Below are 288,358 nucleotides of genomic sequence, written 5' to 3' on the forward strand. Positions count from 1 at the left end.
AGTGACACAGGCAGAGGGACAAGCAGGCTCCATGCAGGGAGCCCGATGTGGGACTCGATCCCAGGACTCCAGGATCATGCCCTAGGCCGAAGGCAGGCGCTAAGCCGCTGAGCCACCCGGGGTATCCCTGATTTGTAGGTTTTGTTGGTTGACCACAAATAGTATCGTGTAACCATTTTCCTCAATATTAGAAGTCTGAGGCACAGAGAAATGTTATTGAATCTTATTCACTAAAGAAAAATATGCAACCTGTGGTCATGAGTGAAGAGGCACCCCTTAGGCACACTGAGGTGCCGCCCTGGGCAGGGTGGTCTGTGGTGTAGATGAGTCTGTTTCTTGGCCTTTAAGGAGAACCAAAGGATGAAAGCCTGTCATAGGGAAAACGAGTTTCCTTGCTTTCTATGAAGAACCACGGACAGCTCCAGGGTGCGACAGAAAAAGCACGTATTTTCACAGCCCTGGAATGGCAGTCCGGGGCTGATTCAGGCCTGATTCAGGCTCGGGCTTCCTGATAATGAGGCGCACACAACCAGGCCTCTCTTTGCGATTCGTTATCAGTGTATTCACGTGAGCACGGAGGGCCCAGCGCTTCGCGGGGAAGGGGGAGAGAAACAGTCTAATGAGCCGAGCTTTTAAAAACGGCCTTACAGCGCATGAATAATGAACGGGGCCGCCGCGCGAGGGGCTGGGAGCTGGTCGGGCGGGAAAGCCCGTGGGCGGGGGCGGGGGCGGGGGCGCGGGCGGGGGCGGGGTGGGGATCCCCGCAGCGCCCCGTGAGCGCTCGGGCTGCGGGAGAGCGGGGCCCACCCAGGCTGGGTCGGAGGAGCGACGCCATGTGCCGCGGGCTCCCGGCGCTGCTGCTGCCCCTCTGGCTGTCCTGCACCCTGGGGCCTCGGGGCTCTGCGCCCCGCAGGTGAGGGGGCTCTCCCCGGCCCGCAGCCTCCTTCCCGGCGCGGCGGCGCGCGGTCCCGGGGTCGCGGGCGCCGCGGGCTCCCCTGGCTCTCGGCCGTGGTCGCGGCCGGGCGGGGGCCGTCGAGGGGGTCGGGCCCAGGCAGGGGTGGGGGCCGCGGGCCGCGCTTCTCTCACCGCCTCAGTCCCCGTCGCCGTCGGTCCCCTCCTCCGCCAGGGCGCGGGGAGGCCGGCCCCGCTCCGCGCCGCGCGGCCGCGGCTCCTGCTCGGCGTCCCCGCCCGGCTCCAGGCCCCGCGCCGCGTCCTCGGGGGCAGGAGGGCGCCGAGGGCCGGGGCCGCCGGCCGGGCGGCGCGCGGGGGAGGCGCGGGTGCGGGGCGCTCGGGCTCGGCTCGGGCTCGGCTCGGGCTCCGCCCCCGGCTCGCCGGGCCTCCTCCCCCCGCCTCGGCTCCCCGGCCCGCTCCTCCCCCTCCTCCCCTCCGCTCCCCTCCCCTCCCTTCCCCTCCCCTCCCCCTCCGCCCTCCTCCGCTCGGGGCCAGCGCGGCGGCGGCGGCGGCGGCGGCGGCGGCGGCGGCAGCACCAGGAGCAGCCCCGGCTGCTGGTCGCGACGGCGGCGGGGCGCCCCCTCCCCCGTGCCGGGGCGCGGCGGAGGGATGTGGGGCTTTGCGGGAGGAAGGCTTTTCGGCATTTTCTCGGCCCCAGTGCTGGTGGCGGTGGTGTGCTGCGCCCAGAGGTAGGGTCGCGGGTGGTGGACGGGAAGCGGGCCGGGCGGCGGGGTGCGCGGGGCGCGCGGGGCGCGCGGGGTGCGCTGGCGGGGGAGCCGCCGCCTGAGCCTTCCCTCCGCGCCCCTCGCCCCTCTCCTAGCGTGAACGACCCCGGGAACATGTCCTTCGTGAAGGAGACGGTGGACAAGCTGCTGAAAGGCTACGACATCCGCCTGAGACCCGACTTCGGGGGTGAGCGGGGTGTGCGCGGCCGCTGCGGGAAGCGCGCCCCAGCGCGCTGGGGCCTGGGCGGGGGAGGGGGCGGGGGCTTCGGCCGGGCCGCGACGGAGCGGGGTGGGGGCCCTCGGCGCGCCGCGGCCGCTCGGCTGGGCGTCCCCCGTCCCCCGTCCCCGGTCCCCGGAGCCGCCCGCGCCCGCGCCCGCGCCCGGCTGATGCGTGTGGCGTGCTCTGCCCGCAGGTCCCCCGGTCTGCGTGGGGATGAACATCGACATCGCCAGCATAGACATGGTTTCCGAAGTCAACATGGTGAGTGCCCGCCCTCCGCACGGCTGTCCCCGAGCCCCTGCCCCGCTCTTCGGCCCGCAGGACCGGGCCGCAGGCCTTCCGCGGCGGGACCGACTCCCCCGGAGCCAGCCCCCGCTGGGCAGGCACCGCCCCCGCCCGGGGCCCGCGGGGGGCGCGCCTGGCGGCGGTGCGGGGCGGAGGGCGCACCCCTCCTGCGGCAGGAGAGGGACCCGGCCCGCCTGGCGCTCGGCCTCCCCGCAGCCCTGGCGCGCGCAGCCCCGCCGGCGCTCGTCACCCGGTTCTGGGGCTCCCCGAGCGCCGTGTCGCCGCCTTAGCAACAGGCACTGGGGAGCCGGGAAAGAGGCGACTGTGGGGGAGGCTCCGATTCTAGGTGAGAGGCACCTGCGGGTTCCTTTGTTACCTCCTGGGAGGGATGCTGGCAGCTGGAGAACCCGGGGACAGTGGTCTGTGTGGCCCACGGGGTCTGGGGCCGGTTCCCACGGTCTGGTGGCTTTCCCGAGGGCGCACTGCTCGGTGGAACCCGCGGCCCGCTCGGCCTGTCGCTGCCAGAGGTGCTGGCCCGGCCGGCGGCGCGGACTTCGGGGGCCCCGGGCCGCAGGCGGGCGCTCGGCCGGGCGGCGCCGCCAGGAGAGTCCGAGGCTGCCGGAGTCGCCGTCACCGAGAGCTGTGCGGATGCTGCTGGGATTCAATACGGTAACCTGTGGAAAAGCGGAGGGCCGCGTCCGAGCCGGCAAGTCGGTGCCAAGGCTTTTTTTTTTTGCTCAGGACAGACAACAGGGAGTAAGGAGGAAAATGACCCCTTTCATTTGTTAATTGAGCTGGAATATCCTGGGATTTAGAAACAGGTTTAATTTTCTGCTGAATGGCACTTTAGAAATTGTAAGAATGAACATTTGGAAGCAGTATTTTTTGAGAGAAACCATTTGGCGACTTTTCTTTCCAGCATAACGTTGAGAATATAATGAGGCATGGTTTCTGATAGACCCAGTAGGTTTCTCAAGTCCGGTGTACATCAGAGTCACCTGAACAAACTTGGAGTTAAATGCATACTCTCAGGTTCCTCACTCGGAGAGATTCTGATCCATCCAGCTGTGGAGTGGAATTTGGGGTCTCTGCGTTTAAAACTAGTGCTTCACACTTCTTTGAAATAAGTATTTTTGTGGACAGTATTTTGAAACATCGCAGTACACTATAGAAATAGGGACGTTTGCAAATAAATTAAGACTATTATTTTAAGTAGAACGTTTAGCCAGATATATTTAAAAATATATACTGCTGTGCCTTTTGTAGGAAGAAATCTTTGACCATACAAAATTAGTTTCATCAAATTTTCACTCTTAAAGTTTTAAAATGATAATATGATTTTCAAGTAATGTACTTTTCTTTCAGTGTACTTTTTCTTTCTCTCGCTTAACACATTTTTGCACAAAGCATTATATTAATAAAAGGGTTACAAACACAGAAGGAATATCACTTACATACATAACATTAAAATTTAACATTACGTATGTTTTGCTTTTTCATAATTTTGTAAAAATAATCCTGTCCAAAATGTATGCTTTATGATCTTAAGGGAACAAGTTGACATAATCTGTAATTTTCTCAGTTGAGACCTTCACATTATCTAGAGACAATTATTTACAGAAAGTAATTGAATATTTAGTGGATTATTATATCAAAAATCAGTATGTTGGATGTCAAATGAAAGAGAAGATATATTGATGTGGTCCTTTAAGAAGTCTATACAATATTAAAACAACCAAATGAATAAGGAGAATGTGCTTTTGCAGACTATGGCGCATTTTCTTTAATTTTTAAGCTTAGTTATCCTGTTGTCATCATGCTGATACTTGGTACCTTTGAAACCTTCACCAGTAGTTGCCTAATTCATGTACCATGAACTGAAGTATCCCAATTTTCTTTGGACCCAATGATAGACAAACTGAAGATATAAGACATTATACTGAATAATCCTTAATGTAGTTTATATCCTAAAGCCAATAATTATGCATAACATAGCCATAGTATACGTGTATGAATTTTTTGTATTCTCATAATGGTAATTTTTGTGGCTCTCTAAACCTAAGTTTATTGTAAACAAAAGTTGGGGATTGATAGGATTGGAGATTGGAGGCTATTGGACAGATGGAACTGCTTCTCATTTGAAATATCTTCAACAAGTGGATTGAGAAAAATCATGTGCTAGAAAAATATGATTTCCTTTGACATACTTGCTCATGATTATCGTTATGAGATGGACCTATTATTTTTTTAAAGATTATTTATTAGAGAGAGAGCATGCATTTGTGCACACACAGTGGGGAGGGCTGGAGGGAGAGGGGAGAGACAATCCCAGGCAGACTCTGCTGCTGATCACAAAGCCAATGTGGGGCTCGATCCCACAACCCTGAGATCCCATAACCCTGAAACCAAGAGTCCGACACTTAAGACTTCAACACCCAGGACCCCTTGACCTATATTAAAGAAACTTTGATTATAGCAGTGGTTAAGAATCAAGTTGGAGGTCATATTTTATAAGGAAAGAACAGGGAAATGCAAGCATAAGATTAGAACCATCCTTCAATCATGTTGCTTAAAAATAATGGATTCTATTTATGAATTTCCTTAATCACCTTACAGGTCACACAAAACTTAAGTTTTGTGAGGTAATGAAACTAAATGAGAAATGGTCTTGCTTTAATAGTATTGTAGCTATTAGAGGAAATATGTCAAATGGTTGTAACAAAAAGTAGGATGTAGTCAGTCCCATTAGAGGGACAAGAGAAAGGAGCACATAGAAGAGAGGGAGGGAAGAAGGGGAGGTGAGATCAGGGAGTAGGGAGATAGATTATTTCTGACATGGAAGGTTTCATGGGTTAGTAGGGGGAGTAGACTTGTAACTGGCATGGATAGAGGAGGGTGTTGTGGGTTAAGGAGGAAGATGGCAAAGGTATGGGTGGATAAAGAGTGTAGGAGATTACAAAGGGGAGATGAGATTCAAAAGATGAAATTGGAAAAGTAGTATACAAACCCCTGTTCACTTAGATTTTTCTCTGCCATGCCAATTATAGTTGCTAATTGTCAAGACATAAGGAGCCCCATAAGTGTTTTAAGCAGGTGATGACATGATTTGAGATGTGGTTTCAGATGAGGGGTGTAAATGGGTGGCCCAGTTGGTTAAGTGTCGGCTTTAAGGCTTCACTTCAGGTCATAATCCCAGGGTCCTGGGATCCAGCCAACGTTGGAATCCCCTGCTCAGCAGGGAAAGCTGCTTCATCCTCTCCCTCTGCTGCTCCCCTGCTTGTGCACATGCTCTCTCTCTTTCTCAAATAAATAAATAAATAAATAAATAAAATCTTTTTAAAAAATTAAATGTAAATTAGGTAGAAGAGTGAGGATATTGCAGTAGAAGCAAAATTTACAAGAAAATTAGTGATAAATGATATTGGAAGTTTCATTTCTTGAAATTTTCTTCTCGGGTTTTTGTAGGTATATTTTTGAAAGCATATATTTAGTGAAATAAAAACTTGCCAGTGTTTCAGATAAGAATATGTAAAGTATGTGTATCTCAAGGTGAGACAGATATGAGCATGTTCATGAACTTTTGGGGGTGATAGTAAAGAATAACATACATCACATAAAACTGATATTGGTAATTTTCTGTTTAAATAGTTGTAAAGCAAAATCTTTATCCACTGGAAGTGCCTATTGATGGTATCTCCAAAGAACACCTCTATCCTCAAATAAATAAATAGATATATTTGTATATATATCTATACATCATCATGTTTTTTGGTATTTTGTAGAGATGGTCTTAGAATGAATTTAAGTATTTTAATATTTAACATTATTTTGCTATAACTCCTTTCATAGTAGAGATATTTTGCATTTCCACTTTTCCTAATCTTTCAATTCTTTTCATGTTGATTTGACAGCAATCAAATGAGAACCATTTTGTCTTATATAACTTCTCTTGTTTCTCTTAGTTATCATTTTAAAATTACATATTTTTAAGGTTGTGCATGGTTAAGTATTTGGATTTAGTCTATATATTTTTTAAGTGACATTGTATATATGAAAGAACACTGTCAACTGAAAATTTTTATAAACATTTGCTATAATTCTGATGCTTAAGCACCAGTCCTAGTGTATAATAAGCATGTGTTGAATAGATAGGTGGAGAGATGAATAAATGGAGGAAAATTATTGAGAGTATAGGAAACATAAAGAAATATTAAAGATATAAAACAATTAGAGAATTTTATTTTCAAAACAGTATTTTTACTCAGAGAATGAAGTAGTTTTTTTTTTTAAAGATTTTATTTATTTATTTGAGAGAGAGAGAGAATGAGCAGTGGAGAGAGGCAGAGGGGGCGAGAGAGAAGCGACCTCCCCCCAGAAGGAAGCCCAATATGGGGCTTGATCCTGGGCCTGAGATCATGAGCTGAGGCAGACACATAACTAACTGAGCCACCAGACACCCTGAAAATGAAGTAGTTCTGTAACTCTTAATTGAAAAATGAAAACGTTTTAAAGGTCTCACGAATTCTTTTTTAAAATTTGATTAGAATAAGCTATTGTTTGATTTATTAATTCAGAACAGAAACTACACATACTTAAATTTTACTTAATTAACTTTAAAGTATTAAGCAAAGAAAACTGGATTCAAACTCTAGTCATATTAATAGTAATTTTTATGATTTGTCTTGTACTTTGTTACGACTTTATACTTTATTAGTCCATTAAAATTAACTCCATCCTAATGAAAATGTAATTACAGGATTATTTTTTTCTGATGTCATCCATGTAAATCAAAAATTACCTTTTTTCTTGGTCCTAAGTTCCTTTTAGGTAATATATAATGTGTACCCTTAGCTGTTACGAGATGCATATCCACCCATTATTCTAGTTTTATTATATTCCTTTCTAATTTATTGCATTTTCTTGTTATATAATACACTTTAAAAAAATGTCTAGATATAAAGTAAGTATTGTACATAACATAGTTTTGGCATATCTCAAGAAGCAGCTGTGGAGCTGCATCACTATAGAATGGATACAATCGCACTCATATATACAGAACCATGCGCTCGCACACACACATACACACACAGACATTTGCACCATCACTTTTTCTTTCCTCTCTTCAGAAGCATGGGGAAAAAGGAGAAGTTCATCTTGGCTAGAGTGAGTTCGGACCCGAGGTCTGGAGAATTCAGTTTTTAGGCATTTTTGGTCAAATTTATGTTAATCCGTCCTTCCTCCCCACCTCTCAGAGTCTAGAGATTTCTTTGCCAGTAGTGAATGCTGAACCAGAGTCCAGTGTCCAGCACCGTGCTAGAATCTCAGGTGTAAGAGCTGAATCCCAGGAATCCAGGTAGTGTGCCAAAAAGAGCCTAATGGGATTGGAGTTTGGGATTCTATTTCCAAGTCTATAGGAACATCTAGTCTTAAGCAAGTCACTTAACGCTCAGTAAATCAGTTGCAGGCTTTCCAGATGCCCATACCATGCCTTTACTAAATTGATTCCAAAATGATATCACACTTCCTCTACAGAGAAAATTGTGGTAGACAACAGCTGTGTAAACCCCTGGTAGAAAGCTGTCCTTTACTAATTTTTTTCTAGAGCTTTGGACCATACTTAGAGCTTGCATATTAATTGTTATTGGCATTTTAAAGGTTGGAAATGTGCTAATGCTTTTATTACAAAGTAAGCTGGTGGATGACTCAGCAGAAAGCAAAAAGTGTTTCTCTGACCCAGTTGGGGTTGGAAAACCGGTTCCATGGGAGGCACTCCAGGGGTAAGGTCCACAGAGTGTGTTGGCATTTGGTTCTAGGTTGCTGCATTTTGTAGGTATGGCTGTTTATTGAGGACATTACTTTTCACTGCATAAGTACATTTCATGCATAAGTTATGATCATACATCAATGCTGGGGCACTGATAAGAAAACATATAATGAACTTAAGAGATGGATGAAAATAATACCTTACATAATATGCTTTACAAAGAGAAGTTTGTGTTTAATACTGGAAGGAATGATACGGAGAGTGCAAAGAGAATGCTGTGTTTTCCCCCAGGGAGGTTGTAAAGCTTATGTTGCTGCATTTTTTAAAAGGTGGATCTTACACACATTGCGCTGTTGTGATCTACCTCTTGCTTGAGCCTATGGCTGACTCAGGGATTGTGCAGTGTATTGCATATAGAAGTATTTGGTTTGAATTGATGGTGCAAATACACTTACTTACATATAAAGATTTTTCCAGTTTTTGCAAGTAAAGTGATATTGATTCAACCTTTTATTTGCTATTGTGACTCTTCTTACGTTGGTACCAGGACTTTTCTTTCTTATATGTGCTCTGTATTACATCATGCATATTGTCATTGCATAAGAAGTCTACCAACCATTTGAAATCCTTTAAATTATTCTGTAATACATGTTGTGGTATAACTTAAAAAATGATAACTAGCGGTTTTATGCCATTTTGTAATTTGTGAATTACTTCAAGTATTTTGTCATTTGATCTGCAAACCTGATGATGAACTTGGTAAAGTTGATTATACGGGTGTTAGCCTCATCTCCATTTTTTAGAAGAGAAAATAGCCATAGGAATGACACTAACTTACTGCATGGTGAAGCCAGCACTTACTCGGTCCTGCTTCTTTTGGTGTTTCTACCTCATACTACAGAGCAACAAAAAATACTGTTACGAGTGCACGTGATTTTATCTTCTTTTGTGATTTTCTTTTTGTTGTCTAAATTAGATCTTCCCATTCTACTTTTTCATGAAAGCTTGTTCTTTGCTTATAACACTTATTACAGTGTTACATATGATTAGGGTGTATTTATTTGCTTAAAATCTTTCTCTTCCATTTCTTTTCCCATATTAGATAATAAACTCCATGAATCAGAACTGTGTCTAAGGACAGTCTTTGCATGGCCTGACACTTGTTAGGCACCTATTAGACATTTGTTGAAAGAAAGTATATGAATGAAGAATGAATGAATGAATGTACATATATACATATATATATGTATGCACATAAGTAAATGGAAATATAGCTTTCCAATGAAATTTGGGCTCATGACCAAGAGGAAGCTTTTACTGTCTAAGTGTGATGGATAGAAATTTTACCATAAAGGACTTAATTTGGCCAGAATTTGTATGATTGCACACCATATACCCTCAGCTGGTATTTTACACCTGTTACCCCTTTCATTGGAGAGCTTGTATGCTGATTTCAAAGGAGAAAGGAGTGTAAAGTATGGAAGCAATGCCTGTATAAGGGTTGGTGTGGATATTCTAAACACCAGTCATTGTTGCCTTCTCACACTCAAAGTTTTGTGTCCACTTGTCAAGTGTATGTGGGTTGAGTTTTTCTATATGACACAAGTTTTGATTCTTATATACAGATTCATTAGTCTTTGCCTTCCCTTCGGGATGACCACTGAGCAGTGCAGTGAGGCTGCGATGGTTTTCATTTGTTTGCTAGCTTTCCAGTTTACTTCTGGACCATTTATGCATGCCATTAAGAAATTTCTTTAGCTGCAAAATTTGGAACACTACGACTAAGATAGGTCTCACCTTTTGGCAATTTGCTCAGTACCATCAGTTCAATAGAGAGTCAAGTCTCTGATTTCTCTGGCTGGATGTGTAGAGTTCCTTTATTCTTTTTTTATCAGGAGACCACATCAAGTAATTGAAGTCATTTGTAAGCATTAACTCTTCCCTGTTTTCATTTTTCCATTGAACTTAAGCATCACACAGAAACATTAAGACAATGAACAAAAACTTTAGCATGCATGGAACTGACATTTCAAATGAATGGGAATAAAATTAAGATGTAAGAATGTCACAACTCTTTAAAGGCCCTAATTTATGTCTCTTCAGTTAATGTGAAAGAGGATATGGATTCTGTTGATTGCAGTATCATCGTATTTTATCTTGGTTCTACAATGAAATAATTCCTTTTATGTTAAATATTGGCTAAATCCACATGCTGTGTGATTCATGATATGAAATACATTTGTTTTATTTTGAATTGATTTTAAAGGATAACAAAATCTACTGGTTTAAAGCTAGATAATCCTGATTGTGTTTGATACATATGTATAAAATACTTGTTACTCAGTCTAACATCACATCACTGTTCCTTTTAAATTCAACTTTTTGAATAAGACTTACCAGTTGGTAATACTAATAAATAGAAGAAACAAGTTTTCTGGGTCACCCATTCTACATGTTCTGTGTATGTGTGCATGTGTGTGTCTATGCAGCCCCACATTTTCTTTAAAAGAAACAACAATTCGGATAATTTGTTGTAATATTATTGATTTTTCTAATCCTGCTGACTCTAAATATCAATCCAAGAGATAAGTTCAAATATCTGATAGGCAGTAGACTAGAATGGTTACAGAACCTCGGGCCTGTCATGTTGAATATGCTTGGTGAATTTGTTAAATGGATTTGTATAGCATATGACCCTTGGGGTAAAGCTGTACCTTCTATTTGTTTTATATAGAGAGATTCTCTTATTTGGGTGCTTGTTTTGGACATAAAATGAACCATAGCTTTATATGTGAGGATTCCTGTGAACTTGTTGCATAAAAAATACAAGTTATGGAAAACAGTGTCTTTCCTATGATCTAGGCCAGTAATTCCAGAACTATAGACCAAGAATGTTTCTGAAGTATTAGAATCATTGCAGGTGGGAATAGCTAAGTGTTCTGCAAGCATAATTTCTCACCATTGGTGTATTCTGTTCTTTGCCTTTCCAAAACAGTACACATACAGAAAAACGATTGGGAATAATTGAGTGTAAGAGGACCAGGATTGATTGTACTATATTCTGCTATATTCCTTTTATGCTGTTAAACATCCTACAGATAATTCACTGGCATATTTAATTGTGCTGTTGAATGAGTTTTATTTCTGAGTCTTTCCTTTGTTTTGGCCCTGGGTACCAAAATTTCATGTGAGAATATCATTTCATGTGGTAGGGTCTAAAATAATGGTTTCCTATGAGAACACTGCTTTATAGGATATAAATGTGGGCCCCATGATCAAAATATTTCTGTTCAAATCATACTGGAAATTATGTTAAAGATCTAAAATAGGTTTCCTTGCTGCAGGAATTTCAAGCCCATAATATGCTAATGATTTTGTAAATCTTCATGGCAGGAGTGAAGAATTCAATATTTAAAACATTAGATTTCACTGGACATTTTTTTCTTTGGCGGGGGGAGTGGAGGACCCAATTAACACTTCTTCATGAAGTTTTTTGTACACAGTTTAGAAAATATGGGACTAGTTCAGTGAACCATAAAGGCTTTCAATATGGCCATTTCTTGTAAATGATAACTGAGAAGATTGCTACATTAATAAAACCTCTTTTGGGGAAGCTGACCACAGCATGGAAGGTACAATTTTGATCAAGAATCTACCAGTACCAGACAGCCCGGGTGGCTCAGCAGTTTAGTTTTGCCTTCAGCCCAGGGCCTGATCCTGAAGACCCGTGATCGAGTCCCATGTCGGGCTTCCTGCATGGAGCCTGCTTCTCCCTCTGCCTGTGTCTCTGGCTCTCTCTCTCTCTCTCTCTCTCTCTCTCTCTCTCTCTCTGAGTCGCTCATGAATAAATAAATACAATCTTTAAAAAAAAAAAAAAAAGAATCTACCAGTACCTATGGGGATGGGTGATATTTTCTAAAAATGAAGAATAAGCATCTGTTATAATTGATAAAAAGACAAAGATTTTGTTTTACAGATAATGACTTTGTCATATTGAAGGAAATCTGTGTATTTTAGGCTTCCTTGTTTTCTTGTATTATAAGAGTACAAATACATGATACAGAGGCGAGATATATGTGTTGAAGAGGAGATGCAAAAGACTCTCGGGCCAACAGCAGCAGATCAATACTGAAAGCAAAGTATGGCTCCTTGGTGCTATTGGGCTTGGCCAGTGCTTTTTAGGTAGTGGTCTGTATGTTATCCATATTTATGCATAAAATAACATTCTTTTTGGATGAAAAATTCTTGTGATAAACATATTTAACATCCCCTAGCATAAATAATTTCTAAAATTTTCCTTATGACTGTCTATAGTTATATGAAGAATTTATATATGTTTATGAATAGTCAGTGATAATAGTCTATAGGGCAGATGCATTTTCTGGATTCTTCAATAAACCACAGTAATGTCATAAGGGGGCAGTATTGCTCAATATTGCCTCTACCACTATGGAGGCCCCACTGGGAATCTGTGGTGGGCTCAGGGATTGTAAAAGATTGGTGGTAATCAGCAGGTAAATCAAAGTAGATCCAGAAAGTATAAAGAGATTTAGAATGTCAGTTGATTACAATAGTAAATGGGGGTTTGTTTGTTTGCTTGTTTGTTTTTAGCATTTAGAAGTGCAGAAAGCTGGTTTAAAAAAGGATTCTGATTTTGGAGATATAGTGTATCTCTCTCTCTATATATATCTATATAAATAAATATAAAAACATAAATAGATATCTTATATAAATATATATTATATAGATTTATAAGAAATGTTTATAAATATAAAATATTATATGAGAGAAATAAATATTTATAAGAAGTATAAATATAAAAGAAATACATATATTTCTTTTCTCCCATGCTATGTCTTATTTAGCATTATACTGTATTATTTCAAAATTTTATCTTTATTTTATTATTGAAAAGCTACTCTCAAAGCTTGAGATTTTACTTTTTATGTAAATGGTTTGGAATTTTAATTATCTAGGTGATTTCCTCAATGCCCCAGGCTGTTTTGTCTTTAGAGACCATAGGGGGTTGAACTTGCAAGATTGCCCTCTGCAGTGGAAAGAGTTGCTTGTCAGAACACTTAGATCCCTTGGAAGGGTTTGTGGGAACTTTGGCAAGTCATTCAAACTCAATGGCCCTCAATTTGATCTTTGTGTGTTAATAGGATTCTCTAAATTGCCTTCCAGTTCTGGTTTCAGTGATTCTTAGAGTCCGTGAGCAGTTAGAAACATAAGGGGACTTTTTATTTGCCTTATACAAACCACTGCTTGTTCATTTGATACTACACGTGGCTTATTGGTTATCTGAGGGGTTGTCATCTGGCAGTTTGCAACCGTTGTATTCTAAGCATGGCCAGTGTGAAACCCAGAATGATTTTTTGGGGACTACCTAGTTCATGTGCTATGAAATTATGACATTTTGTGCATAAAGAGCTGGGATTTTGGGACACCTGGGTGGCTCAGTGGTTGAGCATCTGCCTTTGGCTCAGGTCATGATTCCGGAGTCCTGGGATCCAGTCCCATATCGGGCTCCCCGCAGGGAGCCTACTTCTCCCTCTGCCTGTGTCTCTTCTGCTCTCTCTGTATCTCTCTTGAATGAATAAATAAAATATTTAAAAAAAAAAGAGCTGGGATTTTAAAATCTGCATCCATGTTCATCAATTTTCAGGTCTCAAACAGTGATATTTCCTTTTTCAGTCTGAATGTAGAACTATTAATTTATGAGCAAAAACTGTAGTTGACTGTTAAAATGCTTTTTAAAATATTCACCTTTATATTATCACCTAAGAAAAACAGTCCAAAAATGTCTTAGTTGCTGTTAGGTTCCAAGTGGTCTATATTCAGATTTTTAAAAAAATTATACATAAGTTCGACTCATGAATCATTTTGAATGTTCTGTGTTCTTTTGGTAGCATAACATAATTTTAATATTGTTTGAATTCATAATCCAGTCCAAAAGGAAGAGGGCATAGGCTTGGTCAGCGTCATCTGGACTGCTGCCTTCAGCCAGTTTGGGATGATAAGCCAGGATTCAGTGAAAAAAATTTTAAACTTAAACCTCAAAGGTAGAATTTCCCTATTGTGGCATTTCTACAAAAAAAAGTTTTACCATTTTCTACTTTTTTCTTGATTCATAGTCTCATTTAAAATTGAATTTCTTGTATATAAAACCCAAGCTAGTGAACATGTGTGGATATAGGGATGAAGATTTGGCTTGCCTCTATTAGAGATTACAAAATAAAGCATATAAAATTGTCTAATTTTATTCCATAAAAGGAAAGGTGTGGTATGCCAATTATTACACAATTAGGAAATTACCTATAGGATTAGGATGATATACATTAAAATGCATAGTGTGACCCAAATTTAGGTATGACCAATCAGTAATCAAAACAAAAACAAAAACAAAAAACCCTCAACGACAACAAAAAAATGCCCAATAATTTTCAAAGTACTTAGCTCCTATTTCTCCACTGTAGGTGAAATCCTGCTAATTTGTAATATCTGTTTAAGGGGAATTGTAGCACAGTCTGAAGTGATTTCTTAATTTACCGCTTTGAAATAATTTGTCTACTGTGATAGTCCTCAAAGGTTTTCACTCAGTTTTATTTCTCTCCCTCTTTCTTCCTCTCCCTCTCCCCCACAAATGAGAGGGGTATGAAGAGTCTGGCAAAATTCAGATATTAAAGGGGAAAGATACTTTGCTGTAAATGTAACCAAGTTTGCACTTTAAGAGTAGAGCCAACTCTGAGGGTCATGAGCAATGGCTGGTTTACTGAGATTAAAGAAAAAAAGGCCAAATAAAAGAGATGTTCCTGAATGACATTTATTTCCCCTTACCAGATAAGAAATGAGGGTTTTACCTGCCATTTTCTCTCACCATTTATCTTTTTGGGATTTTGAGTTAAAAATTTGGATACCTCAAGAGCCATTTTGGCTTAGTAATGTTTCTTCTTTTATCACCTCTCTCAGTTTCTGAAACAATGAAGAAAAATCCTCTTTTCTTCAACATTTTTCAGAAGAAAGCACAATGAAACTTGTTAAACAAAGGTTGACAGGAAGGCAAGTATCTATTAATTGACATCCCATTTCCTGATACGCCAACAGAACCTGCTCATGCTACAATACTAATAGAAACTGTCAGTTAACCAGAAGAAGGACTCACATATCAGTCTCAGATATTACTGAAGTATTTTCTCTACTACCAAGTAGTGTGAATGTTTCTAGGTCACTCTCCTGTGGAGATTTTTGTGTGTGTGAATATCAACATAATAGAAATTGCGAAAGCAACAACAAAACCCTAAAATGTAAAAAGAAAACATGGAGGAATTCCATTACACTGACAGCAGAGCCTGTTGAGATGGTAGAGAATAGGGGTGAGGGGGTTATTTAGTGAATATGTGTCATAAAACAGTATTTGTGGTGCTCCAACATGAAGTACTATACCTAATTTACACTTGTTCTAACAGTTATTCCAAAAATAGACTATGTGTATAGATTTTTTTTAAATCCCAGGCTTTCCAAAGCACCTTGCATTTACAGGTCAACACTAGAACTTGCTGCAAAGAAGCAGAGCAACCAACTTTCCCCTTTTTTTAATTCTCAAAATAATTACTATTACTTAATATCACTTGTATTGTTTTTCATGATTTGGCTTTCTAGTTCAACTGCTCCAATGACTAGCATATTGCTGTGCTGCTCCGTTGACTAGCATATTGCTGTACTGCCTCTTTCATTCTAAATACTTTTAGATTTAAAAGGTGGCTTAACAAGTATATAACTGCTCTCATGCCCAGCATTACAGGGACACCTGTTGGCTCAGTCAGGGGAGCATGGCCGATAGGGGGCTTGACCCCAGGACCTTAGGATTATGATCTGAGCCTAAGGCAGCCACTTAATTGAGCCACCCAGGCTCTCCTAATTTGGCTTTATATTAAATTTGACTTCATCTTAGTTTTATATTTGGGATGCCAATATGTATAAGGAACAAGGTATACAAGTTCATGTCATTGTTTTGAGTGAATTAGAATGAATTCTAATCCCCAAATTAAATGTTATACCAAAAAATTAGAATGTTTCTCACAAATCAGGCCTAAGGAGTTGGAAAAAAAAATATTGCTAGGTGCTCTGAGGTCATAGTTGGTCATTTTTATCTGGAAGAGCACATCATCAGAATCTACCAAGACATTTTAATCTCAGTGTAATCTCATATTTAATCTCTGTAACTGAGTTGAGCCTTGATCCTTTGGGTGTTTGGATATGTGGGACAGTTAGTAAAGCAACCATGAGGAAACTCTGAGGAGAAAGGCTGGAACTGGGAGGAGCCCACCATTACTAAATGTGCCTCGGGAGGGGAGGGTCCTCATGTGTGTCACTGACTTGATCTTTATCAGGAGCACAGTGGAGCTGATTTGAAGGGAGCTCCTGATTAATCAGAGGTACTGTTTAATGAAGCATTAGCTTACTTTGCCTACATGAGTAACACTTTAGGAGACTGTTTTCCATAGAGTTAATGAGAAAAAACCCAGACATCATTTAATGTGATCCAAAGTTTGGTCTACTGATGCGGAGAAAAAAAAATAGTAAGTGGCTATTACCATTTAATTGAAAATGGAATTTGGATTTTTCCACATTGATTATGAGATGGGTAGGTAACCATTTTTCCTCACAATCCTCATTCTATCATGCCCAGAAATAGCAGTGAAAACCATTCAGAAATAACTCTGTATTTCTATAATTTCTTGACTACCTTTGAGATCTGTTTTTGTCTTTTTTACATCAAAATCATACATGTGACTAAAGGTGCCATTCTGCTTTTGAGAAGACCCTGATCTTCTCAAAGACCCTGAGAAGATCCTCTTGTTTCCTTCTCCCAAACTTCTTCCCTTTTTGAAATTTTAGTTTGATTCGTTAAGTACCTTGCTCTGGCTCTCATACCAGACACCAAAGAAATCTCTTTCAGGTTTCTCTAGTCCTCGTGTTTGTGTTTAGCTTTTGCCCAGCCTTTAAAAAGATAATAGTCTAAGTGCCACAAGCAGGCATACCCACCAAGAGGAAATCATCTTTGACTTCAAAAAGTCTCCCAGTATATACTTTTATTATTTAATCTTCACTGTTTTCACCACCTGGAATATTCTCTCTCCTTATAAGGTCTCAATTCTAACCTTACATATTTCCTGCCAGTGTTGAACTCAATTTTTTTTCTCTCAGGAGATTAAGAGCATGGGCTTCCTTTGCCCTGTGTCCACAGAATGCAGGGTCTCCTACTCTTGATGTCTTTCTCAAAGAAAGATATTTTTCCTTCTGTCTGAAATCCATCTTGCTATGTGTGCTCTATGCTTTGGCTTTTCCTGTGCCCACATTCATAATCCTTTCAATATATCTTCCTCTCCATTAGAACTTAGTCTTCATATGGGAAAAAGAATATATCTGTATATAGAAGAGATAAAGCAAACTCTTCCCTCAACTGCACTGCTCTCCTTGACCACATATTTCTGGGCACTACTTCTGGAACCAGTATCAGTAGCCATCTGGAACCAGTATTGTAGCCCTTCCATACTTTCACTAAAAAGGCTGCTGGGGAGTGTATGTGTGTGTATAAGTGTTGTGATCAGAGATCATTCTTCTGCATATTTTTGCTGGTTAGGCTCTCTGAATTGCACTCCTTCACTTTTTCACTCAATCGTAAAGATAATTCTTGCCTTTCCTTTTCTTCCAGTATCCAACTATTCACCATGTCTTGCCCCAATAATTTTGGTAATATATTGAAGACTCACTCCTTTTTTTCCCCATGACTCTACTTTGGAGCCCTCAAATTCAGTGATCATGATCTGTTTGAAATCTGTGATTCTCCCATATTCTCTGGTTCCCTTTGTAAAATATTGTTGCTCTAGTCTTCCTGCCCATGTTTGGGGTGGGAGCCTCTAATGGGATCCAGTGTATCTATTGGATGTGTCATAAAATGGGTGATTGGTACTAATGCCCACAGTGATAGAGACATTAGGATTAAGAACCAGCTCCGGGATTTGGAGAAAAGGGCCTATGGGCTATGTTTGTGCACATCAGGTTGACCATAAAGGAAGAGAGTGGAGCTGGAAGCTTTCAGGTTCTAAGCTGACTCAGAGCCTTCTCCATTTGGTTCACACAAGGGGCAAGATTTAGGATTCTTTCTGAGAAAATGCAAAAACAAAAAAGTGATGATCCTGGATGAGGGTGTTGAATATATATGCTGGGCATTGAAAGAGCACTCAGAATCTAAGAGCTGGATTATTAGTGCAGCTTTTACCTTGTTATGGCCAATTTATACTGTGAGTACCGAATTTTGCTTTATTCTAATCTGCAGTACAACTTTTAACATATTTATTTTGCTGTTATTTTTCTGCTGGCCTTCAATTGTGTCCCTTGTACATTTTTTCCCTTTCCCATATTATGTATCCCTTTACTTCCATATATTACAACTATCAGCCATAAATAGTTGTTTTAAAAATAAATATTGACAGTGATGATATTTGGATTGTCAAGATGGCCAGAAGTAGAAAAGGAAGCCATCACCCTGATACATAGTGCAGTGAGGCAAATAGAACCATTAATAAAGGCATTCATCAAAGAGAACAAACAATGAATTTTGAGGAAGTAATTGTGAAATTGTGAGAGTCAACCAGATGTGTCCTATGGACTCCTCTCTTCCAAACCATCTCTGTAACGCTGGGTAACTACAGAGTTAAAAATGAGAGTCAGAAAGAAGAGAGAGAAAGGAGTGGGTGTGAGAAAGCCTCTTGGTCTGCTAGTTAAGTAACACTATGATGTTGAATTTTAAAACATACTTGAAAGCATGCTTTTTTTGGATAGAAAAATATATTACTTGGGAGGGGCAGAGGTGCTATCTCAGCTAAATGCCTGTATTTTTAATATATACCCTTGCCAAGTACCCATTAGAAGTCAGGTTATATATTAGAAAACTAGGGATGGAGATAAGGCTTCCTGATTGTGGTGAAAGCATAGCTTTTATTCCTAAAATAATAAAAATATGGAATTAGTTAGAAAAGGAACAAATATGAAAGCTAGAGAAGTTGTGGCAAGATTCATGCTCTGACTAAATTTTGTTTAGTGGGATGCTGAACCAACACATAAGTTACCTGAGAAAGGTAGTAATGAGTTAGATATACCATTGGTTTTTTTCTAAGTGCTTTGAGGATATTAGGATATGATAAAGTGAAAAGCCACATATTAAATTCCAAATCAGGAGGAAGTGGTAAGAAGTGGTTAGTTTAAAATCCTTTATCTCATGACCTTATTTGTCTAGAGAGCTCTTTTTAAATGGAAGGAAATCTGATCACTGCTCTGTTATTACCATTGGGCCTTGTTCCAGGAGTTAGGAACCATAGACTGTGGAACAATGTAGTTTTCCAGCTGCAATTGTTCTAGATACATTCTGGTGCATTTCTGGTTTGAATTTCCACAATGAATTTGTTGCTGTTGTTGTCAGTTGATATTTAAAAGGTTATTATTATATATTAAATATTTGATTAACATAAATTTTAAAATATGCTTTGTTAAAGAAAGAAAGGAAGGAGTCCCATGACTTCTGGACAGCTGTGTATCATCAAAAACTTTTTTCAAGTTAGCTAAAATAAAAAATACACTTAATTTTGGAGAAATCTTATAAAAATGTGTTATATAAACTTTAACATTAGCAGTTCATGAATCTTCCATAATCTAGAAAGATTACAAAAATCTAGAGATTTCATTAGATGCTAATTGCATTTTATAGCACATTATTTTAGAGGAAAAAAAGAGCCAAATGTTGCACTGTTATGTAGGGAACTTCAGGGAGAAAATGATTCTGTCATAATGAAATCTGAAAATAAATTAGCTTGGAAAACTTATGATTCATGATATTTCTGAGTTCCAATAATTTATTAGAAAAACTTTTCTTAATCATCCAGTCTAAAGAGCATTATTCTTGATCTCTTCACCTTTCTATCCTACCTCACAAACTTTCAGAGGTTGTCATATTTCTGTCAGTTTCTACCATTTATGACTTAAACATTTTGTGAAGTTCTATTTCTCTAACTCACTAGAGCCATTTACAATAAAGTAGCTCCTTGTATTAACTTTCCTTTTCATAATCAACAATAGCTTATTTAAATCTAATATAAATCTCATATTTTCATTAATCTTGATTCACTTGTCACATATTCAGCTTGTCTCTTACTATTTCATTGAGCATGCTGCAGAGATGAGTACCATGCCAACTTGTCACATTGCTTGGTACAAAACAAAGTGATTTTTAAGAGCATAATTTATATTTTTCATAACAAAAAGTTGACATTCCCACTTTGTTATGTAGTTCTCCAGTCTGGGTTGGAAGTACCTAATCATGCTCCAAACAGTTCCATCTAGAAAACATTTGAGGGCAGCATCTAAGCAATGAATGGGGTCTAAGCCTTAGTGTTCTACTACTGCTAATTAAGGGCTTGGGTTGAATGGATAATTAACACCCACAGATTATTGGAAACCTCATTTTATTAAGTAGTTTCAACTTCTTCCTTCACTGAACCTCTTCCAGAGTTGCTAATGAGTAACAAAATGGACTGATTTTGAATTCTAGCTCCTTTTATTTCCCTGCCTTCTTTCTGATGGAGGTGCTAATAAGCAAGAATGCAATCAAAAGGCAGACACATAAAGGAAGAATTAAATAAAACTGTTTTTTAAAAACCTCTAAAGATATTTCTAATTCCAGCCAAGATGGAATAGCCTCATTTCTCCTAGACGTCCCTCTTATCACTAAAAGCACTGGACATTACACAGCTACTAAACGAGGTAGATCCTGAAGGTTGAAAGAAGGGATTGCTTAAAGATCTCAAGACATGAGGAATGACTTGGCATTGAATTCCCCAGATATGCTTTCTACTTCCACAGGTCTCAGACAGCATACCAGAAAGCCTATAGCTTAGATAGAACTGCCAACAGAGACAGAAAATAACCTCTCCAAAAGCCCCCTCCTAGCCAAAGGATCAGAAAAATAATGGCCTAACAGAACAGAAACTTGTTAATAAAACCTACCTTACTTCAGCCAAACACCAACAAAACAAAACAACAAAAAACCCAACCCTATATACCCTCCCCTGACCATGGTTTCAGTCAGGTCAAACAGGAAGGTGATCTTCCACCCACTGCCCAGTAGAAACAGGTGGAGATTTTCCTAGCTTATAGAAGAACTGAACAACACCTGAGTCAACAAGATCTAATTAACATTATGGAATACTTCACTTCACCCAACAAGAGCAGAAAGCACATTCTTTTCACGTGCCCACAGATAATTTCCCAAGATAAATCATGTTCTGAGTCATAAGACAAACTTCAACATGTTGAAGAGAATTCACATCACAGAACAGGGAGATATAAAAGAATTCACATCATACAGTTTATGTTTTCTAATTACAATGGAATCAAACTAGAAATCAACATAGAAAGACAACAGGAAGACTTCCAAATAACTGGAGATTTAAAAAATAGACTTATAAATAATCCATAAGCCAAAGTAGATATCTCAAATGAAATGAAATGAATGAATGCTGAGCGAAAATGAAAATGTACTGTATCAAAATTTGTGGGATACATTGAGAGCAGCGCTGAGAAAGAAAGTGCCAAAATGCTTACATTCAAAGAAAGGCAAGCTCTCCAGTCTGAATCCTTGAAAACAAGAAAACATTAAAATAAACCCAAATTAAGGAGATGTAAGGTTATTATAAAGATAAGAGCAGAAATGAATGAAATTGAAAACAAGAAAATTAGAGAAAATTAATCAAATAAAAAATAGATCTTTGAAAAAATCAATTAAATTGATAAACCTTAAATATACATAAAAAGAGAAAGGACACAAATCACCAATATCAGAAACGAAGCAGGAGCTGTCATTATATATCCTGCACTCATTTAAAGGAAAATAAGGAAGTAGTATGAACAACGTACAGATAAATACAACTTAGAAAAAGTACCAATTCCTTAAAAATCATAAATTACTAAAACACATCCAAGATGAATTAAGTAATCTGAATACTCCAGTTATGACTAATGAAATTGAATTTGTAATTATAAGTTTCCAAACAAGTAATCTTTGGTCCCAGATAATTTCACTGGAAAATTCTATAGTACATTTAAAAAAGAATTAACATCAGAGTACACAATTTCATCTAGAAAGGAAAAGAGGAAGGAGCAAGTCCTAACTCACTTTAGAAAGCTAGTATTGCTCTGATACCAAATCAGAGAAAGATAGACAGCACATAAGAGGAAAGTAAATAAAATCTCTCAAGAACATTGGCACAAAAATCCTGAACAAAACACTTGAAAATCGAATCTAGCAATTTGTAAAAGGAATTCTCCACCATGACCAAGTGTCATTTATTCTATGTGTGCAAGGCTGTTTTATTTTATTTTTTTTTTATCAAAAATCAATCTGTGGCTACAGTATCAATAGGATAAAGAAGAAAGGATCATGTGATATATATCAATAGAGATAGAAAATGCATTTGAAAAACACAGTACCCATTCATAATGAAAATTCTCATCAAAGAAAAAAGAATTTCTCCATCCAATAAAAAGAATCTCAAAAATCATATAGCTGTCATCATGCTTAATGGTAAATGACTGATACGAATGATGAATGACTAAGAGAAGGCATACAGATTGGAAAGGAAGATATAGAAATGCTTCTCATCTATGTAGAAAATCCCAAGGAATGTAAACAAGAGTCTTAAAACTAAATTCAGTAAGATTGCAGGATATGAGATCAATAGGAAAATCAATCACATATCTATATACTAACAATAATGTGGAAACTAAGATTAAAATAAAAATATAATATTCACAATCATTTTAAGAAAATGAAGGATTTATTTATTTATTTATTTATTTATTGAAAATGAAGGATTTAGATATATAGACTTAATAAAACAAAGAACCTATATACTAAAAGTTGCAAAATGCTGAAAAAATTGCAAAATGCACATGAAAGAAATTTTAAAAATGACCTAAATAAATAGTGAATTATGAATTGGAATACTCATTGTAACAAAATATCGATTCAAATCAATATATATTCTTTACGCAATTTCTATCAGAATTTCAGCAAGATTTTTTACAGACATAGATTTACTCAAAACCATATATGGAAAAGCAAGGTGCAAGGAATGCTGAAATAAACTTCAAAAAGAAGAAAACAGTGGGAAAGGACACTCTCTACAATGTTTATGTTTTGGTATAACTGCAGTAATCAAGTTAGTAGGGTATTGGCAGAGGGATAGACATATAGATCAGTGGAATAGAATAGTGAATCCAGAAATAGATCCACATGAATATGCCCTGCTGATTTTAAACAAAGGTTCAAAAGCAATTCAATGAAGGAAAGACAGCCTTTTCAGCTATGGTAATGGAACAAATGAATTTTGACCTCAATTCCAGACCTATACAAAAAATTCACACAAAATGCACTTTCACGTAAAATGTAAAACTTTAGAAGGAAACGGGAGAACATTGATCAGGCTTGGCATTAAGGGAAGAGTTCTTAGACTTGTACCAAAAGTGTGGCTCATAAAAGAAAAAAATTAAATGTGTTTTATTTTATTTTTTTTAAACTTTTTATTTATTTATTCATGAGAGAGACAGAGAAAGAGAGAGAGGCAGAGACACAGGCAGAGAGAAGCAGGCTCCATGCAGGGAGCCTGATGCGGGACTTGATCCCGGGAGTCCAGGACCATGCCCTGGGCCAAAGGCAGGCACCAATCCGCTGAGCCATCCAGGGATCCCATAAAAGAAAAATTTAATGAATTAAACCTCCCCAATATTAAAATATTTTCTCTGCAAAGACCCTGAGAGGAAAATGAAAAGACAAGTTGTATAGTAAGGGAAAAATATCTGCAAATCATGTATTTGATAAAGGACTTACATCTAGAATATATATAAAGAATTCCCCAAATTTAAGGTTAACAAATTAAACAATCTAATTAGAAAATGGGCAAAAGATATGGGCAGACACTTCAGCATAAATGGCAAATAAGCACATGAAAAGATGTTCAATGTTGAAACACCTCTATCAAGATGGCTATAGTAAAAAAAAAAAATAGTTACAACATCTAATAACTAGCTAAAATGTGTGGAGAAACTAGATCACTCATACATTGCTGGTGGACTATAAAATGGTACAGCTCCTCTGGAAAATAAGTTGGCAGAGTATTACAGAATTAAATATGCAGTTACTATACATACAACCCAGCAATTGTACTCTTTGGTATTGGTCTCAGAGAAATGAAAACCTACAATAACACAAAAACCTGTAAATGAATATTCATTGCAGCTTTATTTTTAATCACCAAAAACTGGAAACCAAATGTACTGTGATGAGTGAATGGTTAAAGGAACTATGGTACATCCATATTCTGGAATAAACACAACAACAAAAGGGAGTGAACTATTGATAATTCAACAATTTAAATGGATCTCATAGAGCTATGCTTTTGAAAAAACTAATCTCAAAAAGTTATATACTGTATGGTTTCATTTACATAACAAGTTGGAAGCAGTAACATTTATAGAGAAAGGACAGATTTGTGGTTGCCAGTAGTTAGAGATTAAAGAGGAAAGGATAGTGGTAAGGGTAGTTATAACTGGGGAGAAGAGGGAGTCTTATGATGGTAGAACTCATGTGCATCTTGATTGTGGTTACCTGGGTCTCATATGTGATAAAATTGCACAAAACTATAACTACCATGCCCCCACCCATCCATCCAATACATGTACGTGCACACACACACATACACAGATGAGTGCATATGAACCTGATGAAATCTGAATGAGGTCTGTGAATTGTAATGATGTAACTTTTTTAAATTTTGATATTGCATTATAGTTATGCCAGATATTAGCATTGGGGGAAACTAGGTGAAGTGTACTGGAATTTTGTACATATTTTTATAATTTTCTGTAAATCTATAACTATTTCAAAATTTAAAATTCTGAATTTATGTGTATCTATACATAAACATAAGTACATATATAAACATTTAGGTAAATAGATAATAGGTGAAATTTTCTTGAGAATATAAATTCAGAATTGAAAATATGAATTTCAGTGTAATGAATTTATTACTGGTTGTTCAAATTTTGAGGGAAGTTTCTGTTCTTGTTGAATTATGTTGAAAATAATTTCCACCATCACTAGGAACTATATTTATCTCAAGAAGGAAGCATAGTTTAAATGTTAAAAAAAATTACAAAATGAAGAGAAGTGGGTATTATAGAAGTAGTTAAATATCCATTAAAAAAAAACCATAAAAAAATCCATCCAAAAGCCTGTTTGACTTTTTTTAAAAGATTATTTATTTATTTATTCATGAGAGAGAGAGAGAGAGGGAGAGAGAGAGAGAGAAAGAGAGAGAAACAACAGGCAGAGGGAGAAGCAGGCTCCATGCAGGGAGCCTGATGTGGGACTTGATCCCAGGACTCCAGGATCACGCCCTGAGCCAATGGCAGGTGAGAGAGAGAGAGAGAGAGAGGCAGAAACAACAGGCAGAGGGAGAAGCAGGCTCCATGCAGGGAGCCTGATGCGGGACTTGATCCTAGGACTCCAGAATCACGCCCTGAGCCAATGGCAGGTGCTAAACCGCTGAGCCACCCAGGGATCCCCCCTATTTGACTTTCTAAGTGAACTGAGAATTTTCACTCTTGATCCTAGGTATCATATACAATTACTGAACAGCTAGCCTTGATCCGTATTAAATGGCATGCAGAAGAGCACATAGATTACGCTATTTTTATATGCCTCATTCAGAAAACCTCACCCTGCATAGAATTCTTTACTTCAAGTTGTGTTGAGCTTTGCTAGTTATTTTGGTGGGAGGCATGGTCTGAAGCACACTGGAAAGGGAATTACATACATAGAACTTTATTTTTGGTGAGTGGCAGCAGTCTTTCTCCCTGGCTTCCTAATGTGTACGTGTAATTTTCTTCCTCCTTAGTGAGAAGACTAGAAAGGAGAATTTTTTTTCAAAGAAACCTGAAATGTACTTCTTAGACATGAGTGCTCAATGCATACTAATTGCTGTTGATACTTGTATACATATTTATTTATCCCTGGTGATCAACCCAATCTCTGCTTTGAATTAGTTGTTTGTTAAGATGGTGGAACTCGAACGGTACAAGGTAAATGTTCACAAGAAGTTGTCAATGTGCAGATGGGGAGAAAATCATTATGATGCCAGAAAATGACCTTTTCCTGTTAAGGCTATCATGTTACAATTGCCTCAGTAACAAAACAGACAAAAGACAAACTCATATGATGTTCACTTTCCCTCAGTTTTGGATTTTTTTTTTTTTTTTGCTCTGGCATAGAATGTCCATTGATCTAATGAAATCTTATGGGAATACCTAGTTATACGCTGGAATCATTGTGAATTAGAAAATGTTTATACAAATAATCAAGCACCTACAAATCAAGCATCTACAGATAAATATTAATAGCTCTCTGCCATAGAAACTGAAGGAGTTTAATTTCTTCAAACCACATAGACTGCATAACGTGGGAGTAGTGGACATAGGAGGCAAAAAGAAAGGATGCTATCCATTCCATGTGTACCATTTTTATGAAGAAAATAAAGACAAAGTAGTGATAAGATGAAGAGACTTAATATTATATAGATGTTAATCATTACCAAATTAATATGTAATTAAAATCCCAATTACAATCCAGATTTTTGGCACTTGATAAATTGATGAAGTTCATATGGCATAATTAGTGGGTGAGAATGATAATAACAATCTAGGAGAAGAAGATTACTTATAAGAAGTTTCCTCATCAGTTATTTTATTTATTTTTTAAAGATACTTATTTATTTATTTATTCAGAGAGAGAGAGAGAGGCAGAGACACAGGCAGAGGGAGAAGCAGGCTCCATGCAGGGAGCCTGACGTGAGACTCGATCCCGGGTCTCCAGGATCACACCCCAGGCTGCAGGTGGCGCTAACCGCTGCACCACCAGGGCTGCCTCTCATCACTTCTTTTAAAAGCAGTATAAGGGATCCCTGGGTGGCGCAGGGGTTTGGTGCCTGCTTTTGGCCCAGGGCGGGATTCTGGAGACCTGGGATCGAATCCCACGTTGGGCTCCCGGTGCATGGAGCCTGCTTCTCCCTCTGCCTGTGTCTCTGCCTCTCTCTCTCTCTCTCTCTCTCTCTCTCTCTCTCTCTCTGTGACTCTCATAAATAAAAGTAAATAAATAAATAAAGGCAGTATAAAATGAGAGCTAATTACATTGTAGCAAGGATGATATAGTGAATCAGTGAAAGAGAAGAGCAAGTCTAGTAACAGACACATTTATATATGGGAATTTAGGCAGTTAACAAAAATGGTGTTTCAGACCAGGGACAAAAGGATAATCTATTTCAAGTTTTGAGTGAAAACATTAGCTACTTGGTGTTCTACCTTTTGCTGTGTGTAAAGTAAAGTATCTTCCTGATGGAGCCAAGGCTTGCACATTAAAAACAAAAGAAAACAAAACAAAAACCTCAGGAGAAAATATAGGAGAACATTTGAACTATATTATGGATGTAACTTATAATTTCAGGGTAGAAAAAGTTGTGTTTTCTTTTTTTCTCTCTTATTTTAAAGCGACACACCAAGACCAGACACTATAAAGAAAATCGAGTTAAAATAAAAAATTGGAAAAAAAAATTCGGTGAAGTATAGACTGTACCATGGCAAATAGTAACTATCCATTGTAATAAAAGTACTCCTAAACCTGAGAACATCAGGGAGCTGGTCCTGGTATGGGGTCCAACAGGTAAGCTATAAAAGCACGTTCGATTTCAATAGTGGTAATGGAGAGGCACCCAATAAGGGTAAGATGCTTGGGGAAACGCAAGTGAAGCAATAGGGACAAATCATTACTCACCCAGCATTACTATATATATAATTACTATTCCCTATAAGGCTATAGGGAAGTGTGCTTCTGACACTGCTTGAAAAGAGTGCATGAAGACCATAGAGAAGGGTTATTTGGTATCTTATAGTGCATTTTAAAACCTGCATGCTGATAACTGAGAAATTGCATCATGAGAATTTTCCTTTGGAAACATGTGCCTAATACTTATAAACATAATTACATCATTGTTTAGGACAGTGAGAAATTGATAAGTATCTATAGTAAATGCCCATAATAAGGGAGGCTCATTAAATAAGGGTGGATACTTTCACGCAATAGTATACAGTAAAACCCTTCAAAAATTAGCATATATATCCACATGATGTGGTCTATAAATATTTGCAAAACAACATGCACGATATGATCACAAATTTGGGGGAAAATGTATATATGTTACACATAGAAAGGATCTTCACCAATTATACTATGTGTTTTATTTAACTCTTTTGGAGAGTGTCAGGGAAATGGGATTACAAGATACTTTCATACTTTCATTTCATAATTTTTTTAGTTTCACAGCTAAAATGAATCTTTTTTTTTTCCCAAATAGGGGTTAGAAGTACAAGACAGCAGACTTTGGTAGGTCTCATGTCTCAGTATATGGCATTAGCACTCATGCCCAGTGGAATGGCTGCAATATTAATTCTCCTCCTTCTCTGTTAAGGATTCATGGAAATCACCACATACTCATTATGTTATACGGAATTCAATTCAATCCATGCAAGACTTAAAATCATTTTCTATTCTGACCCTAAGCTTAGTACTGCAAAGAAAAAAAGATAAATAAAAGAAGTAGCAAGAAATGAAGATCATATAGTGCTTGCTTTATGCCAGGTGTTTCTATAAAGTATTGGTGCACACATACACATGCCTCTTCCTTAGCCCTTTGAGATAAATATCTTTGTTATCATGGCATCTTCCAGGTAAAGAAACAAAGCACTTTGAGTGTTATATTGCTCCAGGCAGCTGAGAGTCAAACTCAGAGTCTGCGCTCTTTGCCTTGGCTATTTGCCTCTCCTACTGTCTCTACCCTTCAAGAATCTCCAAGAATGCACATGTACGTGTTGGGGAACCTGGGGAGACTCTATACACCTTATCAGTCCACTGAGAGACTTTGAGAGGAAAAAGTATTACTAGTAACCATTCTGGGACAAGCAGGAGTGAACCAAGGCTTCCCTGGAAAAAGTGGGACCACTTACAAATGCCATCAAATTAGGAATACCTCATATTGTCTAATATAGAACAAAGGTGTTTAATGGCACAGATTAGGAAATATTTGTAAGAATTCAGAAGGAGTGCAGAGCCGAGTTATGGGAAGAGGAATGTCTTCATAAGATGCCCACTGGCAGCAGGGTACACAGAGCAAAGTAACAGAGCTGGAGCTAACCCAAGTGCTGCAGAGGAGAGATGCAGGCGTCTCCTTCAGCCTTATGTCAGGAGTTTCTCCTGCCAGGAACATGGCCCAATCCCCAGGTCCCACCGCACTGCCGCTATTATCTGCTTGAAGATGGTTTTGTTTCTTAAGAACCAATGTGCTTTCTCCATTCATATGGAAGCTCACTTCCAGACTCCGCCAGGGTGAAATGATGGCTTCTATCCTTGCTGGGCCCCTGAGGCCTGCCTAAATGTAGCTGCACTTTCCTGGTTCATATCAGTGTTAGCTCACTGGAGCATGTCTTCTGCTGGACTCCCTGTTACTGGAGAACTGAGGCCTCGGCTTAACCTTCCTGGGGGGCTAGCTTCAGCTTGGGGCCTGGCACCCTCAAAGGTGGTGAATGTGGTAAGGCATGAATCTTGACCAGTCCTGGGAAGCTCCTGACTATCATTTGAGTGAGGGAGTACAGACACAAAAACTGATTTGTAGGAAGATTACTTTTTTGGCGGTTAATAATAGCAGGGGTGTCCTGGAGACAGAGACAAATGAGCAGCCTGTGCAGGTGTCAAAGCAGAAGGCAGCAAGGTGGATATAAGAACTGGAGGACAGCTCTTGCATGCATTCCCTTTTATTTTCTGGTGATAAAGAATTTTAACTCTGTTTTCTCACTTTTACTTGATATATTCCTCTTAATCTTTTCCTAAAACATCCCCATATTCTAAATTACTATTCTAAATTAATGGTCTAAACACAAGCATTTATTATTGAGAAATATCTAGTCAGTAAGAAAAGTCAGACCTTATCCCTCCTGTTTGCTTCTGCCTCTCATTGCATTCTGACCATCTAGTTGGTATAGAAAGGTGAATGAACTAATTCATTAATTCACTCAACAACTATTTATTGAACACCTACCTACTCACTCTGAAATAGATTGGTGAGCAACAATGTTGCACCCACAAAATATGGTAAACAAGTAATTTCTGTCAATGAGAAGAAAGCTGTCTTGATTTTCTTTTACATTAACTCTTCCTTATCCTTATTACTTCTGACACAAACACACAGGATAGACTATCATGCACAGAGTGGTATTCATCTGGTCAGAGGCCCTTATAATTTGAGGACAGGTCTGCATGTATTTCTGTAGACATTGTTCTCATTGAGTTTAATGTAGATCAAGAGGATGGCCCAGTTGGATGGGCATGAGTGGGCAAGAGTGGGCCAGGCTGGGTAGAAATGCCCCACTTCCCGGTGTCAACTGCATAAAGATGGACAAAGCATCCAGCACAGGGCACTGAGGAGGTGGGCCACTTAGGTCAAATTCATCGTTTCACTAAGCTCAAATTTGAGCTCCTATCTTTGATAATGACCTTGCATGTTTATTGTTATAACTAAGTTAAGTAAGATATATCATTAAAGAAGAATATTTCACGTGCTCAATACATCCTAGGTCTTTCCCCCTTCATTCCTCTGTAACTGTCAAATGTGAAAACCCACCCTCTCTTACTCTTATCATTTAACTCTTTGTAATTTATTAGGATATATGGCAGATCTTTCACAGGTTAACCCATCCATCCGTCAGGTTGTGATAGCTCAGGGAGTCAGATTAAGAACAAAGTTCAGTGGAGCGCCGGGCTTCCTGGAGAGTGCAACTCAGCCTTTCGATTGCATTTGTGCAGTTGCATGTTATCTGGGAGGGAATTCCAACGTAGAGATGGGAGCAGAGTGTGGAAGGTGTCACCTCAGAGTGAAGATAACGTGAGGGGTGCTAATCTCTCTGAGTTGGTTGGACAGGGAGTTCCCTGCAAGTGGGGTGCTCTTACACTGCAAATAATTTGTACTATTTATTGGCATTCTTTTAAAACTTTCCAGTTGAAAAAGGAATAATAATTCTGAGTATAAGGAGACAGAGACAAAGACCCTCTCAGTCACAAATGGTACAATGACAAATCCATATAGTTTGCTAATAAATATAAAATCCTAAAAAAATTGATACTTTGTCTAATTATTTCTCTTCCAGCAATCTATCACAAAGGAACATTCACAAACTTAGACAAAGACTTACGCTGCATTCTAGTTTTAATAGCAAAAAAGCACAAACTAAATGTCCGATGAGTGATGTGTAAATAAATGATGCTGCAAATTGAAATGGTTGAATATTATATAGCAATAAAAATTAATGTTCTTCAAACTATTTTCTGATGGGAGAATATTCATATAATGTTATATGCAATAAACTGCATAAAATCTTTCAATAAATCAAAATATTGGCACTAACAGATGTATGAGAACTGATTAGAAGAATCTCTTCCCTTTGGCCTACAAAATCTTTGTTTCAGTTTCTAACTTGATGAAAATTTTTACATCTTACCGAACCAAAGAAACACAATTTATCCTTTCAGAACCTTGAAATGATTGATTTTGCTACACTCCTATTTTCTGTATCCAATCCTATTTTGCATAGTGAGTTCTTTTTTGCCTGGCCTGTCAAGTTGTCATTGCATTAGAAGTCCCAGCCTTTTGAAGCTTAGAGTAGAAATCACATGGAAACGTAGTAGTTTTACAGTCAAATGTTCCCTAAGGGAATCAAGAAGGAAGCGAGCATTACTGGCCTCAGCTGTGTTCATGGGGATGAATGTACAAGGTTTCTCTCCTTGTCTGGGAGTGAGATGGCACATCAGATGGCATTGGTGGTCCCTGGAGACCTGACGGTGACATAAGAGGCTAAGTGGGGAAATCAGGAAGGTCAATCCCAGAGGGAATGGAGTGGCACTTTGCCAGTTGTCCTTATTGGAAAATGCACTCTCTCCAGACCTAACCTGGGAAATGCTGGTGATGTGTTTGTGTATTTATAGGCATTCCCATGTATGCAGTGTCCTCAGGCTATTCTCTTCTCTTGGTCAGGGCCTGTTGCCATTTAGTTATCCATTGCACTGTGCACTGAGCACTTGAGACCTGCTAATCTTTACAAGAACCCCCATTGTGTGATGTTGAAATAGAAACACATACTGACTATTAATTACTTTGCTTTAGGTCACAGAGCTGCCCTGTGCTTCTGATCCACAGCCCTGGAATGTCCCAACGTCCCCCAAGAGTCCAAATGCTGCCCTTTTCATGGGAGCATGAACCTTCTCCCCTGATGTCCTGGGCTCCCCCATGCAGATGATGGCAACATGTTTTCATCAAACTCTGGATGGAAGATGCCTGATAGGAACATTTAGCTAACAATTTTAAAAGCAGTAATTTTCAAGACAGCAGTTTCTGTCATGTTTTACTTTTCCTTCCCTATAAACTGTTGGTAAAGAAAATTCTTTATACTTAAACATCAAATGAAGTATAGGTTATGCCTTGTAATTTTATCATGTTGCCAAATGGCGTATTTCTTTTCTGCTTTATAATAATGGGAAAATAGGTATGTGATTCCACTAGACACTGGCTTATGTAAGTAGCTCCTGTTTTTTAAGGGTCTTCAAAGATGATGGAAGTAATGAATAATTATATCTATTTATTTGTTGATTGATCTATCAGAAGTTGATCTTTCCTTGTAACCAACTGAAATTCCATGTTGACCTTGTTCCCTAGGAAATGAACATAATCAATACACAGATATCATTCATTACCCATTTCAGCCACATGGTCTTTGTGCAGAAGGCAGAAGCTATTGTAATCTTTTTCAGAACAGCACTAAGTGGTATACAAGGTCTCTTTTTTCTTGTTGAAACTCTCCCACCTGTCTCTCTGTTTGTTGTTTACTGAAGTTTGACATAACTATTTGCATTTGGTATTATTGTGTGTAATAGTCCAAGTAGAAATAGAAATGCAGGGTGTCAGGAATACAAATATGGGGAGAAAAAGGACATTATGCCATGAGCTCAGTTCTTCTGTTTTAGTTGAGTTTCTTAAGAGGGTGCAAAAATAGGCTCTGTGTTGGTCTGTACATCCTTTGCATACACGTGTGGGTTTGTATCTATCCTGCTTCCCATGTGTGTCCCAGAAGGAACTAATGAGGTTGAAATCCCCTGTGTAAACTCCAAAGTGAAACCCAGGAAGCCAGCAGAGCTCAAAAGGTTTCTATTCAACCTGAGAATTCAACAGGGATATTATTCTGGTAAGATTTGTGTACAATGAAAAATCATTCTCTCACTAGTAGAAAGAAGTCTTTTGAAAACTTGAGTTGAAATGAAATGCTTGCAGTAGTAAATAGTGCTTATTTATGTCTCCTGGTTCGCTTTCTTATTGCTGTTTATTTTTATTTTGTGGTTGTTTGGTAATTTCTTTCACTATTTTATTAAATAGGTCACATATGTCTTACAAGGACTTTCCTTTTTAAAACAAGTAGAATTGTGAAATCAGTGTCAATTACAAACATAACTTTCAGATGAAAATAGTATCAGTGATTTGTTGAAAAGATTTAAAAAGATAGATTGTGTCATTCATATTAGTGTTGCTGAACATAAAAGAAACTGCAGTAATAGCTACAAGGATCACACCAATAAGACTAAATGTTGAACCCAAATTTTATTCATGATTGCTTAATAGGAGTTACTTGCATGCTTCTTCTGTAAGTGCTGTGTATGTGTGAATTCATTTTTTGCTTACAGCAGTCCTGTGAAGAAATTAATAACCCTTTTCTTAATCGATGAGGAAGCTGAGGCCCAATTGGGGTAATTTGTGCCATATCATGTAGCCAGAGAAAAGTAGTTGGAGGATTTAAGCTTAGACATCTGGTTCTGAATTTTTGCTCTTACCTTCTATATGGTACTACTTCTCATTCATTCATTCATGAGTAGATACATAAAACCCAGAAAAAAAAGAAAAAAAAAAAGAATGGTCTTAAAACGCAAAGGAAGAGCAATGACCTTGAGTGTCCCGTTTAGACTCTGAATGAGATGAAAGTGAGCTCAGTCCCTCTCCTGTCCTTTGTACCCCTGTGGCTTCAGGCCAAGTGCTTGTCTTCTCTGCTCAGTTTCTTTCTGTCTACAGTGGGATGTGGCTGTGTTTATCCATAAACTTGGGCAGAGTGCACACGTGTGCACTAAAACTGTAGTTTTCATACTGTAAATCTCGCTATTCTAGGTGTTCTCATCACCGAATCAGTAGTGTTTGGTGTCTCATTCAGGAAATGAGACATAACCAACAGAAGAACAGTGTATTTTCTCAGGTTGAACTGTCAAAGCAGCTATTTCCTAGACTTCTCAGGAATACAATAGATTTGAAAGCCACTCTTTTTCTAAATTCTTTTCTCTTCCAGTGTTCCTTCTATAGCAATATAAGAGATACTCCTTTTGCTCCATATAGCCAGGTCATTTGTGTGTTCAATATCCATTTTACAGTATTTAGTGACCACCTCTATGTGCCAGGCCCTGTTCTAGGTATACATATAGGGCTACATCAGAGAAAAAAGTCAAGCCCCTGATATACTGGAGCTAAAGGTGTATGGGAAGAGATAAATAACAACAACAACAAAAAAAAAAAATTCAAAAAGACCTGCAAGTCAAATAGTAAGGCCTGCTGTGGAGCATGACAAAGTCGAGCAGATAGGAAGGAGGGAAGGCCTGATGCTTGGGTGAAATTTCAGCATGTACCTGGAAGAAATGAAAAAGCAAGTCATGCAGATATGGAGCAGTGATGCTTAGGGCATAGGGACTGAAAGTGTAAAATTTTTGCCATGAGAAGGGAAGCTAGAACTGATCCATTTTTGGCCCAATGAGTTATCAGAAGAAGTGAGGTTGTCAGTCAATAGAGTACCCAACTCATAGGCCTCGTCTCTGGAAGCTTTAGAATTATCTTGTTAACCTGATGGCTACTTGTGTAGGCCTCCAAGTACCCTAGCCAATAGTTTGATGCCTTTGTCCAACATGGCACAGAAGGGGTGTTGTAGAGGTGGCAGGGGATAGTGGATGGGTCATTGAGCATACCATAGTATTCCCTGGCCTCCATAGATCTGTGTGCCCCATTGAGAGGACTAAGGGCCTTTGGGCAAAGGTTATGGGAAGGACTATAAGATTGAGGGCTCCAGGTTTTTTTGCTTACAAATGACTCCTAAAGACTCCTAAATAATGGAGGTAGTCATGCTTAGTAGTCTCTAGAGCAGTCTGAGCATTCTCTGAAGCTGATGCCACTGAGAATGTAGAGATCCCATGCTGTCCCATCACTGCCTCCCTCCTACTGCTGGGCCGACAGATACCATCCTGGAGAGGATTGGCAAATGAGAGATCTGAAAGACTAGATTAAAAAAAAAAAAAGAATCTGCATGTACATCTTACAGGTACATTATTTAATCATATATACTTAGTGTAGGTAGGAGTGTTTTTGTGATACCCAAAAAGTGAGCCTTCTTAAGCAAATCACAGAGAGAGCTATGTTTTCATTGTACATTTTAGTGCTGTGCATGCACATTTATACAACCAGGTGCATTTAAATTGCTTAGTACGAAACCTGGCCTATATAAAGGGCTAAATAAAAGTCAGCTGTGGTATATGGGGTGATATAGCTAGAAAGGATCAGAGATATTTTGGAAAATGATATAAAAATGGAAACATGAGAATCCTCTGTATTTGAACGTTTGACAACAGTCCTAAAGCAAATATGTGATGAGTTTTGAAATAAATTAATGGTGACTTTTATAGAATAGTATTATCAGAGCTTTTTTGAGAACTTTTGATAATGTAAACTTATACTTCCTCATGAGTATCTCGCATTATCAGTATGTGCAATGTGGACGAAGTGACTACCTGCTCACAAAAATCCAGTCTCTTCTCCCTCAAACATGCAGTATACCACATTTCCCAATCTCTCTTATAGACAGGTGTGACCTTATGCCCTTGTGCTTGAGTCCTAGTAGAAATGATGTGTACTCTTCTAGCTATGGCCCATAAAGACCTATATGCATGCATAGAGACAGTCCCCAGAATGACTTTGAAAGGCATATGTTGAAGATGACAGAGTCTTCTTGGGATCCCAAGTGAGTGGAGTGATGACCACTTGCCCAGTGCTGTTACTGGAAGACTTAAGCTTTGATGGTTTTTGGGTTTTGGTCTCATAGATGCAGCTAACCTAATTATTTGGCTCAACCTAATATACACAATATATGATAAGCCACTTGATGAAGTATCCCTCAATTTTCCCCATAAGAATATCTCTCTTTCCTATTTAAATGTTTATTTATATGCAAGGTGGAGGGGTGTAGGAATTAATCCAGGTAACTTAGAATATAGTGACCATTTTTGGACCATTGACTTCAAGGCAGTAATTCTACTCAAATATTGGACTCTAATTTCTCACAGGTGCATGAGTTAGAATTCTTGAAACTAAATATGCTATAATTTGGGCATGTAGTAAATATATTAAGAGTAATGAAATCCAGGTTTCTCATTGTCAGAGAAAGGAGTGACAAACAAGGACAGGGATAGGGGTAGAGTGAACTATGCAATGTATAAGTCCACAGATTTTTGATGTACATGTAGAGAGAGACAAACAGAAATGGACATAAATGTGTGGAATGTGGTTGTGTGTGTACAGACATGAATGTTCCAGCTTTGTCCACTGAGAGGGCTGAGAAGCAGCAATACATCAGTAGCAATGAACAAACCTAGCCTCCAGATCTTGGTTTCTAAATATTTTCTGATGAAATAAACCAGGTCTTCTTGGAGTAATAGCTTATTTCAGGGTTGGGGCAGGAAAAATACAAATAAACCTAGAATATCTTTCCATACCAAAGAATAAGAAAGTGCTTAAAAGTGATGGGAACCCATTGAAGAAAACACAGGAACCAAGCCAAAGGATTTTTCATTGGTCAAATCTGGGACAATTGAAACAACAAAAAATGACAGAAATAGACTATAACCTGTAAAATAAAGGTAACCCATTGAGAACTGGAAGGCGTGCACCTTTGTGATGAGCACCAGGTGTTGTATGGAAATATTTGGTCATTAAATTGTATACTTGAAAGTAGTATTACACGGTATGTTAACTAAATGGAATTTCACTAAATTTTTTTAAAAGTAGCCCATCAAATAATCCAGGAGTTCATACTGGTACAAATAAATAATTTAGTAAATAATTTTATAAATAAGAGAACAAACAAGGTAGCCTGTCCTCACTATAAGGGACAATAGACTAAGAAAACCATCATTAGGCAGGCATCAAAGCAATAATTGGTTTAGACAAGAATAACCACTGTGTGCTAAAATTAGTGGGTGAAATTTTGATGAGAAATGAAACACTTGCGTTAGTCTCAAAGTCTCTCTCCACAAGATACTTATTGATTATACAAGGAAACAATAGTGAGCTAACAGTGCAGAAACTAAGCAAACTCCAGTTCAACCCAGTGATGAAAGTTGCTGGTGACAAAATCTTGCCAACAGTGGCACAAAGAGACACCCCGTGCTTCCTGATGTGATGCACTGAGAAGGGTGCAGTATTGCTTCAGTGATATTCAGCTGAATCATGAGGAAAACCAGACAAATCCAAATTGCAGACATTCAACAAGATACCTTGCCAGATTGAGGAAGGGTTCAAGATTCAAGACTAGGGGCTGTGACACCTACATGCAATGTGTGATCCTGATTTGGATCCTGGTGCAGAAAGGGATGTTAATGAAGCCATAGATGAAAATTGAACAAGGTCTATAAATGAACTAATAACATAGTGCCATTATTGGCTTCCTGGTTTTGATCATTTTACTGGAGTTTTGTGTGATGTTAACATTGGGGCAGCTGGTATATGGGAAATTTTTGTACTAGTTTTACAATGATTTTATAAATCTAAAATTATTTCAAAATGGAGAAGTAAAGAAATAAATTAGAAATTATTCATCATATGTTATTATAGTTATCATAATAGCATTACTGTTTGCTTGCTGTGAGATAGCTCATTTTCATTTTGGAAGCATGAACTTATCTGAACATCGTGCATAGTGCCTAGAAAGATAGCTTATGTTACATCCACCTATAACTTTTCTAGGAACAGATATGGTTAGTTGAAACCCTACACTGATTTGTGTGCGCTTCAGGAAATAAGATGCTTCTTCCTATAAACCAATTCATTCTACAAATATATGTTAGCTATTGATACCAGGCATAGCATGAAGCACTTTGAGGGACAGACACAAATAAGGAATGGGACTTATCCTCAAGGAGTTACATTCTACCACTTGCATTTGTCAGGTTATGGCCAACTTCAATACCATGTGTTATGAGCTCCACATGCTGGGATAGCCCTGGCGGGGAGGAGGCATTGATACTAGTAGATGTGTTTTGCATGGTGGAGAAGACAAAGTGTTGCAGAACAAGTGACATTTCAGGAAGATGGGCAGGATGTTCCCTGAGAGAAGAGTGTTCTCAGTAGAGTTCAGCATAAAGAAAAACAGATACAAAAAGTTTGATTTGTTGGAGAATACCAGGAGAGCAGAGTGATGAACATGTGATCTGTGACAGCAGATGAAATATGAAAAAAGGGGGTGTTTCCAAATTGCAAGATGGCCTGATAAGGAATTTGCTTATGCCTGTGGCTAACAAATTTGTTTCTGGCATTCTTCCTTATTAAAAAGAAATTTAGGAAATGCCAGTACAACTGTTTGAAATCAGTCATTTGATCAATTTATTTTTTCTTTGCAAATCATTAGTGGAGCTTTAGAAATTGTAGGCAACAGCTGGGCAGAGAGAGATATGGTAGGCAATAATATCTTCATTGCCCAGAATTTGTGGAAACAATGACAGTGGCTGGAGGCCAGGTGTGTGTATACATTTGCCTACCTCCAGTTTCCACTGCTGTGTGTTCAGCTTTTTGTCTGCTTGGACAGGCACATTCTATCTTCATATGTGCAGAGATAATCATTTGCTTAAATTAAGCTGGAGTAGCTCACTCTTTGCAAAATTATAGTTGATGAATGCCAAAATGTGGGATTTTTAGTGTGAGAAGAGCTACCCTAGGCAGAGGCTATGTTCTGAGATAGTCCATACTTATGAAGATGTAGAATTAGAAAGAATGTCAAAAGCAATGCAGAATACAACATTCAAAAGATTCAAGCTATTTTATCATAGGAAAAGGTAAATGATGTGTACAAACTTGTTTCAATGCACACATAAGTTTTATATTGTGACCATGTAAAGACACTAATGATAATATGAGTTTGACAAATTTCTTCTGTAAAGTGAGTAGAATTTTCTTGAGTTTTCTATTTTTTAGGATTTTATTTATTTATTCATGAGAGAAACACATACACACACCCAGAGGCAGAGACATAGGCAGAGAGAGAAGCAAGCTCCATTCAGGGGACCCAATGTGGGACTCGATCCCAGGACTCCATCCAGGATCACGCCCTCTACCAAAGGCAGACGCTCAACCAGCTGTCCCTTGAGTTTTCTTTGATATGTGTAACTTTAAGGCCCTTTCCTGCTCTTACTAATGTGCTTATCATGGGCAGAGAACTTGAAATGTTCTCAGTGGAAGTACAAAGGTCCTTTTGAGTGACATTTTAGAAGCTACTGTAAGAGTCTTAAGGTTGACGGCTTTTGTATTATTGCATTAAAGTAAAATGAATTTACTTTCCCGGGAAATGTATGATAAAATCTAAAATATTGTGAAACTGATAGGTCCCTGAGGCAAAGCAGTGGGCAAGAAAGGCAGTAACAATACAGCTGAGCAGAGAAATCCAATGTGTAGACAAAGCTAATTTTGACACACAGGCAAAGGATCAAGGACAAGCCCTTTAGATTTGGTAAATCAAATTTGAATGAATAGAAAGATTCAGAAACTGTAAGTCCTGTGACTTTTTCTCTAGTTAGCCATTGTATTCCTAAATGGATACCTTTACCTGGGGTCTCAGTTTCTCCATCTATAAAATCAAAAGAGCCGCTGAGGTATATATAAGATGCTGCCAATCTTGAAATTATGTCAGATGGGAGGGCTGAATGTTGATGTAAAGTTCAGTGAACATATTGCCTTAGAATATTTTCCTTCAACGCAAATCACATGTAAGTAGCAAGGGTGAGGCGCATCTGGTTGGCTCAGTTGCCTAAGCGCCTTCTGCTCAGGTCATGATTCCAGGATTCTGGGCCCGAGCCCTGCATGAGGCTCCCTGCTCAATGGGCAGCCTGCTTCTCCCTTTCCACTGCTTGTGCTCTCTTGAGCATGCTCTCTTTTCTCTCAAATAAATAAATAAATAAATAAATAAATAAATAAAATCTTAAAGAAGCAAAAGTGAGAGGCTAGTTTTAATTTTCACAGCTCATCATGTGGTTTATTGTCTACCTGAGTGCTGGTTTCACTAAGACTCTATGTGGCCCAGAAGGATAACCAACCAGACATCCTCAGTGTCCATGCAGTGTTTTAGTCCTTCATTTTCAAATTCTATCTAATAAGTAATCAAAATAGTGATCTATAGATTTCAATGAAGTAGCTCTGTAAGTCTTCATTTTGTTGGCTGGTTCTGTATTTCCCCAAACTGGGTTAGAGCTGATCCCAGTAATCTCAACACCTCATCACCCAACCCAAATGAGTAAAGTCTCTGGGCTGGAACTTAAGCCTGGTTAAAAATATGCCAGGTTATTCTAGTGAACCTGTTGAGAACTCCTTTCCTAGATGGAGCAAACTACACAAAGGGAAAGTGAAAGCCAATGATGTAAGTTGTGGAAGATTCATTCCATGGGACACACTAGGGGCTCATTAAAAAAAGAAAAAAAGATTGCATTCCCATTTAAAGAATGCAGAACTCTTCCTAGTAATATTGCACAGATGAAACACTGAGTTTGGGATGGAGCTATAGTTGGAAGGAAAATAACTGTGATTATGTTAGCAAGCATTAATTGAGCCACTGCTATGGGCACAGATATCCCTGCAACATTCTTAGATATTTCTACAAAATCTTCCAGGAGAACAGAGGGCACAGCTGAAATCTACCCATACTGGGTCTTTTTGGTATCTCAGCTGACTCACCAGAGCCTTGAGTAATCAAAGTGCTGACACCTTGGCAGGGAGTGCTGTGGGCATTTGGGGAATGGGCTCTTGCACCCATTTCAGGAAGGTGAGGTGTTCTGGACTGACCTACTGAATCCCAGCAGTGCTTGAAGAATTCTGACTCCTCAAAAGAGCTGAGGAGACCTCTTGGTGGATAAAAGGAGAATGAAAACCTTCCAAAATGAAGCGTTTGCTCTATTTGAAATGTTGGCATTTTTTTCTTCCTGGTGGGATGTGTTTGAATCCCACTTTTGAATACTTTATTTGACTCAGTGATGAAACTGACATTCTTAGAGCACTTGTTGGAAAATGAAAGCAAATAGAGTCTTTGGAATATCAGCATAGCTCGATTCACTGAATTTATAGTTTCCATGTTGCAGTCCTTAGGCTTTCTTTCCCAGCTTTTCTTCCAACCTTATATTCCAGATTTCAATTTGAAGGATCTTTCTTCCTTTTGAAGTAACTGGAAAATTCTCCAGGCTTGTGTACTTAGCCATCTGTGTATGTGTATAGAAAGTTTAAAAAGAAATCTTATAAAAATCATGAATAAGAGAACTCTCAATATTCCTAAGGAAAAAAATTGTGGTTTAGGTAAAACCTGATACCTTTTGAGGATGGAGGGGGCAAGAAATTGCACACTTGCCAGTTGTTAAAAATATTTCTCTCTGGGTCCCTCGGTGCTCTGAAATGAATGCCCACTTGTCATGATGGTCTGGTATCCTAAGCCACAGTGCTTTGTGCCTCTATCATAGTTATTTCAGAGCCTAAATCTGAGCTACATGAGGGAAGTGACAATCTTACAGCTAGGAGGTAAATGATGGCTGATGGCATCTTACAGTGGTGACCGATAGTACAGATTCTGATGATCAGTCAGGTTTGGGCATCGCCAATTTTGGTAATGGAATCAATGGCTGGGTCATTTTTGCTTTTTGCCTTTTTCTTCTCATCCAGCTGTCCTAATTTCTTGGACTGGTTGGTAACATTAGTAATCAGGGCTAGGCTTCCTGAGAATAGTTGTGTCCAGACCAATACTGTGACATATTTTGTGACAGAAACAATAGCTACCAGTATGTGATAACAAGACACAATGTAGGACTCAATGTTTTTAGTCCTTGAGGCAATTTAAAACTCTGTGTTTGAACAATAGCAAATATTCCTTATCTAATGTTGTCAGTCATTCAAGGCAGAATATTTTAAAACTTACCTTTTACACACCAGTATTGCAAAATAGAGCACATTAAAGTATGAATGCAATTCAGATATTAGCAGTTTTCATAATTACCGACAATCGCTTGAATCACCCTGCCACAGATTTCCATATAATGATTTCATGCCTGATTAGAAGTGTGAAATTGAAACCAAGCACATTCAGTTTGAGGTAGGTGCCAACCTGAGTTCCTGGGAAGGTCGACACACATGTCCGTGTGGGTGTGGCATCCTGGAATAGACCACACTAAACAGGGAAATCCATGCAGCAAGCATTCCCTGAGGTCTGCCATTTGCCCAGCTCTGCTGCATGTCATGCATGCAGAACAAGATCATGGAGCTGTTGGGGAGATGGCAGGAATAACTACCATCCAAATTGATGTGTGTGATGTCCAGAGCCAGAGTGGTCTCTGCAGGGAGCATGAAGGAAGGTCCAACTGCTCTACCTGGAAGGTAGGTTCATGCAAGGTAGAAGGAGGGGCCTGGATGCCCTGTGATATGGGAGCAGACTGAGTTGGGGTTCTAGGGGCCTGTGGTTTTATCACATCATCACCAGCTGCATCATGATCATCATCTTATCTGCTTTGTTAGATATGTGTTTCCTTTTTATTTCTCAAGGTGTTTTCCACCTCCATTCCTAGCACACTCTCTCACCCACCACCCCAGTCAGTGGAAGAGAGTCAGTCTGTGGTATTCTCTTCCTAAAGCTATTTTGCAGTTTTTATCCTCTGGGCCCTTAAGACAAAAAAAGTCAATCACTATCTTAGATTTTGAAAATGAGACTTTTCCATTGCCTTCTCCCAAATTGGAATATTGATCAGCTTATGTGCAGCCTGAGTTTGGCGGATTTGCTTTAGGAGATGTAGGGAATTCCTTCACAGCTCAGCTTCCCATTCTAATCGAATACCAGCTTCTGTTTTCATGAACATATGCCTTCTTACCATGGCTTATTCATTACATCTATATTTTGCTTTTTGTAATCTGGACATTTTAGAGTAATCTTTGGAATGACACAAGGTCATATTCTTTAGATTATTAATGATTTACAGTAAAGCATGCCTATATGTGAGTCCTATACATTTTTAATAGTTTATTCACAAAGGAACCCCTTTTGCACACAAGACAATAGATGAGATTGAGGCAATGAAGACTTCAGAGCAATCTACTCCCTGTTAGTATATTACATATTATCGCAGGAACCATGCACCACCCCTATGCACATTAACATTTTCTAGCATTTCACTATCTATAATTTTTTATTTCAAGAATGTGTTCTATATGCTCAGGACTGGTAAAATAATTAAGTTTATAAAGGGTGTTGTTTCACAGTTTGTTCAACATAATTACCAATGCTAAGTCCTATCCTCCTGGTTCCTGCCTTGGCACTTAAGGACTTACTGTCATAATGTGGCATCTTTGTGAGAGTCTTATTTCTTGCCTCTGTCTTCTGGGATGCAGCACATCCCACACACAGATGCAGGGAGAATTCTTTGTAGCTATCATAGCTGTTGCCCTGTTTCTTGCTCCATTTGAGAGAGGTTCTGAGATCCTTACACATTCAGAGTTGACTTTGCAGCCCATAAGTGGTGGCTTTAAGCAGTTGTTTTTTTCTCCCTTTTCTCAAACCTTCCTGACCTTTATTAACCAGCCCACATCCTCTATATTCTCACTCTTTCAGTGGCATGATTATCCAAACTTGCTGGTCCTAGAGAGTGACTCTCTCACCAGGTCACATCTGCCTCATCTTTGCTCACCCCTGGTCTTTTACAGACTTCTCCATTTGTCATCCACCCACTCTTCCTAATCCTCATTTCCACACTGTTAGCTCATCTAAATTTAACCGCACTCTGTTTTTTACCTAACTGCTATGTGACTTTGTAGTTTTTCCCATGCTACTTTTTGAGGATGTGTGTTTTATCTCCCCTTGATGCAGGTGATGTTTCCTTTCTCTGTTCTTTCTGTGTCCTCTAAAAATGTCATATTCTACATGGGGCTCAGATTTGTGTTTGACAAGTGTTTTATTGAACTTCTCTTGTGAACCAAGGACAGCTTCAGATGATTTCAGGCACATGTGTCATTTGTTACTAACCACAATGATAATGAAAATGAAAATAGCTACAGGGGGATTATCATATTTCAGGCACAGGTTACATATATCTTCTCATTTGCTCCTCCCATGGTGAGGCATGAGGGTGATAGGCAGGGTCTATTCTGAAGGCTGTTTTGACAAAACTGAAGCTTGAATAGATTATGTAAGTTGCCCCCAAATCATGCATCTAGATGCTTACACATCTTCTATGACTGAGTTCCCCTTTGAATGGAGCGACAATTTAATTCTCAGCTACTCACATTGCTAACACGTGTTAGTTTCCTTCTGGGTCCAAGGCCCCTGTCAGCATTTTCACTTCAGCCCCCCCACAGCAACCCAACCTCAGGACGACACTTGTCATCCCACAGACACTTGGACTTACCTGCCATGGTTCTTTCTCACCTTTGGTTTGGTTTGGTTTTGAAGTATCACATACCTGCAAGTAAAGGGAAGAAAGTGGACACCTGAAATGGGCAACCTAGTAAATGCTCGCTCATGCATAAGCTGCCACCAGTGCCCAGATCAGAACAGGGAGCACTCAGTTTCCACCCACCACATCTGATGGCATCAGCAGATGGCACGGCCCTTTGGTGGAGCCCTCGTTCTGTCCTGTGTCACTACCTGTTCCCCCAGCACTAGTTCTTCCCTGAAGTGGTTGACAGCCCACAACCATCTCACTGAGTGACTGTCTTGGAGAACTTTGCATACTGCCTTCTGAACACTCAACCCTACAGATCCCCAGACTAGATCATGCCTGTGATCACCGCCTTCTTCCATACTTGTGAACCTCAGCCCTGCATTTTGATGCCAAAAAAAAAAAAAAAAGAATGGTTTTACACAGTGACGTGGTTGCCAGAATTACTGATCAGCGGTCCCTGCTATGACCCACGTGCATTAACTCCCTCTTCTACCCTTCACCTCTGCTACTCAGGACATCACCATTTTCCTCACCCCTACCTTCTCAGGGCTTGTGTCCCATCTCATGAAAAGATAATAAAAAAATTTTCAAGAGGAAATCCCCTTGGCTGTCCTCACAGGGCTGCTGCCCCTTCATCTGTAAACACCAGTACTTCACCCTAATTCTCTCACTCTCACTACTGTGTCTCTCTTGGCTGCTCTCTGACATGGAGTACCACCCCATCACCCAAACCAGAGACCTCCTGGCTCCCTTTTGCTGCTCTTCCCCTAGCAACCTGTTCACGTTGACCAGCAGAGCCTTACGAAGCTGCTCTTTTCTCTACCCTCCCCCACCCAGTAGCTCACTGGAATTTCCTGTGTTGGTCTTCTCTTGCATCTGCCATCTGAGAGGACCACCAGAATGCAACTTCCTTTGTTTCCCAGCTACTGCAGGACCAGTGGCTTCCTCTGAACCCTTAACTCCTCCTATCCTCCTGCCCCATTTCTTTGCCTTTGTTTCAGCCTAAGTGTTTGCTCCATGCTGGGGTGCTGTCTGCACAGGTCTCTGTGTGCAGAACCTACTCCTAGACCCAAGCTCAGTGCCCCAATCTCTACCTGCCCTCCTCTCCTTCCAATGTCATCTGATAACACCACTAGTGATAAACACAAGCTCTCTCTTCCAAGGGCCAGATTCGCATCCTTAGAAGTTTGAGCATTGCACGTATAAAATGTTCAAAACAGAGCTCTTGAATCATTGGCTCCTGGCTTCACTGTACTCTATTTCTCACTCATCAGAGAATCTTGCAGAGTGCCAACTGCCACGTCTTTAGAGATCAGTCCTCTTGTCACTGTTCCCACCAATCCTGTCCTTACCTGTCCTTTAATTGGCCTCCTATCTCTCCTCTTGTTGCCTTTTCTTTGAAAGTGACCACTGAAAATCATGCATTATGTTCCATATGTAAAATCATCTGATCCTTTATGTCTTCTTTGCCCTGCCCTCTGTTCCCCTTCGATTCCTGCCTCCTCCTCTGGCCTTATACTGGCAATCTTTGTATTGTGCTAAGTTTATGTGTTAAGTATATGTGTTAGGTGTATGTCTATGGAGGGCCTTAGCACTTGTACTTCTTCTTCTCACTTTCCCTGTCTTTACTGGGCAAACTCTTGAATATTCAAATCTGTATTCAAGCCATACTCATCAGAGAGCATTCCTGCATGTGAAACAACTGCTCCCCTCTATCCTAGTCACTCTCTCCCCTTACTCCTCAAATCAACAGTATTAAGATTGCTTTATTTCACCATTTGTTTATGTCTTTCTATTCTCTTCTCCCTTAGAATATAAGACTCATGAGAGCAGGTACTTTATGTTGCTCACTGTGGTCATGAGAAAAGGTCTTTCCGGACACTATCTCTGGCCAGAACAATCCTACACACAGTACACGTCTTATTCTTAAGTGTGCCTGGCAGTGCACTCCTATCATGCAGGAGTGATGGACAGGTGAGCTTCTTGGTAGTTGGTAAATGCCATGTGTGGATCCATTCTATTTCTGCATTGTCATTTCTGAGGGAGCCTACTGGAGCAGGGCACATATTCTTGGGGATGACTGTCACGTACAGCAGCCAACTTTACTCTTTGTTTAGATTAAAACTCTAGAAGAACACATTTTTTTCCATAGAACATCTCTAGGAAAATAAATTCAAGAATTTTGGGGGGAATCTCTAATCTGGTTGTGGATTGTATCATTTTCCAGGGATATTTTTTCCTCTCTTTGTGACCTTCCCATTCAGGGTAATTTCTGCCCATCAACATGCTGAAACCTCTTATGCTAAAATTCCATTAAAACGGGGGAGGGGGGTGGCGGTGGGGCAAGATGGCTGAGGAGTAGGGTCCCCAAGTCACCTGTCTCCACCAATTTACCTAGATAACTTTCAAATCATCCTGAAAACCAACAAATTTGACCTGAGATTTAAAGAGAGAACAGTTGGAACACTACAGAGAGAAGAGTTTGCACTTCTAACAAGGTACGAAAGCAGAAAAAATAAAAATAAAAAAGAATCAAGTGGGGGAGGGGCCCCTGCGAGAAGCCAGGCTACAGCCAGGCAGTGAGAGCCCCAGGACAGGAAAGGCCAGTCAGTCCTGAAGCACGAACTTTAAAAATCCGCCTGGGACTCTTCCCGGACGCAAAGGCGCTTAGCAGGGAGCTCGGGCAGAGCGCAGGAGGGCGGTGGAGCCTCCAGGCTCCCGGAGCCACTAACCAGGCAGCTGCCGGGGGAGAGCGCGCCCCCCACCCCGCCCCCCACCCCCCCCCCCCCCCCCCGCGGCCGAGCTCGGCGAAGGGCTGCAGCGCGCCTGGCGGGGCCTCGGGAAGCTCCGGCGGCGGCTGGGGCGGAGGGGGCTGGTCCCCGCTGCCTTCCGGAGCCGCGCCTGGGGGGCGTGATTGCAGCAGCGCAGGCCCCGGAGCTCAGAGCCCCGGGACACAGCCCAGGACCCTGCGCTCCCCCCGGGACAGGCGGGGGCGGGGAGGGCACAGGACAGCGAGGACGCTCTTGCCGCTGGGTGCCCCCGAGCTGCGCAGATCAGCACCCGCAACCCCGGGGGCACCCAGGCCAGTGCGACTGGGAGACTGCGGGAGTCACTGCAGGAGCTGACCCCAGGGCTGGAGAGCTGGCAGCAGCCAGTGTTGTTGTTCCTCCTGTGTCACCCTGTGCCTGGGATGGAGCGGGGCTACCAGGGAACAGGGGCCTCACGGGATAAACACTTCTCACTGAGCCGTGCACCTGGCAGGGGGCGGAGCAGCTCCCCAGGTGCACACACCTGAGAATCAGCACAGCAGGCCCCCAGAAGATCAGCTGGAAAGACAGGGGAAAAGCAAGTTCTTGGTGGAGCAGCGCTGGAAAGCTCCAGGGGAACTTGAGGGATTTATAGTATAGAACCAAAGGATACCCCTCCTTGGTTTTGTTTTTGTTTTTGTTTTTTTTCCTTTTTCTTCCTTTTTCCAATACGACTCGTTCTTAGCCACTCTTCAGTGAGCAAAATGACTAGAAAGAAGAACTCACCACAAAAGAAAGAATCAGAAACAGTACTCTCTGCCACAGACGTACAAAATTTGGATTACAATTCCGTGTCAGAAAGCCAATTCAGAAGCACAATTATAAAGCTACTGGTGGTTCTAGAGAAAAGCATAAAGGACTCAAGAGACTTCATGACTGCAGAATTTAGATCTAACCATCCAAAATTAAAAATCAATTAAATGAGATGCAATCCAAACAGGTGATCCTAATGATGAGGATTAATGAGGTAGAAGAAAGAGTGAGTGACATAGAAGACAAGTTGATGGCAAGGAAGGAAGCTGAGGAAAAAAGAGAAAAACAATTAAAAGGCCATGAGGAAAGGTTAAGGGAAATAAATGACAGCCTCAGAAGGAAAAATCTACATTTAATTGAGGTTCTAGAGGGCGTCAAGAGCGACAGAGGACCAGAAAGCATATTTGAACAAATCGTAGCTGAGAACTTTCCTAATTTGGGGAGGGAAACAGGCATTCAGATCCAGGAGATATAGAGGTCCCCTCCCAAAAAACAATAAAAAACACCTCGACATCTAAAAGTGAAACTTGCAAATTCCAAAGATAAAGAGAAAATCCTTAAAACAGCAAGAGACAAGAGATCCATAACTTATATGGGGAGAACTAATAGATTAATAGCAGACCTCTCCACAGACACCTGGAAGGCTAGAAAGGGCTGGCAGGATATATTCAGGGTCCTAAATGCGAAGAACATGCAGCCAAGAATATGTTATCCAGCAAGGCTCTCATTCAGAAAAGAAGGAGAGATAAAGAGCTTCCAAGATAGGCAGAAACTGAAAGAATATGTGACCACCAAGCCAGCTCTGCAAGAAATTTTAAGGGGGACTCTGTGAAAGAAAGAGGAAGTCCAAAGAAATAATCCACAGAAACAGGGACTGAATAGGTATTATGATGACACTAAATTCATATCTTTCAATAGTAACTCTGAATGTGAATGGGCTTAATGATCTCATCAATAGACGCCGGGTTTCAGACTAGATAAAAAGGCAAGACTCATCTATTTGCTGTCTACAAGAGACTCATTTTAGAGGTACGGACACCTACAGCCTGAAAATGAAAGGTTGGAGAACCATTTACCATTCAAATGGTCCTCAAAAGAAAGCAGGGGTAGGAATCCTCATATCAGATACATTAAAGTTTATCCCAAAGACTGTAGAGGGACACTATATCATACTTAAAGGATCTATCCAACAAGAGGACCTAATAATCATGAATATTTATGCTCCTAATGTGGGAGCTGCCAAGTATATCAATTAATCAATCAAACAAAGACGTTCTTAGATAATAATATACTAATACTGGGAGACTTCAACACGGCACTTTCTGTAAATGACAGATACTCTAAGCACAACATCTCCAAAGAAACAGGAGCTTTATTTATTTATTTTTTTTTTTGAAACAGGAGCTTTAAATGATACACTGGAACAGATAGATTTCACAGATATTTACAGAACTTTACATCCAAATGCATTTGGATGTAAACATTTGTACACATTTGTCTCAACTGCACATGCAACTTTCTCCAGAATAGATCACATACTGGGTCACAAATCAGGTCTTAACCAATACCAAAATATTGGGATTGTCCCCTGGATATTTTCAGACCATAATGCTTTGAAACTTGAATCAATCACAAGAAGAATTTTGGAAGCAATTCAAACACCTGGAGCTTAAGAGCATCCTGCTATAAAATGACAGGGTCAACCAAGAAATTAGAGAAGCATTAAAAAGATTCATGGAAACTAATGAGAATGAAGGCACAACTGTTCAACATCTTTGGGATACAGCAAAAGCAGTCCAAAGAGGGAAATACATTTCAATACAAGCATCCCTCAAAAAAACTGGAAAAAACTCAAATACACAAGCTAACCTTGCACCTAAAGGAACTGGAGAAAGAACCACAAATAAAACCTACACCAAGCAGAAGAAGAAACTTAATAAAAATTCGAGCAGAACTCAATGGAATAGAAACCAGAAGAACTGTGGAACAGATCAACAAAACCAGGAGTTGGTTCTTTGAAAGAATTAATAAGATAGATAAACCATTAACCAGCCTTATTAAAACCAAAGAGAAAAGACTCTAATTAATAAAATCATTAGTGAAAGAGGAGAGATCACACCAATACCAAGAAAATACAGACGGTTTTAAAAACATTATGAGCAGCTATCTGCCAATAAATTAGGCAATCTAGAAGAAATGGATACATTTCTGCAAAACCACAAACTACCAAAACTGGAACAGGAAGAAATAGAAAACCTGAACAGGCCGATAGCCAGGGAGGAAATTGAAGCAGTCATCAAAAACCTTCCAAGACACAAAAGTCCAGGGCCAGGTGGCTTCCCAGGGGAATTCTATCAAATGTTTAAACCAGAAACAATACCTATTCTACTAAAGAAAGACAGAAAGGGATGGAGTACTTCCATACTCATTCTATGAGGCCAGCTTCACCTTAATTCCAAAACCAAAGACTCCACCGAAAAGAATTATAGACCAATATCCCTGATGAACACAGATGCAAAAATTCTCAACAAGATACTAGCCAAAAGGATCCAACAGTACAGTAAGAATATTGTTCACCATGACCAAGTGGGATTGATCCCTGTTATGCAAGGCTGGTTCAACATTTGTGAAGCAATCAACATCATAGATCACATCAACAAGAGAAAAAAACAAGAACCATGTGACCCTCTCAATAGATGCAGATAAAAGCATTTGACAAAATACAGCATCCATTCCTGATCAAAACTCTTCAGAGTGTAGGGATAGAGGGAACATTCCTCAGCATCTTAAAAGCCATCTACGAAAAGCCCACAGCAAATATCATTTTCACTGGGGAAGCACTGGGAGCCTTTCCCCTAAGATCAGGAACAAGGCAGGGATGTCCACTCTCACCACTGCTATTCAGCATAGGACTAGAAGTCCTAGCCTCATCAATCAGGCAACAAAAAGAAATAAAAGGCATTTAAATTGGCAAAGAAGAAGTCAAACTTTCCCTCTCTGCAAATGACATGTTACTCTACATAGAAAACCCAAAAGACTCCACCCTAAGATTGCTAGAACTCATACAGCAATTCGGCAGTGTGGCAGGATACAAAATCAATGCCCAGAAATCAGTGGCATTTCCATACACTGACAATGAAACTGAAGAAAGAGAAATTAAGGAGTCAATCCCATTTATAATTGCATCCAAAAGCATAAGAGTCCTAGGAATAAACCTAACCAAAGAGGTAAAGGATCTATACCCTAAAAACTATAGAACCTTTCTGAAAGAAATTGAGGAAGACACAAAGAATGGAAAAATATTCCATGCTCATGGATTGGAAGAATTAATATTGTGAAAATGTCAATGCTACCCAGGGCAATTTACACATTTAATGCAATCCCTATCAAAATACCATGGACACTCTTTAGAGAGTTAGAACAAATCATCTTGAGATTTGTGTGGAATCAGAAAAGACCCTGAATAACCAGGGGAATATTGAAAAAGAAAACCATAGCTGGGGCATCACAATGCCAGATTTCAGGTTGTACTACAAAGCTGTGGTCATCAAGACAGTGTGATACCGGCATAAAAACAGACACAGAGATCAATGGAACAGAATAGAGAATCCAGAAGTGGACCCTCAACTTTATGGTCAACTAATATTTGACAAAGCAGGAAAGACTATCCACTGGAAAACAGACAGTCTCTTCAATAAATGGTGCTGGGATAATTGGATAACCATGTGCAGAAGAATGAAACTGGACCATTCTCTTACACCATCCACAAAGATAAACTCAAAATGGATGAAAGACCTAAATGTGAGACAAGAATCCATCAAAATCCTAGAGGGGAACATGGGCAACACCCTTTTTGAGCTTGGCCACAGCAACCTCTTGCAAGATACATCTATGAAGGCACAAAGGAAACAAAAGCAAAAATGAACTATTAGGACTTAATCAGGATAAAAAAAAACTTCTGCAAAGCAAAAGAAACAGTCAACAAAACTAAAAGACAACCTACAGAATGGGAGAAGATATTTGCAAATGACCTATCAAATAAAGTGCTAGTATCCAAGATCTATAAAGAACTTATTAAACTCAACAGCAAAGAAAAAAACAATCCAATCATGAAATGGGCAAAAGACAGGAACGGAAATTTCACCAAAGAAGACATAAACATGGCCAACAAGCACGTGAGAAAATGCTCCGCATCACTTGCCATGAGGGAAATACAAATCAAAACCACAATGAGATACCATCTCACACCAGTGAGAATGGGGGAAAATTAACAAGAGAGGAAACAACAGATGTTGGAGAGGATGTGGAGAAAGGGGAACCCTCTTGCACTGTTGGTGGGAATGTGACCTGGTGCAGCCACTCTGGAAAACTCTGTGGAGGTTCCTCAAAGAGTTAAAAATAGAGCTACCCTACGACCCAGCAATTGCACTGCTGGGGATTTACCCCAAAGATACAGATGCAGTGAAACACCAGGATACTTGCACCCTGATGTTTATAGCAGTAACGTCCACAATAGCCAAACTGTGGAAGGAGCCTCGGTGTCCATCGACAGATGAATGGATAGAGAAGATGTGGTATATGCATACAATGGAATTTTACTCAGCCATTAGAAATGACAAATACCCACCATTTGCTTCAACATGGATGGAACTGGAGGGTATTATGGTGAGTGAAATAAGTCAGTCGGAGAAGGACAAACATTATATGGTCTCATTCATTTGGGAAATATAAAAAATAGTAAAAGGGAATAAAGGGGAAAGGTGAGAAAATGAGTGGGAAAAATCAGTGAGGGTGACAGAACATGAGAGACTCCTAACTCTGGGAACTATCAAGGGGTAGTGTGAAGAAAGGTGAGTGAGGGGTTGGGGTGAGTGGGTGACGGGCTCTGAGGGGCCACTTGGTGGGGTGAGCACTGGGTGTTATGCTACATGTTGGCATATTGAACTCCAATAAAAAATATATACAAAAAATAATAAAATTGCATAAAACCCACAGTTTCCTGAAGTCTTTGTGTTAACATTTCCCAAACTCATTACATCTAAGTAGTGGTATTCATGTTTTGTCAAACTGGATCCCCTTGCAGCGTTTGACACCTCAGTCCATGTCTGTGGGCTCTGATCACACCTCCAGCAGAGAAACATATCTTGCTCCATGTGACTGTCAAAAATATCTCAAATTCACCATTTCCAATACTGAGTACCTCCTCTGAAGCTAAAGAATAAATGAATGCAACCAGGTGCCCACCCTTTCCATCATTTAAGACAGAAACTCAGGTTCATCCTTGACCCCATCCCGTCCTTCAGTCTGTATTTCTAATTACACAGTCTGAAAGACTCAGTATCCCAAATGACTAAATACCCTCTTTCCATCCTAAATACCACTGTTTAAATTCAATATCTCAAAAAAAAATTCAATATCTCATCATTACTTACCTGGATTTTTGAGGTCATTTCCCAACTGGTTTCCCCTCTGGCCCTGCCGCCCATCTTTCATACTGATGATATCATATTCCTGTAATATAAATACCTGTCTCATTTTTTTAACAAAATATTTGCTAGAAGCACACCTATCATCCATAATTTTCATTGCAAATATTTTGTCCTCCATGAAGTCACTCTATCTTCCAGAGATATTTCCTCTGATGATCTCATAGCATCAGGTACATTTCTGTTAAAATATTAATCATACATACACAATCATGCATTTCTGTACTTCTTTCTCCTTGATTTTATACATGTTTCTAAGATGGAATCCACATTCCCATCTTCTTTGGCATTTCCAACATGTAACATATTGTCCACACAAAGGTAAAGCCTACACACTGCTTCTCAAATATCGATCCTCATTTCTTTTAGAACTTTCACCCCACCTTCCCTCCTCAAAGACTCATTGAGGGTAAAGGAGAGTGGGTGGGAGTTTAAGAATCCTCTTTGTTTTCAGGTAGAGATCTGTAGACATATATTTATTAAATACTGGCTTAGGGAATCTTTTTTTTTTTTTTTAACTCAGCATCAAGTCACCAGAGCTTTGAACTGTGTCAGTGAGCATCTCTGGTTTATCTTGATTTATTTTGTGCAAACATTAGCAAAATATGTCCTAAGATCTCAGAAAAATCTAAGAAGCTGTTTTTTTTGTGTTTGGGAATGCTCAAAATTTTTCTCATATAAATTAATTTCATGTAAATTAATTGCTTCCTAGCTTTATGCCATTTGGTGTTTCATAGGAAAGCTTTCTAGTTTCTTCTTTGATGAAGCATCTGTTCAAATCTTTTGCCCATTATCTTATTTTTTTCTTATTGTTGAGTTTTGAGAGTTCCTTATGTACTTTGGAATTAGATTCTTTCTCAGATACAAAAAAAAAAAAAGTTTTTCACTTTGATGAAATGCTATTTCTCAGGTTTTTTCCTTATATGGATTATGCTTTTAGTCTTGAGTTTAAGAAATCTTTGCCTAACCTAGGGTCACAGAGTTTTCTTAATATGTTTACTTCTGGAAGTCTATAGATTTAGGTTTACATTGAAGTCTATGATACATTTTCACTTTGTTTTTGTATATAGTATCAGGTATGGATTATCTTTTTTATGCATGTGGATTTTTCTCTTTGTCTATGGATATATAGATGCCTAATTGTTCTAACATTATTTATTGAAAAGTTCCTTCTCCACTGAATTATCTTGGGCCTTTGTTAAAGTAGTTCATAAATGTTTGGGTCTATTTCTGGACACTCTGCTTTGTTTCATTATCAGCTTATCTTCATACCAATCCATACCATGACAATTATTGCAGCTTTATAATAATTCTTGAAATAAGGTAGTATTAGTCCTATGAGTTTCTCCTCTTTTTTTATTAAGCATTTTTAAATATTTTATTTATTTATTCATGAGACAGACACAGAGAGAGAGAGAGAGAGAGAGAGAGAGAGATGCATGTAGAGGGAGAAGCAGGCTCCATGCAGGGAGCCTAATGCAGGACTCGACCCCGGGACTCCAGGATCATGTCCTGGGCCAAAGGCAGGGGCCAAACTGCTGAGTCAACCAGGGATTCCCCGTTTCTCCTCTTTTATTTTTTTTAATTTTTATTTATTTATGATAGTCACAGAGAGAGACAGAGAGAGAGAGAGGCAGAGACACAGGCAGAGGGAGAAGCAGGCTCCATGCACCGGGAGCCTGATGTGGGATTCGATCCCGGGTCTCCAGGATCGCGCCCTGGGCCAAAGACAGGCGCCAAACTGCTGCGCCACCCAGGTATCCCCAGTTTCTCCTCTTTTAAAGGTTGTTTTGGCTATGCTAGGTTCTTTGCATATCTGTATGAATTTCCTTGTACATTTGTCAATTTCTGTGACAATACTGAAATTTTGATCAAAGTGCTTTGAATGTATATAGATCATTTTGGAGAGAATTGGCATGTTGGCAATATTGAGTTTTCTAACTTATAAGCTTGGCATATCTCTCCACTTCAGGTATTTTAAAGTTTCTCTCAGTAGTGTTTGATAGTTTGCATTGAACAGGTCTTTTACATCGTTTGTCATATTCATTCTATTTCTTATTTTTGGATATTATCATTAATGAAACTTTTAACTGCAACTTCTGGTTGATTATTACTAGTACATCAAAATATCATTGCCTTTTGGGTTTCTTTTTTATTTTTTAATTTTTAAATTTTTTTTATTTTTATGTTTATTTTTTATTGGTGTTCAATTTGCCAACATATAGTATTGATCTTGTATCCTGCAATCTTCTTAAACTCATTTATTTGTTCTAGTAGCATTTTTTATAGTTCCCATTGGATTTTTGATATAGACAATCATGTCATCTGTGAATAAAAATGGTGTTATCTTATCCTTTCCAATCTGGATGTTTTTATTTCTGTTTCTTGTCATATTAACATTGGCTACATTTCTGATTCAGTGTTGAATAGAAATGATGTGAACAATATCCTTGTATTCCTCCTGATTTTAGAAGGAAAGCAGTAAATCTTTCACAACTTATTATGATGTTTCATAGATGCTCCTTATCAAGTTTAAGAAGCTTCCTTCTATTCCTAGTTTGATGAGTTTTTCAGTGAGAAATGGGTGTTACATTTTGTCAAAATATTTTCCCTCTAAATCTATGGAGATGATAGTATGGTTTTCCTTTTGTTAATATGTTGAATTACATTGATTAATTTTTTGAAATTTAAGTAACCATCATACAGCTCATACTTAGATAAATATTCTTAAAGTTACTTTGAAAAAAAAAACCAAACAAAACAAAACAAAAACCAAAGTTACTTTGAATTGCTGGTGTGCACACACTTGGTCAAGATATATTATTATTTTATGGGATTTGCTAGAAATTTAAGTTTTTGCATGAATGTTCAAGATGAATACTGATGTCTGGTTTTCTTTTCTTGTGATTTCTCTGTCAGATATGGGTATTAGAGCAACTTTAAGCTCACAGAATAAGCTGGGTTCTCTACATGTGAGTTTTCTGGAAGAGTTTGCATAGAATTGATATTAATCCTTCTTTATATGTTGGGTAGAACTCACCATTAAAGGAATCTTTTCTGGCAAGATTTAGAAAAGTAAAGTTTAATTTTCTAAATAGATGTAGGGTTTCCTTAATAGATGTAGCCTTTGAAGAATTTTCCTATTCATCTGAGTTGTATAATGTATTAACATAAAGTTGTCATTATAGTCTTTTAGTTTCGTTTTTTAACATATACAGACCCTGAAGTGATACTACCTCTCTCATTCCTGAAATTGATAATCTTTGTTTTCTCTGTTTTTTTCTTATTAATCTAGTAAATGTTGATTCCTAAGGAATCAACTCTCAGTTTCATTGATTTTTCTGTATTGATTTTTTTTCCTATTTCACTGATTTCTAATCTGACCTTTATTATTTTCTTTTCTGTACTTAATTTGGATTTAATCTGATCTCTTTTTAATTTTGTAAGGTGGAAGCTAAGGTCATTGATTTGAAAACGTTTCTAAAATTAGAGGTTCAGTGTTACAAATTTTCTCATGTACTTCATTAGTGGCTGCCACAATTTTGCGATGTTATATTTTCATTTTCATTCAATTCAGAGATATCAGTTATCCTCTCTTCATTTTTTCTCTCCTTTTCCCTTTGTTTTATATTTTGTATAGTGTCTATTGCTGTGTCCTCAAATTCACTAATATTTTTTAGCAAGATTTAGTCTGCTAATTCCCATTCATCTATTTTTCATCTCAGATATTGTGGTGTTCTTTTCTAGACATCCTATTTTTTTATATCCCCATAAAATATACTAACTTTTCAATATATATGATTGAATTATAATTTTTAAAATGCTAATCCTAACATTTCCAATATATATGATATTAAAAGTAACACTCAAAAGTTAACTTTTTATTTTATTTTTTTTTAATTTTTACTTATTTATTTATGATAGTCACAGAGAGAGAGAGAGAGAGAGAGAGAGGCAGAGACACAGGCAGAGGGAGAAGCAGGCTCCATGCACCAGGAGCCCGATGTGGGATTCGATCCTGGGTCTCCAGGATCACACCCTGGGCCAAAGGCAGGCGCTAAACCGCTGCGCCACCCAGGGATCCCCGAAAGTTAACTTTTTAAGTATATACAATAGAGTTATATAATTTTTAAAATGTTAATCCTAACATTTTTTGTATATTCTGGGTAAGTTTCATTTTGATTCATTGATATATTTTCTGATTATGGATTGCATTTTTATGCTTCTTTGCATGCCTGGTAATCACTGTTCGGATTTCAGACATTGTGAATTTTAACTTGCTGAATATTCAATATTTTTGTCTTCCTATATATATATTCTTGTGCTTTTGTTCTGGGACACAGTTAAGTTCCTTGGAAATAGTTTTATCCTTTTGAGTGTTGCTTTTAATATTGATTCGGCAGGACTGGAGCATTGCTCAGTCTGGGTTTAATTATTCCCCATTATCAAGGCAAAACCTTATGAGTACTTCATCTTATGCTCCATGAATCTTGTTCTGGTGGGGTAGGCACTGTTTATTACTAGCTCTAGAAGTTTATTCTTATTTTTTTTAAAGATTTATCTTATTTATTTATTAGAGAGAGATTGAGAACATAGGAGAGGGGCAGAAAGAGAGAATCAAGTAGAACCCCTGCTGATCATGGAGCCTGACACAGGGCTCAATCCCATCACCCTGAGGTCATCACCTGAGCTGAAATCAAGAGTCAACCACTTAACCCACTGATGAACCACTCAGGTGCCCCTGAAAGTTTATTTTTAAACCCTGACAAATATTCCCCTGAATATTTGTATTCCTGCCTCTCAGTTGGTTTTTGAGTTTGTTTTTCCTTTTCCTACTGTTTTGATATATTAGCTTAGTGTAAATTCAAAAACTTATCACACTATAACAAATGATATTTTTTCTTAGCTTTATTGAAATTTGGTTATTTAATCTAAATTTAGCAATTATGTTACTCATATGGAGATTCAATACAGCTCACTTAAAAATGAATGTTTTATTGTTGTTGTGATGGTGGTTGTTGAATCAAATTTACTATATCAGCTTTATTTTTCACAGTCTTCATAACTAACATTTTAACAGATGAAGTTTCTGACAGCTGAGCATAGGGAAAATAAACATGCATCTGCTGAACAGAAGCTAAGCAGAAGCCTTTGGGGAGATACAGGAGAAAAGCAATAATGAAGTTGAAAGAGGGAGTATTAGCCCCATAAATCTCTCTCATCTCCCATTAGGCCCTCTCCTCAACTTTCTCCTCCTTTCTGTCTTTATTCTCCTTCTATCTCACCTCTTTTCTTAGACACATTTTTCATTTTACCCTGTTCTGTTTTTCCCGAATTTTCATACTTTAGGACAATACTCTATTTTTTTTCTTATCGTGAGTCCCTTCTCACTATGTTTTTATGCTCAGAGAACACTCCCCAATAAATGTATTATAATTTGGATTTCCTGAGTGTGATCACACAGCAATCAATTGAATTCTAATAGATTTCACTCTAGCATTCACAGCCAGGTTAAAAAAGAAATGGAAGAATACGTAATAGAGACTGAATACTTCTTTTACCGAGAAACAAGCCAAAATATTCCCAGCCCTTACCTTCATGAAGCATATGGGTAAATACTCTTCTGTTTTCTCCCTGTTTCTAATTCCCAGAGGCAAATAGGTTAATGACATTAGTCATGTCAATCCATCTGTCTCCTTTTCCTTCTGGGGTATGATCAGTTGACATTTCTTTGGCAGCAGAGGCTAACCTGGCAGCCTGCTTTGCATCTGTCTTTTCTGCAGATTGCATGGGGGCTGTTTCATCCCCATCCCCTTTGCTGGGCATGATTCATAGAGGCTGGCTTAGCTGATGAGCTGGGACTCTTTATCTGAAGTGATGAGGGAGGTGGGGTGAACTGAAATGCCAGATCTAAGTCCTTCCCTAGACCTGAGATTCAATAGAAAAAGCATTTGATGGCAGCTACCTTGATCAAATCCATGAACCTGACAGGAGAAACAGTGGACATGGAGATACAAATGTGAGAACATTGTTGCTTGGTCCTCAAGTTGCTTACATGTAAGACCAATTTTATTTAGCTAGGGTTGTCATAATTTACCAAGTCAGTGACCTGAAAAGTGTTTGCACTGAGAGTTGGGGGAGACAATTCAGTCTCTTTTTGCAACCCAAGGGTCAGACTTTTTGCATACCCTTGAAACTCTGGGCAGAGAGAAGTGGGGCGGGGGTTGTGGAGCATCCCAGGATGAAAGTGGGATAGGCTGATATGCATGTGCTCTCTGTTTCCCTTTATGTCTGAGGTCTTACTTCTTTGCAGGATTTGAGAAGTGCCAGAGAGAGAGAGAGAGATAAAAAGTGTGCTAGACAACTAGGTCCAAGTGGAATCAGAAGACAGGTCATTCTCAGCAAGGAGGGGAGACTTACCCCATGCTCAAGAGTTGAGAAGATAGTCACAGAGAAATTTATGTTGTATGGATTTTGCTTCTTTACAAAACTCTTAATTCTCAGGCAGAAGTTCAGTAGTGTGATTAAGCATATGCAAATAGTGTTTATTTCTAAGTTAATTCTAAGCAATCACTGTTTAAATAATAATTTAAAAACAATTTTAAAATAGACCATTATTTATCCTATTTTAGTGGGATAGTATATTTCTTCAGAAACATTTTCCCCAACCTTGTGCTTAAAAATAATTGAATTTTTAGAATTATACTTCCCATGTAGTTAGCACTTTAAAGAATCTATGGGGATCTGAAAACTGCAAGGCCACCTACTTCCAGAAAAGCCTTATATATTACAAGGGTTCTTAAAAATGTGTGTGGGTTTGGATATAAATGTGTTTTAAGCACATGTTTTCTTGTGTCATCTCTTTTTTTAATCCCCCAAATTTGATTTTATCACTTATGTCAACATTCTCTCAAATTCATTATATGTTGGCCAGTGTCTGGGGTGCAACATCACACTGTCAGATCTAGTCCAACAGAACTTCAGCAAAGATCTCTGCATTCAAATCTCTATGTATAAGCTTTTCTTGAGAGCATTTTGACATCTTTGTCTCACACCATCAGGGGTGTTCAGGTCCTCTTGATTGTACTCCGGATACTCTACCCAGTGTGATGAATGGGTTGAATCAGCACAAAGCTGTATGGGTCTCCTTGTCACTGGAGAGATGAGACTCAGATTGTCTACAGCCTTGCCCTGTGTAGAATCAGGTAATTGTTGATCTAGAGCCAAGGTGAGAACGTGTACACATGTGCTATTTTGCAAGTTTGTTCCGATTCAGTAGATGAGAGTGCCAAAGAATGTACCATTTACTCTATCCACATGTATTTGTATATGGAAAGGAGTTTAAGGATTGAGGGAAATCAATAATTTAGATTCCTAAAAGCTTCATTTGGGAAGAGATTTCAAATAGTATAAAATTTTCACTTTGAGGAGAAATAATATTAACTCAAACATCGTTGCATTTTGGATTTTTTGTTCTGTCTTATGGTTACCCCTGTAGAATTTACTTCTTACTTTCTTACTTAAACCTACCATGAAAGCAAAGGCTATCGAGAATTTATTTACATAAGCATCATGAAAAGACAAATTGCCTTTCAATGACTAAAGATGGGTTCCTTGGATTTGCTGTCTCCATGTCAGACTCTTCAGTATGTTTGGTTTTCAGGATCCAGGAAGAACACCCAGGAGGTTTTATTTATTTCATTTGTTGATAAGCTGTAATCCCCAGTTCTATTGCTGCTAAGATTATTTTGAACAGTTATGTGTTAGATCAACTAAGAATAAGAAAAATAAAAGATTTTATCTTACCATCACTTATTCTTCATTTGTATAGATACATGTTTCTTACCTATATCAATTTTCTTCTGAAGAAGAACTTCCAACAGTCCTTGCAAAAGCATGTCTACTGACAACAAATTCTATCCACTTATGTTTGCTTGAGAAAGACTCTTTTTCTTTTTCTTTTGAAGGATACTTTCACTGAATAGAGAATTCTAAGTTAGTGGTTTTCTTCTTTCAATAATATAAATACCTCCTTCCACTCTAGTCTTGCTTGTATGGTTCCTGATGAGAAGTCTGATATAGTTCTTATTTTTGTTCCTTTATAGGTTATTTGTGGGGGGAGCTTCTTTCAAGATCTTCTCCTTGCCTTTGGTGTTTTGCAGCTTGAATATGAAAACCCTAAGTGTAATTTATTTTTTCTAGTTGTTCTATTCTGAGCTTCTTGTATATGTGGTTGATGTCCATCATCAATTTTGGAAAATTCTCAACCATTATTACCTTAAATATTTCTTATCTTCCTTTCTTTCTTCTCCTGATATTCCCACTACATGTATGTTATAAGTTCTGTAATTTTTTTCACAGTCCTTGGATATTCTACTCTGTTACTCATTCTCTCTCTCTTTCTCCTTTTTTTTTTCTCTTTGCTTTCCAGCTTGTCTATTGACATCTCTTTAAGTTCACAAATTCTTTCCTCAACTATATCTGGTTTACCAGTGAACCATCAAAGGCATTCTTCCTGTCAGTGTTTTAGGTTTCTAGTATTTCTTTTTGATTCTTACTTAGAATGTCCATCTTTCTGCTTATATTAGCATGTTCTTTTATGTTGTCCACTTCTTCCATTATAACCTTACTAATCATAGTTGTTTCTAAATTCCTTTTCTGATAATTCCAAAATTTCTGCTATATCTGAATCTAGTTCTGATGCTTGCTTTGTCTCTTCAAACTGTACTTTTTTTTAACCTTTTAGCATGTCTTGTAATTTTTTTGTTGAAAGCCAAACATAATGTACTGGGTAAAGAGAACTAAGATAAATTGGCCTTTAATGTGAGGTTTTATGTTTATCTGGGCAGGAGTTAGTTTGTGTTTACTGTCAGCATGTCTTGTAATTTTTTGTTGAAAGCCAAACATAATGTACTGGGTAAAGAGAACTAAGATAAATTGGCCTTTAATGTGAGGTTTTATGTTCATCTGGGTAGGAGTTAGTTTGTGTTTACTGTGTGCTGTAGCTGTGGCTTTCACAAGTGTTTCTTGTTTTTTCATCCCCTTAAATGAGAGAGGAAGACGAGAAGGGGCTGGAGTTGGGTATTTCCCTTCCTTCACATTGGTTAGTCTCTGGTAAAATAGTTTTCCTTGAGGAAGGTCTTTGTTAGGGGAAAGAGGACACTCTGAGTGTATTTCTAAATGGTTTCTTTTCCCCATCCCATATTAGAAGTACAAGAGGATTTTTCTGCAGTCATCACCTTAATAACCTGCTAGGGCTCCTGGTGATAAAAACTTACAAAAATGTGGGAGCCCTCCTAAGACTGTACTCATAGGAGTTTTTAATTCTCAAGTACCTATGCTCAATCTATAGCAATTACCCCAGTTTCTAGCTACAGCAGCAGTTTCTACTCTTAGAGAGCTGTGATTCTCCATATCTATCTATTGGTCTGTCTGGTTTTTGAGGCAGTATTTGCACTGTGACTTCAATTCTTGGATGGATCTAAGAAGTGTTGTTGATTTTCAGTGTGTTCGGCTTTTTTCTTGTTGTGAAAACAGGAATGATGACTTCCAAACTCTTTAAATGTCAGACTGGAAACCAGAAGTTCCCTCCAGGTTTGATTATCTTTCTCCAGAGACACAAAGTATTTCCTTCTGTTGTAGAAATACAGCTCCCTTGGACTTTTCCTTTTTAACCCAACAAGGTTACCACAATTGCCTTTGTATTTAGCATGATGCAAATAGGAGAAATTTACTTCCATTTCTTTTTGTGTGTTTTCCATTACTATTTCAGTCTTCTGGACCATACTGGAAATAGTGCTGGAAATGCTAGGCCAGCTTGGAGTTTTAGGCTTGCCTCTGCCCCTAATCAGCTGAGTGAATTGGGGCAGCTCAGTAATCAATCTGTTTTAGGATTCCTCACCTATGAGAACAGTTACTGACACTTGTGCTCTTCTAATTGTTATGAAGGTCAAATAATACAATGCACTGATGATCTTTAAAATGAGAAATCCTGTGGAACTAGAGGGTATTATGCTAAGCAAAATACGTCAGTCAGAGAAAGACAAAATACCATATGATTTCATTTATATGTGGAATTTAAGAAGCAAAACAGATAAACACGGGGAAGAGAAGAAAAAATAAAATAAGAAAAACAGAAAAGGAGGCAAACCATAAGAGATTCTTAACCGCAGGGAGCAAACTGAGGTTGCTGGTGGGGAGTAGGGAAGGATGGGGTAACTGAATGATGGGTATTATAATAGGAGGGCACTTGATGTAACAAGCACTGGGTGTTATATGCAACTGATGAATCACTAAATTCTACCCTGAAACTATATTTCAGAATCAGAATCACTAAATTCCACCCTAAAATTTATATATATATATATATATATATATATATATATATATATATATATATACATAATTTTTTAAAAAGTAAAATGAGGAATCCTGGGCCATACATGTCTCTTGTGCAATTTTTTTTCCCAGCAGGAACTATCATGGCATTAGTTTCTCAACATTTGAACAGCATGTGAGCTTGGAGGCAAGCAAGATCTTCTTGTGCAGGCCTAGTCTTCTTGGTCTTCCTTTGTTGTATATATTCTCTCCCAATTTCTTGTGTTACCTAATAGTTCTTAATGTTAAGATCTGAATCCTTTGCTCCATGTATAACATATTAACCAATAAAAGATAAATGAACCTTACTCAAAATTGGAAATGTTAGAAATGGGTTAAGTAAAATGAGATTTCTTACATTGATCATGCATAGTTGTGATTCACAAAGCACCCTAGTTTAGACTAATTTACACTTTTCTATTTTCAAAGTAGTGTAAATAATATGGAAAAGATCTTAAAATTTTTCTCTGTCTTTATTGGAAAAGCTATTGCTGTTAGTACGTGTAACTAGAGTAGATATGCATATATCCATTTTAACGGCCTCCAGATAATTGTCAGCCAACATGTAGTGCATAACATAGGCCTTCAACTGCTTCAAACACAAAAGATAGGAAATTAATAATCATAATTTAATGTCATCTTATTCTAAACTAGAGTCAAATGCTTGCTTTTCTGAGTTGTCTACAGTCTTAGAGGGCTGAAAAGCAATTTTGAATTATAAGGAACTGTTCCACTGAATACTTTTACCTGAAGATTCCACAGAAATATATAGGAGAGCTTTGTGATACTCAAGCATGGAAACTATTATATCTGAAAAGATTTTTGCTGATCTCACTATCATTTGACTCTTTCCTGTAGCGCATTGCCTTGAAGAGTGCAATGGGTACAGTTGCTGGCTCTTTCAAGGAGTCATGAACTTCCGTGATGCAGAGTCCCAAATAAGGGCCTGTGTGAGCAACGAGAGGTAGTGAAGAATTCTGTTCTGAATCCTTTCATCACACCCTTATTGACCAAATGGCAGGCTTTTGTCAAAATTTGAAAGTGGAATTAAATATGGAAAGAAATCAGGCAGTGTATACTTTATATAAACACTTACTAAAATATACTTCAATTCTATCATCCTTAAGCCCTGTGTTGATATAAAACTTGTATCTATGACAAAGAAGAATATAGGAAAAAACAAATGAATAAGAAACATAAGGGGTATATAAGAAAATAGAAAAGAGGGACAAACCAGGAAGAGTAAGGCCAGAGTCTTAGAGTTTCAGTATCTGCTAAAAGATGATGGCTATCGAACCATTGCTTAAAAAACTGGAGAAAGAAGGAAGGGAGGGAGGGAGGATATAGAGTGGAAGGAGGAAGTAAAGTTGCCTGGAGAAAAGGAAGAAGGAAAGGTGAGAATAGCAGAGAGAAGGAGCCTGAAAGATGCGGGAGTACAGGAGAATCTTTAGGACAAGAACTCTTGTATTATTACTGATGTGATCATGTGCATGATACTGAGAGGTTTTCTATAATTCTTCACACCACAGATGAAAATACTTATCCCCTTCAAATATTCCCTTTGCTTGTCACCTGTGAAAGTTTGATACCTGGTTGACATTATGTCTCACTGTTTATGCTGACACCAGCAGGCCAATGCCAGGGCCAAAGGATGATTTGTACTTGGCTCAAGATAGAACCTTATTGCTCCTTAAGAAGCCATTTCTTTATTATTTTCCTAGAATGAAAACAGTTAGTTTTTCTTCTAATTAGTTGTCCCCAAGTCTTTGTAACTGCTTTTGCAGAAGAATTTCATTCGACTCTCATTTTCCATGGGAATGTTATGAGAACAAATATGAGTTGAAATTTCTGTGAACTTTTATGAAGAAAGAGGATTCTAGAAGTGTGATTCTTGCTTTAGAACTTGCATAAGAAAACAATTGAAAATAAAGAAGAAGCTGAAGTTTTATTATAGATTTGTACTTTAAAGTCTTATCAACAGCTTAGTTAGATTCTAAGGTAACAGGAACTTCCTCATGATATCTAGACAGCTTAAATTATCTAAGTATACCTTTTTAGAATTCTTTGAGTATTAAAATGTTCAGCATCAGTACCCAATTATCAGTGGCTGGTTTTATACACTGTCAAATTTTCTCAGCTACTTGAAAGTCATTGCTCTAGTTCCTTACCAATTGAACAAATACAATTAACATGGCTCACTACAGATTTTAATCTATATGGCTAAAATCTAAAATGAAATAAACAATAACTTAGAAGATCTATCACAAAAATTCCATAAATGATAGCACTGATATACATGTATGTGTATAAACAGTATGGCACTCATAATCTAGTGGTTCCTTTAGAAGAATCTTCCACTTCTCTGATTCTGATGCCTATCCTCCAAGAAAACACACATAAATTGAGAACAAACAGCAACAACAAAACCAGAAATGGCATGGATTCATGGAGGCTTAGTTCATGAAAGCATATCAGTTCAGTGCTAGTTTAGCACCTTAGACAAACACACCTACTGAGGTTTGGAGAAGGAATGGCTGGCTAGAGTTTACAGAGTGGTGAAGCAGGCATGGAATGCATTTTTGGCAACTATAGTCCATGTGGTTGGCACTCATTGTACCTGTCTACTTGACTGTGTGGCTAATGTTTGCCCTGTACGCAGCACATTATTCTAACAACCAAGCGTTTCAGGGGAAAAAAATGTATTGGATACATTTGCCTTTGCCTTTAAAGCCATGTGTCTGCTTTAGTTTATGATAATTAGTTACTGATTTTGAGTTTTTCACTCCAGTTATCAGTCTTGTGGTCATTATGTAATCGAGAAAATTTCATTTCCAATTTTAGTTTTTTTTTTCATTTTTGACTAAGATGATATGTCGTAAAGTCAAATATGTCTTCCTTAGTAATAGACTCCCCATTGTACACAAAAAGAATTGTTCTGTAAAGATAAAAATGATCATTAAGATTCAGTAACTTGTAACCTACTAAAAATTAAAATAATATGTCCATTTTAGGTAATTATTTGGTTTGAAGCAGGACTCCTTTTTAAATATACATTGTCTAATGAGAGGAAAGAACATTCATCATGGAAAACTTATTAAAATTCTCTGTCAGCAGGTGTAATTAAACAGGGCCAGATATTCTACAGGGCAGCAGAAGCAAATCTGTATGAAAAATGTAAGACCTGCCCCATTTTGCTCTTCTCTGTCAGACTTTACTCAATTAAGTGAAAAACAACAGCAACAAAAATTAGGATGTCATGGTTGTAAATATTTTGTTATATAATTTTCCATCACTCTGAAAGACAATTGGGAAGGAAGAAAGGGAGGGAAGGAGGAAGGGAGTGAGGAAGGAGAAAGCCAAATAAGACAGAACAGAGAAGGAAGGAGGCAAGCACAGAGGATGGAAGGAGAAACAACAAAAGGTAAAAGGAAAAATGATGCCAAAGTATGTCAGAGCACTCCTTTTGGGACATAGAACTTAAACTTTTCCTGTTAACATTCTTTTTTTTTTTTTTTTTTTTTGGTAAATAAGAGGTTTCTTCTATAAGCATTTAGTTACTTGTACAAATAAACTTATTTAAATAAAGTACTTTGAAATTTTCAAATCTTCACTGAATTCTAAATCTCAAATACGTATCTATAATCTTTTCTTTGAAAAGATGGCATTGATAAGTTTCTTGTGAAATATCCTCGAAATAAGTGATGGAAGATAAAGTGTCTGAAAGATAAAGATAAATATGTATCATCTAGAACCATGTAAGAACAGAGTGGAGAGTCAGCCAGCCGACAGTGAGATGAAGGAGAAAGGACAGTGATGCGGCTGGGGCAAGATGCCATCCCTCCATCGCAGAAAGGTTTAATCTCCCTGCACTCAGCTTGCCCAGGGTGGGGATGCCCGCAAGGCTTTGCCTTTCCAGGTTGAAGTGTGTTGCCTGTGAGCCACAGAGAGCTGCCTGGTCATCAAGTTTATGCCTCTTTTGCTGAGGTAGTCAGTTCCACCTCAGCACTTTCCCAGATACAGCTATTGTTGATAAAAGAACTTTCACTTAGTAGAGAAGTATAACACTCTAGGCAGAGCTTTTATTAAACATATTCTTTGCATAGTAGACTGTGCGAGTTCATGATTCATAGCAACTCTTAGGTGGTGTCCCGGGCACAGTCGCCCTGCAGTCGAGGAGCATCAGTGTGTTAGCACACTAATGATGCTGGAGCTCATGCTGTTTCAGCACTTTTCCTGGGGCATTGCCAATGCAATATAAAGCAACACTGCTGACCTATTATCTTAACTTTATGAAAATCCTTTGGTGTGTGGTATATTTTCATGAGTTATTCAGCTATTATAAAATTAATTATTAAAGCCAAAATTTGACCCTTCCAAATGTTTTGGAGCTTTCAACACCTCTTTGTGCCTTCTAACAGAAACTGTAAATTCTTTAGAGCATTAGATTTGCAATGGACTTTATACTTTGTTATTTATCAATATAAATACTTTTGCTGAAAGTACTGGAATATCTCAACAACGGTATAAAGATGAGAATGCCCTGAAAACTGCAGTGACATCCTGTCTTTATTGTTGAAGATCTCCTTCTATTTATACATTGTGTCCTTTTTCAAAATAGATGATGTTCTTTCTTTTTTGTGGCAGTCATTCATATTTTGGGAACATGAGGACCACCATACTTACTGAGAAATGGTGGATCCAGTCCACTATCCTAGCCAATAGTCATACATTTGTGAGCCTTTCTTATCAGTGACCTTGACAAGTTAGAAGTCTATTCCTGCTATCTTTACCTTCTTTTAGTAATTTATTTTTGGGGCACCTTGATGGCTCAGTTGGTTAAACATCCAACTCTTGATTTCAACTCAGGTTCTGATCTCAGGGTTGGGGGATCAAGCCCTGTTGGGCTCTGCACTCAGTAGGGAATCAGCTTGAGATTCTCTCTCTTTCCCTCTGTTCCTCTCCCTGCTCTCTCTATAATAAATAAATAAATAAATAAATAAATAAATAAATAAATACAATTTATTTTGGATAAGTTATCTCATAAACTTACTGTAAATATTCTTGAACATAATTATTTTTAATCTTGAGTTATCTCTTGAGATAATTTCACTTTTTATTTCCTAACACTGCCTATCATTTTTTAAAAATTGCGTATTTTAAACTCATATGTGGGTTTATACATAATCAAGTATCTTTAGAAATTTAGAAAACAAACCCAAATTCACTTTTCTCTTACAAATTGTGCTTTAATGGACTTGGATCAAAAGTTTCATCTTCCACCATTGTATACAATAATCATTCACGCATATATTCCTTCATCACTGTTATCTCGGCACTTTACAAAAATACATAATGAGCAATAAGATTCTTAAAAGTAGGAGATTTGAAATCAGGATTGAAGAAAAGCAAGCATAAGAAAAATAATAAGCAATGGGGAAGGTCAATTTTTAAAAAAGCATACATTCATGGCTGCTACAATTGAAAGAGGAAGAGCACACATTTGGTTCTATTTTCAGCAAACAGCACAAAAAAGGCAGGTCAGTTATTCATGCAAAGTGTGATGCTCCTGGATCTGGCTTGAGGAAGACTTCTCCATGAAGCTCCATAAAGAGATCAGCATATTGTACTCTTAGCATCTCACCTCCAGGCACTAAAGAAGTGAATCCTGTAATGATGGTGTTGACAGTGATAATAATCATGACCACTTCTTGAATATTTACCATGTCCAATTATATAGGAAATGTGTGTGAGCAGCTTAAAAGGTCAGCTGGCTAGTAAATGGTTTTTTCTCCACACAATCTGGCCACCAAGATTTTGCTTTTAACTACCACACTGTAAATTAGGAAAAGAACAAATTCATGACATTTTAGTCTGAAAAGGAAGCATCCTCTATGCCAGAAAACATGTTAAATAGTGAGGTTAAATTGACCTATGTATGACTTTTTGTTTAAAATAGATTTGGATGATTACATCAAGCAGGGTCAATCACATGACAAAGTTGCTATAATGCTGTTAGGCAATCATAGCCTAGACTCTGGGGTATGCATAAGGGTATCCCCAGGCTTATGAGTTCTTCTCAGGGCAGGATTCAGTTCCATGGACATGTTAAGAAGGTATCGGGAATGATAAAATGCCTGCAGACCATGTCTTGGGGCTTTTTCCACAGAAGTAAAACCAATAGGATGTATAGCTATATAGAGATTTATTTTAAGCAATTGTTTCATGTGATTTTGGACTCCACAAGTCTGAAATCAGAAGGATGGGCCAGCAGGCTAGAGATGCAGGGAAGAGTTGGTGTTGCAGCTTGAGTCCAAAGGTAGTCTGGAGGCAGATGAAGCCCACCAAATTTGGAGGATAATCTGCTTTACCCAAAGTCTACTGATTCAGTTGTTAATCACATCAAAAAAGTACTTTCATGGCTACCTATAGACAGGTGTTTGACCAAATATTTGAGTATCATAGACTAGCCAAGTTGACACAAAATTGACCATCATACCATGTTATGAAAGGAATAGAGGTAAAAAGACAAGAAACTTAATCTATATAATAAGAATGGCTAGCTGAGTCAGGGCTAGTTTTCTCCACATGTGCTTGTAGGGAATCTTAGGGAATGAAAAAATGTTATTTGTACTGTGGGATGCTGGAATGAAAAACCAGGCCCAGTGGGTGCCAGCTACAAGAGCAAATGTTAAAAAAATAAAAAAAAAGCAAATGTTAGTCTGAGGTAGGGAAGAGCTCCCTACGCTGGGCACTGGGACAGGCTGCTTCCCTCATCTTGGGAAGGATTCAGAAAGCAGTGAGATTGGCTCTCAGCTTTTGTGAAGGGACCTGTTTGTTGTGCTGGGTGGTCCTAGATCCACTTCTACTATTTGAGAAGATTTAGTTTAAGATTTTGTGAACATCAAAAACTCAATTATGTCTTTCCAAAATAAACTTAAGTAAGTACATCAAAAACTCATATGAAATAAATAGCTGGAACCTGGATTTAAAAGGATAAGGTGGAGTGATATGGGGGCCAACAGGATGAGTATACAGAAGACACTACATCATATGGGAATGTGCTTAACCAGATCAGAGTGAAATTCTAATATGTATGTGCGGATTCTCAAGAGCAGGTGAATGTGATTCTCACTGTTTTATTCGGCAAGTTCAGAAGGGGTATTTTAGAAATGTGATGTCAGGGAGCATTTATCCTAATGAGGTCAGAAAACAAGATTTCAATGGACAGTGTAACCACTCATCAATGAATGAGAGGCTTAGAAGCAATTACTAGAAGGTAGAAGAACTTACCCATGTAAAATGCATTATGTTTTTATTTTTGTTATTTGAAACATATAGTAAGAGCAGTCATCTATACACCTCACATCCCATAAGGTTAGATTATGGTGTTGGTTTCATTGCCGAGGATACAAAGGTGCTGGCCTTGTGGGGATTGATGCTGCAAGTCTCCACGCAGGTCCCTACAGACCCTCACAATCTCCCAGGGAGACCCTGCTCAGGATAGGGTCCCGATGGAGCTACCTCACACTGCTTGTGAAGTCGAGGCTTTCATCACTTTTCATAGGAACTCACTAGGATTTCATGTGTTTCTGCTTGAGGAGATTTTGCAGACACTAGACTCTTCTGGTTATTGGCCTGAACCTGGCCTCAGTGAGGCACAGTTCCACCTGGGACAGAAAGCAACACCCATGTCCACTGCCTCAGAACTGCCATCATGTGTCTAGCACATGAAAAATAGCTTCCCCAGAGTATACACCCTTGTGCTCCTTTAGAGTCCACCCGAGTGGGTGATAGTGAGCTCAGAGTGCATATGGTTCATCCATATTTCCCTTAAACACATTCACATTCTCTTTCCCTCCAATTCTGTCTCTGTGTCTGTCTCTCCCTCTTAAATAAAATAAGGGTCTGGAAAAGCAGGGAAGGAAACTGGGCCTAAGCAGGATGTTGCCAAGATCTTTCTACTTACCGACACCCTCAGAGCTTAACACTAGATTAAAAAAAAATCCAGGAGTCTGAAACAGGTACCAGATTGTGAACCAATTAATTTAAAATAAGAAATTGTCAGCAGACTAAATATAGAAGTTCTCATGGCCAGCTCATTCTCTCCCTGTAATCAGTCCCCTGAGAAGCCAGATCATAATGTGAGTGTTAGTTTGGTGGGTGAAGATAGAAACTCAAAGAAATTGCTCAGCTCTTATGAAAATATCTTAAGAGAGTTTGAGATTCAGTGTCCTTCTAGAGGTAGCTTTGCCACTCATGTGTAACTTTGCTCTCACTTTTATTTTGGGATCCCTTCTTTGGTGCCACATCTCTGATTTTGTTTTTGTTTTGTTTTGTTTTTTCTTGACATATGTTAATAGCGGTGGCTAATTTAATTGCTAAGATGTTCACACAGCCCATTTTTGCATAGTTACTTTCCACAGTTTAACTGGAAAATAAATTCTCGACCTATTCACGTAATGATGATAGTTTAGGCTAATCGATACTTTTTTAAAAAAGATTTTGTTTATTTATTCATGAGAGACACAGAAAGAGAGAGAGGCAAAGACAGGCAGAGGGAGAAGCAGGCTCCATGCAGGGAGCCTGACGTGGGACTTGATCCCAGGACTCGATCCCGGGACTCCAGGATCATACCCCGAGCTGAGGGCAGACGCATTTAACTGCTGAGCCACCCAGGCATCCTTGATAGATACTTTTTTGATGTCTTAGTCATCCTCCTATGTGCTAATTATATATGGGTGAAATTTGGGGGATTTTCCCCTCTAATTTATAAATTCTTCTGAGAGCCTCATTATAACCCTCAAATACTGACAAAAAAGGAACACAAACTATTAATTATTAAAGTAGATTCACGAGTCAACTTCAAAGGAAAAAATTAGAGCAAATAAATAGCTCAGAAAAATGTGATACTCCTATTAATATACTATTTATTTGACAGAGAGAGAGAGAGAGAGCACAAGCAGGAGGAGGGGCAAAGAGAGAGGGGGAAGCAGGCTCCCCGCTGAGCAGGGATCCCAATGTGGGTCTCCATCCTAGGGCCCTGAGATCATGACCTGAGCTGAAGGCAGACACTTAACTGAGCCACCCAGACATCCCAAGAATCCTGTTTTAACTTTTCCTCCTTCTGGGTTCCACAAAATTGGGTTGGTGTTTTGACTTCCAGTTTAGGTCTTAGAATTCAGTTAAGTGCATAAGTGGTATTCCTAAAATTTGGGGGAGAAATCCTCTCTAAGCTGAGGAATGGTCAAGAGGAGGCCAGAGCATTTGGCTTCATGTTTTGGGGGTATTTTTCCTCTGTTCTCGAAAATACACTGCTAAGAAAGGCTTTGATAACCTCACTATCACTATCATGTCAGTGAATGAGAAGACTTAAAAATTTTCAGTTGTGAATAACTGAGCAATATTTGTGTTATCTTCTCTATAGATATTTTTGTTTGAATAGTCCATGTTGGAAATAAGTTAAAAGATGGATTTCTACCTGGGGAATTGGGGCATCTTCCAACTAGACGGGAAGGATATTTGAGGTGGGATGGCCTTTCTTCTGTCCCTGAAATCACAGCTGTTTCCTACCTAGCCCTTTGAAGGAAAGGAGTTCACTTTCAGATTATTTTAGGTGCAGCTGAAGAAAAAACTAATCTAGAGGTCAGATAAGCAACTGTGATAAAACCAAATGAATATAATTCTGTGCGTAGCTGATCCAGTTAGGAAAAAGTCCTTCCTCGCATAAAGCCTGGACCTGGAATACCAAGTGCACCCAAGAGGAAAGCCTAAAATTCATGGAGATGAGCCAGTTCTTCAGTTAAAGATATATTTTGGAAAATAACATGAACCAAAATCACTAGGTGAATTTAAAAATGCATCCAAGAGAAGGATAATTTAAAAATCCATTAAGAGAAAAATACTTAAATATAATATTTGATATAATATGGAAATCATCATCATTTATTCCATCTTGAATTTATTTGTTATTTGATTAATACCAGTCATGTCTATATATATTAGTAGGGCATGAATGTGAAATGCAAATGATAGTATTAGCAAGTTTTATTTATTTTAAGTTTGTTGGAGATGTTCAAACATGAAGGATTTGGGAGAGTGTGCCTAAGACATTGAATAAAAACTAGGATAGTAAGAATTAATTCTTTTACCTTACTTTATTTTTTTCTTTTATCTTATTTTAAAAGATTGAGCTTAAAGAATCATTTATGGTAACGGACGTAACACAACATCTAACAGAATGACAGGTGTGTGTGCGTGCATGTGTGAGAATTAGTGTGCACACACATATGCAGTGCCTTGAACCACTTTGATGCATCCAAATAATAGTTTTAGTTACTGCAGCTTCTGCGTGGTTGCAAAGTCACCTCTGCCAGTTACAGACAGGTGAGCTCTGCAGGGAGCTTGCTCACTCGGATCTCATCAGATAGACAGTCCATGGCTATGAGCCAGCCTCCTGCCACCACAGGTTTGCTAGAACCAGAGTCAGAAATGAGAGAAGAGTAAAACCTAAAGTTATCCTTAGAAATTGGATTCTGTATAACTCAATCAAATACTAATCCCAAAAAGAACTGACAGTGTTTGTCTAAACAGAATACTTGGGAGCAGGTGCTAAGGAATTTATTGTTTACTAACTCAGGTGTTTTGAAAGATGTGCTCTGTGTTTACATAAGCAAAGCTATAAGGTTTAACAGTGACTCTGTAAGCGGTATAATTAATTGTCCTGATTCTTTTCTTAAAGATGCTTTCCATACTATTTCTGCTTACACTGACCCCTCTTAACACACACACACACACACACACACACACACACACACACGCATAAGGTGGAGGGGTGTTCAGAGTCTTCTGTTTTTCAGCTGCCTCCTGATTGAGTTACATCGTCTTGGAAGGGGTCCAAGGATAGAGGCGACATGGAGAGAATATGGTACAGCTTCTTCTTTTGAACCAATGTTCCACTCTTTAGTAAGGCAGAACACTGGATCAAAACCAAAGCTTTGGTTTTATATGCTACAAAGAGTCTTAAACATTATGTTGTTGAGAAAATTGGGAAAAAGTTATGGTGCCATGAGAAATCAACTTCATAATCTCAACTGGACCCAGGGCTCTCAAGTGTAATTTAATATTCAGTGCTTCATTAAGAGACCCAAGGACTCCTGAGATTTCTGAAACCACAAGTAAATATTTCACAGGGAGTCTTCCTAGCTTGATAAGTTTGATCCTACCTATCCCAGTGCGAAGGAAGGCAGAGGCATGGATTGCACATGGTTAAACCCTCTATGGCAGGTTGGTTCCATTTAATATATTATACTCTTGACCTCAAGGAGACAACAATGCATGGTCTAAAAGTAAGCCACCTTTTTCTTTTGTACAGGAGTGTCGTGTTAGTCCTGTACTTGCCCTTCTCAAAGCTGGTGGTCTTCTGGTGAAATCCTTAATGCCCATGATTTTGCAGTTATGTCCTGGTTCATGTTTTACTATTTTAGGTCCTCACTTGAGCACATTTCATCCGATCTCTGCTCATCATAGTTAACCCCCCAGGGAGACCTTACTTACCATGCATCATTCTTTGTCCCTTCCCAAGGATCTGGTTTTCTTCACAACACTTACCAGTCCCCATCATGGTGTTATATGTGTAAGTTGTTATTAGTTCATTAGTTCAGAATTTGAGTGCCATAAGGGCAGAATCTCATTCTTGTCTTCTCTGCTCTCCCCACAGGGTCTAAAATAGAGTCTCAGGAAATACTACCAAATAGAAAACTAAACTGAATGAACAAGCAAATGAATTAATGTATGAATGCACCCAGTCCTGGAACTTGCTTGGGCTTTTACTGCCAGATAGCATATTTGATAGGTTAACAGTGTTATGAATATGTGTCTTTAAGAGAGGGCTTACATAAAACTACTGTAAGGTGTCAGATAAAAATAGAAAAAGAAATCTGCTTTAATGTGGAGTTTTCCCTGTAATGGATCATTAATTAACTTGTCACATTCTATTTTATATCCAGAGAACTATGCTTTGGACAGAGTTTTTAACACTGTGGTGCATTTCTAGATGTATTCCCTATGTTCTGGGGATCCTTTAAAAAATATATCAACTGTGTCTATCCTGCTTGTGACCCAGGGTCTTGGTGTGATGCTTCCTGTGATATTCATAAGCATTGCTTGCATGGGCATCCTGCATCAGACACTGTTTTCCCTAAGAATGGAATAGTAATTCCCTCTCCAATGGTGTATAAGACTGGTGATGGCTGTGGGCACCATTCAGCTCAGATCAGTGTTTGAGGGCACTGTTACATATTGCTACTGCAAGTGTCTTAGAGGACAAATCAGAATTTTAGGTGAAGAGGTAAAACCGTCAGTAATAGAGATAAGGTAGTTATAAGAATTCACTTATCTAAGAGAATGTGAAGAGAATAAATAGACCAAAGCCTGCATCTGGTTACTCACTCTTGTAATGGCTTAAAAGAACCTTGTCATCGGGATCCCTGGGTGGCGCAGCGGTTTGGCGCCTGCCTTTGGCCCAGGGCGCGATCCTGGAGACCCGGGATCGAATCCCACATCAGGCTCCCAGTGCATGGAGCCTGCTTCTCCCTCTGCCTGTGTCTCTGCCTCTCTCTCTCTCTCTGTGACTATCATAAATAAAAATTAAAAAAAAAAAAAGAACCTTGTCATCAATTTGCCTGCACCCACCCTACAAAAAAACAAAACAAAACAAATAAACAGAAAAACGGTCACAATTTAATTTTTTCTGACAATATTATGGATGTTGTGTTTTAGAAGTTACTTGAAAATAAATGCCTTAATTCTGTGCGCAGCTTAGATTTTTCAAAATGAGTTGGAATTAGTCTTTTGGGAGAGCTGCCCCAAGGAAACACCATAGGAGGTCAATTTGCTGCTCAATTATGCAAACTCTGATTTTTGCTTAAGATGCAGATTCTACCATTTTGTGTATTTTTAGGCATGTAAATATGGCAACCACTTACAATTTTTTTTATGGAATAGAATTTAAGATACCATGAAATAATTGCTTATTTTATCCTAAGAGAACATACTTTTTCTTTCTCCCTGTATTTTCTTGGAGTATTTTTTCCTCTTCATTAACCTCATTCTATCATTATTCCTTTTCCTCCACTTATTTTTCTTCTCCCTTCATAAACACCATGATCTCCATTCTGATCATGCTGTAGAGGCCCAGGGATTTTTCCCATTGTGAAAACTTCATGTATGTAAAATGGAGAATTGTGCCAAGAAAAAGTTGAATGATATCAGACAGCTTATAAAGTCCTGAGCATCCAAAGAGAAGGAGGAAGGGAAAATAGAACTACAAAAAGGGGAAAAAATGGTTACAAGCAGGATGTAGGGTAATTTTTCCAATATTTTTTCCTGGTATTTATCTCCTTCCTATAGTGAAACCATTTGTTGATATATAGCAAAGTGAATTAACAAGTTTATAGTTGTTAAAATATAAACAAAATAGCATTTGGAGTGCTATTTTTTGAAAAATAGCATTTTTTCTTAGCTGGGATGAGATCAAAGTCATCTAGATAGTGACGGAAAGAAAACAGAATTTCTGGTGTACAATTTCAGGATCTTACCACCTGTGGCATTAGGGAAGGGGAGGGAAGAAATGAGCCTCTCCAAAAACTCATTTCAATTTTTTAATTGTAAAAAGTAAATTGAAAACATGTCAGCCGGGATCCCTGGGTGGCGCAGCGGTTTGGCGCCTGCCTTTGGCCCGGGGCACGATCCTGGAGACCCGGGATCGAGTCCCACATCGGGCTCCCGGTGCATGGAGCCTGCTTCTCCCTCTGCCTGTGTCTCTGCCTCTCTCTCTCTGTGACTATCATAAATAAATAAAAATTAAAAAAAAAAAAAAAGAAAACATGTCAACCATAAAATTGATGAAACACAATAAAGCTATTCTGAGCTTCTAACAGGAAAAACCCTACCCAAATTAATCAAATAACTACTTTATAATTCTTTAATACGACTCATTCATAAAGCACCCCCAGCATAAAGCACAGGGCTCTATTACAAATTCTGTTGGTCTCTTTATGAATTTTTAAGACACTCCAGTAACAGCAAAGAAAAGGTGCAGTCCTCACTGAGAGATTCTTTTTCTAGTGTCAGATCAGTCTCTGAACTAGGAAGAATGTGTCCCTGACTCAACATTAATCCAAGTTTTCCACAACATATAGATTGCCTCTAAAGCCTCTGGATATGTCACTTTTGCTTAGATATATATGAAAGATGAATTTGGATGTTGCTCTGAATTTGTGAGTTATTTGTATAGTGTAACATGTACTTTTTATTTCGAGCCACTTAGTGATAGATTTTTTTTCTAATTTATTTTATCATGGAAAAATTGTAAGATATACCAAGGACCTGAAAGGAAAATGATTGGTTATTTGCATTTTGCTCTGGGGACATTTTTGGAAATTTAAATCCTTATTTTTCTTGTTAAACATGATGTTGGGGAAGTTTCTGTCATCTTTTCTCCATATACCATTCTACTTCTTCCTTCATTATGTGACCTTGGCCTCATCATTTAGCAATAAAATAATGATAATAGCTTCCTGATAAGAGATCTTAGTAATTAATGGTCTTTAGAGGAAAAAACAAGAGCTTGAAGGTGGGAAAGGAAGAACACATAGGAAAAGCAAGTAGGAAATAAGTTTTTAAAAGTTACGGGGGGTCTTGAATATACATGTATTGATTTCATCATGTTTCTCAAAATAGAGTTATTCATAATTTTCTCAGTATCAATATTATCATTCCTTTAAATTTCAGAACTTCACTTTCCTCATGTCAACATTTACCAGAAAAGCTGGAACTGGTGATGTGGTATACACAGCCACTGAATACACAAAGAACTAGTGTATTAACTGGAACTCTGTGCTCCACAGCATGCACAGGGCTTGTCTTGGGCCCTCTGCCCTCTGGTCTTCTAGCTTCTTACTGCCTTTTGGTAACATCCTCTTCACTTGCTCTGCCTGAGCCTCTTGGACAGGATTCACAGTATGGGGCAAGATGCCCCAAACCAAGTCTATTCTCCATACCCTGACCTGCCCCTTCTGCTGAGGGTCCTTCTCAGGGGCTACCTCCCACTTTCCTTGCCCATCTCCAACAAGAGATCTGTCATTCACCTCCTGCATGTCCCTGCCTGTCTTCTTCCTGCTGTCCCCAACCACTCTGCTTCCTAATTCAGTCCAGTCTCCTCTCTCAGCCAAACCATTCCACCTGAGCACTTCCTGTGTGGTTTCCAGGTGTATTCCTCTGTGGGGAACTTGTATGCCACGGACCAGGAGTACCTGGGCTCCTCTGCTGTGGCCAGACATGCTGTACTAATGACTGAAATTGGTCTCTTGATTATTTTTTAAAACATTAGGGAAAATCTAATCTTTTGGTTAGATTGAGACTTCCTGAATATTTCTTCATACAAGTGTTGCCCATATTTACTGAGCACTGGCTATGTGTGAAGCATGTGCTAAATATTATCTAATGAAGCTGAAGAGATAGATAAATTCTCTCATCAGGGTGCTTGGAATCAGCTCAAATTATCCTTAGTTGGCACCAAAACATACAGGAAAGTTTTACCTGTATCTATTATCATTAGTAAAGACTCCAATCCAACCTTGTTCTAGGATTATGTTGGCAAATGACAATTGTTGGGGTATCACATGTTTTTATTTGTATAATTAACTTACTTTGCTCTTTCTGTATTTTGTAATAAGTTGGCCCAGTCAGCCTAGAAGTTTTTGTAGGTTATCACAAATATGTGTGTGGAAAATCAACATAAATTTAATTTTTCTGCCCCAAATAAAATCTTTGCAGAAAGATTAGGCATCTTAGAGTGAGGTTGTATTAGGTTGGAAGTTTTAAAATGGGTTTTATTTAAGCATGCAGAAGTCTACTTAAATGACTCAATTTAGATTTAAAGTATTTCAAACTAATGCCCTTCTCATCTAGGGACTCTGATGAAGGGAGTGTTGGGCTGCATAGTTTATGGCTTAGAAGAGTCTAAACTTCACCTTGTTTCCAAATGTAATATGAAAACTCTAATAATATATTAATTTGATACTAAAGGTAAACTTGCTCCAGTGCCTTGTATCTTCCTTCCCTCCCTCTATTCCCTGATTAGCCTCTCACCAGTTATCAGTTGTATAACGATGGGCAGGTCTGCCCTTTGCTGTGCCTTCATTTCTTCCAGCACAGAGTGAAGAGATGAAGCAGAGGCTAGCCGAGGCCTCTCAGAATCCAATGCTACTTTGGATCAGGGCATTCATACCTATAAGACATCGTAGGGCACCAAGACACTCTAAGGAGAATGGCATCTGGATTTGAGGCAAGGGGAGCCACAGAAAAGGTACTTAGTCCAAAGGAGAGAGAGAGGATCAGGGTGAAGGATGGGAAACACTGGGCCAGGTCAGAACTTTTTTATCGAACCAGAAATAGGTAGCTGTAGAAAGGACAGTAAACACAGTGTAAAAACTGAAAGGAACTCTTGGACCAAGGTTTAAGAAGACAAGGGAAAATGTCAAAGAGAGAGAGATTTTCATATCAGAATAGGAATACTGAATGAATGAGAGAGAGAGGGCACTCTCTAGAAAGAGTCTTAAAAGAGCCTGTGGGTCATAAGAACATTATGGACCACCACCTTCTCTGGAGAGAAGAAGGCTATGGTGTTGACTATCAATAATTAAAGAAGTAATTGATAATAGTCAACATTTCTTGAACACTTGCTCCATGGTAGACATTGTGCCAGGTGCTTTGGATGGGTTATGTGATTTAACACTCATAGTAAATCAAGATACACTTATGACCTCCAATAAACAAATGAGGAAATGGAAGTTTGGGATGCTACCCATCTAACAAATCCACAGCCAGGATTTGAACCATGTTGAGAGTCATTGCCTTACACCACAGTACAAAGAATTAAGATAAGACAATATATTTTTTATACCAAAGACAATATATTTTGAATTTAAGAATTTAAAATAAATGTGAGGAAGTCATGCCTTGGTAGAGGAATGAGGAAATTTACAATAGCCAGTCTCAGAGGAGTTCACACGTTACAAGTATAGCTATGCCATGCTTCCAGAATTTACCATCTTGAACAGGCCCCCCTGGGAGACTCTGTGCTCCATATGGCCACTAGATTAGAGCAGTTAATGACAAAAGAAAGCAGGTGAAATGTCCTGGAGTTTGTCATGCCCAAGATCTTCCTAGAGACAGAAGAACCCTGATGCAAACACTCACAGCCTCTAGAAATCTTAGGAAGATTCCCACTTAGCAGTTCACTCTTTGGGCTCTAGTATCATACTTCCGTACCAACCCTGCCTCTGCTCTGACCTAATATGAAGCCAGAGAGTGATGTGATTTCAGTAAATAATAAATTTATTTCAGTAAATTTCAGTAAATAATGTGTCTCATTATTTATACACCAAAAGCATCTAAAATCCACAAATGGTGTGCATTGGGGAGTGAGACAAAAGTGTGCTTTTTTATCCTGCTAGGATCTTTTTCAAATGAAATGGATTATCCCTTGGTCCCCCTGGGAGAGGACAAAGATGAATGTTCCAACCTAGAAGTTGTTAGACCTCTGGGATATGAAATGATTGGCCCTGTGCTTCTTCCTGATACATCCTCCCTTTGAGGGCAGCTTTGGCTGTTTAAATCTTTTCTAGGACCATGGAATGCTTCCTCTGCACAAATTCTTTATCCTACAGGAAGGGGTCATCCTTTGCCTGGAATACCATAGATGTCTCAACTCTATCTGTGACTCTAATTCCACAGATGTATCAAGTCTTGCAGGTGGTTTTAAGGATCCTGGAGGAGATGCTGGGTTGCATTCTTAGTTTACGGCTTCCTGGTACTTCCTTTGGTGTGTAGTAATGATTAATAGTATAAATAATGTCTGTCAGGTTCTCTGTGGCTTGCAGATCACTTCACATCCCTCTACATTTACCTCTTGCTTCTGAACTGCCTCATGTAGAACAGCAAATGACCCATGAAAAGCCTGTAAGGGTTACCGCATCCCTCAGCCTCCCCCTACCTTACAAGCCTCAGTGACTTCAGCTCTGCACATACAAGAAGCTCAGTGTGCTGTTGGTGAGTGGAAAATACATTACCTCTAACAAATTACTTTTCAGAAAGAGTTGCAATAAAAATATTCAGTTCTCACTTCCCATCTGCCAAGTAATAGAAATAAACTACTCAGTTGGTGCCTTAAAAATTATTTGACCATAAGTAATATAGTACTTGGACAGTGTAGAGAAGTCATGCTTTCATCTGAACAATTCATTTTCCCCTGAAACCTAAAAATAGCATCATACTTGGATAGATTATTGTGGAGTTTTACAGAGGCCATTTTTCAGTGCTATTGTCCTTGCATAAGCATGCTTTCTGTTATGTGTTGCTTTTCAGTCAAAAAAGCAACACAGTATGAGTATGTGTGTGTGCGTGTGTGTACACTTGTGTGTGCATGTATGCATAGTTGTACTTGAGGGTGTGTGTTTGATGAAATAATGATCTAAGGTCAAAGAGTTTCAACTTTGAATTACCTGAAATAGGTAAAGGTTTTATATTCATTAAGTCCACTTGTCCCAGTGTCACCATACATGTCATGCTATGCCATTTTAACATATATATCATTTGTTATCATTCAGTGAAATAGCCAAGTTTATGTTTTTTATTGTATACAACTTTATAGTTTATCCTGATTCTATCCATACATTGTCACTTTTTAAATGAACCAACAAAACAAGCAAACAAAGAACAAAACAGAAACCTATGTGTTGGTCAGATGAGGATTTACTTAGAAGATTAGGAAGTTGTCACCCAGAAAGGCTAAGGGACTATTCATAAGTCCCTAATCCATCTAGCATAGGTATAGCGTGGGTATTAAAGGATCCTCTTTGATCTGACGCCATCCCCTTCCAACACCTTATTTCCTACTCTTCCTCTTGTCATATGTGAGAAATAGAAGGTTCCTTTAGATGGAACATAGGATAAATGTCAAAAAGAAAACATTCATTTTTTCCTTTTCCTCCTCCTTCTCCTACTTAAAGATAATCTCAGTCCTCTAGCCTTAGTCCTTAACTCTGTATGTTTATACAGCCTTTCAACAACACTTTCATTGACTTATACTACCATTATAATTTTGCATTAAGTTTCTGGTTTATATTTATGCAATGAGAGGACTTAATTCTATAGTCTTTAACATTTCTTCCTACAGGAACACAACAATCTGAATAAGCACAAACTTCTCATTTGAAACTGTGTAGTATACCTACCCAGATTGAACGAATTTACAAATGAGGACTAGGTTTCCAATTCTAGCCAAGATGGAGTAGCCCTTTTCCCCTTAGTTTCTAGCTCTTATAACTAAAACACCCTGTATGGATGTGACATAACAAATCAGGAGAAGACTTTAAAAGTGGAAAAACAGGGCAGACTGTCTTGGAACACAGGACTGAGGAAGAACATGTGGTGAGTTCCTGCCTTTCTTTGATATCTTTCCTGTACCAGACATAGTGCTAGAGGCACCAATAGACAAAAAATTCCAACCAAAGCCTCTACCCCAGGCAGATGACCAGGAAAAGGGCGGCGTAACGAAATGGAGAACAATACTTGCCCTCATCCAGCCTAACACCAATGGAAAAAGTGTCTTTCCCTGTCACGCTCATAGTTACACTAGGGCTAAGTTGGGAGCTACATGTCCACCTACCCCCGACACAGCAGAAGGCAATATTACTCAGCTTCTCCACCAGGTGGTGTCAATGGGCTGCTCACTGAGCGGACCTTCCATCCCTTGCAAACTAGTGCTCCTAGTTTTCTTCCGGATGGTGTTGATGGGGTTCAGCAGAGATTTGATCTTCCCTCAGCTTACCCCAGTGTGGTAGTGAAAGTAAGATCTAACAGAGAACTAAGCCTGTACCCTCATTCAGCAACAGTAGAATTAAGAGAGGCAATATGAGGATGGTTAATTAGCACTTTGCTTCCTGCCCTCCAAGGCCTCAGAGGGGAGCTAAGAATCCATTCCTACATAGTAGCAATATGACTGAGTGAGCTGGTATAAAATGGGACTAACTGGTACGTTGGTTTGTCACCTTCGGACATTAGTGAGAATGAGTGAGATTATAAGAGGTAGGACTAGTCAGTGTTTCACTTACTCCATCCCTCTCAGATTTCTGTGGGACCCTGTAGGAAGCAAAGCCTTCAACCCTCCCTGGACCAGCAAGGTACAGGGGAGCTGAAGAGGATCCACTCCACCCAGATATACATGCTAAACTTAAACAAGGTGAAAGGATGGAATCCAGTTTCACAACATAATATCCAGAATGTTCAAATGATTAAAAATCATTTATCATATCAGAACCTGGAAAATCACAGCTTGAATGAAAAAAGAAATAGTTAACAGAAGCCAGTACAAGAATCAGATATTGGAATTATCTGACAATGATTTTAAAGCATCAGTCATAAAATGTTTCAGTGAGAATTACAATCAGATTTAAAACAAATGAAAAAATAGGAAAATCTCATCTATAAAGGAAGATTATATAACTGACAAATATAATAAGAATTTAAAAGAACAAAACAGAACCCTCACTAGAAGGGAGACTGGTGACAGCAGAGAAAGGAAAGGGTGAAGACTAAGACAGATGAGTAGATATTATCCAACCTGATAACAGCCAAAAAACTAGACTGGGGGAAAAAAAAAGGAACAGCACCATGTAGGGTAGTCATAAAAGATCCAACTTTTGCATCTCCAGAGCCCGAGGAAATCAGAAAATGTGTGGCCAAAAAATTCAAAAATATAATAGTCAGAAATGTTCCCCAAATTGCAAAAGGCATAAATCTACAGACTCACGAGGCTTAGTGAATCATGAATAGAATGAACCTAACAAAATCCATACCAAAAACAATATGCTCAAAAGAAAAAAAAGAAAAGAAAAGAAAAAAAAAAGTTCTTAGAAGCATCCAGAGACACATGAAACTGCCTATAGGAACACAACAATCTGAATAACAACAAATTTCTCATTTGAAACCTAGAAAAAACAAGGATGTGGCACATTTTTCAAGTGCTGAAAGAAAAGAAATGTCACCTGTGAATTCTACATCTAGCAAAAATATCCTTCAGGAATGAAGAGGAAATAAAAGTATTCTAAGACTAAAAAAAAAAAAAAAGAATTCGTCCTAGGAGGCCTACCTATAAACAATACCTAAAAGTTCTCTAAATAAAAAGGAAATGATAACTGGAGAAAACTGAGGCATCATGAAGGCGGATAGAAATATGGAATGAGTAACTTCGTGGTAAATATAGTGAGGTTTTAAAAATTGCATTTGGAGCTTGAAGCAAAATTATAGCATCATCTCAATGAATGTAGAGGAAATTCTTAAGTGACTTCTGTTTAAAAAATAGAATAGCAAAAGGACCAAAATAGATATAGGGTGCTTCCACTTTGCTCAAAGTGGTAAAATATTGGTGCCAGTGGATTCTGATAGTTTTATGTGTGTGTATATATATATATATATATATATATATATATATATAAATTATACATATAAATATTTATAAATTAGTATATAAACACTAAACAAACACTAAATCACTATACTGGGAGAATCAAAACATGATAGATAAATCAAGGTAGACTTCCAAAAGATATTCAAGTAAGCCATAAGAAGGCAAGAAGAGGGAGACAGGAATAAAAAGAACAAAATGAAAACAAGAAATAAATTGTCAGACTTTAGCTCTAATCTATCAACATTTACTTGAAATATGAAAGGTCTAAACATAGCAATTAAAAGACAAGACTTAAAAAAAAATAAAAAAATAAAAAAAAAATAAAAGACAAGACTTGTCAGAGTAGATTAAAAAAATAACCCAAATATGGTATATGCTTTCTACCAGAAATTCACTCCAAACATAGCATCATAGATAGGTTGGAAGTAAAATGATGGAAAAGAAAATACATCATGCAAGCATTGGTTTTTAAAAAACAGGTTTGATGATATTTATGTAAGAAAAATTAGATGTAAGAATAAAGAAAAGAGGAACATTACATAACAAAAGATCAGTCTACCAATATATATAAATACGAAATGTGCATGCAACAAAAAACATGAAATGCAGAGTCAAACTAATAGAGCAGGCAGGGAACATAGACAAGTCCACAATTCTAGCTGGGAACTTCAATACCCTACTCAGCAATTTGTAGAATTACTAGACTAAAATATTGTATAATGTTCCTAAAAATAACAGAACTTAAAAATTGGAGAACACATTAACAGTTGTCAGGGGTTATGAATGGGGAGGGGATTTTGGTGTAGTTGGAAAGGGATCATTAGGGAGTTCTGTATTTGGATTGTGGTGGTGGTTACACAGATCTACGCATGTGATAAGATTACTCAGAATTACACACACACACACACACACACACACACACACATATAAGATTGTATGTAAAGCTGGTGACATCTGAATGAGATCTGTGGATTGTACCAGGGCCAATTTTCTGGTTTTGATTTTGTGCTCAAATTATACAAGATGGTAGGATCAGGGGGAAATTGGTGTAGGTAACATGGAAACTCCCTAAATTTTTTTCCCACCTTCTTATGTATCTCTAATTATTTCAAAATAATTTTATTTTTTTAAAGATTTTATTTATTTATTCATGAGAGAGACAGAGAGACAGAGACAGAGACAGAGACACAGGCAGAGGGAGAAGCAGGCTCCATGCAGAGAGCCTGGGACTCCATCCCGGGTCTCCGGGATCACACCCTGGGCCGAAGGTGGCGCTTAAACCGCTGAGCCACCTGGGCTGCCCTCAAAATAACTTTATTTTTATTTATTTATTTATTTATTTAGAGGATGGGTTTTTTTTTTTTTTTTTTTTTAATTTATTTATGATAGTCACAGAGAGAGAGAGAGAGGCAGAGACACAGGCGGAGGGAGAAGCAGGCTCCATGCACCGGGAGCCTGATGTGGGATTCGATCCCGGGTCTCCAGGATCGCGCCCTGGGCCAAAGGCAGGCGCCAAACCGCTGCGCCACCCAGGGATCCCCTCAAAATAACTTTAAAACAAACTAACAAATGAATGCTAACACCATATTATGCCACAGGGTTTGTTGGAGTTGCCTCTGTACTTCTCATGCTTTTACAGTCATCACATAAATATATTTCTCTTTCTTGACTCTATTTGGATTGGGGTTGTAATGACTGTCCCTAAAATGTACTCATCTGTGCTATGGATTGAAAGTGAAGGTCTTTCTCTGGTGATTGTAGAGGCAAAGCCATATGTGTGGGGACCAGAGTCTTGAATCCCTTGGGATCTGAGGCCTAGGATCTCCCTGTTCATCTGCAGACAAAAACCATGGCAATGGCACTGCACATAGTAATTATGCCTAATTGTTGTGAGATTTCACTCAAAGCATCAGAAGCTAAAAATACGGCCATTTATTTCTTGATGCAGGTATAACATCTGTGGAAATGCTCCTGACTGTGAAAGGGGCAGCATAACCCAGTGACAAAGAATATGTGATCGGACACATCTATTGATGGAAATGACTATGGCTAAACATTCCCATCAGATAAAAATTCTTATGTGTCTAATCAGATAGAAAATTAACCATTTATATCTGATTGGCTCTCTTTTAAAAAAATATTTTATTTATTCATGAGAGAGAGAGAGAGAGAGAGAGAGAGGCACAGGCAGAGGGAGAAGCAGTCTCCATGCAGGGAGCCCGATGCAAGACTCAACCCTGGGTCTCCAGGATCACACCCTGGGCCGAAGGCAAGCGCTAAACCTCTGAGCCACCTGGGCTGCCCTGATTAGCTCTCTTTTAGAGCCATATTTGAAAGCAGAGACCTCAAAAATTGTAGAATGAATGCTTTTCTCTGGTAATAGTAGTGTCTATTTTTCGTTGTTGTGAAATGTGAATGAAGACCAATAGGCACAAGTATGTCACCCGGGGAGATGTATTTCTGGTAAATATACATCCTTTTTTGTACTGTACAAGTTTAAAGCCTCCACTCATTCAAATGGATTATGTTTTGATAATTATTTAAGATGAAGATAAGAAACAGAATGGAGATGAGTGACTGCATAGATTTTTTATTTTAAATATCAACTTGTATAAAAGAGACATGATTTGGGGATGTATAATGGTCACTTTGACTGTCTTGGCTGAATTTACTTGGATATTCAATATTTATTATATAACAAAATGTTTTTTGTGTATTTTATGGCAGTCAGTGCTGCATCTTAAGTGCAACAATTATATTCATAGCTTAGCATCAAAGTAGCTAAATATTGTCCCAGATAATCCTTTGGTGTGAGAACCTGGAGAACTCGTTTTAGGCTGCTCTTGCAGGTCCACATTCACACCTCAGCTCCCTCTCCATTTCACTTGACTAGGGGTACCTTTTCCTTTGGTGTTTGCCATCTCTTCATAGAGTTGCTTTCTCCCATCCCCACTCTTTCTCTGCACCCTGCATGCATTTCCCTCACCACACCCTACTGTTGTAAATAATGCTGCTCTGAACATAAGGATGCAGATATCTTTCTAAGTCAGTATTTTCTTTACCTTTAGATATATTCCTAGGGTGGAATTGCTGAATCATATGGTGGTTCTATTTTTAATTATTTGAGGACCCTCCATACTGTTTCCCATACTGGCTACACAGATTTAAAATGCCACCAGCAGTGCACAATGGGTACCTTTTTCCCATGTCCACACCAGCTTTTGTTATACCTTGTCTATTATATAATGGCCATTCTAACCAGCATTATGTGATATCTCATTGTGGGTTTAATTTGCATTTCCCTGATGACCAGTGATATTGAGCATCTTTTCAGGTACCTGTTTGCCTTTCATATGTCTTTGGAGAGATGACTGTTCAGATCTTTTGCCCATTTTTTTAATTGGGTTATTTGTTTTTTGGCTATTAAGTTGTATGGTTTTTTTAATATGTTTTGGATGTAACCCCTCATCAGGTATGATTTGCAAATATCTCCCATTTCATAGGTTTTCTTTTCACTTTGTTAGTGGTTTCTTTTGCTGTGAAGAAGCTTTTTAATTTCACGTAATCCCACTTGTTAATTTTTTATTTTGTTGCTTGAGCTTTAGGTATCGTATCCAAAAAGTCACTATGAAGACCCGTGTCAAGGAGTTTTGTTCTTAGGTTTTCTTGAGTTTCATGCGTTCTTGGGTTTTTCTTGAGTTTCTTGAGTTTCAGGTTTCAGGTAGGTCTTTTGACTTAAATGTATCTGTTTTTATGCTGGTACAATATTGTTTTGATTACTATAGCTTTATAATAGAGCTTTGCTCTTCTTAGGATTTCCTTAGCTATTAATGGTCTTTTGTGATTCCATATAAATTTCAGGAATATTTTTTCTACTTTTGTAAAAAAAAATGCCACTGGAATCTTTATAGAAATTGCATTGAATCTACAGATAGCTTTTAACAACTTTAACAATATTAATTCTTCCAATTCGCAAGTATGGGATGCTTTTCATTTATTTGTGTCTTCTTTGATTTTCTTCATCAATATCTTGTCGTTTTTAGCACAGAGATCTTTCATCTCCTTAAATATATTCTATTTTATTATTTTTGATGCTATTGTAAATGGGATGGATTTTTTTTTCAGAAATTTCATTATTAGCATATAAAAATGTTACTGACTTTTGCATGTCAATTTGTAACCTGCAGCTTTTACTGAATTAACTGATTTGATCTGACAATGTTTTGGTTGAGTCTTTAGAATTTTCTGTATATAAAATCATGTTTCCTGAAAACAGAAAAAAAATTAATTCTTTCCTTCAAATTCTGATACCTTTTATTTTTTTCTCTCGCTTGATTTCTCTAGCTAAGAATTCTGGTACCATGTTGATTAAGAGTGGACACTCTAGTCTTATTACTGGACTTAGAAAATTTTCAACCTCTTACAATTGAGTATGATGTTAGCTGTTGGCCTGTCATCTATGGCCTTTGTTATGTTGAGATATGTTCTTTCGGGGCCTAGTTTGTTAGAGTTTTTATCATGAATAGATGTTGAATTTTGTTGAATGATTTTTGATATGTCTATTGAGATGATAATGATTCTTTTCCTTTCATTGGTGAAAGGAAATTGGTGTGATGTAGCACATTAATGGATTTACATGTGTAGAACTATTCTTGCATTTTAGGGATAAAACCTGTTTGATCATGGTGAATGGTTCTTTTAATGTGCTGCTGAATTCAGTTTGCTAGTATTTTATTGAGAGTTTTTGCATCTATATTCATTCAGGAATGAATGTTTGTTAGTCTTGTTTGTTTCCAGAGTAGAGTTCTTTTCTGGTTTTGGAAACAAGATAATGCAGGCCTTGCAAGATGAGTTTGGGAGTGTTCCTTCCTCTTTTTAAAACTTTTTTTTTGGAAGAGTTTGAAAATTATTAAAGTTGATTCGTCTTTAAATGTTTGGCAAAATTCACCAGTAAAGCCATCTGGTCCTTGACTTCTGTTTGTTGGGAAATTTTTCCTTGCTATTAATTGGCCTATGTCTATGTTTTCCTGGTTCAGTCTCGGTAAGTTTATGTTTCTAAGAATTTTTCCATTTTTTCTAGGTTTTCCAATTTGTTGGTCTATACTTAGTTCATCATAATTTCTTATGATCTTTTGAATTTTTGTGGTGATAGTTGTAAAGTCTCCTTTTTATTTATATATTTTTTTGATTTGTGTCCTTTCTCTTTTTACTTTGGTTAGTCTAGCTAAGAGTTTGTCAGTTTTATTTATCTTTTCAAAGAACCAACTTTTAGTTTGGTTGATATTTTCTATTGTTTTCTGTTCTCTATTTCATTTATTTCTGCTCTAAACTTTATTATTTAATTTCCCCCTGCTAATTATGGGCTCAGTTTGTTCTTCTTTTTATAGTTTCTTAAGGAGTAAAGTTGTTTTTTTGGGCTCTTTCTTGCTACTTAATGTAGATGTTTATTGCTATGAACTTCTCTATTATAATCATGTTTTTGTCTGTTTTTTTGTGGATTGTTTTTTGTTTTGTTTTGCTTTAGTTTGGTTTTTGGTTTAGCTTTGTTTGGTTTAGCTGTATCCTGGAATTCTGGTGTGCTGTGTTTCCATTTTCGTTTGTTTCAGCTTCTTAATTTCCCTTTCATTTCTGCTTGGATTCATTGGCTGTTTAGGAGAGTGTCATTTAGCTTCCATGTGTTCATGAATTTTCCAATTTTCCTGTAATTGATTTCCAACTTCATGCCACTGTGGCCAGAGAAGATACTTGATATGATTTCAGTCTTTTTTAATTTGCTAAGATTTGTTTTGTGGCCTAACATATGGTCTATCCTAGAAAATGTTCCTTGTGTGCTTGAGAAGAATATGTATTCTGCTGTTTTTGGATAGAATGCTCTGTATATGCCTAAGTCCATTTGGTGTATAATATTGTTCAGATCTTTTCTTTCTTTATTGATTCTGTGTCTGGATGAACTATCCATTATTGTGAGGTAGGTTATTAAATTTCCCAATTAGTATTGTGTTATTGTTTATTTATCCTTTTCTTTTTTTTTTTTCTTTATGTATTTAGGCTTTCTGATGTTGGGTGCATAAATATTTACAATTGTTATATATTCTTGGGATATTGGTCCTTGTCTCATTATATAATAACCTTCTTTGTTTCTTTTTGTTTCTTTTTGGTAAAAAGAAACTAAACATTTTAGTTTAAAATGTTTTTTTTTTTTCTGATATAATTATATCTACTCTTGCTTTTTTTGGTGGTAGGGTGGAGGGAATGTTTTCCATTTGCTTGAAATGTCTTTTTCCATCCCTTCACTCTCAGTGTGTAAATGTGTCTTTAAGACTAAAGTGAGTCTTAATGGGTATCCCTGGGTGGCTCAGCAGTTTGGCGCATGCCTTTGGCCCAGGGCATGATCCTGGAGTCCCGAGATCAAGTCCCATGTTGGGCTCCTGGCATGGAGCCTGTTTCTCCCTCTGCCTGTGTCTCTACCTCTCTCTCTCTATGTCCATCATAAATAAATGAATAAATCTTTTAAAAAAAAGTGAATCTTTATATTTTAGATTTTATTTTTAGATCTAGTTTTGTATACCTTTTGATTAGAGAATTTATTCTGTTTATGTTTAAAGCAGTTATTGATAGATAAGGACTTACTATTGTCCTTTTGTTAATTATTTTCTGATTTCTATCTGTTTTGTAGATCCATTCTTTGTTTCTTATTATGCTGTCTTTTTGTGTGTTATAACATCTTGATATCAGTTATGCTTAGACTTCTTTATCATAGTGTTCTGTATAATTATTAGAAGATTTTTCCTTGTGGTTAATGTAAGGATTATACAGATATCTTCAGCTTATACCAGCCTGTTTTAAACTGATAACAACTTATCTTCAAAAGAATTCCTATATTTTATACTTTTACTTCTTTTTCCCCTTCACATTTTAGTTTGTTACTGTTACAATTCACATGTTTTAATATTGTGTAGCTAACAGATTATTGTGCTAAGTGTCATTTTGGCTATGTTCTCTTATTTTTTTTAAACTAGAATGTGCACCACTCTTACCATATTGCAGAATCTATGTACAACTATGTATTTACCATTACCAGTGGTATTTGTACTCCTTCTTTTTGTTTTTACACTGTTCATTAGTGTTCTCTTACTTCCACTCAAAGAACTCTCTTTAGCATTTCTTCTAAAGTAGGTCTAGTGATAATGAAATCCCTCAGCTTTTGTTTGTTCAGAAAAGTCTTTATACCTCTTTTGTTTCTAAAGGACAACTTCAGCAGGTATAGAATTCTTGGTTGACAGTTATTTTCTTTCAGTATTTTAAATATGTCATCCCATTCTCTCCAGGCCTGAAAAGTTTGTGTTGAGAAATATACCAGTAATCTTATGGGATTTACTTTGTACATAACTTCTCTCTTTTCTCTTGCTGCTCTTTAAATTCTTTCTTTGTCTTTGTCTTTTGACAAATTAGTTCTAAAGTGTCTTGTTATAGCCCTATTTGGGTTCAATCTATTTGGGATTCTTTGGATCTCAATGGATCTGGATGTCTATTTCTTTCCCCATGACCAGGAAGTTTTGGGATATTATGGTTTTGAATATACTTTTTGTCCCTTTTTCTTTCTCTTTTTATGGAATTCCTATAATGTGAATATTGTTTCTTTTCATTGTGTCCCAGGATTCCATAGGCTTTCTTCACTCTTTTTTATTCTTTTTCCTTTTTGCTTCTCTGCTTTGGTGGTTTCTAGTGTTCTATCAAAGTCACTGATTCATTCTTTTGCCAAGTTGAGTCTACTTTTAAAACTCTGTATTCAACTCTTTAGTTTGGTTATTGTATTTTTCTGCTCTAAGATTTCTATTTTTTTGTTGATAGCTGCTGTTTCCTTGTCGAACTTCTCTTTTGGTTCATGCATGCTTTTAATAATTTCATTTAGTTGTCTGTGTGTATTTTCTCATAGTTCACTAAACTTCCTTAAGAGAATTATTCTGAATTTTCTTTTTTTTTTTTTTTTTTTTTTAATATTCTGAATTTTCTGTCTGAGAGTTCATAGATTTCCATTTCCTTAAGGTCAGTTATTGACACTTTATTAGTTTCATTGCTGGTACTTCCCTGATTTACCGAATTTTTATGATCCTAGATCTCTTATGATATATATACATTTGAGTAATGGGGCTCCTTTTCTAGACTTTTCAGGTTTGCTTTTACAGAGACAGTTCTTCATCAGTCAGCTTAGTTTGGATTACTGGGTATGTTTACTGATAATGTCTTTGCTCTAGGCCAGTCAGCTATGCCTACCTGTCTTTTGGCTCAGGTGCTACTGGGCCACAGATACCTTTAAAGGGTTATTACCAGCCTTATTGGTGAAATGGAACTGGAAGATACTTTTCATAACAGGTGGGGCTGTAATCTAGCTACTTGCTTGGGACTGGGCAAACCATCCTTAGGGGCTAGCAGAACTTCTCATTTGAGGATCCAGATGAGGCAGGTTCTAAAACCTGCTTAGGCCTCTGGTCAGTGTGCCCCTGACTTGAGTCTGCAGATGAGTAAAGCCCCTGGTTGGAATTCTACTGCAGATTTGAACTCAGTCTGCCAAGATCCATGTGCTCATTGTTGGAAGCCTCTTCCTTCTTCTCTATCACAGTCAGATTCCCAATGGCTGGGCCCTATAGGGTCCCTGCAATCCTACAGGTGGGAGAGAACAGTAAGGGTTGTTATGAAGCTACCCATATGCTAGGGTATACTGGTTGTCTCCCCAGGGTTCTCTTTTCCCACTGGAAGAACTTGGGGCTCAAGGGAAGCCTCTCTGCATAGTACTGCACTGGCTGGGGGAGGGACACTGTGGTCAATGTAAAGCTACTTCTTTTACCCAGTGCAGTCTGTCTTGGTCTCTGAGGTTCAGGGGAGTTTTTCACTCTTACCTCTGCATTCTAGGATTCCCTCAGAGGTGTTCTTGAATAGATGTTAATTACTCTTCTTGTGACTGGGAGTGAAGTCAAGAATATTGTGTCATCATATTGGTGATGTTACTCTAAATATTTTTAAAATTCCTTATCATTTACAAAGTGTGGTCATGCCAGTATTTTACTTTATCATTGTAATGGATGTGTGTGGTAGGCCTACCTCTTTTTATCTCACTTTGCAAGTTTCATATTCATTCATTCATTCATTCATTCATTCATTCATTCATTCCATATGAGGTTCCTAGGAGTGTGACTTATGTGACTTATGCACACCCTGCATAACAACTTATGCAGGTTATGAAATGAGGTTCCTAAGAGTGTAAAATCAGATCTAAAGCTCAAGAGGTCTCAGTCCTGGGTGCTTTCTCTAAAATATCCCACAGAGTTTAACTGCTGCCTGGAATTCTGCCAGATTGCAGGAATAGTCTTTTACTATCAAAGCATTTTGGGTAGTTGCCAGTTGATTTTCATTCTAAATTAGGCCTCTCCTTAACTCTGATATATTTATTCTCTATATAGAAGTTCAGAGGAGAGAGATGAGGAAATTGACTTGGGATTTCAGAATTCCCTCACCATCTGAGATCAGGTGGTTTTAACTACAATATAAATAAACTGTTTATTACATGTATTCAGTTGCTATGGACATAACCATATGCTTTGTGATCAGCTAGGTGTTGAGGGGAGTCCGAGCTCCAATTACTTATTCACATGTGCATTTTTCCCTAATGAAGGTCAAATGTGTCGGTTACTTTTCCCTGAAATGTACATTTTTAAAAATATTTTATTTATTTATTCATGAGAGGCACACAGAGAGAGGCAGAGACATAGGCAGAGGGAGAGAAGCAGGCTCCACGCAGGGAGCCTAATGGGGGACTCGAACCCTGGAATCCAAGGTCATGCCCTGAGCCAAAGGTAGATGCTCAACTGCTGAACCACCCTGGTGTCCCAAAATGTACATTTTTTAAAAGAATTCCTTCATCATCCATGATAATGCTGGCAAAATAGCTTTACAATGTGCTTCCTTTGACTTTCTATGTGCTGTTTTACTTGTGGGTCTCCCAAATGAAGTTGATACCACAGATGTGGTGCTTTCCTTCAGAAAATGCCTGGGTTGTCTTTAGAAGCTCTTGGTTGTTTCCTTGCTGATGAACCCTCTTCTTAACAAAGAAATCTTATTCCTTTCTCACTTCCATCTTCCTCTTTCCACTCTCTCTGTTTTTAAACTACCAGGTGAATATGTTTGGATGATGTGACACTTGAGTAAGGTTTGTTAAAAAATCAAGTTTATAGATGATCAGTGTTTTTATCTTGCCATTATCATGATACTTAAATTATTTTTAATAAGTTGTTGGCTTCATTTTTCAAACAACAAATGAACCTTACAGAGTAAGGATAGTGTGTGACTTGAAACATGGAACAGTGGACCCACCACTTCATCTAGCAGTACTTATCTCAGACTCCTCTCCCAAATAAAGTCAGTCTTTGAAAGCATGATAATCTCACTTCACCCCTGCATTGTAAGCACAAAATACAGTGGACTTGGGCTCTGTATTCATGTAGCTAAATGAGAAAGAGAAAATATAATCTGAGGGAAGAAATAGATTGCTTGTAAGAACAATTCGATCAATTTATTTTAGCATAGTTATCCTCACCTATGCCGTATTGCCCGCATGAGTAGGCTATGACTTCCTCTGTGGTTGAATTCTAGTTTTGAGTGTTTCATTTTAGTAAGCAACATAGCAGTCCTGGAGAAGTTTGAGATCAAAACAGCCAATTTCCCTTCAAATGCCAATAAATATGGAGAGGTCTTAGCATTAGGTCACAGGTGTGTAAGTACCTCCACAGGCAGGATCATGCAATGCAAAGAATATGGGCTTTGCAATCAGACGGAGAAGTATTATTTTGAGCATTTATTAGTGCATAATGTGAATTAATAAGATTCTTTGAAACTCAGATACCTATGAACTAGAAGGGATACCCCTATCCCTCATATGTTTGTTATGAAAATTTAATGAAATCAGCCATATAAAGTAACTGACAGTGTCTTTCCTTTTTTTATCATTAGCTCACTATCTTCATTTTCAGTGGTTTTATTCACATTTGGATACATGGATGGCTAGCTTGTTACCTAACATCCATCATCACTTTGGATTACATTTAATAATTGGGATTCAATTCAGATAATTATAAACCATTCACTACTAGTTTTCTGAAATCTTCTGAAAATTAGTGAGGAAAGAGAAACCACTCTTTAGATACTATTTAGAAACCTCCATTAGATACTAACAGCTCCAGGGAGAAGAATGTTTGGTTTAATAAGGCACTAAATAAGATACGCCTCTCCACAGGAGATAAAAGGTCAACCACAAACAAAGCCCAAGCTGTTTGTCTTAAGCCCACCCACCTGCTGCCCACAGCAAATAGCACTTCTGGTGTGGGGTAAATGAAGGGAGAGAAAGTAATTGCTTCCCAAAGGCCATTGTCAAAAAGCTTAAGATTGTATATAAAAAAAAAAAGCTTAAGACTATATAGATGACTATAAATCCTCCAAATAATGGATTGTATTTCCTTGCCACCTCGATGCAAAAGGGAAGGTGTTGCTTTCTACTATGAGACCAGAACTCCTACATTAGAGCTCATTATTAGTGTTTGTAATATCCCATGCTGTGTTGGAACCCAGATCACAAGGATCTCAAAACTCAGACAAAAATTATTTTTTAGAAATTCTTTGCTCAAGGATATTCAGAGTAAAATTAACAAAGGTCAACTATGCTTAAGGTACTTAAAGTAAAATCTTAAATTTGCTCCTGACGTTTTCTGAGGGATCTGATTTTATGAGTCATTTAATTCTTCTTGACAGCATCTATTATTTAAGTTTAGGAAGGATCAACTAAGTTCTGCTTGTTACGGTAAAGTTACGACACAATTTATACTTTCAGAGCTGGAAGTCATGAGCCATGGACAGGCTAGCTCATTTGTTTCACAGATCAGAAGCTGAGGCCCCAAGCTGGTGAATCACTTACTGGTGGCAGAGCAGAAGCTTGGCTCAGGGCTGTCCCCTATGCTTCACAAAAGAGGCAACTGCAAAGAGGGCTGCATTTTGATGACATGCAATGTCAAAAAAGTCACAAAGAGATAAAAAGAAGACACTCCAAATGGAAAACTGACTTGTCCAAATACATTAGTCAGAGGCGTAATAACTGTAATAGACAAAAAGTGCCATGACAAGAAAAATCCAAAATCTGAAGAGAAATCTGGGCAAAGGGCACACTTCGTCTACTCACAGAAAAGGAAATACAAGTGATAAAACTTATGTATACTTGATAATTCAAAAAATGAAAATGAAAACAACCATGGCTCTGTCTAATAAATCAACTAAAAACTGCAAGTGCTTGGGTGGTGATGCCAGTCTTTGCAGCAGGGTCCTGACAGGCACAGTACGTGGGTACCCACACCTTGAAAAGTCCTCTGTGAGAGCATAGCCTGAATATTTATGTTCACTTCCAGTATGCACCCCACAAAATAGTCAATAGCATGGAAATCTCTCTGTTTCTATGAAATTATTCATCACTCTGTTACTTGTAGCACTTAAAAAAAAGGGGTAGGTTAAATAATGATACATCCATATAATAGATGGTACATGTAATAAAGTGATCTTTAAAGAATTTTGAATGTGGAAAGATGTTCAAAATGCAATTTTACATGAAATGAGGCACACAGCACAAAATTCAATGTAAGCATGATCCCACTTATATTAATTTTATGTAATACATTAAAATGTAAAGCAGTTCTCCATATAGTAATAGTAGTTATCTCAAGACAGTAGAGGTTTTGTTTTCTTAATTTTTTAAATATTGTACAATAAAGAGGAATTATTTTTAGAAACAGAAAAAGGAGTAGACTTATTTTTAAATAATTTACAAAGTTAAATTGAAATCAAATCCATTTTTAGAGTACCTCAGTTTGCCATGAATTTAAAATTTTGGAGTCATCAAACCCTATTATGTTCACAGTGCATCCTCACAGATCACACAAAATGCCTGCTGCATATCTCATGATGATATTATTACCCAGTGGTCTCTGCATTCAAGATTTTTTATTTTAACATTCTAGCAGTTTATTAACCCTAATAAACATTACATGAACTGATTGAGTACTTTTGCAAGCTGCTTCTCAAGTTTTCCATAAGCCTCAATATTCAGATACAGCAATTTATTCCTTCTCAGCCTCTACATCCTTACTGTTGAAAAAAACAATGACTAGTATTTATTCAGTGTGCCAAGAGCCCTACGTGTGTAGTTTCATTTAGTCCTCTTATTTCCTATTTTAAAAATGCACAAAGGTAGGCATACGAGGCTTACTGTCCAGGCTATCTTGCCCTCCCTGTCATGCCCCATGCCATTCATTCCCATGTCTCTGTTTCCTGGACTCAGAATAAACAGGTATTAATATTTTAATATTAATATTTTAATTATCATTGTACCAAGATTAGATTTACCCTCCATTTAGGGTCTAATTTGCTACTTTAAGAAATTGCAAAGCTCCATGCCTTGGTTTTTCAGCCCATTCATTAGAGATGATTAAGAGTTTTTAGCCAGGCTAAATCTTTACCTTTCTATTGAAAGAAAGGCTTTTCTTTGCAGAGAAAGGCTAATGGTTTTTTTAAGCAACGAAATTCAACCAAGTAAATTTGAAGACCTAATTGGCTTTATTAAATGATTTATGAATTGGGCAGTACCCCATCTAGCAAGTCGAGGGAACTCCAAAGAGTTGTACAAAATAGAAAGTTTTTATAGAAAGAGGGTGAGGACAGAAAGTTATTAGCAAAAGAAAAAGACTGTTCCAGGAGAACCCACACTCTAGGGGGAAAACAAGGGGTCTTATTTTTTTTTTTATAAATTTTTATTTATTTATGATAGTCACACAGAGAGAGAGGGAGAGAGAGAGAGAGAGAGGCAGAGACACAGGCAGAGGGAGAAGCAGGCTCCATGCACCGGGAGCCCGACGTGGGATTCGATCCCGGGTCTTCAGGATCACGCCCTGGGCCAAACCGCTGCGCCACCCAGGGATCCCAACAAGGTGTCTTATTACACATATTGCATCACCTCTGAGGATTAGAGAGTTCCCTGGTGATGGACTCATTGCCTTGGATTGAAAAATTCTTGACTGACCAGTCAAGATGACATTTCTGGAGGAAGTTGAAACTGTAATTAGATTACGTATTGAGCACTGGTTTGGGAATCTTAAGTGACACCATTTTGAGTCTGTGGGGGTTTTTGTTTGTATTTTTGTTTGTTTTGGTAACAGCATACATTTATATTTTCATAGATACATTTATGTTTTAATATGTTTTATTAATTATGAATTTATATTTTAATGAGAATTACAGGCACAATCTCTGTATATTATACAGTTAATGTTGCAGTGATTTTTGTTGGGTTATATGTGTCATTTTCTTTGTCGCTGGGAAGATGCTAACCTTAAAAGTAATAATCGTATATAAGAATTATTTCCGTTTATAATCTACTTGCCTTTATTTCCCTCAGCACTTAAAAATGGACTTTAATCTCTGATGTTCATTCAGTTGGAAACCACCAATACGGAGGATTTATAAACAAGATTTGTGTAGTTCTGAATATATTTACATGTTTTCACAAATCAGTGTGCCTTCTGACTTATCAACAAGTAGCTGAATGCAGAGAGATAATACTGATACTGATATTAAAGGAACTATGTATTTCCATTTGCTTCTGAAGATAGAGGGATCTTCTTTTTTTTTTTTTTTTTTGATAGATCTTCTGACGCTTTGCTTCTCTTTTCCTAACACTATGCAATAGCATTATACAAATGTTAGTAAAGTTAGATGAGGTGCCAAGTCTTATTTGCTTTATATGTTTTTAATTAAATACACTGATCATAGAAAAATATGTTCACATAACTCTCGTGGCGTGCTGAAGGAGCAGTTACCCATAGAGTAGATTCTGGTTTCCAAGTTTAGAATCCATATATTTATTTTTTTCTTTTGTGGATGCAGCTTCTTCATTAAATGTCCTAAAAATTGACACCCACCTTCTCATAGAACTGACTTTTATGTGTCTAGTTGATGGCTGTAGTGCTGAGAAATTTACTTGATCCTTTCAGGATGCTGATTAATTGCATGACTTTGCACTCCTTAAAATTCACTGTTTTGTGATAAGATCTGCCCTACTCCAGTCATTTAAAATGCAAATTGTCAGAGTAGGGTAACAAAACTGTACCTAAGAGGTAGTGCCTCACACAGTGTCCAGACTGGATGTGAGAAGATTCTCTAGGGTGGGGAATGGGGTGAGGGGGAGAACCACTACTAAGAAGAAAGGAACAGGTGGTATCTGCAAGCCTTGTGTGGGTGGGTCCGGGGCCCTGACCTGTGAACTCTGTGTGCCTGATCAGTGGGAAAGTCTGTCCTGGGGGCAAGGGCTGTGGCAGGGTGGAAGTAGGAGAGGGACAAATGCCCTTACCCTGTGGGTGGGCTTTCTTAGGGCCAAACCTACATCTGCAGCTTTGCAGGGATGGCATCCAGAGAGCACTTGACTGAATTATGTAGGTTAACAGATGCCTCCAGGATGAAATGGTGAGACAATGAAAAAAGAAAATAAAAATGGCTCTAGAGGAAAGTACATCTAAGGAACAAGTGACAGCTTTCACACTTGGATCTGATTTCTCAGATAGGTATGTGGCTTGTCTCAAGCCCTCCAGCTCTCCACTGGGATTTGTGAAACTCCTTTGCTGGATATCAGGTTGTAAGCAGATTTGCCAGGCTTTGCTGGCAGATTCCTGCATGCTCATTATGATCACCTAAGAGAGGCTTCCTCTGGAAGACAGTAAAGCTTTGTGGAAGGACCCGGCACTGGAGCCAGAACTGGGATCTGTCTCCACAGGTATTGCCTGGACCTGAGTTTCCCCAACCTGCAAAATGACAGCATTGCATAAGTTAGTAAGACTAAATTATAGTTCTAATGGTGTGGTGCTGTTACGGAGAAGTAATTGAATCATTTCAAATATTCTGATTTTTGTGGCACGAAGACTTTGGAAAATACCAATGTTTGCTATGCACAACAAAGAAAATGATTATGTTTTTGTTTGTTTGGCTTTTTTTTTAAATGACCTTTAAAGTCCTTTTAGGATTTTGAGGCTGCAAAAGTCAGTACTGGGGAAAGATCAGTCAGCATGTTTTGGAGCAATTTTGCTAAGTTATATTTACTTGAATGTTAGTTTTTAAGCAGAGTAATTGTTATTTGCTTTTTACCTGCTTGGGCATACTGAATATGGTTCCTCTTTGTGAACTCTGATTCTGAAAGGATTTGGAATGACTCAGTAATTTTCCTGTAAATTGCTAACACAAACTATAATTTTATTCTGAAGTTCTTCATCTTTGGTAAATATAAAATGCTTAACTATTAAACACTTGCTCTGTTGAATAAAACTTTGAGAAGTTGTAGTATTGCCTCCCATTGCTGAAGTTAATCAAATTATTATCCCTTGTGGATAGTAAAGAAAAGAATATAAATGATTCCTTGTTCTATTTGGTGTTCTCTGTTATGTGAATACATGATGAAATATTGTTATTATGGCATCACCTCCCTGTTTTCTTGATAGGTGACTTTCAGAAGTATATGGTCCCCTCCCCCTGGACTTTTCCACAGTGTTCCAGATTCTAGAAAAAAAATGGTATAACCAAATAATGCTCGAGCAAGAATCTCACCTGTTTGAAAACTGGGGGCTACTGCAATGAGATTGCAGTACCTGTCATAGAGGAAAAAAGAAATTGTTTTTCCTGTGCCCATCTTAGAGTCATGGGCTAGGGCTCTGCAAATTCGATGGGCAAAAGATAGATTAGTAAGAGGAAAAACAAAGAGGAGCATATTCATGCATGCACTGAGCAAACCCACATGAGTACTCCAGTGATGCCTTAACTCAAAAGATGTGATTGGGGAGTAACTGGGTGGCTCAGTCAGTTGAACATCTGACTCTTGATTTCAGTTCAGGTCATGATCTCAGGGTTGTGAGATCAAGTCCCAAGTCAAGCCCCACACTCAGCCTGGAATCTGCTTGAAACTCTCTCTCTGTACTCCCCCGCCCCCTATTCATGTTCCTTCTTTCTCAAATAATTAAGTAAATATTAAAAAAAAAAAAACACCAGAAGGTGGGCTGGAACTTGGGCTTATGTGGCATCTTAACAAAAGAACAATACATCTGTAGATAAGTGACGTGGTGAGGGAAAGGCTTTTAGGGGTGACAAATATATGAGGAATCTAATGGTAAGTAGGAGCTATTTAGTAAAGTTTATGTAGACTCTTGTTAAGTGTCATCTTATCTCCTGTAATGAAGCTGTTATTTTCTTCCTGGTATGCACTTGGGGGAAGGTAGGAGGAGTACCTTCACAAGCAGACTCTATGTTCTGTTTTCAGGTAAGTAGGGAAAGAGTTCTTCTTGTGTCTGCTTTTTCTTAGTTGCCTTCAGCTCAAAATAATTCTCAGGCCTGAGCGGCATGTTTTGGGATGACGTATTTGGAACCCCTTCATCAGCCAAGTAGGGTCTGTATAAGGGCAGGACTACCCATAGACCCACAAAGGTTTTCAAAAGTAGGCAAACAGGCACATGCTCAGGCAGACAGTACCTTCAGAAGGAGACAAGGTTTTAGCTTAGCTATCTTCTGAGCCTTGGTGTCAGAAATTGCTTGTGAATACTGACGCTGTTCTATGGATGGTCTGGGGTAAGTCTGCTTTCCCCATGTCCAGAGTTGTGGTAGAAAATTCATGGTCCAACTGTGCAAGCCTCAAGAGACATTCACAGCTCTCAGCAGCACTGAGGCAGATATATCATTGGATTTTTGTCTGGATTTCCCTCGCTTCTGCTTTTTTCTTCAGTTTTTTTTTTCCCCCAGCTCCTTTCCTTCTTGGTGTATAAATACCTTAAGTTCTCAAATCTAAACCCATGAACTTCTCCTCGCAGTGCCTACTGTGCCCCAGCCCCAGGCTAGCCCTCTACTCAATTCCCTTAGGATTCCTATCTCAGAGTAAAGTCCTGTATTACTGATAACAGTTTCAAAGCATACATGACTGGCCCTGACCAATTGTGTCTACTACTCTCTTGTTCTCTCCCCAGTTCTGTTGACTCCTGTCTTCTGAATTTAGTTAATGCACCTGAGTAGCTGTTCTGGCACCTTTACCTGTTCTCTTCTCCCCCTCTGGAATATTTACCTCTAGCACCACCAACCTGAGAACACATCATAGTATCATTATTCTCTGCTTAACTGTCTCCTTTTCAGAGTTTTTCCATCTGCTTCATCAAAAATAGCATTCTTCTATACCATTACTCTCCATTCTTCAATGTACTTTTATTTTTCTTCAAAGTATCTGGCATATCTTGTGGTTCTTTATTTGTCTTAAATTGTGTGTATGCCCCAAAAGAGATCTGTTTTGTGCAACTCCTACAGAAATGCCTGGTCAAGTAAGATAAATGAACTATGATGAGCCTCCTCTACATTACGTGTCATCACTTTTCTATAAAAATTGCATTTATACCTTCCTCTTAACTCATTTTTGTCTGGTTCATCTGGATGTAATACTTCTCCTTTTGCCATTTTATTGTCTTTTCCTTGACACTTAGGTTCCATGAGATGTTAGCCAAGTGGCTTGCAGACTTGCATTTGGTTCAGTGTCCTTTATAGTTTACACTGTGCAGCTGGAATATCTCCTCATCCTCGTTTCTGTTGCTACCAAGCTCCAGAGCATGATTCTGTGATTCCTCCATTGATGCAGGGCCATGAATAAATTAATAAAATCTTTTTTAAAAAGTAGGACTTGTATTAGTCAAGAAAATTTTAAATGAAAGAATTAATGAAAGTATCAAGTTTTCCCTTTCTTTCCATCATTCTTTTGTTGTGGACATATTGTGCATATATTATAGTTTGCATTTAATGTATGTGTGCTCACTTGTCCACACACAGTTTTATAAGTCTGATGGGAAAAAAAAGAATTCCTCTCCTCTCTGCAGCTACTTGTATTAAAGTTATCTCTGGCAGTTCTGATCCAAACACAAATATGTGCTTCTTTTGCATATACTATGTAAAATATAAAATTCAGGAAAGGGACATCGTCCCCCCAAATATGACAGTTACACTCTTCTGTATGTACATCACCAAGTGATGTTGAATCATCATGGAAACTGGCAAGACCTGCACACCTTCCCCGCCAAGTTCACTGGTTACAGTGCAGTCCCACATCAGCCACGCCATCTCATGGTTGGAAGGAGAGCCAAGAGATGTGACTGCACAAATGACGCCTAATGAGGGGAGTGTTGGACTTTATTTATGGATGGAAGAATTTGAGTGTATCTGTAAGCAGAGGGAAAGAAGCTAGCAGAAGGGAAACATGAAAACTGCAATGCACGCATGGAGGAAGTCCAGAGCAGAGGGGAATGGCTTTCCTGTGTCTACTTCTTCCCTTTCAGTAGATTTCTACTTCTCACTTGCATTTCACTTTTAGACTAAAAGTAAAAATAGATAGCTTGTTGATTACATGATATTTCTTATATTCAGTCCCTGTGTTTTGTTTACTATTCTCCTTCAGTCTTCATCTCTTTTCTGTCAAAATGCTCCCTGTCCTTACAGGTTAACCTGAATCCCACCTTCAGAAGGCTCCCTGGCCCCTCTCCCCAGATGCATCCTCTTCTTCCCTCCCATCATCCTTTAACCTTTGTTCCTCTCTTTTAGAGCACTTTTCCTTTCCTGCCTTGTTGTGTAATTATGTGTGTCCTCCACACAAGGGTGACTTGATAATGAAGCCACTATATAGGTGTTTATTTCAAAATCCAGCTTGATTTCTGCTTCCTCTCTGGAGGATTCTGAACTACCCATGTCTACATTGTTTTTAACTTTTCCTGACCTTTCAAAGCTCATTAAAATTTTTTTCATCTCCATGATTTATTTATTTTATAACTAGAAGTTTGTTCCTTTTGACCCCTGACCCATTCACCCATTATGTGCCCCCCCTCAACAGCCCCCTACCCCTGGCTCTAGCAATCATCAGTCTCTTCTTTGTATCTATGAACTTGTTTTGCTTTATTTTAGATCTACATATAAGTGAGATCACACAGTATTTGTCTTTCTCTGATTTATTTCACTTAACATAATGCCTTCAAAACCTATCCATGTTGTTGCAAATGGCAACATTTCATTCTTTTTATGGCTGAAAAATATTCACATATATGTATATATGTATGTGTGTGTGTGTGTGTGTGTGTATCTATCTCACATCTTTATTCATTCATTGACAGAAACTTAGGTTATTCCCATGTCTTCACCATTGTGATAATGCTGCAGTGAACATGGCGGTATAGCATGTATCTTTTGGGGTTAGTGTTTTCCTTTTCTTTGGATAAATGCCCTCAAGCTGAGCTCGATTTCTTTTTTTTAAGATTTTATTTATTTATTTATTTATTTATTTATTTATTTATTTATTTATGTATTTATGAGAGATAGAGGCAGAGACATAGGCAGAGGGAGAAGCAGGCTCCCTGCAAGAAGAGCCCAATGTGGGACTCCATCCTGGATCCCGGGATCATGCCCTGAGCCAAAGGCAGGCATTCAACCGCTGAGCCACCCAGGCATCGCTGAGCTTGATTTCTTTCTCCTCTTTGAAGCATTCTGAACTAACCAGCCCACATTTTTCTTTTCCTGTCATTTCAAAACACAAAGAAATAATGAATTGATCTCCTTCTTCAAGTACTAATCTTAGTCTGTCTTAAATATTTCAGATATTTAAGACCACCCCACACATTTGTGAAGTCATAGGGGGTGGTCAGTAAATGGCAGCTCTCAATATATGCTTATTCAAAAAATGTCTTCAAGGATCATTTTATTCATAGATGTATGTCTGTTGTTCCAGGAAAGATAGTAAGCTATCTCCAGAACAAGATATTTTAGCTCTTAAATATCCTTTCAAGCATCCACTACAAACTATACTAAAAAAAAAAAAAAAGAATTCACTATAATTCTACATTAGATGATTAAAAATAATTGACTATGGTAGAAACCTAGGAAATATTAGTGTCTATGTGTATATGTATTATTAGTGATATATATGACAAAAATGGAAATAGTATGCAAAATTATTTTAAATGAAGCAGTGCCCTTGTATTTAAGAAGCAGAGACACACAGTTGAGAAGGTTAAAGGTCTATACGTTTCTGCTCAAATAAGTAGCTAGTACATTTCATAAAATAACTCAGAAAACAAACAGAACTGTCCTCTGCGATTTACACAGCCTAAGGGATTCCACAGAGCTCCTGAGTATTGTGCTACTGCTAAATAGAACAATAAGCATACTATTTGGAACTATTATTTATAACAAGAATGTGCTTTGGAACAACCATAGCTTGGTGAAACAGATGTGACCTTCTTTCCTGATTTTTTCTATTTTGAAGGGTTTAGCTTGTGTCTATATTGTAGATGTTTGCTTTGTTCATTCAGCCCTATGGCAAAACACTCGACTTTAAATTAAATATTTTTATACATCAGCAGACCCTTTAATATCCGTTAGTTTCTTCTTAGTAATGTCCTAATATCTATTTTAGGACTAGCAAGCAATGATCTTGCATCTTAGGAAACATTGTAGTAATGCCTAATTGAAGATTTTTAAATATCCACAAAAATAACTGTTTATAATGAGTTGATGAAAAAAATTAGGTGAAAATCTCTTAATATTTTATTGCATTATAACTCAGTTATCTTACTTTTTGCTTGCAGAAGGGGAACCTATTCCTTGATACAACAACAACTGAAATGTACTGTATTTCACATTCTCTTCTACTCTTATAAATGTTTTACCTCTGGGGGCTTTGTGTGGCAGATAAGATATTTGGGGTCCTGACTAATTTGGTGTTGTGATTCTCTGTGCCCCATAAAGCTTGGCATAAGGTGATAATAGAGCTACAAGCTGAATGGTACATTTTCTCATGAAAAGACACTGCTAGAATTACACAAATGAAGTTTTACACTTGGCAAAAGACATGTAATAAAGTCAGATGAAAAGCCTTGGTGCCTTCATGATAAAAACTGGAGAAACAGAGAGGCACCTGGGTGGCTCAGTCAGTTAGGCATCCAACTCTTGGTTTTAGTTCTAGGTCATGATCTTGGGGTGGTGAGGTCAAGCCCAGCACCAAGCTCCAGGCTCAGCATGCAGTCTGCTTGAGATTCTCTCTTTCCCTCTGCCTCTCTCCCTGCTCACGTTCTCTCTCATAAATAAACTTTTTAAAATAAATAAATAAATAAATAGATCTTAAAAAAATAAAAACTGGGGAAACAAATGTGTGTCCTGTATGCCCTGAGTATCACTCACTTGATAAAATGCTTTCCCCATTCTCCTGAGAAGATGGAGAGGCAAAGAAAGGAAGCTGGGGCCCAGCCCACTTCTGATCCTGATAGCCCTGCTTACTTAGCCTCTGGGCACCAACATCATGGCATCTGCCTAATATTTTCCAGTGGTGTTCTTCTACTGTCCAGTTTTTGGGTGGGCTTTACTATCCTCATAAAGGAGCCTGTGTGTAACTGTTAAAATAATTTTGCTTTCATGACAGTAAGTGGTGTTCTACACCCAAACCAGAGGAATATGTGTACCATTGCCTGTGTTTACACTGAAAGGAGGACTGAGAACAGGCTGTAGTTGGTTGCCCCACTTCCAGCCCAAAGGTCAGCACCTCTGGGATGTCTCAGCCTATGATGGAACTATGTGACACAGAGCAGGACTGAAAGTGTTCTAAGAGAATGAGGTGACTGAGGAAGGCCTGCAGCACCTGGGAGGTAATGAACTGAAGGAAGAAAGGAATTGCCTCTGAGCCAGAGCCTCTCAGTTCCCTGGGTGACGTCAGCTAATATGCAAGACCTAAAACCAGCTTCTGGAGAAAGGCTCAGCAAGCAACAGCCGTGTGCTCATGAAGATTTGAGGTGTCTCCAAGGAGCCTCAGCCACTGGGACTCAGATGAGTTAAGCAAAGTTGGAGGTGCAGGTTTCCAAGTTTCTGCCTTGCCAACTCCAGATTCAGTCTTCCACATTTTCACAAGGAAAACAAATACCAGACATAAGCACTTTGCCAGTTGAGTTTCTAGCTGAGTCTAGTTAAGTGATTGAGCACAATGTTGCCATCAGTCCTTCCATAAAAACTTTAGGTTCACACCTTTCTCTGGTCCTTGGAGCACTTGTGTTTGGCCGTATCCATGTTTGATTGATCACTTAATATCTATTTGTTGATTGTCTCATTTATAGAAATACTGATGATGATGAGCTTCTGTAGTGGATGGAATTTATGCTGCAGTCTTGGGCTACATAAAATGAGATTGTGAGGGATACATTTCTACTGATGTAGTCCCATCACCAAGATGCTGAAAGCACTAGGATCTCTGCCTCCCACTCTCTCTAATGTAGCAAGAGAAAAAAATCACCCAAATTGTATGTTGGCAATTCCAAGTTGAGAAGACTAGAAGCAGATCACATTCAAATCTTTCTTTGAACAGGAGATCTCTAATCAAGAATTCCTTCAGAAGTTTGTGTAGGAAAGTTAAAGAACTAAAGAGATATTTCTTAATTCCTATATGTTGAGAGTGATTGCAAATACATCCAGGTACATAGTTCTGTGGGTTATTTTTCTTCAGTTCTTTGATAAGATTATGTAAGAAAGAGAATTGAAATGTAAATATTTTTACAGTATTTTTTACATCAGAATGTTTAATAATTGAAAACAATTATTTCAAAAAGAAAAAAAAGCTGAGAATGCTCATGTTTACTTAACATCCAGATAAACTGAATAGTGATTTTCAAATATTGATGGCCTGAAATTAATACCATGTAACTCAAAATTTAAGGGATAGTGTAAATATCAGGCCTACTTACTATAAATTAGCAGGTAATAAATGTCTTGAATAAGTAGACCAAGTAATTTCAGAAAACTGATACTGAACAGAACATTAAGCCCTATGTTTGACCAAATTAAAATAGATAATTATGGAAATGTGATTATCAGATTTTCTGTTTATGTGCAGTGTGTTCAGGAATGGGGTATATGAGATAGGTTCTCTCGACTTCTCTCTCATAGTGATGCTTACTTCTCTGGTTTACTCTAAATAGTAATTTTCATGCCTAGAAACATAGGACTTTACCATATAAAATACTTTTTTGTTGTTCATCTATAATATATACTTGATAAATAAAATTAATGCAACAAGTAGCCACATGTGCCTAGTAGGATAAATTAATGAGTAAGTCATCCAGTGGGGAACTTAGAAATATTAAGAGCCAGTCAGAGGATAAAGGAAAAGTGTAAATTGTACCCCCAGTTACTTATATTTTATATTGTGATCAAACAGTACAGAGAAAACATTGATGATGACTGTGGGCTCGACAGGAATATGAAGGCTATCCCCTTACTGAGAAACAGGCAAGACACTTACCCTGTGTGCAAGGTTCATTTTTAAAACACTCCCTAATCAACTCCATAGGCTGGTAATAAGAATTTTTGTGTTTTTTGTGTTTCTACCACCAAAAACTAATATAATATGATATAATATAAAATAATATAATATAATATATGAGATGATTGTTTTCAAGATACTGGGATTTAGACAGTTAGTAACTATAGTCCCAGAGATGTGGGAAACAAGTAAACCCTAGGATTGGCTCAGCTCAGTGCCTTGAGAGAGTTTCAAGGATATGCAGAGAGGAGATCTGAGGCAGAACCTGATAGTGACCCTGAATGGATAAGTCAGAGCAGAAAGTCAGGGGAGCTTAATGGCTACAGTTCACAAGTACAGTACCGGAGAGGAGAGAAGTACAGAGAGAAATCCCTAGAGACCAGCAGAGTCCCCATCAAACATTCAACAGAGTACTCATATCAATGCTTGCATATGAGAAAAATACCTGAGGCTGGGGGAAGAACAGCCCACAAGGAGCCTCCTAGCTAAGAGTTTCCTATTCCCACTATTTAGATTGGAAACTTTGTAATTTATGGGACACTGGAATAATACCATCGTAGGTAAGGGTTTTACTTTGACTATAGAGAACAATTAACCACAGAATGAGCCCAGTTCTGGTTCCACCTAATAAATCCTAAAAGTAAGAGCCAAAAGGACAAAACTACTTCCAAATAACTAAATAACATCCCCAAACAAAGTGAAGCAAATTTATAAGAAAGCACAAATATCTAACTCCCAGAAAGGTAAAACCTGTAATGCCTGGAACCTGATCAGAATTTACTAGACATGCATAAAATCCTGAAAATAGGAGCCATAATGAGAGAAATAAATCCATCAAAATTGACCCAGGAATGACACAGATGTTAGAATTAGCAAACAAGTGCATTAAAACAGTTATTGTAGGACTTCTATTTCTGACTAAGATGGAATGGCCTTGTTCCTCCCAGATTGTCCCCAGCACAAATGAAAACCCCTGAACATAATACAATGAACACACACAGGATGCCTTGAAAGATAGAAAGAGGAAGCTGGGCTGCCTACAATCAATGAGACACAAGATTGTGAGAGTAAAAGCTAGTGGCCACTCTGCTTTTCTTCCTTCCCCCCACTTTTTCAGTGGGGCCTCTTGGTGACACCCCACCTCAGTGGTGATGAGGTGGTCTGAGTTTATGGCACCGCTGCCCAAGGAAGGTTTTAGTGGGACCAAGGAGGGGCCTGACCTCCTACCCTAATGCACTCTAATGGGGGAGGACCCACTTATTTTGGGATGTTGTAGGTGGGGACTAGTGGGAACCTGAACATTCACACTTACCTGGCCCTTAAGCTATACATGAATATGGGAACTGCCTAATAAAAATGGAAAATTAAATGGGAGTCTCCCAACGTAATGCCCCAAATATCCAAAATGTAATAGAAAAATCACTCATAATTCCAAAAACCAGGACAATCACAACTTAAAAGAGAAAAGCCAATACTGAAATGAATCAAATGGTGCAATTGTCCGATGAGGATTTTAAATCAGCTATCATAAAAGTACTTCAGTGAGAAATGACATTCTTAAAACAAATGAGAAAATAAAAAATCTAACCAAAGATACAGGTATTATTAAAATACAGAAATTATAGAACGGACAAGTATAACAACTGAAAATTAAAAAAAAAATTGCTATATGGGCCTTTACAGTAGGGTGGAAATGACATAGATAAAATCAGTGACCTGGAGGATAATTAACAGAATTTACCCAGTTTGAGCAACAAAGAGAGAAACTATACTGAAAAAAAAAAAATTAATGGCATCTGTGACACAGAGAGGCAGAGATATAGGGAGAAGGAGAAGCAGGCTCCCTGTGGGAAGCCTGATGTGGAACTCAATCTCAGATCCCAGGATTATGATCTGAGCTAAGGGATTTAGCTCAACCACTGAGCTACACAGACACCCTCAGAGAGAAATTATAGGGGAGCACCAATTTAAAGGACAGTAAATTTCTCAGAGGAAACCACATTGTAAGCATGTAGTAAGAAGTGGTACAAGATACTGAAAGAAAGAATTATCACTGTGATTTTTTTTCAACTGTGAATTTTATGCCCAGTCAAAATATCCCTTAGCAATGAAGGGGAAATAAATACATTCTCAGACAAAGATGAACTAAGGGAATTTGTTGCTTGGAAATCTATCCTTTGAGAATGTTTAAAGGAAATCTTTCTAGATACAAAGGAAATGATAACATAAGTCTTGGAAATTCAGAAGGAAAAGAACATAGACTATCCCACTTGTCATTACTGTCTTAAATCATAATTAGATGGATGAAACAAAAAAATGTGATATCATTTGATATGATGCTCAACATATGTAAGGAAGTACTTAGGACAATTATATTTTTAAATCAGGATAATAAAGGCACCTCAGTGAAAGTGAGGTTTCTGCACTCCACCTGAGGTGGTAAAATGTTGATACCAGTAGACTGTGATATTTAGCTTTGTATATTATATCTAGAACTACTAACAAAACAATGTGAAATGATATTCTCAAGAACATTATAAGCAAATCAATAAGGAATCCTAAAAAACTCAACTCAGGAAAGTTAGAGACAGAGAGAAACAGAGGGGACAAAGAGAGAACAAATAATAAAATGGCAGGCTTATATTCTAACATGTCAAAACTTACTTTCAAATGTAAATCATCTGAATTAACCAATTAAAAGATAGGAATTGGTAGAATGGATTCTAAAAATACATGATTTAATAATATGCTCTATAGATGTAACTTACTTCAAATACAGTTACATAGATAGGTTGAAAGTAGAAGGATATAAAAAGGTACACCATGCAAATATCAATAAAGGAAGAAAGCAGGTTTGACCATACTAATATCATGTAAAGTATACTCTAGAGCAAAGAAAATTATTTTCAACCAAGACTATTACATAATTGATCCACTAGGAAAACTCCTGAAAATGTGTGCCTCAAAATAGATGAAGCAAAAAATTTACAGACCCTAAAGGAGAAATAGGCAAATCCGCAATTATAGTTGAGGACTTTAGGATCTTACTTGATAGAACTACTAGGCAGAAAACTGTCAAGGATATAGAAGAACTGAAAGCACAATCATGGTCATTGACACACACACACATTCCACCCAACAAAGTAAAATACATACTTTTTCAAGTGTCCATGGAACATTCAGCAAGATAGATAATATTTCAGGCCATAAAACAAACCTCAGCAAAATTATAAGAATTGAAATCATACAGAATATGTTCTCTGACCACAGTGGAATCAAAGTAGGAACTGATAACGTAAAGAACATAAGTTTATTAACATATTTCTAAATACCCGTAAGTTAAAAAAGGAAGTCTCAAAGAAAATTTAAAATACATGAAACAATAAAAATGAAACTATAACATATCAACATTTGTGGGATATAGCTAAAGCAGTGCCAAGATGAAATTTACAGCAGTAAATGCTTATATCACAAAAAAGGAAGGGTCTCAAATCAATAATGAAAGTTTCTATTTAAGAAAACTAAAAAAGTAAAATAAATCCAGACAAGCAGAAGGAAGAGAATAATAAAGGTAAAAGCAATAATCAGTGAAATAGAGAATAAGAAATAAATAGAAAAAATCAATTAAACTGAAACCTGTTTTTTTATTAATTGATAAACATATAGCAAGACTGACTATGACAGAAGAAGAGAAAAGCACATACCATCAATATCATAAATAAAATGGGACATATCACTATAGATCCTGCTCCCATTAAATGCATGATAAAGTAATATAAGCAACGTTACAGTCCTTGAAAACCAGTATTGACCAAAACTCAGCAGAAGTGAAATATACAACCTGATAATCCTAATGAAATGGAATATGTAGTAAAGAGCACCCCTACCCCTGCCAAAATTATTAGGTCCAGATACTTTCATTGGAGAATTCTACCAAACTTTAAAGAAAAACAACAGTTCTATATAGCTCCTTAAAATAGGAGGGAACATGTCTAACACAGAGACTAGTGTTTAGTATTGCCTTGATACCAAAACCAAAAAAAAAAAAAAAAAAAGACAATATGAGAGAGAGAGATGGAAGGGGTGTGAAGCAAAGAGGAAATTGGAGGAGGAAAAATAATTTAGAGACCACTATCTCTAATGAACTTACATGTAAAATCTCAAGAAAATATTAGCCAGCTGAATCCAGCAATATATAACATGGATTATGCACCATGATAAAATGGGGTTTATTACTGCTATTTGAGGCTGGGTTCAACATTTGAAAACAAATCAGTGTAATCTGCCATATCAACAGGGTATAGAAGAAAAATCATAACTTGATATTATTTGAACTGAAAAAAAATAATTTGACAGAATCCAACACTTATACGTGATAGAACCTCTCAGCACACCAGGAATTGAGGAGAACTTTTTTAAGTTGATAAAGAGCATCTATAAAGTATCCACAGCTAACATCATATTTAATGTTATATGTTTATGGTAAAAGACTGAATGCTTTTCCATTAAAATTGGGAACAAGCAAATAATATCTAGTTCCACTACTCTTTACAACCTACTACTGAAAGTTCTAGCCACTGCAATGACAACAAAAGGAAAGAAAGTTATACAGGTTGGAAAGGAAGAAAATAAAATTGTCCCTATTTGAAAGTGGCATGATTGTTCACATAGAAAATCCCAAGGAATCTATAAAAATCCAACTAAAACTAATAAGTGAGTTTGGCAAGTCACAGCCTATAACATCTAGAATCAATCTCATTTCTGTATATTAACAAACACATGAAAACCAAAAATAAAATCAGAATGCCATTTGGATTTCATCATTCCAAAAAAGTGAAATACTTATGTATAACTTAACAAAACATGTACAGGACCTATATTCTGAAAATTTCAAAATGTTGACGAAAGAAATCAAAGAAGACCCAGATGAATGGAGAGACATACTGTCTTCATGAATTGGATTAACAACATAGTAAGGATGAAAATGCCTTTCAAACTGTTCTATAGTTTTAATGCAGTTTCTATCAAAGTCACAGCAGGGTATTTTATTGACACAGATAAACTTATTCTAAAATGTATATGGAAAGGCATAGGCCTGGAATAAGTTAAACAATTTTTAAAAAGAAAATAATGTGGTAGAAATATTTTCTACAATACTAAGGCCTACCACACAGCCACAATAATCATGAATGTGTGGTATTAGTAGAGGAATTGACTAATAAATCAATGGAACAGAATAGAGAATCCAGTAAGAAACCTGTATAAATGTGACAAACATTCTTCACAAAGGTATAAAAGAATTCAGTGGTGCTGGGGCAATTGAACACCCATAAGCTACAAACAAATAAACAAAACGTCTACTTAAATATCATATCTTATGCAAATGTTATCTCACATTTCACATTTGTAGACTTAAATATGAAACTTTTAGAAAAAAGCATAGGAGAAAATCATCAAATTAACGGCTAGACAGAAAGTCTCTATAGTTGAAATGAAAGCACAATCATAAAAGGGAAAACAAAAAAGATAAATTGGATCTCATCAAAATTCAGAATGTTTGCTCTGTGAAAGATGTTGTGAAGAGTATGAAATTATGAATTACAGATCTAGAGAAAAATATTTGCAATCCAAATATATAATAAAGGATTTGTATGTGTGTATGTGTATAATGATGATGGTGATGATACCATTAGAAAAACAAAAGCACGAACAGACATTTTACTAAAGGGTATATATAAGTTGCAAAGATGTTCAACCATTGTTAGTCATTAGGGGAAGGCAAGTTAAAACAAAAATAGATATCACTATAATACTTACCAGAATGACTAAGATGAAAAATAGTAATAACACAAAATGTTAGTGAGGATACAGAGAAACTGGATCACTCATGCATTTTTGGTCGGAATGTAAAATGATATAGCCATTCTGAAGCATCATCTTGAAGTTTCTTCGAACAAGGAGTAGTGAAAGGGAGGTAGGTAGAGGGATGGGGTGACTGGGTGATGGGCACTGAGGGGGGCACTCGACGGAATGAGCACTAGGTGTTATATGTTGGCAAATCGAACTCCAATAAAAATATACCAAAAAATTTTGAAGTTTCTTATAATAAAAAACAAATATGCGCTTACCATATGATCCAGCAAATCACATTTTTTTGGTGTTTATCCCAGAAGAATGAAGACTGTTCATAGTAGCTTTACTCATAATAGCTTTAAAAAAAAGTAACTAAACTAAATGTATTTCAGAGTGTATGGTTAAATAAACTGCATTATCCATATGTTGGAATGCTACTTAGCAAAAAGAAGTAGGAAGCAATTGATAAGTGCACTTGGATGGATGTCATGGGAAATTTTTCTGAGTGAAAAAAATTATCTCAAAAGATTGCATACTGCACAATTATATTTACGTAACATTCTGTATATGACACAACTATAGATCTGGAGAACAGATAGGGATGGAGAAATTGAAGAGGGGAAAATTCTCAAAGCCTTGATATGAGTCATCCTTGTGTGATGAATGTGAAGTATACTGGATTTATACTAGAAATAAAGATGCTAAAGTAAAGTATCTTGACTGTGGAAATATCAGTACCCTGGTGTGAAATTGTACTGTAGTTTTGCCAAATGTAACAATGATAGAAAATTGGATCCAGGATGCAAAGTGTTTCCATATTATTTTTTTATAATAGCATATGAATATAGAAGAATATAAAAATAAAAAAAATAATTAAAAATAGTGATTATAACTGTGTTCTGCGTGTTCAAAAAGTTTAGTAAGGACATGAAAGATATAAAAAAAGGACTAGTATATGAGGTGAGAAATACACTGGATGGGATGACAAATTAGAAAGTGCAAAAGATGGACACCGAGGCTCCTTCCACAGTTTGATATAAAGGAAGGGAAAAGAAATGTTGGGAAATATCAGGAAGGGAGACAGAACATAAAGACTCCTAACTCGGGGAAACGAACTAGGGGTGGTGGAAGGGGAGGTGGGCGGGTGTTGGAGGGGAATGGGTGACGGGCACTGAGGTGGACACTTGACGGGATGAACACTGGGTGTTTTTCTGTATGTTGGTAAATTGAACACCAATAAAAGTTAATAAAAAATAAAAAATAAATAAAAAGAAAAAAGAAAAAAAAAAAGAAAGTGCAAAAGAAAAGGTTAGCGCACTTGAAGGCACTGTAATAGACTCTATCTAAAATAAAATACTGAAAAGAAAATGGGCCAGAAGTGTTTTAAGGAGGATTGGAGAGGGCAAAAGGAGGGTGAAGGAAAAAAATAAAATAAACATATAAATATGTTTATATAAAAATATAAACACACATTTTCCAAGTTTGAGGAAAATTATGATCCTAAATATTCAAGAACCTCAACAAACCTCAAATAAAAGAAGCATGGAGACAACGACATAATCAAATTGATCAACATCAGTAATAAAAAATATTAAAAGAAGTCAGAATAAAAATGTTATGTACAGAATACAACATAATGATGTCAGTAGATTTTTTAACAATAATGCAAGCAAGAAGATAGTGGATCAACATTATTAAAGCTACTGGGGGGCGGGGAACAACTATCAATCTAGGATTTCTATCCTCTGAAGATATCCGTCACAATCAAAGGCAAAAAAAAGAAACAAATTTTTATACATACAAGATTTGAAAGACTGCATTGCCAGCAGAACTTCAATAAAGAAGTGCTCAGTGTAGTCCTCAGCAGAAAAAAAATTACCACAGATGAAAATATGGGTTTATAAAAGGAATGTAAAGACTGGAAATTATAATTACATGGGTAGATATATAAGATTGTTTTTATTTAAGTAATTTTAATAGCTGAATTTAAATAAAAAATAGCAATACTATATATTGGAGTTTATTAAGATATGTGTAAGTAAAATGTGCATTAAAATAATAGCAGAAAGGCTAGAAGTGACAAAATAGAAGTATATAGTAGTGTAATTTTTATGTTATAGGTGAAGTGGTATAATATCATTTGATGTTAAGCTGTGACAATTTAAGTAAATATACTGCTAATACTGTAGTAACCACTAAGGTAAAACAACAAAGAATTATGACTAATAAGCAAAAAAAGGAGATAAAATGAAATCATGAGATATATTCAGTTAATCCAAATGAATGTGGGAAAAGAAGAAGATTAGCTAAGAATTAGTGGTAAAAATTCAAAAGAAATAGCAACATAATAGATTAACCCAAATCATAACTATAATCAAATGAAATGTAAATGGTTTAAATATCGCAATTAACTGATAGAAGATGATAAATTAGACTTAAAAATACAAGAATTAATTGTACACTGCCTCCAAGAAATTTTCTTTCAACATAAAGATAAAAATCATTTTATAAGTAAATTGTTTCCTAAATATGACATCTAAAGAAATAAAAAGAACATCAAAATTAAAGTTTTTGCTCTTAAAAGAGAATGAATAGGTAAGCCATGGGCTGGAAGGAAATACGTGCAAATCATACATTTGATAAAGGACAGGCATCTAAAATATCTAAAGAACTCTTAAAACTTAAAATAGCAAAACAAAGCAATTAAAATAATGGATTAAAGATTTGGATAGATTCTTCACCAAAGAACATATATGGATGGTCAAATAAGCACACGAAAGGATGCTGTCTATCATTACTTGTTAGAGAAATTCAAAGTAAAACTGTGCACTTACTAGAATGGCTAAAATTTCAAAAAGACCAATCACATCAAGTATTGATGAGGATGTGAAGGAACTGAAACTCTCAGGTAGTACTGATGGGAATGCAAAATGGTGCCACCACTTGGGGAAACAGTTCGTAAGATTTTAAAAATTTATAGAGCTACAATAATCCAGCCATTTTATTCCTAGATATTTAGCCAAGAGAAAAGGAAATCATGTCCTTACAAAGATATACACATATTCATTATAGCTTTATTCATAATAGCCCAAAGTGGAAAACAACCCAAATACTTTTCAACAGGTAGAACTGATACAAATATTTAGTATATTCATACAGTAGAATACTACTGAGCAACAAAACAGAATCGATATACACAACTTGGATGAATCTGAAAATAATTAGGCTTAGTGGAAGAAGATAGACTAGGAAGAGCTATTCTTTGGGGCACCTCGGTGGCTCAGTTCACTTAGTGTCTGCCTTCAGCTCAGGTCATGATCTCTGGGTCCCTGAATGGAGGTCATGATCTCTGGGTCCCGGAATGGAGCCCTGCATTGGGCTTCCTGCTCAGTAGGGAGTCTGTTTCTCTCTCTCCTTCTGGTCCCCACTGCTCGTTTGCTCTCTCTCAAATAAATAAAATTTTTAAAAAACTATACTTCAATAAAATCCTGTAAAGCATCATAATGCCATAAACCTCATAATGGATTCAAAGCCTCAAGAAAGATCAGAGGGAGGGGAATCAGTAAGACAGTTGCAGTTATTAAAGATAATCTGCTGACATAAAAGTGGAAAGTTTAGATTATAGTAACTACTTTATTTGGGTTGATTGAGACTTTTCAGAGTTTTGTCAATCTTTTTGTCACCCTTTTCTTGAATTCGCTGTTTCATCATCATTTCTCATGTGTCCCTTGGCCCAGTATACATCACTTGCCTCTAAAAATATTTTATCTGGGCACCTGAGTGACTTAGTCAGTTAAGCATCTGCCTTTGGCTCAAGTCATGATTGCAGGGTCCTGAGTTGGAGCTCTGCAGTGAGCTCCCTGCTTGGTGGGGAGTCTGCTTCTTCCTCTCCTCCCCACAGTGTGCTCTCTCTTGATATCTCTGCTATCCCTGCCTCTCTCAAATAAATAAAATATTTTTAAAAAAATTTAAAAATAAAAATAAAATAATTTTCACTGGAAGCTCTCGTCATCACAGGAATATTCATGAAATGTAAATTTTTACATCGTATTTCCCTTTCTCCAAGTCTTCCTCTCACTATGAGCAATGTGGTATGTTATGTGAGTTGCTTGCTGTATCTGTGTTGGTTTTGAGTACTATGGCCAATTTGTCGCCTGTCTGAATAAAATTAGGGATGCATCTCTAGCCACATTTTCACACTTAACTTTAAAATAAACTGATATCGTGTCCCTTTTTGCTTTGAGAAAAATTACTGTTACAGCCCTTTCAGCTTTGCAGATAGATATTGCAACCATCCAGGCTTCATGAATGTGCAGCATACTGAAGCAGAAAGAGAATGAGATGGTAAATCATCCTGATGGTGATTTATTACTGGGCCACCCTGCGCAAGTTATATGACCATCTTACTTGGTTTTCTCTTCTGCAAAATAGGGAAAATAATAAGGCTTACCTTGCAAAGTGTTATAAAGACTAAAGGTAATATATATAAATGAACATGGCTCATAATAAGTAATATCACTATTTATTCTATGACTGCATTCTGGAGACAAGGGAAAAGGGACTTCAATGAAAAGGGCCTCTATACTTTATTCATCTCCATTTCAACTGTCTTCTTTTACCTGCTTGTAATTTCTGTGATACCCTGTAACTATCTTGGAGCTGCTAGGACTACCTACTCATCATTAACACAAATGCATCAGTCTCTGGGATTGCTGACTTGATTGAGGCAATCCTAGCTTTTACACCTCAGGGGCTATGTTATAATATGTGTTGGAGTGTGTTCCTCCTCTGCCTGATGCTTATCTGATGTTAGCCCTCTTGGTAGCCTCCATTCTGGAGGGTATGATGTGCCTGCCCTCTGTGTTAGGCAGGATGATTTATTTAGTAGAAGTGACAAAGCAAGTGTCAAAGAAATTGAGTGCCAGACAACAAGATGACATCTGTGACTTGAAGGCCTAATCTGGAGCTTTTCTGGCGTCATCTCAGAGTGTGAGATTCTTTCTGGTTCACCCTGTGCCCAGTGACATGTCTGGACTAGAGGAGGAGACCACCACCAAAATATGGCATGCAACTGAGGACTAATTGCCCTCATGAATATAAATTGAGGCCAACACACATTTGTTGACCACTGTGGTAGGTGTTTCCTAAAAAAAAAAAAAAAAAAAAGAATACATTTACTTCCTAAAAAGTTCACAGTTCAAGAATTTCTCAAATAGATAAGTTCAAAGAGATGTGCCAAATGCAATAATCAGGATATGCACAGGGTGTTCCCAGGTTGCTAGAAAAGGGAATAAGAGTCTTTTAAGCCAAGCCTGGGATTTAAGAAAACCATGGTCAGTTGATGATGCTGGGCAGCTTCAGGAGGATTAGGAGCCAGGCTATGGGATACATTGGGTATTGGAGTGGAGAGTATAAACTGTCATGCGCCAGCCAGCATGCCTTATATAATTACTATCTAGGTAAGGGCTACAAAATGCACAGGCTGCCCAGATTGGAGATCTAGGGTTGATCTTGCAGAGGATTTGGGGATGCAGAAGAGAGGGAATTATCTATACAAGGAGTTAAGCCAGGAGCCATTCCTTGTAGAAGGCAGAGCACGAGTGAAGGTTTTTAGTTGAAAAAGAAGATGGGTTTTCAGGAATTTGCAGCAAGTACAGGTATAGAGTTTGGTTGACAAGGAACTGTGAAAGGGTTCTAAACAGATTTTAGATTTCATTTCAGATTTTGTTTATGAGCTCACAGTGACAGGGAATGGAAGGTGGATGTATCTTCCAGGCTGCAAATTGGAATGCTGTTGTCCAAGTAAAAATGCAGAGGACTGTGCTGAAGAAGGATAGAAAGAAAGGAATCCATTGAATTACATAAGAGAAGGGAAAACTCATGGGAATTAGTTGTTTGAACTGTGGTTGAAGCAAGGAGGTGATCAGTGATCCTTGCCAAGTTTTCAGCGTATACGAATGAGTAAATGCCACCAATTAATATAGGAAGAGCAAGCAGGCAATGGTTCCATTTTTGATTATGTGGTGTTTTACCTGTTTCTAGGGCATCCAAATATGTGCCTTTTAGAGCCTTTTGGGAATAGGAAGCTCCACTCTGGGAAGAGGTCAGTGTGAACTTGTAATACAAGGTGGCTCAGGGTCGTAAATGAGTTTTCCAACGACAGCACGGGGGCCGCAATGTATCCAGACAACATCCATCTTTAAGGGCATTTAAAAGGGATGGTGTCTCCCAGAAGAGGTGGAGGAGGGTGGAAGAGAGTTCATAGAAACTAAAGAAAAGTAGATACCATGGAGTGTGTAGTCAGCAGTAAAATGCATGCAAGAGGACCAATGAGGTAAGCATGGAAACACACCCTGGGGGTGCACTGTCTGGGCAGAGTTGTGGAGGAGGCCGGAGTAAAGCTGCGCAGGTGTGAGAAGTGAGGTGACGATGGCACTAAGGAAGGCCACTTGGCCAGAATGCTAGATGAAGGAACACAGACCCTTATCGTATCATTAACTGTGGAACATGTTCCTTTCCCTCCTGCCGAAGTAAACAGGATCAGCTGAATGGTGAAGCCATGCAGATGAACCTTTAACTCCAGACTGTTCTTAGTCTCAGCCGGGGCCGCTGTTTACATTCTCCCCAGGTGAAGAACTGGGCCTGTTGATGCTGTACATTCTCAGGTGCTTTGGTTGATTTCGTCCAGCCTGCCCCGGCAGCACCTAGCCTGCAGTGGCCTTGCCCTTGGACTTGTTCACAACTCCAGCATCTCCCCGATGCCTTTGCTGTTGTCTTCACCCAGGGTGGCTGTCTTCCCTTTTGATTGTACTCTGGGCTTCTTTCCCCACCACCGTGCACAATCCTTTCCAGGCCTGACCCCCTTTGTGAGTGCATTGGGTGCCTGGGGGCCTCCTCTAGGTGCTGAGGTTGGTGCCTGAGGGGCTGTATGGGTGGGAGAACCAGACCTCAGAATTAGCTGGTAGCGATCAGGAGGCCAGGCATGTTTTGATTCAGAAGCTGGGTCAGACTAATTGGCCCCTTGACGTCTTTCACCTGGATGTGCTCTGCGCCCTGTGGTTTCTCCGCTGACTTGTTCAGGATGACAGGATTTGTCTTCCCTGCAATCAGGGGGACATGGCAAACTAGCAGAAGATCCCGACACAGTTGTTGAGTTACTATTGTTATGAAAACAGCTGCTCAGAGAATAGCGTTTTTTTGTCTTGGGGCCTTACTTCTTGACTGGTATAACAGCTAAACTGGCAGCTGATGATAGTAGCTTCATGTTTGGATCTTTCTGAAACATCAATAAACACAAAAGTAAACATCAGTTCACCTCTTTAATTACTGCAGCTGTGAAATTAAGAAAACCTTCCAAAGCAATCTATAAAATATCTTTTAAACACTGAATATGGGATGCTTTGGTGGCTCAGCAGTTGCCTTTGGCTCAGAGCGTGATCCCGGGGTCCTGGGATTGAGTGCTGCATGGGGCTCCCTGCAGGGAGCCCGCTTCTCCCTCTGCCTGTCCCTCTGCCTGCCCCTCTGCCTCTCTCTCAGGAATAAATAAATAAATAATCTTTAAAAAAAACACTGAATATATGCATGGATATATATTTATATAGTATTTTAACATAAATATGTAATTTATGTAAGCATATTATATATAAAAACAATGTATATTAAAATGTATATAAACATACACTTACATATATGTATATTATGTATTTATTTATATAATTCTTTTTCAACAGCTTTTGCCCTTTTTTTTAAAATTTTTATTTATTTATGATAGTCACAGAGAGAGAGAGAGAGAGAGGCAGAGACATAGGCAGAGGGGGAAGCAGGCTCCATGCACCGGGAGCCTGATGTGGGATTCGATCCTGGGTCTCCAGGATCGCGCCCTGGGCCAAAGGCAGGCGCCAAACCGCTGCGCCACCCAGGGATCCCGCTTTTGCCCTTTTTTAAAAAGATTTATTTATTTTTATTTTAGAGAGAGAGTAGAGGGAAGGGCAAGGGGAGAGGGAGAGAGAGAATCCTCAAAGACTGCCTGCTGAGTGTGGAGCCTGATACAGGGCTCAATCCCAGGACTCTGAGATCATGATCTGAGCTGAAATGAAGAGTCAGGTGCTCAACCAACTGAACCACCTAGGGACCCCTTTATTTATATAATTATATGTATTTATATATACACACATATGTATATACTGAGTTTTTAAAAAGCATCTTACAAGTTGCTTTGGAAGCTTCTTAATATTTATATATACAGCTAACCTTTAAACAACAAAGATTTGAAACTGTGTGAGTCTATATGTGGATCTTTTTTGATAAGCAGAGTACCGTAAATGTATTTCCTCCTTATGATTTTCTTAACATTCTCTTTTCTCTATGTATTTATTGTAAGAATGCAGTATGTAATACATAACACATACAAAATATGTGGTAATCAATTCTTTAAAGTTATCAGTAAGGCTTCTGGTAAGTCTGGTCAGTAGGCATTATTAAGTTTTGGGGGAGTCAAAAGTCATACACAGATTTTCAATGGTGCTGGGGGTCAGCGGCAATCCCCTTGTTGCTCAGGAGTCAACTGTATATAAATATGAGTCTGATTTTTTTATATATAATGTAAATATAAACATATTTATGCTATATATATGCATATATTATGTATAATGTATACACACAAACACAGTGGTTTAAGTAGCAAAGGTAACATGCTTTTGATGCATATATTACTCAGGCCCCTGGTGCTTTGCATCAAATTGGAAAGCGCATAGTCTAGGACTATTGGGCCACGGTTGCTGAGGCAGTCAGTGTGACTCATGGATTACACAAGCCCTTTTGTCCATTATATTATCTGTCTACTCTTTACTAGCCCTTTCTATCTCATTATTAAAATTAACAAGTGAACTGAACATGGCTTGTAGTATAAGTTTACTTCTTACAAGCCACTTTTCTTAGCACTTTGCATATATTCCCACAACATCCATATGAGGGTGTCAGCGTTAGCTTCTCCCTCTCCTTTCAATTTGCTCAAAGGATCCCAGTTTTGTACATTCATTCCCTTCAAATGAAGACACCTCAGATATAAATTCTGAAGTCATAGGATCCCCTTTCCCTTGCAGATGATTTGGTTAGATGGTGATGACATAATCCAGTTTTGGCTAGAGATGTGAGCAATCTGATGGGCTTCCTGGGAAATATGTCTGTCTTTTTTTTTTTTTTAATGTCTGTCTTTTAACAAGAGTTGTGAGGAAGACACGGTACTATATAGAAATCTATGGCGTGCCATATATGATGTGATGGTTTGCTCTCATGGCTATATTGCAACCAAGGAATGCTAGCCTAAGGAATAGACAGTTTCTGAGAGAAAGAAAGAAAAAGTGATTCCAGATCTTTGATGACATCATTGAGCCACTAAATGAAGCCACTGCTGAATAGTCCTAATTCAAGGCTCCATAGTGAGATATATTAGTTATTACCACAATTATGCTGCATAACAACCTGCCTAAAATGCAGTAGCTCAAAACTGTAATTATGTTTTCAACTTTACATGTCTGCAGGTTGGCTGATTGAACAAATCTAGACTGCACTCAAGTGGGCTGGTTCCAAGCTGCATATTGGATTCAGATTTATACCATGTATCTCTTTCATCCTCTGGGCAAACATACTTGCTGGGGCATGTAAAGACAAGAGTGCAGGAGAGCAAGCTGAAGCATGCAAGCACATTTCAAGGTTTGCTTAAGCCACATCCTCTAATATCACAATAACCAAAGCAAGCCATAGCCATGTCTACCACCAGTTGGCAGATGAGCATCCCTGGTGAAAGTCTCTGTAGTCATGTGACAAAAGGGTATGGATGCAGGAAAGAGTGAAAATTAGCAACAACAGCACAGTCTACCAAAGAATATAATTTTCCTTATTATTTAAGCCAGTGGAGACCAGCTGTAATATGGCTTACACCTCAAGGCATCCAAATAGAGGTGGGTGTTTAAATTTTCCTAACTTACAGGTGAGGAAACACAACATGTACTCTAAACCCAGAGCCTGTGCTCTTGGAACTATGTTGAGTAAATACAAGATTTCATTTCTAGGACAGTTGCCAAGAGTTCTTTAAGATTACTTATTAAATGCATTTTCTTTTTTAAACAAAATTTTATTTATTTATTCATGAGAGATATACAGAGAGAGGCAGAGACATAAGCAAAGGGAGAAGCAGGCTCCATGTAAGGACCCTGATGAGGGACTCTATCCCGGGACTCCAGGATCATGACCTGAGCCGAAGGCAGACACTCAGCTGCTGAGCCACCCAAGCGTCCCTAAGTGCATTTTCATTTGCATAGATTTCCTCCCCAAAGTAGCAGTGAAGATAAAAGAAACACACACACACACACACACACACACACACACACACACAGACACACATATTGAGTAATGATGTAAGCCAGTGTATGAGCCTTGTGAAATTGGCAGTTCAGGTATAACTGTGGGATTAAGAAGTCAATAAAACATCTTTTTTTTTTCCTTCTCAGAACCAGTTGAGAAAGAGATAGTCAACTGAGTAGAAATAAAAATATCAGGTTTATTACTGAGATCTGAAGTGGAGAATACATCTGATAGGCAGACACAGATCATGCTTCTTCCAGCCACAGTAGCACTGGGAAGATGCAGGCTTCAGAAGCTAGCTTCAAAGGGGAGAGGGCAAGGGGCCCTTTTCAGAGTGCTCACATTTATTCTGCTCTGATTGACAGATGAGTTACCCTAGTTCCCATGAGAGGAATAACATCAGTCTAACATTAGTCTCTTCCCACATTGGAGAAGCTCTGTCCAATATCAGTCCCAAGGGAGAAAATTCTCAGATAAAATTAATGAAGAATGAAATCAAAGACAAATACCCTATGATTTCATTCATATATGGAATTTAAAAAACAAAACAAATGAACATAGGGGAAAAAAAAACTGAGAGAGACAAACCAAGAAACAGATTCTTTTTTTAAAAAAATTTTGTATCTTTTTTTATTGGATTTCGATTTGCCAATAAATAGTATAACACCCAGTGCGCATCCCATCAAGTGGCCCCCTCAGTGCCCGGCACCCAGTCACCCCATCACCCTGGCCACCTCCCCTTCCACTACCCCTCGGTCGTTTCCCAGAGTTAGGAGTCTCTCATGTTCTGTCACCCTCACTGACATTTCCCATCCACTCATTTTCTCTCCTTTCCCCTATAATACCTTTCACTATTTTTATATTCCCTGTATGAATGAAACCATAGAATGATTGTCCTTCTCCAATTGATTTACTTCACTCGGCATAATACCCTCCAGCTCCATCCATGTTGAAGCAAATGGTGGGTATTCGTCCTTTCTGATGGCTGAGTAATATACCATTCTATACATAGACCACATCTTCTTTATCCATTCATCTGTCGATGAACACTGAGGCTCCTTCCACAGTTTGGCAATTGTGGACTTTGCTGATATAAATATTGGGGTGCAGGTGTCTCAGCTCTTCACTGCATCTGTATCTTTGGGGTAAATCCCCAGTAGTGCAATTGCTGGATCATAGGGTAGCTCTATTTTTAACTCTTTGAGGAACCTCCACAGTTTTCCAGAGTGGCTGTACCAGGTCACATTCCCACCAACAGTGCAAGAGGGTTCCCCTTTCTCCACATCCTCTTCAACATTTATTGTTTCCTGTCTTGAATTTTCCCCATTCTCACTGGTGTGAGGTGGTATCTCATTGTGGTTTTGATTTGTATTTCCCTGATGGCAAGTGATGTGGAGCATTTTCTCATGTGCTTGTTGGCCATGCGTATGTCTTCTTTGGTGAAATTTCTGTTCATTTCTTTTGCCCATTTCATGATTGGATTGTTTGTTTCTTTGCTGTTGAGTTTAAGAAGTTCTTTATAGATCTTGGATACTAGCCCTTTATCTAATATGTCATAAGATACCTAGGAATAAAGCTAACCAAAGTAAAGGATCTATGCCCTAAAGACTACAGAACACTTCTGATAGAAATTGAAGGAGGCACAAAGAGATGGAAAAATATTTCATGCTCATGGATTTGAAGAATAAATATTGTAAAAATGTCTATGTTACCCAGGGCAATTTACATGTTCAGTGCAATCCCTATCAAAATACCATGGACTGTCTTCACAGAGTTGGAATAAATCATCTTAAGATTTGTGTGGAATCAGAAAAGACCCCGAATAGCCAGGGGAATATTGAAAAAGAAAATCAGAGCCAGGGGCATCACAATGTGGGATTTCAAGTTGTACTACAAAGCTGTCTGTGATCATCAAGACAGTGTGGTACTGGCACAAAAACAGACACATAGATCAATGGAACAGAATAGCAACCCATAAATGGGCCCTCAGCTCTATTGTCAACCAATATTCAGCAAAGCAAGAAAAACTATCCACTGGAAAAAGGACAGTCCCTTCAATAAATAGTGTTGGGAAAATTGGACAGCCACGTGCAGAAGAATGAAACTAGACCATTCTCTTACACCAGACACAAAGATAAACTTAAAATGGATGGAAGATCTAAATGTGAGACAAGATTCCATCAAAATCCTAGAGGAGAACACAGGCAATACCCTTTTTGGACTTGGCCACAGTAACTTCTTGCAAGATACGTCTATGAAGGCAAGGGAAGCAAACACAAAAATAAACTATTGGCACCTAAGATCAAAAGCTTCTGTACAGCAAAAGAAACAGTCAACAAACTAAAAGACAACCTACAGAATGGGAGAAGATATTTGCAAAAAACAGATTAACTATGGAGAACAAACTGGCAGTTACCAGAGGGGAGATGGATAGAAGGGATGAGTGAAATAGGGGATGGGTATTATGAAGGGCACTTGTGATGAGCACTGAGTGTTGTGTGGAAGTATTCAATCACTAAATTGTACATCTGAAACTAATATTGCACATGTTAACTAACTAGAATTTAAATAAAAATTTAAAAGATTTAAAAGAAGAAGTAGACTCAACTTAAACCTGGATGTGTTTTTTTTTTTTTAAGATTTTATTTATTTATTTATGTAAGACACACAGAGGGAGGCAGAGACATAGGCAGAGGGAGAAGCAGGCTCCCTGCAGGGAGCCTGATGTGGGATTCAATCCCAGTACCAGGGATCATGCCTGGAGCCAAAGGTGGATGCTCAACCACTGAGCCACCCAGGTGTTTTATATCTGGATGCATCTTAAAAAAAATGAGAAACAATTTGAACTTGATAAACAATAGGGGTGATTTTAAGAGGTCTGTAATAATGATAGTATTTTAAGAAAACTAAGTATGAACATACGTATATTACTTAAGCTTGAAATGTAGGTAAAGGCTTTATATACTTATTTTGAATCATAACAATAATAAAGTATGCCATTAATTCACCATCCTGCTGTGAAGTCTTGATTTGAGCATTCCAGCATCTCTGTGTTCTCCATTCTCTTTCACCTTTATCTATATGAAAAGATGTCTGTGTCTTCAGGCCTGACCTCTCCTTCCTCCCAGATTCAGCCTCTTACTCAACAATGTTCCCTCCATCCCATTTCAAGGTCTCAAAGCCTCTTTCCCTCATCTGTCTAATAGGGGTTGGACCTCTTGGGTCCACCAATTAATTGCTTAGGATTAAGTAAATCCATTAACTCAGGCCTCAGTTTTCTTGCCTGAGAGTTGACATGACAATAGTGTGAGCCTTAGGAAATGGCTAAGATGAAGAATGTCTCAGAAATTTGTGGTCTTGGTGGTGTTGTTATTCCAAGTTCACCATTGTGGGGCTCCTGAAGGTAATTTAGAAGAGCCACAGAAACCTGCTGACTGACTCCATTATAAATATATAGTTTCAGTCTCTGTTGGATCCTCCAAATGGTTCAGCACTTTATTTTGGTTTTGTGCCCAATTATCCCTAAACACAGAATTGAACTATTTTATCTGGCTAATAAAATATCCCCTTTGTAGAAAATTTGGAAATTAGAAAATGTTAAAAAAAAAAAAAAAAACATGATTCCAGCCACTTAAAGATAGCTTTACTCAACTATTTCAACATGTTAGGATATTTTTAGTGTATTATATATCTCTATCTAGCTGGCTACTTGGTTAATTATAATTCATCCATATAACCTTATATTTCTCCTACAGACTCAACAAATTTTCCTTTCTCCTCATGAATTTTTTCCCTATAGAAGCTGTTGGAGAACCTGACTTGTCTCTTTGAAAGTATCTCAGTTCACAGCTCTGCTACCTCCTTGGTCCCCAGACTCCTATGTGTTCTCCCACCTTTTAGCTCTTCTAGTCTTCTGTGTTTCCATGGCTGCTCTCTGCTTACTTTCTCCAGGACTCGGCTCCTCCTTAACATCACTAGCTCTGGTCTTTCTCAGGTACTCCCACCAGTCATCTTCATTCTGAAGCTTTACCCCTTGTTTCCACTTGCCAGCCGCAGGTCCCTTTCCCATCACGCAGGAACTTTGGTCTCTCTCCCTCAACCTGCCAGTGTGCCATTGGACTTCTGCCTCATGGTTCTACAGAAACCATTTTCATGTAAGCTACCCATGGCCTCTTTCCAGGATGCCTTTCCTCTAGCTCTCAGGTGCTACATAAACTCTTGACTACCTGTGAATTTAGTTCCTGGTTTTTCTGATACTTGTTTGCTCCTTCTCCACAGTATTTTTTAATTGACTAATCATCCTCTGCCTCTTTCTTAGGGCTCATCAAGTCCACACTCACTTCTTAGTTATTTCATCCACTTTAAAATCTTCACCTTTTTAAATCTTTAAGCGTTAAACTCTTATTTCCACATCCCACTTACTGCTCCTCATTACCTTGCCCCACTGCACTTCCAAATTTCTGTGAGCAAAGCAGAACATCTTTACAATGGACTATTTTACTCAGCCTTAAAAGGAGGGAACCCCTGACACCTGCTACACCATGGATGAACTGTGAGGACATCATGCTAAGTAAAATAAGCCAGTCACAAGAGGACAAATAATATATTATCGCACTTATATGAGGTACCTAAAGTAGTCAAGTTCATAGAGTCAGAAAGCAGAATGGATGGTTGTCAGGGTTTGGAAGGAGAGAGGAATGAGAAGTTAGTGTTTAATGGGTACAGAGTTTCAGTTTTGCAAGCTATCAAGAGTTCTGGAGATGGATAGTAGTGATGGTTGCACAGCAGTGTGGATACACTTAATACCACTGAACTGTACACTTAAAAATGGTTCAGCTGATAAGATTTTTTCCAACTTTATTGAGACATAATTAATTAACATACAACATTGTGTAAGTTTAATGTGTACAGTGTGATGATTTGATGCACATATATATTGTGAAATTAAGCTGGTAAATTTTATGTTATATGTCTCTTACCACAATGAAAAAAAGATCAACCCAGAACATCTTTTCTTCTTTTTCTGATTTATCTACTTCCTGACCAGTGTAGACTTCCCTACTCTCCATTTTGGATAAGCAGTTGCTCAGTGTCCCTAACTAGCACTGTGGTATGGGAGGTAGCTGTGCTCTTGGGTTCCTAGGCACAGTCCCCATTGCTGACCTGACAAGATTGGCTCTGAGATCCTGTGTTTCCTTACACCCCCAGTTCCTGTCTTGGTCTACGTTTCATCTCTTGAGAATGGCTGTCTCTTCAGTTTACCCTGTAAATTGCATTCCTGATTTCAAACTGTACTATTTCTGTAGAATGCCTAGTTTTTGTACCTGAACTTCTCTTTACCAGGATTAAGCACTCTTTTTCCTTTCTTTGACAAAGTTATACATAAGAGATCTGCACACAAGAAACAGACTCAGAGTGGATCCTAGAGCTAAATGTAAAAATTGAAAGTATAAAACATATAGAGAAGAAAAAAGTAGGACTAAGTCTTCCTGATCTTAGGTTTAATAAAAATTTCTTAGATATGGCATCAAAAGTCCAAGCAATTAAAAAATGCAAACGACATTGGTAATTTGAACTTGTCAAAATTTAAAATTTAAGCTCTTCAAAATATTGCTAAGAGGATGATAATCTACAGCCACAGAGAAAATATTTGCAAAGCGTATTACTGACATAGGACTTATGTTTATACCACATAAAGAGTGCTTGCAACATAATAATAAAAATGCAACAAAGATTCTGAAAGCACTTTTTAAAGACATTAAATGTATGGCCAATAAAAAAGAAGGGGGAGGAATGCAAATTAAAACCAAAATAAGATACCCATATCCTACCTATTAGGATGATCATAGTAATCAAATTAAGAAAGAAAATAGCAAGGGTTTGCAAGGATGTAGAAATATTGGAACCCTTATATTGCTAGGGTGACTTAAACTGATGCAGTTACTTTGGAAAAACAGGCACTTTTCTTAGTTACCATATGATCCAGCAGTTCCACTTCTAGGTATGTGCCCAAAAGAAAACATTTGCCCACAAAAGACTTGTACATGAATGTTCATAGCAGAATTATTCACAATAGCCAAAAAGTGAGTATTCAAATACCCAAATGTTCACCAATTGATAAATGCATGAACAAACTGGTTTAGATTCATACTGTGTAATAAATATTTGGCACTAAAAATAAATGAAGCACTAACATATGCTCCAAATAAATGTGCATCAAAGAAATTATTCTAAATGAAAGAAGCCAACAAAGTAATACATGCTGTATGGTTCCACTTATATGAAATGTCCAGAAGAGGAAAATCTACAGACAAAAAAGTAAATTAGTGGTTGCTTATGGTGATAATAGTGGAATAGAGAGTCTCTACAAACAGATACATAGTTTATATTTGGGATGATGGATATGTTCTAAAATTGGAAATATCATAAAGGGAGACAGAACATGAGAGACTCCTAACTCTGGGAAACGAACAAGTGGTGGTAGAAAGGGAGGCGGGCAGGAGGTGGGGGTGACTGGATGATGGACACTGAGGGGGGCACTTGATGGGATGAGCACTGAGTGTTATTCTATATGTTGGCAAATTGAACACCAATAAAAAATAAATTTAAAAAAATAAATAAAATAAAATAAAATAAAATGGTGAAATTTGCAAATTTACAAAATTATCTAATTGCATCCTTTAAAACAGGTGAATTTTTTTGTATATAAATTATATCACACTATTAAAAATAAATCTCATTATTTGGAATGTGGAAATAAATTTTAAATGTATTCCTAATTAAAATAAGGGGCATGAACAAATCAGGCAAGTTTCATGTACACGTGAAACTAATGTGATATTGTATGCCAAGTATGCTTCAATATATATAAATATATACTATATGAATGATAGTAGGCATAATATGTAAATAATATATATAGGGTATGAATATGTAAGTATATTTATATAATATGTATAAAAATAATAGGCATAATAAAGATGACTTAATTTCTGTTAACTAGTACTTATCTCTGGGTACACACACACATGCACACATACACCAGACCAGAAGAACAACTGAGGTTAGTTAACACATCTTTCATGTCACATAATTACCATTTTGTTGTTTTATTATGGTGAGAATATTAAAGCTGTGCTCTCACAATAGCATTCAAGTATATAATACATTATTATCAACTTTAATTATAATCACCAGAACTTATATCCTCAGAACTGATCTTATAACTGAAAATTTGTACTCTTTGTCCACCATCTCCCCATTTTCTCCCACCCATCAATCCCACCACCAATCTACTATGAGTTCAGCTTTTCTAGATTCCATATATAAATGGATCTTACAGTATTAGTCTTCTCTGTTTTGACTTACTTCACTTAGCATAATCCTCTCAAAGCCCATGCATGTTGCCTCAAATGGCAGAATTTCTTTCCTTTTTATAGCTGAGTAATATTCCATTGTATGTAGATATATACATATGTATACATATATATCGCATTCTTTTTATTTTTAATTAAAAAAATGTTTTTTAAAGATTTTATTTATGTATTTATTCATGAGAGACAGAGGCAGAGACATAGGCAGAGAGAGAAGCAGGCTTCCCTGTAGGGAACCCGATTCAGGACTTGATCCCAGGACCCGGGACCACAACCTGAGTTGAAAGCAGACACTCAATGACTGAGCCATCCAGGTGCCCTATATCATATTGTCCTTATCCATTCATCTTTTGATGGACATTTCAGTTCTTTCCATGTTTTGGCTATTGTAAATAATGCTGCAGTGAACATAGGGGTGCACATATCTTTTTGAGTTAGTGATGTCATCCTCTTTGGATATCTTTTCAGAAGCGGTATTACTAGATCATATGGTTCTATTTTTTAATTTTTTTTTTGTGGAACTTCATTTCATTTTCAATAGTGGCTATACTAATTTATATTACCACTAATAGAGCACCAGGGATCCCTCTTCCCCACATCCTCACCAGCATTCCTTTGCTCTTATTTTTTGATAATAGCCTTCTAACAGCATTTGTGACATTCTGTTGCTGTCACCACACCCTCATGGTCCGTGGTAGTATAGTAGTTTGCTAGGGCTGTTATTACAAAATACCACAGACCAGGTAGCTTAAACAACTAAAATTTATTTTCTCAGAATTCAGGAGTCTAGAAATTCAAGATTAAGGTGTCACCAGGATTGACTCCTTCTGAGGCCTATGAGAGAGAATCTGTTCCAGGCTCTTCTCCTAACCTGTGGTGGTTTAATGGCCATCTTTGGGTTCCCTGGCTTTTAGAAGCATCACTCCAATTTCCACCTTTATGTTCACAGCTATTCTCCTTGTGTAGTGTCTATGCCCAAATTTCCCCCTTTTAAAGGATACTACTCATAATGAACGCTGACAATGTCTTATTTCCCTTTGAATTCCATCTCCTATGTATTGGTAATGACATATATATGGTCATCAATAATGTTTACGTGAAAAAGTAACAACAGAGTGAGAAGATTTGTACCTTGGAGTTTAGACTGAGGTCACCAATAAGGCTAATTCTACTAAAAACCTGTGGAGTGAATCTCCACAATATACACACATACACACACACCTAGTCATCCTTTAACCCAGAGAATGTGTTTTGAGTTGCATATTGGTTCTATCATGTTCCTATGCTCAGAGGGAATGCAGATGCTAACAGCATTGACCTCAGTGTACCATGAGGGAGTCTGAAGACACCACAGGAAGAAAATTGTTCCTGCTCAGAGCTGAAGACTTCTTTTTGGCTGATGCCCAGGGCTGCTATTTTCAGTTTGCACTAATAAGTGGCTCTGTCCTTGAGGATTTAAGGTTACTCAGTGGATGTGCTCAAAATGGGTTTTCCATCTCTGATTGCTCATTGTCCTTTTGCATTGTTTGCTTCTGTTTTCCAGCACCCACAACCCTGTGACTGTGTTTTAACCATTATATACTGATTATCTCCTGTAACTCAGAAAGGGTCCATGAGGTGTTCATGAAACAAATAGCAATTACTTGGTAAACTGTTACATATATCTTGTGATGTTTTAGAGAATTGTAAAATTTTATTAATCTTGGTGGTCATCAAGGACAACCTCCTTATTTTAAGTGAGGATCCAAATGAATCCACAGTGGAGGAGTGTCCAAGAAACTCCATGCTGGATGTGCCCCTTTTGTGTTCTTTGCAGAAAGATGGGATGGGGTAGGAAAAGCTTGTAAAATGGTAAAAATATAAAGAGGGCTGACCATGGAAATGGCAGGGTAATGTGGAGGAAATCAGACAGAGTGGCTGTATCAGTGCAGTTGGGAAATCAACCACAAAGCTCATGTGGACCAGCTGGAGTTTGTAGTCATGTGCTGGGCAGGAGAACACTTAGTTGCTGAAGAAGAGCAGGTTTTTGGCTCAAGCAATGATGAGCCCAGTATCAGGTTTACTTGCAGATGCAGAATGGGTCACCCTGGCAGGATCCCACCTGCTGGAGTCCTGGAAACACAGACTGAGAAAAGCAAGCATTTGAAGGCCTAAGCCGCAGTTCCTGGCCAGGACTGGAGCACATGGGGACTCCGAAGAAGAGAGCCTACAGCTAGGCTAGAGACACATCTCTCTGTGCTATCTGAGATGCAAACAGCATGAAGTGGGACTGAACAGCAAGGACTGGAGACCATTTTAACGAGTGGCCAAGAGGAGCTATCTTGAGGCAGAGGGAGGTGCTACACTGTACTGCCTAGGGATGATGATGAGGGAACTGACCAGGAGAGGGGGGAAAGAATGGAAGGAAAAGATGGACTTTTAAAAGATTTCGATGTGAGAAAAGATGGGGCTTGAAGTGGATCTAAATAAAAGTGTCACATGTCTTGTGGACTGAATTCTTAACAAGTATTCCTCTTATAAGCTTGGTCAGGCAAATGTAGTAAATAAATGAATAGAAAGTGAATGTTTTTTAAAATTGTATAATTAATGTATTTTTAATTTAAAATTTTTTTGTATATTTTTTATTGGAGTTCGATTTGACAACATATAGTATAACACCCAGTGCTCATCCCACATGCCCCCCTCAGTGCCCGTCACCCAGTAACCCCATCACCCCGCCCCCCTCCCCTTCCACTACCGCATGTTTATTTCCCATGTTAGGTGTTTCTCATGTCTGTAATCCTCTCTGATTTTTCTCAGTCATTTTCTCTCCTATGCGCTATAATCCCTTTCACTATTTTTATGTTCCCTGTATGAGTGAAACCATATAATGATTGTCCTTCTCCGATTGATTTACTTCACTCAGCATAATACCCTCCAGTTCCATCCATGTTGAAGCAAATGGTGGGTATTCGTTCTTTCTGATGGCTGAGTAATATACCATTGTATACATAGACCACATCTTCTTTATCCATTCGTCTGTCGATGAACACCAAGGCTCCTTCCACAATTTGGCAATTGTGGACTTTGCTGCTACATAAACATTGGGGTGCAGGTGTCCTGGGGTTTCATTGCATCTGTATCTTTGGGGTCAATCCCCAGCAGTGCAATTGCTGGGTCACAGGGTAGCTCTATTTTTAACTCTTTGAGGAACCTCCACAGTTTTCCAGAGTGGCTGTACCAGGTCACATTCCCACCAACAGTATAAGAGGGTTCCCTTTTCTCCACATCCTCTCCAACATTTGTTGTTTCCTGTATTGTTAATTTTCCCCATTCTCACTGGTGTGAGGTGGTATCTCATTGTGGTTTTAATTTGTATTTCCCTGATGGCAAGTAATGCAGAGCATTTTCTCAGGTGCTTGTTGGCCATGTCTATGTCTTCCTCTGTGAGATTTCTGTTCATGTCTTTTGCCCATTTCATGATTGGATTGTTTGTTTCTTTGCTGTTGAGTTTAATAAGTTCTTTATAGATCTTGGATACTAGCCCTTTATCTGATAGGTCATTGGCATATATCTTCTCCCATTCTCTAGGTTGTCTTTTAGTTTTGTTGACTATTTCTTTTGCTGTGCAGAAGCTTCTTATCTTCATGAAGTCCCAATAATTCATTTTTGCTTTTGTTTCTCTTGCCTTCATGTATGTATCTTGCAAGAAGTTGCTGTGGGCAAGTTCAAAAAGGCTGTTGCCTGTGTTCTCCTCTAGGATTTTCATGGACTCTTGTCTCACATTTAGATCTTTTATCCATTTTGAGTTTATCTTCGTGTATGGTGTAAGAGAATGGTCTAGTTTCATTCTTCTGCATGTGGATGTCCAATTTTCCCAACACCATTTATTGAAGAGACTGTCTTTCTTCCAGTGGATAGTCTTTCCTGCTTTGTCGAATATTAGTTGACCATAAAGTTGAGGGTCCACTTCTGGATTCTCTATTCTGTTCCATTGATCTATGTGTCTGTTTTTGTGCCAGTACCAGACTGTCCTGATGACCACAGCTTTGTAGTACAACCTGAAATCTGGCATTGTGATGCCCCCAGCTATGGTTTTCTTTTTTAATATTCCCCTGGCTATTTGGGGTCTTTTCTGATTCCCCACAAATCTTAAGATGATTTGTTCCAACTCTCTGAAGAAAGTCCATGGTATTTTGATAGAGATTGCATTAAATGTGTAAATTGCCCTGGGTAACACTGACGTTTTCACAATATTAATTCTTCCAGTCCATGAGCATGGAATATTTTTCCATCACTTTGTGTCTTCCTCAATTTCTTTCAGAAGTGTTCTGTAGTTTTTAGGGTATAGATCCTTTACCTCTTTGGTTAGGTTTATTCCTAGATATCCAATGCTTTTTGGTGCAATTGTAAATGGGATTGACTCCTTAATTTCTCTTTCTTCAGTCTCATTCTTAGTGTAGAGAAATGCCGCTGATTTCTGAACATTGATTTTGTATCCTGCCACATTGCCGAATTGCTTATATGAGTTCTTGCAATCTTGGGGTGGAGTCCTTTGAGTTTTCTACGTACAGTATCATGTCATCTGGGAAGAGGGAGTTTGACTTCTTCTTTGCCAATTTGAATGCCTTTTATTTCCTTTTGTTTTCTGATTGCTGAGGCTAGGACGTCTAGTACTATGTTGAATTGCAGTGGTGAGAGTGGACATCCCTGTCTTGTTCCTGATCTTAGGGGAAAGGCTCTCAGTTTTTCCCCACTGAGAATAATATTTGCTGTGGGCTTTTCATAGATGGCTTTTAAGATATTGAGGAATTTCCCTCTATCCCTACACTCTGAAGAGTTTTGATCAGGAATGGATGCTGTATTTTGTCAAATGCTTTCTCTGCATCTTTTGAGAGAATCATATGGTTCTTGTTTTTTCTCTTATTGATATGATCTATCACATTGATTGTTTTTACCAGTATTGAACCAGCCTTGCATCCCAGGGATAAATCCCACTTGGTCATGGTGAATAGAAAGTGAATGGATGAATTCAAAACTGAACGACTAAGTTCATGTATAAATGAATTAATTTAATAAGTGCCTGGCCATTGACTAGTTCAATATCATTTTTGCAATAACTCACAATATTTAATAATTACATACTGATATAGCTATCTAGTACTGCCTTGGTGTGTGTGTGTGTGTGTGTGTGCAGATATGTAAATGCAGATAGATAGGCAGATAGCTAAACTATTTTTAGAGTGAGAACAGTAATTCAAAGTGTTCTTTCTGTTTCTCATTCCTTTGCAAGCTTTTTCAGCTTTCCCAACTGCACACCTAAGATTTAGCCACTGTGCTGCTAATACATTCTTTTAGCTGATAGTCACAGCTTAGATACATTTTCCTTCCGTTGAGTTTGGAATTGTATATTTGTGTGTATTTACATTTACATATATACACATACATATGTGTGTGTGTGGGTGCAGGTGCTGCATGTGTGCATTCCGTTTTTTTTATTCTTAATGCTACTTCATTACGGCAGGACACTCTGCAGTTGTGTATGCATCTTGCTGTCAGCTCTCTTCTGTCAACTAGGGAAAGCCAATTGCACCTGTTACTGGCCCAGCCATGAATTGGTAGACTGGTGTGACTGGGAAATTGTCATCCACCCCTTGACACATCCATTGTGACTCACATGTGCTAATGAAACAGACCTGAGTGGATGTGATCTTCACAGGTCCAGGGGTTTAGTCATGGACATTTGATAGGCAAAGAATGATTCTGGGAACCTAATTCTGACCATGAGTTTGTATTCCACAGGATTGCTGACCCTGTATTCTAGTGTCCTTTCCCTTGGCTCATCTTTGAACCTCAGCTACCCCAGTCAATCCTATATCCTCTCCCCCCGCTTCCTTACTCTCTCACCCTCATCCAGCCTGTCCAGGAGGAGGGCATCCCTGAGAAATAGGTCCCTGAAGCAGATCTGTCAAGCCTGTTCTAAAGAACCTCCTAACATTTGCTTCAGGTCTGAGAAGTCATCAGATGTCACCAGGTTCCAGACATTGTTTCTCTGGCTCATGTCTTGTACAGAAAGGCAATCAGATCATCACAGGTTGTCATTCATAAAAGTAAATTTGATAATAGCTATGAGGGCTGGATATAAGTGTAAGGACTTTTACAGCTGTCTATCACTCACAGTACCGTTTCATTTCATCTTCATATATGGCCTTTTTAAGGATATGGAGTTACATTTTCTGTCAGAGCATAACAGGAGACCACAAAAGGATTGTGGCTTTTGTGACATCACACACTATACATTTTAAGTACCAACAGTTTCATGATTTTAAAGGTGAATATAAAGCAAGTGAATCATGGCTGATTAAATTACCAGCCATTAATTATATTGCTGGTTATAAATTATAAACTCTAATTCTAATTAACACAGCAGTTAATTAATTGATAACTTTGGTTGTGTTACAACTGAGTCTGGCATGCACAATTCCAAACTCAGGGGAAGGGAAATGATGTGTCTACAAGCTGTATAATCAGTGGCACAATGACTAAATCCCAGCTTTGTGGATCCTGTGACTGCCTGCAAGGGAACGAGAAACATAAAGGATGCTTAGAATTATTGTTCTCATACTAAAAATAGTATAGCTGTTATCCAACATGAGGCAAGTCACATATGGAAAACCTGTATTTTAATAGCCAACATTATTCACAATTATCAGGAAAATGTACAATTAACTTGATAGCTGATGTTCTAACCAGCACCTTGGTAAATAGAGACCATTTGCTACTTTAAATCACCATCTGGATGCTTTATGAAAGCTTGTTGTCAATGGATAGAGCCCTCTCCCCTGGTCCACAGCTCTGCTTGATGACGCCTTTGAACTCGTATGTATAGGAATAGTGTCAGAAGTTTACCAGGACCACGATAGCCAGCCTACAGAGTTCATTTGCTTTCTTAAAACAATGCTCTTCCCTTTGAATAATCGAGTAGTTCTTGTTATTTACCAACTTCCAATGCAAAGGATAGGCATCTTAACAATCAAAATCATCCTTTCATGACTTCTGTTGGCACCATAAACATTTCACCTCTTCATGAATCCTAAATCTTCCTTGTGCATGCATGATGTGAAGGCATAAGTACTGAAAAGGAGTAATTAGAAACATCTGTTTACATTTACCAGAAGCAGATATTAGAAGAATTAAAATAAACACAACCAGCATGCAGTAGCTTAAAGCACAACCATTCATGCAATAGTTGAATATACAAGAATGTCTGAATATCATGAGAATGCTGGATTTCTGTGTAAACAAACTATATGAATACACTGTACAATTTTAAAAGATCCTTTATAAAATGATATAAATAGTAAGCAAATTAACATGTACTGAATAGATATTCTGAAATGTTCATATCTCTTCTTTTACAAAACAGCTCGTGAGTGTGATGTGTGACAGTAGCAGCGTGAGTTAGGTTGAGGCCATAGTTATTTATAGAATCAGGACTTGGAACGAGTCAGGACATCCATGCTCTGAGGCAGTTCTCAGACACCTGTGCTGAAGCAGTGCCAGAAACCAGTAATCCTAGAGTCCTGACCCATGTCTTCAAATTGTCATGTTAGCTACTTGACAGAGTTGATGGTTTTTGTTGAGACCGCTTGAAGCAGTTTGCAGCAGGACACATTGGCATCCACTAGAATCTCAGAAACAAATGGGGAAGATTGTGTTCTTGTAATTCACACAGCACAGACTCTCCTCTCTATGGCAGAGAATGGCAGGAGCCATCCATATGTCTGTGTTATAGTACATGTGCATGCTTTCTAAATATAGACTGTTGATGTTAGGAAATTGAGTTTACTGATTTTAATGAAGGGAAGGGATTCTGTATAATTTTAAGTTTAAAATAGTGATCAGAATGTGAATTCATGGTGTAAAGACTAATTGCATGCAAAAATAAGAATCACGAATGGAACTTTTAAAAAATGCCAGTGCTGGGCCTTACCTCCTCCAGTTCTGATCCCAGCCAGTTAGATTGGGCCCTAGAATTGGACTAGGAATAAGGAAAGAAAAAGAGTAAAGATGACAAAGTCACTATCAAAAGAGCTGTCAAAAGAGCAATTGGATAAGGAGTTAGTGCTAGAAGGGATACCTGGCTTGCAGATAAAAATAGGGAGACATTAACTAAATGTTTTGTTGAACATTTTTGGGTTGAGTGAGATCACCATGGAAAAGAGGAAGAAGGAGGAGAGAAGCAGGGAGAAGCCTGAGGCAATCAACATTGAGATATAGATGGGAGTTAGAAGCACAGGAGCTCTGAGCTGAAAGACCAATGTAGTACAAGACCAGGAAGAAGGAGTGTCTCTGAGGCTGAGCAGAGTGTCTTTTGGAGAAGGAGCTTCCAGCCATGCTGCAAATGTTTAGCATAAAAGACATTATTGAAATGTATCCCTTAATGTATAGGAAAATAAAGAGAAAGCTCCAGGAGCCACAAAAAAAGGACATATTTTTAAAAGAAAGCTGAGGGGATCCCTGGGTGGCGCAGCGGTTTGGCGCCTGCCTTTGGCCCAGGGCGCGATCCTGGAGACCCGGGATCGAATCCCACATCGGGCTTCTGGTGCATGGAGCCTGCTTCTCCCTCTGCCTATGTCTCTGCCTCTCTCTCTCTCTCTGTGACTATCATAAATAAATAAAAAAATTTAAAAAAAAATAAAAGAAAGCTGAGGATAAAAGTATTATAAGCTACACTTGAAGACTGGAAGCCTAGGGTCATTGGCCCAATGTGACTCGTTGGCTTGCTTTAATGACAATGCAGAAATAAGAGACCAAACTAAGGAACTTTATAAAGCAGAATGTTGAAATTGTGTCTCCATAGAGCTGGTGCACTCAAGGGCCACACATCACTGAAATGGTATTGTAGGAAAAAGTTCCCCCAAAGGGACTTATATCAAGGGGAGATGATAAATAAATGTGTCTGTCTTACCTGAACTTTAGGTGACATGAAAGACATCTTCCCTGAGAATTTGTATCACATGCCTATACTAATCTGGATTTGGGGATTGACTTTAAACTGCAGAGAAATTTTCACTGGAAGTGACCTGAGGTTATCAACCAATGTGGAACACTGGGTGGAGACACATGCAGAACTTTTATGAAGGGACGTGCTGGCAACTCAGGTATTATAGAAGTTCTGCTCACTTGTTCAGCAAATGTTTATGAAACCTTTGACATATATAAGGCACTGTCCTAGCACTGCAATTGAAATACATCAGTGAGCAAAATAGACAAAGTTCCTGTACTCACGCAGCATACATTCTAGCATGAGAGAAAGAAAATACACATAGTTTAAAAATTTAATAAATACATATATCATCTAGAATATGAACAGGGTTAACAGGGTGGAAAAGTGCAGGGGATGAAGACTGCCATTATTAGGAACAGCTTATTCAAAAGTAAATTTGAGTAAAGACTAAGGTGAGGAAGTAAGATTAAGGTGAGGAAGGTTATTTGGGGAAAGAGAGTTACAGGAAGAGGGCATAGTTAATACAAAGATCCTAGTGTAGGAAAATATCTGGATTGTTTGAGAACAAAAGAGTAAAAGAGTATTGTTGCTGAAATGAAGTTAGTAAAGAAGAGGCCAGAGAGGTGGTAAGTGGACCAGAGCATGTCTTACCTGGGCTTTATTTTTCAGTGACCTAAGGAGCCATTGTATGGTTTTGAACACAGGAGCGGATAATCTGATTTAAATCATTAATAGTTACTCTGGATGCTGTGTTGGAAACAGGACTGTGGGAGAAGAGATGTTCAAGGAACCAGTTAGGAGCTTTTGTTAGTATGGTGGGAAGAAAGTTGATGTTTGATCAGGGTGATAGCAATGGCAGTGAGAAGTGGCTGAACCACAATCTGGTTTTAATGTGGAATCAACAGAATTTCTTATGGATTGAGGCAGAATGTAAGAGAATGAGATTCTGATTTGAAAAACTCTAAGGATGGAATACCATCAAATGAATTGGGAAGACTATAAGTGAATCTTTTCTTAAGGTGAAATTAGCATTAGTTCAATATGAATTAGTTGATTCTAGAGTTTATTCATCAGGTTGGAGATAAAATTTGGGAATCCTAAGCATATAGATAGCATGTGAAGCCATAAACCTAAAAGAGATAACTAAGGAAGTGAGTGCAGATAGAGAAGAAAAGGGTTGGAGGTTTGATTGAGTAGGTGCATGGTGGTACAGAATGAGGAGCCGTGGGGCACCCTGGCATTAAGAAAAGAAAGATTTGGTGAGTGACAAAGAGGATGGGCCAGTTGAGTAGGAAGAAAAGCAAAAAATTGTGCGTCAAGGGCAGTGATTGGTCTAGGATTTCACCCGCAGTTTCATGGATGCTGGAAGAAGGCATAAATCAGTCATGGGTGAAACAAAGGACAGTTGACTACTCTCATATAGGGCCAGCTACATAATTTACAGGGTCCAGTGCAAAATGGGAGTACTAGGTCCTTTGTTTAAAAAAGCAGGAGTAAAGTTTCATTCCTCTCCTATCTAAAATTTAGCAGTTATGTTTCTCCTTCCTTAGGCATTTGTGCTTGACTGAATGTATGAAAATCAGTATCGCAGTTTTTTTACCTGGCTACCCAAGCTTTGCTTACAGTGTCCCAAAGGATAGGACTGTTTCATGTAGTTCCATGCAGTGATGTCCATCCAAACTTTTCTGCTGAAATTAATAACAGTTCAGAAAAAGAATGATTATCGTCAATATTTTCTCAGTATATAAAATATAATATTGTTAATATTGTGACTTATCTAACAGCAATAACCTAACAGGTTCTGGGTAGAAACCAGAAATAGACATGATCTCAGAAATGAATGGGCTTGCTATCTAAAAATAGCACATCTTCTTAGAAACTGAAAGTACTTTAAAATGTGTGGCATCCACATGATTTGTCTCTGAGAAGAGGAAATCCATTGTTAAATCCTGATACAGAGGCACATATATAAAAGCAAAGGCATTGAATTCTCACAGTATAAGTGCTGAGAGGGGTTCTTCATTTAAAATGGGAATATTCATCCTTTATTTTGTGATAAATACATACCCTTCTCTCTGTTGAATCCTATTTTTCCTTGTTTGCTCTTTTGAAGGAATTTAAAGAGAAGTGATTTTAAGTGATATTCAGTTCAGCAAATCTAATAATGTGAACTCTAGAAGTCATGTAACCCAAAAGATGACCATCACTATTTAAAGAGGTAAAATCTTTAACCTAATGGCCATGTGCAGGCACCATGCTCAAGCAAGGGAACAGCACAGAGGCTTGATAAACACCATATAGTCAGAATGTAGATAAATCTCTCACAAGTCTCCAAGTGTAACATTCCACCAGTTCAAGTATCCCTCAAATATAGAGGTGTTGAGGATTCCTTGCACAAGCAATATGGCTGTCTCTCAACAGCCAGTTCTTGGAGCATCTTTGGATGAATGAAATATTTAAGAGATATCCCATCCCCTTTTGGAAGCCTATTAATTAATGACAGTTGCTGGAGGGACGCCTGGGTGGCTCAATGGTTGAGTGTCTTCCTTTGGCTCAGGGCGCGATTCTGGGATAGGGATCAAGTCCCTCATCGGGCTCCCTGCAGGGAGCCTGCTTCTCCCTCTGTCTGTGTCTCTGCCTCTCTCTCTCTCTCTTTCTCTGTGTCTATCATGAATAAATAAATAAAATTTTAAAAAAATAAGTAAAGATAGTTGCTGGAAAATAAACTTATGTATCTGATTATATATACACACATGTTGCAGATTATATAAATATATGTGCATGCATATTATTTTTATATATATTAATATATACATAATTTATTAAACAGTATGGTGTCTTGAGTGAGTATTACTCAGATAAATACTTTTTTAGAATAAAGGAGAATATGCACTGACTCCCCAGTTTACAAGCACAGTCCAAAATTTCATTCATATGGTGTTTGTGCTGAGTTGAAACATCTGTTCCCATACAGAGTGTGAGACATCTGATCATCTTTTATATTCTTGTATTTAACCCATTATATATCTGAGGTCTGGGTTAGACTCACCCTGCTCTAGACATGGGTAAGTGTTCTGGGATGCAATGTGAGAGTCCAAGAGCTTATCTTTAATCATGGGGTATCAATGGGAACACTCTCAAGTCTCTGTACTGCTGCTGCTGACTCATGGACCAGTTCTAGATATGGAAGGCATTTAGGAAATAGGATCAACAGAACCCAGTGACTGAATAAATGTTGAATGTGAGATGAGAAAGAAAGAAGAGGTTGGTATGCAGCCTCTGGTTGTGGTTTGGTTAGGAATAAATAAATGGGGAAAAAAAGAATAAATAAGTGGGTACAGAATGGTGGTACAGAATGGGAAACAGATTTGGGGCAGAAAGATAATGAGTTAATTTTGGACATATTAAGTTTGGGTTGCCTGTGGGGCATCTGGATGGAAAGGTTCAGAAGGATCCATCCATGCAAATCTCAGAAAAGTGCAATGGGTCAGAGACACCAGTGGAGAAACCTGGGAATGGAAAGTGGGGATACTTCTGTGTCCTGGTGCCTTGGTGCCCAGTTTGGGAGATTAACGTGTCTTAAAAAAAAAAAAAAAAAGGCTATACATGGCCACCAATTTACAATGAAAGGGGCTGTGGAAGTGTCACTTAGTAAAAATGTATGGCTTATGTTGAATTCTCAGTTTCTTCTGATACTACCTTTTGTGTGTGTGTGTGTCCTTTGAATGTAGGCCAGTATAATCATTTTGCTTTTCAGACTTAACGGACTCTAGAAAAATATCTATCCTATCTATTCATTGTGAAAAGAAAAACATATGTTCAAAGTAATTTATATCCTATGCCAGTTTTTCAGGTGGCTATAGGGGACCAAGGAACTCGTAACTATAGAGGTGACTGGATCATCTTTTGAATACATTTACCACTGAGGTAGATGAATAAAAAATGCAAACTATGTATCTTTGGGCAGTATAACAATTATAAGAAGATAAGAGCATCTCAGCTACCTTCCTTCTCATTTGTGCACCAGCCTCCTTCCCTACCAGGCCCAGACTTAATAGATACCCCTTAAATATACACTTCCTTGGCATTATTGTGCATTACTTGACTCCTAATGGATGCCCTCCACATTCTAAGCCCTTAAGAGTGTGTGACAGGCAGTCTTACCAGATAGAGTAAGTGGACTTAGGGCAGTGAAATGGCTCATGTACATATGCCCAGCCAACAAGAGGCTGACTTGAAACTTGAACATGTTTGATTCTAAAGCTCCTTCTCTTAATCACTTTCATTTTCTTTGGTTCAATTTTATATCTAACTTCTGGATCATGAACTACTTAAAGTTAGTTACAAATTATGTCTTCCTTATCTCTGACTCCCTAGCACCCTGCATGGTCCCTGGCCTTTGGAGATACTCAGTGAATGCTTGAAGGAGGTTAGGGGAGGAAGAGAGGATAGCAGAAGGAGATGAGTCATGCCTTCTTAGGAAAAATCACCATATGGATTCAACAAATGAGAACCTCAGTACCAATGAAGTGTGCTGTGGGAGGAGAGATAGATGTAATGTTGGATACTCATTTTTTTGATAATTAAAAAAAATGGCTTAGAATTTTCTAAATTTTGTTAAAAGAAGTGCCAAGATTCCCCCAGTGTAAACTTAGTTGCAGAAATGCCTACAAAGAAGTCCCTATGACCTAGGTCTTATGTAAACTTTTCAGAACAAATTTTCCTAATCTGAGAACAACTTACCTGTAAGGTTTTGAATCATAAGCTTACTGAACTAGATGCAAATGTAGGTATCCCGTGGCTTTCACAGCTGCAGCTAGATATATAAATGTGGTTTAGAGATTGCATTTCTTTCTCAGGGTTAGTAAATTTTGTTTTCATTTCCTGCACTGAGGAAATTTCGTCAATTTCTTAATTGCAGAATAATGAGCAGTATTTCCACTTTCAGATATGTATTCTTGTTATTTCAATGTGACAAATGTGGAGAGATTTCCGCAAGCAGAAAGAAACTTTGTTGTTTATCTCTTATTGCAATTTATTTGAGCTGCCTGAATGCCCAAAAGATGGGCTGAGGTTTTATTTTGTTATTTTTGTAGTTACTGCTGCTGTTTCTATATTCTCAGGAGATTTTGAAAGGATTATCACCTATGTGTAAACACTTGGCAGGTGAATGGCTCATACTCAAGAATACCTGTTCCTTGACCCCAGCCACTGGGGCTTCAAGAGCTATGAGTGCCAACAATCCTTTTTTAGCAGCCCCAGACTGTCTGCCTCTTACTGCCCCACCCACTGCTGTCTCAGCCCACTAGCTCCAAACCCAGGGACCCTGGGCTAGGCTGGTGACTTATCCAGGAACTCTGGCCTATTCCTAGCCAGGTCTGAATAATTTGAGGCAGGGCTAGGAGTGAAGGTTACCCCTCTCAATCCATAATGGCCCCACAGCAGAGGGGATTCTGGGTCTCCTGAGCACAGGGTCTGTCATTGTACCTCCACTGGCAGCTATTTCTGTAAGTCCTGATCTCTAGGACCTTACTTCCCTCCTCCTTCTGCCAGCATGCTCGGTCTAGATGCGCTGAGATGGCTTGTTGTGCCACAGTCAAGGGTCAATGCCAGAAAGCAGACTGTCTCTTCCTACTGTGTGCTAATCTAATTAAACCCATCCTCCCAGGATGAGGTTTCTGGAGCCTATACCCATCACACTGTCCCCTGTCCCTCACCCCTCCTGGATACCCACTGCTCTCATGAGCCTGCTCCTCCCAGACTTCTGCTTCTCCCCATGCCCTACCGTTTCCTGCACCTCATTCCTCTGTATTCCTCACAGAGTCTTGGATACCCCATGTTGCCCCCCTCTTCCTAGAAGCCCTCTAGTCCCTCGAGCCCTTTCTTCTATATTCTCACTTTTCCCCACACTGGACCCTACTCTCCTTCTGACCCTCTTTGGCCCCCATACCTCCTACTGCTAGCTTCTCTCTATACTCCACTCCTCTCTAATGTCTCTCCCTAGGAGATTTAGTTTCTTCTGCAAAGGGCAGAGGTGGGAAAGGAGGAGACAATCACAATTCCCTCCCACCCTGGCAGAGGCTTTTGGTATCTGAGAGTTCTATGTCAGTGTGACTGAAGACCCCTCCCTGTACTCAGGTGGATCACATCACCAGAGCAGGAAAGATGGAAGTCAGGGACATGGTAAGCTCTGCAGAGGCCCAAGGAGTGGAGATGCTGGCATTCACCACCAGTATCAGACTCACCAATATTGCCTGGTTCTAATTCCCATGACCCTTGGAGCCCCCAAAAGCCCTGCATTTGAGAAATGCCATTTCAAGGCATCTCCCCTGTCCCCTTTCACCCCCTTTGCAGGACCCCCTCAGCTACACCATATTTGCGGGTGACCAATCCATGGAAAAGGCAAGGAAGGGTCACAGAGGCTCTGGGGAGCTCCAAATGTGGAAAGCATCAACTTGTCTGGGACCCCCTGAAGAAAAGAGGACTTCACAAGGCATCTGTCTACATAGCAGCTGTGCTAAAAGTTTGCAGGGATGGGAGGCTTTAGTGATGCCATAGTTCTTATTCCCCTCAAAAACTGCATTATCTACATGACTTGATTCTCCTCTCTTCAAGATATCTTTGCAAAACCATCCTCGCATCAAGCTCATTTCAGTCTAGATGCGAATTATTATAGAACTATTTAGCCCCCGTCCCTTAGAGCTTTGGTTTTAAGGTTGAGAGACACACTCTGCAGGGATGTAGCCCCAACTTCAAATCCCATTCCCCCCAGTTACTACTGTTTAATGGGGCATAGGGGGAAAGGAAGAGGCAAATTACTTGAGCTCTTTAAATTTTTTTCTTCATTGAGGGGATGATAATGAGAATACTGATCATCCCTGTTTTATGTTTAAACAAAATGACACTAGCAGGAGGCATAGCACATACCAAGGGATCAGAACATGTTCATGGCTACTGTCATTATTATTATACATGGTGCTCACCAATGCCCAGCACAGGAGTCAGCACCATGCCCTACTGTCTGCTGTCACCTTTCCTTTGTCTACCAATCTGTACAGGAGAAAGAAATGTGATACTGACTAGTGTCCCCACTGGTGTAGTGAAGCAATTGCTTCAGAAGGCACAGCTAATGCAGCAGGTTTGGATTTAAATACTGTTTTTCTCTGTTACCTAAACTCTCCACAACCCTAATCCACTCAAGTCAACTCAGCAAACACCCAAGACCAAAACCGAGAGGTGCTGTTAATGGTGTGGAGAACAACACAAATTAAAATAAGACCTGGAGCCCAAGCTCACAGGCTCTGGATGACAACTGGATTCCTAGGGCAGACTGACACATTCTCTCCATCCTCATGGTAACCCATGTGAACGCCAGTTGAAAGGGAACTCAGATAAGTGCTAGACTCATGAATCAGGCATAGGATGTGGGCTTAGAGACCAAAGAGAGAAGCAAGTGAAATGCTTCTATTTCAATAAGAATGTAATGTGGAGCATTATATTCAAATTGAAAATCCTTTAGCTGCTATTGCTGATTTATTTCCATCTTGTTATGCTACCAAAACTCTGAATGTTTCGGTTAAAATGCATCACCTACATTGAGCGTCGTTCTTGGATATGCAGGGGATGTGATTGTGCTCCCTGTGGTCCATTCATAGCCTGAGGCCATACATCAAGCCTAACATTCAGGATTTCCCTGCATTCCTTTTGCACTTGTTCTCCCTTATCACCCACCAGCAAACACTCTCCACCCATTTAGGCCTTTGCTCATCATCTTTTTTGCCATTAAATAAATCACTGCACAACTTACTTTCCTGACCTGTGATTTTATGTTTAAAATAGGTTTTATTATACTTAGGTATGACAAGGCCACCAGATCAGGAGACAGCTGCCATTGAAAAGGTAGTTTGTTAACCACAGATCTCAATGGAGGTATGCATAGCATCCATTGCAGGGAATGGTGGGGCACACGGGGAAGCACCAGGGTGGGTCACAGGGAAAAAGGGAAACTGTGGGCAAAGAGCTTTATTGTAGTTTCCATGGGAGTGAATGGGAATATGGGAGGCTGGATAAGCAGGCTTAAGATTGGTTAGTTAGAATGATTAAAGTGGACTCTAGGGTCTAGACTGTCCCCAGTTGCCTGGTACTTGGACACAGTTCAAATATTGGCCTGGGTGTGACAACCCAATAGGGAGGGCACTTGGGGTGTGAGCTCTGGATTGGTTGGATTGCATTTGGAAAGCGCAGTCTAGAGCTTGACGGAATTGTTTGCTATCTCTAGGAATTAGCTAGCCCTGGGGGAAGCGAAAGCAGTCCCTCCAGGGTTAACCAGGGTCTAGAAGTTAAAGCATGAGAAAACAGAAAACAAAAGACATGGCTAATACACTTGGTTATGTCACTTGCTACTTGAAACCTTCAGTGCTTCACTGACTGTGGAGCTGGCATGCAAATTTTCCTACCTTCTAGTCACTGTTACAGAGTCCAGCCTTGCCCACCACTCTGTCCTTTTCCTCTCCTGAATCCTAAGTTCTGGCAAAACTGCATTTCTCAAAGTTTCTCATCAGTTTAGTAAAATCAGTGCAATAAAAGCCACATCTTTGTATGATTTATTTTTCATGGCCCCCATCCTCTATCTGGCCAGCTATGGCCTATCTTTAATGTTACCTTTTCTGTGAGAATTGGGGGGCGGGGGGCAATTCGTGTAAGTCATGCCAGGCACAGAGCTCTGCCCATGTAAGTACCTGGGAAAAAACTCCTCTGTGTTTCTTCTCATCCCTTCAAGTGCTATCTCTCCTTCAAGTTGCAGATAAAACCTCTATAAGGACTCCCCAGCCCATTTAAATTTTTCTGCTTCCTCCCTCCTCTGATTTTTTTTTTTATGGCCCTTATAGCTTAAAACTGATTTTGCTGAGTTGTTTAGCATTATTGGTTTTGTCACCTTGCCTGTGAGCACCTGGAGAAGACCATCCAGATATATTCTTTGCCATTTCAGAGGCTTCTATGCTCTAACACTCATGAGATCAGTGATAAGTAGGCATTATTATTAGATTAGCAAGCCCTGAGAACTGCCCTGTGAATCAGCAAAATGAGTGTTGGCTGGGATGTCATAAGACTCATGTGTCTAGGATGGATTCAATGGATTTGCAATCCCACTTCTCATTGCCCACAAAGCCAGGATGTTTGCAGACATCTATAAGTGTGTGAATTCAGAAGCTCCTGTATGAAATGGTGATTTTCCCTTCCCTTGTTAGAGAGTTTACCTTACTTACCTTTGGATTTTCACCTTGGATCTTTCTATACTGGGGCTCAAGATGTCCCATAAATATTACCAAATTTTCAGACTTGAGTTTTGTAGACTTGAATAGGGATTGCCAAAAAGAATAAAAATTTAAAAATAGAATTTTCATGCTTAGCCTGATTTCTTTTTTCCACGTTCTTACTGCATTAATTGCTTTGCAAAAAACAAACAGGCAAACAAAAGTAGGATCATGTTCCTAAATACTTGCTTATTTTGTTGGCAAGCCTGTAGGGGTTGCACCATGGCCCGTTTCCCTTCTCTTTTTTCCAACTGTAGCTAGGCTCCCATTTTCCCCTGATGAATATATCATCATCTCAAGGTAATGACATGACCTAGTTAGTGTAGAAATGGCTGTGGCGTTCTGGAAGAAAATGTAATGAATAAGGCATGGAGACCTCCCACAGGTCATTGTGTTTCCAGTGCATGTTTACGGAGGGATTCTATTTACAGCTCTCACAGAGAGCAAGGGTAAAAGTGGCTTACATTGCAGAATTTGTAGATGGAGCTCCTTTGCCATGGGTGGTAAAGACACCTGTCTGCCTGGTGGGAGATAGTGGACCTACGGGAGCTCTCAGGGTCCTGCCAGCAGCCTGGTTTTATGATGACTTTTTAAAAATTATTTTTTGACCTTTATATCTCTGTGACTATTGTTTAAATGCCAATTTGTCTAGTCTGGTTCTTACCTAAATAAAACAAAGGGTTTAAAAAAAAAGAGGATATATAGACATGATTTACATCTATTAAACCTAGTATCTGCATTTACAAGAAAGCAACCACTGTTTCCTACCCTGCCTGAAAATAATATCCATTTCTCCTGAATTCCAACCTGAATTTAAGCAGTCATGGAGGAAATATGCCTGTGGCTAAGCACAAACTAATTTTTTCTTTTCTTTTTTCCCCCTAGGATTACACCTTAACCATGTATTTTCAACAATATTGGAGAGATAAAAGGCTTGCCTATTCTGGGATCCCGCTCAACCTCACGCTTGACAATCGAGTGGCTGACCAGCTATGGGTGCCTGACACATATTTCTTAAATGACAAAAAGTCATTTGTGCATGGAGTGACAGTGAAAAACCGCATGATCCGCCTTCACCCTGATGGGACGGTGCTGTACGGGCTCAGGTCTGTCTGCCTTTTCAGGGCCAATTTCACAGTTGCATGGTGCATTGGCATTGAATTTCTCACTTGAGAAATAGGGAGTGAGGCCATGTCCTAAGATTAATTAGGAGACATCCATGAAACACTGAGATTGCACACACACATGAATCTTATAAATATAAAATGTGGGGCATTACTGTTACACCACACAAGGGAAAAACTGCTTCCTTGGATTGATTTTAAATAATCCGGTTGCCATATCTAAGAACACAGATTCCCTGAGGACGGATTTCCCATATCATGGCCACAAAGGCCTATAATTAGTATTGCTCTGACACTGCAGAGGTTTGTAATAAAATTTCCCCAAAGCTGTTTGCCGAGTTGAAAAAAAAATGTCTAATTTTGCTGTTATATGGTGCAATCTCCTCAGAGCTTCATGAGGTAATGTCACCAATATTTATGGGCATGACTAAATGTGAGGTTTCCTGATGAGAATCATCTCTCACCAGGTTTCATAATGAAATTACTTGAATCAGGGAAAACAATCTGCTGAGTGGAACCCTGAGGAGGCCCTGGGCTTCACCGGCTACGCTGGAAACCACCAGACCTCCCCATGATGTTCCACCACTGCTGGTGGCTAATTATTGTGAATATCATCACCCTTCTTAAATGGTGATCTTAAAAATCTTTTTTTTTTTCATTGATTTTGCAATTATTTGTTTTGTTTTATTTTGTTTTAGAGTAATTGTGTGTGGGCGGGGGTGTAGGTGTGGATGTGTTTATATGCACATGGGTGTGTCTTTCTTGATCTCCTGGCCTAAAAGTGCCTTTGAGATCTAGGAGTGACCACAGTTTTAAGTAGGACACAGGTGGACATCTTGGAGAAAATATTTATCATAAAATGTGAGTCCATAGGCCTTTAACTAAAACTCCAAAAAGTCTAAGTGAAATCATTTATATATCCACATCACGTGGCTTTTAGTGCTTCAAACAGGGAAAGGGGATTATTTAACATTACCTTAAGTAACAAATGTTGAGTGACTTTCTCAAAACAGCAATACATAAAATAAGAGACAGAATTTTAGCAAAAAAAAAAAAAATCAGACTTTTAAAAACTATAAGGGGAAAAAAGTGGTGCATGTCAACTAAATCATGGTATAACTGTAAAAAAAAAAGTTCAGACTGATGTTTCTCTGGAACATTTCAAGCATTTTTATTGCATTTTTATTTTTGCCTGGAAATCCAAAATGTGCATGTAAAATTCTGGAGGTTCTGACAAGTACATCAGTTGTACAAAAGATTACCCAGAAACCATGTGAGCATAAAATGAGGAGTCGGGTCCTTCATTTATCTGTCCCACCCCCAAAATATAATAGAAAAAGTGTGTGTATGTGGTGGGAGAAGAACAAAAGAAAACAAATATCAATAAAAATTGAGCTTTTTTGGCTTTTTTTAAGATTTATTTATTTGTTTTAGAGACAGAATTCAAGCAGAGTGGGGGTGGGGGTAGAGGGAGATGGAGAAGGAGAGAAGCAGACTAACTGCTGAGCAGGGAGCCTGACATGGGACTCAATCTCATGACCTCATTGAGATCATGACCTGAGCAGAAGTCAACAGTCAGATGCTTAATGTAGTGAGCCACCCAGGAACCCCTAGGCTTCTTTGTTTTGTAAACAAAACTTGCTATTTGGGTTCTCTCCATTTTTATTTCTGCATTCTTTATTTTCTTACCAGAGGTAGAGTATGTTAGTATGCCTCTACTGAAACTTTAACTGTTAGTATAGTGCCTTAGTCAATTCTGGCTGCTATAACAAAATATCATAAGCCGGATGGCTTATAAACAATAGACACTTATTTCTCACATTTCTGGAGGCTGCAATCCAAGATCAAGATCCCAGTGTCTGGAGAGGGCTCACTATAGCAGGCACCTTCTTGCTGTGTGCTCACCTAGTGAAAGGGGCAAGGGAGTTCTGTGGGATCTCTTTTATAAGAACACTAATCCCATTCATGAAGGGTCCAGCCTCATGACCTAAGCCCCCACTTCCTGATAGCACCACTTTTGGTGGGTTAGGATTTCAACATATAAATTTGGGGGGGGGGTACTTAAACATTCAGACTATAATAGACAGAATGATATGATATGAATGAATGAACTGTATAAATATCCAAGCTCTGTTTGAAAGTGTTGAATTTAACACCATAAAACATGCAAAAAAAAAAAAAAAAGAGAATAAAACTATACCCTTAGCTAATACTCTGCCTGTAAATTTACATATAAAAGTTAAATAATTTTATAATAAGCTATGGGAAGTTTTCAATAATAAACTTGGTACAATAACTTTAAGAACTCTATAGTCAAATTTACATCCATTATACATCTCAAACAGCCTCTTAAATCAGTAAATGGATTTCCAAATAAATCCATTTACTGTTTTTATTCAAATGTAGCCTTAATATGCTCCTTATATCTTTATTTAGAAGCTCATATTTTTGAAACAGTTCTTCAGATCTATGTTGTCCTGGACAAGCTGTCAGAAAGAAAATCCCTAAATAACAGACTGCCACAATCTGCGCATGCTTAATAGCTACACTGTGCCATCTGATTCCTAGTCTAGAAATTTCTGCCTCTAGATTTAAAAATCACACATATCTATAGAAATTAATTTGAATTTGAATTTTAAATAATTTGAATTTTTGGACAAGAAGCACCTTTGTATTTCAAAATACTGATAATGTTATTAAATTCATGTATATACATATTCTGCATTATTCTATGTGAACTGAATATATATATATGTATATTCTATTTTATACATATACACTCACAGTATGTATCATGCTTTTCGTAAAAATCAATTTGAGTGTTCACATTGGTAAGCTACCCTCCATACTCCTCTGGGCTCCAAATTCTACCTTCCCTTTGTTTGCTGTCTACTATTGTGATCATTGGATCATGTTAGTGACATGGCAAGCCAAGGATGAGCCAGTGTATAAAGCCCCAGAAATACATTATACCTTTGGTATATAGGTACCATGGCATGAACCTGAAGGAGGCCTGGTGCAGCTGAGGACTTTAGTGAGTTAAACTCTCATGAAAGTTTATGGGCCACTAGGACTGTTGTTTATTTCTTGCTTTTACAGTGCTGCTGATGAAGTTCTAGCCCAACAGGGATTGCTTTCTTACTGGCTATATCTCTGAGATACTAGTTGTCCTGGCTGTATTCCTGAGATGTTCAGGTTGATTTTTTTTCTCCCCACTGGAGACAGGGATTGCCTTCACCTGGCTATGCAGCTGTAGCCTATGCTGGTAAATCAGCACCATTACACTCCTCCAGGCTGCTTTTCCTGTTCATGTCCAACTGTTGCAGTATAGGATCAGTTGAAGGCTTTTGCTTTATCAAGGTAGATGAACATCTCTGGCTGTGGATCAGCTGTCCATGACGTAGATTTTTACATCATCCCAGTTTTATTCTGGGAAATCATTAATCCATTACTCTGATGACTCTGCAAAAGTGGTCGATGACTGCTCATACAGATACTTGAAAGTGATCATGTTCCTGTAGCGATAAAAGGTCATTATAAATCCTAAACTATTTTCTCAATGACCCTTATAGCCTTTTCACTTTGAAACTTGGACTAGCACTACCTTGAGCCTATTGGCTTGAGCTCTGCTGAATTAAACAGTAATCTGAGCTTCTGTGTGAGAGAATGCTCTAGGTAGGGCATACATACCATCCTAAAATAAAACTGGGGCTCTTTGAATTTCCTTTGGGCAGCCAAACCTTGCCAGGCACTGGGAAGATCTTGGCTAAGATGCTTACAGATCTCGGTCCTATTCCTGTCGCAGTTTTTTTGTTTGTTTGTTTGTTTGTTTGTTTGTTTTCTTTGGTTCTGGGCTGAAGTTTTTTGCTGCCTGTGAGAAGGCAGTCATTATCCCTCTTCTATCTTCCTGTGTTTCTTTTTCAGGCAACTGATCACCTGATGTCATTGAATATCTCACCTTGTGCCATTGAGGAAACTTTGTAATGTTTTTTTCAGGACATGCATTTTGTCTTTGAATCTTTTTTTTTTTTTTTTTCTCCTGATGCTAGGAATTGGTAATGGGCTCACAAAATAGTGTTTGATTTGCTTCAAAAAGCACCTGAGAATCTAAGGTTGAGTCATCTTCAAAACAATGTAGCTATGTTTTTCCTAAGCATATTGCAAAATTTGTTGGAAAATACACTACAGCATTTCCACTTGCTACTAAAAGTGCTAAAAATTGTTAAAGCTGCCATTCTGATAATAAAGAAGTTAAATGTAGTGTTAAGATGAGGTTACAACTTACTTCACCGGATTCAAACTACTTTTATTGGTTTGGCTGTCATCTTATTCTGAAACTGTTTCATACAATGGTTCTGATCAGATTCTTTTTCCCTCAGGAAAGATGTAAGCTAACAATTAATAAGACCCATGTGATTTGAGCACACGTGCTTATTTCCCAGACTCCTATTTTGTCACTGTTTCCCAGTTATAAGTAAACAACATTTTGATGAATTGCTTTCTAAAAAGATTATGCTGGGGACACCTGGGTGGCTTAGTGGTTGAGAGTCTCCCTTTGTCTTGGGTCCTGATCCTGGGGTCCTGGTATCGAGTGCCACATTGAGCTCCTTGCAGGGAGCCTGCTTCCCTCTCTGCCTATGTCTCTGCCTCTCTCTCTCTCTGTGCCTCTTATGAATAAATAAATAAAATATTAAAAAAATTAAAAAGGATTATGCTGGAATACTTGGGTGGCTCAGTTGGTTAAGCATCAGACTTGATTTTGGTTCAGGTCCTGATCTCAGAGTTGTGGGATCATGGGATCAAGCCCCACATCAGACTCTACACTCAGCATGGAGTCTAGGTGTCTCTCTCTCTCCCTGCACTTATGCACTCTCTCTCCTTCTCAAATTAATTAATTAATTAATTAATTAATAAAATCTTTTTAAAAAAAGGATTATACCAATTTTTACTCCTATCAGCAACAAATTACATATTTAAGGTTGTGACACCTGCTTTGGACTTTATCCTTATTTGGCTACTATAAATAACCTATTTACTTCATCCCTCAGGGCTAGAGAAAATTGCTCATTTCATTTTAAATTCACATTTATAATATTCTATGTCCTTCCTATGGTCATCCATTCTTCCCCTGCTTTTAAGGACTCTTTCACACCTTCACTTTAATCACCTCCCACCACACTCATTTGATGACATAGTCTCATACTTGAATTAAAAGCAGAAACCTCTTTATCTTCCCATTTGTGAAGAGACCATCTAACATGCCTATTACTCACATTTTATCTGTTCACTCTTTATCATGCATCCAATATGCAGACCTTCCTTTCACTCTTCAGAAATATCAAGGATGAGGGTGTCCCTGTGTTCAGGCCTTTACACATGCTCTTTGCTGAATGTAGTACTTCACTTCTAGGTATTTGTGTTTTTAGCATCATGGAGTAATTATATAACTGAGGACAGTTCAACTGTCACTTCCACAAGGAGAATCCTGCTCTGATCATCTATTCCCTTTCTTTTACAACATCTTGTTTTATTTGTATTATAGCGGTTTTTCAGATGATTATCTCATCATTTTATTGCATCTCTTATTTATTGATTTTTTGTATTTATCCATGATGGTGAGGAAGCCACCATGAGAATATAACTTCTTTGAGAAAAGAACTGTTTCTGTCTTATTTATTGTTCCATCCCCCAAACCTAGAGTGTTGGGTGGAAAAGATATTGTGAGGATTAAATTTAAATTCTAATACTTCTTTCCATGGTATTTCTATTTTTATATTATCTATTTAGATTCTTAATCCATCAGAATTTATTTTGGTGTATAATGTGAGGTGCTTTCCAATATTTTTCTTCTCAAATTATCAGCTATTTGTTAAAATACTTAACCAGTTTACTCTACCATGTAATGTTTAGAATCATTTGTTTTAGCAAATTCTTAAAAATAATTTGGAAGATTAGTTGGAATTATATTCATTAAATATTACTTTGAGCAAGTGCTATATCATAGTCAACCTTTCCCACATAACTGACATTTCTGTATTCATTCATGTCTTCATTCATGGCTTGTAGCAGAGTTTTGCCATTTTCTTTAGACAGCCCACTCACATCTTGATAAAGTTATTACTATTTTTTATGTGTGATACTTTTAGGAATGTGATCATTTTATGTTATTTTTCTAAATGGCTTTTACAGATATGTAGGAAAGCTATAATCTATTTATTTATAACTATCTTTGTTTAGGCATTTATCCAATATCCAATATCCAGCATCCAATTGGGCTAACAGTTTAGTTAATAATCTTGAGGATTTTAGTCCAAGAATCATATTGTTTATAATGATTTTTATGTTCATTTTCATTAGTTTTATTCTTATTTCTATTTCTCGTTTTATTGCATTGATTTCAACTTCCAGAAAATGAAACACAATGGTAACAGTGTACATTATTTCCTAGTTCTTTGTTATAATAAAGGTGCTCCTCGTATCCCACATAAAAAGATAATTTATATTTTCAGTTTAAGGTAGTTATGACTCATTCTTTTGCTTCTATTAAAAAATGCATTTACTGGCTGTCAGCTTCTGGGAACTGTGTCATGAGTTGAATAACACAGATATCATCAATTTATGGAGTTTATATTCAAGCACTAGTCATAAATTAGACAACTGACCCCAGATTATTTCCTTTATATATTAGAAATAAAAATAGATTTTATTAATTCACTGCCTCTCTGTCTGCTCATTTTCCTGATTTAACCTGTAACTGAAATGTATTAATTCCCTATCTTGATTCATCATTGAATTCCTTAGATAAATCCTATTTTATCATGGTGGGCAGTACTCTTTAAAAAACTGTTACATTTGTTTGTCCATGGCTAACTTACAATTTTTTAAAATTTTTATTGAACATAATTGACATACAATGTTCTGTTAGTTTCATGTATACAACATATTGATTCAACAATTTTATACAGTACTCAAGCTTACCATGATAAGCGTAGTCACCATCTGCCACACATTGCTTCTGTAATCTTGGGTGTTCTAAACAATGCTGTAATAAACATAGGGGTGCATATATCATTCCAAATTAGGGTTTTCAATGGTGAGGCATAGGTTAGTGTCCATAGTGGGATTACTGCATCCTATGGGATTTCTATTTTTAATATTTTGAGGAACCTCCATACTCTCTTCCATAGTTTCACAGTGGTTGCATCAATTTACATTCCCACCAGCATGGGGGTCTGTTTATTCCACATCACTGCCAACACTTGTTATTTCTTTTTTTTTTTTTTTTTTTTGATATTTGCCATTGACTAGTGTGGGGTTGTATGGTCGTTAATGGTTTTGATTGATGGATTATGGATTGATAATTTTCCTGATAATTAGTGATGTTGAACATCTTTTAATATGTCTATTGGTAATCCGTACATCTTTGGAGAAATGTCTATTCAGGTTCTCTGCCCATTTTTAAATTAGATTTTTTTTATGTTGAGTTATGTTCTTCATATATTTTAGATATTAATCCCTTATCAGATATATCTTTGCAGATATCTCTCCAATTCAATAAGTTGACTTTTTGTTTTGTTGATGGTTTTCTATGTTGTATAAAAGCTTTTTATTTTGGTGTAGTTCCAATAGTTTACTTTTGCTTTTGTTTCCCTCACCTGAGGAGACATATCCATAAGTATGGTGCCATAATTATTCTTTTAAAAATCCTTAGACAACCAGTTTATTGGTGATAAGCATACCTAGTTATATCTAGTTATAATGAAGTTTTGTTTGTCCCCCACCATCTCCTTACACACTATACAGTATTTCTTCACCTTGTATAAAAATTTGGGCAGATTTCATGGCTTTCTGCCAATGTTTATCAATAGTTCCTTTCTATATGTTACACAGGAATTCTCTGGTCAGTGTTTAATACTAAATTTAGATTTAGCATTAATATTTTCTCTTTCCATAGCCCAGCCCTATTTTACTCTAGAAAACTAGTGGCAAAGGGAGAATAGTTGACTTCTCAGCCTCCCTTATTCTAATTTCCTCTGTACCCTCCTGCTATGTAACCCAGGTTGACAGCCTACATATGACTCCTCCCATTTTGAAGATTTAGGGAATGAAGGGAAAATAAGGAAGAGAAGTTTTACTTAAACTAATACCATTTTTGTCATGGCTTCATACTCTCTGGACTTAGAAGATATTGAAAATTGACTCTTCTCAGGGCACCTTTCTTCAGCTGGTCCCTTGACCAGCTTTGAGGATTGGGAGAGTAAGACAGTAGGATATGTTTCTATTCCATGGAGTGCCTTGAATTCTTTCCTCAACTCTAGGAATCCATCTTTCATGGTCACTGTCTATTTCTCTACCCTCTAGGCAGCCTATTATAGAGGATCCATGATTACTTTGGATCTTCCATTTTTCCATGTAGCTCCTATGTGATCCACAGGAAATATACCTGCATTCCTAGTCTAACAGTTCAGTTCCTATTCAGTCTCCTCTACTCTGCCATCTCAAAACTAGTCTAGTTGTACCAGGTATGAAGCAGGCACCATTCTTCCTGGAGTCCCAACTGAAGGAGTTAATCTCCCCTAGAAATGGCTGAAAACTGTCCCAAAAAATCTATTCCCAGCTTAGTTCATTCTCTCTCATTACTCTGACTCCAATTAAGATCTATGACTTGGCTGAAGTTTCTAAGAACCATGGACCAATTCACTGAAATTCCCTAGTAAATTATCCGTTGGTGAGGTGGTAATGTGGGGCACTCACACATTTGTGATATATGCCATATAGATTCTGTTGATATATTCAATCAATAAATTAAATCTGTCTTTATATTTCATGATATGTTTTGATGTAATATGAATCAAGAGGATTTCTGTTTTTGCATGTGCTGTAATAGATTATATTATACAGTAAATATCTATTCCTAAAAGGGTTCATATTCCTGTAAGTACTTTTAAAAAATTATTCATATTCACATCATATGAAATGTTTTGAATAGATGCATGGTACTTTACATAGGTTCTTGAGTGACATTTTTTACCCTGGCACGCATGGCTTCAGTTTCTGCTATACTTACTGGTTTCTCTAGGTTTTCTTCTTGCATCAATCTCAAAAATTCATGTTTTTCAGGAAAATGTCCTTTTTTATCTAGACCTTCTAATTAATTAGCATGTGCCTGTGCATTGCCCCCAGCACACATTGTTATATGCCCTTTTTCATTTTTAGTTTTGTTCAGTAGCATAGTATTTATTTTTTAAATATTTTTAAAAGCTAGCTTTTGATTTTATATCATAATTCTGTTTATTAATTTCTACTTTATCTTTATAAACATTCTCCTCCTCTTGATTTTAAATATCTCTTTATTGGACAGTGACATCAGCAAAATGGCACGCTAAGAAGCTTCAAGCTCTTGTTTCTGTATAAGAATATCAAAAAACAAGCAGACGCTGTCTGAAACAACTTTGTACGAGCTCTGGAAAATATTCCAAAGTTTGCAGAAGCCAACCAAATGCCAAATAAAGAAAAAACTATATTCAAAAGAGATGGAAAGTTTTGTGACATTTTTTACCTGTTATTTACCCTTTCCCTCCCTGGTTCAGGGGCAGGTGGCAGCCTCATTACGTTTCCTCCCTTGCACCGGAGGGAATAGAGGAGACCTTGTTTGTAAACTATTGTGTACATATATTCTAAATTGTCAGGAGGATAACTGAAGGCCTGAAGCAAGATGCTCATCTCTATTAATAGAGATAACTCAGAATGCAGGCAGGAAAAAAAGCAGATTATTCTCATAAAGGCTACATATCTACAAACCCACAGATGTCTAGAGCAAAGGACTGAGGTAGAAATATAAAATGGATAATGAAGCTGTAGTGTATGTATACAATGGAATATTACTTAGCTATTAGAAAAGGCAGATACCCACCATTTGCTTCGACGTGGATGGAACTGGAGAGTATTATGCTGAATGAAATAATTTATTCGAAGAAGGACAAACATTATATGGTCTCATTCATTTGGAGAATATAAAAAATAGTGAAAGGGAATAAAGGGCAAAGGAGAGAAAATGAGTGGGAAATATCAGAGAGGGTGACAGAACATGAGAGACACCTAACTCTGGGAAACGAACAAGGGGTGGTGGAAAGGGAGGTAGGCGGGGGGGGGGGGTTGAGGTGACTGGGTGACAGGCACTGAGGGGGGCACTTGACAGGATAAGCACTGGGTGATATGCTATATGTTGGCAAATTGAACTCCAATAAAAAAAATTAAAAAATTAAAAATAAGGAAGTATAAAATAGACCATAGAAGGCCCAAAAGAGAAGCTGGAGTGAGACTCTGAGAAATCAGGTTATTCAAAAGCAGCTAAGTATACAGAATTTAAAAAGCTATGCATATGCCCATGCAAAACATATTCTTAGAAAAGCCCTGAGAAGACCTTAAGTTTTTACCTTGGCCTAAGGGCTCGGAGCCATCCTAGCTAAGTGGTGAAAGAATGTGCAAGGACAGAGCCATTCTGTAAAGACAAGAAGAGGTAGTTATTTGCTGTATTGTTTGTTTGTTTGGGTTTTTTGTTGTTTTAGCTCCTGTCATTCAAAGACATCTCTGTTAAAACATTAACTGAACATGAACTAATAGAACAAAGATTGGGGATCCCTGGGTGGCTCAGCGGTTTAGCGCCTGCCTTTGGCCCAAGGCGTAATCCTGGGGTCCCGGAATCGAGTCCCACGTCGGGTTCCTGGCATGGAGCCTGCTTTTTCCTCTGCCTGTGTCTCTGCCCCCCTTCCCCCCACCCCATCTATCATAAATAAATAAATCTTAAAAAAAAAAAAGAACAAAGATTTTACTGATTTTACTGACAAGTAAATTCTTTTTAAAAAAAAAGTTTAGGGGATCCCTGGGTGGCGCAACGGTTTGGCGCCTGCCTCTGGCCCAGGGCGCGATCCCGGAGACCCGGGATCGAATCCCACATAGGGCTCCTGGTGCATGGAGCCTGCTTCTCCCTCTGCCTGTGTCTCTGCCTCTCTCTCTCTCTCTCTCTGTGACTATCATAAATAAATAAAATTAAAAAAAAAAGTTTAGAAATACCTCAATACCTCAGTGAATTGTTAAAGCTTTTCTGAAAAAGAATAACAATAACAACAACAACAAAAAAAGACGGCAGTCCCTGTGGGAAGGAAAAAAATATGGTTTTTAGAGCTACAGCATTATAATGGTCAAATGACCAATTTTCAAGAAAAGATATCACAAGACATAAAAAAAAAGTAAAACATGACTCATTCAGAGGAACAAAATAAATTGACAAAATTGTCCTTGAATATGCCCAGACATTGGACTTACTGGATGAAGACTAAATTGTCTGTCTTAACTATGCTCAAAGAGCTAAGGGAAAACATGGACAAAGAAACTAAAAGGAACTGAGAAAATTATACATGAATAAAATGAACAAAAGAAAATAAAGAGATAAAATTATAAAAGGGACCAAATTGTGAAGTTGAAAAAACACAGTAATTGAAGTGAATTCACTAGAAGGGGTTCACCATCATATTTCAGCAGCTAGAAGAAAGAATCAGCAAATTTGGAGATAAGACAATTAAAATGATCAAATCTGAGAACAGAAAGAAAAATGATCCAAGAAAAGTGAATGAAGCCTAAGGGATTTGTGAGAAACCATCAGGTGCACCAAGAGATGAGAGTGAGAAAGATGCATGGAGATTATTTGAAGAAATAGTTGCTAAAAAATTCCTGAAGTTGACAAAAAACAAACAAAACATGAATCTGTGAATCCAAGAAGCTCATTGAACTCCAAGTAAGATAAAATCAAAGAGACTCTTACTAAGACACATGAAACCAAATTGTGAAAAGCCACAGACACAGGGAGAATCTGGAAGTCATCAAGAGTGAAGTGACTCATTTTATATATATGGGAGCCTCAAAACAGATTACCAGCCATTTTTTTCATCAGAAAGCTTGGAAGCCAGAAGGCAGTAGAATGATTAAGTATTTGAAATGCTGAAAGATAAAACCTACCAAAGAGAATTCTAAATCTGGCAAAACTGCCCTTCAAAAATGAGGAAGAATTAATAATTTCCCAGATAAGCAAAAGCTGAGGGATTTTATTACCACTAGACTTGCCCCACAAAAAAGGCTATTTAAATAAAGCGTGTCTTCAATTTAAAATGAAAGAATGAAAAAAAAATAAAATAAAATGAAAGAATGTTAGACAGTAACTTAAAGGTATATGAATATTAAAAGATCTCCAGTAAAGGTAACTAAAGCTAGTATTACTTTAATTTTTTTTTGTAACTACAATTTTTCTGTTATTGAAGACAAGTGCTTAAAAGTAATTATAGAGCTATGTCATTAGGTACAAAACATATAAAGATACAATTTGTAACATTGATAACATAGGATGTGTGAAAAGCAAATTGAGTAGAGATTTTATATGTGTTAAAGTTTATGTCAATTCAAATTATATTATTATAATATTAGGATGTCATATATAATTCCCAGGTAACCAAAAAGAAAACATCTGTAGCATATACATAAAAAAAATTGTATCCCCCAAAATTGGATAATCTAGATGAACAAATTCATGGAAACATACGATTTACCAAAACTGAATTATAAAGAAAGAAAATCTGAACAGACCTGCAATTAGTGTGGCAATTGAATCAGTCACTAAAAAACCTCTCAACAAAAACAGCCATGGATCAAATAGCTTCACTGGTGAATTCTACCAAACATGCAAAGAAAAATTACCCCCAGTTAAAACGTGTGAAGAATTACCCCCAGTTAACACAAAGTCAAACTCTTCCCAAAAAATGATGAGGAAGAATTTCTCTACTCTTTCGATAAAGCAAGAGTATTTTGGTATAGGTATTACCCTATACCAAAGCCAGACAGACATTACAAGAAAGCCACAGATCAATATCCCTTATGAATATTAATGCAGAAATCCCCCCAAAAAATATTAGCAAACTGAATTCAGCAGCATACCATGACAAAGTGGGACTTATTCCTAGAATGTGACTATGATTCAATATAAAATAGCATGTAACAAAATGAAAAGATAAAACACATTATCTCAATTGATGGAGAAAAAGCATTTAACAAAATTCAACACCTTTTAATGATAAAAATGTGCAACCAAGTAGGAATTGATGGAAACTTCCTCACATGATAAAGACTGTACATAAAAACTTCTAATTCAGGGCTCCTGGTTAGCTCAGTTAGGCATCCAACTCTTGATTTCTGCTCCGGTCATGATCTCATGGGTCGTGAGATCACGCCTTTAGTTGGGCTCTACGTTCAGTGGGGATTCTGCTTGAAGATTCTCCCCCTCTGTCACTCTCCCCATTGTCTCTCTTGTGCATGCTTTCTTTCTCTCTAAAACAAGTAAATCTTAAGGAAAAAAAAACCTTTGCCAATTGAGGTCATACTCATTTGTGAAAAGCTGAAATCTTTTCCCCTAAGGTCAGTAACAAGGATGCCTACATCTGCCAAATTTGTTTTAATTGGAAAAGAAGGAGTAAAATTGTGTTCAGATAACATGATTTTATGTATATAACCTAAGGATTCCATGCAATAACCCCCAACCTGTTAGATCTAAAAAATGGGTTCAACAAAACTGCAGATTTCAAAATCAGCATAAAAATAACAATTGCACTGTTGATTAAGGATGATCAAACAAAAAAAGACATTAAAAAGACAACTGCATTTAAAGTAGCATCTAAAAGAATGAAATACTTAGGAATAAATTTAATGATGGAGGCAAAAGATTTGTACCCTAAAACTGTAAAACCATTGCTGAAGGAATTTAAAGGAGACATAATTAAATACAAAGAGCTCTTGTATTCGTTGATTGGAAGATTTGATATCGTTAAGATGAAAATACTACCTAAAGGAATCTACAGTTTCAGTGTAATCTCTATCAAAATCCCAGCATCCCCCTTTTTTATAAAATGGAAAACCCCATTCTAAAACTCATACGGAATCATATGGAACCTTAATTATTCAAAATAATCTTAAAAAAGAAGAACAAATTTGGAGATTTCACATTTCCTGATTTCAAAACTTACTACAAAGCCATGATAATCAAAACAGTGTGATATTGGCATAATAAGAGACACATTGACAAGTAGAATAAAACAGAAAGCCCAGAAGTAAACTTTTATATATATGATCAAATCATTTTTGACAGAAATGGAAAGACTCTTCATTGAGTAGTCTTCTTAACAAATAGTGCTAGGAAAACCGAATATCCACATGAGAAGAATGAAGTTGGATGCTTATACCATGTACAAAAACGAACTAAAAATGGATCCAAGATGTAAATGTAAGAGCTAAAACTCTAAAACTCTTAGAAAAAGATAGGAAAAGCTTCATGACATTGGATCTATCCTAGTGCTTTCTAGGGTATGGCATTAAATCACAGGCAACAAGAACAACAACAAAATATTGGAGTACAGAAAAATTAAAGACTTCTGTGCATCACAGAACACAACAAGCTAGGAAGGCAACCAATGGGATGGGAGAAAATATTTGCAAATCATATATCTGATAAAGGTAGTTTATAGAGAACTCCTATAAGTCAATAACAAAAAAAAATCAAATAATTGGCTTAATAATAGGCAAAGGACTTGAATAGTCTTTCTCCAAAGAAGATACACAAATAGCCAATAAGCAAGCAAAAAGATGCTTAACATTATCAGTCACTAAGAATGAAAATCAAAACCACGGTGAGATATCAATTCACACTCATTAGGATGGCTAGTATATATAAAAAGAAAAGAAAGAAAAGCAAAGAAGTGTTGGCAAAAGTATAGAGTTATTGGAATCCTTATGCATTGCTGGTAGGAACGTAAAACAGTTCAGCCACTGGGAAAAGTAGTATGACAATTTCTCAAAAAGCTAAATATAGAATTATTTTAAGGTCAAGCGACTCCAATTCTAGGTATATACCAAAAGAAACAAAAGCAATGATTCTAACAGATAGTTTAAAAAAAAATATTTTATTTATTCATGAGCAACGGAGAGAAGGGGAGGGGCAGAGACACAGGCCAAGGGAGAAGCAGGCTCCATGCAGGGAGCCCAACGTGGGACTCGATCCCGGGTCTCCAGGATCATGCCCTGGGCCGAAGGCGGTGCCAAACCGCTGAGCTACCCGGGTTGCCTTCTAACAGATACTTTTACATCAATGTTCATAGCAACATTATTCACAACCAAAAGTTAGAAACAAACCAATGTGCATTAATGCATGGATAAACAAAATGTGATATATGCATACAATAGACTATTATTTAGCTCTAAAAAGATATACAATACTGATACATGCTGCAACAAGAATGAATTTAGAAAACAGTAAATGAACTAAGCCTGGCACAAAAGGACAAATATTACATGATTCCACTTATGTGAGGTCCCTAGAATAAGTAGAGTTTCTGTTTGGGATGATGAAAAAGTTCTGGAGATAGATGGTGGTGATGTTTGCTCAGTAATATGAATGTACTTTCCACTAAATGGTACACTTTAAAATGGTGCAAATGGTAAATTTTATGAATATTTAACCCAATTAAAAAATTCTTTATTGTTTCATGTTTAATTTGTTGACTTGTGTGCTGTTTTTGCTCTAATAAAGCTGTTTCATAACCATTTTCTGTTCTGTACCTATCATCTTCTCTCTTTTTTCAAAGCTTTGTCTCCTTCTCTGTCTTTAGGAAGGTCCTACAAGTTTGCCCTCTCCTTTCCACTTTAATTATTGTCCCCAGACCAGCAGCAGCACTATCATCTGGGAAATCAGAACTACAGATCCACCCCATAACTTCTGCTCAGAATCTGCATTTTAACAAAACCCCTCAGTGACTTGTATGCTCATTAAAGTTTAAGAAGACATCCACATCATTAAATTATTTTCAGAATTGTCAATTCTACTATCTGTCTTCAGTATAAATTTTAATTCAGTGCCTATGGCTGCGAACCCTAACACTCTTTTCTTAGCTTTATAGCATCTATCTATGCCGTTATCTCAGGCTCTTCTTTCCCTTTATCTCCCTGCTCTTGTTCTAAAGACAGCATATACATTTATGCATATGACTACTAGACATAATATCTTCCAAATGTTTAAACTTTCATTTTCTACACTTCCATACTTTTTGTAGAACACCTCTTTGTTTTATTCATGATTATCCTCAGGTAGGAAGTATCCTAAAGACAAAGTGATTTTCTAGACAAAGTGATTTTCTAGTGAGACTATAGATATGGTGACCTGAGTCTCTTTCAGCCTCACTCTCACCTTGGAAGCCTTAATCCCTTAGGCTATAAATCTGAAAATTTGATTAATGTGCTCCATTTGTTCTGCTTAATTGTATTCTTTCAGAGTAAGACCCCCCACTTCTGACTGCTGGGTTGATTGACTAGGCCCTGTAATCAGATGCAATGTATAACACTTTGAATAGAGTATTGAATGGTATCTTCCATTCTGGTATGCATGGCTTCCAGTCCTTTGGATATCCATCTTTAGCAGCAATGGCTTTTGTTTGAGCAATGCATATGGCTGTGTTCCCCAACCACTTTCAGCCATAGTTGTGTCCTCTGAGGCTATAGAGGGAGAGAGGTGGGGCGTGAGGAGGGGCAAGGGAAACTGAGGGAATGCGTTAACAGGTAAGGCCAGACCACTCATTCTGTCTAGCTCAATCCTGTCATTCTATCCTTTTCCAGGGGAACTTACTGTGGTGATGAAGATGTCCTATAATCTGTACTGTTTGATAGAGTAGTTGCCAACCATATGGGCTATTGAGCACTTGAAATGTGGCTAGTGCATCAAATGAATTTGAAATCGAATTTCAAATTTTGATTTCGTTTTAACTACTTTAAAATTTAAATGTAAAATAGTTACATGTGCTAGTGTCTACCATTTTGAACAACATACATCTAGATGTGAAAGTTGGTCGAATGATATAATCAGATCCAGATAGCTCGGGTGTACTTTCCTGTTTCTTTCAAACTGGTTCCTCCCTTCCTTTTCAGAGCGTTGAGCCTGTATTCTCCTTAATAACTTCCTCAGTCATACACTATGACAGTTCTGTTCCTAGCAGATGATTGAGGATCTGGTGTATGTATACATTACTGTTGGTTTTCAGCACTATTGCCAGTTTTGGACTTTGTGTTGCTTTATCACCATATTGTTTGAAAATCAGAAGGAGATGCATAAGGGCCTATCTCACTTGCCTGATGTGACTACTCATTTCACCAAGATTGATATTTTTAAAATGATAGTGAATTTATGCTGAAACATAGAAATAGATGCTCCTGTTTTAGAAACATGGTATCTACAAAGGGCTTTACTATCTTATGACACTCTTGAGAAGTAACATATTGTGAGTTCCATTTATTTATAGGAGAATTTATGCTTTCATATGTATGTTGTTACCTGTGTTGATTGTTGTATCTCTTATCTATTGCCACAATGTTGCTGTGTAACAAATAGCTAGAAAGCTTTAATGCCAGATGATAGTCCTCATTACTTGTTTGTGTGATTAATCAGCATCTCTGCTCATCCTGTTTAGCTCACTCACAGACCTGGGGTGGGTGGTCTCTGCAAGGATGAGTGGGCACCTCCATCCTGTTACCCATGGCCATTCTCCTCCTAGGACCCGCAAATTCATCTGGGCATGGTTTTCTCACAGCAAAGGCAGAGCACAAAAGAAACAGAATGCCTCTTGGGAGCTAAGTTTGAGACCGACACATTGTCACTTCCACATATTCTATCAGACAAAGCAAGTCACAAAGTTGGCCCTTATTCAGGAGGTGGGCAGACAGCTTCTTTATAGTGAGAAGAACTGCAAATGACATGGCTAAGAGAGTGGATATTGGGAAGCAAGGAAAGAATGGGGCTGCCAACACAGTCAACTTAACCCAACAACTTTCCCAGCAACATGCTCAATGAATCTGCATAGCAAAAGCTTTCAGACAGTTCTGTGAATGTATTTTCTTATGTTTTTTTGTAAAACAAAACAAAAATTATAATAACTTAAATGTTGGCTTATGCCTTGTGTTTTCTCCACATTGAATAATAGTAAGCACTTGCTTTAGAATAATAGTCAGTTTGAATTATTTGACTTAGGCCCTTGATACTAGCATCTGAGTTCCTATTCCTGGAAAAATGCCTGATGAAATTGGCAAATGGAGAACCAGGAAGACGAGAACTATGAGTTACCATAGAGCTGTTGCAAGGGGCTAAATGGTTACCTACAAAGCAATAGGTCACATGTGCTGCTATCCCATGGCCATGGATACAACTATCTCCCAGAGTTCTCATTTAGGCATCGCAAGTGCAAGCCAGAGGTCACACAGGAGGTGTAGCTAACTTGCTCCTGGGCCCTATTGTTTAATAAGATTATGATCAGAAAGCCAGGACGCTGCTGATGGCTGCATTTTGCTGTCATCTTCCCTGCAGGCCAGGCCACAAAACTTATGGGCATCAACTTTGGCCTGCTAAGTATTCATTCTGCAGCAGAAGGATTCACAGAGACTACCTGGCTATTAATGCAGGGGGTGTCACCAAGCATCTTGACCAGTAAGCCTATGGAGTTCTCAGTGAGTCATTTAATCATGCGGAGCCAAAGCTCCTGCTTGGAGTGCTTGAGAGATGGTAGGTGTCCCCTCTTGCACTTTATTTTGGGGATTAAAATCAAGAAGGGCTAAGCTATCTCTTTTCACTTTCCACTTCTTGAGTACTTCTGCTTATGCCTGGCTTCCAAATCATCAAAGTCATTGTTTTGTTCAATGACTATTTATGGGTAATCTGCTGTGTCCATGGGGGAGCTATTCCAGGCACTGGGGAGATGGCTGCTGACAAGAAAGAGGAAACCCTGCTCTCATACTCACCTGAGGAAATAAAGGGACCTGCAAGTCAACAAATAGATGTTCCAATTGTAGATGGTTCTAAGTGTAATAAAAACATTAAATCAGAGGAGAGGTAGCTAGGGCTGAGGTACTTTAGTTCTAGAAGGGCTCTGAGAATGCCAGTCAAGGACATTTTCATTTCTGTCCTGTCTGGTATTTACCATGCATCTAAATGGTTAGTACAAGTTGGTAAAGAGTTTGTGTGCATTGCTTAATGATTCACTATAAGTAAGGATCCCACGGTTTACCCATAGTCTACCTTTCCCAGCAGCATTGGCAAGGGGTATTTTTCTACCCTGGCCAACAAGTGGACATTTCAGGCAAATGTTCTGTGGCAGCCAAAAGAAACATTTCCACAGCAGCCTCTCTAGGTGATCTGTGGGGAATTCTGCATTTGTGCAATGACATGAAGAGTTTACATCTGCCCTTATTACTATTTTCAATTTTTGGAAGTTCAAAAATGCTGACACCAAAGTACATCTCATAATCTTAGTTGAGACAAAGTGAAAACCCTGTGATATGCCAAAAGCCATGGGTCTCCTTGACTCAGGCTTCCTCACTAAACTGTTCAGGCAAAGGACACACAGATACTATAGATGGTGTCCTAAGATGGCTGGTATCACATAATAAGATTTTTAATTTGCTGGGGATAGTGATACCCTTATAAGCTTTGAATTTATTCCTTGACTTTTCATACGTTTCACTGTTAAGCACATCTTTAAGAATCTATCACTTATAAAAGCAAGACTATCTACTAAATTCTACCTTATTCCACAATGAGTTGAATGTCACTACTATTACTGCAGGTATAGCATGTAGAATATATATTTTCTTCCTATATATATATTGTATTTACAAATTGTCACATATATAATTAGAATATTGTATATATGTGTATATATATACAGTCTCTGTGTGTATATATTTTATATGTATATATTATGTGTATATGTGTTATATATGCATATATGTGTATCTATATATCAGGTTACAAATTTCTGTACCTTCTTTGCTCTTCAACAAGAGCCTCACTCACTAGTAGGCTTTTAAAAGTTGAATATACAGTATGTTATCCTTTAAGGCAGAAGGATCTGAATGTTGTATCTGCCTTATAATACCATTGTAAATGTGACAAACCTACTTACTGTTTCCTAGCCTTTGTTTGTTTATCTGCCAAATGGGAATGATAATAATAATAGTATGGTTATTAATTAAATACATGAATGTTCAAGGGCTGAGCATAGAGCTGAGAACAAAACTAACTCTCAACCAATGTTACATAATACATATATAACTGCATGCCATCCTGAGCACCAAGATAATAAATCAACATCCTTTTATATAATGCTTCCCAGTCCTCTACCTATCACTTTTCTACTGATTTATCTTTTTGTTTAACTTTCTACTTTCAGCACCCTCAAAGTATGATTATTCATAAAGAAAGGACACATTGAATGGTAGATACTTTTTCTGTCATTTAGTTACCATCTTTCTCTGCTTTGCTATCATAAGCATAAATTACAGCTATGGAGACTTAGCACTGCTCTCTCTCAATCAGAAAACAAAAAAGGAACAATGATACTCCCCCAAAAGCATCTACTGAAGAGTAATACTGCAGAAACCTTCATCCATTTTCTCACTGACCCTGCCATACTATTCCTTAGAAATAGGAATAGAATCCTCATATTACAGAGGGCTGTGGAAGTGAGCTAGATATGGGTAAAGTTCTCCTCCCAAGACAAATAAAGTTTATTGGGGAAAATATGAGAGTTGTGTGTGGATGTTGGAGATTATGCAAATGGAGCTCAGTCATTGTGGCATCCCTACCCCTGATCCATATGCATTAACTAGGCTTAAGCCCTTAGTCCTGCAGACTCAAATTCCCTCCTACAGTTCCTTCAAAGTTCTAATCTTCAATATTTGGTCAAGTCATGCAAAAAAGTTCACTCCCCAAACCAGTCATGAAGCTAGCCAAGTTGTTCTGGCCTCTGCACCCTTCTTCATTTCTCTGCCTGCCCCTCACCTTTCCATTTTTGTGCCTTTCTGTCCTAGTGGCACACAGACCTCTTTCCTTCTACTGTGTTTTCCCTGTGCTTATCTTTTGTAGCATGAGTAGGCTCCTGTGTCCTAGTTTCCACTAGGAGAGGGATTTCTATGTTATTTCTTCCTTAGGAAGAAGAGTAGTAAATACATATTTTTTACCTTAATCCCCAAATAAATTGGAAAAGGACTCCATTTTATAACCAGTCTTTTTTTTTTAACTTTTTATTTTTTATTTTTTTATTTTTATTTTATTTATTCTAATAATAAATTTATTTTTTTATTGGTGTTCAATTTACAAACATACAGAATAACACCCAGTGCTTATCCCATCAAGTGCCCCCCTCAGTGCTCATCACACATTCACCCCCACCCCCCACCCTCCTCCCCTTCCACCACCCCTAGTTCGTTTCCCAGAGTTAGTCTTTATGTTCTGTCTCCCTTTCTGATATTTCCCACACATTTCTTCTCCCTTCCCTTCTATTCTCTTTCACTATTACTTATATTCCCCAAATGAATGAGAACATACAATGTTTGTCCTTCTCCGATTGACTTACTTCACTCAGCATAATACCTTTCAGTTCCATCCACGTTGAAGCAAATGGTGGGTATTTGTCGTTTCTAATGGCTAATATTCCATTGTATACATAAACCACATCTTCTTTATCCATTCATCTTTCGATGGACACCGAGGCTCCTTCCACAGTTTGGCTATTGTGGACATTGCTGCTAGAAACATCGGGGTGCAGGGGTCCCGGCGATTCACTGCATCTGTGTCTTTGGGGTAAATCCCCAACAGTGCAATTGCTGGGTTGTAGGGCAGATCTATTTTTAACTCTTTGAGGAACCTGCACACAGTTTTCCAGAGTGGCTGCACCAGTTCACATTCCCACCAACAGTGTAAGAGGGTTCCCTTTTCTCCGCATCCTCTCCAACATTTGTTGTTTCCTGCCTTGTTAATTTTCCCCATTCTCACTGGTGTGAGGTGGTATCTCACTGTGGTTTTGATTTGTATTTCCCTGATGGCAAGTGATGCAGAGCATTTTCTCATGTGCTTGTTGGCCATGTCTATGTCTTCCTCTGTGAGATTTCTGTTCATGTCTTTTGCCCATTTCAGGTTTGGATTGTTTGTTTCTTTGGTGTTGAGTTTAATAAGTTCTTTATAGATCTTGGACTCTAGCCCTCTATCTGATACGTCATTTGCAAATATCTTCTCCCATTCTGTAGGTGGTCTTTTAGTTTTGTTGACTGTATCCTTTGCTGTGCAAAAGCTTCTTATCTTGATGAAGTCCCAATAGTTCATTTGTGCTTTTGTTTCTTTTGCCTTCATGGGTGTATCTTGCAAGAAGTTACTGTGGCCGAGTTCAAAAAGGGTGTTGCCTGTGTTCTCCTCTAGGATTTTGATGGAATCTTGTCTCACATTTAGATCTTTCATCCATTTTGAGTTTATCTTCATGTATGGTGCAAGAGAGTGGTCTAGTTTCATTCTTCTGCATGTGGATGTCCAATTTTCCCAGCACCATTTATTGAAGAGACTGTCTTTCTTCCAATGGATAGTCTTTCCTCCTTTATCGAATGTTAGTTGACCATAAAGTTCAGGGTCCGTTTCTGGGTTCTCTATTCTGTTCCATTGGTCTATGTGTCTGTTTTTGTGCCAGTATCACACTGTCTTGATGACCACAGCTTTGTAGTACAACCTGAAATCTGTCATTGTGATGCCCCCAGCTATGGTTTTCTTTTTTAAAATTCCCCTGGCTATTTAGGGTCTTTTCTGATTCCACACAAATCTTAAAATAATTTGTTCTAACTGTCTGAAGAAAGTCCATGGTATTTTGATAGGGATTGCATTAAACGTGTAAATTTCCCTGGGTAACTTTGACATTTTCACAATATTAATTCTGCCAATCCATGAGCATGGAATATTTTTCCATCTCTTTGTGTCTTCCTTAATTTCTTTCAGAAGTGTTCTATAGTTTTTAGGGTATAGATCCTTTACGTCTTTGGTTAGGTTTATTCCTAGGTATCCTATGCTTTTGGGTGCAATTGTAAATGGGATTGACTCCTTAATTTCTCTTTCTTCAGTCTCATTGTTAGTGTATAAAAATGCCACTGATTTCTGGGCATTGATTTTGTATCCTGCCACGCTACCAAATTGCTGTATGAGTTCTAGCAATCTTGGGGTGGAGGCTTTTGGGTTTTCTATGTAGAGTATGATGTCATCGGCGAAGAGGGAGAGTTAGACTTCTTCTTTGCCAATTTGAATGCCTTGAATGTCTTTTTGTTGTCTGATTGCTGAGGCTAGGACTTCCAGTACTATGTTGAATAGCAGTGGTGAGACTGGACATCCCTGTCTTGTTCCTGATCTTAGGGGAAAGGCTCCCAGTGCTTCCCCATTGAGAATGATATTTGCTGTGGGCTTTTCGTAGATGGCTTTTAAGATGTCGAGGAATGTTCCCTCTATCCGTGCACTCTGGAGAGTTTTGATCAGGAATGGATGCTGTATTTTGTCAAATGCTTTCTCTGCACCTAATGAGAGGATCATCTGGTTCTTGGTTTTTCTCTTGCTGATATGATGAACCACATTGATTGTTTTACGAGTGTTGCACCAGCCTTGTGTCCCGGGGATAAATCCTACTTGGTCATGGTGAATAATCTTCTTAATGTACTGTTGGATCCGATTGGCTAGTATCTTGTTGAGAATTTTTGCATCCATGTTCATCAGGGATATTGGTCTGTAATTCTCCTTTTTGGTGGGGTCTTTGTCTGGTTTTGGAATTAAGGTGATGCTGGCCTCATAGAACGAATTTGGAAGTACTCCATCTCTTTCTATCTTTCCGAACAGCTTTAGTAGAATAGGTATGTTTTCTTCTTTAAACGTTTGACAGAATTCCCCTGGGAAGCCATCTGGCCCTGGACTTTGGTGTCTTGGGAGGATTTTGATGACTGCTTCAATTTCCTCCCTGGTTATTGGCCTGTTCAGGTTTTCTATTTCTTCCTGTTCCAGTTTTGGTAGTTTCTGGTTTTCCAGAAATGCATCCATTTCTTCTACATTGCCTAAATTATTGGCGTATATCTGCTCATAATAAGTTTTAAAAATTGTATTTCCTTGGTGTTGGTAGTGATCTCTCCTTTCTCATTCATGATTTTATTAATTTGAGTCTTCTCTCTCTTCTTTTTAATAAGGCTGGCTAATGCTTTATCTATCTTATTAATTCTTTCAACGGACCAACTCCTCGTTTTGTTGATCTGTTCCACAGTTCTTCTGGTCTTGATTTCGTTGAGTTCTGCTCGAATCTTTATTAACTCTCTTCTTCTGCTGGGTGTAGGATCTATTTGCTGTTTTTCTCTAGCTCCTTTATGTGTAAGGTTAGCTTTTGTATTTGAGTTCTTTCCAGTTTTTGAATGGATGCTTGCATTGCAATGTATTTCCCCCTAAGGACTGCGTTTGCTGCATCCCAAATATTTTGAACGGTTGTATCTTCATTCTCATTAGTTTCCATGAATAACCAGTCTTATGGCAGTATGAGAAGAGAAGAGAAGTATACTGGGGGTCCCTTTTACAGATTCTTCCAATGTCATGTTCCACTTCCAGTAATGTCCATGAAACACACTACATAAATGCCACGGCCAGTGTGAATCCCTAAACAATTTGGATGTGTTCATGTTCCTGCTTGTTTGCATTTATTTTATGGGTAGCATTGAAGATGAAGATGAATAATAAAAACAAATAGAAAATAGTAATCTCTATTATTGACTCTTTTCAAATGAATAGGCATCAAAATATATAGGAACTTAAAAAATTTTAGTATTTTCAGTAGAGATCTTTTTCTTTTCTTCATAAAAAATCATAATTTTAACAGAACCTTTTTCTCGTTTTGCCTTATAGGCATCTTATGTGGATGTTGGGTTGTCAGTATGCCAGAAAACATGCCATATTTTAAAAGTGTGAGGTTTATTCTACAGTTGGCTAGAAAACTGGATGCTGTAGAATAATATACCAAAGAGCTAGGTGTTGACTTTGGATTATAGAATGTAATCCACTCCTTGGAGTGATACTTGAAAGTGTTAGGACATTTGGAAAGGACACTTTCACCAAGGGTATGGGTCCTATAGCATATGTCTGTATGACACTTGCATACCATTTGTAGAGAATAATTTAGTATTTACCCATGATTGCCAAGTATGTTGACATTTTCCCTCACTGCTCTTCTTAGCCGTTGAAAAATAAAACTTTTCTCAACTTGCCACTTATCCAGTTGCTAATAGAAGGACATGCTTTACTACAGTGTTTAGGTTAAATGAGAGAATCCCAACAGAACTGGCACATGCCTGGTGTTTTACTAGTGGTTTGGTTAAGATCTGCTGATAGGAACAAAACTTGCTAACGTTGCTCAAAGTAGTAGAAGGTTTGTTGTGAATATTTATGTGGAAGGCTATCTGAAGAAAGCTGAATATTAGCCCTCAAGAAAGGTAGAATATGGAAGGTGGTTGGGAATTCAGAGGGTAACTCTAAGGATCTTAGAAGGAGACATTTTTACTTCTTCATTCTTATCCACCACTAAATGAGTATAGCCAGGGCTACCAATTACATGCTTCCATGTAAGCCATAAAAATGCTGTTCATACATACCTTAGTACATACCTTGCAAGGCCACTTTCTGTGGCCTGGCCATAGTGACCATTGTCTTCTCAGTCGTCCAATTGGAATTTTCTCTCTCTCTGCTACACTTTCTTATGACTCACTCTCAATTGGAAAATGACATCGCAAGCCTCTAATTTATGAACTTACAAGGTCAGTTCCATTCTTACCCTGTCTTTAATTCACTTCCATGGAAGAGAATCCTTTTACCTCCATTCTACCTTTAAGTCAGGCCACATCGTAGATTCTTGATCAACTAATGATTGACTGTTCTTGAATCAGGGCCCCATTCCAATCCAGTCATCTATAATTGAGTTGAAAAAGGGAAGGCATTCAAGAGAAAAAGGGTATAAAACATAGTAGCTTAATAGCATTTCAACACAGGCTTTGTGTAGGTTGATTTCCCTCAAATGAGACTATAGACAGAGTAGGAAATAGACTTGACATTTTTAGAAGTGTTGTTTCTTAATGTACAGTTGATTTAACCATTGCATGGTGGAGGCCTAACTCTCCTTGGGCCATGATATAAAATTCTTCCATGGTTGCAGCTGACACCAGGTAAAGCCAACCCACTGAATTTTGATTCATAATCGATAACATAGAAGCCAAATTACTCCCTTTGAAAAGATGGATGATTGCATGGTGAGAAGCTCAGGAGCATTAGGGTACAGCCCAGCAGACAGCTATAATAGAGTAGTATCAAGCAGAAGCTTGGCTGAAAGATTCAAAGTACAGCCTGTGGGGCAGCCCAGGTGGCTCAGCAGTTTAGCGGTGCCTTCAGTCCAGGGCCTGATCCTGGAGATCCAGGATCGAGTCCCATGTCAGGCTCCCTGCATGGAGCCTGCTTCTCCCTCTGCCTCTCTCTCTCTCTCTCTCTCCCCTCCATGAATAAATAAATAAAATCTTAAAAAAAAAAAAAAGTACAGCCTGTCAATCTGTAGCTACTTAGACACTTCACATGAAAATCAAAGAATCCAATCTTGATTTAATCAGTGTTGTTGCCACACATAAGTTTTCCTGGTGCTATAAAGGTTAAAGAATCACTTAAACAAGGAGGCAGAACAAAAATTGAAGACAAAATTTTCCTTAGAAACCCCTGTCTCTGTCCTTGATTTCCCACAGTCTACAAGGCTCCATGAATAATTTTGTCAGATTTAGAGGTTTTGTGTTTCTTTTCTTGATCAATCTGGCCTATAAGATACTGAAAACTTACTTAAGTATATGTTATGAAATATATTTAATCAGGTGTACTTTGGGGGGAAAAGGGCCCTAGATGGGGGCTATTCATTGTTTAGCTGGAAGCTGTTTTCCTGCTACATTTCTTATCCCATCTTTAATATCTGCCCTCATCTGTGTATTTCAGAATCACCACAACTGCAGCATGCATGATGGACTTGAGAAGATACCCCTTGGATGAGCAGAACTGCACACTGGAAATTGAAAGCTGTGTGTATCTGTACTTCTTTTTCATTCACTGTATTTTAGGCCTTGTCATTATTTGGCCTCTTTTCCAAGGCATTTATAATTTTCTTGCCATAGTTTTTAACTATCTTAAAGATGGAAGGTTTAATCCTCTGCTTTGCAAATTATGTTGTCATGAGAGAGACAGAGACAGAGAGAGACTCAGTTCCCCACTCTAATCTGATTAAGAGAGTCTGCTTGCTGTGCTGAAATATAAGAAAACAAACACTCCTCATCTTGATCCATTCAGTGAGAAGAGAACAAACACTGAGATGCAATTTTCTCACAATAAGCTTCATCACACATGAATGGCTATATTCCTGGGAACCTGGGCAACTGGAGTAAAACTCATTTCCCATCAGGAACTCAGCTTTACAAGCAGGCTATTCCTGCATTTTGGCAACTTTCTCAATTTGAAGAGTATTCAGATGCCTTATTGATAATTCAGTGTTGCATACTTCTTAGTGAGGGATAAGAGCTGCATCTTTATTTAACAAACCAGGGTCCTGCCTGCTACCTGAACTACATCTCCTGGCATATCCAGGTGTTGCTGTTGCTGTTGTCACTTACCCTGGTTTCTCATAGATTGGTTTATAATGTCTCAATTGGATTTAGTCTTGTCTGTATTTTATATGGATTTCTTTGAAGGGAATAGTAAATGACTACAGTGTTACTTGATGCATTTGTGGTGATAAGTGAGTATAAATTGTAAACATACTGGGAAGCTGTGCTCAGTGTAGGCCAGAGTTTTCATCCCATATAGAGCTGGCCTTAATGTGCCGCCTTACTTCCATACTACATCACTGTTAAGTTTTCTGAAAGCTGTGTTTTCAGAAAGTAAGGGACATGAGATCATGTCAAGTGATGCATAATGGAATCATCTGTAGAGTTTTAGCATATGGGATAGAAAGCTCAGAGGAAAGATGATGATTTCCTAATAGTTGAAACACTGTCTTAGAAATTAAGTGGAGTCTGTGTAGCCAGAAGGTACAAATCCCAATGAGGTGATAGAAAGTTTCAGGAAGGCAGATTTGTGACCTAAGTAAGGAAGCAACTTCTACTCCAAATGTCTGGACACATATTGAGTAGTCTCAGAGAGTACAGATTCTGTTACTGTGATGTTTGAACTGAAGGGGATGATAGGTAGGAAGGTCTATTATCAAAGAGATTTCCTCAGAAAGTGTGAGGCCGCTTGTCTTCAGAGAATCTGTAGTTAAAGCATTTGAGTGGAAGAAGGGGTTTTCTGGTGATCTGACTACACACATATGCAAAAGGTTTTATTTAAGTCAAGATGGAAATGTGAGAAAGTGTGAGCCCCTACACAAGGGGGAGGCACACAAGCCCTCGGCACAGTATGCTGGTTTGAGCCACAGCCAGAAGACCAGTGGTGCTGGGCTGGGTGAGCAAGGGAGAGGGAGTGGATGTACATAGAATCCTGTAGATTCTTGGCATCCTTGTCAGAAGTTTGAACTTGTTTCACTAATGTGTTTGGAAACATTTGAGGGATTTAAGCAGATAAGTGGCTTGATAAGATATATGCATTTAGAATCATTGCCATGGCTGCCAGATGAGAATGGAATGTCAGGAAGTCAGAGGGAAGGTAGGAGACAGAAACTAACCACCATGATCCAGGGAGAGAGTGTAGCAGATGGAACAAAGGAGATGACATTTGCCACAGAGAGCAGTCATCCCCATAGCTTTGGTCTATTTGTCAAATATGGAGTGTCTGCCTTATGCTGTATTGTGCATTCAAATCAAAATGTCCATTATACTGATAGGGTATTTTTCTCTAGGTGTGAGTTTTAATCAACCTTACTGATAAAGTTGATTGAATCCCTTAGAAGACTCTTGGGTGCTACAAGAAATGTCAACCATTATTGTCCTGTTTCCTCATTCTGAAGAAGCATTGATTGATTGATTACCAAGTGAATATGAACACCGTGCTAAGAGCTGGACTTGGAGCTATAATCCAGCAAATAAACCCTCCTCTTTCTAAGGGCCAAAAGTATCCCAACAAAAGGCATTTCTATAGATGGCAAACCTCATAGCCAGGAATACCTGATGAAGCCATCCAACAATGCCAAGGAGGACACTATTTTGCCCATAGTTTCTTTTTTTTAAGATTTTATTTACTTATTGATGAGAGACAGAGACAGAGAGGCAGAGACACAGGCAGAGGGAGAAGCAGGCTCCTTGCAGGGGGCCCGATGTGGGACTTGATCCCAGGATCCCAGGATCACGACCTGAGCCAAAGGCAGATGCTCAGCCACTGAGCCACTCAGGCGTCCCTCCTTGAGAGTTTCTGATATTATCAAACATTGATTGGTTAAATTCACTCTCAGTGTTTTAACTTTTCCATAGCTTTTCAGAGGAGTTGCCTTTCCAGAATTCTTTATACTTGAGTTTTCACTTTTTTCTTAGAACTGTCTTCTTCAGTTAACATATATATTTTAAATTTATTTCTATGCAATGCCCAGTCCAACTCTACAATTAGGATTTGCAAACAAAATTCTGGTCAGAGCATTCATCCTCCCAAGTTCTTTTCAGAACAGCTACCAAAAATATTCAAAAGTTAGTTCTTTGATGACTTTTTTTCTCATAGGTGAGCACATGTAACAAATCTAAACTTCAAATGTGAGCAAGCTGTTATTTCATCTTATTAGTTTTATTAGTTATAGTTTCTTTAGCCTTGCATAAATAAAATGATGATTCTTTATTTCTGCCATGTCCCTGCTTTCTCTCCTGGCAGATGGCTATACTACAGATGACATTGAATTTTACTGGCGTGGTGGCGATAAGGCTGTTACTGGAGTGGAGAGGATTGAGCTCCCACAGTTTTCTATTGTGGAGCATCGTCTAGTCTCAAGGAATGTCGTCTTTGCCACAGGTGAGTCCTGTTTCCACTCACTGGCTGAGTAGGCAGTGATGGTTTCCTAATGAAACTGTCAAACTGACTTATAGCATTGGGTCACCCAAAGTTATACCACCATCAATAACTGATCTTGTTAGGTATTCTTTTTCTCTGTATCTAAAGGGATTGATAAGCTTTGATGGGAAGGAAAGATCACCTGACAAGGAGATGTATGTACTCAAGGGCTGATTATTGAGAAGTTAAAAAACTAAGGGTAAATTTAACCAACGCATGTTTAGACAGTCTCATCTCTGGACAGTTTGGAGGCCATTGATGACCTTGGAGGTAAACAGGAAGGTAGGAAAGTAGGGAGGAAGGAAGAAGATCTGAGGAAGTGGTGTTGTTCTCCTCCCAGAAATAAGAGACTTTCTCCCCACTTCTAGGGTAGCAGTTATCCTGGTGGTCCAGGAAGTTGGCCCACCCTCAGTTAGGGATGCCTCTTGAAACATGATCATCTCCTGATACTATCTGGTTAAAGTTGCCCTGGCCTAGGTTTCATTGTCACCTTTGTTTCAATTGTCTAAAGACTGAGAAGGTATGTTCTGCTCTCCTGTCTGTCTTTGCTGAGGTTTTATTAAATTGCAACTATATGTATTTTAATTTGTGCAGTGCTTTCTTGTTACCTTTGCATTCCTGTTGAGTGCCATATATTGTAATTGAGATCATAAATAAAAGTGCTTCATAAACTGTAAAGTATTATAAAGACTACAAACTCAGAGTTGAAATGCTAAATATAGGAAGAGCTGGAACCTCCCACCTCAGCTTTCTCCTATCAGTATTGGTTGAACAATAATAAGTAGTTGGCAGTTAGCTTTAGTCTTATGAAGCATTCATGAAGCCCAAGGAAGGCCTGCTCTCTCTTCCTGTTGCCTCTGACTAGAATGCCTGTGACCCACAATCACCTTTTTCCCCTCCACTTGGTCACCTCCAACTCATTCCTTAGCTTAATCTAGATGCTACTTCTTCCGGGAAGGCTTTTTGACCCTGGTGTCCTGCACACCTGCACACTGCCTCCCCAGGCTCAGTTAAGTGGCTATGGTGCATTCCGATTATGCTGCACTTACCTTCGTCTAGCTCTGCTGTGCCTCTCTCCTCAAGGATACATCTCCATTAAGAGGGTCCTGCCCTAGTCACAGTTTAGCTTTATCCCCATGTTGTATAATGCCTGACATGACCTAGGCATACAGCAATTGTCCCTGAGTAAATGAACAATGAGTCAAGAGCCAGCTTCCCTCTTCTCCACTCCAGCCTTTAAGAACCAAAGGGACATGCCAAGTATAGACAAAAGTCTGAATATTTAAGACATCAATCAAGGCGATTTTTATGCAGTGCCACTTTATTCTTTGTTGCAAGAGGTGCTACAACTATCCCTGTAGTCTCCAGAGGTACTCACCTGGATGGGCAGTAAAATCCAGCAAATATATGAGGTTACAATTAAGGAATGCTTTCTACAACCAAGAAATTTGCCATGTAATGCATTAGATAAAATGATTTACTGCTTCTAGAACTGGGATTCAAACTTGCATGCTCCAGGTGGTATGAGCAGAAGGTCTGTTCAGAGTATAGGGGCAGTATTCCTTTGATGGAATTAAATGCCCATGTCTGCCTTGGTCTTGAAAAATCACTGTTGTGGCCATTAGTGTGCTGCCATGAGGATCTCTTATTGCATTTTTATGCAACCTCATCAGAAAGCTGGATGAGGTGTGTGTGGAGGGTGCAGTTCTTCCACGGGAAAAAGCAACCACTTAGAATGGCCATCCTGAATCCTCCACCTCAAAACCAGTCAGGGACAATTTTTTTTTTCGAAGTGCAGTCTTTGCCTTTCTTTGAAGTATTTACATGGTAGAAAATATCCCACACATATCTGGAAAAATAGATACTACAGATGTGGGGAATAATAGTTAAACTATGCATAGAGCCATCAGCACATCAGAATGTAGTATGTCTTCTTCCTAGCACTTACTAAGTTCTGGCATTTGCAAGATATGAGCCGGGGATTCCATAGCAGTTACAAACCTCTCAAACCTTCAAAGAGGTTTATATTGTATGTCAACTGTACTTCAATAATAACTTTTTAAAAAAGAACCTGCAGTTTATAATTATTCTAATTGGCCTATTCATGAAAAGTGGCATAAGCCATGTGGTTTAAAATTTATTTTAAAATTAAATATGGCATGGATTTCTTTTCCTTGCCACAAGTGTTCTGAATTAATGAGACTTTGATCAGTCAACTGGATTGAAGAATTCTGTAGCCTGATAGAATTCTCAAAAAGGGGGTTAAATAAGAACAAATGCCATGGAGGTGTATTTGGAGCAGACAGAGTCTGTGATGAGGATTCAATGTGATTCTCTCCACCTCTACTTTGGCCCGGAGGTAAACATGGGGCAGGCACACAGGTCTTCAGGACAATGTGTGGAGGCGAGCCTGGACTAAGGAAGCAAGCAAGGCAGATAGAGTGCAAAATTTCGGGAGATGTTCATTCTCAGTATCATGCAAGTGAGATTTTGTGCTTTATCCTCCTTGCCCTTATCCTGCCTACTTGGGGGCTGTAAAGATGGCAAGGATTTTAAAAACTAGTCTTTTTATGCTTTATCTTAAATGATCATTTTCTACACTTTTATGTATTTATATTATAAAGAGTTTTACAAAACAGGTGAGTTGAGTACATAACTGGAATGACAAATAAAGTCCACAGTATCCATCTTTAGAGTCTATGCCACTCTCTCCTTAATATGTCTGCTAATGGGCCATGTGTTCTTGATGACCACTGTTTTATGCAGGTTTTTAAAAACTGATATTGGGATCGGAGGCAGCCTCCAAATTCCTAATCCAAGGACCCAAAATCATTTCATTCAAAACCCAGAAATTTTTGGTGGCAGGAAATGTGCCTCTGCCTTCCTGTTCACCTGCACTTTGCTGCTAGATAAGTAATACCATTTTCATGAAACCATTACTCAATTCTGACACTTTGATGTGGTCTTTGTCTGCAGCATGGGATTCAGGCTCCTTCACCTTGAATACACATGTAGCATCAACCTGTCCTCCTCAGTTTAGCACAATGTCCCCAGCACGAAGATGTCATCATAGTTGTCATATCTAACTCTTTCTCTCTCCTCCATGCATATACTACTGCATTATGCCCAAAGACTTTTGCTTCTGATACAGCCCACATTTGACATATTTTCTTCCTGATTTTCCTCTCCAAATCCAGGACGTTTTCAATGGACGGTTCAAACCTGTCCACTTGGCTTTCCTTAAAAGGGTCTATTAGTTATCACTTTCCTTTGGAAAACTTTGAATTACACATTGACTGTACCATTCCTTTATCAACTGTCAAACATTATTAATTTCTGTCAAATAATATTACCCTCATTTTCATATATGTAAGGCATGCAATAACGATCTTCTGAATTAATTTATTGACTCATAACCAGGTGCTCAAGATTTTCACAAAATGCCCAAACCCCAAATATAGATTCTTCTTGAAAATCAAAGAGAAAAAGAAAATAAATTATTCTCATTAGGCTCATTATTATGTCATTCACTATTTCAATCTACTGGATTTCTTGGAAGGTCCTGGATCTATGACAAATATTCCTTCTTGATCCAGAATTATATTTAAATTTTTTATTAAAGTATAATTCACACATTGTTACATTAGTTTCAGATGTACAACATAATGATTTGACAGCTCTCTATACATTATGCTATGCTTGCCACAAGTGTAGCTACCATCTGTCACAGTACAACGCTACTATAATAGCATTGACTATACTCCCGATGTTGTACCTTTCATCACTGTGACTTATTCATTCTATAACTGGAAGTTTGTACCTCCTACTCTCCTTCAGCTATTTTATGCATCCCCTATCCCCTCGACCTCTGGCAACCATTAGTTTGTTCTCTGTATTTATGTGTCTGTTTCTGCATTGTTTTTACATTGTTTTGTTGTTAGATTTTACATATACGTGAATCATATGGTACTTGTCTTTCTCCGTTTGACTTACTTCACTTGGCACTATACCCTTTAGGTCCATCCAAAGTGTCACAAATTGCAAGGTCTCATACTTTTTATTGATCGAGTTATAAAGTGAGTACTCAGATTATTCTTTGGTTATTTGGTGATCTTCTTTTGTAAATCACTTGTACAAGTCTCTATTGTGAATTATTTCTCATTAATTTATTTGAGTTATTTTTACATTTTAGATGCAAGTTTGTAATAGGTTACAGTATGTTGCAAAAATGTACTTTTTTACATGGAGACCTACAGTCTACCTGCAATTGATTTTTGTGAGTGATGTGGAGTATGGATCAGGTTTTATTATTTCCCATACCACCATTGCTTTTCAGCAACATATTTGTCATAAATTGTTTGTATGTACATAGATCTGCTTTTGTACCATGGATTTATTTATCCATCTTTGTACCCCTTATCTCACAGTGTTAGTTACTGAAGATTTAAGTAGAGCAGATATTTTATTTACTATTTACTATCAACTTTACTATTTACTCTTTATTTACTATTGACTTGATTATTTTGCACCCTTTACATTTCCTTGTAACTTTTATCATCAGATCATTAATTTTCACCTTGAAAATGGTCTGGCTTTTTGTTAGCAATGCATTAATGAATTTGGTGAAAAGGCACATAGTTATAATTTTTCCAATCTGTATATATATTTTATCTCCATTTATTTAGATCTTCTTTAATTTGTAGTAATAACATTTTAGGGTTTTCTGTATAGAAATCTTGCACCCTTTTGTTTCACTTTTCTAGATGTTTGATATTTTCTAATGTGATTACAGATGGCAAAAATTTCTAACATTGTTTCTTGTTTGTTGCTAATGTGTAGGGAAACAAAGATTTCTTATTGAACAACCTTGCTAAAGTGTTTGTTACTTCTGATAATTTATTTTTTTAATTTATTTTTTATTGGAGTTCAGTTTGCCAACATATAGCATAACACGCAGTGCTCATCCCATCAAGTGCCCCCCTCAGGGCCTGTCACCCAGTCACCCCCACCCCCCACCCACCTCCCTTTCTACCACCCCTTGTTCGTTTCCCAGAGCTAGGAGTCTCTCATGTTCTGTCTCCCTTTCTGATATTTCCCACTCTTTTTTCTCCTTTCCCCTTTATTCCCTTTCACTATTTTTTATATTCCCCAAATGAATGAGATAATTTATCTAAAATGGTCTTTTTACCTCTTAAGACTAATGCTACTAGGAGCATTCTTTCACTTGGCTTTTGTGCCTTAGAGACTTTTGTGCATTTTGACTCACTATTTCCTCATTCTAACTTACATACGCTATTGTCATTATGTCTATAATTTCATAGATATTTACAACCCTGTGTGATACTATTATTGTTAAATATTCACTTAGATATAATTATAAATGTCCTCTTTTCTTTGTTATTCATTCTTCTTCTTCTATCCCAAGTAACTATCTGTAAATGTTTCTTTCTGCCCAAAGAACTTTTTTTTTCCTAAAAAACATTTTAAAAATATTTTCTTTAGTCTGAGTCTCCTGATCTCAAATTTCTTCTAGTTATTTTTTTTAAACTGTTTATGACCTTAGGTCATATCTTCTTATAGGATGGTTCTAGAAATTTAGGTTGGCATATTTTTTCTTTTCCATTTTAAGATATTATTTCCTTGTCTTTAGCTTCCACCCTTCTATTGAGAAGATCTTTGTTGGTCTAATTGGTGCTTTTAGATTAATCTGATTATCTTCTGCCTCTAGGATTTTTTAAAATTTTTTTCTCTTTGTTTTATTTCATTGGTAATTATGATTAACTGGGATTTGTAGACCTTCCTGAATCTTTGGCTTGAAGTCTTCTAGCACTTTTGAAGCACTCTTAGCCATCATTGCCTTTGCTCTAGTCTCTTTCTCCATTTTTCATCTAGGATTCCAATTTTAATTCCAATTTTACAATTCCATTATTGGATCTTCTCATTATATCTTCTGTATATCTCATTCTCCCTTTTGAAATTTTTGTTTTATTTTCTCTTCATGCTTCACTCTCGAAATTTTCTTCTGATTTATCTTTCAGTCCAAAAGTGTTCTCTTCATTTGTGTTTAATCTGTTATTATTCCCCATGAGGAAATTATGGATAAAATGCAAAGTCTATGATGATGTCTTCTTTCTTCAGAGAGGATCTATGCTTACCTCTGTCAGACAGCTGGAGGCATTAGCAATCCAGGACAGTAATTCTGAGTTTAGATTCAGTCCTTCTGTATGTGTTAATCCTTCTGGTTTACATCTTGGATAGAACTCTTTGGAATCCCTACTTGATGTTCTCTGTCCCTAGTGTCTGCTGTTGGTCCATGAATCTGTCAAATGTCTCACTTAGCTTCTCATCTTTTTCTTCTAGAAAATACATGTTTCATACCTGAAATGTGGCTCACCTTTCTGTTTCTTTTTTCTCCTAGACCCTGGCCCATATTATTACTGGCTTGCTATTTCTCCAATGTCTTTAGGGAGATGGATTTAAATTTTGTCCGTTTTCTTCTAGTTGTTTCCTGTGGAAATGTTACATATTTCATAATACTCAAATACCATGAGTATTTCATAATACTCAAATACCATAATAGTCAAATACCATAATACTCAAATACCCATGTTTCCTGTGGAAATGTTACATATTTCATAATACTCAAATACCATAATACTCAAATACCAAAATGGTATAATGGTACCATTATACCATGAGTATAATAATCATAATACTCAAATACCAAATACCATGATTTTTTTTTTCTACTCCTCTTTATTTTTTCAGGAAAGAAGTACACTTGTTTTGATATTTAATTCTTACTTAGTTCAGACTATTAATACATGAGAATAAAAAAGAAAACAATTAGGATACATTTTGCAATCACATTTTGGAAACTCTAATTCTGTATTTTTCCAATAACATTATATAGAGGAAACACTTAGCCCAAACACAGTGTGCTCTTGAAGAGGTGCTCTAAAGCTCAAAGGAGGTCTGAGTCCTTGGTTGTAACAATAAAAACTGTGGGGAGAAAAAAGCAAAGCACTTGAATTAGCAGTTGGTAAGAGAATCAAGTTCAAAGAAATATTACATTAAATTTATTTCAAAATAAATATATCCAGCTAATAATCAAAGAGTTCCTTAAATATCACTATGGAAATCAGGTTGAGACTTCATCCTTTGTATTGGTCTTTTTTTTTCTTTGTATTGGTCTTAAAGGTATATTTTACTGACCAGCAAAATTTGGGATATGTTTTACCAAACTTGAAATTTGCTTCAAACTTTTTAGTTCTGTGTGAGCTAAATGAGACTGAAATTTTTGCTAGATACATGAAAAACAGATTATTTAATATGCTTCTTTAGTTATGTGGCATTTTTATTTTTCTTCCCTTTTTTTCTGGGGTACATTTGGACTGATATCGTCTGGCTTCATTCCAAAATACTTCTGCCAAGATTAAGACAAAGAAAAAGAGAAAGATCCCAAAATGAATGATAGTGAAACATTTCTGTTAAGATATGTGAATTTTCTATTTTTCAAAAATCAATTTTCACAATACTATTTTGCTTTTCATTAATGGTTATGGCAAATTACAAGTGTTTTTAAAGTGTGTATGTCACACTGTTAATAGATCCACTTAATCTTTTCTAAAGTCCACTGTTAATTCCATGCTTCAGTAAACTAAAGCCCTGTCTGTGATCAAATAGTTTCCATTGGGTGGGTAAATAATATCTACTATAGGTCTAGAGAAAGTATTATGTAAAACATTAAAAGAAGGAATTATCATCTCGATCCTATTATAATGTGATTTAACCTTAGATTCTAGAGACAAATTCCCATTCTCTTTTTCCCCCATTGACTATTGTTAGAAGGGTTCTAAGAGACAATTCACTTGTGCTTCCTAGCCAGTGCTAATCCTTTAGTCCAAAATGGTGGGACCAGAGCAAGCTTACTCTCAGTCTAAATGAAAGCTTAGCACTGCTATGAAATCATTTTCCTTTATGGGCTCCTGACCTATGAAACATTTCTCATGACGTAAGCCAGATTTCTTCAGAAATTGATTGCCCCACACCTCCTTTGCAAAAATAATTCTTGGCTACCTTTATCTTTTGGAATTACTTTTAGAACCTCCAGCACAATTTTTTTTAAATGTTCAGTGGTAAAAAAAATTCTTAGATTATAGAATCCTGAGCACAGAAGGCACCATAGAGGAAGCAACGGAAAGGAAAAAGCAACTTGTATTTATCAAATGTGTATTTGGGGCCAGATAGTATGCTTGTTACTTGATATAAATTACACCATTTAATTTCCATTAAAATATATGTAGCAGGTATTCTTTTCTCTTTATAATAGATTTATCTAAAATACTATTTATATACCATGTAGTTCATGCATTTAAATGATACAGTTCAGTGGTTTTAGTGTGTTTACAAAGTTGTATAATCATGACTGTACTCACTTTCAGCATAGTTCCATCAATTCAGAAAGAAACCCTGTACCCATTAGCAGGCACTCCTCATTTCTCCCAATCTGCTTCCCCTGAATCTGGGCAATCACTAATCCAATGTATGCTTCTGTGGATTTGCCTGTTCTGTGTATTTTATATAAAGAGAATCATACAGTATATGGTCCTTTTGTGACTGGCTTCTTTCACTTAGCATGATGTTTTCAAGGTTCATCCATGTTGTGACATATATCAATAGTTCATTTCTTTTTATTGATGAATAACATTCTATTGTATGAATATAACACATTGTGTGTAACCATTCATCAGTTGATGAACATTGATTGAGCTGTTCCCACCTTTTGATATTAAGAATAAGGTTGCTCTAAACATTCAAGTACAAGTTTTTTTACAGATATGTTTTCATTTCTCATAAGCATATACTTAGGGGGCTTCAGTCATATGGTAACTATATTTAACCGTTCTGAAGAACTCCCATACTGTTTTCCAAAGTGATGGCACCATGCAACATTCCCACAAGAAGTACACAAAGGTTCTGATTTCTTTATACCCTCATCGACACTTGTTATTGTCTTTTTTAAAATTGAAAATAGTTGACACACAAAGTTGCATTAGTTTCAGGTGTACAACCTCGTGATTCCACAGTTCCATACATTATACATTATACTATGGTCACCGCATATGTAACTACCATCTGTCAGCTGTTAACTATATCCCCTGCGTTTTCATCTCTGTTATTTATTTATTCCATAACTGGGAACCTGTATCCCCCACTGCCCTTCACCCATTTTGCCCGTCCACCACACTTCTCCCCTCTGACAACCACCAGCTTAGTTTCTTTATTTATGGGTCTGTTTCTGCAATGTTTGTTTATTTGTTTACTTATTTATTTAGAGGGGTTTTTTTTAGATACCATATATAAGTGAAATCTTACATTATTTGTTTTTCTCTGTCTGACTTATTTTACTTAGCATAATATCTTCTAGGCCCACACATGTTGCAAATGACAAGATCTATTCTTTTTTATGATGGAGTAATATTCCATTATATAAATATATTATATATCTTATATACATATATATACATTGTATGTGTATGAAATGTGGTATATATACCAAATATATACCTTCTTTATTTATATATTGATGGACACTTAGGTTACTTTCATATCTTGGTTATTATAAATAATGTTGCACATGGAGGTTTATCTATCATTTTGAATTAGTATTTTTGTATTCTTTGAATAAGTACCCAGTAGTGGAATTACCAAATAGTGTATTCTGTCTTTTTGATTGTAGTCATCCTAGTGAATGTGAAATGGTATCTCTTTGTGGTTTTGTTTGCATTTCCTCTAATAAGTAATAATGTCAAGCATCCTTTTATGTGATATTAGACACTTTCTTCTTTGGAGATATGTCTATTCAAGTCCTTTGTCCAATTTTAAATTGGATTGTCTTTTTTATAAACATTCTTTATATATTCTAGGTACAAATTCCATATCAGATGTATGATTTGTAGCTGTTTTCTCCCTTTCTTCAGTTTGTCTTTTTATTTTCTTGATGATTTTCTTTACAGTTTAATAGTCTATAATTTTGATGAAGTGTAACATCTTTTTTTTTTTTAACCTTGTGATATTCTTGCCCAGGTTAAACACAAGGAAACCGAGGGCCTGATAGGGTAATCAACTTCCCAAAGCAATATTCCCAATAAACCATGAGGCTGAAACTAGATTCTTTAGACACTTCCACTCTTTGCTTCAAAGTCATGTGGTATGACATTCTGATTTTACTGTGGAGAATCAGAAGGAGAATCAATGCCTATTGAAACAATCTGAAAACAATTTTTTGAGCTCCAGACCTGTTTTTCTTCTTTCTTTCTTTCTTCTTTCTTTCTTTCTTTCTTTCTTTCTTTCTTTCTTTCTTTCTTTCTTTCTTTCTTTCTTCTTTCTTTTTCTGTCTTTCTTTCTTTCTCTTTCTTCTTTCTTTCTTTCTTTCTTTCTTTCTTTCTTTCTTTCTGTCTTCTGTCTTTCTTTCTTTCTTCTTTCTTTCTTTCTTTCTTTCTTTCTTTCTTTCTTATTTCTTTCTTTCTCTCTTTCTTCATATATATCCTTCCCTTCATGGATTTTTTTGAACATAAAATAATTAAGAGCACTTGTAATGAGAGCAAGAAAATTCCTAACACTACTTTGAATTTTAGGTTATATTATGATGTGAAAAAGTGGATTATAAATGAATGAGATAGCATGATAAAAACTCAAGAGCAGGGAAATCTGGGTGGCTCAGTGGTTGAGTGCCTGCCTTCCGCCCAGGCTGTGATCCTGGAGTCCTGGGATCAAGTACCGCATCAGGCTACCTGCGAGGAGCCTGCTTCTCCCTCTGCCTATGTCTCTGCCTCTGTGTGTGTGTGTGTGTGTGTCTTTCATGAATAAATAAATAAAATCTTAAAAAAAAAACAAAACCAAGAGCATCACTGAAAGCTCACAAAGCTTCTTAGGCAATGGTGGGAGAGTCCCTCACTGTGGCCACCTTAAAAAGAAAGAGAGATGTGTATAGGTCAGCTTTGTTGCAGTTGCTATAATAGCTTATTACTTTATGGACACATTTAAGTGACTCTCTCCCTCCACAAAGGTGACAAAGTACTGTACGTCAACATTTTTTGTGAGTTCTTCAACAATATTAATGCTTTAGAGAGCAATACTAATTTAAGCCAAATTAAATATCCAGAGCCTTGTTTTGGCGTAATTTTTAATGCATCTAGGGAGAAATGGTTGAGATCAGCATCTTCAATAGGTAGTTTTGCCAAGGAAGCCCTGAATGGAACAATGCATTTGTGTTCAGGGACTGTTCCTCTGTCTGTTGGCTCAGCATCTACTTGGGAACCTGACCACATCTGCACTGGCACGCAGGCTTTAGGGCTTCTGCATCTTTCTACTGTAATTTTTAAGCTTCTATTGCTGTTTTGAAGGGTATGTCTTGATGTAGCTGACTCACTACCTCTCAACTTTATTAACCACTAGCTACGATCACGCGGAGAGTTTTTCCACAGATACAGCATACATCATGGTGTTTTCCCTGCAGTGTAATGGCTTTGTCTAACAGAGCTACAAAAAAGACTTTTATGTGCTCTTTAAGATGCATATCAAACGGCAAAGGCTTGGCCTAGAACATGTCTCAACATCTCTGAGAATTCTTGTGTTAATTAACATACTGAGGTCTTTTTCTCATGTCAGATTGAAAGTATTTTCTTCATTTGGCCCAGCTGGATCTTTTACTTTGAAGGTGCTCCTATATCCTTGCCTCAAAAAAATTTTATTTAAACAAAGAATAGTAGTATCTCAGTTCAGATACCATGAAACTTCTCTTGCATCACCAAATCTCATGCTCTAAAATATTTTTGTATCTCCAGTGTGACTCTTACCTCTGTTTTACCAAGGTCAGTCTGTATGAGTCTCTCTCGGCAAGGATTAATTGGAACTAATTGAGAACATAGACTGTTTTCTTTTTCATCTTTGTTGTCTGCTCTGATTTTCATTCCCACCTCTGGAATTATGAGACTGGAATGGATGGGGCATATGATGAAAACCTAAAACTTTTTTTGATTTGAAGTGGCACTTCAATTTCAACAAGTAGAATATATTGCATAATATACATACACATGAGAAAATGATATGTTTCTTAATTCTAAATTCTGTGTTATAAATTCTGTTATTCTAAATTTTGTGTTATATATTGGAAAATTTTCAGAGATTAAGGTCTTTTTGAAATCAGATTAGTATTCCCTTCCTCAAGGTCTATGGTGATCTTCTAAATGTTTGACTATGCATTCATGTCATTGGCCTCCATGGAATAGGGAAAATTCCCAACAGTGTCAGTTGCACTTCATTGCATAGATATCAATATTTGCCTCTGTTGGAAACAATTTCCCTGAAGATGTTACATTTTGGAAAAGGTTAAAAAGTTGACTTGGAAAATGGAAAGTTGGGGAATATGACAGATTACATTATTAATCAAAAAATATTTGCTGCTCTCTTGTGGGAGTGAACTAAACTGTTCTCCAGTGACATAAAGATTGACAAGAAGACTTGCTCTAGACAAGAAAATGGGAGGGGAAGTAGTGTGGCACTTCTACAATATCAAGCAGTGTTCCAGATACTAAGTGGATATGTAGCATAAGGAAAAATAAAATCTTTGTTTTATGCTACAGATATCTGGGGGACCTTTTGTTACTGCAACATAAGCCAACCTATCCTGTTGAATACAAAAATTATTCCAAGTATAGTGGATATAGGGAGACATATCTGAAATAAGAGTAGCAAATTATAAGTGACATATTAAGTATGAGATTGCAAAGTAAGATCCAACATTAAAGTTACTTCAATAAAGATATTGAGCTTGCTAAAGGATATGATATCTAAGATTCGGTAAGGGTATTGAATGTTTTGAGTATTTAACTTGCTAGAGAGTCATATAAACCAAATACTCCTATTTTCATGCATACAGATGTATTTGTTAATAACCTGTGATAGTTTAAATATTTACATAGGCATCACAGTATATGAAAAATACATCACTTTGTAAACTCTGCCTTCAGCACTGTCCAACTTACCAAGGAAGATCTTGCCTTACTAAATAGTATACTTTTAATAAAAAAAAATATGACTCAAGAAGGTAATTAATCACTTCCATTTGGAGGAAAGAAGAAAGGATTCATAGAAAAGGTAGCATTTGACCAAGGCTTTGGAGTATGGATAAGGAAAGACCTTTAATAATTATGGAAGAGTGAATTTACTGAAGAGACAGGAAATATGGACAATTATTTTGAGGCAGTGAGGACACTCTTTGTGCTACAAAATGATCTTCTTAATGAAGAAATATAGTGGAAAATAAAACTGAAGTTAATTTGAGAAAATATTTTGGAGAAACTAAAATTCCCAGATGCATATTTGGACCTTTATAGGAAACAGGGAGCCATAGAAAATATTGAGTATGGGTTGACAGAGAGTGTCCATGCTGTGCCTCAGGAATCTGTGGATGGAGCACAGGGCCAGGGATCTGGAGATGGGAAGGCCTACAATGAGGCTCTAACCCTCATTCAACCCTGTGTTCAATGGCACATCATGCTAATGATCCACATATACATAAAATGTAGTATAAAACAGTAATAGAATCTTTCAAACCTATGTCAAGGGAAGCTTTATTCCATTGATGATGTTGGGATGATTGGTTAGCTGTTTGCAGAATAAAAATCAGTTTACACACACACTTCATATTAAGCACTGAAATAATTATCAACCTAAAAGTAGGCTTGTGGTTAAACTTCTATTGTGAACTTATGTAAGCCTAAAAAACAAGTCTTAAAAATAACAAGGACTATAAGGGAAAGGAAGGAAACTGAGTGGGGAAAAATTAGAGAGGAAGACAAACCATGAGAGACTTCTAACTCTGGGAAACAAACAAAGGGTTGCAGAAGGGGAGGAGAGTGAGGGCATGGGATGACTGGGTGATGGGCACTAAGGAGGGCGCTTGATGGACTGGCACTGGGTGTTATAGTATATGTTGGCAAACTTAACTTGAATTAAAAAATAAAAATTTAAAAAATTAAATATTAAAATAACAAGGAAAAAATGGAATGAATAAATTCTATATACAAAAAAAATTAAGTATTATATGTCCCCCACTCAAATCCATTACAGGCTTTAAAACAAACAACTGAAAAAATGCTTGAAGACAATACAAACAAGGATTAGTATCAAAAGAACTTGAATAAGTAAAAACAATAAGTGGAATAAAAAATGAGAAGAATGAATCAAATCATTTATGAGATTACATACAGAGGAAAAACAAACATTTAGGAAGTATAAAGTTAAAGATAGTGATTGAAAAGGACAAATTTTTCCCAAAGAAATTAGAGAAGGTTATTTTTACGAAATATTATGGAACATTGTCATGTTTACAGGGTGAGATAGTTCTATAAAGTACTTATAGTGGTGTGTACACTCTTATGATTCTTTGGCAAAGCAATTTAGCATTAAATATCAGAAGCCTAAACATTGGCCCAGCAACTCCTCTTTTGGCATATTCATCCTAAGGAAATAAGTCCAAATACAGCAAAAGAACTCTAGTCAAAGATATTCCTAAGAATATTATTTACAGTTTTATAAAAATGGAAATAACCTAAATTTGTAGCATTCAGGAAAATGTATTTATAAACTTGAGTACATATGTGTATATTTGAAGGAAAATTTGGAAGAATTTTAAATTGTGTTTATAAATAGTTTGAAATAAGTATGAAAATATTTATGCTCTGATGAGAGTATGCTGTATACATTTGATCAGAGCTACATAAAAAAAATTATACATACACACAAACAACTGGAGGAAATTTCACAGATTTTCAGCCTTTAGGTGCTTAAGCCTCTTAGGTAACTTATTTTCTCCCTTATATAATTCTGGCTGAAAATGGTTGATGCCAAAGTAGAAGCTTGGAGATAAAAGTCTTTCATCTTGAACATAGAGTAGTCATATGAGTGAATCAGATTGCTAAAGAAAAGAATATAGGGATAAAATCAAAGAGGACATGGAATAAAGTAAATAATAAAGGAAAATGCATATATATGGGTGCAGGGGGAGAATAGGAACTTCTCAGTCTTGGAATAGAAAACGGTCAAGAGAAGCAAGGTACAACAATCTCAGGAAGGGAGCATCATCCATCAGTGACAGTGAGAGGGAAAGAGGCAAGGAAGTTGGTGATTAGAGAAAATCATTGAATTTTCACTATTTGACCTTCCAGCAGCTTCATTAGAATATAGATGGGGAGCTGGGAGGTTTGGGACTGATAATGTGGATAATTATAAGGGACTGATAATGTGGACAGTTGAAGTGGGTAGGAGAAAATGTAGCCTATCCTTGCTTTGCTCTAAGAAAAGCAAAAGCAAACAAAGAAGTCAAATACAAAACTAAATGTGGCATGATTAATGAGTGGGCTGTTTTCTTATATCTGTGATAGTGGGGTTCCAAAAGTGTACTAAGTGGGCTGCACACATCAGATTAGCACTGGGACTCACAAGAAAGTGGACAAGGTGCTTTCTGAGGCTCTCCTTAATGTCTTTTCTGTAGTCAGAGTAGGGTATCACAGTGTACACTGCCACCTTCTGTAAGATTGGACTGGCTTCTGTGCCTCTCCAGGGTACCTCTGAGATGTCCTTAGAAGAGGATCAGTAATTCAAATATCTGTGTACAGTGTTGCTCTAGATGGGCTGAAGGGACTAAAAGCCATTTTGCTCAATAAGACCTTGAGCCAAATCTCCCCTATTTACAAAGGGGAAGAAAACAGGCATTAATTAAACAATAAACAAGACACTTGGCATGGTTCTGTATTCTAAGCCAAAATTTTTCTCAGTATTTTCCCAGAGATAGTTCTCAGGTGAGCACTTGGCTTTAGAAGAGTACCCTCATTGTTTTCTTATAGACTGAAATGGACTCCTCACGCAGTTCTTCTATAAATGCCATTAGGCAGACAGAAGCATATTGCATGGGCCACCCCTCAGTTCATGAGCTTTTCAAATGCATGCTGTTGAACCATGGAAGTCAAAGCAAACTCTTTTGTCTGCCATGCTTTTTCTTCAGTGTAATCTTTGTCTGTTTACCATAGGTGCCTATCCTCGGCTCTCACTGAGCTTTCGGTTGAAGAGAAACATTGGATACTTCATTCTCCAGACTTACATGCCCTCTATACTAATTACAATTCTCTCATGGGTGTCCTTCTGGATCAATTATGATGCATCTGCGGCTAGAGTTGCCCTTGGTATGTGCTATTTTAAAATGATATCTAAAATGTAAAGTAACCTTATCATTACAGTATTAAGGAAGTTCAAAGGCTATAGTTCAACTATAATTTTTTGACATCATGACCAGTCTTGCCCATACAGTTTTAATCTTGAAACAGTAGTTTCATGCACAATTCCCTTCATGTGTTAATTTAATTATAAGGCTTAAATGTGAATTTTCATGACTATGAAAGGGAAAATATGCTTGCCAAATATTTTTATAATAAAACTATTTTTGACACTAATTTTAAAGCAAGGATTAACATCTCCTGTTCAAAATTGTTCTGTGGCCCAGAAAAAAGGCTTGCTCAATTGGGTATTCATCTTTTTTAAGTCAGAAAAATAATCAAATATTATAACATATAATTGGAATTACACAATTTAATGAGCGTTTAAATATGTGATTAGATTCTGAGTGATTCTCAAGAGCTCTAGAGTCTATACTGGCCACTGGTCATTTGGCAACTGGATTATTAGCTGATGTACAGTATATTTTATAGGTTCCAATAATATTTCTATTTTTATATTATTAAAGGAAGGCTTATATTTTAAAAAATTATTCTCTATTCAGCTAATTATTATAAAGCTGCATGGACAAAATAATCATTTAAATACATTTTAGATAAGTATAGAGCTGAAGAACAATCATCCAGTATATACCTTTTCTGGTCGGCTTGAATTCAATTCCTGAAAGCAAAATTATCAATTATCATCAATAAAAATTGATGGAAAATAATTATCAATACATTCACTGGTAAATTAGCTTACAGAGAACTATAACAATTTAAGGTTCCAGTTATCCTTCTTTTTTCCTTTTTTTGTTCTTTTTTGTTTGTTTTGTTTTGTTTTCCATCTTTTTACGGGACTTCAAGTTAATTGACACTTTTTTCCCCTAGGGAAAATGTGTGTACATGTGTGTATGTGGATGTCTGGTTTAGACTCTTAGGTGGCTTGCAGAGTTATATTCAAGATTAGATTAACACATAGGGAATCAGGTAACTATTCCTAAAAGTGTTAGGTGAATATAAAGCTAATTTGAGAAGAAGAAAGTATAAAAAAAGAAAAGTCCTAAATTGTTATATATTTTTAATGGATGTGGTAAGAAAAGCACCCCTAATAAAGATCTCCAGGATTCTTCTATGGCCTGTGGAAGTTACCCTGTAGCATTAGTCCTTTTTGTAAGTTTTGCCTCCCTTTTCTTTTTAATGCTACTAGATTACTCTTTGTTAAATTATTTTCTTTTCTTTGCACCTGGAAAAGCCCGACCTAAAGTGTATTTGAAGGGGCAGATCTAAGTTTTGCAGACCTGTTAGCTTCTACAATTTCAGAGTCTCTCTTTAAGAAAGAGAATTTAAAATAAACAAATATAAAATTTCTAGGACCCCACCCCAAGCCTGAGTGAGGTCTATGCAGATAGAGACTTGAAGCTAAAGCTTCTTGAGTTTCACATTGAATTGGTGTTGGAAAATTTGTCATTATTGAGATAGAAAAAGATAAGCAGCAAAAAAACTATAATTATCTGGCATCAGTAGGAGTGAGGTGTACTGAAAATGTGAATTTCTAAAATTTCAAGATATACAAGTTCTATAGCTCCTTAATTGTAAAACACTGTCTTCCATAATATTAAATAATCTATCTGAAGTGAGTTGTAGTTAACCCAACCTCATTATAGTATTTGAAAGTAGATTCCACTTTTTCTAACAGCACAACCTTATGATTATATACCTAAATCATTTTGTTGTGGCTTTGCGAGGACAAAGAAATGGTCTGCCCAGAGTTGCTTAGGCTTCACCACTAGAGGAATGCCAGGTTCTGACTGATGTCACAAGTCTGGGAGGCATATGTGAGCAAAGAGGCCAAAGTGAATGGGCATTTGCCAGTGTCAGGATGAACCTGAGGCCTGAGAGTCTTGAAGGCAGCTGTGACCCTAGGGCCACAGTGTCTGAGTAGACAACAGTCCAACAGGTCCAGCTCTCAGTGTAGAATACCAGTGTGCTCACTCCCTTTCTTCCACCTTGTGCCTTTGCACAACAGGATCTCCGAGCCTGTCACCAGGTCACCTCCAATTACTTAAGGAAAAGTATGTCATAGGGTCATGAACACCAGATAACCGCAGCACAATAATCATTAAGACCGAAATTTACCAAATACTCAGATGGCAGATTCTCTGCAAGGCTGTCAGTGGGGTTACTTTATCAAATGTTCTGCAGAATATGCATAGCACAATAAGCAATGTTATTATTCCCATTTTACAGAGCAGGAAAATTAGGTACAGAGAAGCTACATAACTGGTACAAAGTGATCTACTAAGAGTCAGAAGAACGATTTTAATACAGTTAATCTGACTCCCGGGTTCTTCCCCTTAACTGCTACAGGTGATTCCTGTGGTGTCAATAACAGTACATGCAAGAGTTATTTTATCTATTACATTCCAAAAAATCAAGGATTAAAAAGAAAAAAACTAAGCAAGAATTATTATTATTATTATTATTATTATTATTATTATCATCAAGGGATCCCAGAATCTTTAAAATGCTAATGTGCTCTGTGCGTCTTTAAGAAGATATGGCCATGACTTGGGGGCTTTTTAATTGGAGAAATCCTTCTCCCCCATCCCCGTTCCACCTGTCCTGTCTTGTACCACGCCTTTTAAAATGCTTTGAGTGCTGTTACCAGCATCCTTCCTGAATAACTGTACCATGATGACTGCACCTCATTTCTAAATGAGATCTTAGAGGTATAGGTCTATGCAGAGGGGTGTTCAGCAAAGACATTCATGGAGTACCCTCTCTGGCTCAGGACTCTTTTGGACCTACAGCTGTCTGAGGTTGTCTCTCTATTGAGAACGGAAACACTGGTCCTTCAGAAAGCTGTGTCGCATTACTGTTCTCTTTGCTTCAGGGTTTTCTGCTTCTAATGATCAGGGGCTGATGCCCAGATCTGTTGAACTGTTAGTGTTACAAGCCATGAGACTGCAAAGTTCAAAGTTGTAATTAGATGGTCTTCCTCAAAACCCTGAAGTCCACTTATCAGTGAATAATAGTACTGGCCTTTTTAAAAGGGAAAATTTAAACTAATTTAGGCCACATTATTTTGATCACAAACAAGAGAAATAAAGTATATTTTGATTAAATCATGCAAATTATATTTTTATTTCATAGTCATCTTCACAAATGCAGTTTTTTCAAATACAGTATTTTATTAGCATAATCTAAATAAATAATTTGATGCTAACAATTAGTAGAAATATTGAACAGATTGATCAGTATACAAAGAACATGGAAAGCACCATTCAGTCATCTCCTGTACTGCAGTTGGATGGGTTCCCTTAGAAGGCAGAAGTTCAAAGCAAGACTGTGGCTGTAGTTCTCTTGCCAGAAAACTGGAAGCTACTAAATAATTTCTTTTTCTGTAATGATAATAATAAATATGATTATTAGTTGTTATTAGTGTTAACAATGCCAGTTACCATTTATTGAGATATCACCAGTGGTTGTCAGGCATCACATTTAGACTTCACAACAGCTCTAGACAATGGTGGGGACCCATCAGAGCTCAGATCATGCTTCTGGGAAGTGGCAGAGCTAGGCTTTTGGCCTGGACCATGTGGCTATACCATCCAGGTCTGCGAATCACTACAATACAGCATCATTCACAATATTTAGATAGGAAGAAAAATGATACAAAGAATTAGTAAATGCACTGGCTTTTTAAACTTAGATTTCATGTGAGCCCCAACAAAGCACTCACCCCAAAACCATACTGTTAAGAGAGTCCTTGAGCTGAGCTGATGGGTCTGAGCCAGGGTGCTCTCCCGTTTTCCTCGGGGCTGCTTTTACCAGGCTGAGTGCCAGTGCTGGCTCTTATCCCTGTGTTCCTTCATCCCATTTCCCTGGACATTCACTGAGGCCTGTGTCATTCATATCCACTTAAAACAGTCAGCTGGAGAGCCAAAGCAATAGCTAAACCAATGCGTTCAAGCTTTTCAAATATCTTTGGAAGGAAAAAAATTATGGGAGCAAAAATCACAAAATTTTTGAATAATGGTGAGAACACCTAATTTTGGAAAGTTTACATGGTGTTTTCACATTTATTTGTAAACTCTAATCATCTCATTGCCATTTTCAAATTTTAAAAGTCCCCAGGTGCACATGAATGTTACTTTAAAGGAAAATCTTAAAATATACTGACATTCAATTTCCATATATTCCATAGCTATCATGGTTTGCAGTTACACACAAAAATAGTTCCTCAGTGCCTCAATTCCTTCCTCTACTTTTAATAGCAGTTTAGAGGTGAGTGGAAGGAGAGCACATGCTAGTGACAGAAGCCTGGGCTTTACTCCCTGCCCTCCAGATAGTCCTGAGCCAGTAGAGATCTGTGGTCTGAAGGTTCTCTCTGTGGGACACGCAGGATAAGGATGCCTACCTCCAGCAATAGGATAGGAATCTGGAAGGCATCAAACTAAGATGCTTAGCAAATACAAACCCTCCACTGGAGGTTGGATGAGATCTGGAGGTTCAAAGAAGTGCCTTTGGTGGGATCATATGTAGAGGCAGTATGGGCTCTGCCCTGTCTCTTGTGAACACTGACCTCTCTGGTCTGCACGGTCCCCTAGTCTCAGTGACATTGTGTTTTCAGGTTGTTATGGCTGAGGGACCATAGCTAATGCTCTCACTTTCAAAAGTCTCCATTTTGCAGGAAGGCATGACATAACAACGAAACGGAGGTGTTTCTATTGAGTCCTAGAAGACACAGCAGTAATTGCATTCAGTGGCACCAGTTGAATAGATAGAAAGGAGCTAACCCTTTGGAGCTGTCTTGCTTCCTTGAAACTTCTTAATATTTTAAGAGAGAGCAAGTAAGCTGTAGTAGTTACTGTCCCACAAAAAAAGTGAGCAATCCATATCCTTCCTGCATGTGTGGCTTCGCTCAGTTCAACAAACTCTAGTCATGTCACTGGCTAGTCCTCTCCTCTCTATCGCTTCAGATTATCCAATATGAAATATTTGTATAGCAAAAAAAGTAGAATTGCAATATATGGTCCATGTGTGCTTTTAGCGACTAGACTTAACTCTGCTAGGAAAACAGATCATTCACACACTACTATCATCTAGACAAGTCAACATAATGACTTTTTTAAAAAAGGATCTGGTCAGCCCCCAGAGTATGGTGAGATTCTGTAGTTTGAATAAAATCATTTGGCCTTGACTTTACCAAGCATATTTTGAGAAGCTGGTATAGCCTCTTAGTTGAGGAGGGAAAGGACTCTGAGATAGTCTGTCCTCAGGAGCTTCCCTGAAGTACTGAAGTAATAAGTTCCCTGAACTTCCCTGAAGTTTTTTCTTAAAAAAAAAAAACAATTTTAATTATAATTCATTGATGTATGAAGAGTGGTTTACAATTAAATAACACTTTTGATTTTCATAGTTGAGTTTTTCTCATACTAATGTTGATTACTTTTCCAGTTCGTTTTTCAGAAATGAATTGTGCAACTTGATGAACATGCATACATTTTTATATTTTTGGAGGACAGGGAAAAAAAGGCAAAAACCAGTTAAAAAAAGCAAATATACTTATTACATCTTAAAGATTTATACTTTACATGAAAGAAAATACCAAGACAATTGTTCTTTAAGAAATATACAATTCTAACATAGTTGTGCAATATATACATTTTTATTTTGACTTTATCTGCCAAAATAAACCTGGTACAGATGAAACCATCTTTTTATATTTACATATGGATACATTTTCATTATTTAAGGTTTAAAGTTATTTTAAACTTTACCCTCATGTTTATCTTTTAACTCTAGATGTTTAGTCTCTAAAATTGTTTAAAATGGATCTGCATTAATGTACATGAAGGGCAGAGTCCTAAATAGTCATGGATGCAGGTATTTTCTGTGTGCAAACTGAAATAGCAAAGATGGGCCAGGGTGCTCAGTTTGAGGGATCTTGCTTTCTATTTAATGTCTTAACTGATGAGATTTTAAATATATTAACTTATAGCTGTATATCAGAATAGATAAATACATGAGCTCAGGACTGGATCATGTTCACTAACAGTTTTAAAAATCATTGCCTCATCCCCCTTGTTCATAAAGTATTGTAGTAAGAATTGTTTTCTTGTTGATAAAGTATTGTAGTAAAAATTGTTTTCTTGTAACAAGCAGGCTTACAGAACTCTCACTAATGGCCTTAGAAGATCCTTTTCTTTGATTCTTCATAGATTCATTCTTCTTGGAAGCTTCTCATCCTGACACACAATGTTTTGTGTTAGTTTCTGGGTTCATTTTCATTTCTTCCAACTTTCCTTTTCCACCTATACATCCCCATATATCCTCAATTCCTTCTCTCTATGAGCCAGGTGCCACTGGGTGGTGTTCCAAGAGGGAGCAGAGATGTCAGCTTCCTGACCTGAGGTGTGACCTGCTGCCCACGCAACACAGTTCATGCTCTATTACTTTATGATTGCCCAGTAATATTCAATCTGTCATCTCCAACTATTTCAAGCTGTTTGATAAATACAAAAGTGAAAAGTGAGGAATGGAGCTGCTAAGCTTCAGCCTCTCACCCTTCTGTTTCTTTTATAGGGATTACAACTGTGCTGACGATGACAACCATCAACACACATCTTCGGGAGACATTGCCCAAAATCCCCTATGTCAAAGCCATTGACATGTACCTCATGGGCTGCTTTGTCTTTGTATTTCTGGCCCTTCTGGAGTATGCCTTTGTCAACTACATTTTCTTTGGAAGAGGCCCTCAAAGGCAGAAGAAGCTTGCAGAAAAGACAGCCAAGGCAAAGAATGACCGTTCCAAGAGTGAAAGCAATCGGGTAGGCCCTCCACCAGCTTGACCACTCACCCATCATTCCTTTCACAGACCCATCCTGCCACCTCCCAGTCATCAGTCACTACAGTTACTTATGTGACCTTTAAGTAGGAGTTGTGTGGACTTTTGTTCATAACCTAAAATGTTGCCCCCGGCAAGTCACTGAATTTTATATAAAACCAAAATTAGTGCAGAACCTGGAGAAGCCACAAGCTTCTAGTTTCCTATGAAAAGAACAGATTATGTGAATACCATGTGGGATGTTAGCCCTAAACCTGACATGTAAAAGCATGTTTCCAAAATGTTGCAATATTCCTTTAGTGATAAAATTACAAATTTGATTGTCTAGGATGCCACTGTTCTTTTACAGTGTTAATAGACCCCTCTCTCATCCACCCTCTATCTGGCATAGTCCCCAAGGTTCTTAGGGCAAAGCAGGAGCAGTGCTCTGTCCAAGGGATCTCATAGATATGCCCTGGTCCTATCCCCTGCCAGATGTGCTCACAAAAAGTCAGAGCCTGGCAGACCCAGGCTTTAGGAAGCCTTTGGGCTATACACTCTAAAAGAGACCGTAAATTAGGTCCACCCTCTCCAGTCCAGCTTAGCATCCTTACATCCTTCCAGTTACAAAGTGATTTTGCAACTACATGTCATTTCAGTTTATTTTTTAATAATATATGTCATTGCAATTAAACAGTACTTTAATGAAAGGACATTATAGTTTCTATATAATTTCTGTCTTTATCTTTCTACCTCTTGCACTCCATCAAGTTCTCAAAAATATATTTCTCCCTGCTTATGTGCTTGCTCCTATATTTCTTTATTATTTAATTCTTCTTGCTAAATTTACTTATTTCTCAAGTCTGTGGTTTTTCCTTGCCTTCTCTCACGCTCTTAATGCATGTCATGGGTCTGTTCCTTAGAGGAATACAGCAGCTCCTTAAAGTATTTGCTGTGTCCATAGACCACTGGTGGCCCAGAATAGGTTGACAAACATTCATGAATGAATACAGGCAGTTAAATGAATGTAAATGGCTCCCCTCCTTTCAGCAAAACATAAATAGAGTTGGCAGAGAAGCCCAGGATCTGTGAAGAAAATCAGGCTTCCACAAGCAAAATTACCCTGAACTTCTTACTGGAAAATATACTTAGTACCACACTGTTATGTTCCTAAGTAAGTCTGCATCCTACTATGAATATATCCATCCATGAATATGCTTTGGTCACACTATTTCCAAGGAAACTAGAATTCATTACATCATTATTGTTTCCATCACATAGATATGCAGATACATATACAATGCTTTTTTTTTCCAAATTCCCTCATAACTTAAACAGATTATAAATTTGTTTCCTTTCTTCTAAATGATATGATTTAGAACAGTCAAATTGTTGTGCTACAGAAATACCTTTTAGAGTGTGAAGCTTAAAATTAAAAGCAAAAACAGAAACACCTCTAACATGCACAGAGATAAGTAGGAGAATGTGAAAAATATTTTATGTCAGATATTATATTATAAATCAGGTGTAGAGGAAAATTTATTCACAAGGCCATTTTTATTGTTTCCCTGAAAAATTGATTCTATGTTTTCCCAACAGCTTTGTTAAAGCCTTTAAATGTTCCTATTTTTAAAAATCTGTAATTGTAGATCAGCTGTTAAGGTCTGAAGTTGATATACAGGTGCATAGATACTAGTTTTAAAAGCATATTTTATATCCTTAAAAATAAGCATTAAAAATTATCTAACTGGGGGGATTCCTGGGTGGCTCAGTGGTTTAGTGCCTGCCTTTGGCCCAGGGCGCGATCCTGGAGTCCCAGGATCGAGTCCCATGTCGGGTCCTGGCATGGAGCTTGCTTCTCCCTCTGCCTGTGTCTCTGCCTCTCTCTCTCTCTCTCTCTCTCTCTCTCTCTCTATGTCTATCATGAATAAATAAATAAAATCTTTAAAAAAAAACTTAGCAGTCTGTTAAAAAAATTATTTCTGACCCACATCTAAGAATATAGTGATAATTTTTAGATGGGAATGAATTGCCCAAAAAGCTCATGTCATGTGATGTGTATGAGTTAAGGGAAAGTGAGAAAAGAATCACAGACTTCATGCAAAACAGAAATGGTACTATGCACTGGCCAACACCTTCAAGAATTCTTTGTAATTATAATTATTTGGTCATTCACTTTCAGTGATATCTTTCAGGATTGTTAGTGTGGCCATCATCAGCCTCAGGGAACCCCATCTGCTTTATAGATGGGAGTCCTGAAGCTGGGAGGGCTCCACCTGTCCTTGGACTGATGGAGGACACTGGGCTGGTCTCAGGGATTTGCTCTGCCATAATCTTTCTGAGGTCACCTTTGTTATTTTATAAGGGATGTCAGAGTGGTAACCTCAGGGGCTCTGCAGGCCAGCAAGGGGGATCTGTGCCACCAATGACTATCTTTGGGATGATGGTGTTATTGACCTTACTATAAAATCTTAAGTATATTTTCCTTATATTCAGTAGTTTATACTATTTTAACTTAGTGGTTAATGAATGCTCAAAATGTTCACATATTCACTTAGTTTCTCCTCAGACTAGTGGTGCAATGTAAATCATGACTTTACTTTATTTGTGCATGACCTCCTTTGCTTTCCTGAATTGCTTCAATACTCAAAAGTTAGCCTTTGATTATGGTTCATGTATTATGGTTCCTATCCTTTGATAATTTTCAACTGACTAATTGATATTTGAATTTCATGAAGTGGCAGAAAGTTGTAACTCCTGCCAAGGAATCAGAGCAGCAGATTTGACATCATTCCCTTTCTAAAGAATAAGAGTTCTTTCCTCATATGATAAATACTTTTTAAAATTTTTCTAATATAATATTTTACTTACATAGAAGCTTGAAAGTAATTAAAGAATGGGTATTGATTAAGTGCCAATCTGGTGACAGATTCTAGAAAAAATGAAAACCCCTTTGTGACATATTCTGCATGAGATGTTTTCCACCTTTGAATATTTGTGCTTGTCAAGGTTATAGAACAGGAAGAAAGACTATATTAAAATCATTTATTCTAATTATAGTAAATATGAGACAAACTTCAAAATGTGAAGTATTCATGAAATGCCTTATTTTTTTTCATGAAATGCTTTAAAAAATTCAAGTCGTCATCTGTCATTCTATACAGGGCATTTCAGTCTTGTGTTTCACCAACATTACTTACACCTGTTTTAAGATTTAAATTTAAGATATTCAGAAGATATTAGCATCTTTTGAAGACATATTTGTTTAAAATGTTTGGTTTCTACAATTTAACACATTTTGATAATGCTTTAATTATTTTAGAAAAAATCTCATAATTTTGTTGGAAATTTTCTACACATTGGCTCACTTTTAAGTAAAACTTATGTAACTATATAGAACTGTTAAGTCAAAAGCATCCAAACTAATTTACACTAAGCTCTTATTAGCCAATATATGTTGAAGTTCCTTTCAACATTATTTTTTTCACCCACTCTGAAATAGAAATCATGAAAAATAGTATTGGTTCTTGAGACCTATACCTTACATGAGCTGTGTCCTAAAACAGTGGCAAGTTAGTCTTAAATGTCCAAAGTACCCAAGAGCACTATGATTTTGTAAATTACTGATGATATTCGGATTGGTTTCCCTTAAGGTTAGATGTCCTTCACTAGAGTCAAGCACACAGACTTAGATCTCTGCCCTCATGAAGTCTTTCCCCAAATGCAGAGCACTGGCCTCAAGGGACTTGAGAAGACAGGATATTAATTCATACAAATTTGTCATTAATTCTTGAAAAATCAACTCAACATTCATTTGACCTTATTTCTTATATTTTCTCTATTCTCCCTCTGTGCTTCCTAAAATAACTATCATTATCATCTCTTTGCCTTGGATTCTCTCTTTCCAGAATCTCTTTCTTCTTTGTCCACATCTTTCCCTTCTTCAAGACTTAAACCAGATGTTCTTCTCCATGACATTGTCCCTGATTTTTTTTTCTACCTCTTGTTTCCATCATGCCTCTGTCACTCCCTTCTTCAAGAAGTTGGTTTTGTCCATGTTCTCCCAACTCTCATGGCACATGCTTTGCACTTGTGAAATGGCATGTTGCATTGCATGTGGCCACCACGCCTTCTTTGCTAAACAGCATTTGATTCTTTGCATCTACCAAAATATCCACACCATGGCTCAGATGTGGTAAATGCTCATGGAATGTGTGTCCATGAATGAGTGGTATTTGTTATCAGAACACCATGTTCTGCTGAGGTGGTGTCTTTTTTCGCTTTAGAAGGAGAAGGTTCTTAAATGCATCTTTTTAAAGCCAGGTGAAGCTAAACATTAGAACCATTGACATTGATCAGAATTAGCCTGTCACAAAATATTCCCCTCCTTTTCTTTAAAAAAAGACTTGTCTTCATTTTGGTATTTCATTCTACAAAGTCATTGTTTATAATCTCTAGATTTTAATTAAAGGAGCTTCTCATATGGCACTTTTATAACTAAAAAAGAGACAGTATTGTTGGCATGTATATAAAAATGTGCTTAAGGTTCACTGTGCAGTAATTTTTTTAATGTGCTTTTGATTACTTGAAACTCTCACCTGCTAGACCTCTTAAGAGTAAGGATATTTTCTTATTCCCCTACTATGGTCTCTCACCTAGCACAGGGCATGGTACAGAGCAGATATACAGTAGTTTTTTACATGAACAATCCCAAGAGTATGGACACTTCATGTACATGTCTCCAATGATGTATCTACCTTCCTATGTGGACCACTGGGCTTTTTAACTCATGCTTTTGTTGGATATAAAATATTACATAAAATGGAGAGAACATTTTTTAGAGCTAACTGATGTTTTCTTTTTTTTACCTTTAGGAAAATAATTTCAGTCCTTTGAGATTCTAATTAATATATGGTAAATCGTTTATTATTATTTGTAAGTATGAATTCCACATGACAACTTAAAAAAATCAAGAACCTTCCACCTTTGGTTATTCTCTGACTTGACTTTAGATAAATTTTGTTTTAAATATATCAGCTTGCTATTTAAGAAAGTCTATGTAAAATACTGGTCAGTTAAATAAAATCTAATTGAGCCAATTTGCTAAATGATCTGTTTGTTAAATCTCCTTATATGATAACTTAATCTATTTTTGTCATGATTCAAAAACAAATATTTAGTGGAGTATTTCCACCTATACACTGCAATGAGCAGTACTAAAATACTCTGATTGACTCTTTCTCTAGAAAAATATGCCCAAGTGAGCCAGGCAGCTTATTCACCAACCTGTTCTTGCCTATGTGGCATAAAGCATGATGGAAGATGCTGGAGAGAGATAAAGACTACTAAGAGGGCTCTCTTCTCTAGAACCCTGCTTTTAATTTTCCTTTGTATAAAGACCAGTTCAGGTGACCCCATAGTGCTCTCCTCTCTGCTGACTTAGGAGCTAGCTGCCCATAGCTTTCAAAGCAGGTTCAAATCATCCCTTCCCTAGGGACAGTGACTACCAGTGCAGAAGACATGCTCCTGCCCACTCCCTTGCTGGCCTTTCCTTTGTTGCCCCCTCCCTGTTCAGCCATACCTTAATGTGTGTCTCAGGGTTCTCCTTCCACAGCCTTTTCTTACATTGAGAGGCTAACTCCCAAACCACTGGATGCTTCACTGATCCATAAGACAGGCAAACAGACATTTTTTTTTTTTTTTTTTTTTGGTGAGAGTTTTCCTACTAACCATTCCAGGACAAGAGAACAACAAAAGAAGAGATATAGAACACATGTTCCAAATTCTTACAAAGGTCTAGCATTTCCTGGTACTTTTGAGACATACATCCCATTTGAATTTTTCCCTCTAGTGGATTAAGAAACAAAAACAAAAAGCAGAACTCACATTCTGTTAGTACTCTGTCGCTACCTCCAGGAATGGGACTCCATGAAGGGCCTTCTCCCCAGTATCTGTGGTGTTTTCTTAGTCCATTTGCATTTCCTAGTATCCTCAGGCTGGCTGGCTCCCAATCTAAGGAGACCATAGGTCTTCATAGTCCCTTCCCACTGTGGCGCTGCTCACCCTACAATTCAAAGGCAGCATCACTGAAGAAAACTGAACACAGCCCAGGCTAATGTGTGCCCCACCCACCTGAGCCCCACATGGATGATGTCAGTGTTCTGCAGAGAGCTAGGGAAGGGCCAGGAGGCCAGGTGGGAGCAGAGTGGCAGACTACTCTCTCTCCACTCCTTTCCCACCTTCTTCATTGAGAAGATACAGAAATGAATGATGATGGCAGAGCAGCACTGCTCTGTGGACACAACAGGTTGGGAGTTCTGGGATTTTTTGCAGTGGCCAGAGGGGAGCCTTGCTTACAGCCTCTTGGCATTTTGCCTCCAGACCACCCTAAAGGAAACAGAAGGAGTGGAGTGTACTACCAACAGAGGTCTACCTCCTTACTTCCTCCTCTCAAATGCATCTTCTACTCTTTACTCTGTAGCTTGGGTTGTAGTTCAGAAGAATGTCACTTTTCTACCTAGAAATCACTGTTACTTTTTACTACCTGCAAGGTAAAATTGGCATTCCTTAAATGCAACATAGAGAAACCCTTACTGGCTTGACTCTTCATCAAGGAGTGTATTTTCTTATTTTAAGAAAGAGGGAAATGACAGTGATATGAATGACTATCAACCGTGAGCTTGGCACGTGCCAGGATCCCTTCTCTTCAAAATCCCACTCAGCTAGTTTGCCTTTCTCAAACACTTTAGACATTTTTCAAGCCTTTGTTTATAACATTTTTTTCCTTCTTTTTGCTGAAAAAATCTCTACTCGTTCTTTGAGGCCCAACACAAATGCATTTTTCCTCTGAAATCTGTCTTTCCTCTTTAGTAGTTTTAATTGCTACCACAACAAATTCTTACAAACGCAGCCACTGAAAAAAAAACACCTAGTTCTGTTGGTCAGAAATCCAGTGCAATGGGGCTTAGCTGGGTTCTCTGCTGAGAGTCTCAGAATGCTGAAATCAGGGTGTCAGTGGGGCTGTGTTCCCTTCTGGAGGCTCTGGGGATAGACCACTCTCGAGGCTGTTACAGGTTGTTGACCACAGTTTCTTGTGATTCTAGGACTGAGACCCTTGTGCTCTGTTAGCTGTCAGATGGGGCCAGTATTTGCTCCTAGCAAATGCCCCATTTCTTCCTATACTTTACCTGCAGTGCCCTCTCTCAATAGTGAATCCAATTCTCATGGTGCAAATTCTTCTGCTCTCACCTTCTGCCACATCTTTCACTCTTGCTTCCAGCTGAAGAGTATCTTCTACTTTCTAGGCCTCATGTGATGATATTGGGCTAGCCCACCTGAATAATCCAGGCTAACCACACTATTGTAAAGTTCATAAGCTTAAATATATTTGCAGTGCCCTTTTTGCATGTAAGGTGACATATTCACAGGTCTGGGGAGTAAGGGGTGACATCCTAATGACCATACCTCTCCTTCCCCAAGCATAATTGAACTGTACTCCCAAACCATGGGGTAGATACCCCCGAATCTGTTTTGGTGCCTTTGTGCCAGAGCCTGAGTGGCCCCCAGATTTTTGCAGCCCTTCCTGAGTTTGGGCTACCTCAGTGTCTGGGGGTCACCCCACCTGTGATCTTGGCACTGGTTAGAGGTCTGCACAGGCACCTGCGTTTTCTGAGTTGGGAATCTTCTCTCCCCACCTCACCTTCTTCATATCTAGCATAATGCCTTTAATGAAACTAAGAAATATATAGAAGATGAACACACAAATTAATATGTTATAAATTATTTCTCCACAAAATAACTAATTTTGTGAAAGTTTCATGGAAGAAGCCATAGGCACTTAATCTAGTTCTAGAAGAAAGGGTAGGCTCTCCACAGACAAAGAAGGCAAGGAAGAAAAGATAGGTGGGGAAGCATAAAGCATCCTGGAGAGCAGTGAGATCTAGCAGAGTGTAGAATGGGCTGTGTGGCCCTGAGAGGGGTTGGCACTGCTCAGAGAGGGGATTACAGACAACTTAGAAAGGGCTCCAGGGGCAGGGGTGTTCCCTTGCCTCAGGCATGCTCCATGGAGGTTTCATGGCAGACCAACATATAAGCAAATAGACCATTGACAGCATCATGAAAGGTGTGAAGCTGTATTTAGCACAGAATAAAATGTTATTTTAAAGTTTGACTCCAATGTGGGAGAGAACTGTAGTCTATCTTAAATACAATCCTTAAAAAAGAAGGCCTCACAGACCAGGATTGGGCAAGAAGATCATACTTGGGCAGGAGTCTGTATCTAACCCATCAAAGTCATCAGGAGTGTCCATTCATCATGGGAGTATTTGCTTATTTCTCCACAGTAATGTGAATATCTTTGTAGAGTCAGAAAAGGGGACAAGGTGACTTCTAAAGAAGAATGAGAGAGTATAGTTTCTATACAATGTCCAGTTGTGAAAAATGATTGAAATACCTAAGTTAACATCTTGAAAGGAATTTGTACTTTAATTTTGTCTTCTGTAAAAACTTGTATCCATAATAGGAAATTTCAATTTTAAAAAGCCCCTTTATTTAACCTAATCTCCTATGTGAGAATTTTTAAATTGGGGAAATAAAATCTCTATAAACTGTAGTTAAGCCTTCAAAATGACATTTTCCATGAAAACAGTGCTGGGTTTGGTGATGTGCAATTTCTCATAATGTATGTGACATGATTGTGTGATATAATTATGTGCTGGGTCTGTATATCAAAATTAGAGTAATGGCATGCTAGCTGTGTAATGATGCATATTTTTTTCAATTAGGTGGATGCTCATGGAAATATTCTATTAACATCACTGGAGGTTCACAATGAAATGAATGAGGTCACAGGCAGTGTTGGTGATACCAGGAATTCAGCACGACCCTTTGACAACTCAGGAATCCAGTACAGGAAACAGAGCATGCCTAGGGAAGGGCATGGGCGACACATGGGGGACAGAAGCATCCCGCACAAGAAGACCCACCTACGGAGGAGGTCTTCACAGCTCAAAATTAAAATCCCTGATCTAACCGATGTGAATGCCATAGACAGATGGTCCAGGATCGTGTTTCCATTCACTTTTTCTCTTTTCAACTTAGTTTACTGGCTGTACTATGTTAACTGAGTGACTGTACTTCATTTTTCAAAGACTTCATTTAACACTGAGTGAAATATTACTCTGCCTGTCAAGTTTTTATACCTGTACACACACAGACACACACACACAGACACACATATATACATACGCAATTGTATATATATGTGAACTTTCTCAGCATATATATAAAATACACGTGTATATGAGGATGTATGTGTATATGTTTATACACACAGGTGTAAGTACCCATGTGTATGTAAAACAAATACACATACATATATACATTTTGCAGCTATGGACAACACAGGATGTATATTAAAGAAAGTCATAGTTTTTTCTTTTTTAATTGAAAGGGACAAGCATCGTCTAAATATTATGCCTTGAGAATGAGGGTGTGAAACACAATATCATCTCAAAATGTGTCGTTTATTATCATAAGTTAGATGTTTTAGTTTAAAAATCAGAAAGATACTCTTAGTTAATCTTCAGAAACTCATACAGTGATATTGCTAGTTTAAAATGAGTCACATACTTCATATCCTTTCTGTTCACTAAGCGAAGGCTTTTCAGCTTTCTTGGTGATGAGATTCGCTTTCATCGGGCATACTTTTTCTGTAGATAAAGTGAGCCACTGGTGTGTGCTCACCTGTCGTCTTAAGCATAGATAGATCCCACATTGATATCTGAACGCCCATCTTTTGAAAACCCATTGGGAATGGATGGCATATCATTGTAAGTACTTTGATGTACAGTATTTTTTTGTTCACTTGGAGTGGATCCAGCTTACCTGTCATGCAGGAACACAGTGGCATGTTTTGGCAATGTTTAGTTGACATTTCAATCACTGAAAATGTGCTCCACATCTTGGATGGATTTCTAGGCCTGATATCTAACAGAAAGCATAGACGTCTCAGGTTATTTGTTACTCTAAGGTAAAACCATCTAGGATGATTTTCCCCCTTGTCTTTATGTTATCAATCACTCTTACAACATTGTATGTTAATATAAAATATATTTGCATAACATGCATATATATGTATATTTACCAAGATTTTATTTCTTAATGCTTGCTATCATGGCAGCATGCGATGTCATATTTTCCTTTACGTGATGTAACTACTTTCTGTTATCTAGAATTAAGATTGAAGCTTAAAACACCTCTACTCTTCAATTTCAGAAACCAAGAAACATCTTCATACCTTTATTTCTGTATCTGATATATTTCATAAGCACATCCAACTACTCCTAGTTTAACTAGGATGTTGCAGGAACATGACCAGTACACACCACGCATCACCTAGTGACCCATGACCGTTCTCTTGAGGCAAAGGAGAGCAACCTGACAACAAACACAGTCACTTTTGGTTCCTTCTGATCCACAGCCTCATCAGTATTTGGACTTTTTAAAGCTCGTAGAAACAAGACAAGGTGCACCGGTTTCATAGACGCAACCTTAACTTACTATTTAGATGAGATCTTTCTAAAGAAAAAAAAAAGAGATGATATATTTTTTGTAAACAATATTTCTATCACAGGCCTCCATAAACTGAAATGACTACAGTTGTGCAAACAGATGTCACAGTGAAGTTAAGCATTTGGAGAAAAAAAAACCTAAATATTCAGGAAAGAACTGCTAAATTAATACTTTATCCCAACATGCCACATATGCCTCACCCTCTCTGTTCTATTCTAAACCAGTTACCAAAATCTCACCCAGTACTCAGCTGGCACCAGTTTTCTCCATGTAGATAGAGACACCACCTTCCCTAAGGATGCATGTAGTGTGGGCTATCACCATAAGCTGACCACTACTTGATTTTTCTTTGCCAGCCATAACAACCTTTAATTTGTGGGAGTCTGTCACAGTTCAATAACCACTGTCAGGTAAAACATAACCCACAAAATTTCATACTAGAAACAATGACCAGTTTTATACCCTTTTCCTTCCTTCATTGTGACCTTTCTTCAACATCTTCTACCCACTGATCTCTGGTTTTATTTTTATCTGGAGACTAGCCAGTGATTTCTTGGTCTTGGGCTTTTCTCTGACAATCTTTTTTCATGGGTAACAATGAGGGATCCTAAAAGTTAAACAGATTGGAAAAAACCTTGTAAGTGGCCTTATTGTTAACATGTTAAAGAAAAAAAAGACATTTATGAAGACCTTATCCCTTTCAATACTTCAGGTATCTTTTTCTGTATCTAATTATTCAAGGAGTGAGCTCCACATGCAGAAGAGAGACCCCAAAATGCAAATGAACATGGATAAAAGCAGTCAATGGTTGATTTAAGTGTGCAATTTATACTATTTTGAACTGTGACATTAATTCTTTCTGGGAGAAAAATGACTCAAAACATTTTTGATGCATAGTTGAGGTACCCAACTATCAAAGGCAGAGACCCCATGGGGCTCAGAAGAGCTGCAGTCTACTTACCAAGGTTTTCTGGATATAAATTTGCATGGTATAGTCATAATAGCTTTTGAGCTTTTTATATGCATTTGGCACCAAGACTGGGATCCACCACTTTGTAGACACTGCGATGAAGTTAACATAATAGCTATACTATAAATAGTGTTTGTAACTACACACATACACACACAAAAAAATACATACATATATTCTGTAAAAAAAAAAAGAAACAACTTTTTAAGATTCTTGGGTATGTGTTTGCTTTCCTCCATTTCAGAAGAAAATTACTTTTCTTCTAATAAAATTATTTTGTAGCTTCTCCATTTTTAAAAGTTGTGAGAAATATTGAGAAGTAGAACTCTGTGCTGACAGAAGAGAGTTGAGTTTGGTTCTCTGTTCTGTTACTATGACCTCTCATTACTCCACAGTAGTTACTGGAACCAGTGAGCAAACCGTATTGATGAATTCTGAACCCGGACCTCTGACATTAATGTGAGGTAGCTGTTACCCACGTCCAGATATCTTGAGTAAGGAGAAAAAAGTTGAATTTGGAATATAATGATATTTCTTTCTCAACAACTGTGCGTAATAAAAAGTTAATTTTCTATGTAGTCCTGTCTTTCCAAAATGCTTCACAGGGGCTTAAAATGTACAGAAGTATCTTGCTCTGTCAGTTTGTTATTACCCATATTCAGATATACTTGAGACAACTCAAGAGCCCTACTACATAAGTCCCTACAGAGAAAGACTGAAATGACTTGAGTAATCTTTAAAACAAGTGTTATTCTTGTTCACCGACCCCAGGACTGTAGAGGGGTTCCATTGTCTATACCATGAGACATTCATTTCCCCCAAAATCATAAATGAACTAGAAAGTATGTCCTGATACTATTCCTGTTAGGTCTGAAGATTACATGTACATCTGCAATATCATGCGTTTTTAATGCCAGCATCCAGATCTTTTGACATATTTAGTCATTCACATTAAAGGCACTTTTCCCCTATGCAGCTTTGGAATTAACATTTTCACCTAGGAGATATCTCAGAAGTGATGCCACAAACATTTGGGACTGGTTTTAAGGGGACAGGCACATGGCAGCTGTAGGTGTTCCTTTGAAGCATCTAGTAGATAACCCACTATGGGTGTTAGTCCCACTATGGTATGTTCGAAAAAAAAATATGTCCAACTTTGAATCTCCTGGCTTGAAATTATAAACCACTTAATAATTCTTACTTAATGCTCTACCCAAAGACAAGTTCATATTTCTGGCCATTTTTATGTAAGCAAAAGTGAACAATTGGTGAAATATCTTTTTACTCGTGGAATTGACTCTGGCTCTAATCTTATATGAGCCATCAGTCAGAGTGACGTTGAATCATGGGGCAAAGAGCTGCCCAGGTGGACTAAATTTTCCCAGGACACTAGCTAGTGTGCCTTGGATCAATTACCTCTTCTACTACATTGAAAGGTGCCATGTTTTCCAAAATGCTCAATTCCCAACACCTGGGTAAACAGTGACCTCCCAGAGAGTGGCTCACATAACATGCCTCTCCCTAGGGTGAGCCCCATAAACATGTTTTATCATTTTTGTCTCATATTTTTACTTCACAAGTCAGTGAGTGTGTTCAAGGTAAGTACAGGATTATTCTAGTAAGAATAGGCGATTGCTGCCATGATCAATTCCCATATTAATTTCATTTCATTGTAAAGATAAAACCCAATTTTGCTTAAGCACATTGATGTAATTTTTGGTATTATTTGACATGAAAAAAACAGCAAAATTGAGTGATAGATACAATATGAAACTTGTTGATGAATGAATTCAAATTTATTAAAAAAGAACTAACTGACTTAAATACGAAGACTGGTTTTTTTTCTTCCTTGACTATGTTTTGATGAAGTGGTGTGCTTATTTTAATTCCAGATATTTTTAGATGCACATGCCCATTCAGGTTACTTGGAAAAGTCAAAAGAAATAAGCTCAAAGCTGACTGTATGTGAGAACAACTGAACCATGAAGTTTCTTTAAAAATCATGATTTATTTTGAACTTCAAAAGACATCTAGACACACAGAGATCCAGCCTGTTCCTGTCTTCAAATAAAGTGTCTTCAAATAAAATAAAGAGAAATATTTTTATATTTAAGACCAGGGGCAAAACTTACCAATAACCTCTGGCAGAGGTGGTGCTTACTCTTACATTGGTCCTTACTCTTTAGGTTTTCAGTATTAAAAGGCAATTTCCCTTGTTTTCTCTCCAGTGAAAAAGTAGCAAGCAATGTTTGAATGAATGAATGAATGAATGAATCATCAGACACCTCAAGCCTGGTAGAACTTTTTTTTTTTTAAGATTTTATTTATTCATCAGAGACACAGAGAGAGAGAGGCAGAGACACAGGCATAGAGAGAAGTAGGCTCCTTTCAGGGAGCCCGACGTGGGACTTGATCCCACATCTCCAGGATCACGCCCTGAGCTGGAGGCAGATGCTCAACCACTGAGCCACCCAGGCGTCCCCCAGCTAGAACATTTATCGAGAAATATATCTGTAGGCTCCCAGAAAGGCTGCTGGCTCACCTGGAAATACCTTAAAACTAAAATTCCCCACTGTGGTTATCAGTCTTACAGAATGTCCTCAGCCAGTTAGTATACCCACACATTTATCTACTCTAAGCAAAATAATAAAATTCTTCAGTAATTCTTTACAGGGCCTGTTAACATTCTTTTTTCATTTGTTTTTATATTCCTTTTTTTATGAAAATACAAATCATTTTATTTTTTTTCAGCTGATGTTGATCTATTTGGCTAAATGCAGTTATTCTTCAGAGCTCATATAACAAAACAAAGTTTCAAACTATGAAATGAGGTTCCCAGTATTTTATAAATTGCCTGGACTATTGACTTCCACTGCTTGTTTTTTAATTATTTTTTTATTTTTTTTAATTAAAAAAAATTTTTTAATAATAAATTTATTTTTTATTGGTGTTCAATTTGCCAACATACAGAATAACACGCAGTGCTCATTCCGTCAAGTGCCCCCTTCAGTGCCCCTCACCCAGTCACCCCCACCCCCGCCCTCCTCCCCTTCCACCAACCCTTGTTCGTTTCCCAGAGTAAGGAGTCTCTCATGTTCTGTCTCCCTTTCTGATATTTCCCACACATTTCTTCTCCTTTCCCTTATATTCCCTTTCACTATTATTTATATTCCCCAAATAAATGAGAACATACAATGTTTGTCCTTCTCCTATTGACTTATTTCACTCTGCATAATGCCCTCCGGTTCCATCCACCTCGAAGCAAATAGTGGGTATTTGTCGTTTCTAATGGCTGAGTAATATTCCATTGTATACATAAACCACATCTTCTTAACCATTCATCTTTCGATGGACACCGAGGCTCCTTCCACAGCTTGGCTATTGTGGCCATTGCTGCTATAAACATCCGGGTGCAGGTGTCCCGGCGTTTCATTGCATCTGAATCTTTGGGGTAAATCCCCAGCAGTGCAATTGCTGGGTCGTAGGGCAGGTCTATTTTTAACTCTTTGAGGAACCTGCACACAGTTTTCCAGAGTGGCTGCACCATTTCACATGTTTTAATATTCCTGATCTACTTTGGGACCCAGACTTGGACATATTACATATTTCACACTAAGGCTTCATCTAAAACTAGATCATCTCTATAGGGGTATTTCTCACCTACTCCAGTAGGCTATAACACTATTCATTCAGAAGGCAAGTTTAAATTACCAGTAACTGCCAAAAAAAAAAAAAAAAGAAAGAAAATTTTCAAATTTTACCTGAGTTTAAGTCTTCATTCAAAAACAACCACTTTTGATTAATCAAAAAAGTCTCAATAAATGCAGAGCACAATTATGGCCAGAAAGCCTCTATGCAGAGTCTATTTGGTTCTCTGTCCCCAGGGCTACCATGGCCCCTGTACACATCTGGCACTGTTTTACAATTCTTGAGCAGGAGAGCCTGAGTCTCACTGAGATCCCAACCCCGGATCATGACCTGAATGAAAACCATGAGTTGTATGCTCAACCCACAGAGCCACCCAGACACCCCTAGCCTACCTCCTTTTTATCAGCTTCTAAAGGGCGAATGGGAAAGATTCTTCAGGAAGTTGGACTCAGACTCTATGGTCTTATTTTCTATATAAATAGATTCCATTTAGAATCCATGGACAAGCAATGTAAAGGGTACTTGAAGCAAAATGCAGTTCACTGAAGTGGGGTGGAGTGGGTATAGATGTGTGTGTGTGCGTCTTGATGCCAAATAGGAAACAAGTTAGTGGCCTTGGTAGCCAGATGATCATGAGAAAATATCTTTACAACTGAAATCTTCATTTCTGATTCCCCAGGTTTTTAAGCAGTTGTCTCTTAACTCCATTTTTTTAGATGAATATGTGAACACCCTTATCTTTTCATGAGTTTCTCTTTCCCCTTCTCACCTCCCATTTTCTGTTAACTCTAACTGTACTTATACATTACCAAGGCCAGACACATCTGCATTCTGCCTACAGTCACAAAATTATATTTTATTATCTATTATGTTTATAAATTGATTCTAAACAAAAACTAATGAAACAACCCACATTACTAAGTTATTCTTGGGCATAGTTCAATGTTCAGTATTTCATTTGAAGGCATAAAGATAAATCTTAGGAGAAGAAAAAAAACAACAGGGCAGCCCCGGTGGCGCAGCAGTTTAGCACCACCTGCAGCCCAGGGCATGATCCTGGGAACCCTGGATCGAGTCCCACGTCAGGCTCTCTGTATGATGCCTGCTTCTGCTTCTGCCTGTGTCTCTGCCTCTCTCCCTCTGTCTCTATGAATAAATAAAATCTTTAAAAAAAAAAAGAAAAAAAGCAACAAATACTATAGCTAATAGTTATTCTGACTGCAGTGGGTTCAACTGACATGTAAGAAAAGAAGCGTCCTGGCAGCTAATGTTGCATTGTAGAGATTGAAGACTGTCCCATTCAGCACAGTAGCTATATTTCAGATTTTATGATTTTATTTATAAATTAATTCTAAAATTTCAAAAACAATGAAAAGTTTGATCATATGTATGATATACTTTGATATATATATACACACATATATATATATATACACATATATATATAATTCAAAGCAAAGCTAAGCAGTTTGTTCTGACTTCTTTGTACAGTATCTCAGCCTTGAGCTATTTGAGGGAGAATCTTCCTTCCTAAGGTCCAGATAAAATGAATTACTTTTTCCTACACTACTTCATTTGATCCAAATCATACAACATGTATGTTTTGTTAAGACTTTCCTGGGTTTAATCCCTCCTGATCACCCACAAACATCCATTCTGGAGTTTCTAAGTTGCATTCTTTTTTCTTAACAAGGAAAGAATGGTATACTTTCTTGACTGTGTATTTAACATTATTGACCACCTTAGTCATTAAATTTATTGTTTGTTATCCTTTCTATATTTCTTCATGAAAATATTTTTCTTGGTATTAACTGACTTCCCATACAAATTACAACTGCTTTCCTTTTGGACCTGCTGCAAAATTTTCATCCTGTGATTTCCTTCCATTGAACTCCTGAATTAGTTCCATCAATTTTTTTAATAGCTCAAGTCTTCTCTTTCCTGGTTTTATTCTTCATTTGCCGAAGTTCATCCTCAGTAAATGTCCCCCAGATGAGTATGGGGCAGGTTTTTGAGGCTTTGCATATCTGAATTCTTTCTTTGGTCTTTTTTGTTTACTTGGTAGTTAGCTTGGTATTGGCATGGATTCAAAGCAATCTCCCTAGAACTTTGAAATCATTGTATAATTATATTTTATCATCCAGTAATATTGATAACAAGCTTGATGTCTGATTCTTATTTACTTATAGATACTCACCCCTAACTTCTCAACTCACCCAGGATTGAGGAAGAATTTAAGACATCCTCCTAGCATTGCATAAAGATGTATTTAGTAAAGAAAAAAAAAGATGTATTTAGTGAGAGAACTTTTTATTGTATTGTGGATTTTTAGTGAAACTCTGGCTCTAAAGCTCTATATCTCTTAGCTCTAAACATTTTTCTTCTGTTGCTTTTGAAGAAAATGTCCTGTGCCTATTTTCATGTGCTCCTACTAGTCAGATTTTGTATTTAACAGTTCTATACTCAACATATAATCTTTCTTATTGTAGTTTTGTGTCTGTTAGCTATGTGTTGAGAGATTGACTTTAACAATTCTATTTCATTTTCTAAATAGCTCTTTTGAGTCATTTATACCTGAATTTGTGTCATTTATAACAGACAAAAACGCACATATTTAAATTATAATTTGATGAGTTTTGATATATATGAAACTATCATCACAATCAACATCACAACCAAAATTTTACTTGTGACACTTTGTAGTATCTCCATCCCACTCTAGACACCGATTCCTGTTCAAGCAGCAAGTAATGTGCTTTAAACAATCAATGCAAACTAGAGATTAGTTTATATTTTCTAAAATTTTATACAAATGAAATAGATTGCACTCCTTTCCTCTAACTTCTTTTACATGGCATAATTACTTTGAAGTTCATTCATGTTGTTTTATGTATCAATACTTCACCACTTTTTATTGTTGGGTTGTATTCCATTGTTATGGATATCCACAATTTACCTATCCATTCACCCTTGACAGACATTTAGATTGTGTCCTCTTTTTGGCTCTTGTATATTAAGCTGCTATGAACATCCAGTTTTTGCACAGAAATATGCTTTCATTTTTCCTGGGTAAGTACCTAAGAACAAAATAGCAGGATGATGGTATATGTTTAACTTTTAATGAAACTGCCAAACTGGTTTTCCAAAGTGGGTTTGGTGGTATTTCTTTTTGGTTTTAATTTGCATTTCCTTATTGGCTAATGATATTGAGCACCTTTCCATGTGTTTCTTTGCCTTCTGTTTCTCCTCATTAAAAAAAAGGTCTGTTTAAATCTTCTGTCCATTTTTAATTGGTTTTGTTTTTTAAATCATGTTTTCAGAGTTCTTTACATAGTTATACATTCCAGGTACAAATTCTTTATCAGATATATGCTTTATAACTTTTTTCTTCCTGCCCATGGTTTACCTTTTCATTCTCTTAATAGTTTTTTGGAAAGCCTAAGTTTTGGGACTCCTGGGTGGCTCAGTAGTTGAGCGTCTGCCTTCTGCTCAGGTCATGGACCCAAGGTCCTGGGATCGAATGCCACATCCAGCTCCCCACAGGGAGCCTGCTTCTCCCTCTGCCTATATCTCTGCCTCTTTCTGTGTTTCTCATGAATAAATAAATAAAATCTTTAAAAAAAATTAAAGCTTTAAAAAAAAAGAAAGTGTAAGCTTTAAGGTTTATTTTTTATTTTTATTTTTTTAATTGGAGTTCAATTTGCCAACATATAGCATATCACCCAGTGCTCATCCCGTCAAGTGCCCCCCTCAGTGCCCGTCACCCAGTCACCCCAACCCCCCACCCACCTCCCTTTCCACTACCTCTTGTTCATTTCCCAGAGTTAGGAGTCTCTCATGTTTGATTAGATCTAATTTATCTAACTTTTTTTCTTTTCTAGGTTATGTATTTGGTACTTACAAGAAATCTTTGATCTTACATCACAAATATTTTCTTTTCTATTTCTTTTCTTCTAGAAGTTTTATATTTTTAAATATTACAATTAGACTTACCATATATTTTGAGTTAACTTTTGCATATGTTGTAAAATGTAAATGGAAGTTCATTTTCTCCTCCTGCATGTATCCTGCTGTTTTAGCACCATTTGTTAAAAAGACTATCCTTTCCCCCATTGAATCACTCTTGAATCCTTGTTGAAAATCAATTGTCAAAAAAAAAAAAAAAAAAAAAAAAAAAGAAAATCAATTGTCCATATGTATGTGACTCCGTATCTGGACTACCTATTCTGTTCTATTACTCTGCTTAGCTATGTTAAGGTCAATACCACACTGTTTTGACCACTGTAGTTTTATAAGTCTCAAAATTAAATAGTGTTAGCTTACCAAACCTTTTTCAAAGTCATTTTGGCTACGTTAGGACATTTCCATATAAATTTTAGAATCAGCTTGTCTGTGTGTGTGTGTATGTATTACACACAAATTCTGAGAATTTGATAGAAACTGCATTGACTCTACACACCAGTGTGTGGAGAATTAACATCCTTATCGTGCTTCTCAAGGCTTCTCAACCTCACAGAACTGACTTTTTGGACCACATCACTGTTTGTGGTTGAGAACTGTTCTGTGCATTGTAGGATGTTAGCAGCATCCCTGGCCTTTACTTACTAGATTCCAGTAGCACAACCTGCTTCCTCAGTTTGGCAACCATACATTTTTCCAAACACTGCTAAATGTCCCCAGGAGAGGAAAATTGGTTGAGAATCACTGCTTTAATTCTCTAATTTCTTTCAGCTACAGTTTCTTTTTATTTTAAATATAGGGACTCTGTACATCTTTTGTGAGGCTTATTCCTATTATTTCATATTTTTGGATGTTATTATAAATGGTACGCTTTTATTTCAATGTCTGATTGATGCTAGTAAGTGGAAATGCAATTGATTTTTGTATATTGGTCTTTGTCTTAGTTCGAGCTCCTTTTTTTCCTTAACACTGTATGAGAATAGTAAAGGTTTACTTGGATCCCCAAAGTGTTTATTTAACACTAATTTTTTGTTTTTATTTTTTGCAGTCTTTTTTTGTTTCATGCCAGTGAGTTTCTTTCTAAGACTGGTTGCCTTTTGTGAGGTATTTTGTGAGATAGGTTTTCTCAGGGTTTATCTTTATCACAGATCCCATGTGGTTCTTTTTCACAATTAGGTTTTTCATATATGAATATATATATATATATATGAATATATATATATATATATATATATATATATATATATATATATATCGACTAAATTAGAGGCCTGAGTATGTTTCTGGGATGTTAGCAGAAATGTTTTATTTTAGGATGAGCAAACAGATAGCTGACCTAAATGCTAGGAACCCCCAATGCCAGAACAAAAAGGGCCTCTCTTTTTTGGGCTACTTATCCCCCCTCCAGGAGGCTAGTTCTTCATTATTTTTTAATGCCTTCATTAAAGATGTTTGTGAAGACTTTTTCTTATTGCTTGTTTCTTTTATTTTGGTGATAAGATTCACAGTACATGGGGTTAGAGGGAAGAGGATAGAGCAGCAGTGAGTATGGAGTTCCATTGGGACTGGTTGTTCCAAATGGAGATTTCCAATAACCCTTCACATTTTGGGGCATCTCTTTTCATACTGCTAATATCATTTGTGTTCACTGTATAGCCAGTAAAATCTATTACTTTCTGACTTTCAGAAGAAAAAAATTTAGACCCTTCCCTTGCTTTACATGTCTTAGATGAATGAGAAGTCAATGGTTTGAAACCTAGTTTTTTAGTTAAAATCACATTCTGGTCTTAGGTCCCAAAAGGTTTTTCTCTTCAAAATATTATTCTTATCTTCACTGTCATGGATTGAACAAGTAAAAATTTCCAGTATACTACATCAAGTTACCAAAGGATTTATTTTTCCATCAAACCTGTTTCTGGTCATAGCCTTAGCCACCAACTTCATTTACGACATATTAGCTCATTATTTTTTTAATGTTTTAGAAGATAAGTTTAAGAGTAAAACTTAGAATAAAAATTCATATTTTATATTTTTAAATAAAACAAGTAAAAACTTATTTAAGATTAAGTTTTCTTCAGAAGTGAAATGATCTTATTAAGCTAGATGAGGATAAATATTTGCTGGACTTGCACAATGATAATTCCCTACTCTCAAAAGGATAAGCCTCTCAATGGAAGGAAAAGAAAATTATCTCTGTAGGATATGTTATATTGGGTTATTTATAAGCTTTATGTATATTATCTTCATAGAAAGATAATATTATTTTTTAAATAATAAATCTGAGCTAGAGGGAAACAAATTTCAGAGCCTTGAGTCTTTGATAGACAATGCCCTGTTTCCATGCCCCATCTATTAAAAACAAAAATGATTATTTATGGACATTTATCACAAGACATCAACTTTTACTGTAAGTATGGCTCTGGGTATTATTATAAATAATTTAAAGCTACCTCTAATAGTGAAAGAGTTTGAATACAGAAAAATCAATGACACCCAAAGCTAGTTCTTTGATAAGATTGACAAAATTGACAAAATTTTAGGCAAATTTACCAAGAAAAAGAGAGACTAGTTAAATAATTAGAATCAGAAATTAAATAGAGGACACTACTACCAACCTTATAGAAATGAAAAGAATTATAAAGGAAAACTATGAACAATTGAATGCCAACAAATTAGATAACCTAGGTAAAATGGACACATTTTTATAAAAACAGAAACTACCAAGCCTATGCAAGAAGGAATATATATCCTAAAAAAAGCTATAGCAAATGAAGTGATTGACAGTAATTTTAAAAATTACCAAAAAAATTCCAAACCCAAATGGCTTGATTGTTAAATTCTATCAGACATTTAAAGACATAATACTAAATCTTCAAAAGCTCTTCCAAAAAGTAGAAAAGAACAATTCCCACGGTATTTTGTAATTACATTATTACCCTTCTATCAAAACCAGGCAAATATATCACAAGAAAAGAATACTATAGACCAATGTCTTTTATGAATATAGATGTAAAAAGCCTCAACAAAATTCCAACGAACTAAACCCAGAAACATACAAAAAGAGTTATACATCATGACCAAGTGGAATGTATCCCCAAAATCCAAGGTTGGCTTAGCATCCAAAAATAAATTAATTCAGTACATCATATCAATAGAATGAAAACTATAACATGATCCCTTCCATAGATGTAGAAAAAGCATTTGACAAAATCTAACAAGCATTCATGCCAAAAATTAACAACAACAAAAAAAACTGGAAATAGAAGGGATCTGCCTCAACCTGATATAGGCATCTACCAAAAATCCACATGGTGGAAAAAGAGCAGATATTTTCCTATTGAGATGAAGAATAAAATTAGAATAACTTTTCTTGTCAGCTTTAATCAATTGTATGAAGATTTAGCCAGGGCAATTAGACAAGAGAAAGAAATAAAAGGCAACCAGATTGGAAATGAGGAAGTAAAGCTAACTCTATTTGTTGATGACAAATATATAGAAAGAATTCTAAGGAATTTACTAAAAATCTGTTGTAAATAATAAATAAGTTTAGCAAAGTTACAGGATACAAGATCAAAACACAAAAATTAGTAACATTGTTATATATGGGCAATGGACAATCCAAAAATGAAACTAAAAGAATTCCTTTCACAAGAGCATCATAAAGAATAAAATAGTCAAGAATAAAAAAAAGAATAAATTTAAGAATTGTAAAAGTATACTCAGAAACTATAAAACATTGTTACAGAAAACTAAAGAAGTTCTAAATAAATGGGAAAACATCTCACATTTATGGAGTGGAAGACTTAACATTGTTAAGATGGCAATACTCCTCAACCTAATCAATAAATTCAACCAATCTCTATCAGAATCCTAGATGACTATAGAAATGGGTGAGATTACTCAAAAACTCATGTGAGATTGCAAAAGACCCAGAATGGCCAAAGAATCCTGAAAAAGAAGAACAAAGTATTATCACCCTTCTTGATTTCAAGATTTACTACAAAACCATGGCAATCAAGATAGTGCAGTATTAGCACAAGAATATGCATCTAGATCCATGAAATATAATTGAGAATCTAGAGATAAATGTACACATCAATAGTCAACTGATTTGACAAGGGTATCAAGAAAATTCAATGGAGAAAGAACAGTCTTTTCAAAAAAAAGGTGCAGGAACAATTGGATAGTTAATGCAAAAGACTGAAGTTGTACCCTTACTTCACATCATATACCAAAATTAACTCAAAATTATCAAGGATCTAAATGTAAGAACTAAACCTGTAAAATTCTTAGAAGAAAACATAGAGATAAATCATCATGACCCTGGATTTGGCAAAATATTCTTATATTTGACATTAAAAACACAAGTTACAGAAGAAAAAATAGATAAATTGTATATTAAACTTAAATATTTTTGCGCATGAAAGAATATCATTAAGAAAGTGAACAGACAACCCACAAAATGCAAGAAAATATTTGCAAATTATGCAACTAAAAGGACTTATATCTTAAATATGTTAATAACAAAAAAGACAACTCAATTAAATAATAAAGAGTCCAAAAAGGCAGTTCTCCAAGGAAAAAATACAAATAGCTAATAAGCACATTAATCACCAGGAAATGAAAACCAAAACAACTATGAAATACCACTTCACACCTAGGATGACTAGGATCAAAAAGTCAAATAATAAGTGTTGGCAAGAATATGGAGAATTTGGAAATTGCCTCATATACTACTGGTGAGAATGTAAAATGGTACAACCATTTTGGAAAACACTCCAAGCTGGCAGTTCCTCAAATAAATACAGAGTTATAGTTTGATACAGCAATTCCACTCTAGGTATATGCTCAAGAGAAATGAAAACATGATGTTTATAGCAGCACTATTTATATTTATAACAGTTATACACAATATCCAATAGGTAGAAATAACTCAAATTCCAACAATGGATGAATGGATAAACAAAATGTAGAATATCCAGACAATGGAATATTATTTGACCATAAGAGGAATGAAGTACTGATAAGTGCTACTACTTGGATGAACCTTGAAAACATTATGGTAAGTCAAAGAATCCAGTCACAAAAGACCACTTACTCTGTTCATATGAAAGTCTAAAATAAGGATATCTATATATAGAGAAAATTGATTATTTGTTTCTCAGGGCTGGGATGAGGTGGGGTGGGTGCATAGCAAGGTAATAGCTAAAATGTATGGGATTTCATTTTGAGGTAATGAAAATATTATAAATTTGACTGGTGATGGTTGCACATATCCGTGAATATACTCAAAACCATTGACTTGTTCACTTTAAATAAGTGAGTTATATGTTATGTTAATTATATCTCGGTAAAGCTCTTAAAAATTGAGTTTGGGGGCAGCCCCGGTGGCCCAGGGTTTAGCACCTGCCTTCAGCCCAGGGTGTGATCCTGAAGACCCAGAATCAAGTCCCCTGTTGGTGGGCTCCCTGCACGGAGCCTGCTTCTCCCTCTGCCTGTCTGTCTGTCTGTCTGTCCGTCTCTCTCTCTCTCTCTCTCTCTCTCTCTCTCTCTGTCATGAATAAATAAATAATTTTTTTTTAAAAAATTGAGTTTGGTTGGTTAACAAAACAATTAAAGTAAAATAATAGCAGTATGCATAAGATACCTTTAATTTTTATCACATTCAAAAGACCTGGAAGTAGCCATTTGAGAGTATGTATGGCAGTCAAAAGTTTGAGACCAAGGCTCCTTCTATCGTATTATTACTAAAGTTATCTAATGGTCTACTGCCTACTGGGCTGGCAGCTATAACATCTGACTTTTAAACAACAGGAAGGTGAAAAGGGAAACAAAATTCAAGTCTCTCCTCCTTTAATGACACATCTCACAATTGTATGTACCACAGTTGCCATAAGCTAGTCACATAGCTGTTCCTATATGAAAGAACAAACAGTGTAAGTTTTATTTCAGCACCACTATTATTATCAAATGAGAGGAAAGGGCAGCCCGGGTGGCTCAGCGGTTTAGTGCCACCTTTGGCCCGGGGCCTGATCCTGGAGACCCGGAATTGAGTCCCACCTTGGGCTACCTGTGTGGAGCCTGCTTCTCCCTCTGCCTGTGTCTCTGCCTCTCTCTCTCAAATAAATTAAGAAAATCTTAAAAAAAAAAAAATGGAAGGAGGACAGTTGTAAGTGAGTATCGGCCATCTCTGGCATGTTAGCAAAATAAATATTTGATAAGGATAGCCATAGAAAATGTAATGGTCTTGGGCTGCCTGGGTGGTTCAGTCGGTTGAGCAACCAACTCTATTTCAGCTCAGGTCATGATCTCAGGGTCATGAGATCCAGCCCCATGTCAGGCTCCATGCTTAGTGTGGAGCCTGTTTGAGATTCTCTCTCTCTCTTTCTCTCTCCCTTTTCCCCTGCCCCAAAAGCATGCTCTATCTCTTTCTAAAAATAAATAAATACAATCTTTTAAGAAAAATGTAATACTCTTACTAAAATATAAAATGACTTTCTTACTGAGATAGGAGGTGAGGAAGGAGGAGGAGAGAATATTTAATTAAAAATATAAAAATAACAAAACTTTGGGATGCCTGGGTGGCTCAGTCAGTTAACTGTCTGCCTTTGGCTCAGGTCATGATCCCAGGGTCTTGGAATTTAGCCCCACTTTGGGCTTATAAATAAATAAAATCTTTAAAAATGATTAAATTTTATATCAGAAATTCTGAATGTCACATATTCATTATAATCAACTTTCAAAATAAAGATTTTTATAAACTACAGAGAAAGAATCATAAGCTTCAGGAAAACAATGGGTTTCAAGGTAGTTCTAAAGTAATAGGAAGGTAGATGAAGTTTTGTCTCTCCCCAAAAGACAAGGCAAATAAAGTGCTGGAATACAAGCTTAAAAAAAAAAAAAAAAAGGAAGTAAAAGTTCATTTAGATCAATTAAAAATTGATGAAACATCTATTCCTTTTGTACTCTGCTGTCATAAAATACAAACATATACTAAGGAAAGCATTTCATAAGTGATGACGTTTGGGAATAAAATCTCTTTATTTCATTATTATTCTTGAAAGCCAAAATAAAGCACGTATTGGTTTGTCAGAAAGGTGGTTTAATCTAAAGTCCTTATGTTTGCCTGATTTTGAACATTAACACAGTGAGAGTGTAAAAAATTCAGCAGTCATAGGTGTTTACTTTAGCTTGAATTCATAGGTCACATTGCAGGGTTGATATTGACATCACTTTGTCAACTAATATAAATAACCCATGAGGCATAATTTAATATCCAGGAAAGGTATTGATATTTAAGTGCAGTATCATTTTTAGTTGCATACTAGACTAAGTAAAACAATAATTTATATCTTCATACATATGTTTTAAAATAAATATCATAATGAAAATAATCATAAACATTATAAATGATGGCTTCTGGTAATAAAATTCTCAAAAATAGAAGGAACTCTTTAATAAAATGTATTTGCAAATGTATGGGAAAATAAATAATGCACAGATATTAAAAGAAAGAACCAGTTTCCCTAGCATTTCTTTAACTCTAGAAAGATGTCACAAGAATTATGTCAGACCTTTGATGAACACACACAAAAAAAACCCCTGGACTCAGTATCATTTTCTAGCTATGTTACCTTGGAGAAGTTAATTAGCCCATCTGAGCTTCATTTGTCTCTGGTACAGAACTGTAATAATCCCCATCTTGTAATGAGAGGTCATTGAAGTGCTTGCAATATAATAGATACTACCTTTCCCCACTCCAGGCTCCCTCTTTGCTCTTTTATGAAAATGTACCAATATCATCCATAGAATATAAGGGACAAGAAAGTGGAAAAATCAGACAGCCCAGTCATGTAGGTCACAGACATTTATTTTTCCTTTAATTGGTTCCCAAATTGGTATTTGGTCTACAATTCGGTTGAGGACAAGAGTTGATGGGAGATGCAGTGACTGAAGAGGGCTCTCAACTGACATTGGTCCTATAGTGTCAGCTCCACCTAACACAGGATATTTGTATTTCATAGCTTTTTGTTCTGGGTACAGACAGGTCTCCTAATGGGGTCCAGGAAGTAGAGGAAACCAGATTTCCTTCCTTTATCGCCTGTTGGTTGGGTTAGCTTCTTCAGGGCCTTTCTAGCCTTTCTTTTCTCTACATGGTGCTAACTACTGCTATGGGGCTAATAAGCACATTCAGAAGGATGACTAATAATTTCTCTACCATCAGCTCTTATTTATCACAGCCAGATTATTTGAATTTCAAATTATCTCCAGAAAGCCTCCCTTTTGAATATTTATTGACATTTCAACAACTCTTCTTAATTAAGTACTTTATTGGAATGAACAAGATCTTTGTTTACTCTAGTCCAACAGAAGCATGAAGAGTCAAAACAATACCATTACTGCTCTGTGGAAGACATCGAGAAGAGCTTTGCCAAAAATTTTTGTTCTGCTTTAGGTTGATTATTCATTTGTCCAACTGGCAATGAGCGATGTGTAGGATGCACTCACTGCTGGATTCTAGGCACATGTAAATGAAAAAATACACTTGCTGACCTTAGGAATCTGAGAATCTCCTGGGAAAACAGACGTGAAAACACTGATAATGGAGAAAGAAATGTATCTCATGGAAGGCACAGTGAGGAATGGGAGGAGATGTCTAAATCAGCCTTAGAGAATCAAAGATGGGTTAGAGGAAATAGTAGTGGAGCTCAGCCAAGTTTGGGTGGCTGTGAAACTGGAAGAATGCCATGTGTAATGGCATTGCAATGTGACAGAAGAAAGATCAGTCCTTTTTTGCAAATGTAAGTTTTCTGAGTGGTGATGTAATCCTTCTCCAATAGAGGATGGGTTACAGAAGCCGTATGCCTACGGTGCTTTCACTCTTTAATATAACATTGAATCTTTAGAATATTAGAGGCTCCTGCCTTCATAATTTGATGTTAAATAAATCAAAACAATTTCATTGTATTCATATTTTATTATTTCAGGCATTTCATTCTCTTAAGGACAGGTTTTACTGCATTCACTGTTGTAACCCATTAACCTCCATTTGAATTGTTATGATGTGCAATTCTTATTCCAGGAATTGAAATTGTCATATGAGCAATCATGAAAATAGAGGCCCCATGTATTTAATAAAGGGCTGCATGTATTGAGGTTTTACATAAGTCATCTCATTAAACAATATATACTAATAATTAATTTTAGTTATGGTTATTTCCAAATCTCTATAAATGCTATTGCCAGATGAAGAAAAATTTAAAAATTTGATTGCTTTTCTTTATACAAACTTTAGTTTCTGGAGCAACAAAAAAAGATTTCCTTTTAATCAAATCAATAATTCTATTTAGGTTTTGTATGATCTGTAAGTATACATTAATAAAAAATTATTTCCTTAGCATTCATTGACCATTATACTATGTACTTTTTAAATTTATTTCATGTTTTCAGTAATTAATCAATAAAATTTTCATTTTTTCTAATGATTAATGAAAATGAAGAATAAATAAATGTATATGTATAAAAGTCATTTCACGAGTCATAGAGATATTGTCTAGATATAGTTCTGGAAGTCAGAGGGAACAGCTTTGAGTGATAAGAATTTAAAGTCTATCTTTTCTTGCACCTACCCAGGACAAGTCACTTTTTTAAAGCTGATATGAAGGGTTCATGGGTATCTCAGTTGGTCAAGCATCTGACTCTTGATTTTGGCTCAGGTCATGATCTGAGGGTTGTGGGATCAAGCCTTTGATGAGCTCCACATAGGGCTCAGGATAGAGTCTACTTGTCTCTCTCCCTCCTCGTCTCCCCCTCCTGCAGCTTGTGCTCTCTCAAATAAATAAATAAAATCTTAATTAAAAAAAAAAAAAAGCTGATTTAAACAAAAGAATAAAATAAAGCAGCCCCCTCCCTACCCCGAGGAATGGAAGAGATGGCAGTGTGGACAGAGTTATATGGAGTCTATGAAGCAGAGGACATCATAACTTGTGTATGGATGTTTCCCTTTGACTTTTTCTGGTCTCCCTCCCATTCACTTCTCAAAATGTGGGATTGTAAACAGAAAGAGGATAATCATGCATACCACCATGGCTTGGATACATAAAATGGTTCTCACTGATGTTGGCAACTGGACAATAGGCAAATTACTTAATGTATATACTCAGGAGAAATATTAACATTGTAAACATCGATGACAAAAATGAAATCTGTTAAGCTAGAAAACAAAGATCAAATGCTACTATCTGATTTTGCTGACAATAAATAGAGACAGAATTTTCCTCTGGCTTTAAATGTTTTAAATTTTGTTGTTTTGTAATTATAATGTGATACCTAAATTGTATTTTAATTTATCTTGCACATAATTATCTAGTGTAAATGCTTTCCTTCAAACAGAAATTCATCTGATCAGCTCTGTTAGCAAGAAAATACATTTATGTCTGTTTATCAGTGAATATTAAGGAATAAGAATGCAATTTTTGAAACAATGATGCAGCTCTGTGAAAATCACAGCCCTTATTGTCTAGTTGCCTCAATTTCAGAATTAGTTAACATAAAAAGAAGGGCCACAAAAGAAATGGAACAAAATTCCATAACAAATTGGAGTTATTTTCCTTTATAGATATTCTTGATCTTATCTAAGGCTGAGTGTCCCTAGAAGCAGAGCTGATACAGGGATTCAGGTTCAACTGATTTATTGGTAGTGTTCTCAAATGAAGAGAAGTTTCAGCTCAGACTGGCTTCTGTCCCATCCCACGGGAGTGATATGCAGGACCACACAGGGAAAGGGACTGGCTTTTGCACACGTCAGTCACTGGGCCAGGTTTGGGTAAACATGGTTCCTCTTTGGAAGAGGGTAATTCTCCAGAGAATATATAAGTGTGAGAGGCAGTTGTTTCTTGTGTGCACCACACAATCAGCCCTCTAGCAATGACTCAGAATCTACCTTCAGAAGCTAAAAGTAGGAAGCAAGTGGAATTCATGGAGAGATGTGCAGAGCAGCAGCTATAGTTGGCAGCCATCGTCAAAGATGGTATCATGTCAGCATTGCTGTATTAGGTGCCCTTCCAGAAATGACCTCCAGCTGGCCCTGTGTCCTATATAAATCACACTATTGACACTTGGGGAAATGGTGATCTTGTTGACTTGATGCTCTTGTAGATTTGCCTATACACTGTCATTTGGGTGGCAGATCACCAACAGTGCCAGAAGCTTCTGATGGGGACTTCAAGCCTTCCAAGTTTTTATATGCCACAGATGAGAAAAAATTAACATTGCTGAGCAAAAGGAGAATAATGAGAGAGAGAGAGAGAGAGAGAGAGAGAAATTGTTTAAAAAATCACAAAACTGACTCTCTGGATCCCCTGGGTCATAGAAAACTTGCCTTATTTGCTGGACAAAGTCTCCCACCCCCTGTGCTATGATACATCTTAATGCTTAAGTGTCTGAGGTAGGGAGGAGGCAGAGGTCTGTTGGCCCAAACTCCAGGTCTGGGAGGCCTGGGACAGTCTCCCTCCCCAGTCACCTTAGCCTGGAAGCCACATCCTCACCAACTGGAGCTACTCTGCACTAATGTCCCAGAAAGCAGGCACTCACTCTACTCTTCCTGCCAACATTACCAGGAGAGGAACATTTCAATAGGAGCTTCACCAAAAATATGCTTTATAAACTTTACAAAATTTTAAACTAGTTAGCTTATACACCACAGCCCCTCTGCCCTTGGGAATGTGCATGCAGTTAAGTAATACTTTCCATTAAGCCTCTCCTGGTGACTTACGAGGCCCAGCACTATGCTGCTTTCATGAAGCATAAATAGGAAAGCTGATTTGAATCCTGGGAGCCTCCTCAGTATAGCAAATGAGTTTCCTAGGTTTTGGGGACTATTGGAAAGGAGGACATTTCTGGGCACTGTGCAGATTGGAGGAGTGAGAATGAAATGAGGGAGTCCAGTTAGAAAGTTATTGCAATGGAGCCCTGGAGATCCTTATGGAATACAGTGGTGGCTGTAGGCAGGAGCAGCCAGACAGACATCTTTCACTGATATGGACCTCTTTTACAATGGATTTGGGTTCATTCTTCCCTGTATCATGCGAGAAGTGCCAACAAGAAGCTCCTCTAGTTCTTTGATTAGCCACCTTTCATCAGGGAAGAGTGGAGGTCTGTGTCCCATCATTCTGAGAACAGCAGGCATTAAATAAAGGTCAACATCCTAGATGATGTAGCATTTAACATCTCCATGGTATAAATAAGCCTTGGGGGAAAAAAAGTGAGCAGCCTAAGGAGATCCTCTCCTGTTTCCCAGCAAAAGAAGAGGAAAGGGATAACTTTACAAAGGTGATAATATGGGTCCTGACCCAGGCAGTCTCAATCCTTTCCTGCCAATCCCCAACAGTGAGAGAAGAGCCAAAAAGCAAAATAGAGATATGCTGCCTCTTCAGGACCTTTGTCCTTGCCTTCCACTTTCCATTGCTTTATAAGGTGAAGGTAGGATCCCAGAGTGAGATTTGAATGACTGCTTCCCAGCGGCCCCAACTTTATTCTCATCTGCCAATATGACAGAGAACCATTCTGCATCTTAACTGCAATTCTGATTCAGTTGCAAAGATGTCAAAAAACAATTTAAAAATAATCATTGGAGATTCTTCCATAAGTTGGATGCTGTGCCCAGTACTTTCATATGCATTTGTATTATTTGTTTTCTCTAACCCTTAAGACAATTCTAGAAAAGTAGCATTACTAGAACTATTTGACAAACGGAAAACCTGCTGCCATGCCAAAGTTACATAATAGATTGAACAGCTGAGACAACCTCTGGTCAAAATTGAGTTAGATAGTGCTAGAAAGATGAAAAGAGACTAATTTGCTAATTAATGTTTGTTCACATGTAGTTAGAAATTCCAAGATTATGGGAGGAGAGAAGAGAACGATATAAGCCCATCTAAAGGAAAAAGGAAGAATTCTTTGTTTGTATTTCTTTATGTATTACTAATACTGAGGGAAAAAAATTCTGTTATCTGATGTTTAATGTCTGATGGGTAACTCTACCTCATAGTTAAAGGAGTATTGTGTGAATGTTCATAATAGCAGTCAGTTCACAATTGGCAGTGCCCTCACCTTGCAGCAATGATTTGAGGGAAAAATATATATATATAAAACACTCAGGATTCAACACTTTATGTATCTGTCCATCAGTTCTCCCTGCCTCTGATTCTCAAGGAGTGAGGCCAGGTGGTTCAGGAGCTTACTGCACATGCAGTGGGTCTGGGTCGCAGCTGAGCAACCTTAAGCTCAGAAAGCCTTGACCTTATAAGGAGTCCCAAGGAGATCTACTTCATTTTACTTATCTGTTCAAAAGAAAAAATATGCCTCTGTCCTGAGGGAAATGCTATCTCTGTCTTCCATGGATATTACAAGACCTGTAGAAGCACCATGGAAACATGTCTCCAACAGGCATTAGCTGGCACTTGTTGGACATATAAGCTCCAGGCTCCTCCCATTCCAGGACCAACAGAATGGGATCTCTGGGGAGAATTTAACAAGCCCTCAGGTGATTCTGCGAGGAGCATGATTGTCCACCAGAAATCCTTTGTTTCTGATTAAGTGCAGCTGTGTAGGTAAGCAGTGAAGGGCTTTCAGGCCAAGGAAATGGACCATGTGTCTGCAAATTGAAGCCATCCTCCAGTTGACCCACATGCAGTGGATTGCAAAGCCCTTTTCCTCACCACATAGTCCTTGGGATAACTTTATAACAGTGATCTCACTGATGTGCAATCTCTCTTTTTCTTTTAATTTCACACAATTATAACATTGAAAATGCAGATGACAGTTTTGACATTCACAAAAATGTAGTTTTAATTAGCATGTTGATTACTTGATCTAAAAAGCCAGATGCCTAAATATTATGAAAGGTCACACAGAAGAAATCTTTAGTTTTCATCTTTTAATATTCTAATTTTATCGAATTAGAAGTGATTTTCATTTAGTTGCATTAGGTGATTTTATTTAGCACCCCACCCTCCATTTTTAAATTATTGAGTAATTATAAAAATACAAAACTCATAGAAGGAAGGAAAAAATAAAATTACCCAGTCCCGGGCAGCCCAGGTGGCTTAGCAGTTTAATGCCACCTTCAGCCCAGGGCATGATTCTGGAGACCCGGGATCCAGTCCCATGTGGGGCTCCCTGCTTGGAGCCTGCCTCTCCCTTGGCCTGTATCTCTGACTCTCTCTCTCTCTGTCTCTCATGAATAAATAAATAAAATATTTTTTTTAAAAGACAAAACCCCTGTTAAAAAAAGGTTACCCAGTCCCTATCAGTTGTCTTTCCTTTGTCTTTCCTAATAGCAAACATTTATAATAAAAGCTCAGTGAATAGAAAATACCAATATAAGGAACAACTTTTTGCTTGATACAGATGATTGAAAAAGACAAACTTGAATAAAGTTTCCTTTAGAAAATGCTTTTTTTTTTTTTAACTTTATTTTTTTAATTTATGATAGTCACGCAGAGAGAGAGAGAGGCAGAGACACAGGCAGAGGGAGAAGCAGGCTCCATGCACCGGGAGCCTGACGTGGGATTCAATCCCGGGTCTCCAGGATCGCGCCCCGGGCCAAAGGCAGGCGCCAAACCGCTGCGCCACCCAGGGATCCCAGCTTTTTTTTTTTTTTTTTTTATAATTTTTATTTATTTATTTATTTATTTATTTATGATAGTCACAGAGAGAGAGAGAGAGAGGCAGAGACACAGGCGGAGGAAGAAGCAGGCTCCATGCACCGGGAGCCCGATGTGGGATTCGATCCCGGGTCTCCAGGATCGCGCCCTGGGCCAAAGGCAGGCGCCAAACCGCTGCGCCACCCAGGGATCCCTAGAAAGTGCTTTTAACAAAACTATTATTCTATGGGATCCTTGGGTGGCTCAGTGGTTTAGAGCCTGCCTTTGGCCCAGGGCGTGATCCTGGAGTCCTGGGATGGAGTCCTGCATCAGGCTCACTGCATGGAGCCTACTTCTCCCTCTGCCTGTGTCTTTGCCTCTGTGTGTGTGTGTGTGTGTCTCTCATAAATAAATAAAATAAAATAAAATAAAAAATCCTATCATTCTATCCCTAGTTTTTCCTCAATATTTCATAGATGTCAGGTGAGGTTTTTTAACTAAGGAAGAGCATCCTGGCCAATTAGGTGAACTTTCCACAATCTAACTTAAAATTAAAATACTATCAACACTCCCTATACTTCTAATTAATTAGTTTGGCAATAGGATTAAATTAGATGGGCACATATTCTTGCGTAAATCCAATCTAAGCTATACCCAAACTGAATTCACTAAACATTTCCTTCAGTCCTTATCTCTATCTTACTAGAAAGAAAGTGATAAAACTAATGGGGCAATTAATGTGAAAACTAAGATTCAACTTAAATTCATACTGGAATAATTTCTAATTTTGTTGTGTCAAGTGACCCTGGTTTTATGTTAATTATGTAATATTCCATCTCTTTGAGTGGAAACCTTAGTAGGGTTTGGGTATCTTGTAAACTTCTCTATTTGCCTATAGCTTGCAGTGCTTCAGTGGCGATTTATCTTCCTTTCAGATTCATCTTGAATTAACAAGTAAAATGTTAAGTTTCTGTGATTGGATCTTATTTCCTCAACATAAGAACACCCAGTTGAAAAGAAATTTGGGGGTACCTGGGTAGCCCAGGCAATTAAGCATCTGACTCTTGATTTTGGCTCAGGTCATGACCTCAGGGTTGTGGGATCGAGTCCCCCACTTGGCTCCAAGCTGGGCATGGAATCTGCCTAAGATTCTGTCTCTCCTCTTTCCTCTTCCTCTCCCTCTCTCTATTAAAGTTTAAAAAATAAATAAAATTAAAAAAAAAAAAAACACAACAAAAAGTTTCCTTGAAAAGAACCCTGGATTTTATTTACTTTTATTTATTTATTCATGTATTTATTTATTTATTTATTTGAGAAAGAGAGAGAGAGCCAGCAAGCATGAACAAGGGGAGAGGCAGAGAGAGAAGGGGAGAAGCAGATTCTCTGCTGAATAGGGAGACTGATGTGGGGCTAGATCCCAGGACCCTAGGATCGTGACCTTAGCTGAAGGCAGATGCTTAACTGAATGAGCCACCCAGGCGTCCCAAAACTTGGATTTTGGACATTTAATGAATTATTACAGAATGCGTAATGAAAATAATCAGATTTTTAACCAGTGATTTATTTATTAGATTCCACATATAAGTGAAATCATACACCATTTCTCTTTCTCCATGTTATTTCACTTATGATAATATCCATTAGGTCCTTACTCGTTGTTGCAAATGGCAGCTAGCAGGGGAGGGGGGCAGCAAAATGGGTGAAGGACAAAGGAGGGTCCAGGCTTCCACTTATGGAATGAATAAATCACAGGAATAAAAGGTACAGCAGAGGGGAAATGGCCAATGTTATTGTAATAGTGTTGTATGGTGACACATAGTAGCTACACTTGCAGTGAGCATGGCATTACCTATGGAGTTGTTGATTCACTGTGCAGTACACCTGAAACTAGCATAGCATTGTGTGTTGACTGTACTACAATAAGAAAAAAGCATAATTTTATGTTGATTATTAGTGACAGCTAGACCCACCTGCCTTGGTATTCCCACCTGCTCTGACAAAGCAAAACTACTTGGTGTTATTTGTCCAGTGTCCTGCAGTGGCATAGGCAGGGACTGAACCATAACTTTTCATTTCCTTTTGTTATATAATTTGTCAGCATACAGTTGTTTATAGTATTCTCTTATAATCTCTTATATTTCTGTGAGGTCAGTGATGTCTTCTATCAATTCAAACCTATTGCTGATCCCCTAGCAAAATTTTCATTTGTTATACTTTTTAATTCCATAAATTACATTTGATTATCTTTATAACTTCCATCTGTTTATTGGAATCATGTATTTGTTCAGTTATCGTAATCATACATTTATATAATTCTATGAACATAGTTCTCTTTAGTTTCCTTGAATATTCAATAATAGTTGTTTTTAAATCTTCATCTGCTAAGTCCAACATCTTGATCCCTCAGAGGCAGATTCCGTTTTATCTCGTAGGAATGGCCCAGACTTTCTTATTGATTTTCCTATTTCATAACAATTTGTCATTAAAAACTGGAAATTGTAGCAACTCTGGATAATGACACATACCCTCTCCTTTCTGAGATTTCTAGTTTGGGGTCATTTAATAGCATGTTTGGTCACTTTGTGTAGTGGTTTTCTTGGACCAAATCTGTGAAGGCCATCTTGCCCACAGCATGCAGCCTCTAATGTTTTTACTGAGAACTTCCCCTTATTTTTATCTTGCAGATGGGCTTTCTAGGGGTCACATCCTGGTTCTGCATTAGCTACTTTTTGGTCAAAGGTTGTACTTAAGCCCTTTTACCCAGTTATATTTTCACCTTTTACTGGTGGTCACATGTGTTGCTTTTCCTATTTGAGGAATGTATAACTTTTTGTGCTCCCTTCCCCTCACATTCCTCTAGAGACTAGTACTTTTAAGGTTAACTCTCCAGGTGCTTCTGAAAGGTCTCAGCCTTGGGCATGTGCACAATCTTCCTGATCACCAGGGATGAGTGTGTGTTTTTTAAAAGCTTTTATTTAAATTCTAGTTGGTTAGTATACAATGTAATATTCTTTCAGGTATGCAATATAGTGATTCAACATTTCTGTACATCCCCTGGTGTTCACCATAACAAGTGCATCACCTATTTAAGCCTTAATCCCCAACACTTATTTAACACCTTCCCAGCTCCCTTCTGCAACCATCAGTTTTTTCAGGGATGAGTGGGGTTTTATTTTTAAGCCTGGCTTCCTATGAGCTGCCCCGGTTTCATGTGGCTTATTTTTCTACCAGTGTTTACCACCAATTGTTTTTAAGCCTCCTAAAAATCAATGGCCTTTACTGATAGACATATGGGTGGCTTGGGGAATTTTTTCTACTGTGAACCACAACCTGCTTTTGATTTTCCTGAGTGTGTGCAGCTCAGGGCATGTGCACATTCCATAATCTCTCATGAGGGTGACCCAAGAGAGCTCCTCCTGGCTATCTCTTTCTTTAGTCCTTCTGTTAAACCTCAAACTCTGGTTTCCAACAGGGGTTTTTGGATGTCCTTAAAGTGTTCTCTTTTCCCCTCTTGCATGCTGTTCAAATCCATATCCGATTTATCAGAAGACTAGACAACATCTAGCCTGATTCCCAATGCTTAGCAAGTTTTCCGTTGATATAGCTATCCTATGCTATGGTGAAGGAAACACAGAGCATTGTTGCTAGCCTTCTTCTCACCTTCACTCTACTTAGAAAATCATAAATGTAAAGTTTATATTCTCCAGACTGTCATGCACCATGAAGGTAAAGAAGATGACAAAATTAATGGAAGTTTTTATTACATGGTAATGATCCTGAGCCCATCTGGAGGGTTAGCATGACATTTGAAATGGATCAAACTGGTAAAAACTGGGCAGCCCCGGTGGCCCAGTGGTTTGGCACCACATTCAGCCCAGGGCCTGATTCTGGAGACCCGGGATCAAGTTCCACGTCAGGCTCCCTGCATGGAGCCTGCTTCTTCCTATGCCTGTGTCTCTGCCTCTCTCTCTCTCTCTCTGTCATGAATAAATAAATAAAATCTTAAAAAAAACTAGTAAAAACTGGTCATGGGGGCTTGTTTGGAGTTTGCATCTAGCATCTGGCCTTAGCTTCTTCTGGCAGGGCTAGAAAACTGGGTTATAGTGGCTTGTTTAGATCTTGTTAGCAAGTCCCTGGTGACAATATTATCATTTGAAATTCTCTGGCAGGGCAGCCTGGGTGGCTCAGTGGTTAAGCACCTGCCTTCAGCTCAGGGTGTGATCGTGGAGTCCTGGGATCGAGTCCCATGTCGGGCTCCCTGCATGGAGCCTGCTTCTCCCTCTGCCTGTGTCTCTGCCTCTCTCTCTCTCTCTCTCTCTCTCTGTCTATCATGAATAAATAAATAAAATCTTTTAAAAAAATGAAATTCTCTGGCAAAAGCTGAATTTGTGTCTATGGTCTTATTCAGGAGACCTTGGTGAGTTTTCTTGCTTCCTTAATCTCTGATCATTTGTGCCTCAGCCCCCAAGCATTCACCAAATAAGACCCTAATCACTGCAATTTGAGGAAGGGTCAACCCAGGTACATCCACATATGACAGAGAATAGTGTGTGCAATGATGGAACAGATTTGATTTGTTTCCTCTTCATTCATCAGTACTTAATACCAAGGTAGTCTGGACCCCTTGGCCTGTGTCCAAACCTGCATCTGGCTGCCGTTGGAGAGAGAGAGAAAACAGATAACACACCTCATCAAGGGCCTGCTTCTCTTGGCACTGAAATGAATGCAACAGCATTCATTTCAATAGTGGAAGGCAGGGCAAAAATATTTAATTCCAGTACCACACTGTCTTGATGACCACAGCTTTGTAGTACAACCTGAAATCTGGCATTGTGATGCCCCCAATATGGTTTTCTTTTTTAAAATTCCCCTGGCTATTCGGGGTCTTTTCTGATTCCACACAAATCTTAAAATAATTTGTTCTAACTCTCTGAAGAAAGTCCATGATATTTTGATAGGGATTGCATTAAATGTGTAAATTGCCCTGGGTAACATTGACATTTTCACAATATTAATTCTGCCAATCCATGAGCATGGAATATTTTTCCATCTCTTTGTGTCTTCCTCAATTTCTATTAGAAGTGTCCTGTACTTTTTAGGGTATAGATCCTTTACCTCTTTGGTTAGGTTTATTCCAAGGTATCTTATGCTTTTGGGTGCCATTGTAAATGGGATTGACTTCTTAATTTCTCTTTCTTCAGTCTCATTGTTAGTGTATAGAAATGCCACTGATTTCTGGGCATTGATTTTGTATCCTGCCACGCTACCAAATTGCTGTATGAGTTCTAGCAATCTTGGGGTGGAGTCTTTTGGGTTTTCTATGTAGAGTATCATGTCATCAGCGAAGAGGGAGAGTTTGACTTCTTCTTTGCCAATTTGAATGCCTTTAATGTCTTTTTGTTGTCTGATTGCTGAGGCTAGGACTTCCAGTACTATGTTGAATAGCAGTGGTGAGACTGGACATCCCTGTCTTGTTCCTGATTTTAGGGGAAAGGCTCCCAGTGCTTCCAAATTGAGAATGATATTTGCTGTGGGCTTTTCGTAGATGGCTTTTAAGATGTTGAGAAATGTTCCCTCTATCCCAACACTCTGAAGAGTTTTGATCAGGAATGGATGCTATATTTTGTCAAATGCTTGCTCTGCACCTAATGAGAGGATCATCTGGTTCTTGGTTTTTCTCTTGCTGATATGATGAACCACATTGATTGTTTTACGAGTGTTGAACCAGCCTTGTGTCCCGGGGATAAATCCTACTTGGTCATGGTGAATAATTTTCTTAGTGTACTATTGGATCCTATTGGCTAGTATCTTGTTGAGAATTTTTGCATCCATGTTCATCAGGGATATTGGTCTGTAATTCTCCTTTTTGGGGGGTCTTGTCTGGTTTTGGAATTAAGGTGATGCTGGCCCCATAGAACGAATTTGGAAGTACTCCATCTCTTTCTATCTTTCTAAACAGCTTTAGTAGAATAGGTATGATTTCTTCTTTAAACGTTTGATAGAATTCCCCTGGGAAGCCATCTGGCCCTGGACTCTTGTGTCTTGGGAGGTTTTTGATGACTGCTTCAGTTTCCTCCCTGATTATTGGCCTGTTCAGGTTTTCTATTTCTTCCTGTTCCAGTTTTGGTAGTTTGTGGCTTTCCAGGAATGCGTCCATTTCTTCTAGATTGCCTAATTTATTGGCATACAGCTGTTCATAATATGTTTTTAAAATCATTTGTATTTCCTTGGTGTTGGTAGTGATCTCTCCTTTCTCATTCATGATTTTATTAATTTGAGTCTTCTCTCTCTTCTTTTTAATACGGCTGGCTAATGGCTTTTTAATACGGCTTATTAATTCTTTCAAAGAACCATCTCCTGGTTTTGTTGATCTGTTCCACAGTTCTTCTGGTCTCGATTTCGTTGAGTTCTGCTCGAATCGTAATTAACTCTCCCTCTTCTGCTGGGTGTAGGACCTATTTGCTGTTTTTTCTCTAGCTCCTTTATGTGTAAGGTTAGCTTTTGTATTTGAGTTCTTTCCAGTTTTTGAATGGATGCTTGTATTGCGATGTATTTCCCCCTTAGGACTGCTTTTGCTGCATCCCAAAGATTTTGAATGGTTGTATCTTCATTCTCATTAGTTTCCATGAATCTTTTTAATTCTTCCTTAATTTCCTGGTTGACCCTTTCATCTTTTAGCAGGATGGTCCTTAACCTCCACGTTTTTGAAGTCCTTCCAAACTTCTTGTTGTGATTTAGTTCTAATTTCAAGGCATTATGGTCTGAGAATATGCAGTGTGGTACTGGCACAGAAACAGACACATAGATCAATGGAACAGAATATAGAACGCAGAGGTGGACCCTGAACTAATATTTGATAAAGGAGGAAAAACTATCCATTGGAAGAAAGACAGTCTCTTCAATAAATGATGCTGGGAAAATTGGACATCCACATGCAGAAGAATGAAACTAGACCACTCTCTTGCACCAGACATGAAGATAAACTCAAAATGGATGAAAGATCTAAATGTGAGACAAGATTCCATCAGACTCCTAGAGGAGAACACAGGCAACACCCTTTTTGAACTCAGCCACAGTAACTTCTTGCAAGATACATCCACGAAGGCAAAAGAAACAAAAGCAAAAATGAACTATTGGGACTTCATCAAGATAAGAAGCTTTTGCACAGCAAAGGATACAGTCAACAAAGCTGCAAGACAACCTACAGAATGAGAGAAGATATTTGCAAATGATGTATCAGATAAAGGGCTAGTTTCCAAGATCTATAAAGAACTTATTAAACTCAAGAGCAAAGAAACAAACAATCCAATCATGAAATTGGCAAAAGACATGAACAGAAATCTCACAGAGGAAGACATAGACATGACCAACATGCACATGAGAAAATGCTCTGCATCACTTGCCATCAGGGAAATACAAATCAAAACCCCAGTGAGATACCACCTCACACCAGTGAGAATGGGTAAAATTAACCAGGCAGGAAACCACAAATGTTGGAGAGGATGTGGAGAAAAGGGAACCCTCTTACACTGTTGGTGGGAATGTGAACTGGTGCAGCCACTCTCGAAAACTGTGTGGAGGTTCCTCAAAGAGTTAAAAATAGATCTGCCCTACGACCCAGCAATTGCACTGTTCGGTTTTACCCCAAAGACTCAGATGCAATGAAACGCTGGGACACCTGCACCCTGATGTTTCTAGCAGCAATGTCCACAATTGCCAAACTGTGGACGGAGCCTCGGTGTCCATCAAAAGGTGAATGGATAAAGAAGATGTGGTTTATGTATACAATGGAATATTACTCAGCCATTAGAAATGACAAATACTCAGCATTTGCTTCATTGTGGATGGAACTGGAGGGTATTATGCTTAGTGAAGTAAGTCAATCGGAGAAGGACAAACATTGTATGTTCTCATTCATTTGGGGAATATAAATAATAGTGAAAGGGAATATAGGGGAAAGGAGAAGAAATGTGTGGGAAATATCAGAAAGGGAGACAGAACATAAAGACACCTAACTCTGGAAAACGAACCAGGGGTGGTGGAAGGGGAGGAGGGCGGGGGGGTGGGGGTGAATGGGTGATGGGCACTGAGTGGGGCTGTTGACGGGATAAGCACTGGGTGTTATTTTGTATGTTTGTAAATTGAACACCAATAAAAAATAAATTTATTATAAAAAAAAGGATTTAATTCTCAATGTGAGCATTGAACTTCAATATACAATGTGACCCACTGTAACACATGATGCATGGCATGGACCCCATAACTGTCAGGTTCTAGCTAAGCAAGTTAACACCTTCTTCTCTGTGGCAATGATCCAGTGGATAAAAAAGAAAGGTCGAGATTGTTTCTTCCGCTCATTTTCCATTGTGGGAGAAGCTTGGGTAGAAATTCCATCTTACCTTTGGGAGAGGCAAATATACAATGACTAAAGGAGATTTGATTGCTTCTCCTTGACATCGTACTCTTCTGGTAGATGTGAAATCAAAGATCATGCACATTTATTAAGGTTTGACTTTTTCCAGGTTACCTGACCTCACTGAATTTAAGGTTAATCTATAAAACAAGCATGCTAATACTACCACCCCTGAATTACATGTGAAAGCTCTAAATGACATTTTGCATATTGTGTGTCACATGCGGTGCTTAAAGCAACAAAAGAGCTCAATAAATATGTTAACAATTTTATTTGCTATTACATCATGGATTATAAAGATTAAGTACATTACTATATTTAATTGTTTATGTATTCAGTAAATTGTATGTCTTTGTTTCTTCTAATCATAAAATAACTTAAATAGATAAATGAGATAGAATTACTCAACTGTCTCACAAGGTGTGTGGAAATATTTTAATACCATGTCCAGAAGAATGACTTATATCAACCAAAAATAGAAATAGTAAAAATCAGCAAGATTAACTGGAGTCTGAAGGACACAACAGCTATTTTATCAGGTATTCACCTTTGAGCATTTGTTCTATAAAATATTGTTACATACAATATGAAGTATTGCTATAGAAAAACTACCATACTACCTTACAAATGTTTTTGAGTTGATTACCCTTACTATATCAGAAAAGAATCATTTCCATTTATCATCTAGGTCCAAAGGAAAATTTTATTTTTAATTTCAATGAAGGTCTTACAACATTTTAAAATTATTAAAACAAAAATAAAGTGATAGTGAGAAACAACTTTGTTCAGAATTTTAATAAGAGCTTAAATATTGCGAAAATAAAATATTCATTGCATCTTCTTGGTTTTGGAAATTATATATACACCAAATGGACAACATTTTTTAATGCAGCTAAGCCTTATCAACTGTCGTGCTCAAGCCTGTAAATTCTATTAAGAAAGAATAGTCACTTTCTTTACTCCAAAGTTGCAAACACATTTACTTTCAGATTAAAAACACCAACTACAATGAACAATCCAAGAACTCTTTTTATTTCTCCATTATTTATTTCCTTCCAATCACCTTTGCATACACACCTGCCTTCAGAAATTATCTACTTAAGAACTGTATCAAGTGAACAAATTTAAATAAAATTGAATAAAAAAAGAAAATGCAAAAAAGTAAACAATATTGTACAAACATCATCAAAGATGAAAGAAAACTGTCATACATCCTTTAGCAGAATAGGATGGTCCAGATTCTTATTGATAAGTATTGTGAAGTCCTTCCAGTGAAATGACTAACTGGACGAAAATACTGTATTTTCTTTTCGTCCTTAAAGATATATTGTTCCCTCATTTTTAGGATGATGTCATCAGAAGACACATAGTTTGAGAATTTGTATATGGTGAGTGTCACCATTATCAGCAGAATTGAGGGTGTTGCTGCTTCTTGAATCCAATGTTCTTTTTTTTTTTTTTTTAATTTATTTATGATAGTCATTCAGAGAGAAAGAGAGAGAGGCAGAGACACAGGCCGAGGGAGAAGCAGGCTCCATGCACCGGGAGCCTGATGTGGGATTCGATCCCGGGTCTCCAGGATCGCGCCCTGGGCCAAAGGCAGGCGCCAAACCGCTGCGCCACCCAGGGATCCCCCTTGAATCCAATGTTCTAATCCATCCAATCAGTGTGAAATGTTTTCCCTTCAAGTAATTTCAATAAAGGTTTTTTTTTTTTTTTTAAGTGATTACATTGATAATGTTTCCATACTTGTTTCATACCTCCTAAAAGACAATGTGATACTTGAGAAACATAGTAAAAAAAATTAAAAGATGATATAATAGGTGATTTCTCCATTGCATCATTCTTGTAGACAATACCACCTGTATTAGTTTCTTATTTCTGCTGTAACAAATTATTACCGATTTAGCATTTTAAAACTATACTTACTTGTCTCATTATCTTATCTCAGACTTATCTTATCTCTCATCTTATCTCATAATCCTGTAGGTCCTCTTACAGGCTCATCTTAGGGCATCTGCTTAATCTTATAATAATTAAGATGTCAGCAGGACTGTGTTCCTTTCTGGAGGCTCCAGGGTGAATTTGCTTCCAAGTTTTTTCAAACTGTTGATCCAATTCAACTCCTCATGGTTGTAGGACTGAGGTTCCTGGTTCCTTGTTGCTTGTCAGCCATGGGCTGGTCTTGTGCCTAGAGCTGCTGAATTCTTTCTCATGCTTCCCATGTGGCCCTCTCCAGTGGTGTTTTGTTGAATTTCTCTCCTACTTAAAATCTTTCAGTTCTCCCGTCTGCCATGTCTTTCTGACTTTAGCCAAAGAAAGTGCTCTGACTTTAAGCTCATGTAATTATATGGCCCCAGTTGGAAAATCAGAATTATCTCCATATCTTAAAGTTTGTAACCACTTTTGTCATATAAAGTAGAATATTTGCAAAATCCAGGGCTTCAGTTGTGGACTTCTTTCAGGGCCCATTCTGCCTACCACACCATCATTCTTCCACTTGCTTAATATTCTATATTTTTTGTAGCATAGTTGGAAGTAATTAATGGGCAATGATGAAAGAACTTGTAGGGTGCTTAAAATATAAGTAATGTTTCAAGGTACAAGATAAATAAAATAACTTATGATCATATACTTTATCATAGATTTAAGGATCCAATGGACTCATATATTAATTATAAAATATAATACTATTCTATGCCAGTCTCAGCCTTTTGATAACCAGTATTATGGTTGGACTGACATTTGTGGTTCTTATCATTGCAAGACACTCATCAATACCCATCAAGAAACTGAAAAAAATAACAAAGTTTATTACTCATACATACTAGAGGGTACATGGCACACCTGGAAACACACAAAGAGATCACAGGTAGAGATAGATAGATGATATTTTTATTAGGATTGAGGGCAGGAGCCTAGAATTTCTTGGGTTCATCCTTTATTGTTGAGTTTAAAATTTAAGATCCAAAAGAAAAAAGAAAAGAATAAATTGCCAGTCAGTTATCTAAATCACCCAAATTCAAATAAAAGAACTCCAAGGTGAGGTGGCCTGGCTCTTGATTCAATTTCATGTCAGGCAATGTGTTTATTCAAGATAACCTTCTTTGAAGTGAATGCTTTGGCAATAAAAGTTTAAGTCAGGCATTTGCATTCAAAAGAAAGAAGAAAAGAAAGAAAGAAAGAAAGAAGAAAGAAAGAAAGAAAGAAAGAAAGAAAGAAAGAAAGAAAGAAGAAAAAGAAAGAAAGAAAGAAAGAAAGAAAGAAAGAAAGAAAGAAAGAAAGAAGAAAGAAAGAAAGAAAGAAAGAAAGAAAAGAAAAGAGAAAGGAAAAACCAACTGCCAGGGCTTACACTATACAAATAGCTACCTACTTAAAATGAAAAGTGTGCTGGTGTTTTTTGAAAATTCGAATTATCAAACATTCTAAGAATAGTCAAATGGAAATGGTAATTCTAAAGATTTTAATATTTTAAGGGCAAAAAGAAAGCATTTTTACCTTAATGAGATGCTCAGTATCAAACCAAAAAAAAGAAGCGAGAGTTTAGCAGATGGCAATCTGGAGTATTCAAAAATGCTTGAAGTTTGTCAGAATCAAATAAACATGCATCATGTCTTCTTCCCAGGCTGGTTCTTGCTGTATAAGTAAAATGTGGAAGAAACTCTCATTTCACATCATAGGATTTATACTCAGTAGCCACATCATGATTCAAGTCTAGGCCACTGTAACTTGTAAAAGAGGAATAGATCTCTTCTCCCCCACAATACTTGAGCCAACTTCAAGACTCAGAAAGTAAAAACTATGTGCAGTTTTTATAGAGTGTTTTGTCAAGCAATTAATATTTTCAGAGCCATCAAACTATATATATTGAGTTTTATTTATGTAAATATACATATTCATAATATATATATAGTTTCTAGTTCAACATTATTATATAAAGGTTTTTATATTCATAATGTATTTTCTGTCTTTACCCAAGCATTTAACTAATCCTTTGCTTAGCCACCAACTTATTCCATTTATTCATTATTTGGTGCCAAAATATCTCTTCTTCACAGTCTAATCAATCATAAGTGCTGTCTAACATGTAAAATTATTTCGATAAATTGTCAATAACTGACTCTTTTTTTAGACTGCCAGTGAAAATAGATTTACCACAGTTTGATTCCCCTAAAATTTTTTCATAGAATTAATGTTTTCACATTTTTTAATAAATTTATTAAAAACCTGAGAGATTCATTCAACTTCTTAATTTTGTAGATGAGAAAATATATTCATTTAACAAATAACTTATGTATCTATTTTTAAAATGTTATTTTGTTTTTTTTTAATTTTTATTTATTTATCATAGTCACAGAGAGAGAGAAAGAGAGAGAGAGAGAGAGGCAGAGGGAGAAGCAGGCTCCATGCACCAGGAGCCCGACGTGGGATTCGATCCCGGGTCTCCAGGATCACGCCCTGGGCCAAAGGCAGGCACTAAACCGCTGCGCCACCCAGGGATCCCTTTAAAATGTCATTTTGAAACAATTTTAGACTTACAGAAAATTGCAAAGATAATACAGTGTGTTCCTGTATACCCTCCACAGTTTCCCTAAATGTTATCCAATATGACCAATGATAAATTTATCAAAACTAACATAGTATATTACTAATTTACCAAACTCTATACTTGACTCATGTTCCACCAGTTTTTGCACTTAATGTCCTTTTCCTGTTCCAGGATCAGGTCAGGCCTTCACATCTGATCTGGGATTTAGATGCCATGTTTCATTAGAAACTTCTTCAGTCTGGGATAGCTCCTCATACTTTCCTTGTCTTTCATGACCTCGACAGTTTTAAAGAGTACTGGTAACAATTTGGGCATCCTATCAGGTAATGCATGATGCTATTATATCTGATCATTTTGTTAAGGTTGTATCTTCTGGTTTCTTCACTAGAAAGTTACTATTTTCCCCTTGTAATTAATAAATATTCTGGGAAAGACATGTTGAGATCATATAAATATCTAGTTTCTCCTTCTTCTCACTGATTTTACCATCTATTAGTGGATCTTGCCTAAAGAAATTTAACTGTGGTGTTTGCTTCATGATCATTCCATGTGTCCCTCATTCTTTCTACATTCATTAATTGGAATTCTTCTGCAACAAAGAGCTGGTTATTTATTTATTTATTTATTTATTTATTTAATCATTTGTGTATATCAGCATATTAGCATATATATTTATTTTACCTTATGGCTTATTATTTGTATTTATTTTCTTGATCAGAATGTTTCAGCTTTGGCTACTGGATGTTCCTTTGAGTTGCTTCTATATCCTTCATAATGTCACCATCATTTAAATATATTTTTTATTGAAGTATAGTTGATATGCAATATTATCTTAGTTTCAGGTGTACAGTCACCATCATTTTGTAAGCTTTTCCTTACTTTCTGACACCACAAGATGCTCCAGTTTTATCTTGCATTTTTGCTGCCCCAGTCCATTTCAGGGATCCATGGATTCTTCTATTGGAAAACAGTATTAAAGACCAAGATATAAATGCTAGAATTGAGCACCTAGTAAGTACTCTGTTTTAGAAAGTTGATGAATAATAGCAAACAGATAAAAAATCTCTGCCCATCTGCAGTTTGCATTCCAGTTTGGGAGTATAAATAGTAATATTTTGAAAGAAGGTGCTAAATGCTAAGGGTAAAATTCAGCAGGGAGGAAGGAAACAAAAGTGCTAGAGACAGTGGGGATTTGATGGAGATCAGAATGCCACATGAAATAGAAAGATTAAAATGATCCTTATTGAAAAGGTGACATTTGAGCAAAGACTTGAGGAGGTAGTTATTTTAGTCAGCTCCAGATGCTATAACAAAACATCACAGACTGGATGGCTTAAAAACCAGACATTGACTTCCCACAGCTCTGGAGGCTGAGAAGTCCAAGAATCTGTCTGCACAGATTCAGTTCTTGGTGAGGGCCTACTTCCTGGCATGTAGAGAGTTGCCATCTTGCTATTTACCTACATGGCCTTTCTCACCTTGTACAATTGGAGGTCTATATTTCTTTTTTTATAAGGCACTAATCCTGTCAAGAAGATCCCACCTTCCAAAGCTACCTAACCCTAATTAGTTCTCAAAGGCCCTCCCTCCAATGTTACCCATTAGAGGTCAGGGCTTCAATATATGAATTTTGGTAAGAAACAAACATTCAGTCCATAACAAAAATTGACTGCCAAATATCTGGATAAGATGCATTCAAGGAATAGAAAGTCAGTGCAAAGTTCTTAAGCATGAGGAAGACTGTGTGGTCTAAGAATACCAGAAAGCCCAATATAGCTAAATATAACTAAAGGGAAAGGAACAGGAGAAGAAACCCAAGAAGAAAGCAGACAGGATTACAGAGAGCCAGATAATTTAGGGCTCTCCAGGACACTCCAGACATTTGAGCAGAGGAGTCACCATATTAGATGCTGGTCTGTTAATATCACATTGGTTGCTACATTGAGAATGAGCTGTTAAATAGTAAGGATAGAGGTATGTAAACTGTGCAGTTGCTGAGGTGAAAGGTCAAGGTGGTATCAGGTATCAGAAGTAGCTGGATATTTTACATATTTTGATGTAGAGTCAATAGTTTCTTGTTGGGTGATATGTGAAAAAGAGAGTTCAAATTTTGGTTTTGAGCAACTAGAAAGGTAGGATCGTCATCAACTGAAATGAAGGAGACTACGTAAAGCAGGTTTGGGAAAAGATCAGAATCTCTATTTCCTTACTTTCTTTTCTTTTTTCTTAAGTTCAAGCCCCCCTATGGGGTGAGATCAAGGAAGCGGCTTAACAGACTGAGCCACCCAGGTGCTCCTATTTCCTTACTTACGACTATTCACTTCACAATATTGTCTTCATGTTTAAATGACAAAAATGTCTCCAAGGCACATAGCACAGTGTCTGGCATATAGTAAGAGCTAAATATATTATTAGAATTAATTTCATATGAATTGGTGATGTGTTCATCATCACCATCAAATTCATCACCTATGAGATGTCCCAATCTATGGTAGAAGAGACGTAGATGAAAAGGGCTGAGTGTTTTGGGAAACCAGTAATTAGTTTCATCCCCTAATTTTGCAAAAGAGAAAAATTTTAACTGAAATAATGAAAAACTTTAGTTTCTCTAGTTTCTCTGTTCCCTTAGAGTAAACTTTGAGACAAAAACAAATGTGTATATGTAAAAGCCACTGAGATTATGGGTAGTTTGTTACAGCAGTGTAAGCTTAACCCATTTTGACTAACAAACACAGTAAGCCATCATAGAAGGTGCTGTTCTCTTGATTTCTAGCTCAGAACACCTTCTACTAGTTCATGATACACAGTCTAAAATATCCCTCAATAAATTATGATGAAAATTAATAATACTCTGTAAATGAAAGAAAGCAGAAGCTTGGGAGAAATAGTGATTGGAACCACTCATTTATTTATGCTTGGGGGTAAAAAAAAAAATTGGCTGTGGCAATCATAATTCTTTACCCATGCAGTGGGTGTCCATTGTGAAAAATGATGTAAACACAGCCATTTTTAAAATAGAGCTGGAACTGCCTTGCACATCTTGTTTTCTAAACCTTTGAACTGGGTTAAACCTCCAACATTTCAGGCAGCCTGCGTGGCTCAGTGGTTTAGCACTGCCTTCAGCGCAGGGTGTGGTCCTGGAGACCCAGGATTGAGTCTCATGTCAGGCTCCCTGCATGGAGCCTGCTTCTCCCTCTGCCTGTGTCTCTGCCTCTCTCTCTCTCTCTCTCTCTCTTTTTCTCTCTCTCTCTCCCCCTCTCTGTGTCTCTCATGAATAAATAAATAAAATCTTAAAAAAAAAAAAAAACCTCTAACATTCCAAGAGGCCAGTAAGAACAAGAAAAGCAAAGTAAACTTTTGCATAGTGACCCCCTTCACCTGACCAATTAATTGGAGTACATACAAACCTAGCCTTCCTTATCAGCACCAATCAACTCTTCTCAAAAACAACTTACCTAATCTTCCTATTTTTTTCTATGAAAACCCTGAGTTCACCTCCAGTAATTGGGACACTACTTGGATTTCTATCTAAATCTGTGTGCCTCAAATTGCAGTTCTTTCAACTCAAATAAATGCTTTGCCTCTTAAACTAGTTTTTATCCTTAGGTTGACACCACCCAGAAGTTAGGATTTGGGATAGTGTGAAATGTAATGCCCTCACCTGGACTCCGGATGGATTATTTCTGGGAAAAACAAATCCATCTTTCTTTGGAGGCCTGTACAATTCTGGAGTGAGTTTACCTTAAATAAGAACATTACCTAAGAAATGTTGCAAGCCAGGGGCGCCTGGGTAGCTCAGTCAGGTAAGTCTCTGACTCTTGGTTTCAGTTCAGGCCATGATCTCAGAGTCCTGAGATCAAGCCCTACATCAAGGCTCAGTGCTCAGCACAGACTGTTGGAGATTGTCTCTCTCTCGCTCTCCTTCCCCTTCTGCTCACCTCTGATAAATAAATAGTTTTTTTTAACAAAATATTGCAAGACATTAGAAGTTTTTATTTTAGGTTTTTATGCATCTGCATAGTTTCAAACAACCAGTATTACAAGGCTTGTTATTGAAAAAGTACTATCTAATACACCCTCAGTATCCTATTCCACAGAGTCCTTAACATTTTTAAGTGTTTCTTTTGTTCTTTTATTTTTACAACTCTATATAGCATGATTATAATGCTACATCTTGATTTTTTAATTTTTTGACATTATCTTTGAGAACTCCTCCTGCTACCAACATATTCTTTCTCTCCCTCAATCACTCTCTCTCTCCATGTCCAAGCTCTAATGCTCTTAGTATGATTGTAACATATTGCAGTTTAAATCAGTATTTATTATTTACATCATTACTATTATGTAAATGATATTCATAGATGAAGCACCTGGCACAGTACAATTACTTTTTCCTTTTTCTTTTTTTCTTAAAGATTTTATTTATTTATTCATGAGAGACACAGAGAGAGAGAGAGAGAGAGAGGCAGAGACACAGGCAGAGGGAGAAGCAGGCTCCATCCAGGAGTCCAACGTGGGACTTGATCCTGAGTCTCCAGGATCATGCCCTGGGCTGAAGGCAGCACTAAACCACTGAGCCACCTCGGCTGCCCTACTTTTTCCTTTTTCTCATTTATTCTTATTCTCATAATTGTCATTTTCTAAAGATTTGTTTATTTTAGAGAGACAACTGAAGCAATAGAGGCAGAGGAAGAGAGAAAGAGAATCTCAAGCAGGGATGCCTGAATGGCTCAGTGGTTGAGCTTCTGCCTTCAGCTCAGGGCCTGATGCTGGAGTCCCAGGATCGAGTCCCACATTGGGTCCCCTGCTTGGAGCCTGCTTCTCCCTTTGCCTATGTCTCTGCCTTTCTGTCTCTGTGTCTCTCATGAATAAATAAATAAAATCTTAAAAAAAAAAAAAAAAAAAGAATCTCAAGCAGACACTAGACTGAGCCAGAGCCCAATGCAGGGCTTGATCTCAGGATCCTGAGATCACAACATGAATTGATACCAAGAGTCACTCAACTGACTATGCCACCCAGGCGCCTCTTCCTTGAAGATTTAAAAACAATTTTCTTCTCTCTTTTAACAGTTTTTGACTTTTCTAAAACTCTTATTTGAGTGTTAGATCTTCTGAACCAATCTTCTAATTTTCTTCTTTTCTTTACTACTATCCATATATTTGACTTTTTGTTCCACATTCAGGGAAATTTCCTCATATTATTTTCCAACATATATTTAATTTCCATGTATTTAATTTTAATTTACAAGAATTCTTTCTTGACTTTAAAAAATAATACATTTTTCGCCAACATTCTGTTCTTATTTGATAGATGTTCTTCTTTCTAAGGATACTATAAAAGTAGTAGACTCTATCATAGCAGTTATATTATTAAGGCTTTATTGTCCTGTGTGGTTTCTTTGTGTAGTCTTTCCCCCATTGGTTGGTTTTCATTGTTATTTTTGGTATAAGAGTTTTCTATCAGATATCTAATCATTCTTGCTGGTGGCTTGTATTTAAGGATGGGCCACCAAGATAATAATTGAGATACCAGTCTGTGTAATGATCAACAGTGGGCTTTACAAAGTATAAGTAGTATGGACAACTTCACAGGGGAGCCTTTGATCTTATTGTTTATAGGTTTTTATCCTCAGGCTGTTCATAATCTGTACAGAAGAGTTTTCATCTCCTGTCTGGAGTTATTAGCCTATCTTACAAATTTTTAGGCATCCAGTAGAGAATAGGGCTGGAGAACACAATATTCAGTATATAATGTTTACTTAATGCCTCTGTTTTTAGAACTATGTCCTTCTTTCCCTGCTTCAACTGTTCCAGATGCCTTAGGGCAAGCAGTGTTCTGTATTATTCTCCTGAGAGGGTGAACTTATGGAGTTCTGCTGGGATCATTTAGCTCGTGTGTGTGTGTGTGTGTGTGTGTGTGTGCGCGCGCACGCTATTATGGTGTATAGAAGGGATATCTAGTAATTGTTTGTTTGTCTTTTTAAGTATGCTCCATGCCCAGCATGGTGCCCAATGCAGGGCTTGAACTCACAACCCTTAGATTAAGACTTGACCTGAGATCAAAAGTCACATGCTTAACCACCTGAGCCACTCAGGCTCCCCTTAAACTGGCTTTTTGCCAATCCGTTTTATTATCTGCTTTCATTTCCAAAACCATTTATTAGGTGATTCTGAGCAAACTTTAAGCCAGATATTCTTCTACTATCAAATGAGAATATTTCTAATTTTGTATAAACGCTTCTTAGCACAGAATAAATGCACAGTAAACACACTTAGTAAATACCCAAATGTTGCTTAATTTGGATGTAAGCCTAATACAAAGTGGTTTTCATTGAAATGCATCCCAATAATCACAGAAAGCTACACATGAAACTATGTATTTTAATTTTCTCTTTATTTTGTTGGAATCTTGATGTCAAATAAAGTCTCCTCAAACTTAGAAGAGTAGAGCAAAGTATTCTGGGCATGTTTACATGAAGACTTTCAAGAGTGTCTACATTTAAGAAAGTATTGCCATTATGCAATGAAGGTCTACCTACTGGCCCACACACCAGTCTCTTCAGTACCTGCAGGACGAACTATTCTAAACACGTTGTTTGCTTTCCATCATGCCATGCTTATAAAGATAAGCTTTTGGATAGCTATAACACCCCCATTATAATTAGTACTTAAAAGTAACCTAAACCAGGAATACTTACTCTTCCAATCCAGTAAATTACAAAGTTATGTATAGCTGAAGGTTTTCCCCATCAGAATAGTCAGAATAAATATAATTATACAATTACATTAAATGGATTGCCAAGAATGAAGTTTAGAAGCATATAGGACAAAGGTATTCTGAGGGATAGGTAGGAAATGTTGGCCTAATGTCTGAGTTAGCATTACTGAAAAGAGTCCATATTTTATTCCAAAGATTCATTTTAAAACATTATAATAAACCTACATTGGTGGTCTTTTATGTACCAAACATGGAGCTATTTGATTTAAAGCAGAAAGTTAGATCAAAATTAGCTTAAAGTATATTCTAGGCTGTTCAACTTCCTCCCGTGGCCTTCCTAGGGTAGGCAAGCAAATGCATTAAACTCCACCTAACCCCCTTCCTCACTTACAAATTTATGTAACTTCCTAAAAATTGTATAAACTGACATCAAGAAAGACCATTTAGTCTTCTCTGAAGTATTATCTGAGTCAGAATGATCGATTTATTGTATTGAGAAACTATTAGGTAGAATGGAACCCTCACGTGCTGAAGCCCCAAGATAGGGCTCAGGTAGCTTCCACATCTTGATTCCTCATGCCCTTCAGAGTTATGCCTGTGTTTGATTGCTTCAGTCAAGACTGTCTATAAATACTCTGCACTTCAGACTCTGCCATTCCTGAATTCTTTAAAAATAAAAAAAGGCAATTTGAGTTGCTAAACACGTAGCATATGCAACTTGCTGGTTTGCTGACCTGTGGCCCCCAGGCATCCTAACTGAGAGGTCTGAGAGAGGACCTGCATCATGTATCAGAAAGATGACTGACTGATCACCATCACCAAAGATCATTGACTGATCAGTGGCACCATCAGGGCAAGAACTGTTCTATGAATTTATTTCCCATTACCTGGCATAGAATGTATGCTCTATGCCACTCTAAAAATGTTTGGCAATGATGATGATAATCCATTGTTATTAGCCTGGCCTAACCCCTAGAGATATGATTTTTTTTAAAAGTAATCTCCATGCCCAACACAGGGCTTGAGCTCACAGTCTTGAGATCAAGACCTGAGCTGAGATCAAGAGTCCCAGGGGAGCCCCAGTGGCTCAGTGGTTTAGTGCTGCCTTTAGCCCAGGGTGTGATCCTGGAGACCCAGGATCGAGTCCCACATTGGGCTCCCTGCATGGAGCCTGCTTCTCCCTCTGCGTGTGTCTCTGCTCTCTCTCTCTCTCTCTCTCTCTCTCTCTCTCTCTGTCTCTCATGAATAAATAAATAAAATCTTTTAAAAATGCATTAAAAAAAGAGTCCCACACTTTGGGTGCCTTGGCTTAGATCATGATCCCAGGGTCCTGGGATTGAGCCTTTCATCAGGCTCCTTGCTCAGGGGGGTCTGCTTCTCCCTCTCCCTCTGCTGCCACTCCCCCTGCCCTGCTCATGCGCTCGCTCTCTCTCTCTCTTGCAAATCAATAAATAAAATCTAAAAAAAAAGAGTGCCATGCTCAACTCACTGAGCCACGCAGGCACTCCAGAGATGATTGTATAGGACTTGGGAAGAAGAAAGTTGCCTTTCCAAGAAATGTAATGAAGTAAAACCTATTTTCCTCAGAAAGAAATGGCCCTACTGTTTTCATGTCAAATTCTTTATTACTTCATGATGTACCTTAACATAACACTAAAGAAGAAAATAGGTAGGTGACCCAGAGAATTAAAAAATAGAGACAATGTTAGGAGGACAGAACTACTCCAAGTTCATGTGAACTGCCTTTCCTTTCTGTTAGGAATATGAGGCTTTAAGGGGACCCAAATTCTATAGTATTTTTTTTTCACCCTTTAAAGTGGTATCACAGCATTCACCTACATAATGAATGTGCCACTTCTTTTTTCTTTTCATGATCCAAATGGTCACTGTTATCATTACTACAAATTGGAGAAGTGATTCTCTTATTGTTTTAGTCCTGAGAAATGATTCTCCTATTGTGTTAGTTCTCAAGTATAGATGAAACTACAAACCAAACATACCAAAACACACAACCTTCCATGTTACATGCTAGAGCTTGTTTTCAGAAATTTACCATAGTTCTGAAAAATCAGTTGATTAGAAATTTTCAGCACATTTAAAAAATGCAAATTGCATACTATGTCAAAATTATTTTAACATAGTATTTTTTATTATTTATGATTAATTTAGGGCCACTTTTCTACTTTGAAGAGTTGAAATAGTTAATAAAATCAAAGAAAAATTAGTCATCATAAATACATGAAAACAATTAAAACCAGGTTGCTGATTGAATGGTTAAGTGATGAACACAGCAATGGGTTTAAACCCCTTATCAGCCCACACAGCACTGGGCACACAGAGCAGGAGGAGATTAAAAACACATCTTTTCCAACATTTCTCTAATTTGCCCCACCTGCTTCCTTGTAGGAACACCCTATTATCAGTACCTTGTACACTTTCACTCTCTGTTTCTCTTTATAATTTAATTCCTCACTGCTCCTTCACAGAGGGTAAACTCCTTCTCCTAAGCCTTGAGGTAGGAGAAACAAAGAAAGATATCCTTATAGTTCTATCAAGAGAAAAGAAATCAGGCAACTCTATTAAATTGCAAAATAGCAGACCGCTGAGTGAAAAGTTTTGAAAAGTTTCTATTGTAGGTAGGCAAATATTTTTTTTCTTCTAACCAAATAACATCTAGCCCCATAAAGCATGGGTGTAGATGGCACTTAGGTGTGTACTGCTTGCCAATGCAAATATGACAGATTAAGAAAAACTTTCACAGGTTTGAGGATTTACAAAACACCTATCTGAAATGCTGTTGTCAACAATCTTTTTCATAAGATCATAAATAAAGACAATTGTACAAATTAGATCAAATTAGACCAGCAGCGAGGAGTTAGTTCTATATTTCACTTGAGGTTAGCAGCTAGCTATTTGTTCAGCATCTGTCAAGTCTAGTTACCACTAGCTCCAAGAGTCATCTCTAATTTACTATTTTCACATCAGAACAAGAGGTTAGGTAGCATAGGTAATTGGAGTAAGATAAAAACATATGTAAAATACCAAGCAATGAATGTGGTTATACTTCAGTTCAAATCTGGTTCCTCTTATTCACACAGTAAAAATAGCACCTAGTAAATCTCTCTCATTTGAGTTTAAGAGGGCTTATAGTTTGGCAGGCTTTGGTGTTTGTATTACCTTTTCAATTTGAAAACAGCCTAGTGTGGTTTAGCACATTTTAACAAAAATGCATATTCTTGAACATTTTATCTTCTTTCCTTCTGCCTCAAAAAAGAAAAAGCTAATTAAAGGAATTTTGACCATGTCAATGTCAGAAAATGGAACTCAGGAGCCTAAAAAGTTACCACACATTAGTCTCACTAGAAAATTTACTGGAAATCTCATGTTCCTCAATAAAACTTAAGTGCCCAGTCCAGAAAGTCTCTAAATATTGAATGAAGCCCATTTCCAAACATCATTAGAGATGATTCTTTTACTACTCCCCAGCAGATGACAATCATCTCACAGCTGCTTCTATGCAAACATAACAGACAGACAGAGTATAGGGTGAAGGGTTAGGAGTGGTGAGCAGCCTTGAGTGCAATAAACCTGGCCTCCCTTTACACTGAACAAGACAACTCCCCTTCTCACAACTGTTTCCTTCCCATGTATGGAAAAGGAAAGGGAATAAGGTAGATATTTATTAGAGCTGGGTTGTTCTGTACTGGTCTTAGCCTATCTATAATGATGCGATTAGCTAGAAATCCCTGGGGCACTCACCTGGACCCAGATTCCTCTTTTGGAACCAAGATTGTGTTTGTCTAGACCCTGTGGTTCTTAGTATGATTATAGAATGCCCTCAGCAACAACCATTAGGAAACTTTAAAAGAAATAAACCTTGCTATTCAAAAGTCCTGGAAGTTATACAGCACAACTGGACCACATTTTGAGGTCCTGGAGAGGGAGACAGAGAGAGAGAGAAAGAGAGCATGAGCTCTCTGTTTTTATTGTGTTGAGGCTGGAGGCCTAGGGTTTCATCTGTTCACTCTTTATTGGTGAATTTTAAACATAAGAATGGGAATTAAAGTGTGGGAAGAAAAAAATGTGGCCAAATGATCAGATGATCAAATGACATCCACCAAGATGTCTAAAACAAAGGAGGCTGGGGTTGGAGTTGTGAGGAGTTAACCTGGCTCTTTATCTGGTCATGTAGCTGGCAATGTGCACATTTGACATAGCCATCTTTGAAGTGAATGTCTCGGCACCCAAAAGCTTAAATCAGGCACTTACGTTATAGAAAATAAAAATCCACTGCCAGGGCTAACATGGACACAATGAAAAGGTGGGGCATTTCACACATACTATCCACCAACACTGACATGCTTGAAAAAAGAAGACAACTGAGTCAATAGACTGAAGGTTTCTGTTTCCTCAAATGCATATGTTAAAATTTAATCTCTATTGTGATGATGTTATGAGGTGGGGCCCTTTGGGGGTGATTAGCTGGTGAGTGTGAAGCCCTCACAAATGGGATTACTTCTTTTATAAAAAGAGACCCTATAGAGCTCTCTTGCCGCTTCCATCATGTGAGTATATAATTAGAAGTCAGCAGTCTACAACCCAGAAGAGAGACTTTACCAGAACCCAAGCATGCTGGCACCCTGATCTTATACTTCCAACCTCCAGAATTGTGAGGGATAAATTGTTGTATAAACTACTGGTCTGTGGTACTTTGTTATAACAGCCTGAGTAAACTAAGACTGAAGTATCCAGTCCAGTGAGAACTTTACTTTCAGGATAAAAAATTTTCAAACTTTTTATATAACCTGGACTTGTAGTTTACAGGTTGGGAAATTTTTTATCTGGGCAGAAAGGAAATAATATACCATAACATGAAAATTCTTGAGGGTAAAGTTACATCTTGATGAGAATCATCTTTAAGGAGAGAGGACCAGTTGAAAAATAAACCATGAGGATGAAGCAAAGTTTTCTCCTGAAGCTTTTCCTTTCTTAACCACTCGACTGGCCCATGGGTATTTTCAGGCCTTGGATTCTCTGCAGCTCCCTTCATCCTTCAGTTTGGTCTTTCTTTTGAAACATCTCCAGGTCAGTACCAGATTGGGTAACAAAAGTCAGATTTTAAAGATTTAAGCCTCAGTCCAGTCTTGACATTTAGTAAAAACAATTCTTCTTTATTGCTTTTGTAATAAAGTGATAGAGTATTTAAGCACACTTGAAGGAAAGATGATCAACCAGCCTTCCTCAAGAGTATGTAGGTCCTGTGTTTTCCTTCAACACAAGATTCTAACATGGCCTAAAAATGTTCTAAAAATTCTAAGCTGTCTAAGAAATTCTTGTATACAGGGGCAACTAGTGGCTCAGTCAGTTGAGCATCTGACTCTTGATTTTGGCTCGGATCATGATTTCATGGCTGTGAGATCAAGCTCTGCATCAGGCTCTGGTTCAGCATGGAGTCTGCTTACATTTTCTCTCACCTTCTGTGTTTTTTTTTTTAAATATTTTATTTATTTATTCATGACAGACACACACATAGAGAGAGGCAGAGACACAGGCAGAGGGAGAAGCAGGCTTCATGCAGGGAGCCCAACGTGGGACTTGATCCTAGATCTCCAGGATCACACCCTGGGCTGAAGGTGGTGCTAAACTGCTGGACCCCCCAGGCTGCCCTCACCTTCTTTTTCTCCTGCTGCTTGCTCTTTTTCTCTCTCTCTGTCTCTCTCTCAAATAAATAAATAAAATCTTTAAAACAATGAAAGATTCATAACTCTCAAAAGGTGGCAGAAGGGGAGGTGGGTGAGGGGATGGGATAACTGGGTGACAGGCATTAAGGAGGGTACAAGATGGGTTGAGCACTGGGTATTATACTATATGTTGGCAAATTGAATTTAAATAAAATATTTTAAAAATAATAATAATTAAACAAAACAAAGCAAAAAATAAACTTTCTATATACCATAAAGCTAAATTAGGCACAAAACATGTAACCAGAAACTTCTGTAGTTTATTTCTTGACATATCTTTACATGAAGGTGCTATTTACCAGTTTTTATTGTATTATGTACATTCAATTCAGGAATTGTCCCACTTTGAGTCCTCTTTGTGCAATATACAAAAAAAGTATTACCCATAATTGTTCCTAACACTGAGCCTAGGGCAGTAAAAGTGAATGATATGTAGGCATCCCTCTGACCTATCTGTAAGGGTTGGCTCACTACAGAAAACAGAAATCACTTCAGAGATTTTCATTAGGATATGGTTTAATACATGGAAGTGGATACACATACAATAAGTGAAATGGCTGAAGGACGGGTATATAAGCTAGGCTTCTGAGAAAGACTTCTTGAATAAAATAAATCTCACTACCATAGAGAAGTTGCTCTGTCAAGGCTATTAAATGCTGCCTGTGAGTTGTTCCTGCAACTACAAGCCAAGTATTGCAAAACTGTGCAATTGCTGCTGCCTTTTCTTTTACTCAGGAATCAGGAAAAGTGCCCCTGGAAGCCAGCTCTTGGAGAAAGCCTCCTATTCCCATGACCTTGCCTTCCCACAGGACAGGACTCTGGAGCCTCTGCTGTGGTCTCTCTTTCACACTGTATGCAAGTTCATCTAGTTGGCTAAAACTAATTAACACTCAGAATCCTGCAAGGGAGTGTAGGAGATGTCTTTCTTTTTCCAACTTCCCAAATAGAAGTCAGGTGGTGTGCAAACTAGTCCATGTCATCTTCTATCTGTTTCTCCTGCCTGAAAAATGAAGCAGCAGCAGCAGAAAGGAATAAGTGTGAAACACTCACAAGCAAACCACACAGTTCAGGATGGGTACAGTGTTGGTAAAAGTGCAGTAATAACAATAGAGCCAAATGGAAGTCCTTGGGTGCCTTGACCCAGCATCGCCCCGAGGGCTAGAACCATGGCCTTAGAAAATGTGGGACAGGGACACTAAAATGATAGGTATAGACAAAACATACTGCCTGAAGTTTAATTGCTGCTACAAGGGCTCAGAGATGGACTAACTACAAGGTAGCTTCATATTTGCTAGTAAACAAAGACGGTAGCAATGCCAGCAAATATCTAAAAATAACTGAAAATCAATGTTTTTCTTTCATATACTTTTAAACTCACATTTTTGGTTTAATATTTGAGATTAATTGAATTCATATTAATTCTATCATTTTTATAGCCAAATAATTACTTTCATATAGTATATTTTAATTGAGGGTTGACATGAGAGAAATTAATTCTATAACACGGACAACCCAAAAATAGAAATGATAGGTAGGTAAATGAGGAAAATGAGATTTCAGCATCCTTGACTAATAAGCTCCTGCTTTCCAACTGTTCTTTAAGATGCACGATGCCATTTTCAATAGAGCAATAAATACTCGGAAAATGATTTCCCAAACAGCATAATTAAGTAAGAGCCTTGAAATTCCTGTCCAATTGAGTTATAACTAGAAAATTGTTTGATCTCTGTTCCTCCACAGAATCCAGAATATTGCATAGACAACCAACCATTGCACAGGAGCACACATGAGCCTGCATAGGGAGGGCCCTGGGTCCCAACAGAGGCTCACCTTAACTGGGGATCTATTGCTATAGTGACAAAGTATAACAAAATCCTTCCTGAAACATTTGCTTCAGAGATCAGAGTTCCTTCAGATTGAGAACTGAATATTTCTCCAGAGCCTTATTTCATCTTGGGAAAGGCACTATCATTTGTGACCTATCACCCTGTATGTGTCTGTCTACCTATTAATCCCGTGTCACGTGGAGTAGTAGTAGTAGTAATTGTTTCCCTTGCCCTGGAGAGCACATTAATATTTGAGAAAATGGGGCCCATACATAAGCATGACTTTCATTCCAGCTTGGTCTCAGCCTGCAAATGAGGAACACAGTGCCTGGCACCTGCATAGGAGCTGCAATCTGGCCAGATTAGAGGAAATTTAGCCAACAGTTGGCTATTCCTTTATATGTTATATTTTCTGTTTTTTTCTCAAAATCTCTCTTCCAGAAAAAATAAAAAATAAAAAAAATCCTCCCCTGCGCATTCCTGACCTCCCTGATTTCCGGTGCTTTTATCTACCTCCTTACCCAATGCCCAATTTTTAGTTTCTAAAACAGGTCACAATGGTTGTCTGGTATTTGTACACCCTTCTTATGCATGGGGAACTCCCCACCTTAGGCAAGTTGATGGGAGACGGAATCTATTTCCATATATATTCTATAGAAGCTGGATGTTCTGGTGGTCTGTTTTTGACATTCTTTGTAACAAGATTCAGATTCTGGTCATTTCAGACAACCAGATTTTGAATTAGGAGCAAAAAAGTAGAGCAAGTAAGCAACATCAGTGGCTGGCAAAAGATGAAGAGAGATCAAGCTTATGAGAGTATTAGTCTTTTGAAGCTGCCATGACAAAATACCATAGACTGTGTGGCTTAAGCAACAGACATTCATTTTTCACAGTTTTGGGGATATGGAAATGCAAGATAAAAGGTTCTTTGTGAGGCTGGTTCCTCGTGAGGCCTATCTTCTTGACTTGTAGATAGTCTGTTTCTCTGTAACTTCATGTGCTCCTTCTCTGTATGTGTATATCTCTGATGTCTCTTATAGTCTTCTTATCTCTGATGTCTCTTGTAGTTTTCTTGTCTCTTATCTCTGATGTCTGTATAGTCTTCTTATAAGGCTATTGTCCTATTAGATTAAGGCCCTACCCTATGACCTCATTTAACCTTAATTACTTCTTTAAAGGGTAAAGAATCTTTAATTACAGTCACATTGAGGGTTAGAGCTTCAGTATATACATTTTGAGAGTAAACAATTCAGTCCATAGTACTGGGCAACAATGCTGATATACACATCCAGTGCCCAGACCAATTGGTCACAAGCCAATACAGTGTCCACTGTGCAGCCAGGTGAGTTCTATTCCCCACCTGGCCAGCTCTGCCACATGTTATGGGATATAGTCCTGGCCAACGAGCTCCAGATCTAGCTTTTAGCCCCCCCTGGAGAAAATTCTTTACAACATGCTACTAGGATGTTGAACAAGAAAGTGAGCTCTTAACTTCACCTTACTCTAAACTATAAAACTTCAGCTATCACTGAGGTGATCAACTTTAACTTTATCATAAATCATCTTCCTTCAACTAAAAAGTACTAATTGGAATTCATGATTCTGGACTAATTGTAGAAATTTATATAAACCAAATTATACCTGTTAGGAGACTGGCTTTCAAAATGGGTCCCTAGGCAAGGCTATCAGTTTAGCATCCATTAGAAATGCAAGTTCTTGGATACCAAATGTAGGACTATGCTGTTGACTAAAAGCATATCTATTAATCCCTTTATATATCAACCATATTTTAGCTATGTGGAAGTTCCACTCTGGGATCATTCCTTTCTGAACAAAAACCTTAAGCATCTATCCTGTGGTAAAATGAGGTTTTCAGTGTTCATCAAGGAAGAGCATAGTTTCTTGTTGCCATTGTCATGGCCTCATGGGACAGGGTACCTTGTTCATGAAGCCCCACATTCCCTTCTGGTATCACTAATTAGTGGGAAATATTTCCTTTTTTTTTTTTTTAATTTTTATTTATTCATGACAGTCACAGAGAGAGAGAGAGAGAGAGAGGCAGAGACACAGGCAGAAGGAGAAGGCAGGCTCCATGCACCGGGAACCTGATGTGGGATTCGATCCGGGGTCTCCAGGATCGCGCCCTGGGCCAAAGGCAGGGGCCAAACCGCTGCGCCACCCAGGGATCCCGGGAAATATTTCCTATGTGAACATGGATAAGATGCCAACAAATTTCTTCAGCAGAAACATTTTTCCATATTGGAAATGTGTCCCTCTCTGTGCTTAGTATGGAAACCACATGCTGAGAAAAGCAAGCATTTCATACTTATAGCTGATTTGCTTGAGGGCATCACCTCTGGGGCCTAAGAGAACTACTCGGACACCCTAAGAATATTTTCTCCCAGTCTCATGTAATGCTACATAACTATGTACAGCAATAAATATTTGTTAATTCAGACTCTGGAAAATCATTACACAGTGGTTAAGGAAGTCTTCAGGATCAAATGCCCATTCTACTGCTTTGGAGAAATCAGCTTTGGGCTGTGAAATTCTAGACTTCTGTATCCCCATGTGTAAAATGGAAGGAATCATTGTTCCTGTTCCATAGGAACAACTCTTAAAATATAAAAGTCAATAGAAGTAGCATATTTAGACTCTGGCATGCCCTAACTTGCAGCCACTACCTCCCACAAAGTAGTCCCTTAAGGTCACACCTGATTAGAAGGGATGCCAGAATGAGGAGTACTGTTCTGGAGACTTTGCTAATACAGCTCTGCCTTCACACCCCTGCTTGCTGCACAATAACTTTCACCTACTGTTTTACAGAAAACAGTTAAAAAAAAAAAAAAGAGGCTGAATCAAATGAATAAAGAAAATTTGCACTGGAGGCCAAATCAGGTAGGTGGTAACCTGGAGGGGAAAAACTCTGTATGAGGAGGGCACCAGGCTGCAGCTCAAAACTTCTGATTCCTTTCACTATGAGTCCAAAATAAGCTAGTTAAATCCCCTGTGAACCTCTTTTCATTCATACACAAAATATGAAAACAGGGTAAATTTCTAAGATTATTTCCATAGTATGACACTAATAATTTTAGGTATCCTAAATGGTTTCTTCTACATGCTAATTAAAAATATTTTTTCCTAAAAAGAAAGAAGCATGAAGAAACTCTTGGAGGTGAGATGTTTTTTACTGTGATTATGGTGATGGTTTCACAGGTACATGAATATTGTCCAAAGTCATCAAATTATATACAGTAATTATGTACAGTTTTTATATGTCACACATACCTGAATTAAACTTAAAAATACCTTTTTTTGGCATCTCCATTAAAAAAAATTTTTTTTTAAGATTTTCTTTATTTATTTGCAAGAGAGAGAGACAGCAAGAGAGCACAAGTAGGGGGAATGGCGGAGGGAGAGGAGAAGCAGGCTCTCCACTGAGCAGGGAGTCTGATGCGGAACTCGATCCCAGGAGCCCAGGATCATGACCTGAGGCAAAGGCAGACATCTAACCAACTGAGCCACGCAGGTAGCCTCTCCATTTAGACAATGTCTCCACTAGCCCGACTTCACTGGGTGAGACTTCATTGTTGTAAGCATTGGAAAGTATAACTATGAAATTTTAAATAATACATGAATTTAGAACCCCTCGTCTTTATCCTTTGTTTTACCATATTGCTTGTAGCCATGACACTTTAAAGTTCCAATTATTCTGTTATATTAAGAAGAATCCATGCTGAACCAGGGTAGTTACTAATTATTTCAGTTTGGTTTAATGAAAGCTAAAGCTCTTCAAAAAGAGGAGAATGTAAATTCTCTTGTGAGCTGTTAAAGTAATTATTTCAAAAAGCAAAATTTTTCACTATGAGATGTGAAGCATGGTACATGTTTTATATTTAAGTTAATAGAAAATGACTCTTTTTCCCTGTAGAACAAGATGCTGTGGGAACCAGACATTTCTTAATATCAGAACTTCTATTTTAGCAATGTGGCTTATAAATAATAAAGCTTTATAGTGCTTCATTTATGGAACACTTTTGACAAATATAAGGGAATGCTATATATGGTGCTATGGAAAGTAATCCTGCAGACTGATATAATGCTATCATCAGGGAAGACAATGGCATTTTTAAAATGCTGACATCCTCAAAATAAACAACTTCCACTTAGGACACCAGCAGCAAGCGTTTTCTAAAGCACAAAGCAGAGTATTCTTCAGACCTAGATGGAAAAGATACTGATGTGGTCAAACAAACCAGTGATGGTAGGCAATTAGTGTTATAGACATTAGGAGAAAGGCATACAGTCTTCTCTGAGTGCTTGTTAGGATGTCATATATTTACTTTAGTCATTGGCCACAGCATTGGAAAGAATGACCTTCCAGCTCTGTTGAGGGAATGGACCACAAAAGTGTACTACATCTAAGAACAGGAAATCAGGATGGTCAGCTTTCTTCCTTAGTATGGCCTCAGGAAAAGGTGGCCAGAAGTTTATGCCAAGGTTTGTGGCAACCTTCTGGTTCCACTCTTGTTTTGCCATCTACCCATTCATTCATGCTTTCATTATTCCTTTCTTCTACAAAGTGCTATTGGGCACCTCATAAATTCTAGGCTCTGGGCACCAGAGATAAGCAGGGTCCAAAGCAAAATCATGAGGCTTCCATGCTAGTCATTAAAAAACAGTTGATAAACAAACAAGAAAGGCATTGGAGTGGTAAGCACTCTCTCAATGATGAAGTATGGTGAATTGCGTGAGAAATGATGTGGTGACCCCTGGATTGGCCTATGGATTTTTGTGAACCCTTGGCTGCATGGCTTATCTGATGCTGCCCAGCTGCACACCAGCCATCTACCCTTCCACAGAGCTGAGCAAATCGATGCCAAGACAAGCTATTTGCTTCTGGAGAATGAAATACCAAGACTGTTCGACAAGCAATACGGAAGAGGGGATTTTGTATCTTTGAATCAAAATGAAAAAAATTAGGCCTATCAGGGGCTGACCAAACTCCTCATTTGTGAAGAAGATTTTATAGTCTATTCAACATTCCTAAAAGACTACTGGAGCTTCACAAGCTTATAAAATGCACAGGATAGCTGGGTAATTTTATAGATACTTTTAGATCCATAGTGCCTACAGGAGCCTTTTCAACCCTGCCAACGCAAAATCTAGCCCCATTTGGAAGCTTTGTCTGCATACTTCTGTGAGCCTCTAAGGAGTAGCATCCCTACATGGCTGCCCTTTTCTTTTCAGAGACTATCGTCTCCTGGCACTTCACTGGCTGTCTGCACAGGTGGCCTCTTTGACTCTCAGAATGCCAGCCTTCATTCTCCCATTGAGTAGACCTATTATGTCTAGTCTTCTCTAGGAACTCTGCCAGACTGAGTGAGTCCAGAAACTACTGACCTCCTTAACATCACTGTGTAAAAACAGCTTTAATTTTTTTGTTTTCCATATTTAAAAGATACAAAAAACACCCCAATGGAAGAAAAGTATTTGAACAAGATCTTTGTGATTGCGGTGTGCTCTCTTAAACTAAATTTAAGCATGCATGGGTCCCTCTCTCCTCTGTGGAACTGAAGCTATGACTGCAAATTGTCTATACTTGATACACATTGTATACAACGAGGCATTCATGAATGGTCTGTTTATCTTGCTTCAACCATGGGCTCTCCTCAGGTACTGCTAGGAGTCAGACTCAAAAGTAAGAGAAAGAGGTTATAGGGCCACAGCAGGAATTTTTAGGATCTTAAGTACAACAGATAAGAAAATACAATAATACATCAAAATCTAGTAAGGCCAGGTAATGGTACCACATAAATATATACATGCTCAGCACAAACTTCAAGTCTTTGAGAAAGAAATTGCTTTAGAATAGTTTAATCATTGAAACAACATGGATGGACCATGTGAGCATTATGCTAAGTAAAATCAGTCGGATAAAGGAAAAGAAATACTGTATGATCTCACTTATATGTGAAATTTGAAAAGAAAAACCAAACTCATAGAAAAGGAGATCAGATTAGTGGCTATCATAGGCAAGAGTGGGAGAATTTGATGAAGGTGGTTATAAACTACAAGTTATAAGAAAAAAAAAGTACTGGGGATGAAATGTACAACATAATAACAATAGTTAACACGGCTATGTGGCATATTTGAAATATGTTAAGAGAGTAGACCCTAAAATTCTGATCACAAAGAAAAAAACATTTTTCATTCTTGTTTCCTTTTTGTGTATATATGAGATGATGGATGTTAACTAAACTCATTGTGTTAATCATTTTGCAATCTATGTAAGTCAAGTCACTATGTATACCTGAAACTTCTACAATGCTCTATGTCAAGTACATTTGTATAAAATGGAAAGAAAAAAAAGAAGACTAAGTACTTCTAGGGATCTAATGTAAACATGCTTACTGTAGTTGATAATACTGTATCATATAATTGAAATTTATTAAAGAAATAGATCTTAAACATGCACACATAAGAAAGGTTAACTATTTGAGGTAATGGGTGTTTTAATCAACTTGATTGTGGGAATCCTTTCACAATGTATACCAATGTCAAATCATCACATTATACACTTTAAATATATTACAATTTTATGTGCCAAGTATACCCAATAAAGCTTAAAAAAAAAAGAATAGATTAATCATTGTGCTTGGTTTTCCATCATTTGATTTCCCAAATAGATTATAAATTCTCTGAAGCAGATCTCATCTCAGGCCAGCTGGGCTCAGTCCTGGTTCTCTCTTCATACATCAGTGCCAACGAGAAAAAGGAGAATTGCAAGAAGTATAGATTCCCAAACCAGTAAAATGTAGGATTCTTTAATTCTGGTCTTAAGTTTAGATATGTGGGAATGGAAGGTATTACATGTGACATCCTTTAAAATTTGAATTTTGAGACCAACGGTATTGAGACTTCAGAAAGGCCCAAGGAGCATCTGAATCAATGTGCCTGGATAGTCATTAAAAACATTAATTCCTGAGCCATGTATATAGCTGTTGCCCCAGAATGTGCAATCAGGCCTTGGAACCTCCCTGGTTTAAAGGACACCAAATGATTTTTATGCAAACTAAACTATGAGAACCCATTCTGGAACTCTGGTGGCTGCTATTTGATAAATGGGTTAAGAAGGGGATGGTTGGGTTTTCTCCTAAGTTATTGAGATTTGAAAAATACCACAATTATACACAGGACAGAAAACCAGGGATACAAAATGATTGCCCAAGGAATGATCTGGATCCAGCCAGGAGATACTTTTTGATGCATGCAGTATCTAATATAATTTGAATTTGTAAAGCTGTAGATGGATCATGCTCTCTAATTTGCCACAGTCCTCAGTGTTCTTTGTTGTCTCATACTCAATCCATCTGGCTGACTCTTGTGGGCATTTAAAGCTACAATCCATGAAATGTGAACAATTGATAAAACCACTTGAGCACTTTGACTTAACAAAAGAAATTGAAGTATAAACCAGAATGGCAACTTATTAAACCATACTCAAAAATAGGGGATCCCTGGGTGGCGCAGCGGTTTAGTGCCTGCCTTTGGCCAAGGGTGGGATCCTGGAGACTCAGGATCGAATCCCACGTCAGGCTCCAGGTGCATGGAGCCTGCTTCTCCCTCTGCCTGTGTCTCTGCCTCTCTCTCTCTCTCTCTCTCTCTCTCTGTGACTATCATAAAAAAAAAAAGAAATAGTTCACAGACACATAAACATTTATGCAGCCAGACCTGGATTTCTTGTCCCATAGGTAAGCCATCTATGAAGTCTTACATTCCTAGTAAGGAATGGGTTCTATAATTTAAATATTGAATGGCTGAATGAAAAAGAGTCAGCTACATTCCTTTCCACAATGTCTACCATACAGACAAAAAAACTGACCTGGGCAATCTTTTATAAAATACTCTTCATTCAATAATGCTGTTCTTTGTGAATTTAGGTATCCCTGTTTTGGTTTATTGTAAACTGGTTTCATAATTTAAACTCTCAAAGTCAATTCTTACTTCAATTATTGAGCTGACATTTAAAAATCTCTCTTCTGGGATCCCTGGGTGGCGCAGCGGTTTGGCGCCTGCCTTTGGCCCAGGGCGCAATCCTGGAGACCCGGGATCGAATCCCACATCAGGCTCCCGGTGCATGGAGCCTGCTTCTCCCTCCGCCTGTGTCTCTGCCTCTCTCTCTCTCTCTGTGACTATCATAAATTAAAAAAAAAAAAAAAAAAAAAAAAAGATTTAAAAATCTCTCTTCTATGTTTCCTATAGAAGGGAAAAGTAAAATTGACTGGAGGCTCTCTGTGTTCTATACATGATCTCACCAATGTTCATGTCTGCTTGATGATATATGCATCATTATTCACAGTAGCATGTGAGGACACTGACCCTCAGGGTGGTTAAATAATAAACTGCCCAAGGTCACATAGTAAATGGCTGAACTGGAATTCAAAACTACATGTGTGGATTCCAAGGTCTAGGCTTCCATGAAATGAATCATGTGGCCTCGGGATCCTGCTAAATGTTTTTCCAGCATAACAAAACAGCAGTGAACACTCAAGGGCTCACACTTAATATTTACATGCCTTGGGAGAGAAGGGACTATTTAGAGCAATATCTATTGCAGCATGTAGGTACGATTAGCTGATCTATAATCATCTATTAAACAAAGAATATATAAAATGAGCTATAAATGCCATAGGGGACATGGGAGTTTACAATCTGATATTCCAGAGTTAAACAACTGTTCCAAAGGAAGAATCCTTAGAAATGCTGTAAGATAGAACCTAACTAAATAATAAGATGTGGAAATTCGAGACACTGTCGACCTGAAATGACGAGGTAGGCTTGAAGTCACAAAGGACATGCCCTAGGTCTTGCAGATTTTAAGAGTCCTAGGAAGGTGGGTGGCATTCTAATACATCAGGATGAAATTCAGAGACCTTGGGATGTGGAAGGAGGGCACGGGAGGGACAATAAGCAGCTCTTCTTTTAAAACCCACTGTTGGGGGATCCCTGGGTGGCTCAGAGGTTTAGCACCTGTCTTTGGCCCAGGGCGCTATGCTGGGTCCCCAGGATCAGGTCCCACGTCCCCAGGATCGAGTCTCACGTCGGGCTCCGGACATGGAGCCTGTCTTTGCCTCTCTCTATGTCTATCATAAATAAATAAAATATTTAAAAAAAAGATTTAAAACCCACTGTTGTAGGTCATTTTCTTTTTGAATTCCCACCTGTAGAGTTCAATGCTTTTTAAGGAAACCTCCAACCTTCTGGCTCTGGCTTTAACAGAACTTTTGGTTGAAATGCAAATGGTCCCAGCCCTGCCTGCTGCCACATCATTTTCATAAGAAAGCAATTGTTTGGAATCTGCTTTAGTTCTTTGATCCCAAATGGTTTTCCCGTCTCTTTACCTTAAAAATAATTTTAAAAAATAGTTTTAGGTCTTTAAACAGATACAGTGGTTATCTCACAATAAAAAATATGTGTAGTATTTAGTTTTTGTAAAATGGTTTCCGATTTTGCCTTCTTAGGTTCAGTGCTTAGTATTAGCAAGGGATGGTGAGGTTTATCGGGGTTTATCGATTATAGAACAGGCTCCTCTAGAGGGATATAAAGCACCGCCAAGTCCTTTGAGTTTTAAGCTGTTGCTAGTAGTTCTCTGGCGAATTGTTTTGTTATAGAACTATTTATGTTTAGGGCTAAGCATAGTGGGGTATCTAATCCCAGTTTGGGTCTTAGCTATCGTGTAATCAGAAAATTTTAAAGTCACTTTCATAGTATATTTTATTGTAACTGTAGCTTTTTACGGCTTAGTTAAGTTTTAACTTTAGTGATATGTCATCTTAAACACGCTTTACGCCGTGGGCCTATTAGTTTGGGTTAATCGTATGACCGCGGTGGCTGGCACGAAATTTACCAACCCTCTTTAGTATAACTTAGTCGAACTTTCGTTCATGGCTTAATTTTTATCACTGCTGTATCCCGTGGGGGCGTGGCTTAGCAAGGTGTTATGAGCTACTTAAGAGTGTGCTTGATACCTGCTCCTTTAGATCGTTAGCGATTTTAAGGGCATTCTCACTGGGGCGTGGAGGCTTGCATGTGTAAGTTTACTAAGGACTAATAGGAAGGCCAGGACCAAACCTTTATGTTTATGGAGTCTTATGACTCATCTTGGCATTTTCAGTGCCTTGCTTTACTAATTAAGCTACATTAACTTTTGTTTATGGCATTGTAGGTGCGAATTATATCTCCACAAAGAACCATTCTCACTCTGAAAACTCCCAGTAAATGGGTGATAATGCTGCTTTTTGCTCACACAGGCCTACATCGTCCCAGGTAATCAAGTACTTTGGGACTTTGGAACTGGACACACTATATTATGCCACAATATGGCACCTTGGCAAATTGAATATTTTAAGCTGAAGGGATTCGAGAACATTCCGTATCCTTCTACCCTGAAGCAGGTCATAAAACCTCCCTACACTTAGAGGAAAGTGATGTAGGAAAGATGATAGGATTCAAAGCCAATGACCAAGAAAGAATTCTTGAGACATCTTTGGTGCAAAAAAAAAGTGGTTTTCTTAAAGCACGGGGACAGAACCTGTGGGAAGAAAGAACTGCCCTGGTGTCAGGAGGAGTGGCCCATTATATACTTTCAAGTAGGGATCCTGTAAGCTTCACAGGTATTTTGGAAACAAGACTCCCAGGATCCTGAGGGTGCTGGCTATTGCTAGGAACTGTCACTTATTACTGTTTAGTAAAAACTCAGTCATGAGACCCTTCAGATGTATATTGGTGGGTCATATGCTTGGGGGATGATTGCCAACATATATTGTGGCAGGGGGTAGAGGAGGTGAGGGAGATAAAGGAAGTTTCCAAAGCAATCTTTAAAGTAGACTTACAAAAAAATAAATAAATAAATAAATAAAGTAGACTTACAGGATCCTAGGGGTTCAGCTATGATTGCCTTTTGTCCTTAGCAAAGAAAGTATTAACATGGAGGCAGATGAGTCCCCAGAGGAATGTCACTCTGCCTGTTTCAAGGACTTGTCAATGGGCTATAGGTAGTAAGGAATTTAATAATTTTTCTTCTGCCTTTGTTTGCCACATCAGAAAGGAACATCCTTATCTTTAAAACAGAGGACACTAAGAAGAATCAGAAAGACCAGGCCTTAAGTTCCCCATTTAATACTCATATTGTTTGAGTATCATTCTTCCCATGACTTTCCACTCTTCATCAAAACTAGCATAAAAATGCTCAGTTTTAACCACTTCTTTAGGTCTCCATTTTTAAAATAAAGATTCTCTTGCCATGTAAAATTTATGCTAAATAACTTTGTATGCTTTTTTCGTGGTCATCTCTCTTAGTAAAAAACAAAATTACTGAGTACATCTTATAGATCCTACTGGCTTTATTCAATGATTCATGAATCAAGGAACTTCCAAGTCTAGTGGATAGAAAGTTGCTCCAAGAAGCTATACAAAATGAATAGGAAGAAGGAAGCAGGAATGAGGAGATTATAGTAGGCACACACACACACACACACACACACACACACACACACACACACAAATTGGGTTGTAAGATTACTTTCCTTTAGGGGTTGGCAGAGGTCTATTAACTACAACTGATTATGATGTGGGAAACAAAGATACATGTTGGCAATCATCCCCCAAGCGTATGACCCACTAATATACATCTAAAAGGATCTCTTGACTAAGCTTTTACCCCCAAGGTACCCCTAAGGGTACCCCCCAAGATTCTGGATACCTGGCTTCCAAAATTCCTTAGAGAGTTACGCTACCACTAACCACCTCCTTTTTTTTTTTTTTAATTTTTTTTTTTTTTCACTAACCACCTCCTAACTTGAAAGTATAGTGCAGCTCTTTCTGCCTTCAGGTCCTATTCCTGTGTTTTAATTAAAGTACCCTTTGCACTGAAGACATCTCAAGAATTCTTTCTTGGCCATCAGTTCTGAACCCCAACACTTCAATACACATCACTCTTATGGGTGGTTTTTTTTCCATTTTTTGGAACATACAATGTTTGCACTATCATGTTCACATGCTAGGCATTTGCAATTGAACTGAAGTGCCTAAGTAATAGAATATGTATAAATTCCCTAAAATATATGCATGCTCTCTGCTAGTAAAAGCTTTATGTACTAACCCCACAGGGAGATGGTGCTTTGAGAGCTAACTCCCTTCTCCTTACTTGTAGCAAGTAATGAAAAGTTCTTTGGTTTCAATATTTCCTTGGGTTGTATTCCACTTAATGCATCCTAAGCAGTGAATTCCTTGAGTTTGGTTACAATGGGACTTTGTTATAAGCAATTTCATTTTAGGCTCCCTTGTTTTCACATGGGATTGATAAAGGATGGACTTTTATTTTTCTCACTTTAAAGTACCCTGGGGTGGTGAGTAAGGTGGCTAGGGACCTTTGGTTCCTCCAGCTCATAGTTCTGTTCATTCTTAGCTGTGTTCTCAACATGTTAGAACATGGTGGCTGCTAGGACTCCAACTATTGTAACCAAACTAACATTTGCTCCTTGGTGAGTTGCAGATATAAATTATACCAGATAGGTTTGTCCCAAAGTAAATTTATTTGCAGCAAATAAAGAGATCATGGGGAATAACTTCCAAAGCCATGAGTCCTGGAGCTAGGGTGAATGGGTTCTTTTTATTTAGAGTTAGGATGAATATTTAGATAGGACAGCCTTGTTTTCACTAGCTAGACACTAAACTGACCTTTCCTGCTTACCTGCTGACCTTTATCTTATATTTTTTCCTTAAGCTCTTCTTTCTGATTTATCTCTTCACTCAGGCAAATGAAACCCAACACTACCTCTCAGGTGATAGCGACTGCCCTGACAAGACCTCCTACTGGCCTAGACCATCCAGACCTTTTGAGCTAAATCCCTGTCCTGTGCTTACGCAGATGGACCATGGATTGACCTCTGGGATGACAATCACCTTTACCTCATTATAATACTAAAATCTTTCCCCAAAGAGGAGCCACAGACTCATTTACTAACATACAACACATGTCTAGGCATGTTTCTTTAAGGCACATGAGCAATTTTATGCTTCCTCTATGTATGATGACAAGGCTTCCTTATGTAAATATTCATCCTAACCCTCGACAAAAGAAACCCATTCATCCTCTCTCAGGGAGTCATGGCTTTGGAAGCCACTTCCTGTGATATCCTTAATTGCTACAAATAATGTTTTCTTTGTGTGACAGCTAACATGATGCGGTTTCTGTGACTTACCAAGAAGAGAACTCACATTGGTTCAGTTACATTGTCATCATATGTAGAGATGGCAAAAGGTCGTGCAGGTGACTTAAGAAAATATGCCTGTACATACATTGTATGTTATATAAATGAGGCTTATATCCCTCCTTGGGTGGAGACTTTAGTATTATAATGATTTAAAGATAATTGTTGATCATTCTAGAGATCACCTCATGGTCCATCTGTGCAGGTGCAAGTCAGGAAATATGTTCAAACTGATCTGGGTGGTCTAGACTGGCTAGAGTTCTTGTCAGGGCAGTCACTATCACTTGAGGGGTGATTTCAGTTATCTTCTGAAGAGATAATCTGGAAAGAAGAGCTTAAGGAAAGGTCGGTGAGTATAAGCAGTAGGCAGTGAGGGTCAGGTCTTTAGGTCTAGCTAATGACACTATCATATCCCTTTTCCAAGCAGCAGGATAGGAAAGGAACTGAGAAAAGCATCCAGCTTCTCTTAAAGGAGGCTTCCTGGAAGAGAAGATAAGACTTCTACTTACATAAACTTAGACATAAGGCCATACCAGCTTCAAGTAAGGCTGGGAAATAGAACTCTTTCCATGCTTGTTTCTAACTTAGAATGGGGAAATGGATATTGGGTGACACCCAGCAGCATGTGCCTCTCTGTAACAAAGAGGGCTGGGATAGAGTCGTGTGCTTCCATAGAAAAAGGAAGCTTCAGTTCTAATAAATACCTATGTTTTTGACCGCAGTGTTAGAATGCTGCAGATCATAAAAATCTGATATTATCAAGTAACTTCAGGTAAACACATTTTTGGTAAGAGGATCCAGAAAATAAAGGAAGGCCTTTAAACCACCACATCATTTATCATATTCATTTGCTGGGTAACTATTGATTAAATATAGGGAAAGTCTAGGGGAACCCAGAAGAGGCAATTATATCAGACTTCACAGGTAAGATATATTGTTTCTTCTACCTGCAATGTATGGAGAAGCATTACAAGAAAAGATGGGTATGGGGTTTAGGACATGCTACCTCAAAATATGGTTACTGCTGTGACAGTCGACATCTTAAGCTGAAGGAATTTAGGAAAGTGGCAGAATCAAGGAGGTCACTCTGACTCTGCCGCCTCAACCTTCTTTCCTGAAACAGGTCATAAATTTCCCATGTGAAAGTATCTTCCCTTTACCAAAAGGAGGGGAGACATTCTTATCACCACAGACAGGGAACAGGGGGGGCAGGAAATCTGTACAAACAAACCTCATTAAACTGTTATCTTTTTAGTTACTTTTTCACGATCTATTCCCCATACCACAAGTCCCTTTGTCTCATCAATTCTTCACAAATTTATGTTTCTTTGTCTAAAAGGTTTAAAAGCTTCCTTCTCTGGTCACATTCAGGTATTCATTCTCTTGTAAAGCCTCTCATGTACGTGCAAAAAATTCTGTAAAATTTGTAGGTGTTTCTCCTATTAACCCATCTTTGTTGGTAATTTTCATATCTAGCCAGAGACCCTAACAGAGTCAAGGATAACTTTTTTTCTCCCCTACAAAGGCAACAGCTATGCAAGTGCAGAAAAGGGCTATGGCATGACATCTGAAGCTTCTGCAGACATACAATATTGGTACACTTGCATAGATACTGGTCTTTCACCTTCCACAATACAGGCCCTCTTGGATCTGTGACCTCTGTCACCAATTATACTATATCAGGCTCCTTGTTTCCTTGAATTGAACTTTTCACTGCTTCTGGTGAGAGTGCTGGTTCTGATCCAACTTGGCCAGGCTGTTCCAGGTATGTAACTCAGCTCATGGTAACTTTGAAGAAATATTCTTCACAAATTTCTACTTCCTCTCCTCCTGCTCTCTGAAACCCTTCCAGGCAGGATTAGTCCTCACCAATCCACCAAAACTGATCTAGTCAGGTCAACATTACCTCCATGGTGCTATACCCAGCAGGTCTGTATCCTACTTGATCTTTAGGCTGCACTTAGTCCACCTGACTCCATGCCCTCCAGTATCCAATATCCGCATAGGTGTTGTTCTTTCTCTAACTGCCTTTATATCTCTGCCAAATGTCACTTGACCTGAACTCTGCTCATCTTCTCTACCTTGGCACTCAGGGCAGTTTCTTCCATTGACAGCCTTTTATGACTGTTATCACCAGTGAGTATTATTTGTTTACTGTGTAGGTGAAGAAAGATTTTGCTCTACTCTCTTAGGTTTAAAAGCTGGGTCTGTAAAATAAACTGACAATAGGCAGAATAACAGGAGAAAAGGTATATTAAGTTATTAATTTTTAATATGTGCACAGGGCATCACAGAAAAAAAAGTGAACATCCAATAAAGTGTTGAGATTAGAGAGCTTCTATACTGTCTTAATATGGGAAAGGGAAGTGGGATATATAGACCACTTAGAGGGGAGAGTCACTGGTTTTGGAGAAAGGTGAATGGGCCCTTAGAAGGGTAGATGGGAGGAATGATCATTTGTGACAAAATTTGGGTACGGTGTCTCCTCTCTCTTGTGATGAGTCAATCTTCCCAAATTAATGAAAATCCTGAGCAGTGTAGTGAGGAAGGAAATCTATAACTATTGGGTTCCTATTTGGTTATTTTTGGAAGACCTGTCTTTAGGCACAGAAGGATAGTTCTGAGAAAGCTTCTCCTTACATCTGCTGTTTTTCAAGTGCCTATAGCTCAAAATAGTCAATATATTCAAGCAGCATATTTGGGGTGGCATGTCCTGAACTCCTTCAACTCTCTTCCCTATCAGATTCTGTCTTTCCTGCTCACCGCTCTATCCCTGAACTTGCCAGCACCCAGCAAGTGTCTAAGACATATTTATCGGCTAGATGGAATCAGCTGGCTGCCACCAAGGAGACCATGGTTATGTCAGGCACTTCCAGGCTCCTGGATTCCCCTCTTCAGTACAACCATGGCATAGCAATGATCATTGTCAACTTGTTTCAGAGGCTGCTTTTTAGACACCTCACTAAATGTGATCATCTAAATGAGCATAATCCTTCCCAAAGAATCAATTTGGTAAGACATATGTGCACCAACCTCACCGAGGCAGCCATCATCATAATGTTTGAAATCCCTTTCCACAGATTATTTTAGAACACTGAACACATTTCATCAGCACAAATATCTAGACTTCTAAGAGCAGAGACAAGAAAATGAGGTTTGAAATTATGCTGTTCAATCTGAATAATTTCTTTATTTTTTTCTTTTTTTGTCTGAAACAATATATGAACACAAAATAATAAGATCAATCATTTTATATGTGCTGTATATACTAGATCAGCAGTTAATTACATGCAAAAAATGTTGTAAATATAGGGAGCAACCTTAGATTCGAGAGATATTGAAAGATAAAAAAATCAACAAGTTCAAATAAGATTCATTGTCTTATATACTTGATCTTTGTCTCTATATTCTATCCTTACCTATTTTCAGTGCTGCACAATTTTTTAAACATTACATTAGAAAAAAAAAAACCTGACTTTTTCTGTTGATAATAAAACTATTTAGGTCCATTTTATATATCATCTATAAAATATCTTTAAAAAGCAAACTTATTAATAATGAAAAGTTCTCAAATTAGTCTGGAAGTCAAAATTAGGTTATTTTATCACTCTTGTTTTAAAAAATTAATAAAATGGTTTCAGAGGAGAATCTCTCATCACTTGTTCTTTCTCAAGTAAAATGAGATTTGTCCACTAGAGGAAATCCTGGTAAATCTATCAACCAGTTAATTCTCTCAGTAATTCCTCTTTGGGTTTCAGATCCTTGTACTATTTTTCCCTAGAGATGGACTGGAAAGGAGTTCTTGTGACATTTTGAATTACTAAAGCATCCTCACCTGTACAAACTGACAACACATCTGCAGATGGTCCATGAAGTATTATCATGAACAATTTACATTTTGCCACACTAAAAGTAAATGTACAAAGTACTCAGGAAGCTTTGGTATCTTTCATTTCTGTTACAGTAGGAGGATTATTTGCTTTTTAAACAATTAATTCCAAGTTTTAATTGAGTCTGTAATACATAATAACTGTATATGTAGACACTTTAAATGGCAATTACAATATTAAAATGTACAAATGACAGGATATTTGATAAATGACCTGGTAGGTAGTTAGAATCTAATGTCCATATTTTTTTTAAGATTTTATTTGTTTATCTGAGAGGGAGAGACAGAGATGAGATAGTGACCAAGATAGCATGAGCAGGGAAGAGAGGTAGAAGCAGGCTTCCCGCAGAGCAGGGACCTTCCCCCTACCTCCCCGCCCTCAATGAGGGGCTTTATCCCAGGACCCTGAATCATGACCTGAGCCGAAGGCAAATGTTTAACCTACTGAGCCACCCAAGTGCCCCCTAATGTCCTTATTTTACAGACAAGACAAAAGCCTGAGGAAGTCAGATGTCCAGCTATACCGCATAAATAATTTATGTCAAAACTAGAATCACATTCAGTTCTATTGATACATATACTAACTTGGCTGCTCACTGAACCAATATATGAATTTGCACGTTCCCTCACATTAGAAAGACTTTTTAGGTAAAAATAAATTTTACTTCAAAAGTAGGTAAATTTCTTTATATGAAATAATATGGCAGTGATATTTTTCCTGTCAAATCATGGGAAAATCTATCTTATGTTATTTATTATTTTAGCTAAAGGAAAAAAATGAGATTTGTGCTGTAAATAATATTTAGATGGTAATATCAATCATAACTTTGTGAAAAATATTATAAATCTCTGGTCTATGCCATCAGTATGAATTGAATTTGAATATTTTCCAGTAAAAATACTGGAAGTAATTATTTGGCATTTTTCTTTATTTCCAATCTACTCTTTGCTGTCTTATCTTTATTATGGAAGTATTTATGTTAGAGTTTACTAAAAAAACATAAAACCTCATTATTTTCAAGTTAGATCATACAAGTCCATTTATTCAGTAACTAAGATGATCAGTTAACAATTTCCTTGACATTTCTATTTTTTGTTGAGAATTAATGAATTAATTCACTTATTCAACTTATATGTTCATTGTTTTATTAACTTATTTTACTCATCCTTTCAGTGTTTTTTTAAAATTTTTTTTATTCGAGTTCAATTTGCCAATATATAGCATAACACCCAGTGCACATCCCGCCAAGTGCCCCCATCAGTGCCCATCACCCAGTCACCCCAACCCCCTGCCCACTTCCCATTCCACTACCCCTTGTTCATTTCCCGAGTTAGTAGCCTCTCATGTTTTGTTGCCCTCACTGATATTTTCACTCATTTTCCCTCCTTTCCCTTTATTCCCTTTCACTAATTTTTATATTCCAAAAATGAATGAGACCACATAATGTTTGTCCTTTTCCGACTGACTTATTTCACTCAGCATAATACCTTCCAGTTCCATCCACATCAAAGCAAATGGTGGGTATTTGTCGTTTCTAATGGCTGAGTAATATTCCATTGTATACATAGACCACATCTTCCTTATCCATTCATTTTTCGATGGACACCGAGACTCCTTCCACAGTTTGGCTATTGTGGACATTGCTGCTATAAACATTGGGGTGCAGGTGTCCTGCCATTTCACTGCATCTGCATCTTTGGGGTATTACCCAGCAGTGCAATTGCTAGGTCAGGGCAGATCTATTTAAAACTCTTTGAGGAACCTCCACACAGTTTTCCAGAGTGGCTGCGCCAGGTCACATTCCCACCAAGGGTGAAAGAGGGTTCCCCATTCTCCACATCCCCTCCAACATTTGTAGTTTCCTGCCTTGTTAATTTTCCCCATTCTCACTGGTGTGAAGTGGCATCTCATTGTGATTTTGATTTGTATTTCCCTGATGGCAAGTGACGTGGAGAATTTTCTCATGTGCTTGTTGGCCATGTCTATGTCTTCCTCTGTGAAATTTCTGTTCATGTCTTGCCCATTTCATGATTGGATTGTTTATTTCTTTGCTGTTGAGTTTAATAAGTTCTTGATAGATCTTGGATACTAGCCCTTTATCTGATACGTCATTTGCAATATCTTCTCCCATTCTGTAGGTTGTCTTTTAGTTTTGTTGACTGTTTCTAATACTGTGCAGAAACTTCTTATCTTGATGAAGTCCCAAAAACTCATCTTTGCTTTTGTTTCCCTTGCCTTCATGGATGTATCTTGCAATAAGTTACTGTGGCCAAGTTCAGAAAGGGTGTTACCTGTGTTCTCCTCTAGGATTTTGATGGAATCTTGTCTCACATTTAGATCTTTCATCCATTTTGAGTTTATCTTTGTGTCTGGTGTAAGACAATGGTCAAGTTTCATTCTTCTGCATGTGGATGTCCAATTATCCCAGCACCGTTAATTGAAGAGACTGTCTTTTTTCCAGTGGATAGTCATTCCTGCTTTGTCGAATATTAGTTGACCATAAAGTTGAGGGTCCACTTCTGGATTCTCTATTCTGTTCCATTGATCTCTGTGTCTGTTTTTGTGCCAGTACCACACTGTCCTGATGACCACAGCTTTGTAGTACAACCTGAAATCTGGCATTGTGATGCCCCCTGCTATGGTTTTGTTTTTTAAAATTCCCCTGGCTATTCGGGGTCTTCTGATTCACACACATCTTAAGATGATTTGTTTCAACTCTCTGAAGAAAGTCCATGGCATTTTGATAGGGATTGCATTAAATGTGTCAATTGCCCTGGGTAACATTGACATTTTCACAATATTAATTCATCCAATCCATGAGCATGGAATATTTTTCCATCTCTTTGTGTCTTCCTCAATTTATTTTAGAAGTGTTCTCTAGTTTTTAGGGTATAGATCCTTTACCTCTTTGGTTAGGTTTATTCCTAGGTATCTTATGCTTTTGGGTGCAATTGTAAATCGCATTGACTCCTTAATTTCTCTTTCTTCAATCTCATTGTTAGTGTATAGAAATGCCACTGACTTCTGGACATTGATTTTGTGTCCTGCCACACTGCTGAATTGCTATATGAGTTCTAGCAATGTTGGGGTGGTCTTTTGGGTTTTCTATGTATAGTATCATGTCATCTGCAGAGAGGGAGAGTGTGACTTCTTTGCCAATTTGAATGCTTTTTACTTCTTTTTGTTGCCTGATTGCTGAGGCTAGGACTTCCAGTACTATGTTGAATAGCAGTGGTGAGAGTGGACATCGCTGTCTTGTTCCTGATCTTAGGAGAAAGCCTCCCAGTGTTTCCCCATTGAGAATATTTGCTGTGGGCTTTTCATTGATGGATTTTAAGATGCTGAGGAATGTTCCCCATATCCCTACACTCTGAAGAGTTTTGATCATGAATGGATGCTGTATTTTGTCAAATGCTTTCTCTGCATCTATCGAAAGGATCATATGGTTCTTGTTTTTTCTCTTGTTGATATGATCAATCACATTGATTGCTTATGAGTGTTGAACCAGCCTTGCATCCGGGGATAAATCACACTTGGTCAGGGTGAATAATCTTCTTAATGCACTGTTGGATCCTTTTGGCTAGTATCTTGTTGAGAATTTTTGCATCCTTTTTGGTGGGGTCTTTGTTTGGTTTTGGAATTAAGGTGATGCTGGCCTCATAGAAAGAATTTGGAAGTACTCCATCTCTTTCTATCTTTCCAAACAACTTTAGTAGAATAGGTA

The 288,358-nt window shown here is 37.8% G+C and overlaps 1 protein-coding gene across 2 annotated transcripts; it reads left to right on the forward strand.

Moving 5' to 3' along the window:
• Positions 1–683: 683 nt before the first annotated feature.
• GABRB3 (gamma-aminobutyric acid type A receptor subunit beta3) lies at positions 684–219,794 on the forward strand. Of its 2 annotated transcripts, none has more exons than XM_072737024.1 (9): positions 684–913; positions 1,772–1,863; positions 2,090–2,157; positions 153,128–153,348; positions 180,299–180,381; positions 183,146–183,283; positions 199,417–199,569; positions 206,188–206,432; positions 215,212–219,794. In XM_072737024.1, exons 1-9 carry the CDS (start codon positions 834–836, stop codon positions 215,551–215,553), a joined length of 1,422 nt encoding a protein of 473 aa, XP_072593125.1. In that variant the 5' UTR covers positions 684–833; the 3' UTR covers positions 215,554–219,794. The 2 variants fall into 2 exon arrangements, with proteins under 2 accessions (XP_072593125.1, XP_072593126.1); XM_072737025.1 differs by lacking the exon at positions 684–913 and adding an exon at positions 1,316–1,640.
• The last annotated feature ends 68,564 nt before the right edge of the window (positions 219,795–288,358 follow it).

This window comes from Vulpes vulpes, chromosome 14 (assembly GCF_048418805.1).
Source record: "Vulpes vulpes isolate BD-2025 chromosome 14, VulVul3, whole genome shotgun sequence".
In the NCBI taxonomy this organism is placed as follows: Eukaryota; Metazoa; Chordata; class Mammalia; order Carnivora; family Canidae; genus Vulpes; species Vulpes vulpes.

Coding starts and splice junctions, on each gene's coding strand:
- GABRB3 (XM_072737024.1), top strand. CDS start 834: ATGTGCCGCGGGCTCCCGGCGCTGCTGCTGCCCCTCTGGCTGTCCTGC. Junction 2,158..153,127: donor TGGTTTCCGAAGTCAACATG/GTGAGTGCCCGC, acceptor TTTTCCCCCTAG/GATTACACCTTAACCATGTA. Junction 183,284..199,416: donor GAATGTCGTCTTTGCCACAG/GTGAGTCCTGTT, acceptor TGTTTACCATAG/GTGCCTATCCTCGGCTCTCA.